This window comes from Falco rusticolus, chromosome 4 (genome assembly GCF_015220075.1).
Source record: "Falco rusticolus isolate bFalRus1 chromosome 4, bFalRus1.pri, whole genome shotgun sequence".
In the NCBI taxonomy this organism is placed as follows: domain Eukaryota; kingdom Metazoa; phylum Chordata; class Aves; order Falconiformes; family Falconidae; genus Falco; species Falco rusticolus.
In genome coordinates this window covers 12,420,866-12,707,932 of record NC_051190.1, presented here as the reverse complement: position 1 = coordinate 12,707,932, position 287,067 = coordinate 12,420,866, and the positions used below count along the sequence as shown (strand labels likewise).

The following is a 287,067-nucleotide window of genomic DNA, read 5'->3' as shown; positions in this document are numbered from 1 at the left end:
AATGCCAGCCCCTTCCCTGGGAGTGCTGAAACCTTTAATCACCTACGGAGGGGGAGATGCACCGAGGCCAGGGAGCCCCATGTCAATATTATTCCGCTTACATAACGTCCTGGTTTATTTGCTGATTGAATGGTGGTTTTTTTTTTAACTGAATTTGTCCCTCAGATGCCAAAAGAGCTTAGTGGTAAATTGCAACCCTCCCCAGTAGAAAAGCAAAACTCACCCACAAGCGAAACCAAAACACCATCATAGATTGAGATTTGCTATCTAAAACCAAACAACCATTAACGACAAATAATCCAGCAAAGAAGGTACAGCAAGCAATGGGTACCTTGCTGACACAGAAAATTAGGGCTAGCCTGGCAGGACAGAAAGAGGGAGCTCCCCATCTCTCTCACAAACCTGAATCACCCACTACATATTTTCTTTACCCTCCTGCAGGGAAAATGTTTTATTGATAAGGCCTCTCCTAGGCTTGTGATTACCCCCCCAGGGCTGAGTGAGATTTGAAGCTGGTCAGCTTGACATCATGTCTAGACAGTTTCTTTCTTTGGCAAACACTCAGTGCACCTGAGAACAGACCAGTGAGTCCAATAATGTGCAAAATGGGGCAGGAGGAACCTCTAGGGGCATGTTGGACACAGTGAGGGGATTGCACAGAGATGCTCACATACCACAAGAAGTCCTCTTACATGGGTGCATGCACAGCTCTGCCCACTCCCGTTCAGGTACCCAGCTTTGCACAGTCTGACACAATTAAAGCACTATCCATGTTTTCTGCAAGCAGACAGGCAAGCCCAGCCACGCATGCAGCAGCAAAGCCGTCCGTGATGCATACACACCCCCGTAGTGCCAGCGGGGCAGCTACCACCCACATCTCCCTGTACCCCCGCGGCGGTGACTTGGCAGGGGTGACTTACTCTGTGCTGGTGCGTGCCATGTGGTGACACCTGCCTGTTGCATAGGCAGCTGAACTGCTAGGGAAATCTTTTTGCAGTTTACAACCTGATGCTTTAAGGCAAACAAACTCAGAACCAGTTTTACTTAAAACACAGATGCTTTGGACTAGCTTTTCAAAGCTGGAAGGGGAAAGCACCATATCTGCCTTCCAGTGAAGACTCCAGCCCCTTTTATAGCACATCCCTGGTGTCCATGACACACGTGTAGGTGTCTTCTTACTGTACATGCTTGCATGCAACCAACCACATATTTGCACATGAGAACAGACCTACAGCCCCTGTCCTGCCCTCTTCTAGGCTAAGTGCACCCACAGGCAGCCGTGCTTGGTCCATCAGACAGCACACAGGTCTCTCTTCAGTCTCCGTTCACTGACATTCATGTGCAAAAGGAAAGGGTGGAGAGCTTGAGATTCCCCCAGGACAGCCAGGCACTATGATTGCCCTTGTCATCTTTTAGGTTCACATGATAAAGTTGCTGTCTGCAGCCCAAGCCCATGCCAACTGAATTGTTGTCTAGGCCAACCAACACCCACAGGGCCCAATCCCTTTTGTGCTCTCCCTCTTTGAACTGAGTAGAAATCATCTCAGTGAAAACCTCTGGTATTTTTAGGCCAGAGCAGAGCTGCCTGAATGGCTCATGGCTGGCTCCCTGCTTGCCCCTTGGGAATGGGGCATGCAGAAGGCAAGGAGGAAAAGGCACAGTCACACCATGCTGTTTTGCAGCCGTCCTCGGCTGTCTGGATACCACAGAGAGCCTGCGGGCAGTTTATTCCAGAAATAATACAAGCCTGAAGAAACTCTACTTATAGGAGGAGTTCAAAGGTTGCTCTGAACCACCTTTGCTGAGAAGTGGGACCAAAGACCTGAGAACTTCCCTCTGGTCCTGGTTAGCAGCTGGCTGACTCAGCTGAACATCCATCACACAGCGAAACGCGTTAATTGTCTTGATCTGTGCTCCCCAAACCTGCCAACTGTGGCCGATGCCCACTGTTAGCAAATCCGACCCTCATTATCTGCTCTCCACCCTCGTCTCTCCAAGGCGCCGAGCACTGTAGTGTGCAATTAAGCACCCGCCATCAAGTTGCTTCTAGGCCGATTTGTCATCGCCAGCATTTGTTTGGGAATGTTTGTTGGGAAGCACATGGTGGCAGGGGCAGTGTTGTTGCTGAGGTTTTTCCTCTTGTGCCTGGGGGCCAGAGAGCTTTGTGCATTTCTCAGTATGTTAAACTCAATTAAAAAAAAAAAATAAAAAAAACAACATCAGGATAACTTAAAGCAGATGTGAACACAACAAGCCTGAGACCCTTCTGAGCACAAACACGGCCATTTCACTGCAATTCCAAAAGGCTTTTCTGGCAAGCCTCTCCTCAATGTCCTACATTCTTTCATTCCAAGGAAGACAAACAATTCAGACTGGAGCAGCAAGGCACGTTTTTCAAATAAACAGGTTCCCTCAAACAATTTTTGCCTTTCTGTCACCCCAATACACACATTCCTCTCTTAAAGGATCTTCTGGCATGATCTAAATGGCAATTTGTGTCACACCTTTCATTTAAGCACTCGGCATATGCGAGCCTCTCACATGGAAGTGTTTTCACCTCCATATCCTGACACAGTATCTTCATGACTTGAAGTTACAGAAAGAATCTGTGTCATTTGTGGATGCTAAAGCCAGAAATCCTGTGGAGCCTTTCACTGTTGGAAGAGGAACATGGCTGGAATGTGAAAGGCACTACTTGCTGGTAACTGGGGACTGATCCTCTGAAAAGCAGGTTGCTTAGTTGTTTCTGCTCATCACCACCAGGTCTGCAGTTTTTAAGAACAGATGAACCTTATTTGCCCATTCAGATCTTTCAATGGCTCAAACAGGGACATTTTTGGACAGAAGTACAGCATTTCCTGATTCACTTATTACCTTAATTTCATCTCTGTCATTTCTCCCTCTGTCCCTCAGACCAGCAGCTGCCTTGGCCAAAGTAATTCATTCATTCCTTCTAGCTTCTACGTTTCATGCTTACTTTGCCAGCTACTTTTGACTCTGGCTTTGACTTCTCTGACTAATTCCTGGACTCAGCTCCGGCCCTGCTCATGAGCACTCTGTAACCCCACATTGCTCCACCTGCCTCTTGATGGGAAAAACCAATGCCAAGTCTGGGAGGATTTTATTATTTTAAAGTTTTGGTTCATTGTATGTTTTCCATATTCTCCTCCATGAGAAAGAACAAAGGCTGTCTCTGGAGAACATCAGGAGATGGGTGGAGACAATTCCAAAATTTACACATGGGATTTAAGACTATTTCTCCTGGACCTTCCACACATAAGCAAACAAGACTGAGACAGACTCAGCTTATACCTCTCACCTTCTACCCGGGGAAAGCAGAAAATACTGCCAATTTCCATCTCAAATCAAGATTGCTTGGAGATACACTGAGCTGCCTTGTGCGGGCAACTTGGAGATTTCTTATGCCTTCCAGTTGAATGGCATTTAGATTAACAAAACAGATTGCAAATAATAAATAGTAGATGCACTAAAGAGAACAGGAGACAGTAAATAATAAATGGTAGATAATAAAATGGATTGTTTCGCACAGAATAAATAAAAAAGGATTAAAACAAAGAAGGAATGCCTTCTGCAATGTGGGCACAGAGGAAGGGCTTGAGGACAAACAGGAGGTCAGTCCACAGGTAAACACTTTAAATCCACACCACCTTCTCCGCCACTGCTTCATCACAGATTTCAAAGCTGGACTACGCAGGGTGCTGTTCACTTACTGGGACGCAGGTACAGATGTGATGGATGATGTAACTGGAGCCTAGCGACTCCAGTAGAAGGGGTGAAGCAAGAGAAATGAGATGGCCTTCACAGCCCATCTCTCACAGGAGGTGGATTGTTACATCCTCTAAGAACAGAAATATCTGCTTCACCCTCCTAATAGGATTTTCATATTCATCATGAGCTTAACATGGGAAAATATGTACAAAAAATAAATTGATCATTCCAAATCATGATGATGAAAAATCTTTAAATCTCCCAAATCCCTCTAAATCCTTTTAGAGGATTCTGTATTTCTCACAGTTAAGTTCCTTCAGTTAATTCTGCCACTGAGTTACAGTACCCAGAGGAGAAATAAAAAAGCTATGCTTGAAAAACATTTTTCTTTGACTGCTGGACTTCACAGGACCTGAAAAACCAAGGGACAAGCACCCCACATCAAGGACAGCTGCATAAACTTCCTGAGCACAAGAAATTAATTATAATAAAAGGCTTTTAATTTTTTTTAATACAGTTAGGTATCAAAGATAAAATGGTTATTTCCGAGAACCATTCCTGTTTGGCATGGCTCCTGACTACTTACATGAAGAACTTTTATTATTGAGTTTTTCATAACCTCTACCCTCAAAAGCTGGGGAACATCTTACATGGAAAATACAGAATGCCCTCCAATTGCAAGCATTCCTGGCTTTTGCATTCCCTCACACCAATATTCATTCCTCCTCTTCAGCAACTCACCCCACGGCTACGCAGGCAGCAGTGTCTGAAGGCTGCTTCCAAGCTGACTTTTGGCTAGTAGGAATGATTCTGAAAGTTGGATGAGACTGAACCGAGCAAAGTAAATCACTATATAAGCCTACCCATATCTGCCTCTACTTGTTTAAGATGATAAATTGTGTGCTTAAGGGTTTCAGGCTTTTCCCATATTGATTGATGTTTCAGATATTCCTGCTTACAGTGCTTGAAAGCTGTTTGCTGCCAGTATTGGTTATGTGTTGCTCTCTAGATGGTTCTACAACACAAAACCATAGTTCCATTCTGCTGCATGAACAGATAGGAAATGAGAGCTTGGTGCTTATTGCCTGGAGACCGCTCCACAAAGTGCCTTGGGAATGACAGCCAAAACCCGACTAGACTAGCGTCCACTCACAAACCAGGCTCCAGCTGAAGCTGGCATCCAGGAGGTAGGAGGAGGCAGAAGAGGAATGTCCTCCTGCTGCCTACAGTATGAACACAAACATTGCAGTCAATTTATACCTTTTTTTCACCCTGAATCTTCAAGTAACGGGAAAAGGAAACTAAACTGAGAATCTGGCGGCAGCAAGTCCTGTCCTGTTCAGGCTGGGGTGTGGGGGCAGGGGACGGGCAGCACAGCTGGGACATCATCAGATGATGCTGCAGCACACATCACAGCAGCTGGTCCTGAGGCAAGAGCGTCAGGGGAAGCTGCCTCCATCTCCATCTGCCAGAGCTGTGTCCAGTCCCGTGTTGTAATTGCATTAGTATTATTTCATCACGTACAAACACTGATTCTAACTGCTAGCTTGTGCCCTAGGCTATACAGGCAGATAATAAATTTTAGGGACACACTTGATCTGTAACGGCCTTTAACATCAAAAACAAACATAAAGCTATTAAGTGCCAGAGAGGAAACTGGTATTTGGGGATGGAGGAAGAATTGTAGCTCAGTTCTACAGGGCATTCACTCAGAACAGTCCCTTGGAAATTATCATACAAATCTGGAGGCTTTTCAGCAATTTCAGCTAAATCCTTCAGTCCTATTCACACAGAGAGGTTAATTTGGTTTCAAGCAGTATGGATTAAAAGCAGAACAGTTATGCCTGATTAATTCTCTCTGTGGTCGCTCCTGTTTCAGAATAAAAATGCCTAACCCTGAACCAATGCAACTCATCCCCAACCTGGTCTAAGTTCATTTAGAGTCAGTCAGTCTTTTCCAACTAACAGTGTTCATAGAGATAACTGATTTGGAATAGTCAGGAATTGCTTCGCAGGCAGTCAAACCTTTACTAGGGTCAAAGAAAACACCTGAAATGTGACATATTTTCTAGATCAGACTCAGATATCAATTATATTATTAACAGGTCCAAGACAATTCTGTTTTATTCCACGAGCCAACTTTTGATCTAACCCAGTGTAATCACGATAAGAATCTGACCACTGACTTTAATCATATAATCATAGAATGGTTTGGGTTGGAAGGGACCTTAAAGATCACCTAGTTCCAACCCCCTGCCATGGGCAGGGACACCTTCCACTAGACCAGGCTGCTCAAAGCCCCATCCTGCCTGGCCTTTAGAGGACGTTTATCCAAGAACTGGAGTAAAAAAGCATTATCAGACCTTCAGCAATGATTCAAGGGGAGTCATTTGCACAGGAAAGGGTGTCAGGACTGACCCTTTATTTTATTAGTTTAATAATTTGTGATTTGGAAAGAAAATTTCAGAGGAGGGAAAGCAATGAAGGTCTTGAGTTGCTTGTAATTAGATATATATATTTTTTTAGCTAGAATTTGTGTTTAATCTCTTATAACAAGCAATGAAATGTTTTATGAACTGATGCAAACAGTGAGAAGTCCAAACACTTCACCAGTCAGGAGACTAAATACGCAGAGATACTTTGAACACTGAAGAGCCAGCTGAAGGGAGCATTAGAGCATAGCCCAGGACATCCAGAGCTGGAGGTAAGATACCAACAAACTACCTGTGGGGTACCAGAGGATGCTCTGGGGCCTATATATGGAAACATCTAGAAACTGGCCACCTGGCTGCAGAGCTCCCAGAGAAAACATTGCCTCTGCCTTCAGCTCAGGGGTAATGCCTGCACAAGCTACGTGCAAATTTGTGTTTCTACAAATCATCAATTTCCCCCTGAAGAATACAGCCACCTCCAAAAGGGAGCATGGCAACTCTTTGAATGCCTATGGCAACATGCCAGGGCAGGCTAAGACAGAAAGTAAAGGAAAATTATCTAGGATGGAATATCTGGTCCTGTAGCAACTCATTCAGACGAACTCCAGCAAAATCTCTCCCTCCTCCTGCCCTGCAGGCAGAACTTTCGCCTACCAAATTCACATCCCCCTCTCACCACAGACTCCTTCCATCACCAGGCCAAAACCACACCTTGCACAAAGTGAGCTCAGAGAGGCTAATCCTGAAAACTACCTTTATAAATCTCTGTGTGGTGAACGAAGAAAGGAGAAATTAATTACCTGACCATAAAGAGTGAGCAGTAATAAGGGAATCTTAAAAAGCTGGAAGTTTTAGCCCAAAGCACCTTCCGAGTTCCTGCTGTCCCTCTCAGACTGGCTTGCTGCTGTGTCCTACAAGACTTTGGGATTGTTAATAATACATATCAATTTATAGATCAGGCAGATTAGACTAATAGGTAGATAGAGCAATTTGAAAAATAAAATTAGGGTTTGGGGGAAGTAGACATGATATAAACATCAGTCACTGTTATTTACTGCTTGTGAAGCACAGCAGGGTACAGAGAATAGGGCAAGAGGGGGCCCATCACCAGGCTGCAAACGGACAGAGATGCCAAGCTATAAATATGCTGATATATTTTTACATTTGTTGTGGCAAAGTCAGGATGGTCGTTGTGATGCTGGGACATTGCTGGGGCTGTTTTCTAATTATAATTAGATTCTGTTACTTTTCCAGTGTCATTATCAGAGACAAAGTCATGTGTGCTTGCTTTTAAATGCTACTGGTCATACTAATTATTCTGGGCACAAGGGAACTCCACAGGCAGAGGGGAAATAATTCCAGTCCCAGGAGCGCCTCCTTCTGCTGTCAGATGGTGGGTACCGCTGTCTGTCTGATACCATCACGGTCCACAGCAGAGACATGCTGGAAGATGCTGTGATTGATTTTCTGATGCCAATCGCAGCGAGCACCCCTCCAGCAGCACACCTCAGGGGCGTTGGTGGTCTCTCTGCAGGTGCTCTTGCCTTGCCCTTGCTGCATGCCCTTACATGCTGGTGCCCTCACGTCTGTTGGCTTTTTTGCACCTGTGGATTCAGAGGCAGGATTTGAAAGCAAATGTACTGGAACATGTTCAGAATCCAAAAATAAACGACACCTGTCATTATAAAATGACTTGGTGAAGCAGCCATGCCTGAACGTCTGTGCCTCATCGGAGTGCCTGATGCTGAAAGGGCTTTTCGTTGCTGTTGCTTGCGGTACCCTTACTCTGCATTCCACAAGAGCCACTATGGGAACAAACTGCAAGGAGCTGTGCCCAGGAAAAACAGGACCCTGAGCTTTGTGGGTGAAGCTGAGGTACAGAAAGATTCCAGTTGAAAGCGCTGCAGGACTTACTGGAGCAGTTCCTCACCTACAAATCCACAGGAAAGTGGAATTAAATGATTAAACTTGACAGCTAGGGAGAACTACGCTGTCTTTGTTTAATCTTTCCTGTAGGATAACACAAGCGAGGCAAGGGCAAGGAAACAGCCTATCACATATCACACTACTACAACACTTCAGGACTTTTTTTTTTTTTTGGAAGTGCATGCTACCAAGGGCATTCCTGACATTAATCAAATAGTAGGAAGAAAATGGAGGTGGTTCTGTACAAATGTACCAACAGTGCCAGAAGCCTTGGTCACACAGCCCTGGGCACTGTTCTGCCTGATTGGGTTTGATCAATGCTCAGGTACTTCAGAGTGCACTTTATCTCCTTGATACCAAGCCAAGAGATTCCAGGTGCTTTGTGTGAGTCATTCCCAGGATGCCTCCCATGTTCTGGAATGGCCTCTGCAACTGAAACATAAAGACTCGTGGTCCATCAGACCCTGCAAACTTCACTTCATTCACAGAGATGTATCTTTAGGGCTGATGCATTCCTTTGTGTCTGAATGAATTGTTGGAACTTCAGAGAGGAAAAGCTTTTAAGACCATCCATGGTATTGCTTTTATCAGCTGCAGGCTCTTCTTTCCATGGTCTCTCTGTGTGTCAGAGGAAGAACTGACTGACATGACTCTTGCATTCAAACTTCCATAAGTATTTATGGTTTTCCCTAGTTATACTGGCTTTATGTCCAGAAAACATGGTATTAGCAGTGTATGTCTTCCTTTGCCCAGCATCAAGCCCTGAGTTCTATTTTCCTTTTTATCAATAGTTTTTTCCCTTCCTGATGATGATTCCTTTGAAATATTTGTAGATTGTTTTAAAGTCACCTTTTAATCATGTAACTCCATTAACCTTACTTTATTTAGCTGCTATACTGCAAGGCAAGATGCTTCCGTCAAATAACCCTTTCCTCCCCAGTCTGTCTGAACATCAATTACTCTCAGTCCAAGGGACCAGCCACCTCTGCAACCCGGGGTGCTCCACAGGCATGGGCAGGCCAGGGTGATGGAGGAGAGCATTTCACCCCACTTTACAGCTTGGAAATATAGGCAGACAATTCAAAAGAATTCTTTTTTGCTTTTAAGAATACTACATTCATCCTCTAAAACAGGAAAGCTAATTAGCCTTGCTGCTCTGACAGCATTTTCTCTTGGGAAAAAAAGTTGCACTCCTTCAACATTCAGAACTTTTTAATCCTGGTGCCAAATGCATTTCTCTGAATTAATATTGGTGGAATGAAAAGGCTTTTTTCTCTGCTTCAGCCTTCTCTCCCAGGATAAATCTTTTTGGAATTTGCTTTATATATTGTGCTTTTGAATGTTCTTTTAAATGCTAAAAAATGACTGTGTGAGAATGTCGCCTTCTCATTAGCAAAATTTACTACATATTTTCCTCCATTGTTACCAGTACAGTTCCAGCAGTGTTAACAATGGGAACCCTAGAGCAAATGGTCTGGCACCAGCACTTGTCATCTAACTATGGCTGGTCAAAAATGTGTTTGAAAAGTGATTTTGTGTTTTTAAATGTGCTTGTTTTGAGTAAGCATTTCCAAACAAATTTTTAAAATTTAAAAAAATCCAAATTTTAGTTATATTTAAATCAGGAAGATATTGGAGGTTTTGTGCTTTCCTTTGGGAAAACCTATGGTGGTGAGTAAAATAAAGTAGGTATCCCATTACCTACCTTTCTTTTGAGTGGGGGGGGAGGCAGTTAATAAAAAAAGACTAGGAGTATATGATTTTCATCATTGGAATGAAATTAAGCAGTTCTTTTTTAATTCAAAATTTCTAACAAAACGGCAAAAAAATCATAAACCTTCTGATGTCTTTAAAATTTTTATTCTAGTGTATATCCCTTCTCTTTGTAACACAGGTATAATATATCCCATCGTGACAACCGTGTGCAAGCAAGTTTGCAAATTTCCACGAAGCTTTCAACACTACAGGTCCAGAGACCTCAGCTAGATTCAGCAATGGTAGGAAACGTTTAAATAGTGTTTCTAGCACTGGCAGAAGAACTGCAGTGGCAAAGCTCTCTGGTGAAAGCTCTGCGGGAAGTCAGAATGGTCCCTTCCGATATTAAAACTTAGTTATCTACAAAAGCTGCCTCCATTCATTGGAAACTACCACTACTTTTTTCCCTTTTGCAGTTACTTAGATCTCCTCTATTACCACAAAACTTTGCTGTAACTAAAACATGCAAAAGCACATGCTCTGAAATCCTTCAGCTGTGCTTTCCTATAGCCATGGAAACAGTTCTGCATGCCCAGGGCAAGGCAAGGTGGATTTGTTGGGGTTTTTTTTTTCTTGCAATCTGTCACAAAGTCTATTTGCTTCTCATGAATATACAAATCAAGATCCTGGACTAAGGCATTTTTTATTTCAACTCAGACCAAAGGTCACACCTGGGCATGACCTGAACTGGACCAGCCTCCCCCAGTGAACTGTTTTTTATACTGTTCTCATAATGAATTAAGTCATCAGCTGTTAATACTTCTGCAAACCTACTGCTTCCTTCCTGGTGTTAGACAAGGATACAGAGGACCCAGTTAATACTCACAGCTCTATCCAATTTAAGAAGAGGATTTCGAGCTCAATTAAATCACTTACTGGCTGCTTCTGAACCTGAGCTGGGACTAAACTGTGTTAGAACCTTCCATTGGGTCAGACCAAAATAACCCAAGATACATTGGCACACCTGAACAAAAGCCCAGGTCTGCTTCCCATTTAATGTTCTACATTCCCGGTGGTCCTCTGGAAATGCCTGCATTTGTGTAAGAACTTACGGACAATGCAGCACCTTTTTGTTGATGCTGGCATACAGTGATATTATTAATAGTTAGTGATCTACAGTGCCTTTCATTTGAGGATCTCTCTCAAAGCATTTTAGGAGGGTGAATCAATTTTCAAAACACTCCTGTGTAATACTATCCCCATTTTACTGGAAGAAAAACTAAGGCAGTGGGAGGCAATTTTCCCAAGGGTTCATTGGTAGAGTCAGAAATAGAGCCCTGGACTTGCGCTCCAAATATAGCCTACATTCTCATCCCGTGGCTGAGAACTGAAGGCAGGAGTCCCCCCTTTCAACACTAAACATACCTTCTGCCTGGTGGTTTATGCTTCCGAAACGGCTGCCTGTTGCCATGGGAACTGCAGTTCCCATTGCTGGACCAGATTTGCTTCAGTTACATCAATGCAAATCATAAGCAAATTCACTGAAATTAATGGAGCTACTCCAGATTTCCATGGGGGAGGGAAGACACAGAGCAGAATCAGTCCCTCTGGATTTGATATAAGAAGGTGGTGATCTCTTGAGAGTGGGAAAAAAAATCTTTGATCGTTACAGGGGGGGGAAGGATGAAGGATACCTTACAACAAAGGCACAGAAAGTAAATCTGGGAACTTGACTTTACCTAGGGTGACCCAACATTCTCAGACCTTCTTCTGACCATTATCGGTAGAATTATTTTAGAGTTCCTAAATAAGTGTACTGTCTCCTCCTTGCACTGAGCAAAGACCAGATTCATGCTTTTACTGCGTGAATAAGGGATGGTGAAGAATGGAGTCAAAAGACAGAAAGTGGAAAGGACCAGTTTGTGCTCCTGTTTGCAGGATGTGTCTCACAGGGATGAGGGAGCTTGTAGCGAGTCCCCAGGCTGCCTCCCTGTGGCCTCTTCCTGGAGGGAAAGGGAATGGACTTGAATAGACACGATTTCTTCAGTGCCTGCCACAACACCACGAGGACCTGGACTGCTGCTGACCAGGGAAATGGAAGAAATGCGGGAGGCAAGATGTGAAGCTTCTAGCAATAGTAACCATTGCCCTGCAGTTTCCTCGTTACCTTGCAGCGGGTCACGTCTCTAGGCCAGACAATAAAAATCGGGCTGGTATAGCCATACACTGCTTTGTGTGCAGTGAGGTGGAGGCTGGCGCTGGGGGAGGATGAGTATGGTATGCTACAGGGAAGGGGCAATGCAAAGGCTTGGAGGTTGGTCACCCTGCACTTGTGCTAACGCATGAAGTCTAATTTGAGTTGAACTTCTCCAATGATACTCGAAAGCAAACCATCCTGTGTCCAAAGCTGAGTAAGCAGCTACTGTTTCATACAGTTCGCAAAGATACTGGAAATATCCTCCTATAAACTCAGTCTTTCGCACTGGCAGGGGATACGTTAATCTTGCTGGACCTCAAACACTTTGATCTACAATTATTTAACTTCGTGTATTAATATTCAACCTTCCCAAACTGCCAGCTGTGCAGATTACATTGTTGCTGACCACCCAAGGGAAACTATTTGTATCAGGTAGATTCAGTACTCAGAGAAGGTGTGATCACCCTGGCAAAACTGATGCACATTTTCTGAGGGGAGACTCCTGAACACCCAAGCAAGACACAGGAAGCCTATGAGCAGCAAGGTTTGGCACCATCTGCTGTTCCTTATGGCAAAAAATAATGCAGAGATTTCAGATCCTTTTGGATGTTTACACTGCAAAAGCTGCTGTCCTGATCTGGGGGCAAGGGGCACCTGGCAGTGACACTGGACAGTGGTAGGACTCAGCACCCAGCTTGGAGGACTGCAGCCACTGTTCCAGGGGGATACTGCAAGGCTGACCCTTGTGTGTGTCAAAGGTGCAGCAAAGACTGACTTTGAAATGCAGAGCTCATCAGACTAAACATTATGGCCTAATAGCATGGAGACCCTGCTAAACATCCCAAAGCTGGATCTGGGTCATGCATGGTCATCCAGGCCAAGTTTTGGATGCATGTTTCAAAAGCCTCAGTATTTCTTGCAAAACAAATATTATTCTCTTGCTCACCTCAAAATAAGAGGTCAGTGCTCTGATTCATTATCTCATCACATGCTAAAATTTGGATTTGTCCCATCATTTTATCATAAGCCTCACCCAAGGTTCAAGCTTTTAAAGAAAATCCCTCCTACACGTGAACATGAGGTTCAGGCTGAGGGTCCAAGGTGAGTACTTTCCACACCTGCTGCTGGAACTGCTACCAAGCAAAACATGACCAGAGATAATACAGAAATTACGTTTCTGCATTGCCAGCATTTTCAGTTTCTTAGTTCCAGTTCTTGGGAAGATATGAATCCAAATTTTCTTCTTTTTTTTCTTTTTTTTCTTTTTTTTTTTTTTTTTAAAAGGCAAATTTCCAGTTCAAAAAATTTCCAGTTCAAAAGACTGGGAAAAAAAGCTTGGAAAAGCAATTTAAAATTGAACTATCGTAAGATTAATAATAAATTGTGCTCTTAAAAACAAATTAGTGGTTTTTGTGTCCGCTTCATTACATTTGTGAAGGCCCAACATACAAGATTTAAATACTTGAGGTTAGCAGTAGTACAGATGCCATTACTATGAGACAGCAATATCTATTCATGCAGGATAAGGGCAACAAGCCAATTTCTCCCCTTAAGTTAAACCACATTAGTCTCCCACACAATCCCCTTTAAGATTTATACTTGGAGAATGGAGACTCTCCACTGACTCAGGAAATCTCTGCTCTACGTGATTACCATAATTTGAAGGGGTAAAATGTTTACAAGGAAAGGCAAAAATCCTCAAGATTTGAGTTTGCTGCTCTTTCTTAAAAGTTCAGAAATTAGGCAGTCATATTAATATTTGAACCATACATTGTAAATTCCTGCTTGAAAAAGGACACTGGTCCAGTAAAAGTGGGATCATTCCTGGGCCTGATGGAAACATCCAGGAATGAGTATTTCCACTTCCAGGTGATCCAAATATGCCCATTTTCTCAGAGATCTTGGAAAAGGAACATTTGAGGAGAACAGTCACAAAAGTTTCTAATTGAGCTTCTGGTCCATATTGTTTTTTACAGACATAACTCTGTTGTACGCTATAGGCAGAAGTTCTAGATACTGCAAGTCTTCTGTGTCTAAGAATGGCAATGAAAATCTTTGGGATCTCTGTTTTATCGATTTTTTTGGAAACAAAAGTATATTATAGCACAAGGCAGAGAGTGAACAGGTAACATCCAGACTACAGAGTTTTCTAATTTCATCCTTCCAGACATCTCTGACCAGGAACCTACACCAGCATACCTTACTGAGCATCACCCCCATCCCTCACAGCTGCCTGTGGAAGCTGGAAACCAATGCAGTCATACCAATTCATTGGACTGAAGTTATAAAAGGAGATTTGCAAAGTCAGAAAATATCAGGAGACAGAGCTATGATCCCTACATGAAAAGGCCTTATACTAGTGACTTTACCAACACGGCTTGCTTTTGCTGACTTTGTCTTTTTTTTTTTTCAGTTACTGTTCGCTGCCATTTTTCAGATTATGTAACTCAGTTTCCACAGGCAGAGATCAATTACAGTAACACTCTGGGCACAAAGGGATGGAAGCTGAAAACTCTATGCCAAACAAATACAAATACAGTTGAGTTTTTATAGATGAACTTTACCTGTAAAAGTCAAAAGCACATACCACATTGTGAGATGTAAGTCCCTGATTACCTCTCCTGAGTAACAAGACAGATCAACAAAGCAAAAACATCCACAGATAAACCTGATCCTAATTACATGATCGTGCCAAAACTGAAGAGCCATAAAAAAGGAGGAGCAGTAAATTATCTCACCTGCTGCATGAAAATAGGGGGTAAAAAAGTGTTTGGCTATACTGTTCTCTAGCATGGCTTTCACCATTAGAGTTGGTAGTTTGCCTGTTTTGCATAGCTTCTTGGCTTTGAGAACTCAAAGTTCTTTTTTTCCTCTACAGTCAAAAACCATCTTGTCCTGTTCCCATGGTCCCAACATGCAAACTGCACTCACCTGCAGAACGGCCATGCCCTGCATCTACGCCATGCAATGGAGAACCATGCAGAGATCCCTCAGCTAGCTGAGACCTGACAGGCTGAGTCCAGACTATGGTTTAGTATGGGTAGAGCTAAGTCAGATGCTATCCAGATATGCCATTAGTCTCCTTAGAAGACAGTCCCTCATACCGAAAAAATGAGTTTCAGATGAATTAAAAGACAGTCTAACCTGGGTGCATACAGGGAGGAGAAGGATGCTGTGGAACAAGGATGTTTTGCTAAATTCCGCATGAATTTCCTGTGAGGCCAAAGTTCGGAGAAACGTGTTCATTTCCACAAACCTCTGTTTTCCCACATAAGAAACCAGGGTATAAATGCTCCCTTTCCTCAGAGAGAGGCCACGTAGGTAAACCTTCTTATACTCCCAATAGAGACCAACTGCCAAAAGCTGTAAAATTAGTAAGAAATTCACAGTCCCATTCCACAAGCATTTGGTCTTTATGCTAAACTAAACATGGAAATAAACGGTCAAAAAATGGGGAGTTAAAATCTCAGTGATCAAAATGATGTCAAGACATAAACCTACTAAGGAAGGACCAGTGCTGCCTGTCACACAACAACTACTCCCTGCACTCCTCCTCTGGTGCAGAGCCTGACCTACTTGATGCATGTTCCTGCACTAAGGCCCCAGCACTAAGTATCTTAGACCCCTTAAATCGCATTCCAGACTTATAATTGCAAAGCAGCTGTCAGCCTGAGCCCTGCCATCGAACCTCCCCATCTGTTCAGCCCATCTAGCATTACCGCAGAGGACAGCGTGAATTGCTGAAACTGTATCATACGTGAAGACAGAACCTGCTGCACTGCCTGCAAGGCCAGATGAGATCACTTGCACTTTCATGGTCTTGAAATCTTTCAGGCTTCAGAAGAGCAGTGGGCAGAGGCTGATCAGAACAGGGGAGAAGGGACACAAGCAGAAGGATCAAATTCTGCAATGTGACTCTGGCAGCTGAGTCAAAAGACAGACATCCTTAGCTTCACTGGGAGGAGATGTTTGACTTTTGGCAGGGCTGAGAATCATTTGAGAGCTCCTTAGAGGAAAACCTGATACTGTGACTTTCCCCAAGCCCTCCTCCTCCACATCACTTGCCTATTAACTCTTTATGTAGCAGTTGGTTTTACATAGTCTTACAGCATCTGACCTGAAATGTATACCTTGAGCAAAAGCCCTTCCTGAATTTGCGTGCTATCCGAGTCAAACCAAATAGTAGGCCCGGTCCTATAGTTTTTACCAATAATATCAGCAAAGCTCCAGATGAGAGCTGATCACTTCTCAACCTCGGTAACAACTATGGATATGTAGAGGAAGGACTTCAAGTTTTGGCTCCAGCTGATTTGCACTAACTCAGTTTCAGGGAACACAGCATATTATGCCTGGGAGCAGGAAATGCTGTGACTTTTTATCTTGCCAACACTTAGACCATGAACAAGCAGTGTATACAACACACATCTCCTGACTCCCAGGACTTTTAGACCCTCCCTAACCCCAAGCCACTGCAAGCAGTCGGCAGGTGCTAAGACGGGGGGAACAAAGCATGATGCCATTGCCCTCCCAGTGAAACTGAAGAAACATGCTGTTGCCCTTCCAGTACCACCCACACTGAGTAATGGTGCAAGCAGCTCTGTGCTGAGCACCGGTGGTCCTTGTGCTGACACATGTTCATGCTCAGGCCTTCTAAGGTCACTTCCCCTACCCTGCCTTCCCAGCTGGGCTTTCCTCCTTTAACCTTGCTGCTTATGCCTCCAGGTGACCTAAGATGCCCAGTTGCTCTCAGGGCAAGCAAAATGTTCCCAGGTGATCTTCCTGGGGAGTTTCTGCAGGCTGGGACCTACCCATGAAAGACCCAAACCCATTAACACAAACAGCATCTCGCTGACCAGAGCTCCCCATCTCATCCCCATCTCACACTCAGCGCAGCCAGGATGCTCCATGACCGTTGTGGCAGCAGTGCCTGGAGCCCCAATCTGCTTGCCTCAGTCCATGTGAGATCACGTGCTGCCAGAGTAACTGTGCCTCTGAGTACTTCTGCATGCGTGCCTGTTTGTGTGTGCGTGCACACGTGCATGTGTGCTGGTGCCTGTGAGCACCAGGCTCCCGCACGGCAGCAGATTGGAGGCAGAAGCTAGTGTCTTACAAATTCATTTTCTGGCAGAGCATGGATGGGGGAAGGGACAAGCGCTCTTTGTCAGCCCACACAGTTACACTGAGTCCCAGTCTGAATAAGCCAAACCTCTTAAAGGCACAAAATGTGTGTGCGGCCAGCAGCAGCTCTGCCTTAACTCCTCTGGACCAGCTGGCATGAGGGCAGCTGTGAGTTCAGCAGCTGGGGCAGAAGGGATGGTGACGCACGGCGCTATATCTGGAGATCTGCTTTATCATTTTCTGGTTTAACCTCTGAACTTTTGGGTTCTGAGTGCCAGATCCTGAGCTCTGGGCATGCCCTCCCTGCACAGCCCTACAGGCACTGGTACAGCTATTGGTGTTGGCTCTCATCAGGAGCAGGCTTGAGACATTACTGACCGGCAAACAGGGGTATGTGTCATCACTGCCACCAGATGCAAGCAAACCACACATTGCCCAAGTGTGCTATCCCTCAAAGTCCTCCTTTGGATCCAGTCTGCAGCCACGTAGTTGGAGATGTCAGCCAGGACTTTCTGTCTGGGACAAAGCAAATCCACTCTGCAATTTACCTGCAGTACTATGCCAAGGCTGCAGTTTGGCATTTTCATCACTCTGGCATATGTTTCCTCCCTACCTACACATTGTCATATTCAGAAGCTTTTGCAACATATCTAGAAAAAATATCCACCACAATAAGAGGATACTGCCTTCCTGGAACCCCTAAATTAAGAAGGGCCAACATCTCCCAGGTTACTGGTGGAATCTCACTTCTGACTCAGGAAATCTCTAATCTCAGACTCCTGGAAGGCTAGAGGACTTACCGAGCAAAGCATCACTCTCCATCTCTCCTGATCTTCCATCTCCACTACTGGCTAGGGCTAAAGACAGGATACAGAGCACCACAGATTTTTAGCCTGGCCCAGAAAGTCTGTTCTTATAACAAATAAAGGGATATATTTTACTGCCTGGACAGCTGTTGGCTCCACACATGCCTCCCTATTTCAAAGTGGCAATTAGGAGCAGAGCTGAAAGGGCAACATGTCCTTTACTCTAGATCTCCAGCCAAGTCCACAGGCACAGGTTCCACTCACAGACAAGCAGGAATGCTCACGTGGACACTCAGGATATCAGAGCATTTGGGCAGCAACACTTGTAGCAACACGTGACAAATCTGTAGCGTAAGATGCAATTTGCTAGCATGTGTAGACTGACACCTCCAAAACATGCTAGGAGAAACCAAGTACCACCTAGAAAACACTTGGATCAGATCATTCAGAACAATACTTTTGGGTGCAGCTCTTCATGGGGTGCTGCAGCATGTCTTCACCACAAACACATTTTACTCAACAGGGCACTGCTGCCTGTAGCCTGGAAAACAGGATGATGGAGGAACACCATGAACTGAACTGCCTCAGTTCAGGGTTGGTAGCAGCCCAGTCCCATTCCAGCCCTCACCTGGTGAGTGATGAGTAGTAGGAGGAGAGCCTGCCAACTCAGGAGTTGTGCCCTGGCTGTCTCTGTGTAGTGTGTACAAGCCTGTACAGCCAAATCCAGGAGAAGGGAGCCAGCATGACCCAAACTAAGTGGCCAAATGGGAGCAGGAGGACCAAGATCCTGTGTGTCTCTCATCTCAGACACATTTATCCTGGAACAAAGAGTGGGTCTGGCTCTAAAGGACACACAGCTCAGGTTCCTGAACAAGCAGAATGGTAGCATGGACTGCGCTGCTGAAACAGAGCCACAAAAAGCTGCTACAGGCCAGGCTGGACACTGGGAGAGAGCAGTGATCTCATGGCACCAAGCTTACTTTGAAGACTAGCACCAGATACTCAACACAAGAGTCCTGAAAATATTCCCTGATACCAGGTACTTGCGCAGGAGATAGGAAAGCACCTTTTGCCTTCACAAATCAGGACACAGGTTTCAACTGGACTGTGCCCGAAGAAACATGATGGTCATATTCAGTGACATTTAGATGACCACATCAGTCCACCATAAACACGTTAACTCAGGATCACTTAATCACTCCTTCCCCAATGATTCCTGAAGGGCCAGCCTTTGTTCTGAATATCTATATTGTAGGTCTACAGCAGTCTAAAATAAATACTCTGCGTACTGTCTATTGTGCATTCCCTCTCGTCTATAAAGATACATGTTGCCCTCTCACATGGAAAACTATCACTGAGGAGAAAGCAGTTTGAAATTCTCACTTATCAGCAATTTATGACTTAGCCCAGTCACCAACCTCCTGTACTTGGCTTGCTAACACACAAATAGGAAAAATGTCTTCTTCAATAGGATTTGAGCTCATCTTAACAATGCGCTTGGTATTTTTTTTCTTGAAATGACAAGTCCCTTTTGGAAAGTTCCCAGGGTATCTATCTAACCAGTCCTTATAAGGCCTCACCACCTTAATAACATGAGGTTCTTAAGGTAATGGAAAAGTATTAAGGTAAAAGGAAGATGGCATCTTTCCTAAAGACCAGTAATAGTAATTTTCACCAGTATAAAATAGTTTTTAACTGCTCACTTTACAGCGAAGTTTAAACTGGCAATTTTATAGTGAACTCTGGAAGCTGAAATTAGATTGCTTCTTCAATAAATATCAAAAGCAACTGATCTATGTCAGCGCAAGAGTTCACAATTTTGTATTTTTAATATCAAAAATACATTTTCTTTCCAACTCCCAGAAAAGAAAGGATGGAAAAAGAAGCCTAGAACTGACCTACTTTCATTGCCAAATCAATTATTGAGCCAAAAGTATTCTATCAAACTTCTTATTGTTCTTAGCAAAGCAATGCCATTCCTATGAATTCAGAATTATTTGGGAAAAGTAACCTCTCATATTGTGACCTGCAAATTTCTACACAAGTCTTTCAAACAGTTCCAGAGCACTCAAACTTAGGAAATTGCCCCTGTGAGACAATTTCTACAATCTCCTTGATCTTTCCCACTTCTAAAAGTGATGGTGGTTACAGCTGCAGAATACAAGCTTGCCAAATGTCAGGCTTTTATCTATGGCCCCTTTAGTATTTGAGAGGTTTTTCTAATCCCCAGCTTTTAAATCGATGTGATAAACTGAGAATTTCTGATTTGGTAAAAAAGGAAGAAAGTATTTTAGCTCTCTTGATTACAAAGTGCAGCTTCAAGTTACGAACCCTAGCGGCTAGAATACCAGACAATGAATAAAAACAAGTACAAATTCTATCATTTTTTAAATGTAAATGCAAATCTCACGATCTTCTGGAGGCTTGTGCATGATGCTGTGAGTGCTGGGAATCGGGCTCAATGGAATAAGCTCATTCCCAAACAACTTTTTGAGAAACAAGTTGGTTTTACTTATCTTGAATTATCTTATTTCTCAGTTCAAGAGTAACAGTTCACAGGCAGGAACTGCTTTTCTGGTGAGATGATGGGGTCTCCTTACTGTCCTCCTTACTGCTGTCCGATAGTGCACACTCTCCATAGCTGTGCCAAAAGCCCTCCCTATCACCACTGCAGCTACCCCTCATCTTTCATATCAAGTTTGATCCACAGCCTGTGACTATATCTTTCCACCTACTGATGCCAGCTGCTTAGTGGGTCAGTGGAAGACCTGAAGAGCAACCACATGAGCGATTTTCTTGATAGTGAGGGAGGACTCAGGACACACACACCCCTTACAGCTGGGAGAAGGTTACCATCAAAACATCACGACACTCAGATAAAGATGGGGGGAGGGAAGGAGACTGGAGGTAGGATCACTAGGGAAGGTATCCATTTCCCTGGAAAAAAGAACCTCAGAAGAAGTTGGCCTTGACTCTGACCCCAGACAGGCACATCCACAACAAGCTGCACTTTGTCAGATGTCTCACAAAGTTCATCAGCTCTAAAAATTAGTAACATTTTTTAAAAAGCATACACAATAATGTTTTCAAAACCTTTCCAACCTCAAGAATTTCTTGGCTGTCTTGTATATCACACATTTTTTAGAGGGAAACTTTTCACTCCCCCTTCCCATGTCTAAGAAGTCAGTAAATATCTGACTGTTCCACTGCATAGATCCCCCTTCAGGATCCTGTTCCAGTCTTGATTAACTCACAAATGCTTTGCTGGAACAAAAAATGCTTCTAGCACCCTTAGCCTTTGACTTCAGAAGTTTGTTTTGCATCCAATCTCCTTGCAATTATGCACAGATAACACAGAAAAGTCCTAAATGAGGCTGGGTTTTGCTGCAGGAGAAGTAGAGGGGGAGCAGAGAGCTGTCAAAGGACATGTAAAAAAATAGGATGCAGCTTCAGTACACTGTTTTTACAAGAACTAATATTTTTTTTCTCCCTTTTTTTTTTTGTTTTTCTTCTTCTGGCTTTTAAACCAGCCTACACAGAGCACAGCACTTTTTACAATCCCAGCAGGAACTTAAAAAAAATCCAAGACTGGGCTTGTTAAGACCAGGTCTCAACTTCATAGACTCCTGAAAGTGAAACCGTGCTCTGTGCAGGCTGCCTGATGTAGTATACAACAAACTCAGATGTTTAGGATTTACCAGGAACATGGGACAAATCAGCAGAAATCAAAACTATCCCAATTCATTGGGATGCCTGCCAACTTTAATATCACATATTCAGACCAAGTGTTCAGCATAAAATAAGTCTCTGATGGCTAGACCAGAAGTGGTTTAGCACCAAGAAGAAAACACTCCTGTCCTCTCACAATTTAATCTACAGACGGAATACAGAAATCTCTCCAGATTGGCTTGGACAGACAAAAGCAAACTTGCACATCACATCCTGGGAACTCAGCGGTCTGGGATCCTGGAGAAACACAAAGCTCCTGGGAGTGCTGTTAAACAGGCTGAAAATACACAGCTAAGACTGGGAGGAATCCTCGTGTAGTGACCTTAGTATTAGTGGTGGCAAATGCTAACACTTCTGCTTTTGTCCTGAGACATTTGTGAGTAACTACTGACCCCAACAGAAGCTGCAGCTGTGTGCCTGAGGACAAAACTGGACATTTTGTTTCAGCTCAGTATTCCTATTTCTAAGTCAGGGCATTTCCAAAGCACCATTTTCTGTTACATATTCCAGGTTATGGTATTTCCATAAATGAATGCATAGCTCAGAGAAAGCCACGAGGGATCATAAAGAACATCTTCTATATCCTTTAAGTACCACAAAACTCCTGTTAATGCCAAGGGCCTGCACCATGTACCTGAAGAAAGACAGGCATGTTGATGCTGCACACATCTACACCAAAAGCCACACGTTCAGGCATGTGTGCACCAGAAGCGCAGGATTCACAGGACTCACAGGTCTCCCAGCTCAGTCAGTGCAGCCTGACCACGACTTGGTTATCTGATCCTGCAGCTGTTCACTTTGTCGTGGAGCCATTTTTGTGTGAAAAAAAAGGTAAAAGCCCAAGTCCTCACCAGGAACTTACAGTGGGTGTCTTATGGCAACAAAAAATGTCCTCGTTCTCCATGCTAATTGCACACTTGTGACCCCCCCGAAAGAGCAGCCAGGCGACAGCTCCATCATGCTGACTGCTTTGCACTTCTTTCTTTTCCTCCCCTTTTTCTCCAAACACATAATTTACTCTGCCTGAAGGAGCCTATTGAGCGTGTATATGTGTCTGTAACAAGCTCCTCCTGGGAGCAGCTGGACTGGTACACGCTGAATGGAAAGGCAGCCCACCTCTTTTCTGAGAAGAGCAGGCAAAGGAACAGTACTTGCTGGGGACAGGGAGTTCAGCCGGGCTCTGGCGTGTGGTGGTGGCACCCGTCCGTCCCACCTCCTCCTCCCTGCACTGCTTGAACATTCTGTGCTGCTGCTGGCTGCCCGGGATGTCACCATGAATAAGTATAACTGTCAGATTAAATCACTGCCTGGGTGGGATCTGCTGAGCCTACGACACACATTCTGGGCACCTAACTCAGGCCAGGGAATCTGTCCAAGAAAGAAATCTAACTGGAGCTGCTTCATGTGGTAAATCAGCTTTGGGGCTATAGCATGAAAGTATGTTCTGCCCTGTGTCGAGAGGACTAGAGGGGGTGGGAGGAGACATATAGTCCCTTTGCTGCTAATGCACCAGTAGAATAACTGTATTTAAGTCTCCAGAGGGTCAGAGCAAGAGGATGAAGTGGCAGCTATTGCTGACAAAGCACAGCTTTGCGTGGTGGGAGCACAGTGAGTCTGTGGGCTCTAAGCATTGATGGTCAGAGGGATGACAAAGGTTTATTGCTGCCACACAGCACCCAGAAAGGGCCAGGCTTTATCTAGAAGCCTCTCCTGGTAGAGATTCCCCAAATTCTAGCTGCTGGGGAGAAAGGCATTAATTACTTCACCCCACCAAAGCACTCACAGCTGCTGGCACTGTGATGGTGCCATCCATGCCTTCTCTAACCTAGCCTGCACTAAGGGCATATTCTCCAAAATTGTACTTCATGGATTACTGGTGGGCACACAAGCACAGAAAGTGCTCATTGGGCCGATCCTCTCAGCAAAGCAAAGGTGTCAATATGCTTTCCTAGCATCTTCTCTGAAAGGTTTGGCCCTACTTGTCTGCACAGCTCTGTCTCTGCTGTGACTTCGTTTCACCAGTGGTTCACCAGAACTGTACCCCCATTGCTCTCCCAGACATTTCAGAAGATCTCAGGGGGGGAGGAAAAACACACAGAGTGGTAAGCAAACATACCTGTTGAGAAGACAAGGGAAATCACGTATGGATACTCTCCCTCTCACTTGCAGATTGCCTTCATGTGAAAACACGAGCAAACTTAATCTGTGCCTTCAGTTTCAGCTACAACTATGTCACCCCCAATTCCATGTTTATATGTGCTAATGTTTATAACATTTTCTGTTGTTGTCTCTTCTACCCACTTTAAATAGTTTTCCTGTCACCAAGGGTTTTTGAAAACCACGATGTTCTGGAAGCTTTTGTCACCTGGCTGTGAGTGGAATGCTAATTTTTATGAGTATTTACTGCCGCGCCATACCTTAGCATGGGGAAAGAGGAGGCCCGCTTGCCCTTGCTCTGACCTTTGGTGACCGTGGCACCAGGCCAAAGATCCATCTCTGAGTGGCTTCATTCATGGCTGACTGTTTAATCAGGCAAAGCGGCACAGTTTAAACAAACTTCCCTTGAATGTGCTCACTGAATGAACAGTAATGACCATAACACTTTATGCTAATATTGTGTCTTTCACCCAATGCCATGACAATGCTTCACAAGGGGGGACAAATTTATTTATCTTTATTTTTACGAAGACAAGTGTGGAAAAAGTGAAGTATAATAAGGTGAAACACTTCTGCAGAAGACATCGGCGGAGACAATGGAGCAGAACCCGATGGAAAACTCTGACTTTAACCACAACATGCTACTCCCCAAGCTGACAAAGAAATGGATGTTCCTCCCAGACTTAACCTCAAAGTGTGCTACTCTCTTAGAGATTCTCAATGCTGCTACTGTTCTTTTACTGTCACTGAAAAAAAAAAAGAGCACAAACAGTACTGTGGCTGTAGATGTTGGTCTGATCAAAGACCATGAGGCCCTTAATCAGGACAAATGAAAGGCTGACTGACCTTTAGTCCTCCCTAGTATCCACAGGAAAGACCTTCCCATTAAGAAGATGCTTTGTGCTCCCCAAAAGCCACCTAAGAACCCACCTGCTCCCAGGACTAAGCTTCTGTTCCATCTGGCAGTCGGTGGCTCTTGGAGGTGAGGAATGACAGGTATCCCCACATTTTAGCCATGCTTCTCTGCCTTCTCTTACATGATGGCACCACACGATGTGCAGATCAGCTTCCCCTCGCCTTCTCTGGATTTGGTTTCAGCAGCACATGGCGACTCACCTTTGACACGTTGATCAGCCACGCGGTGGGTTTCTGTGAGCTGAGCCAAGCCAAGCAACAATGAAGCTTTTCAATGAAGGAAGGAATGGGAAGTTGTCAGGAATATGCAGAGAAGAGGGCAACAACAAAATACAGAGGGAGTTCTAAACACAGAGGGAAGATAAAACTGGGATTAAAAGGAGGGAGAATTTTACAGACACAAAGAGAAACTGAACACAGATGGCCACATCTGCACTAGGCACATCACAGATCTCAGGCTGGGCTTTGCCAAGCCATCAGAATGAAGATCCAATTAAAATGAAAGGCAGAAGACTGCTGCCTTCAGCGGAACACTACTCCCTCCCTATGAGATCACTCAACACGCGCCTGATGCTGTCACTGACCCTGCATTGTCCCGACAAAGTCATTCTCCATGACACCCTGCAGAGGAATAGTCATTTGTAACAGGCTGGGGGGTGGAAGGAAAATGATGGGGCAGGGAAAATATTGGGCCTCGCAGTGGGAGGCATGAGTAACAACCAGACAACCCAAAGCATCCGACCTCAAAGAGCTGTGCACAGGGGACACTGGGCCTGCAAGTCTTGCTAGGTTTACAGAAAGGAATGTAAGCTTAATTTGTGGCAGCGGGAAGCCACCAGAGATTTAAGGAAATTAGTAAAAGGAGGTGTTGCTGCACTACTTTATAGGAACTTGACATGATGTTCAAATGCTGTCTGTTGGGAGCCTGGATTACTTTATTATTATTTTTAATAACTCCAGAGGGCTTTCTTTTGCAAAGGAACTCAAGCTGAGATGGTGGGTTTGTATGTTCACTATTCATTTGGAGGGAGAATTGTTTGATGGATGCTGAAGTTTGTTTCTTTTGCAATGAGAATTGCTGGAATGTTTTGTGGCCCAGATCTGTGTTCTCATTTTCACCACGCAGTTATGTAACACTCTGAAATAATAAAATAATGCTGGCTTTTTAAAGGAAAGAAATGGTTGCATGTGCTCTCAGTGTGATGGCCTGCGTGTGGTATTCAGTAAACAGCAGAAGTCTGATCTGTAGGGTCCGTTCTGATGGGTCTCTGACATCCATCAAGATTCTTTGTTCTACCGATGGGAAATGAGGAGGAATCTGTGCTTCAGAAGCGCAAAGGATTACTGGATTTGTGTGTGCACTCTTGCCTGTATAGATGTGAATTAGCATCAAAGTATAGATCTCATTGCTCTGATGTGTGTGTTTTGGGGGAAAGAGAAATGGGATATTTCCAGCACTGAGAGGATCTGGTAATTTCTGCTGTTCACCTGATTTCCCTTGTGTACATTCATTCCCTTTTTTGAACCCAAGGATATTATATTTTACAGAGGAATGGACATAAGGTCATTTAAGATGAAATGAAATATTAGCTTGTCACCTAGTCCACAGCAGTTCATCATGCACAGCACAAATGTCCTATCTCCCAGTATTCCCTGAGATGCAGGTGTCTACTCAAATCTCTGATCTCCTGTTATGCTGATTCCATAACTCCCCAGGCACCTTCATACACAGCTACTCTACATAAAGATTTACCTTATGTTTAAATTACCTTGCTACAGCCTAAGTTGATTTACTTCTGTTCCCTGTTCTTTGACTAACAAATATAATTGATGCTTCATTTCCTTCCCTCTGTAGTAACAGAAGGGCGCATAAACTGTTTCCCAATATACTGTAACACGATGGGCTAACTAGGTATTAAAGAGCAATAAACAATTTAAGATAAGAAACTAATATAAATGCACTGCAAAGATCAAGCAACAGAGAATCAGGAATTGTGAAGGAACTAAGTTCAATGTCTACCATTCTTTGAACACAAATTCATAGTGACTCCAATAATTACAAAGACATTTGGGATGAAGATGTGCCAGGCTGAGAATATAAATTACAGTCCCAACTGTTGTACAAAAATACAGAGATGATTTTTTTTATAAAACTTTGTTCCTTCAGTAAGCTTCTACTGACTGTAGTTGGTTTGTTACTCAGTTAAATTAGTGTAAGTACATCCATGTAACAGAGATGTACCAATCTACAGTAAAAGATTTGGGAAAGAATTTTGTTTCTCTGCGTAGAATGACCCTTTGTGCAATTGAGGTCCAGTGGCTCAGAGTACATGGGAGGAAAAGCTCCCAGGGTTCTCACATGCAATATCCACCAAATACATCCCCAGAGAAAGCAGATTTGCTGCTGCTTTCCCATACAACAGAAGCAAGAATCAGCTCAAAGCTGATCAAAGCAAGAATAAGCTGCTGCTGCTCCATGATCTTGGGAGGATACATCTAAAACCAAGGCATTTGTAATAGTAAGGGGTTCTGCTTTTTTGTTTCTTCCAACCATGCTGTGAACATCCCCAAGATCCTTTGCCAATGTGGCTGTGATGAAATGCAACAGATAAGGTTTCCTTTGCCCTTTTAAGAGAAAGTCTGAAAGCCCAGGGAGCTCTGCTGGAAGATAATGGGACACAGGCTGTCCATTTTCTCCAAAGGATCAAGAATAACGATAGGCAGATGATTAATTCAAAAAACGATAAAAAATTCCACTGAATTGTTACAAGATTTTATAAATTGGCTTTTCCGCCTTTACAATCTAGAAAATCTGAAAAGAACCATTCTCAGAAGCAATTAAGATCACAATCTGGTCTCTATCTTCAGGTTTCATCAGTTCCCATTCCAAATCTATTTGCACACAAATACTAGAAGCCAGAAAGAGAAGCTGTTACATTGTAAATCAATCAGCTATCCTGTAAGACAGGAACTGAAGCCTCGGCTTTTATTAGTAGAAAGAACTGAGTCATTTGCCATGACTACGTGCTTCTTGATGTGATTTACTGCTTCTGCAGTTCGTTACAGAAGAAAACACAATCCAGTGCACAGTGCCTTCCTTAAGTTTCACATCAACATACACTGATAACTAGAGATGGGCATAAATTGATTTTCGCATCTGAACATCCTTTGAAAGTTGGCCTTCCTACTTCGCAGCGCACATCTCCCCAAGCCACAAGAGAAATGCAAGACAGGTAGTGACACAGAGCCAAAGCAAGGGACAACTTGTCTCAAAAGGTGTTGATTCCCTACTTTCAGACAAGTAGCTTTTTCTGGACTCTCTGCACAACACTTCTTTTATTTTTGCTGTGAACAATTAGAAGAGGAACTTTACATTTGCACAGAATATGGCTAATTTTACACAGAAAATAATGACAAATGAGAAGTAGTTTAGGTCTCTGGGATGACAGGGAAAGAACTGGTGAGCAAATGGATTGCCATGAAGAAGACTGCTTCAGTCAGAGACCAACCATGATTTGGTGAATACAACAGGACCACACAGAGCTGTCATTTCAGAAAAGGTTGTACTTTGACTAGCAAGTCAGTAATGCTTTAGGTTATTGTCCTATAGGTAGCTATTGTCTTCATGTTAATATAACAAGCACCACTAAATTTTCGAACAGCTTCTTGTCATATGATGAAAAGTATTGCTTATGAATTATATAAAATGTGGCTTTAACAGCATATTCTCAAAACACGTAACTGCATTCAGTCCACTCATTCACACCTCCTGTTCCCACCTACCTATGGTATTTCGTGGGTGCTGATGACCTTGGCAGTTAAAAGCTATTTCTATGTACATGGTACACAGGAAACACATAACAATGTTCATGTCTCACCATAACCTCATCTGCTAAAGATGTTACTTAATGCCATCTTCCAAGGATTTGTGCTTACAGGACTCAAGGTGAATCATTTGCCTGGAAATTGTCCTTCTCTTCTTAAAATGGGAATTTTGTTTTGGTGCACCCTTATGCTGAGATAGTTTGGCTGGTCCTATGAAATTTAGATTTGAATGCAAACTTCAATTACATTATAAGCTGTTGAAATCCCAAGGGGTTTAGACAGCCAGGATGACTTGAGCTCAAATTTCCCTAAACTATGATTATGTCTGGACACAGGGAGAGTAACAGACTTGTGTAATACAGCATGAGCTGTTGAAACAAATCTGGATCAAGCATGCCCCACTGGGCCTGCTACAACTATACCTAGAGGAAGTGAGTAAGAGAAAACAATTTCCCTGACATGATGCTTGTTCCCGTGCCCCCAGTTTGGACCATTTTGTGCTGAGCTTTGCAGAGCAAAACAGATTGGTAGCTGCCTCGGAGCAGTAGGTGTGAATTCTCTGAACTGATCCACGCACTCCCTATCGCAGAGGCAGAGACTGGGGAGCTGGCTGGCCAGGGGTGGAAGAGGATTAGGCAATGTCCAGTACTCTACCTGCTCCTCAGCCACCCCAGAGGCCCAGCGAGATCACCAAGTGCTAAAATTCTGCTCCATTCCTTTGGGAGCCCAAGCTGAGCTTTCACCGCTTAAGGAACAGGAAAGGTTGGGTATCGTTACTGCCCCAAATGAAAGCTTACTGATGTTGATGATCTGTTCTGTGGCTATTGTTTGAGGCTTATTTCCATCAAATAATTTTCTCATCACAATCTAATGACCTTATTCAGCCTAACAGAGTGGTACTGAAATTCATTTCCCATAGAATCTCACACCCAAAGAGTATTGTTACAGGTCTCTGCGGACTTACACTGAAATGATTTTTCTGTGTAAAGTGACATTGTTGTTTCTCCCTGCAGACTTGCATTGAAACCATTTTCCTGTTATATCTCACATATTAGAGTGCTGCTGGTCTCCACAGACCAGCTCTCCTTGGAACAGCTTTCCACGGAACTTCACATTTTAAATGCCATAATCAATAACCTTAGATAAGCACAAAGTTTTCCCCCCTAAAATTTCACATTCAAACTGCATCATTTCAGTTCCCTCCAGACCTGCATTACAATCCATTTCCCATTCTAACGGCATTGCAAAGGAGATGTTTTAGTTACTGGTGTTACACGCAATTTACACTTCTATGACTAGAAAATGCCATTTAGAAGCTCGTGCCATTTATGAGTGCCAGTCCAAATGGGTAAAATTCTGACCCTTACAAAACAACATTCACAATGATATGGGACTTATGGTAACTTACACAATAGAGCTGCAACAACTTCACTGATAGCATAGTAATGTCAGGCTGTTAACTCCAAACGATCTCTTTTTTATCGTGCTAGAATGTACCCTCCTTTTACATTTCTATTCTTTCAGCTTACTGAAGTCCTTTCCCTCATTATGAACTCTTTGATCCCTTATTCTTCCCTCTCCCCTGCTACACGCAACTGGCACTTTCTCCCCTTCTCCCGCTACTGTTTTTCACTTCGCTACTGGAATGCAATTTTGAAGACACTTGCTGGTGGCCTTCTCATTTGCCTCTTCGGCCTCTTGCCTTTCAAAAGGAAAGCTCAAATTAACAGTCTACCCTACAGTACAATTAATTCCTGCCTGCCAAAACCCATGACATGGGTTAAAAATCAGGAACCCTCGGATTTGCTTATATGCTTTGTGTTTGTTTCTTCCCTCCCTTCAATCTGCTGGTACCTGAACCACTGAGGAGATTTAATTCCTAGATTCGTCTCCACAACTAGGGCCTAGAAACTTCTATTTTTGCGGAAGATGCAGAAGTAAAAAAATCACATGATTTAAGGGGCTGCATCTTTAAGAACACCATTAAATATCTTGAAAAGTGCAGCCTGAGGACATCATGAGAAGCGACTATACAGGAACCATAACTGCCATAGAAAGTTTCTACCTGTTTCATACCCAGCAAGCACATATGTATTGGGCTAGCTACAGTATTGCTACCTCTTGTCTACAATGCCATGAAACCCTGGAGTTAATAACGCTGTCCTAGTAAAAAAGCCTCAGATTCCTGGCGATCAAGAAACAGTAGAATGGGCTTGTTTAAGGCTTGAAATCTGAAATATATGTCAGAGGAGTGAAAAGTCTGATAAAACCTGCCCTTCTTCCCTAGAATCAACATTTCTGTCTAGGTGAAAAAAACACCATGGCTGCATCATCTGACATGTACTGCAGTATGCCACCATGCCCTTAAGGCTGATGTCCCTTAGAGTACATTTGGACAGAAAAGTTTCCTGTTGACACAGCTGTACAGGTACTACTATGTGTTGTCCTGTATCAAGCATACGTCCTGTGAGCACTGAAACTGCACAGCTACTTCACACAGGGTTTCAGTCAGCCTGTACTTGTGTAAATTTCTAAGGGTGGTGTTTGGGTTCATACTCAAACCCTTCTGGATTTGAAAGAGATGCCATCAGACCTGTGGCACTGAAAGTACAGGTGCAAGTCCCTCAGCTGACAGCCTGCTGTTTTCACTGGCAAGTGATTCTAGAAGGCAGTGACACACTTTTCCAGTGTACTTTCATTTTCAGCCAGAGGTCCGGATCAGCCTGGGTCTTGCCATACCTGGCACTCTACAAAGAGGGAGTAAAAAGCAAAGCCTTTGCCTCAAAGAGGCTACTTTTTGCAAGAGTTCAAAAACAAGCTGCAAAAGCCAAGACAAGGGGCTAAGAGGAGAAGGAAAACACCAATGCCTAGAGAGTTCCACCTGCTCAGTGCCCTGTGTGCTCATGAAGAACAGGAAAAAAAAAAAAATTCAAGCCCTTTCTACCTGAGTCAGGCCTAGGACTTGTTCCTGGGTCATCCAAGTTAAATATCCCAACCATTACTTTTTCATCAGTTTCTGACCCAGTTTTCTATTTGGGAATTTCTATTTTGTGTAAGTAATTTAATACAAATTGGGCCCAAACTAGTGAGAGCATGTCTGTGCTTGTGAGACCACTGATTTACAGCCCAGCAGCAAAAAGCCAAGCTGAAGTTCCCCCTGCTTATTAGAGCTGGATTTGAACCCTAGCTCAGTCCTATTGCAGATGAGTTCTGCAGCACTTTTGCTACAAGTTAAGTTGGGGTAGGGCTAACTTCCACATCTGCTTCAGCTGATTCTTGACAAATCAGCATTTCTGGAAGAAGAGAGCCTTGTTGGAAAGCTCCTGACAAGTTCCTTAATAATAAGCCTGAATAGCTGGACAGGTTAGCTACTGTCCAGCTTAATGGCTCCAAGTAATGTCATCTCATCTTCAAAAGCTGAGCAACTTAGCACAATTAGTCAGTTGATTTCTCTCAGGCATCATAGCAAGAGCACAGTTTAGGCTTAGATTTTGAGAAATTAAGCCAGGTCTTATTTTTAAAAGCAAGGTAATTAGTATAATACCTCTGGTAGGGGTAGGGGAAACACTCTTGCAGTCATTCAAAAATATAAGCCAAAGTTTTCCAGATTCAACAGATGTGCTTTAGGTAACCTTTGTTTCATCCTAACCTATGTATTATATGCAGCAGTTGGACCTTTAGATTTGCCCTCTCTTCCTTCAGTCATCCAGTTTGTCTCTTGGCACAAAGTGCACCTTAGGAAGCTCTTAAATACCACAGCACGGCAGCAGAGCTCTTCAAAATGTACACGGGAACACCTAGACCCCTTCATTAAGATCACAACTCAGATAATGACCTCCCCAAATACTCATACCAATCACACACTTAATAGGGAGAAAATCTTAAATATTATATTATGCAGATGAACACATTAGCTAACAGTATCTGAAATTATTCTATATGAAGCCCTAGGGAGTTTGAATTAACGGGAGAAGCAAAGCATGTGGGAAAAAAAAAGTCTCAATGTCACTTTGTGCTAAGCATTCAAAAACCACACACAAACTGCATATAAACTTGATAAGTACTTCAAGGGGCACAATCACCATAAATCTGGGATAACACTGTAGTCTATCCAAAATGATTTTTTAAAGTACTGTTCTGTTGATGATGTCTTTGTTTTACTTCATCTGGCTTAGACCATTCTAGACTGGATATGTTTTTCTTTTGTTTACAGAAAGCATCTCAAAGCCGTAAGTCTCTGAAAGTTATCAGAATAATTATTTCTGTGGAGGCGCAGCTCAGATGTGGATAGGCTGAGTATACAACTGTAAGCACATATATCCCCTAGTAGCTACAGGATTCAGTTCTCACGCTTGTATTTGCTGGAAAAGTCTTCAGTTTTAGACCTTGTTCCTCACTTATTAAAATGAATTATAGATTGGCCATATCGCTATCTTCACTTTTCTCCTAAAATGATGTGTACTTTTTTGGTTTATTCTTGTAATAAGACACACAAAGCCCCGAAAGCCACCCAGAGCAGATTTAAAACAACAAAATTGTAGTTACACAAGATAAATACCACACTCAAACCCTTCCAGCAGCATGTTTCCCCGTGACATTACATTGCGGATACAGTTTAGAATAAAAGCAGGCAGGGACAGAGCACAACAAAATAATGCACAGTGTCAGTATCCAACTCCAAATTCTGCAGTTGATGGCTATGGGAGGTTGCTAGAAATCATCAGAGTGACAAGCAATGTGTGGGGAATTAATCACAATTTCAATGTTGTTTATGGCCATGGAGAAAAGTGTCACACGGATTGCACCCAAGAATCAGCTTAGAAGAAAAGATGGTGTTCATCTGTCTATAAAATAAGAGTATGTACACCTTGGATTGCCCCTACATGTACTTAACTGTAGCCATCTATAACACCTACCCCTCTTGGGTGCTTTCTCTTCTTCCTTATTAAGAGTTTATAAACAATTTTCTGATCTTCTTTAACAACAAGAATATTACTTTTTGGGAAATATAGACATGAATGAGCAAAGAGATTTATTAATTGCCCAAGTCCTTCCCCTGCTTGTGGATGAAAGGTTTAAATACTAGCAATTTTTTTCTGATATCAAACACATAAAAACTGAATCACAAATGGGGTCCTACCCACCAGCAGCTCACTGACAGTTGCAATGTTGTACCTTTGCCAATAAAACGGAGCAATGTAGGAGATGTAATATTTAAGAACATTTGGATGCTTCAGAACACAGTCAAGTGAAGAAGATAACATCAGAGGGCAGAGGTACAAACAGATGAATATGGATACAGAATATATCCAGTAAAAGCATATATTATCCCCCCTACCTGAAGAGGAAAAAGAGTTAGCTCAGTTTATGCTGTGCTGCAATAGGATTACAAGTATGTTTAGGGAGCTGGTACTGTCCCTGCAGGAGCCTGTGTACTAAGGCAATAGAAGAAACAGTGTGATGAAAATGAGGGATATATCTGGAGACATCAGAGAGCAATATGCACAGATACTTGGTGAAGCAAATGATTCCCAGGACTGATTGCCCCTCATCGGGAGCACTACCATTGTACTCTGTGAGAATAGAATTGGCCCTGAATGCTTTGTACCAATGAAAAGGAGATGTAATCTCCTCTAGCAGAAAATGGAGCATTTTTATTGACAAACTAAGTATCAGCCAGCACAGTCAAATGGAAAAAGTTTTAAACAAAGGGTCAGGAACCCCTCCATCTGACCCTCATTTCTGAAGTGGTTGAAGATCAGTGAGTGAACAGCGGTCATTCCAGGTATGATCTCTGTGGGATAAAAGAAATCTTCTTTTGAACAGGAACATGACTACATGTCTGAAGTGGCATGTTTTAAACACTTACAAAGAGACATTCTTGACTTTTATTTAACTTATGAAGTACTGAAAATTACACTGACTTTGTTCTTAACTAGTATTTCCCTAGAATTAAATCATTCTCATTGTTACCACATGATGAAAAGAAAGCATTAGATCCAATGCTTTGAGACAGTATACTTAAAATGTAGAAGTCATGGACAAAATGTCAGAGGAGTACAACTCAGGGACAAAGATTGTGTTTTAAGTCAATATTTCCTTAAGATCACATGAAATTGGTAGGTAGAGTCAACAAAGCCACCATTCCTAGAGTTTAAAGCAATTTGAAGCAATATTTACCTGAAATATTTCTGCCAGCTGCTGGCAAACAGTGTTGAAAACAGACTAATTTAGGAGAATACTCCACTTAGTGCCTGAAATCATTCTCTGGCCCAAGGCCTCTGCTGTCCACTGCTACTATCCAAAAAAGCCCCAAACCAAACCAGAAAAGCAGCGATACACAGGGAAAACCAGGAGGCATTCTACTCTATTCTTTGGTTAGTCATTATTATTGAAATCTTATGTCAATCAAATTGAGCTGGAAAGAAGGATTTTTTTCCCCTCTGAAGATTAATCTGAATCACAAAATTAATTCCCAGATTCATTTCCATACCTAAAATTTCCACAAATTTTGAGCTGGTCAGATAAAAGTTTGTTTCATCTCAAATATGTCCTGAAGGTTGTCCTGAGTTTCCAATCCGAGTTTGAAAAAGAGCACACATTTTCCTTAAGGAAAAGGCTTACTTGAATCTACAGTTACTTATAACTACCTTGAAGTAAAAATCTACAGTATCTGTTTTCAGGAAAAGAAAAAATGTCTCGGTAACTTAAAACAATCAATAAGTACATTTTTTTAAACTATTGATAGAAGAAAGTATTACATGAAGGCATATAACTAAGCTGATCATGATCAGCCTTATATAGACTAAAAGTTCCATGCCTACAGGGACTGTCACGGGGCTATGAAATTTTAAGGTGACAGATGAAAATCCACTGAAACAGAGGCATAATTGGGAATCATTAGAAAGCAGTTTGGACATTTGTTCAGGTTGTTATTAGTAATTTTTTAGTTCTGTTTTGAGAAAAGTGTCTTCTAAGAAAATGCAGACTTCCATCCCTTCCTCAGAACTTAAAGTTGTTTCCTTAGGCAAATCCAGACCAGACAGAAGCTGTTGAGAACTACAGTTCCTGGGTACCAACAGAGCTGTTAAGGCTGCCAGCCTCATGCGGCCTGCAGAACCGATTCCTGGGCAAATCAGATGGACTGAAGGGGACACCAGTCCATCAAAATAATAAACTGGGTAGAAAAAAAGATTTCTAAGTCTTAGATTGTTACCACCCTTTTTTCCTGATTTACCACTTTATTCTACTGCATTGTGTCTCTGTTTTATCTTTCTTTAGCCTCATCAACTGTCTTTTCCTACGTATTTGCTATATTCAGTGCTGGAAGGTGATGGGATATAAGCACTCCAGCATGTTGCTACAAGATGGAGAAACGAAATTAAGTTAAATATCTGATAAGCGTCAAGATACGTGGTCTGCATCACACTTAAGAATAAAATACTGCAGGCAGAGTTTCTCTTGTAAGTTGTTTCTTATCAGTTTTCAGTTCTTTTTTTTTTCTAAAAACAAGACTAAAAATCAAATGTTGGACAAACAACCTTTTAATTTACTCTGCAAACCAACAGTGCAGCTTTTGGACTTTGACTAGATCCTTTTGTTCTTAGTGTCTGTAAGGATTCTGTGCAGGCCAAACAAGGTTTTCAAGGACAGTCATTCAATTCCAGCGCCTTGAAAACAAACCCCATTGATACCTCAGTAGAATCAATCATAACTTAATAGGCAGCATCCTAAAGGAGAAATTCTGTCCAATTCCCTTGCTTCAGCTTTTAAAGAAAGAACAAAGCAAAAGGCAGAAATATGTTTGCTTTTACCGAGCCTGTAACCCCGGCTATGCTCAGAAATTAGTTGAGTGGGAAGATCCCATTCTGATGTACACCCTTTACATGACATATCTGCATTTTAACTGAATACAGCTCCTGACTCTAATTTTGGTTTCCTTGCAGTTGGTCTCTGAATTATATCTGAAAGCCAGTCTCAAAACTCATCATCGCCTACACATATACACACACCCCCTCAAAATTAAGATAGGCTCAGCTTTCAATAACCTTTACTCACAGATATACACTGTGGGTAAATTTTCACTGCTAATGTTCTCACCACCAGATCAGTGTTACTTTAAGACTGGAGGGTGACATCTTTTGTTTCTCTAGAAAATACTGCACAGGTAACAGCAGTGCCAGTTACCTCATCTTCCTACCATCTCTACTGATTTTGATCTCAATTGGATTGCTCTAATTGACTAATATTCCTATTATCTTAGAAAAATGCTTTAACTGCGGTATCTATTCGATGCATTTTACTACAATCACTGTGGCCAGCAACACAATACACACAAACAGTGCCTTTACAGGTGCACTCAAAGTTCAGACTAGTCGTGAATTACAACTATGAATGGGAATTAAGTAGAACATTCCTTTCTAAGTACTTAGAGGTTGGCAATCGGGACTTCATTTAGTAACAAAGGTATTAAGCCTGAAGGATTTGGCATGAAAATGGAATGTCTTTCTGGGGCAGAGATGATTTTACTGAAACATTTGATAATTGTACTTATTATAAGCATGAGCTGGTAGCATCAATTATTACAAAGGTTGCTTAACACTTCCCATTCATTTTAAAATCCTATTTTCAATTGCTGAAAACTTTGCCAACCTTTAGCTATCCAATCTGAAATTTTCCATGCTGAGTGTCTCTCAGGCTGATTTATTTAAGGGGAAATTTTAGCTAAAACAGTCTGCCTCTTCCAAGAATAATAAAAAAAAATAATTCTTGAAGTCTCTATCCTTCAGAAAAGATCCCGAAGAAGAGCGTGTTTTTATCATTCAAGTGTCTTGTGCTGTTCCTGTGAAACTCAGAAACTGTTTCAAACACTTCAATCGATATTTCTTGAAGGAAAAAATATGTGCAATTCTAGGTAAAAGTTTGTAAAAAAAAACAACACAAAAAACAAACCACAAAAAACCCAACAACTAACATTTTCACTATAGATCTTTCCCAACTGCACCTACATGGGAAAGGTGTGCACAGATGTGATAGCCCACTTGCACCTGCACGTTGAGTATGCAGCATTCAGGAGTATGCTGTTGGAGCTGGGTTTTTTCTTTTTGCATACTCTTATTCCCACCTGTTTGAGATACATCCCAGCATTAAAAGGCAGGTGAAGGTCCACAACTCCCCTGTGCTTTTAATAACCACCTTGCTGCCAAGCCAGTAGTACTGATAGTGAAACTGTCTCAGTGTAGAAGGTAAAAAGTACAAGACTAGTAGGAAGGGATAGAAACTGGCCGAAACACTTTGGTGAGGCAATACTACAGGATAGGCAAAAACTGAGTGTGGGGCTGTTATCGAAGAAAGAACAGGGGATGAAGGGAGGGGGGAGAAGGATGAAACAGCTATTGGTACTATAAGCCTAGAAATGCACTGAGTGGTGCTTAAGAGCAGCTAGAGAGGTGGAAACTGTGTCATAATAATGAGCAACTTGAACTTAATGAGGATGGTGTCCTTCCAGTCCCTCCATGGTCAATGGGGAAAGCACTTGCCCCACTGGATTGCCGGTAACAGTGACCAAACTAAGCTCCTAATTTGAATTGCCTTCTGGAGAAACCTTTCTCACCAGGCAAATGAACCTCCAGAGGATAAAGTTAGATTCTGCAAAAGAGCAGTTGTGACAAAGGCAAGAGATGATTCATCACCAGGATTCAGCTGGACAAAGGGGTTTGGGAATTCATCTGGAAGTAGGGGAACTAAGTGTCTTCTCCCGCTGCTTATCAGTCCAGGTCTTTCCTGAAGATGTATGAATACTATTCCTGCAGAACTAGACTCCACCCCATGCTCCACCACAGGGTTTGTATGTGTTGCTAAACATTTCAGTTAATCCACATCTTTATAAGCTTGTCAATCATCCTCTTAGGGATCCAGCAGGAGACCCTACAACCTGATCTGCAAAACTGTTGAGCACTTACAACTAGAACTGAAATTCGTAGGAACCATGCTTTGAATATATGAACTATTTTGTAGTGATATGAACTCAGAAAAAAAGATAATCAAGTCCCAGACAATCAAAAACCTTTGGCAGTGTTTTACCTTCCTATCTGTTTGCCATCTATCCAAGTAGGGGTACAGTATCCCCCTCACTTCATTGAAGTGGTGTGAAAATAAATTATTTCATGCCTGTGAAGCACTCAGATACAGTAATAATGACTGCTGAAGGAAAGCTCCCAAGGAAATTAGTAATTCTGTATTCAGAACAGGCTTTGAATAGTGTGCAGTAAATAAGCCGTGGGGTATACACTAAACAATGAAGATAAAAGAAAATATTAAATAGCTACTCATTAAGCGAGCAATATCCATCCTGCACTTTAAACAGAGCAGAGATTTAACATTACGCGAGCCTGCAATTGAAGACAATATCATAACGCATGTGGCACAAAGGCTATAATGAATTTGTAGCAACAACTTAAATTCTTGCATTTCCCAAGTTTTGAGTGTTTGGCTTGTCACTTTGTGAGAACGCCAAATTCTCTTAATTTAGCTCCACACAAAAAGGGACACAGATCAATAAAAATTAGAGAGGGGGATAGGTTCCAGAACTGGCTCAACACAAAGTCCAAGGGTGTCTAGATTCATTTCATATAAAAGAAGAAAGCTGACCACAGCTTTTTATCTGGATCCAGATGTCCTCACATTTCAAAGCTAATCAAGACTCGCTCTGCTTTGGCACCCTCTCTACTGTGATTTGTTCTCCCTAAGTTGGGAGAGTGTTTCTATGGTCCTCTTCATTATCTTGACATTCATAAATGTTGCAACGCAAATGCTGCCATCAAATTCTACTTATTCTTGGTAAGCATAGAGAATCTTGTTTAGCAACATCATTAAACAAGTGTGAAGTAGGTATAGGTCTTCCTAAGCAACTCTGGTATAGCAGTACAGAATACCTACTTTTCATTATAAGACTATAGTCAAAGGATGGGACAGAGGAGATACTACATCCTAACAGGGTCAGGACGGACCAGGAAAGGATGCAGCTCTGTTAGAACAGGAAATCTCCGAAGCCTTGCAGGCATTCTCATGTCACACCTCCTAGAGCTCTCCAGCCACACCAAAAAAGTGAACAAGAGGAAACCCAACAAAAGCAATGGGAATGGCTGTGACACAGAGAAAGTTTAGGAGTATAAGAGTGCATTCTGAGCCTTGCCTTGACCAACACATCAAGAAGCCAGGTGGCATAAACCACCACCCATTCGCCCACAGGGAATACAGGAACAGCAGAGACTCAAAGAGGTGGGAAATTGGAGTATGTAAGTAGAAGGTCTCATTTCCAAGGCAGACAAATCATCCAGCTGCACCTGCTATTGCAGCCTGCAGCATCACCTTGGCATTTGCTTCAGCTATACCATGTGAAGCCACAGACAATTAAAAGACCATGTGTCATTTCACATAGCAAACTACTTATATTTGTGTTGTCCACCAGGCTGTATGCTTTGAAACTTCCAGGCAGACAAATCACAGACCATGCACACGTGTCACTCTGCACTGGGAGATATCACAGTGGTAAGAAAGTACTCAGTTCAGACACAGAATCACACCGTTGCACGCATGCATGCTCCTGAAGGACTGCTTTTATAAAGTCTTTACTCTTAAAAATTTAAACAATATGTAAAGCAACTGTAAAATTTTCTTTTATACAGTAATTTATCCCAAATGTCTTGAAAAAGAGTCTGGCAATAAGAAAAATCAACTGCAACATCTTCCATACTGCATAATAAGAAACTTTGTTTTAAGAGAGCTGAAAGCATTTGTCTTTATCCAGTATTAACTTGTCAATTGTCAGGAAATTATATGGATGTTTGTTCTTAAGTCCTGAGGCAGAGGTTAGAAGCTCCTGATCAGCTTGTCTTGTTTTATTCACTATTACATAAAAACTTCACTATCTGTCCAGAAATGATAGAAACAGCATGTCAGAGGAAAAGAGTATTGACATAACAGGGAAAAAAGCAAAATCAATTCTACTATTCTCCCCCCTGGACCGGCAGACAGAAACTTCAGTCTTCTAATCCTGGCCACTGAATCCTATTCTCATATGGGAACGTGGGCAATACCGCTTTCTAATACCTGGGACATCACATCTGTTGAAGACCTAACTCCTGCTTCCAGGAGGAAAAATTCTGTATTTTCAAAACTACAGACAACTCATACTAGTCTTTGAGCCACCTGTAAACAATAACTGCATTATGTATGTGCACAGGAATGTAAAGAACTCAACTGTTACACAGCCATGCACCCTGAACTGCTGCTGCAGGTATCACAGCAAAGTTGAAACTGACCTCTTCGTATGGACATTTCCATTGATGTGGGAATCCTGAATCCTGCCTGCAATCCCAGATCAACCAGTTGACATATTTGCGGCACTTCTAAGAGGGTCTTTTAATTCGCGGCATCTCCCTACGCAGCTATACAGCAAAGCCATCAGACAAAGCACCTATTTAATACAGAAGTCCTGCTTTCGCTCCCGAAGTCACAAGCACGGCACCCAGGGCTGCAGGGGGATCGGGCACGCGCCTTCTCTAGCTACCTTGGTACAACACCGCCATCTAGTGGCGCCAGCCCGGAGAGCAGGCTGTGCCCTTCCGATGCCACAGAGCCACAGCGCCCAGTACCTGGCAGGAGGGGTGAAAAATCGCCACCCACCTTTAAGTATCAGTTTGCTGCTTCTCACTTAGAAACTGTAGGGAAGATCGAACAGGCATTCCATGCTGTTCAGTCTCCTTTCATTCTCATCCTCCCCATAAACCAGTTTTGAAAAGAGTACTAGAGAGAAATGTGTTTACTTCTACCTGAACTGGAAGGTTCTTCAGAGCAGCTGCTACAGGTCTGTGATTCAACACGTTTAAGCACAAATACTTTCCAGTGCTAGGATGTTAGTACATTATGAATAGGCAGTTACCAAGCTTTACTGGGCAGAACAGTCCTGTTCAGACAAAATGCTGCAGAAATACAACCTGTTTTTGTACAGAGATGTTCAATGCGAGACCCTTAGAACATTTTGAAAGTCTTAGGCAGGTCTGTCTTCTCCCCAGATGGCAAAAAGGAATATTAACACCTACATACAGGTGACAAAATCATGTTGCTAGGATCCCACTCCAGGTCCTTCAAAAGATTTGTTGTTAAACAACTTATCCAAGTTTGTCTCTTCAGCTTTCCACTTGGAGTAGCCCGCTTGAAAAATTTCATAATACACCTTCAGATTGCTCATTTCCCACAATCCAGTTGAACATAATGAAGTTGGTACTTGCTACGTTTGAAAGATTTGTGTACATGTGTTTTGTGGGACAGAAACAATGCACACCAGAGCCTAATAATGGCTAACCAATCTACTAAAAGAGAGTTACAATTAGCAGAATGAGTTCAAGTCCTTCCTCTGTGTAGCTATAGTGAACAAAGCCTTATCTAGGTTTGTGCTAACCTGCAAACCTCATTATCTACACAGCACGACTACTGGTAAAATTAACTGCGTAGCACTGTCTCAACAGAAGAAAAAAAAATCATTATCATACTTTATCTGAGTTAAAGTTATTTTCTCTAAATACATAGTTTACTTTTCAAATGGCAGTTTTATTACACTGATTCTTCAAGCCAGATTAAAGCAGAGAGTATCTCAGAAGGAACATCACAAAAATACAGCTTGCTCTCAGAATTCAGGTTTCTCCTGTAAGCTTCACAGAGCTTGTCTTAACAATGGAAGCCTAAAGAGGATTTTGTGTTCTTCCCTCCCCCTACTTTTACCCCAGGGAAGGCAGCATTGCTAATAAAACCCACAAAGATCAACCCTAAAAATAAATATCTGCTGTTGGTCTAGACAGTTCTGGCTCTTGAAAGAATTTGATCCGGGTGGTAATTACACTTCACTTTCAACCCATATATGAATTCAGTACTGGCAAGATGTGTCAGACTTCTCTTTCTATCCCCCCCTGATCCATCCATCAGCATTTATAAAGCATTCATCATAGCAAAAACAGTGCTGAAGATTTAGTCCTTTGTTTATTCACACAGCAAACAGTGCAGACAATAGCGAAACCTTCTTCTTTACATTACCCTGCTATAGTTCTTGCACCATGCCCAGAGAGAACAAGTTTAAGGATAAGAAAGCATTCCTTTTATTCATCAGTTTATATAATAAATCTGCCTACTAGATTCTTTAAAGGTCTCTCAGGGAAGGCAGAATGTACATACAAAATATCTAATAAAAGATATCATCTCTCTCTGAATGCCTAGCTTCCATTCTATCCTTAGACCACCATGACTTCAACACAGCTATTACATTACTAATAAGTAGACTGGGAGGTATCAATTTTACAAGAGAATACTTGTCTGATGATAACACCACCAAAATCTGGTGAACATTCTGTTTAAACACAGGAAAGAAAAGGCAAGGGTTTTTACCACTCATCTCCTCTGCTACTTCAGAGACTGTTCATGTTTACCTCCTAGCCTTGAAGAATCAGCATAGCAGCTTGCTTGGTGATAAACAGATTTTTGTACTTTCAACTGACAGCCTTTATAAAGTCCTGTCCTAAAGTCCTGGTTCTTGGCGCAAAAACAGGTTAACAATGACTATTTCAGCATCCAAGACTGAAGAGGCATTTTTATGACAACTGGATTTCCCACTTCAATCACAATGCTGTCCTAAGTTTGCTCTACCAGCTTCTAATCAGCCAGTTGCCAGAAGATAAGGATTTTTTTGGATGCTTAAACCATTCTTTTCCTTTTGCCATTGTTTTTCTAGCTATTTCCACCATCACTGTTGTAAAAACAATTGAAAATGGGGTCAACTAATTTAAGTCTAAATCCTTCCTTTGCCTTTCCACAAAACTGGATTCTTCTTTTTCATAGTAAAGATCTTCATTAGTTTCACTTCAAGGAAAGAATTTCATGGGAGGAATAGTATTACTCATTTGCCTGCTGATCTTGGCAGGCAGTAACATGTACAGAGCAAAGCTACAGGTCCTGTTATTGCCTTCAAGTTAGAGAAAGAAAGAAACAAAGGCATTGCTGTTTCAAAGTTAAAGAGGAATGAGTAATGGATATTATGTGGGTCACACTAACCTGTATGGACACTTTGAGTTATTCTTTGAATCCTGAGGTCTTCACGAGGTCACTTGTTTCTTAAGCATTCATTTACAGTAAACTTAGAAAACATATAGCTCTGGACAAAACTATTCTCAATTCTCCTTCTACTCACTGTTGAAAATTTGTTGCAATCATGTCAGGATCCCTTGTCTAGTTTCAGGCTCTATTGTGAGGCTTTATACTGCCCTAAGGCATTACAGATTTAAAAAAAAAAAAAGTCTAAAGTTGTTTCAAAAAGTGAAAAGTATGTTTTTAGGCTCCAGGAAAGCATACCTTTGGGAAAAGTTGAACCTGAGAATTTCCACTGTTTTCACTGGAGCCATGACAATTCATATCAGTAGTCCCACACCTTTAATTGCCATTTTTATTTTGATGCTCCTTGCTGAACTCAAGACAGACTGAAAATGGAAACGCAGTTTGTGTGTTAGCACAGCATCTAATACAATGGAATCCCAATCTCAATTCGGGTTTTCAAGCACTACCAGAATATGCACAAGAATAATTCACAAATTAGCAAGTTTAGGGGCCTTCTGACTAGACCTAAATACCACGGCTGTTTAGATCAGAGAAAGTAACAGCCTACTGACTGTATCTGACCTATAGGATGAGTCTGTCCCACTCCTAAATAATTTTGCACCATAAGGTCTCTGGATTACCATCAGAGGTAGCTGTGGGAGCCAAAGCAGTTATTGCTCCCAATCTGTTTACACCATTTTTATGCCAGAGTTCACTGGTTTTACATTGAGGAGTACTGAATGGTATATGTAGTCCCATTCAGTTAGCATACATTATAGCTTGTTTTAGTCACATAAACTAAGATTAGCTGCAGCCTTTACTAGTATGTTAGACTGGGAACTGTGATAGCTCAAGAAAAGAGAAGGGAAGATAGAGGTGAAGGCAAGAATATATCTTCTGATGAAGATAGCCAAACCCGCCTGTGACTGTAAAGCTGATCCATAATATAATATTACACGATTCAGAAGCCCTCCAAAAGTGCTATTAGATTATTTGGCCAGGAATTTGACATTCTGTGTCTAGATAATCCTAATTCACATTCACAATTCCTTCACTTTTACCTTAAGTAAATCACTTCATAGCCATACTTGAATTTTGCAAGTCAAAACTGCTTATTGCCAAAGCATTTAGGAGAGTGCTAAAAAGTATCTGTGAAGGTTCGTTAGCATTCATTTGTTGCTGAACCTGAGCAACCTCCAAGGGACCCATGACTGTAGTGTCTCCAGTCCCTCTGAAGGTTTGCCATCGATTCAGGAGAGTCAGAACACAAAGTACAGAATCGATAGCAATTACAGACCAGCCCTTCTTGAGAATTCAGCCCTGGGCACGCTGAGACAGTTTAGGGAGGGTTGATTGTGTGGCTACGAATACAAGGATTATTAATAAGGCTATGAACCACACAATTAGAGTCTGAAATCAGAAGTTTCCAAGAATCGGGAACATGTGAGAATGTAAGCACAATCACACTGAGCCAGCTGACATCTCCCTTTTGCCTACTGCATTGTTTTCAACAGTAAGGTAAAGAGTATAAGAAATAGGGCGTGTACATAGAGCAATTCTTCCCCAGGGACATCCTCCCACTCTCCAGCAATCAACGGTTTAGGACTGAGAGGTCACACCAGAACTAGCTTGTACTGAACAGTCACAAATAGACCTACCCTCCTAAATAACCCCAGTCCCATTTTTAATTTACATAGACTTCTGACCTCCACACCATCTCGTGGCAGTTTCTAAACGTAATTAGGAGTTGCACGAAAAAGCGCTTCCCTATTATTACCTGTAAACACAAAATTGGTCAGTGCCATCCAGCTTCTGGCTAGAGCAATACTCATTCCTGCACTAAGTACTAGACTTCATTAACACCCTGGGTTATTATATGACACTTTAGACTGTTAACCTAATGATTAAAAACAACCTTGAAAGAAAAAAAAAAATGTTTTCAGGAGCAGGCAATGTTGGGTATCATCCAAACTGCCTCCTCTAGCAATACTCCCTACCCACTGTCTAGACCAACGATATTCAGATAGGAATCTGAATCCTGATCACTACAGTGGAATCTCAGGCATGTAAATCATCACACATCGCTAGCCAGAATAACTTTCTCTGTGCTACATGCTGCTGCTTTTAGAGCAATGGTACAGCGTGCTGCAAAAAGCTGTATTAAAATCCTGTAACAGATTGGAGGGGAAAAAAAAGCCTCCTTTCCCTTCTGCGCACAATCACCTCAATCTCTCCCCACCAGAGCTGTTATGTCTCAAAGACATAAGCCAAAAGATGGCTACACAAGCTGTGTTCACTTCTGTAGCTGCCTACAGCAACCCAGTGGGTAAACAACAGCTATTTCAGCTGAAGAGTAAGAAAACCGTCTAAGTACACTGCTCATTGGTGTCACTTCCAGTGCCGTGCGAAGCATCACAGGACTAAAAGAAAAGCAGAACCTTCTGTAAATAGACATTTCAGCATCTGCATAGCTCACAGGAGTATTTCACATTCAGCATCTGTCTTTGAAGGTGAAACTTTCTATACTGGTCACTGAGGGAACAATTACATGCAAGTAAATTGGCCCCATTAGATCAACAGCGCCTGAAACATATGGGGACAAGCCAGTGGACTTTTTTCTTCCAGAAATAAGCTATTTCTATCATGGAAATAATCTTAATGATCGCTGACACTGTAATTAAGAGTTAAAGCTGCAGAAAAATGTGAGGTTTGCTAAAACACAATAGATATCTTTTATCCATACAATATATGGCACCAAAATATTCAGTGTTCTGGAGAGGACAATTAATCAGTGTTCTCTTGCTGAAGTCCTTTTAATTGTCTATGATGGGGGGGAGGGATTATTGAGTTTTAACGTGGAACAAGATCAGGCACCATGGGGAATATTTACACGAATAAAGATTGCAGGATCAAGATCTTTGATCTGGGAATTGCTATTCTGTAATCATCTGTAAAGCACCAGGAGCGCCCCTGGCACTGTATATATAATAATAAACAATTAACAATAAATCATGTAATTAAATCTTCACTTCGAACATTCTTTTCATAATTCTTGCCTCAGATTTAAGTTCCCACATCAGACATATTAGCTCCTCATAATATTATTAAAGTTCCTACACTTCAGCTTTTAAAATTCCCCTAGGGATCTATTGTTTCTTTGTTTAATGTGTTTATGAGCCAAGGGCCCCGTTAAATACAATAGGGAAACTCCCAGACCTTTAAAAACTTTGCCACCAGAGACATTCCTTAGTAAACAGGACCATTTTTGTCATTCCATTGTGTAACTATTGTAAAGTCTATTGATCAGAGAAGTTCCAGGAGAAAACCAGCAAAAATACTCCCCCTGCCCCAGATCATCAAGTCATTAAGGCCACAAGACCAGCCAAGGCAGAACTGCTACGCATACATAGTTTTCCTTCCTCCATTTCATCTGGGCATTCACATAATCCCATAATAAGAATATTTTGTATTACAATTGCTCACCACCTTTGAAGATGGTTTCTGTAAGGACAAGGAAAAGACAAAGCCTCCTTGTACTTCCTTGGTCTGGAAGGTAAGGAGATGGGCAGATGCTTACATCAAGCTAAATCCAAGCTGTATGTTGTCCCCTAGGGATTTGAATGGAACATTACTTCTGAGACAAGATCTTTTACCAAAACTGGTGAAATTCTAAGCATCAAACAGTGACTTTAAATGAATTACCATACACCTTCAAAGGGACTTCCTAACAAATATGGAGAGACACTCTACAGAGAGGAGGAGGAAGCCACTGTCAGTATGCTGAAGCAGCTGGCGTCGACCAGAGACAAACTTCACTGTCTGAACCCTTGCTCAAAACTTTCACAATGCACTCTGCAACCCAGATAACTAGTGAATTCTGGTTTGGTTTAGAGGGGTTATCTTGTCTAGCTGCAAGGCTCTTCTCAACTGCTTGCCTCATTTCTCTAAAAAGTACAACTCATCCAGAATTTATTTAACTCTCCTTGGTGAAACCACAAAGGATAAGCTGGGGTACTGTGGTTTATCAATTCAGCCTCAAGATTCAAAGACAGCACAGAGCAAAGGGGGAGCTCACACTTGTGTAAAAGTGTACCCAAGGGATATGCAGGGTTACTGAGTAAAAGCCTGAGTCGAAAGTGATAATGCCTGGCATCAACCTGAGCAACATCATGCCAGTAAAGATGGTTCATCCACAGTTGAGTTGGCAATTTCTCAACATAGAAGAGCTTAGAATGAGGGTTAGTGTGAGCCATGGATGAAATGGAAATTCCTTTGGCCTCAACTAATACATTTTAAGTGACTCCCACTTAGGGTCAGATAATTACAAGTTCTATTTTGTTAAACACTTAAAAAAACAAACACAATCTGTATTAGGCTGGAAAGTTCTACATTCCAGTGAACATGAGGGATGGTGAACATAGCCTGTGGGCCAGACAGCCCACGCAGAGCTTCACACTGTTGAAGCTTTCATCTTGAGCACCCTGAGGTACAGCCCACAGAGACTACAGGATCTCAGCATGCAGTGCTCCATCTTGCTCCAACCTAACACGCACCACAAGCCAGGGCCTGTACCTTCCAGAAGCTGTACCTTCACACCACAACCAAGGAGGCTTCCAGCTTGCTGATTAAGTACTCAGGAGGTCAGGGGCTTGGTTTCGATTTCAAGAGGATGAGACCTAGGTGGCAGCTTATGTAACCAGCATGGTTCCCACAGGGCTGCTTCTTGTTCAGAAGTTAGTACTTGCTAGTATACATACTCACCCATCATTTTGCTGACTCTTGATGAACTGCATTCTCATGTAATGTACATCCTATGCTAATATTTACAAGTAACTAAAAAACACAAGACAAGTGTGTTTCCCTCCTACCTCACCAAAATCCAATGATACACAACCAAAATCGTATAGAAACCGAGTATATGCTTGGTTGTAAAGACATCTGAAAAGACAGTGAGGAATAATATCATGCAAAGTTTCACATAAACAAGGGCATCTTCACAGTAGATTGTTTATATCCTATGACCCAGTGTTAAATAACAAGGAGTGTTAGAAAAATAAAGCTTGAATAAATGCAGTTGGAGCTGTATCTCTGTAATACCTTTACAGGACTTCACAGTACAACCCTAATGAAGAGATCTGGTAGCACAATCTACCTTCCCAGATTGCCAGTGGAAAGTTATTATTATGCTTAATACAGATACGGTATCTTACTATTAAAAAAAAATGTTACAGACAAGTTCTCAATACACCTGTGGAATAGCTAAGAAGAGACTGAAATGCAGAGAGAAAGACTTTGCATGCCAACAGTTTCAATCAAGTCAGTTTACTGCCTAGCGCAGATCCAGAGCTACTAGTGCAAAAGTCCTTATACAAGTATCAGTTGTGCTAGTGACACCCAAGTTATTTAGCTGTGGCAACAGAATAAGAAAGGAATAGAATAAATTTGTAATTTCTCATTCCTAAATCTCAGACCGAATCTAAAGATCGATGTTATTTCTTAGCCTAGCATTCTATTCTGTCTTTTGAGTCACCTTTTGTTGACTTGAACTTTACAGCAGTACGGTCAACCACTATCATCAGCTCTCTGTAGAGAGAGAGATTGAGTTATTCAGGATAGATTTTTTTTTTTTAAGATTCACACTTAATTTTTTTTCATCTTTTTAATATTAAACCCACACAGAGATCTTAAAAATGAAACTTATTTTCTGCTAACATTACTCACTTATTTGCATTATGTATTGAAAGAAAATAAATTTCATTCCATAACTGCAGTTTAATTCCTCCAGCAATACCTTCAGTACTGGAGGCACCAGTTTTCTTCATGTTACCAGTATAGTAGTGGAAACAACATTCCATGTGCTAACGTACAGCAACATACCCTGTATGCAGTTCTGCCACAGTCTCATCGTGCAATCCTGAATGTTTAGTTGCAATATTGTGCTTTCTTTTCTTCAGATGAAAGAAATTAGATCATTTATAGCCTCCTTTGTAAATGCTCGCAGATTTATGAATGAAGCATTCCTCCTTCCCTTGCTATTGCATTCCTGCAATGGCTTTCTGTCTGAAACAAAGGATGTTGGGTTAGAAGGGTAACTAATAAGCAACCTAAACCCAATAGAAACCCAGCCTGAGGTCAGCATGACCTGCAGTAGTTGCTTCTGCTGCTCTTAAACACACACTAAGGATTAGGAGCCACCCTACACAACCCCCTAGAACAAAAAGAAAAAAAAAAACCAAACAAAAAAAGAAAAGAAAAAAAGAGGTAAGGCAAAGCCTCTTGTCCCAAGCATACAGCTCAAAGGACACAAAATACCAAGTTCATTCCTAACTTATAAAGAACATTTATTTGGAGAAAACTCTGGGAATGAATCCTATGGAAGTTAACCCTCGCTTCTCTACTACAAGCAGAACTTCCAGATTTCTCCAGAAATTCCTAGTCCTTAGAAGTAGAAAATGTTCCAATTAGTTTCTCACATAACCATCCAGCCCATAAACGCCAGAGCCAGACTGAAGGGAACAGTTATGCAACAGGGCCCTGTAGAAGAGTAAACTGCTCAAGGCAAATTGGCTGCTTACATCATATTTTCATGCTCTGTTTACAACCTCATTATAGGAATCTCACAGTTCTGCTGTGTAAGACGTGAATGAATGTCTTCTGATGAAGAAAGAAAAAACCCAAACAGCTTATTGAATGTTCATCTCAAATTTCAATTGAACATAGTCTTTTACATGTCACATGTTTAGCTGAGGGGTTTGTTTTTTAAAATGTCTAAACCTTTAACAGTTTAAGTACGATGAGTGGGGATACCTTCAATATAGCCCCTGAGAATTCTTTGAAACCACAATTCCCACCACGTCCAGTTCTTCTGAACTCTCTTGTATACATTCCTGCTTCACATCACTACTAACAAGCCAAAAAAGGGTGTCTCAAAGCTCCACTCTTCACCAAGGGGACTACGATGTTAATTAGCAATAGCTTTATGAACATTTTTCCCCAGTTGCAGTGCTGGCTTAAGCAGCTCCTGTTCCCTGAACTGACCGGAGAATTTATTCAGGTTACAGCTACACATAATCTACCACCTGCATCAGCTCCCCAGGCTGCTCAGACACTGCAAACAATTCCTATTTAGGCCCTGCAAGCACTTTTATCAGTAAGCACTGAAAAACTTAAAATTCCTGGAAATTCTCCCTCATCCATCACAGACTTGCACCTATCAGCTAGGCATCCTCATCCATCACAGACTTGCACCTATCAGCTAGGCGTGCAGGAGATGAGAACTCAAGCAGTGCTGTAACATCAGGTTTCAAGAGTAGAAACACAAAATCAAATTTCCTCCAAGACTAGAACATTCCTGAGCAGAGAAATGCAGGAAGAAGGGGGCTCATGTCCAGCTAAAGGAAAATACTACAAAGACCACATATATGTTATGTCTCTGGAAACTGAAAATTTTGGAGCCAGGCTCAAAGTTTTCAAACATTTTAATGTACTTTTGGTACGTAGAACTCCGTGGCTTTAGATATTCAGCCATAATTTAACTCTCATCAGAAATAAAAGGAGGTCCACGAAGATGATCAGAGGGCTGGAACAACCTCTCCTATGAAGATGGGCTGAGAGAGTTGGGGTTATGTAACCTGGAGAAGAGAAGGCTCCGGGGAGACCTTATAGCAGCCTTCCAGTACCTAAAGGGGACCTACAAGAAAGCTGGAAAGGGACATTTTACAAGGGCATGTAGTGATAGGACAAGGGGTGATGGCTTTAAACTGAAAGAAAGTAGATTGAGATTAGATATTAGAAATAAATTCTTTACTGTGAGGGTGGTGAGACACTGGAACAGGTTTCCCAGAGCAGCTGTGGATGCACCATCCCTGGCAGTGTTCAAGGCCGGGCTGGATGGGGCTTTCAGCAACCTGGTCTAGTGGAAGGTGTCCCTGCTCACGGCAGTGGGGTTGGAACTAGATCATCTTTAAGGTCCCTTCTAACCCAAACCACTCTATGATTCTATGAAAAATCTTAGGGATTAATGACTAACATGAGCACAATGCAACTGCTAATGCTACAGGCAAGGCTTACATTAAGCAAGAAAACAAGTGGACAGTGAATTACGTCAAAGGATGCTCTGCAACTCAGTCTAACAGCTTCCCTTCAGCACAAGGAAAGAACTTCCTAGTCCTCTTGAACAGAAAACAAATGTTTCAGAAATGTACCTGCATGTTTTCAGCAGGCCAGAAGTTAAATCGCTTTTAAATCCTTCCTTCTTTATGAAATAAGTAAAAAGAATAGGTGTTTTCAAAAAGTCAATCGGGTACCTAACATACTGGTAGGAGGAATGTCAAGACTATCATCATCTCAAAACTGCAACTGCAGTTTGTGACTGTAGTTTTTTTTTTAAAAAAAAAAAAAAAAAGAGAGATTTGCTTGATGTGACAGATGTCCACTAATGCCAACTTTACTGACATGTCTTCCATGAAATCAACATAGTGTCTACGGAAGCTTCATTAACATGTAGATGTTTAAGCATTCACTGATGTTTAAGATTGCTTTTTTCCTTTTTAAATAACTAAATACTAGTTAGAGGAGAACAGAAGACAAATTGAAAAACTACCAGTCACAACAGAGAACATACCAGAGTAAATTCTTGAAGCTGACAACTTAACTAGTTACAAAAGGAAAATGCAAGGGAGATTTGGTCAGTGTTTTTCTTTACATCCTTAACATTTATTTTTGTTATCAGACGAGTCACTTATATTGAATCACATGTATAGCTTGCATCCTTTGCAAAAAAAAAAAAAAAAAGCAAGATTATAAGATACAGAACTGTACTGAAAGAATCCAGGCAGTAAAAGAGACACTGGATCAAGAAGCAACAGGTCTCTCTTCTAAGTGTGATGATACTACTATTTCTCTGTGTGACTGTCTTCTCTGCACAGCTGTGCCAGTGAAAGAACTGCACTCTCCCTCTTTTTAGAGGTATGCATCAAGGTACCTTCTGGTACCAAAAAAGTAAGAGTAAGATTGGGAAATGCCTGTTCCAGGAAGTTTCATTCCAAAGATGCCAGAGCCTTTCAGAAGAATGAAACCTTGTAACCTTTCTGTGGGACAACTAAAAGAAAATCTAGAGGAAAACAGAAGTAATGGAAAATTACACAGTAAACTTCATATTCAACACTCGAAACACCACATGTAACATATTTCCCCTTAACTCATGTGACTGTGCATGAGAGAGGGAGAAAAAAAAACATTGTATAGACATCACACTGCCTCAAGAAAAAATAGCTATGACAGCTGGCTTTAGGATTGAGTATGGCAGACAGATAGATCTCTTGTTACCCACAGGATGTTGTAATCTGGAAGCTGCACACATACAGCATTGCTGACTTTAGGTTGGTTTTCAGGGAATGAATGCAGCACAAGTTCTAAAGGCTTAAGATTTAATCACAAGGAAAGTCTCCATTAGCTGGTACTGAGATTAGACCCTGTGCTTTAGAGATAGGACCACATTAAACCAAACAACTCCGAATATATGAATTACGCCAACAGGCAGCAATGATCATCAGAAGGTTTGGTATGAAAGATTGTCAAGAGTTGTGTTCAATTTTACTATACTGTATTTTCCTGGGCTGCAGCGGAGCTTTGGACCTCTTGCCTCTTACAAGCAGCACCTCAGTCAACAAGAATTTCGCTTGGAGGAATGCATTACAAATGTAGAACAAATCAAATTAGCTCTCAGATGTTATCAGTTGATATCTCATTTCTTCCTCAGGCTTCTGCTAACCACTGGAATGCAACATCTGGACAGTTTGAGGAGGCAACTGTTTCACTAAAAAGTACTAAATGTAGGTGCTACAGAACAACTTACAACACACTACCATATCACCTACAGCACAGGATGAACCAGTAACAGCTACCTACTGCAAAGAAGGTAATTAGGCCTACCTAGCCTGTGTCACCTTTACAGCATAAAGAGCCAACTTAATCAGAGCAATTATACACTAAAGACTAGTGACAAAGGTAGTCATCTGTTGCTGAGGTTATGTAAAGAAATCAAGATTTGGAGCACCATCTACTTGTTTCAAGTTTTTTCACTGCCACTGAAATTTGAAGGCTCTCGAAGAGTTTAGCAGGCTTTATACTTGATATTCTACATACTTAAATTTAGAGCAGCATACTTTCTTCTTTTTAAAAGGATAAAGTTTGCTTTCATGGAAGTTCTTTGTGATTTCCATAGAACAGATTGGGGAAGGGATTACGTGACTTCCTCAATCAAAATTTTACACAGCATTTCACCCTGATTAGCGTTAAGTGACAGACTTCAGGGACACACACATTTGATGCAATGATTTCCATAGAACTAGAGGTTTTACTGCCCAATGGTTTAGCAGATGCAAGAAGAGCAAATGAAAGTTTACTGTAGCAGAAGTGCCACAGCTCTGAGCTCTATGAGGTAGTGATAAGACTACAAATCATTTAATAAACTGTGCCGTTGCCAGCACAGATTTTTGCAGCCTCCTTACCAACAAAGATGATAAAGCGCTGTGAGAAAGGAACAGGACTAAGGCACCTGCAATACTAAGGTCTCCTTTAGAGGCTAAAACCGACCCACTTTGCAATAGTTCATAGAATTGAGCTTCCACTTGTCCAGCAGTTTAAAAGACACTTGTGAAAGCTCCTTGCTCACATCATCTGGAAACAGGCTGGAACTCTCCATCATCTACTTCAGAGGGCAACTGTGTACTGACATGGGCTTTGGGTGACACGAACAAACAGACTGTGATCAGAGAGCATCATGTTCAGCCAACACAGATGCATAAAGCACAGGTCTTTATCAGACAATTTAAAAAATGGTTCTAAAAACCTAGAGCGGTTTTCTCCATTAAAACCAAAGAGAAACTGGAAATGCATCAATTACCCAGGTATTAAATATATTTTATGATCTAAATATATTAACACAGATAAGGCTTACTGAAATTTCTGGAACTATACAAGTTTTCAAGAACTATTTTATGTTGCCACATGAATACTTCATTATTGTCACAAATAAGAAAATTTATCTTTTCCATTTAAGGTCTATACTATCTGTTACTTTCAGAATACAAAAACATGTAAGACTAAGGAACACCGTACATACTGTGGATCAAATAATATCTTTCTAATTCACAAAACATGCTTACATCAGAATATTCTGTTCTCTTCAAAGACTTCCATGTGCACCTTGAGTAAGTACATCTCCATCTTTGCCATGTACCATACAGAGGAAAACATTGTTAACCCCCCCCCTTCATGATCAGTCATTACCCAAGCTTTCCAAAGGTTTACGCAGTGTTTTCTGCAATAGTTTTTTCACCCACACAGTCAGCCTGCCTAGTCCCTTGCTGTTGCAGGCAGTCACATCATAAACCAATCAAATGCCATTGTAAAACTAAGTAGGCTTTTTTGGCCTAAGTTTCCAGAATTTGGGAGTGGGCCTCTCTTCCATTCAAACTAATTTGGGTAACAATGAAAAAAATTCACTCATAAACAGGGTTTCTGACAACATCTTTTTCCGTCAGTGGTTCTTGTTTTCCGCTCCAACCCACATCATCTATTCTCTTCCTTCCACCCATTCTTCCCCCTCCCCCCCCCCAAAAAAAAAAAGGCTGGCTTGGACACTGTACTTAAATTTTCTGTAGAACTTTCTATTTTTCTTTTCCATTCTTTTTGTTTAGTATATGAAAGCAGTTTCCTGTTTAGAAACATGAAAGTCCTACACCCTCAGTAATGATGTATTCAGCCCATCAATGATCTTGGCATGAATGCCTTAAACCTTAATAAGCCTGATGGGATTTTCTGTATATGTCATCATCAGCCCAAAAAACAATACACAACGTTTGTCATCTTGCACTGAACCAGCTCCTCTCCCAGTGCTACGGTTCTAATAAGAATTCTGAGGGCTAACAAGCTTCCTTCTCAAATATTTCAAATTACAGATTTCCAATGCCTACAGAACAAGAACAGAAGCAGCAGGAGGAGATGGTATTGTTGCAGAACTCCCAACATGATCCATGCTGTTCTGCTTTTCCAGCCCTGAGCCCCTGCACTAATCTGCTGTTGCTCACACTGCTCAAGTCTTACTATAACCTATTATCCAAATCCTGAGTTTGTCTTGTACTGGGGAATAGGAATTAAACACATAATGTAATCTCTTTCAACTTTAAACAAACATACCCAAACCCTACATGACCTAGAACAAAATTCTATCCTGTTTGCATACATAAGCTAGATCGAAATCTATCCCTGTGTGTTCAAAAAAAAAGCAGCAGTGTTGGTGATTTGAAATAAACTGCAATATTTGTCACTTGGGGAGTCTGATGTACATACATTCAAAAGTGCAGGCTCTTCCCCCTGCTGAATTTTAACTACAGTGAAGTTCTCCAGTGAAGTTATTGGACAGCCACGCAACTAGCACTGGAATCGCTGGGTGCAGAAGCTGCCTTGTACACCACACACAGCAATGTGCTGTTCTTCTCCAAGCAGTGCTTAGCAGCAAAGCGGTTAACCACAATTTATTCTATACAGCCTAATTCTTCAGCTAACGCTACTAGCAAAGCTGCTAGTCCAGAGTTCATGCATTTTGAAATCTGACGATGCAAGGCACACATACTGTTTTACTTTAACTCTTCTGGGGGCTTGGTCTGTGCCTACATAAACATTAAAACATATTTTGATCTTTACTTATGGGTGAGCAGCAGAGTTAATTTAAAACTGTCAGCAAGTGCCATCCTAATTAAAAACAAATGACTAATTGTGCAACTACAGGGCCTGTTGACACAGGCTACATACATCAGTCAGGCAAAGCCAACCAAGCTTGAATTCGAGGAAATGCAGCACCATCTAGTGTCCTATACGAGGTAGGGAGTCAAAAATTAATTTCACAATGAGTCCACACAGAAACTCCACAGGAAGCTAGCATTCTCACAAAATCAGTAAGACATCAGAGGTTCAACTATACCAGAACTTCTGAAAAAGGAAATTTCATAATAAAAACCTTGTTTAAAAAGAGCTGCCAAGAATCAAATGTTTGCAGGCAGGACAGAAATTCTTTAAAGACAAGAAACTGAGAAATTACTCTGCCACCTATGAAAAAGATGCAGCCCAAAAGCTAAGAACTACCAGAAGGCTACTGGAAAGGCTACTACTGTCTATAAAGAGCTACTAGAAATAAAAAGGAAAGCTTCAAGAAGTGAGTAGTATTAATTCTGGCAGGCTAAAAACATATGACAATATGAAAAGGCATTTGAGAAATATTGAAAAATTATTTGAGGAAAATTAACAATAAATACTTCTTCAAACACATCAGGAGCAGGAATCTTGACACAGGGTTAGTACAGCAAACAGATGATCAAAGAATAGAAAAGAACAGTAAGACAGACAAGACTGCAGAAGAGGTTTTTTGATTTATTTTTTTTTTTTTTAAATCAACACTCATCATACAGAAGCTTAGACTGGCTCCCACTCTGCAGAGTCCATTTCAAACTGGAGGGTGGGTAAAAGATGCTACTGGACACTTCAGCAACATAAACCATAACATCTTTATAACCAGACAGTAAATACCCAAGAAATCAATTAGACATTTATTATGCTAGCGATCACCATGTGTAATCTCTCACTCAAAACTTCAAAAGAAGCAGGTGGTGACAAATGAGACTATTTAAGAGTTCTACAGGGATTTAGGAGAGACATGTAGGTGAGGTGACCCCTTTAAACTGCTGATTGTATGTAATATAGAAATAGTGGATATACAGATAAATGTGTTATGCTGGCAAGCATGGCTCAAGTAAAGGATATGTAAACCTCACATCTCTATTACCATTCTCAGAGAGCTTAGCAAGTGTTATTAACAGATAATAATTCTAAATTTTAGCAAGGCAGAAGTTCCTGATGGACCAATACTTCATGTATCATGGCAGTCATCCAGTACAAAAATCATATAGTACAAAAAGGAATGGAGCAGCTTTCATCAAAAATTGATTAAATAGAAAATCTCTTTGCAACTTGGAAAAGAGAAAACTGAAGGACTAGTAGGAGTAGACAAGATGGCAAGGTAAATGTATAGTCTGCTGTCTCTTAATACAACCAAACCAACATTGTCTGTCACACATGTAAGTGACAGGCAGCAAGTTCAAAACCAAACCCTAACCAAAGCCAAAACCAGAAGTACTTCTTCAGAGAACACATGCTCAGCCGGTGACAGACCATAACAATACACAGCAAGGGGCTTACCAGACTTCGAAAAAGAGGTACTCTAGTTAATGGAAAAGAAATTCCTCAGGTTCTGCGAAACACATTCTCTTCTTTCCCAGATGTGCTGATACCTAGGAACTGGAGGACTATCACTGCATTCACATATTCTTACTCTCTCTCCCCGAGGATTTATTTTGGTCTTCTAGAGTGGCAGAAGATAACAGACTAAAAAGGATCTCACTGCAGTCATCCTTGTACCCCTTCCAGAAGGGGAAGGCTTGTAGCATCACTAGCTTTCTTCCAACAAGAGGGGTTGTGTACACATGGAACAGGAGCTGATGCTTGCTGAGCTAACTCTTGCAGAGACAGCATGCTAGGAGGAGATGAGATAGGAATCTCATAAAGCTGTTTTCATCCTAGTCCAGACCAACTTCACACCAGGATGGTATAGTGAGGGAAGTCTGCTACAAAGCCACTGCATACCTGGTCTTCATTCAAATAATGTTTACATTAAGTTGTACAGATGCTTTCTTCTTTCATTTGCATACAAGGGACCTACACATGAAAACAGCATCGTACAGAGGTTTAAGATAACAAATTCTTGCATGTGTGTACAAGTGGAACAATTCGTCCTTTGAGAAAAAAGTGCAAGGAATACGGTAGCAAGTCTCCACGTGATTAAAAATTTAATACTACGATTGCTACAAATACACTAATTCTCAGTAGTTTCTCAGCTTCGGCTATCATGCCTATTGTCCTAGCACTAGAGGACATTGCATGAGAACAAAGTATAGATGCCACCTAGAAGCCAGAGCAGCTTTTGTATCAGTCCCCGTTTTCCTTATTTCAAAAAGCATTAAGTATACACTCATCTTCTGAATGTATGTATTTTTACTGCCAAAAGAAGTTAGTATCCTTTAAGAACCACCTGGCTTGGAGCTTACCAAGGCAGACCTTGCATTCCTCATCACTGTCACAAGCCATAGACTAAGCTATGAAGATTTTAATTGTAGGAGAAAGTGCCAGAGCAAGCTACTTTTGCTAACCCTACAGAGAATGCCAAAGAACTTAGACAAATTGAGATTACTAAGTCACAAGTCAAGCTTTGTAGGTTCACACTGGGACATTCCCAACACCTCTTATATGCCTTTCAAACATATGTATTAAAACATTTCATAGCGTGAGTGCCTTTTTTTTTATACAAGAAGGAGAATAAATTGCAAACAGGGTGGGCCCAAGAAAATGTTTTTTAAAAAAGAGCTTTGCTCAGGGTTCTAGCACACCTTCACTGCAGATACTAATGAGCATCTTAAGCATTCAGGAGAATTTACTGTATTCAAGAACTGAAACAGGCTACAGACAGTGGGAAGTGAATACATGCAGCAGGCAACTAAGCAGCATGCAAGGCAACATCCTCGGTCTCTACTTACAGCCTTGCAAACCACAGCTCTGTAAACAAAGCCACAAAAAAATCTGAAGACATTGTAAAGAAGCCCATCTTCTTCGCATATCTTAAGTGGAAAATGCATATACATACACTATTTCCCTGCTACAAGCATATGCAAGAATTTGAACACAAAAAAGCCATAAATTATAGCACTGTAGATTTGTGTAGCATGAATCACTGCCCCCCCAAACATCAATCTGTAAGACTCTGGTATTAGTAAGGACAGAAATTAACACAGAAGTTACTGTTTTCTCAGAAAGTGAGGCTACATACTACAACTTAATATAGCACTAGTTCTACAACTTAATATAGCACTAGTTCTATAGAACGTAAGAATGTCTCCAACATAAAAACAGGACAAGTCAAAACTGAAAGATAAACCGAATTTATTTAAAACAAAAAATTAAGACAGTGTTATTGTGAAGATCAAAAAACCCGAAGGATTCTTTTCCTGATGTGACATGACTGCCAATTTACAACAGTTACATTTGTTTACACTGCTTCAATTGACTACATGTACCTTCTGCAAGACAAACTCATTCCCCATCCCTCCCATTCCCAAATGAACAGAGAAAAACATCCTATAAAAAACACGTACAGAATTTTGAGACACATAATTGAAACACAAACCATTGTCCAAAAGCCTGAAACTTTCCAACAAGGTTAAATCCTTTGTTGCTTCAACCAACCCTCAATGGTGGAGCTACAAGCACAACACCATCACCTCTGACAAAGAGCATCGGAATATTCCTCTTGGTAGACTATGAAGAAAGAAAGGAAAGTTTACATTTACAAAAGCATAGTTTACAAAACATATCTGCTAAACATATGACAAAATTCAATCATAGCAAAACACCAGAAACAACTCCAACAAATATAAGCTTAAACATAAAACATTTTGGCATGCTGAAGAGATCAATACAACCAACACTCAGTCTTGCCCAAAACTTCTGTCACATCTTGATTCAAAAAGCAGTCAGCAATAAACTACTTCAACAGTATAATATAGTTCAGTTTTAAAAGTTTTTTATGGGGATAAATACACTAAGTCCTTACTTTATAAATCTCTTCATAGGTTTCTTCATCAATCTCTATTGTAGTTACAGTTTCTTCCACGTCACCCAAAATCATATTTAAGTGCTGATCATATGCCTGTAGGAATGAAGTCAGTTCATTATTTCTTCCAAAATTCAAATATGAGCTTATTAAAATGAGAATTTTAGCAAGACTTTCAGACACAATTAATTTAGCCTGATCTTGACAAAAACATGCCACTATGTCAAAACAAAGCAGTTATCAGTTATAATTCTAAACAAACATGAACAAATTGGTACCTGCAGCATTAAAAAGAAGGAAAACATATTTACTGGAATGCTCGCTCCTCCAGGAAACAGCTCTGAAGCATTCAGTGAGAACACATGTAAAAACGCAGAGACAGACACACTTTATTAACATTAAACCAGCTACACATACTCTGCTGCCAGTCCAGCCTCCTGGAACTGATTGCCTGGGGCCAACGGAAAGAATATGAAAGCTGTAATTCATACAATGCTACAAAAGTTTCAAATAAGCACATGTTCCAAAAACCTTATAAAAGCACATCGCAAGCTACACATGTGCCTCATGGATCTCTCCTCATCTTTGTGTTCCCAAAGGCGTTGAGGCTCAATCAACACACAGGGCAACTGGTTCTCTTCCCAAACACAGTACAGTACTCAAAGAGGATGGCAGGCTTAATAGAAAGAGAAAATCTGTCTCATCAAGAGAGATATCACTCTCAGAAGAAAGCACTTAGACAAGGAGATTTGCAGAGAATCCAGCAGAGTACATATCCCATCATATCCTCATAGGGTGTGCCTTAAGAGATACTTGTTTGATGACTATAATCTCATTCTTAATTCCATCTTAAAGAAACCTCAGGATACTTCATGAGAAGAGGCCTGCAGCATCGTTCCTTATTTTAGAGACACAGAAATGGAAGCCAAAAACAATTGAATGAATTGCTTGGTATCTTTCAGGAGATAACAACAAAATGTATCTCTTTGCTCGCTAAAGAAACATTTAATAGTAGACAGTACTGAATAAATTAGATTTTTCTACCAATCACATTACACTTGTGATACAAGAAAGGTTTTAGGCCTTGTAACTAAAATCATCTTTAACTTACCTTTAACCACTTCTGCACTTTTAACCATGTTACAATTTCATGTGGGTTTAATCTCATTTTTTTTAACAACCAATGGAATATTATAGGTAACCTTGTGTAATAGACTGTTGTACATGAAAAAAAGACTGCCCAGTGCTTAGCTAGATAAGCATGGTGGTGTTTTGAAAGTTTTACTTACATGTAGTCTGCCTCTGAGCTCTCTGTCATTCCTCATTTTGACATAGATACGCTCATCTAGACTGAGTCTGATGAGATCAAGTGGCTCCTCTACAGTATTTGTTGTTTGTTGCTAAAAAAAATAAATTTATGAAAGTTATTTGTACAGAAGCCTATGAACTTTTCCATTTCTCTGTGTTTGTGAGACAAAGAAAACAAACAGGTAAGAACACAGATGCAATTAGTCCAACCCATTCCTTCACATCCCGATGAACCCGAGCACGGCTGATACTACTACTCTACAGATGCTCACCAGCCTGAGCAAAACAAGTTAAGACTTCAGTTTAGTTTGCAGAAATCAAGCCTCACACATACAGTTGTATAAACTATATTCCTTACCAGCAACCATCACCCATACTGCTGCACAAAGCCTACTCTGCACGAACCAGCACCAAACACAGGCTGACATGTTTGTCAGCACAGACCAGTTAACTGGGTGACACGCTGCCCCAAACACACAGCTCTCCCTCAGGCCTGGCCCAGCCACACAGCAGCCAGGCCAGGCCCCAGGGCAGGCGAGAAACCTGAACGCACACCGCCCTGAGGTCCCTCGCGTGTGGTAAAGCCAAACTTCTAGGATCACAGCTAAAACGCGTGAACATTTTTGTGTTTATCCCGCAGCGTACTACCTAATTCCTTCTCAGCGAGGCAGCGCCATAAGTGTTTGGTTTTTTTTTCTCGGCAGCTCCCGTGGGAGACGTGCCTGAGGCGAGGCGCACAGGGCCCCGGGCCGTGAGGGGGTCTCACTCCACACAGAGCGCTGCCCCGCAGGGCTGCGCCTCACAAGGCTGCCCGAGCGGGGGGCTCTGCCGCGGGGTACGGCCAGCACCAGCCGGGCAGCCCGAAGCCTGCCCTGCCCCCCCGCCCCTCCAGCCGAGGAGACTCCCCCAGGCCCGCTAGGGGAAGGCAGGAGCGCGGACCCGACCACCGCCTCCCGCCCTGAGGGAAAGCGAGAGCTCCTCACCTGGTCCACCTCATCCGCCATCTTTCAAACCGCCTCCCGCGCTCTCCCGCGAGACTTTATGGCCCCTCCCCTTCCCCTCTGGCGGGGGGGGCGCGGGGCGGGGGCGAAGCGGGGGCAGCCGCCTGCCCGCCGCCGGGGCCGCGCCATGGCCCCCAAGCGCAGAGCGGCGCCCCGGCCCGCGCCTGCCAGCAAGAGGCGCCGCGGGGGGCTGGGGGCGCCGCGGGACGAGCCGGCGGAGGAGGGTGAGTGCGGGGGGCGGCTGTGGTGGGCCGGGCCGGGCGCTGCGCCATTGCCGGGGCTCGGGGCCGCCCCAGGTGTCTGGTGCTTCGGGAGGGGCGGGGGCAGCGGGGGCCACTCGCCCTTAGCGCGGCGCTGCGGCAGCCCCGTGAGGGAAGGGGCTGGGGCGGGGGGTGCCCGTCCTCCGCAGCGCCGGAGGGTGAGACGGGGGGCACACGGGGACGGGGATAGACCCGTGGGCGACACGGGCCGCGCTCTGCCGGGGGGCGCTGGGCAAGGCCCGGAGCCGCGGGGGGGGGGGGGGGGGGGGGCGGGGGTTGGTCTCACCTCAGCCGTGGCGGGGCCGCGCACCCCCCGCCGGGCCCGGCCTCACGTGCGGGCCCCGGGCCCTCGGAGAACTTCCCCAGAGCAGCTTTACAAAACAATAATTTATTGTGGCTGACCAGTGCGGTGCTTGTTTTTCAACTGGCCCCGTCGGTAGGACCATCGGAATCTTTATGTGCTTCTTGTGCGTTACATTATGATGAGTATTTTCCTTACATCTCATTGTTGGATTCTTACCTACTTACCCAAAGCAATGCCGTGCTCCTCACTACCAGTGCTCACTTTCTTCTGGAACTGGCCCTGATGAAGCCCGTGGAGGTATTGTTTCTGATTGCCATGGAGATGAAACTTCATTCTTTTAAGGTACCTTCCTCTCTTCTGTCGCAGCAGATGATTTTGAAGATAAAACGCCCGGTGTAAAGAATAATGACTCAAAAGCTTTGGCTAGCAGGAAGGAAGACGGTTGTGATACTGGAGTTTCCAACTCAGCAAATAAGCCTTCAAAACAAAAAGGGGCAAAATCTCTAATAAAAGAAGATAAAAAATATACTAGAAATAAAAGGAATCCTAAAAAAGAAGAAATGTGCAGGTAAGTTTACGTATCATTCAGGTCAATAGGAGCTTTCTCTTAGTGTTATTTGTTTAGGGCCCGGGGCTGTATATATGCGTTTGAGCAGTTTGTTTTAGGCTGGCTGTCTAATTTAGTACATATGTATCACATAGCTGGACAGAAGTACTATCTTATTCACTGCAGAGTCAGTCCTGAGGAAGATTGCATGGGAAGCAAATATGTGAGCCTTTTCAAATTCAATGGCTTAAATGTAAAATTTTATTTCATTTGTTACAGTTTTGACATAGGACTAGGGAAGTGTTACGGAATCCAGCATGAGTGGAAGTGTTGGCCAGAGGTTTGGATGTAAACGGATGAACAAAAATCTTGTAACATATCATTCTGTGGTATTTTTTGAAATCTGAGTATAATATCAGCATGGTCTACCTGTGTAGATTGCTGTAGCAAATTAATTAATAAAAAGAAATTAAACTGGTTGCTTTCATTTCACTGGCCAGCCAGAGCCTTGGGTATTAGTGTAGTGAAACAAACAGTTTGAATATCAGTACACTTTGAAGGTTCAGTGAGAACAAATGATTTCAGTCAAACCATTTCTCTAAGGATCTATTTATACAAGCTGTTCTAAAGGATGGGGTCTTTTGTAGGTTCAGGCATCTTCCTAAACATCCTTGCAGAATCTGAACTGAAGTTTGCACTGAAAAAATGTTGCTCCATTGTGCCCCTGGTTATTTATGACAAAGTCAGTTTGCTTTACAAAGAAGTTATCTGTAGTTTAATTGTCAAATAATCTGTTGTTACTGATGCAGAGGTCATGCTTTATTGATTTCCCCATTTTTAGGGTGTTCTTTCTCTATTTCTCTTAAATAAACAAGCACCTACATTTCCTGATGCTAATGACATTTTGATAACTTTAACAGTGATTTGCTGAAGCCCACTCAGAAGGAGATGAAGTTGAAGAGAGAATCCCCTGTTAAAAAAGAGATGGGTGAAGACAATACTGGTGATGATGATGATGAAAGTGAAGATGAATGGGAGGATGTAGAGGGTAACAGTTGCATGTTTATTCATTTTAAGGAGTAACTATCCTTGCATACCTTTTTTAAAATTTGATTTTTGAATCATTTCTCATTTGGATTCAGGTAAATGTATATACTCTGTGCACCTAAAGCATGCTCCATGTGCATATCTGTATTTTTAAAAGCTCGTATGTCACAATGCTTTTAGAATGGTTCCAAAGCAGAAAAAAGCCAGACAGCTCCTGACCTGGTGGTAGTGCCTTGAATTTGAATATTTGTTGGCTCACGTTAAAATTATGCTACTGTGTAGGAAGCAGTTTTTCAGGTGTTTGTAGCAGCTAAGAGTGAGTCGGTTTGAAGATTCAAAACTGCAACTTCTTAGTAAAGAGGAGTGGAGATGAAACCAACTGAGCTGCTAGATTAGGTGGCCATCAACAAACTGTGATAGGAATCATGATGTTCATAACTTCCTATTTTGTTGCTACAGATTTATACCTTCTAAAGTGAACAGCTGTCAGTTTTTTTCTTTGCTACTCTACAAGTACCTTTCAAGTCACATCTGCTTCATTCACTTTGCTGCTGATTGAGTTTGCCTGCAACAGTCACTTGCCATTAGACTGTGCTTAGCTGATTCCTCAACAGCAGGTGACTGGCATCGCACAGTTACTAGAAACAATTGAGCACACAGTGCTATGGAACATCCAAGAGCTGGTAACTGTTGGGGATGTTCGGTTTGTAGGTTGTTCAAACACTTGAGGAGGAATAGGTAGGTTCTTATCCCATTGTCAGACCTCCCTGGCACATCTATTTCATGTTTACTTATCATATTTTTCCAGAACTCCAGGAACCTGCCACAGCTAAGTTAGAAGAAGATCCTGTTCTTCCGGCAGTGGTGCTGCCAAGCAATCCTGTCGAGATAGAGATTGAAACTCCAGAGCAGATGAAGAAAAGAGAGAGGAGGTAAGGACAGGGAAGCCAGTAAAGGGCCATTGAAGGATGAAGTTAAAAATATGCTAAGTCTTGACTGTCACTGAGTTGCACTGTTCTGGGTGGAAATCCCTACTTTGTGCATGCTGTTGAGTTGGAGCGATGCAAGGCAGTGGGTTGGAGAACAGTTTACATGCTGACAGTTTTATCAGAAATCTTCAGTGGAGGTTGGTGGGAATGGAGGCTTTTCAGATCCCTTGAAAACAAAGCATGTAACTTCATTGTGCTTTAATACCTACGTTTGCAAACCAGGGACAGAGCATCAGAGAGCATTATACCAAGGAGAGCTTTCTTTGTGTGGTGGCTGAAGGCCTGATAATGTCTCATGCTGTTGCAGGGTGGGCAGTGTTGCAGGCCAGCCCTTCATAACAAAACAACCAGAGTATCTGTTGTCTCTAAGTGAAAGACTTCATCCATGAAGAGAAAACCATTCTTTCCAGGAATCTGAATGGAATGCTAGCAGTAATCTGAAAGTCAAACAATTCAGACAGTGAATTTTGAGTTTTAGAATGGAGCTATCCAAAGCTGTCTGGTGGGAAACTGTAGGCACATAAAGTTAGGTAGGATTTAGGGCATCTGAATATACCAAGCTCTCAGTATGCTATATGGAGTATGTGGTATATGGTATATCGGGTATGTGGAGTTTGCAGTTTATTAGTCATATGCATCCTGCATGCCTATTCATATAGCCAGTAACTAAATTTTTATTAAGCATGCACAGAAGATTCTGTGGGGTGGATTCTTTTTGTGAACTGATCCAGTTCAGGAATCTAGAAAAGCAGGGCCATAGAAGATCCACAACATCCATTTCTCTTGTAATCTTATGCAGAGAAAAAAGGAAAGCTGAGTTTGAGATGTATCTTCGGAGAATGATGAAACGTTTCAGCAAGGAGGTTCGTGAGGACACACATAAGGTATTAGTCACAGAACCGTGGCAGCAGAAAAATTGAGCATAAAGATGTCTGAACTGATTCATAATGAAGAAGAAACTAATTTTCATCAAATAATGTGGGGGCATGGCTAAAAGTAAGAAAATAAAAAGGCTGTAGGACTGAAAAATGGTCATTATAGACTTCTCCTAAACTGTAAGTTAGAAACATCAGTGACTGCATTAGTAGAATTTGAACTCAAAGCACATGTGAGTAGGGTGTATATTTCTCCGCTAAGTGAGTATCTGCTCATTCTGTCTGGGTTAAACTGTCAGTCATATAGAGTGGAAAACACTGACAGGGACTGCAGGGCTTTGCTGTCTTCTGGTGTGATCTGGAGACAGCCCTGTGTCCACCCTGTGTATGCTTGGAAGGCTTCATTGCTGCCTGTTTCTGTTACAAGGAGCAGTAAAGCCTTCCTCATCTCTACCGTGGACAATAGTTCCAGCAAAGAAAATCTCTTGTGAACTCACTATAGAAACTTTTTTCTCTCAGGTTCACCTCTTGTGTTTATTAGCAAATGGTTTCTATAGAAACAGGATCTGCAGCCAGCCAGATCTTCATGCTATTGGTCTATCCATCATCCCCACCCACTTCACAAAAGTGCCTGCAGGCCAAGTGGACCTTCTCTACCTTTCCAACTTGGTGAAATGGTAAAACACTCTCTCCTAATAGTGCTATCATGTAGAATGTAGAGCCAGGGTTCAGGGAGAGGGGTAAATGTAATTAGTGATTTTTCTAATTTTAAATACAAGGGTGAGAGCTGCTTGTTTTTGCAGAAGGAAGGGGTCAGTTATGAAGTTTAAGAATATAGTCACAAACACTAGACCATAAGTAGGTGTCTCATATTTCAGGTTTGTTGGAACCTTCACTGTCAACGATGAGCTTTCCACTGGAAAAGGAGAGCCCCTTCAGTCAACTTTGGAGAGGCGCTTTGCCATCTATGCTGCACGGGATGATGAGGAGTTGGTTCATGTAAGTGACTGGGAAGTGCAGGGTTGGTTGCCGAGTTTGGATGCCAAATCAGTGCTGTAATGCTGTCAGGTCATACACAAAGTGGCGTTTGAGGGATGGATTTGGAGAAAACAAATTGGTGACTTAAATGATTCTGTGGGTTTTTCATTTTGTTGTATTTTTATCTGGAGTCCTGTGATTAAATTATTTAATTTGAACTGTGCCTAACTGGAGCCTCTAGTTCTGGTTGGTGTCACTGTGCACTCTGTGTTCTGCCGTGAATGGCTTTGTGTAGTGTATAGAGCCACTTGTTTCTAAGTATGCTTTGGCTTCTTTGTGTTGCTTTATTAGCACTGTAGGTCAAAGAAAACCTGCTTAATAGGTTTCTTCTGAATTATTAGTTTGAGTGAAGAAATTTTTGGGGTTACTTGCAGCCAGAGAAACTCTTTACAGATCTTGGAGTTGAGGGTTGGTAGTTTGTTGCCATGAGTCACCACTGAAGGGCAAAGAAATTGAGCTTTGCTTTAGAGCAGCACAAGGCCAAGGCTTCAAAAGAACTTCCAATTTACAGTCATTTTGTGGTGTAATTGGATTAACGGAAGAAGTGGAGTCAGTTGCTTCGAGTCACAGATTTTGGTAAAACAGCTGAGGGGAGGGGGAAACACAGGAGATCAGCTTGACGGGACATTTGAAAGAGCAGAAACAAGCTGCTGCTTTGCAGGTGCGTGGCTTGCAGCTTTATGCTGTTGCTGATAAAATGGGATGTTGCAGCTTTTCTGCTGCAAAGCAGGAAGCAGTTGTGGTGGCTTTGTAATCTTTCTGTAGAAGTGCAGAGATGTCACTTGCTGGGACAGGAGGAAAAGACAAAGCAAGCCTTGCTCAGGCAGCTTCGCTTGAATCCCATGCAGGAAGGTGGTTGCCAGCTCGCAGCTGCTGACCGCTCAGTTGTGACTGTAATGACATTCTCTGAATGGCTTGTGTTTCTGCTGGCTTCAGCTGATGGTATGTCGTTGGCTTTCACCACCTTTGGGAGGCACGATTTAGAACCATCTTACTCAGTTTTCATCAAGAATGAGAGCCTGATAGGATAGATCAGATTTGTTTGTCTTAATGTGTCTGCTCCAGCAGGACAGGTCATTTAGGCTCTTTAGGAATTGGTTCTTCATCTGTGAGTTAACAGCAGTTCCCCTGTCACAGTAGTAAAGTAGATACGACCAGAGAAGACTGTGCTTTAATACTATAGCAACTGGGTAAAAGGTAGGAATGAAAATTATTTGTGACAGAACCCAGACTGTAAAAGAGTTTCAAGAGGTTTTGTTTTATATACCTTGAAAAAAGGTTAAACGTGCTTTATTTTCTCTTTTGCAGATATTTTTAATTATTCTGCGAGCGTTACAGCTTCTGTGTCGCCTTGTGCTGTCTTTTCAACCCGTTCCTCTCAAGGAAACAAGAGCAAAGGTAGTTTCTGTTTGGTGTGTGGAATAAAGAATAGGTCACTGGTTTAGAGAGTAGGATTCAAAAAGCTTTCTGGCTGTTGTAGCTTGCAGTGAATCACTGCATGAACCACAGTGATGATGATGTTCTGTCTATAGCGCAGAAGATGCAAAGCCTTAATTTTTAGTTTCTTCTTTAAAAAAAAACTCCTGTTTTGCATGTTTCAGCAAGACTTCTTATGCTTTAGTGGTTTTAAATTTCTTTAAAACTTAGACACCAAACACTTGCTGCTTGAGTGCACCTCTCTTGAGCCATTTGTCTGAAATTTTCAAGTCCCTAAGACGTGCAGATTGACCATGCCTGCTAACCTTTGGTCTCATGCACCTTGTGCTGATTTCAGTCTTTTTTTCTTTTTTTTTTTTTAACACATTCTTAGCCATGGTGATAAAAGTGACCTAGCCTGTTTCTTTGCAGGGAAAAAGCTCATCCAAGAGCCAGTCTGTCAGTGGTACCTCTGAGGGGCAGGAGAGCTCTGCCACAACACCCAAAGCTGTGGCAAAAAAATGCCCCTGCAAAAAAGCCAAGCATGATGAGAAGTCCTCAGAGAGCGAAAAAGACAACAAGGAGCCAAAGAAACTCAAAACTGTTCAGACCAAAAGGATACACAAATCGAAGTTGACTACAGGCAGCCAGGAACAGAAGGAATCTGGTAATGGGGAGAGCAGTTTAGTGGAAAAAGATGGGCCAGTGAGGCCCAAGAACAACCGCCGGAGACGAGTGGCCTCCAAAGTGTGTTACAAAGAAGAGAGTGGAAGTGATGAGGGCAGTGGTTCAGACTTTGAGGTTTCAGAGGAGGAGAGTGATCTCTCTGATGAGGATTTTGAAACTGTCTCTAAAAGGTGGAGGAGCTCACTGGGCTCCCAGAAGTCAAAGGTAACGGCTATAAAAAGCCCCAAAACTGAGACTTCAGAATCAAAGCTGTCCAAAAATTCATGTGGACCTGAGCCTAGGCCGGCAAAAAGTACAGCTCCAGCCTTGCCTCCTGCACAGAGAAAGAGAAACAAAATAATTTCTAGTGATGAGGATGATGGACAGCAGGAGGTAAGGAAAGTGATGGGCACAGACCAGTGGCTGGAGGTTTTCCTTGAACGTGAGGACAAGTGGGTGTGTGTAGACTGTGTTCATGGCAACGTTGATCAGCCACAGCTGTGCTTCACATATGCCACAAAGCCACTTTTCTACATTGTGGGATTTGACAATGATGGGAGTGTCAGGGATGTGACACAAAGATATGACCCGGTGTGGATGACTGCAACAAGGAAGAACCGTGTGGACCCTGAGTGGTGGGAAGACACGCTGCAGCCATACAAAAGCCCCTATGTGGAAAGAGACAAGAAGGAAGAAAAAGAGGTAAATGGCAATAGGTTATTGAGGACATTTAGTGCCAGGAGTCCAGTCCTTGGATTCTCATTTGGGAAAAAATCATTAGGAATCTTTCCATGAGAAAGGAGGTTTGTATTTGAGCTTGAAATGTTCAGATTGATTATGTTTTAAAGGGAATATACAATGATAGGTTAAAATAATAACAAATAGAGGCTGTTCAGAGAAATTTCCGTCGCAAAAGCACTGGACAACCCATGCTGGCAACTTACCAGTGTGGTTTCTGTGCAGTTTAGCATTACCCTTCTTCGAGAGAGTCTTTAAAATGCATAGATCTGGGTACAAGTTTTAAGTACTTACTTGCACAAGAGTGCTTTGATCTGTTGGCTCATCCAATTAAGTTTCTGGGTTTTTTTCCTTTGACCCGTACCGTAGTCATTTTCTTACAAAGGGTAGTGCAAGACAATTGTGAAATCACTTTTCTTTGTGTAATTCTTACAGTTTCAAGTTAAGCTTCAAGATCAGCCTCTACCAACAGCGATTGGAGAGTACAAAAACCACCCTCTTTATGCACTGAAGAGGCACCTCTTGAAATACCAGGCGATCTATCCTGAGTCAGCTGCTATCCTAGGGTACTGCAGGGGAGAGGCTGTCTATTCCAGGTGAGTCACACACATGTTGCCAGTCATGTGCGACTGTGATCTTTGTAACAAATTCAAGAGCTAATTTTTGTGAGGACCTTGATGGTATCAGCAGTATTCTCAGGCCACCTGCGTAGGCAGCGTGAGACATTTAGCTGCTCAGACAGCATTTGCATATCACTTAGATACAGCTTTTCTGCCATTCCTAACATCTGAATAACAGTTTAGAAGTCTCCTATGGAGACACTTCAAAACGTTTATAGTTGCTTCCTTCTGGACTTTTTAGAGACTGCGTACACACGCTGCACTCCAAGGACACTTGGCTGAAGCAAGCTCGAGTGGTGAGGATTGGAGAAGTGCCTTACAAGGTAAGAGTTTGACTTCCTCCTGTGTGACACATCTGTTTTCTAAAGTCCAAGATCAATTCTGTTTTGTTTTTTGCCTTTTGTCAGCAGATGCAGAGTTTTCACTTGCTTGCATAGCTTATGGTAGCTGCACTGTGAATCTCTTCACCTACTGTGCCTATAGTTGCTATGTACTACCGCAAACCCAGGTCTTTCTTGTTCCTACCCCAAGAGTATCTGGCAGAACTGCACCCTTCCATCTTCAACGGCAGCCTGGCATTGGATCTGGCTCCCTGTTGCACACAGGTGCCATGGGTTATCATTTAAGCTAGGAAATAGGCATTTCTTGTCTGACAGTCGTCTTTGATGTCCTAGGAAAGTCTGAAATTGCTGGAACTTACTGTAGTGTTAACAGGCTTGGTCATTGTATTTGCACAGATGGTGAAAGGATATTCCAACCAGGCGAGGAAGGCACGCCTTGCAGAGCCTGCAAACAGGGACAAAGAGGACCTGGCGCTGTTTGGTCGCTGGCAGACTGAGGAGTATCAGCCACCTGTAGCAGTGGATGGAAAGGTAGCTAGGAAGGCAGAGGCCTGGTGTTAAAGGAAGTGTTTTGTATGGAGCTGTGGGCTTTATTTTTCCAGAAGTTGCATGTTTGAGAGATGAGATCAGTCAGTAACATCTGGATTCGGGATTAAGACTTCAGAGGTAACTACCCAGGAGTAAATGGTCAAAATGAGGCCTTTCTTTTCCTGAGTACAAGTGCTAGCAGTGCAGACTATTAACTTCATAATTTCATTGATCCAATTTTCCTAGCCCATGTTAGTTTTGCTGATTCTCTGCATTACAACCTGAGTAACAAGGCCTGGGCAGAGGACATAGCTGGGAGATAACCATGCAGCTAAAATCTAGTGCCTTGTCATGTGAATATTAATTGAATACTGGAGTGGAATGTGTCAGGTCAGAAGGAACGGAGGGTCCCTGAGTTGTGGCAGGAATTTTCACCTCTCTCCAGAGAGCAGGAGTGTCACCATTTCTCTTTACTTTTGCAATAACAGGTTCCTCGGAATGAATATGGAAATGTCTATCTTTTCCTGCCATCCATGTTACCCGTTGGCTGTGTGCAGCTGAGACTCCCAAATCTGAACAGATTGGCGCGGAAGCTGGACATTGACTGTGCTCAAGCCATCACTGGATTTGATTTTCATGGCGGCTACTCGCACCCCGTGTACGTAAAGCTGCTTCGTTGCAGCTGACAGATTTTGATGTCCTGCAGAAGTTGAATACCCTGTGTTAAGGAGTACATGTGACGAGTTACACACTTAGACCCTATGAGACAGACAGTTCTGTCAGTATTCGGTAGCTTTTGGTTTGGCTGGGTCAGCAGGCATTTGCTCCCTTTCTTTTTTCTTCTAGTAGCTGACAGAGGATTGTGTTCTCCTTCCTAGTACCGATGGCTACGTTGTCTGTGAGGAGTATAAAGAGGTCCTTATTGCCGCCTGGGAGAATGAACAAGCAGAAATAGAGAAGAAGGAGAAGGAGGTGAGAATTATTTTGGAGCTTCCTTATTGGTATGTTTATTAAGTCAGTTTCATTGAAACTGTGGACAGTCAAAGCAAGGGTGGGCTGTGTAAGCCCCAGGCAGAGAGCTCTGTGACCGTGAGGGGCGAGTTGTGTCCCCCAGATGCCCCATTTGGGGTTTGCTGTCTGGCCTGCAGTACAGGGGTGCAGCACAGGTGTGTAGCAGTGTCTGAAATGGTGCGTACTCTGCAACAGTTCTCTATGGCTGCTGGGAAACAAAAATGAGGAATAAATATAGGAAGCTAAAAGTTTTGGAGGTGGTTCTGGTGTAATTTACAGGCAGGGTGCACATTAGAAAGTGACAGTAATGGATGTATTTAGCAGGTAATTGGACACCAGTATATTTTACTCGGGAATCCTACTGGCATGTATATCTTTTAATGTGACACATTTAAGTTGGCACGGGTTCTTTTAATGGCAGTTTAAAATCTTCAAACTTCCATTTTCTGTGGGCATAAATACATTGAAACTTAGAACAGTAATTTTTTCTCTTTTCAATAACAATCCTGCACAGAAGCGTGAGAAAAGAGCTCTGGGGAATTGGAAGCTGCTGACAAAAGGACTTCTCATCAGAGAGAGACTGAAGCAACGCTACTCCATCAAGGTATTCTGTATTTCTGTTAGTGATTTCTTTTTCAGGATGGTATTTCTGTACCAAGAGACTTTCCCAGTCTTTCCAATGTGTTACGTGTCCAGCTGTAGAGGGTAGAACTTCCAGAGTGCAGCTACTGAAAAATCTTCTTTTCTGTTGTTAGCATGTGACTAGCAACTAGGAGAGAGAATTACACCAGAAATTCGATGTGGTCATGTCTATGAAAGATTCATTGTTGTTGAACAAGAGATCAGTGTTGCCTAAAGCATCAGGTTTTTGGTACTACTTTCTGTTTTGACATACCCCCTTCCTCAATTTATTCCTCCAAGCCAAGCATGTAGCTTACAGGATGAGAGTGGGCTGCTTTTTGTTACGCAGTCAGGTGTATTTTCCCCATTGACAAAGGTGAGAAGCATGATCTTTTTAGCAGAGGTTTGTTTCTGTTCTTCCGTCATCAAAAATATTTTGCTTCTCTTGAAAGAATGCTTGACATCCAGGAATAGAAACACACTGTTTTGGGTGAGAAGCCCTAACGAGAGCCACCAACTTTTCTGATGTCATTAAGTGTCACTGTGATGGAAGACAAGCCCTTTTGGAAAGGGGTAGTTACGTGATTTCTAGAGCAATTTTTCAATTTCCACACCTGTGTTTTCCAGACTGAGCCGTCAGCACCCGAGACAGAGACAGGAGCAGCATTCTCTTCTGATGAAGAAGGAGGTCCAAGTTCAGAGACTGCAGTAGGGAACGTGGCCATTTCTTGGCCCCAGAATCGCTGGTTAGAGAAAGAAAAAGAAGAGAAGACAGCCAGAAAGAGCAAGCGAGAAAAGAAAGGAGAAGCAGCACAGTTGTTCCCTTTTGAGAAACTGTGATCAGAACAAGCTTTTCTTTGCCGCTTTAGATGCAAGAATAGTCACAACAAAAGTATCCTTTGCAAGTTAAGGACTTGGTCTTCTAGTGCACTTGTGTTTCTGAGCTATGAGGGAGCAGCCTAATTGAGTATCAAGATGTTTCTTCTGCTATCGCAGGAAATTCCATTCATCCTTTTATCCTCAGCCTTACGAGAAGCAGATGTGCAGTTGCACCTTCTGAGATCACTTTGTGTTTGGAGGTTTTTTGCTCTCGTATCACTCAGCACTAATAATTCTGTTTTCTTTCTGTTGGAAAAAACTCGCCTTTCTGTTGGAGTTTGCTCTCTTTTGTATCGCTCAGCACTAACACTTCTGTTTTCTGACACATTCCTTTCATTAGCACTATCTTTGCCCATTTTCCTCCTTGCTCAGAACTAAAGCATGCAGCTGCTGTGTAGTAGCCTGTGGTGAGCAGGTCAGGGGACTACAAACGACCTCTTGGATTCATACCGTACCCAAACTGGCGGTGAGGTAGAGTTCTGGTCTTACTACCTGTCCCATCATTGCAGAAGGGAGAATACTTCCAAGGTGTAATGAAACATGCAGTCAAGATTTGGAAGAATTTGAAAATGTACTTTCTAAAGAATACCTGTCTTTTGTGAAAACTCAGTTTTGGTGTTTCTGCCTACCCTCTTCCTTTACTTTCAGAAACCTTGTGCATCAGAAGGGAGGAGCCCTGTCCTCATTTCACACTTAGGGTTCAGTATGTCTTAAGTAATTTAAATATAGACTTGTTGCAGTTTTGTTCTATCAAGACCATGTGGATATGTTCTGGAGCCAAACATGTACAACTGGCTGAGTGTCATTGTCAAGAAGGAAATTCACCGAAACCAGAAGGTTCTTGTAAATGTTCCCCATTTAAAAACTGTTGAGAGAGGAATGTTAAATCTACACAAGCTTTTCCTGCAGTTTTGTCGCAGAAATGCTGATCTGTCTTTTGTAGTATTTTTAGAACTAAATTAGACCGTCTCTTCAGAAATACAAGGGAATGACAGTTTAGTCATTGCTGGACATTGTCACAGAGGAAAGACTGAAATGCAAGAAAATGGCTTACATTTAATTATGTTCAGAAAAATCTATTTTTGTACTGTATTTGTAGAACAGAATAAAGTATGGAGAAAGAGGATGTTGTCCGTTACACTTCCCCTCCAGCCAGCTCGTTCTTCCGTAATTAGCTCTGTTTCCCTGGAAGGACTCTCGTACAAGGGTGAGAATGCAGCATGGTACTTCCAGCAGTCACAGATTGGGTCCCAGGATGTCCCAGAACTGGCTGCTTGTGAATTCTTTTGATGTTAATGGTCTTCATTCTCAGTTTTTAGGTTTTGCTACCAAACTATAAATAAATAAAGTAGATCTGTGACCTGTATATAAGGCTTCAAGAAAAATTCCAAATTTTGCATGAACTGGGTAAAGCTGCAGCGGGCACCGGGGATGTGGTTCCTGCAGCAGCGGGCAGTGCTGGTGTGGGGTGCACCCCGAGATAAGCATCTGGAACGGGGCAGGGAGCACGTCGAGCTCCTGCTGGTATTTGGTAATTTTTCATCCACTTAAACTGGGAGCTGGTGCCAGCCCTACCAAAGCGGCTCTGTACTGCCTGATGGGGGAACACGGCACAGGTGACACCAAGCAGTGAGTGAGTCTAGTGACTATTTATAGCCAGCAGGGAAAGGGACGGTAACATCTTCAGCTGGCAGGATGGTACCTCTCGGCTACACAGGCAGCGAGCTCTCCTAACCTGGGCATGCGACACGAGAGTAAAGGTGCTTTAAGTGAGACAGAGCAGGAAGGGAAGGTGATTGACAGATCAGGTACATGGCCTTTCAGATTTTGGTAAGGAAATAAGAGAAATGCAATGCTGCTTCAGTTGTTCCTATAGAAACTACGTGTAACTGAGGGGAGCCCTGGCTCCACAGCACACCTGGGCGGCAGAACAGCATGTTCTCCGTGACAGGAGCCTGTTGCTTCTGCATCATTCCTGCACACACCAGTATGGAAGACAGAAGCAAGACAGAAGCATTTTAAGCTGTTGGCTGCACAGTAAACCCCAGTCTCTTTAAAAAATACAGAAGTCTGTATCCAGGCAGGTTGAACCATTGTATTTTTCAAATAATCTTACGGAGGCACTATTGCTTAAGCAGTCAGTAATGGGCAGTAAGTCCACGGCAGGCTGGAACCAGCCTTTCATCCCACGGGTATCTAGAACAGGTAGCAGCTGTGCTGTTAATAGAACTTGCTTCCCAAAATGGGAAAATGTTTGCAGGATAAACACAACCCAGCTGTGCATTTATCCCACCGAAAACAAAACTAGTTCATGTGGAAGCTACAAACTAATTGTCCATGCACCTGGATATGAAACATGCAATACTTAAATGTAATAAAAAAGAAGCCTACAGACCAACCTTTTGAAAATCGTATTTTATTAAATATACAAAAGCTCAGCACTTGTGTAGAAAACTGTATCCTCATCTCTAACATGGTAATGCTGGTTAGGTTCCTGCCTCACTGGTGAAAGAGCAGTCTGACACCTGCTTTTCTCCCCAGTGGAGTGCAATTCTTAACTGATGGAGCAGAAGCTGGTGTTAGCGAGCAGTGGGCAGACTGCACAGTATCGTTAACTCATGTCAGCTGCATGCATGAGACCACTTACACCTCCTATAACCTTTCACTGATTACTACTGCTTTTACCAGCAGAACCGAGCCATGAGACTGAATTGACAACATTCAAATATCAGAAGAATGAAAATAATTAAGGCTAATAAAGTAGGTACTACTCAAAATACTTATAACTCAGATTTCTATTTCCAGTACCCTTTGTAGCAAACGTTTGTTCCTATGAATGTTCATGTTAAGTTCCTTTGGTACAGGGAACACATTTCTTCTGACAGTCATAACTGAATTTCATAAATTAAGACATTATTTTTGTACTGAACTGTGTATACTTGCAGAAGAAAACCCACCGTAGCATAGGGAGGGCACATCTGGAAGCCAGACTCTTACCTAGGTGGAGAGAGACTCAGGAACAGCACAAGACAGTATCTAATCTCAAGTACTGGTTACAGCACAAATACAGAAACCTGAGTCATCACAATACTGCAAGAAGGCATTCCTCTAACATGGTAAAAAGCTCAAAATTTAGGCTAACATCTACGAAATCTAATCACACAAAAATGTTTTCATTATTTGATTTCATGGAGTATGTTCATTGTCCTCACTAGATGAAATTCAAGAAAGAAACAGTACACACAGAAAACAAACCCCAAATATTTTAAAGAATATACATTCAATTATAGAAGTTAAGTTTTTTTTCAAAACAGCAGGTTGATTTTTAAAGGTTAGTGACCTCTAAGTATCCCCTTAAATAAGTGCAATTTGAAATTAAACTTTTGAAATAGTTATGTGATGGTATAGTCCACATTACCATTTTGGATGCTTAACCAAGAACAACTTCAGAGACTTAAAAAGTTGGAGGAAATCAATGCTTTGACAAATCCGCTGTACCACAGAGCACTGCTAACCTGGCTGCTCAGTATTCCAAAAGTTACTTTGAAAATCCCGAGTCCAAAAGCAAACATCTTGTGTATTGTGTGACAGCTGACTACGTTGTGGTTTTCCTTTGAACACACACACACTTCCAAACGCATCAGCCAAAGAAGAGTACGTGACTGTACACAGAAGAAAAGGCAGCAGCGGGAGGGTTTGTCAGAGACAGGTACACACACGCATTTCCTAAGGCTATCTAATCGCGGTCCATGTAATGAAGCTGAAACCTTCTCCACCTTGCCCCACCTGTCAGTGAGGACTTGCCAGTTCTCAGATCAGGGGGAATTAGTAAGTGGTAAAAGGTACAGATCTGCTTGTTCACTAACTTATAATCAATACAGACATTCCAAAAGGCTTTTTTCCCCAAGTCAGTGTCATTGGCTTCCTACAAACAGCATCCTATAGTCATATTTTCCGTGGATACTGTGTATCAATGATCACATTCAAGCCCCCTCCCCAACTCTTGGTGCATACTGCTGAACTGTGGGACGCTGTAAGCATGCTGCAGCAACCAGGACAGAAATGCACTGGAAAAGTGTCTAACCAGGATTCAGCACAAAACCCAACCACCTCCTCACTGCTGCTTCTTTGGTGGAACACGAGATTTTGCAACCACAATTGGAACTACAGAGAGCAACCCGATCAGCAATGCCCAGAGAGGGCGGTAGAAGAGCCAGCCGATGGAGATGGTCAGCAGTGACAGCGAACTGGCTACGCAGAAGGCAAATGCTTTTAATCCAATGTTAACCAGATCTCTCACAACAGGAAACCAGTCCACTGCAGAAACAATTAAACAAGTGATTAAGTAGTTGATAAGATGATAGTTTAAAAGGAAGTCTTATTCACGCCTTGGATTTGCACACTGACTATTGCAATCAAACGACAGACTCAAATTATTTATCAAGAGCACTGGACAAGGCATTTCAACAGAGTATCCTCAAGGCATTTGATAATTAAGCAACTGCTAAATATATAAGGCACTGGTATCCTCATCACTTCAGACAGGAAGTAACCCAAAATTAAGTCTGAAGACTTGTCAAAGGCTTGAGAGGCAGAGTAGACTGATAGCCTTGCAGCTATGGAACAAGCCTAGGGCAACTGATATAATACGCTAGCGTAAAAATTAATTCCTGGCAACAATACATCTTACAGATAACAGTATGTTTATGGATAAATAATAAAAAAAACCAAACAAGCGTTCGCAGCTACAAAGCTAATGATAGCTTTGATGTCTGAAGTTTATACAAGTTTGAGGCACTGTCCCGCTTTCTGTAAGTTTTTATTCCAACATTTTCCTACTTTCTTTGCTGTTTGTTCATAGTAGTGTAGAATAACCATACACAAAGACATATTACTGTACAACTGCTCATTAATACCTGCTGGGGGGACCACTTTTGTATGGATATAGAAAGTAGTTGGATTGCAGCACCTTGAATTAAACATGAAAGAACCAGCCCAACATGTGCTTTGGCTTCTGATTTTGGTAAACACTAGGCTGGGATCTTCTGAGACTGGCAACAGATATTTGCATACTGTTTTTTAATGTTCACAAAGCAACGATCTGGTTCTGGGATCCTGTTTACCTGCAGTTGCCTACAGTGACTTTCCGATCCAATCTGAGTTCAAACCAGATTCCTCCCAACCTCCAAATTGATTAATTGCTTATGTGAACAAGAGAAGACTCTCTAAGGATTATGATCCTATTTCTAAATAATTTTACCTTTCTGTAAAAAACTTACCTAAAGTGTAAAAGATTCGGGTCATTAGACTGATGCCTACAAACATTGACAGCCAGCCTGCTGCACGGAGAGCCCAGGTCTTCATGGTGTTACTCTCATGCTCTTTCTGAAACACTTCCTGAAAACAAACACCATGACATACATCCTGTTTCTCAATTTCTTTCAAGAACCTCTTGATTCCAGTGTATTATAGGCAAATCAGGGCTCACAGCATTTTAGAAGTACAAATTCTCTCATAAAAGGTATGTTGCAGCTCATTCTGCACAGCCTTTTATGCGCTGTTTTGAGCACACTACAATAGATTTCAAAGTGCAGCACAGGGGAAACCAGCATTTTTCTAAATTAAAACAGTTAAGCAAGCACTGTTTGACATTATAACCACAGGCAGAAAGCACACAGGTTTCGCTGCCAATGGATATATTCAACATTACTGTAAAAACATAAGGCACTAATAAGCAAATGTAATAAAGGAGGAACAATCTGACTTCACTATGCTTGGAGGAAGAGAGAAAAGGCAACAGTATCCACTGATGGCTGAAGGAAAGGTATATGAAAGAAAGCAAAGAGTATGCAGGGAAGAAGAGATAAAAGCTATGTGTGTATTTCATCAAGCAAAGCAAAACATCTATTTGCAAGAATTCCAAGTAAGATTTTTTCAAAATGGGTTGTGTGCCCCTCTGGCTCTCTAAAACATACACATGAAGATGGTTCAGACGTAATAAAACACTTAATGGGAAAAGACACGTATGACTGATCGATTACTTGTACATACAAATACTTTATGAATTATTCATTTGTAGTCAGTTAATTTCCAGTGATCTAAAATTCCACCTGACGAAGACTCAGAGCTCACAGCAGAGAGCTGATCCTACTGCTACTGCCTCTGAACTCAAAAGTCTTTCCAACTGCTTTTGGGAGCTCCTGTAAATTCTTGACATCTTGGATTTTTGCAACAGGGCATGAAACAATCACTAATGGAAATGAACCTACTTAAAGGAGTACATGAATCACCAAATTGCTGGAGCACGCAGGATTTATTGGAGCATAAGGCTCTGCCTGAAGGTTCTTTCTCAGCCAGAATAGCAGTAAACATTTCAGACAAGCCTAAACTTCTGTTACTAGAAGCTGAAGAGGATAGCTCCTACGGTTCGTTTAATTAAAGCCTGATTTTTACTATTTTTACACACAACCTTTTCAAAAGCACGTGCTTGCATGTGCAAGTGGGAAACTTACCAAAGAGCACATAAAAGCAAAATGAGAAGGCACGGAAACAGCCTTTAAAGCAAAGGACATTCATCAGCAACACAAGGGGATTTAAAAAAAATAAATATATAGCTACTTTAGCCATGGTTCCTTTTTAAAATTAAGAAAACCATCAGGGATAACCATAGCCAAATTATTTACTGCTAGTGGGTGAAGCATGGCATTTTGCTGCAACACAAAGAACATGCAGAAACCTGGAAGGCAAACACAGGCTACAACGCATTGCCCTAGAAAAAGGAGAGAGAAAAGCCAATGTTTACATCAAGTATCTCCTCCAGAGCAGGTATGAAGGAGACTGTGAGCTTACTCCCCTGTTACTTCTGCCCAACCATCTCAAATTTTAACCCCTCACTAGTACAGTGTGGTATCTCACCTCCACAGAGAGATCCCCAGGGTACAGAATCTGCAGGATATCTCCAGACTTGGTATGATATGGAACCAGCTGATCACCTCGCTGGCGAGCAATCACAGTCACCTTGGAAGAAAATATATATTGGATACTCAGCTGGGACAAAGAGTATGCAAAATACAGAAACAGCTGAGGACTCACCTTATCAGCGGAGCCCAAATGGGGGTCATCTCCACTCAGACCTGCATAGAAGAATGAGACACGAAGGTCTCCTACCTATAAACAAGAGAACATTGGAAGTTAAGAAAGATTTCTTTACAAAGAAGAATCACAGGAAGGACAACTCTGCATGGGAACACTCTTTATGTATCAACACTTTCTCTGAACGTTTATGTCAAGCCAGAGGATACCCAGAATGATTTCCAAGATGTACCTTTTTCAGGCCTAGTTGATAACTGAAACATAACAGATCAAATGCTGTTTTGCAATAGCTCCTCTGATTTAGCTGCAGAAGCACATTAACACCGATGAGATCCTTTGTTCACCCCTTGCCATTTCTTCTTTTGGCACAGGAGGGCAAGCTGACAACAACCTATTTCACTCTACTCAGTTCAGTACGGCAAGGTAGAGGGAGAACCCACCTCCCAGCGCCATCCTGTGTCTCCATTTAAAAGCATGGCAGACTCAAGAAAACAGGGGACAAAGAAGCAGGATCAGAAGCTTCCTGCAAGAGAGGCACTCATGCTGAAGGACTGTACTAAGGGTGTCATCCCATGTGATGGTCTGCAGTCCCATTTCTAAAAATTTAAATAGAAATGGCACATGCCCCTACTTTCTTTTTCACATGATAGTAATTACTGCTTTGGTTTATCTTTCTCATCTTACTTCTGGACGCCTGGGGTTCTCGCTGTGGTAAAAGTAATCCCCTCCTCGGGTAACATCAGCATGTGGATCCTCAAGGTGTGACAAGCTCAACTGCTTGAAGTCATCAATTTTATCCACAATACCTAAGCAGAATAAAGAATCAATACCAAGTTTGGTGTCTAATTTGGATCAGCCAGTTTGCTGGCTGGCTTCCTGATTGTCACTTGACATGACTGCCATTGTGGAAAGAACCAAAGTCCACTGCTGATGCAACAGCAGGCACAGAGCCAGTACAAAGCAATCCTTACCCTTGGAAAGAACAAAGCTGCCAACCTGGACGTTAGGAGAAACAGCAGTGAAAGACTCCACAGCCATTGCACTGAGGAACAGAGAGAGTCCCTGATTAGTCCCAGAATTATGATCAAACTCTTGATTTGCAGTATGTAATACAGAGTACATAAAAGGTACTACGTCAAATATCAGGAGAAACTCAAAGAGCTAAATGGCTGTCACTATGTGAAAACAAATCCATCAAGAAACTGTCCAGACTTGATAGTGTTGGAGCCATTAAAATAAGTTAAGACATGATATGACTGTCTCATCCCCTGGCCTGACCTTTCATTCACACCATGAGATTTTACTAGTTTTTTCTGCACTGAACCTATAATGGGCTGGAATGGAGTTCAGCTCTTAGGAAGCTGGTCAGTGGTGATATAGAGGTTTTGAGCGACAATGAATTAATCAAGTTCCTAGATGAATCCCTGCGACATTTAACTACACTCATAAATGCACTTTATTTCTAGTCTGCATTTATTTAGTTTCTGCTGTCAACTGCTACATTTTACCTACTAAATTAAGAAACCTAGATCATAAACCTTCTCCATATAATGGTACTTCTACATCATGCCCAAGTTAATCAAATTCCAGACTCAGGAATCCTTTACTTACAGTCTGTAACCTGACTTCATTCTCATAAGTAGTACTACTAGAATCTCCCTGGCAGTAAACAACATATTTTATTTTCACAAATGTCTAAGTCGCATAAAAAGATAAGATAGATGGATGGAAGGAAGAAGACATATAGTACATACTTAAAATAGAATCTCATTACTGCTAGGCATGAATTCTAAATTTCAGCACATCTGCATACACCGTGCTGTCTCACACAAGGATCCACCACAGTTATGCTCAGTTTCCTTGGTTTGTACCAATACACTCAGATGAAATGTTCTTAGCTGCAACACTTTTTAAATTATGTACTGCGATAGCACTGAATCAAAAATGTTTTTTACTCTCAGTTGGAGATTTGTATTTATTGGGGAAGGCTTGGAGAATTTTCATTGACAAAAAAGTGTGCATGGGGAGGAGACAAAGCAGGTGTATTATTTGTGCATCTTTTTTTTCCCATTGCTTCTCATCTAAACAAGTCTCCTAGTTGGGACTTACAATCAAAAACACACAGATCTTTGCTTTCCCTCCTTAAGTAGTACTTCCAAATAAAGAGCAGTGTATTTGAATAAGCCCACAGAACCAAAATACAGGTCTGAAGATTTTGGGAAGTTCAAACTTTTATTGGTATCCTAGTCTTACTGTCTCTCCAGCTGTATTTTTCACTCACACATAATGTTTTTTTCCCAGATGGCATCCTGCAACCTAAGGAACTAAGCAGGTTCTGTGAGAATGACAGTAAAGCTAAAACTTAGCATTAAAAATGGCACATAGTGTAACTGAAATACTGCAGATGAGAGATACATAAACAAATTATATATGGGTGATTGCCACAAATAAGCCTGTGAGCTCATCCGTGCTAGCTTAGAAAAAGCAGCATGCAAGTGGTGTGACAAGCTCATGGGATGTCTGCTATTCTAACCCTGTGCTTGTAATAGAAGAAAGAATTAGTAATGGACTGCACTAACAGACAGTAACAGTCAGGAACCCATTCATGTTCTCCTACTTGGAGACTACATGGTCCAGGAGTAATATAATAATAGCCTGATGTCCAGCCATTGCTGATGGATAGTGTAATTCTGGTTCCATCAGGGAGCTTTGAACTGTTCTCTAATTTCTCTATGCTTTAGTTCTCCCAACTACCAAAAGACCAACAGTTTCCATCTACTTCACTCTGTCATGAAGATTAGTCATTTGGCATGAAGATTAGTCATTTGGCTTTCGTCTTGTCTCTGATCGGATACAGTGATAGAATCTAGGAGGACTGTGTCAGGTGGTAAATTACCTAGGGTTTTTGTGTCCGATTTCTCGATCAAAGTTTCTGCTGTTCACAACTTCCGATTTCCACTCAGTATCTAAAGAAAACGATAAGAAACTTGAGGAAAAGACAGGAAGAATTGCCACTCAGATCTTAGTTACTGAAGACACCTCTCGACCAATTAATCAGTTTGAAGTTACACTTTTAGTAATACTGTTTACATCAAAGTATGTACGTGATAGTCTGTATTGATACCTAAATCCATCCTCCTAGCATATTAACAAGGAATAGCAAGATTTAGGAACAAAAAAGGGATTCCAGGGATAAAACTGTAACTCAGCTTTGCACAGTGGGAGCTTTGCTGTTGGCATCTTCCATGATCAGGTTTTGATTCCTCAATCCAGTCTTTGGGAATAACCTGGTTTTGTGAGGAAAGGCTGCAACTTCTGCTAGAATTAGCAAGTTTCAGTGCAGTCAAGCAACAGATAGAGATGGTAGCTGTATGTGCCATTGTCAAAAATGCATAATGCTGCCTTTGTCTGGGCTACAGCAGCCTTCCCACATGCCCAGAACAGACTCTACTAGGTTCTTTATAAATCCCACAAACCTAGAGTCCCTTTCTTGAGCACCTTCCTTATTAAATACAGCTTGTTCTATTTCCATGAAGCAGTAGAGAGGAAGGAAATGGAGTTCGGTTAAACAGTAGAGGGAGTGGGGAATCATTTTAAGAGTAGAGTGGCTTTGTGTGGCAAGGTTTTGGTAGCAGGGGGGCTACAGGGGTGGCTTCTGTGACAAGATGCCAGAAGCTTCCCCTATGCCCGATGGAGCCAATGCCAGCTGGCTCCAAGACAGACCTGCTACTAGCCAAGGTCGAGCTAATTGGCAGCAGTGGTAGTGCCTCTGGGACAATGTATTCAAGAAGGGGAAAATTAAATCTGTGCAACAAATTGCAGCAGAAGACAGGAGTGAGAATAGGTGAGAGTAACAACTCTGCAGACACCAAGGTCAGTGCAGAAGGGCGGGGAGGAGGTGTGCCAGGCACTGGAGCAGAAATTACCCTGTAGCCTGTGGTAAAGCCCATGGTGAGGCAGGCTGTTCCCCTCAGCCCATGGAGGTTCGTGGTGGAGCACATCTCCACCTGCAGCCTGGGGAGGACCCCATGCTGGAGCAGGTGGATGCCTGAAGGAGGCTGGGACCCATGGAAGCCCACACTGAAACAGGGTTGCTGGCAGAAGTTGTAACCCCATGGGGGACCCACACTACAGCAGCCTGTTCCTGAAGGACTGCATCCATGGGAGGGGGCCATGCTGGAGCAGTTCATGAAGAACTGCAGTCTGTGGGAAGGACTCACGTTGGAGAAGTTCATGGAGATCTGTTTCCCGTGGGAGGGACTCCATGTTGCAGCAGCGGGAAGAGTGTGAGGAGGAAGGAGCAGCAGCGACAACATGTGATGAACTGACCGTATCCCCCATCGCCTGTTGGGAGGGAGGTACTTGGGAGTGAAGCTGAGCCCAGGAAGAAGGGAGGGCTGGGAGGAAGGTGTTTTAAGTTTTGAGTTTAGTTCTCATTATCCTACTCTGATTTGAACGGTAATAAATTAAACTAATTTCCCCAAGCTGATTCAGTAATTGCTGAGTGATCTCCCTATCCTTATCTTGAACCACAAGCTTTTAGTTATATTTTCTGTCCCCTGTCCAGTTGAGGAAGGGAGTGATAAGAGTGGTTTTGGTGGGCACCTGGGCGTCCAGCCAAGATCAAACCACTACAAAGTGATATTCTAGTGTATTGGGTACATGGCAAGATTTTGGTGGTGGTGGGGTGCTGCAGGGGTGGTCTCTGTGGGAAGAGGTCAGAGGCTGCCCTGTGTTGGACACAGTTGGCTCTGCAACAGACCCACCACAGGCCGCAGCTGAGCCCATCACTGAAGTTTGGTGCACTTCTGTGAAAACATTTTAAAGAAAGGGCAGAAAACACCAAATGGGGAAGGGAGGGAACGAAAACGAGTAAGAAACTACAGAGGGAACACTAAAGTCATAGGAGGAGAAGGAAGTGCTCCACAGCAGAGCAGATACTCACTGCAGCATGGGAAGAGTCCATGCCGGAGCAGGGGAAAAGTGTGAGAAGGAAAAAGTGGCAGAGAGAAACCACTCTGTACTGACTGTAAACCTGCTCCCACTCCCTGCACCACTCGCTGCCCCACTAAAGGGACGGAGTGTAACCTGTGGCAATAACAAGGGTGAGAGGATTCTCAAGTTGAGACTGGGAAAAAGTGAGAGCAAACGTGTTCTGCCAACACCTGAACCAGTAATTACTTATTTTAATTGACAACAAATTAAGTTAATTTTCCCTAAGTCGAGTCAGTTTTGCCCACAGTGGTAATTGGTGTGCAATCTCCCTACCTTTATTTCAACCCACAAGCTCTCTCATTCCTGTTCTTCCCAATCTCTTCCCCAGTTCTGCTGAGTGGGAGAGTAAGCAAGCAGCTGCCAGCCAAGGCTAACCCACCACAACTAATAACGCACAGACTTTTACTGGACAGAATCCACCAATATTGAGAGGGCAGCTGTTCTTTTAAATGGCATTTCTTTTTGGTCCCTGCCACCATAAGGTTTTTTCACAGCTCACAACCACTAGCTTTGCTCCTTACGTATCTCCATGCTGCAGGATCCCATGCTTCACTGAGCTGGGGTACTGTTATGATCACACCCAGAAACTGCTGCACGCCCATGCTGCATGCCCACGTGCTTTAATCAGAGATAAATGAAGCACAGAAACCAATCTCCAGATACACAATGACTCAGAATATTTTTCTGCCACTGGGTAGATCACAATAATGCTCTCAGTTCTACCCCTGCCAAAAAAGCATTTGGCAAAAGCCACAGTGCACATCAGAAGGTGCTGGTGGTTTTCATTAGCTGGTATCAACATCTAAACAGATTCTCATCAGTCTATCCTACAGGCTGGAGCTACACTGTTCTTCCCTGTCTGTTCGCTTCTGCTCATACCTGACATATGCCCTATTTACTCCACTTCTGAAGAGTAATCAGCTTTGGTAACACTCCCACCTCTGCCCATCTCCTGTACTGAGGACCTTACAGGCCCTGTATCTGGAACATCCCATCCCTGGATGCTGCTCTGAACCTCTGGGAGTTCCAAGACAAGACTTAGATTTTCTGTAGTAGGTGTTTGCTAACAGCACACCTCCTTTCACCTCAGTTACCTCAAGAAAGGAGGTCCTGCCATTTGTTTAGGAAACAGAATTTTTGCTTATTTCTTCACTTTCTTTCCCAAGAAGAAAATACAGCGTTTACAACAAAAATCTGAATACACACATACAAAAGTCCAAAGGTACATTCATTAAAAAAAAAAAGGGTGTTTCTGTTGATCAACTTACTATACGAATACTTTGTCTCTTTCTTAATCTCACCATTCTCTTCATATTCCCTGCAGAGAAAAGGGGTGGGATGAAAACCAGAACAGTACACACACACCCCTGCTCAGGGCAGAATACACTTTACAAACGAAATGCACAGATGGGTCACAAGCAACGCAAACTTACCTTTACGACTCTCTGAACTACCTGTTCTGAGGACATAGTTTCTCTGTATGAGACAACTACACACAAATGCTAAACAGCCACAACCCTTTTATTCCCATGTTGCCAAAAAGGTGTTGACTACATCAATAAGGAATAAGCAGTATTAGACAGTGAGACAAGCTGACCTAAATCAGTGTCTTTTACAGATGCTGCACTATAAGTGTGTTAAAACTGATAAGTTATTCTTCACACCTTCACAATGTCTTTTTTTTTTCTTTTTTACGCCTGTATGACACAAAAGACATTTGAAATGCAAGTTCTGTGGAGTCAGACTGACATAATAGCTAATAACTTTTATACTACTCTCTGAATTATTATTAGTAAATGAAACATTTTCCCTCTTGTGCTTGCAACTACCAGCAGAGTAGTAACATCTAATTCGTTTTGTAAATCCCCTTGAAAAGGCACATACAATATTGCCTATCATAAACGAATTTGACTGTCTCTCAACCAACTAAAATTTGTAGTTTACTTTCACAGCTACAGTGTTGGCTTTTGATTATTAAGGATAAGGGGTAGCAGAGTCTTCTAAAAATTGAGAAATCATGTCTTGGTTTAATTAAGTACTTCCATTTGCACATGTATTAAGTACCAAAGAAATTAAGAGATTTCCCTCATAGCCACACGCCAAAAAGTCTCATGTGTCCACAAGTCTGCAAAAAGAATCTGATTTCTAGATTCAATTGGATACAACCAGGTTTTTTAATCGATTTGAAATATTATAGTGTTTGCTAGATTGTAGGTATCAAACGGGCAGTTTTGGATCAATGGATTTATCAGAGTTGATACTGGAATTCATAATTCAAATTGTTGGATTCACTTTTGAAAAAAAAATTAAGACCCCTTCAGGAGATTTAAATAAAAACAACCAACCAAAAAACCACCAACAAGTAAATCATTGCCATTATGGAAGAAAGCCAAGGGAAAATAGGATGAAGTTTCTGGATTCAGCAAAAATCTTTTTATATTTCCTTTTTGAGGGCAGAGGGAAAAAATTGGCTTGAGGGTGCATGCTCAAGTAGAATAGCAGCAAGAAAGGCTTAGCAGATGCAGGGAAAAAGAGAATTATACAGTTTTACTTGAAAAAACTCAGGACCAAGTAGTCTGGGGCAATGGTTTTGATTCTGGTAATCAACTAGCAGGCAGGGAGTATAATAGGGATAGAGTTACAGAAACCCTGATGAACAGAAAGTACATCAATAAATAAAAGAAGCTTTAGGAACACTAGAAAGCATAGAAATTGGCTGAGTCTTTGGGGAAAACGTGAGTGTTTTCTCTTTTTTTTTTCTCTTTCAGAAATTGGTAAAGATCTTTGAATTCTGTTGACAACATATGACAGAAAATAGATTAATGGGGTCTGAGGTGGCCCAGCATTAGACAATACTAATGAAAAAAACCCACAGCTGCAGCATGGAGGCTAAGAAACCCCATATGAAGCTATACAAAATCAGGAAGTGGAAACATTTGATAAAAGGCCTTGGATGTTACCCAAATTTTATCCGATGCAAGTTGTGCAGCATTGACCATCTACAAAACCTGACACCTCCAAGGAAATGAAAAGTGATTCTCTAAAAAAAGTCAAGAGCTCTAGAATTCTCCAGCCATAAAAAGTTGGTTTTTTTCCTTTGGGTGTGGAGACAAAAAAATATTGTGATAGGATTCTGTTAATAAAACAGCTTTATAAACAACTTTTGAAGATCACTTTCACTTACGTGGACTCTTCATATTCTACCCACTGGTACATTTCCACATTACGCTTAAGTTTGACAGCCTGGATGGAGAGCCCATAGCTGGGATCAAACAAAGGCTATGTGAAAATTGAAGAAAATAAAAGTCAGTATAAATGCTGTACCTCTCAAACTCAAATATTGTACTTTTATTATCAAACACATTTACATACCTCACTGTATGTAGTTAGTACTATGTTACACACAGTTGAATACAGTATGTTATGAAAGACAAAAAGGAGCATCTCTTTATATCACTGATAAATCTGACCTAAAGAATCATCATCAAAAATTATTGCCACAGTGAAGAATAAAAACAGAAATGCTGGCTAATGGCATGCAGCCTTAAGAGTTTAAACCAGGGGGATATATTATTTTGCTGAAAGCTACCCTGCTGTGTTACCTTCTGCAATGCAGGCTGACCACGGAAAACATCATCATTACTGAAAAGTCAGAACTTGCAGAGCCTCTGTACTGCAAGAGCCTGAAGACTTTACAGCACCATGAATATACAACAGGTTCCCTATCAAAGGGGAATTGAAATTATCCACCAAAGGCAATGGGGGGGTAAACACAGCTAGAGGTAGCATGTTTCTTGGGAGCTGGGAGTACAAGGCCGTACAGCATTTCTCAGCTTCCAGGCCAAGAACCAAAGCTTGGGTGGTAGCCAGCAATATTTATTGAGAAGGAAAGAAGCTACATGTCTTTTCCTGGATATCATATATAATTTTAATTGGCAAAGACTTTTCCTTCCGTCCAAGTTTGAAATATTCCTATCTGCCAAGATTTTATTTACCTTAGATGTACTCAGAGCACCAGCTAAGTGCACCAGTCTCCCTTCATTCTGCTGAGACACACTGTGGATGCTATCAAGGGGGATCACAAGAGAAAGTCCCTCATCAAGAGATTTGGCTGTCCTTAAAGCTCGTCCCTGCAACCAAGAAAAGCAAAAATCAATTAGTGGAGAATCAACAGCACAGCAGTATTTTGGGAAAAAGGTTTGCAGACAAGTTGTCCTCCTGTCAGCTGGGACAGAGTTAATTTTTCTTCTCAGTAGCTGGTACAGTGCTGTGTTTTGGATTTAGTATGAGAATAATGGTGATACCACACGGTTCTTTTCAGTTGTTGTTAAGTAATGTTTATACTAAGTCAGGGACTTTTCAGTTTCTTAGGGCCTGCCAGTGAGAAGGCTGGAGAGGCACAAGAAATCGGAGGGGACACAGCCAGGACAGCTGACCTGAACTAGCCAAAGGGATATCCATACCATAGAATGTCATGCTCAGTATATGTATTCAGTCTGGCTGAGCCCCACAGCAGCCCTCAGAGTGCTGTGCTCATCTTGGTAGCTAGAAAGGTGGTGATAACACACCAATGTTTTCACTCCTGCTGAGCAGTGCTCCGCAGCATCAAGGCTGTCTCTCCAACCTCCTCCCTGCCCAGTTGGCTGGGAGTGAGCAAGACCTTGGGAGGGGACACAGCCAGGACAACTGACCCTTAAGTGACCAATGGGATATTCCAGACTATATGACATATGCTTAGATATAAAAGCTAAGAGAAAGGAGGAAGGGAGGGCATTTGTTATTTATGATGTTTGTCTTCTGGAGCAACCACTATGTGTACTGAAGCCCTGCTTCCTGGGAAGTGCTGATGGGAAGTAGAGAATAACACCTTTTGTTTTCCTTTGCATTATCTTGACCCACAAGTTGGTTTGTTTTCCATCTTATTTTCTCCCTCTTTGTTCTGCTGAGGAGGCGTGATAAGAGTGGCTTGGTGGACACCTAGCATCAAGCCAAGGTCAGCCCCCCACGATACATAAACTGGGGAGAACTGGCCAGGGCCTGCTGATCGCTGCTTGGGGACTGGCTGGGCATTGGCCAGCAGGTGAAAAGCAATTGTATTGTGCATCACTTGTTTTTTCCCTTTGCTTTGGGTTTAATTCCTCTCCCTTCTCTCTCATTATATTATTATTTTAATTATTATTTTTATTTTATTTCAATTATTATATTGTTCTTATCTCAACCCTCAGGTTCTACCATTTTCCCAATTCTCCTTCCCACCCACGTGCAGGAGAGGAGTGAGCAAGTGGATGCTTGGTACTTAGTTGCTGGCTGGGGTTAATCCATAACACAGGTGATCTGAAGACAAGGAAAGTTGTATGTTCAGCCTCAAGGCATATTCTCAAAACACACTTGCACTTCTCTGCTCACTATCTGTCTGACACAGTCTGGGGCATTGCTTCTTAAGCCATGCAGCAGGACCATTAACACTGACTGAGCTCCTCAAACATACATAGATTATTCCTACAAAGGTCCAAAGTTATTGCTCTTCACTTCTTATCTGGTTCATTGCTTATGAATAACTGCAAAAATTATGCCAGTTATGGTACTTTTTCCACAGCCCCACATAACTACTTGGCAGAAGTTTTCCTTACCTTACCATCATGTTATGGTGTGCTTTCCCTGCAAAGTCACCAAAATTGAGAGTAGTTCTTTTTCCTCTTGTAGAAATATAAAAGGAAGTCTTACATGAAAATTCACAGAATTCTGCTCCCCTACTCCAGAACTGCCAAAAGCATGTATGCTTGCAATGGTAGGGTGTCAGGATTCCCTGCTTACTTTAATTATTTTTTTAAAATCTAAAATCAAGATATAAAGTAACACTGCGAATCAGTAACACCCTCAATTTTGCAACCTGGAGTATGAATTCATTTAATGCAATTATAACAACACTAGAAATGAGGACCTTATGTTGTCCCAAGCAAAGAGAGAAGACTGGCTCATATAATCCTTTTTCAATAATACTACAGCCTGTTTCTGCATGAACTTACACGTTTTGGATCTTACCTCTCATCACGCACTGTAACTGTCTCTACAACACTCAGGGGGTACAGAAATACTGTCTGCGGCCCTGTGATTTCACTCTTCTGTTATACCCCAAGCATAAGCACTAGGCTCTCCAGACATAACGTCCTCTTCTCATGGATGAAGAAATAAAGCTTTAACAGGACCATTTTAGTAAGGCTATACATGCAAAAGTAGTTGAATGTCACCTCAGCTGTGACACTTTAAAGCTGTACAAACACTGACAGCATTTTACTTACTTCATTGGTAAAAAGAAGGTAGAAAGACAGAAGAAATGTCACAAGTCCCATCAACATGCCTCCAGAAGTCTCGCTGAGCCTCTCCAGGAATCCTGGTTTGGACTCACTTGTGATTTTAACATGTTCTTTTCTGCTGCCTGTGTCAGAGAACTGTTGGGGATAAACCAAAAGTGCAATACTGGTGTGAAAGGGGAAGGCGTTCTGTTTCAAAATAAGTCTTTTAGCTTTGTTAATACTGCTGCTCTACAGGGTAACACTTTCTGCCTTGGACCAAAACTTTCCCACACTTATTAAGTGCCTTACCACACTTTTGATACCAGAAATACAGTTAATAAATAAAACTTAATCCTGATGGAAAAAAAGTATTCCTATTATAGTGGTTCAACACATCCCTTCAAGCTTTCTTCACACTGTCTCTAGGTTCCCTATTTGGTGTCCACACCCTGCATTCAGGCCATGACAAACTGAGTAATACTCCCGAATTCCAGACCAGCTAAAACATAGCTATAAATAGCAAGTTACATTTTACCTCACCAGTGGAAAAGTGCCTGCATGCTTTAAAATAACTACATCTTGAGCAACAAAAAGAAATAGCTTAAATCAAAGCTGCTATTGTTGTCCTAGCCACTGCCACATTAAAGCACGAAAGCCCAGGGGTTTATCTCCATATACGCTGGCTGTGGGGGACAACCAAGGTGCAACAAGATCAGCACGTGCAGCCGACACAGGAGGTGAGGCTTCTCTTTGGCTCATCTGGTGATGCCAGGAGGGATTTGACAGCGGCCCCTCCACTGCACAGGGCCCCTCGCCAAAGGCAGGCCACCTCGGGGGAGCGGCCAGAGCGGGAGCGGACCGACCCGGAGGACCACCACACGCAGCGCGGAACAACGACAGGACGGGTCCGATCAGCACTTACATTCCTCGACATCCTGATCGCCGGGTGCCACCCCAAAGAAGCCGTAAGAGTCGGGCACGGAAAGCCGCGCACCGAGAGCCGCCCGCAGCCGCGCCCTCCTCCTCAGGGCTCAGCCGGCCCTCCCGCCCCTGCAGTGCATGCCGGGACGCGTAGTTCCCGCCTAAGCCGCGCGGGGCGCGGGGCAGGCCGGGAAGTGTAGGCAGTGCCGCGGCCGCGCTGAGGGAGCGGCCTGCTGTCTGCTCCGCGCCGCGGGCGGCAGGAGGTGCGTCAGCGGCGCCGGCGGGCTGGGAAGGCCCTTCCGGAGGCGGGAGGTCATAGCGTGGAGCAGCTCACCGCTGCCCGCTGCTGCGGCTGTGCTCTGCTCTGTTCTGCCGGAGGAGCGGAGGGCGCGGTGGGGCCGGTCTGCGCGCGCGCTGCCGGGGAAGGCACCGGGCGGCTCCGCCATGTCCTACTGCAGGCAAGAAGGTGCGCTCGGGCGTCCTCCCAATGTCACGCCGGCGGGGAAGGCCGGGGGGGCTCGCCCTGAGGCGGCTGGGGGCGAGGCGGGGCGGCTGCCCGCTCCCCTCAGCCCGCGAAGGGGAAGCGCAGCCTGCGAGGAGCGGAGAGGCGAAGGGCGCCCGCGGGCGGTGTGCGGCGGCGTGGGGAGCGCTGCCTCGCCTCCCGCCTCCGACCTTTCTCCTCACGGAAGGCGGGAAGCCGTGGGGCGGGAGAGGGCGCCCAGGGTCCCCGGGGGGGCGGCCTGCGCTGCGGACGCCGCTGCGGGCTGGCGGGGCCCCGCAGGGCTGCGGCGCGCCCCGGGGCGAGGCGGTGTGCGGGACACGCGTCGCGGCGGCAGACAGCGGGGGGCGGGAAGGTGCCGCCCTGCGGCCCGTGGTTTGCGCAACCCCGCGACATGGCCGGAGCTAAGCGTGTGGGCACCTCGGGGCTCGTGTTTTACCTCAGCGGGTTTTGGTGTGGAGCAGCCGAGGCGTGCCGGCGTGCTGCCTGTCCGGCGTGGAACGGGGCCCTTCTGCAGGGGCTAAATTTCTACCGTCTTAGCTGGTCAGAGGTGGGTCCTTTTTCCCTTTTTAAGGAAAAAACGGTAGAGATATAGGGTGGGTAGAGTGCGAGCTTTAAGGTTCCGTATCTGTACGAGGTATTATCTTGTATGGTTTGTACTTAGGAGACTTCACCACTTCGTATCCAGGCGGCTGTATTCCTCCCCCACCCACCCACCCCTTAAGTAATGTAAAATGACTAAATATAAAATTTTATGCCAGAGAAAAGACGTTCTGTAGGTCTGAATGCCATTTGGAAGTTACAGACTTTGACGTACTGATTATAAACTGAGGTAGTCATAGCCTACAGACCTCTTTGCTCTATGTTTTTAATGTTATTTCCTTATTTTAACATTTTGGATCTTTTCAAGATCTGTAAGTTGTCTTATGGCATCCTACAAAATTGCAGTGACAGGGGCTAGAGTTCGTATGTTTTTAATTCCTTTTATATGAGAAATGACTAGACATTCTACATTACAAAGTTTGTCGGAGTACGATGCAGTTGACAGAAAACTGATTCCCTTTTAAAAAGGGTTTACATTTATTTATTTCGCAGACATGTTTAAATGCGGATTGGTTATGGAGCAGAATAAAGGAAGCTACTAAATAATCTGCTGGTTGAGGTCACATCGAGGGCAAAAAGATACTAGTTCCTAATATGCCAAGTCACACTGTAGTGGCTTTTATGAATTAAAGTAAGTTCTTTAGGAACTTACTTTTTTTTTTTCCACCCAATGAATACTCAGTTGTGCGTTCAGAAAAGTTTCAGCTAGCTGTTCTTTTTTGCATGCATCTGCATCAGAGCATCTATTTTTTTTATAGTTCTACAGAGTTGTTAGAGAACTCTGCTCAGGTTTCCAGCTAAGCCTCCCCCCACCCTGCTACAGAACTTTGTTAAATCAAGAGTGGCACAAGAGCAGGAAGTTTTTTCTATCCTTGATAATATTGTAGCACCCCTCAGCATTGTTGGTTCTACATTGTTAAGGTGCTTTTGAGTATAAGTCAGATAATTACTGTAAAATTTTACACTAGTTTTTAATGAAGAGTATTGTATTTAATAAGTATACCGTTGAACGCTTTAATTTACTATAGTTTTTCTTTCACTTTTCCTTTTTTTTTTTTTTTTTTGCCTAACCCCTTCATCTGGGTTAGCCCTGGTAGCAGAGTAGTTTGAGCTTGTTTTGAAACAGCTTTTTAACTTCACAGTTCAATGAACTGTACTGTGATCTGCAGCCATTACAGTATGTTGCTGTGAAAATTAGAACTTCAGGAGACTAGAATTTCAATTTGTATGTGTTCTTCTGAACCAACAACTGTTCTAATTGAAGGTGATTGCTAAGTACAACAGGATTCGTTCAGTATTAATATTAATGCATCATGTTGAATATCCCATTACCTTGTGGTGTTTGGTAGCTTTGTAAATGACTCCTGTCTCAGCTTTCTCTGAACTTTTGCTTGTTCTCCCTTATATGTTAGGGAAAGACAGAATTATATTTGCAACCAAGGAGGACCATGAGACACCAAGCAGTGCTGAGCTGGTTGCAGATGACCCAGACGACCCTTATGAAGAACAAGGTCAGTAGTAAGCAGAAGAACAGAAGTAATGAGCAATGCATCGATTATATCATATTCTAACAATCTTAAAAAACCAAAACAGAAAACAAATGTTGTATGAAGTGGGAACAAATTATTCATCCATTTTTCAAGATTGAGGGCAGCTAGTTATTTGGTAGATAAACACCCAAACTCTTAGTAGTTTTAGCTTTCAAATTAGGACATACAAAGTTACATGTTTTCCTTATGGTGGTTTTTTTCCTGCACTTTTACTGATCTTTCAAAGTGGCCTGTTCAAATACATCAGTTGATGGCTTATAGTTTTGGTTAGTAGCCAGAGATATGTGGGAAAAAACTTTTCCTTCCTTTCTTCTTTTAACAGTATTAGAGCTTAACCAGTGAAAATCATGATTGTTTTTTTCACTGTTTTAAATGGCAACTTGCAGTTTTCAGAGTAGCTGAAGTGTTAACGTATGCCGTCATTGATGTGAGTTGCTCACTGGCCTGTGTGCAGCTGAAACTGTTTAATTTGGTGATCTCTATGTGATTTAATAGAAATTCTATCTGATGAATCCTGTATTATACTAGTAGCAATATAATCAGTAACTAGTAGTAATATCTTTGGTGCATGACAGGAAAGTTCCGATTGCTTAGTTTTCAACTGTACCTATCTTGTCTTGAAAAGATGTAAGTGAAAGTTTTCAGCGAAGGTTACATTTCTTATGTGAAGTAGACCTAAACTGAAAATGGAGATTTAAGAGAGCAGAATATTTCTGAGGTCGAGACTTGTAATATTGTTTTATTAATAACAATATTAATAATTTATTAATAGTAAGATTCTGCTGCACAGAACATGTTTTAGGTTGTTTCTAATGGGTAAATGACATAATCTTCCGATCATAATGATCAAATAAATTTTGCCCTGGCTTAATAAATTTTCTTGATCATCTGTGAATTTGTGTTATTTTTTTAATTGCATTTATGCTTACAGTCTTTTAGCCCCTTCACTTTGTGTGAGGTGATCTCATTGCTTTCAACTACGCTGAGATTGAAGTAAACGCTTCACTCTTTGAAATTTTGTTGAAAGTTAAGCCAGTGGCTCTGTGACCTTTAGAGGGCAGTATTTAAGCACATTTTAGCAGCTGGAGCACACGGGGTTGCTTTGTTAGCTGATACGGTGTGTAGTTTCATTTGAACTGTGTCTTCCTGTGTTATTAAAATAACTTTTTTCATACATAGGGTCGTTGAAATTATTTTGCATTTAGCTGCTTATCCTCGCTTCATTTCACCTATATGTAGTCAGTAGATATATCTAAAGGTTTTGCTTGTCAGCAGTGATGAGTCTGTTCAGTCTTATGATTACACAAATGAGAATGATGAGAGGGTTTCAGTTTCAGAAAGGTGTTTAAAAGGTGCAGTTTAGTATCTGTCAGGAATTCTTCTACCTCATATTTTGCTGGCTAAGACTCAATATCCAAACCTCCTATTTGGTGGAAACAATCTGTGCTTTGGGATTTGTCACCAGCCCCTAAAGATTTCAAACAGAGATGCCGACAGGCAATAAAATCTACTTGGCACTTGTATCTGTGACTGTCTTCACCAGGATGAAAGGTAGAACCTACAAATGATTCATGAAAAGTAGTTCATCCTTAGGTGGAAAACAGTGTCTGAGGAGAGCTCATTTTTAAGAATATTGGCTCCTGTCGATATGCTATGTGGAAGAGAAACAAAATCAACAGTTTTTAACTCCTGTCTGAGGCAAATTCAGAATTCACTATTTGGTCTGTTGAGTGAAAAGTTAACAGCCTCTAATGATCAGAAGGTAGAAATAAGTTCCTCATTCTTTTTCTGTGGGCTATGGTTTTCTGTTTTTTTCTGAAAAACTGGAGACTGCTTGCAAAATAAAGCAAAGGGACTTTTTCCAGATATCATATCTGGAGAACATATAAACCCATGGAGTTTTTATCGTTTGCTGCACCGTTGTCACCTTACATGGTGTACAGCTAAACAAAATGATTTGCTGTTTAGCTAAGTTCACGTATGCAATGTGTAGTGATGTTACATGTGGTTGTTTAAAGTTCTTGTATTCCTCCTTACAATCTTTCATGGTCTTTGCTGGTGATTAAATATTCTGCTAGTAAAAGGTGGCTATCTAGCAACGACGTGTGGATGCATATTGCTCCTATAACTAATCATCTGTATTTGATGCCTTTTGAGAGGGAGGGGAGCCTCTCTGATCTAGCATAAACGATATGACTAGTAACAATGTAGCTATACTAATAAAGCCTTGGAGTGTTAACATGGAAAACAGTTCTCTTGGTACCTCTAAAGAGGGGATTCTCTTCCTTCCATCTCATGCTCCACCCCAAATTTTCTTTTTCTGGTTGTAGGTATACCACAAGTGTATAGTCTTGTGCCTGTATTTGACTAATAAACTAGCCATAATTAAAAGAGCCACTTTCTCCTTGTTTAAATGCCATATTAATTGGTTCTTCTCAGGTGTATTTTGCTGGATATGGAAAGTCCATGGTGAGGAGGAGAGGTGATGCGTTTTTTTTCCTAGCAATTCTGTATTTACAGCATGTTGGACCACTTGCTTCCTGAACTATAAAGCAAGGAAGTAAACAGAGAAAGGCAGAACCTGGTTATGTCAGGGGTGCCTTACAGTGAAAATGTGTGCCAGTGTGATTCAAAATGAGAAGCTCTGTAAACTGTTTAAATACTGTTAATAAGTTTGGGTTGGATTTTTTTTGTGATTTTTTTTTTTTCTTTAGCATGTGATAAGCTACTACTATGTTTTAAGGTTCTCTGAAAACTCACTTAAGCATTGGGCTACAGTGCATCAGATCAAAACAGAAACAATTGTCATGTCACAGAATGTAGCTGCATCTAATGGGAGTGAAATTTGTGGGCAGGAAAGACATGGGTATATGTTGAAGTGCAGAAGCTCTGGCTCATGTGGTTTTTATTTAAAAGAAAATTAGAAAGGGTTTTACATAAAGTAAGATGCAGGCTTTTCTAATTTAGCTTCTGCTTAGAAGACTTGGTATACAGTGTTCCAACTTCTGTAGCATAATTAAGTGTAATGACTCTTTCCATCTCTTCTGCTGTGCTACACACAGAACAGTCATATCTGGGAAAGAATAAATTTATTGAATAGAAATGCCGTCATCTGGATTGTTTTCTAATACAGCGGAAACTTTTATTTAAAGTTTTGGGTTTTTGTAGGGGCCCTTCTAATATTTAAGATAAACAGTGTAATTCAGTATTTTTGAGTAGTCCTTATTTTGCTTCAGACATTAACAGTTTTTGAGCAGTCTACTTTAGTCAGTAACTCAGGAAGACTTGTGCTCTGATTTCCTTGGGAGAAAATAAAGTTGTATATTCTTCTTTATTTCTATCACTTATGAGATTTAATTATTAATTTATTTTGTTTATCAGTTGCGAGAGTTTGGTAGGCAAAATGTTAATGGCTCACTTCAAGCCAAAAACAGTGAAAGAAATGAAGCCAAGTGAAATGGGAATGCAGACAAACCAGGGTAGGTTCAAGTTAGCATTTCATATTGCAGTGTATTTCAAGGTTCACTGTATGTGCCTTTTAACAGCTGTGGCTGACAGAAACAAATTAGGAATTCATTTGCAGCATTTAGAAATAGTATTCTCACTGTAGAGCTTGTTTCTGCTCTTATGTGTTGCAGATGAAAGAAAGAATGTGAAAGATCTCTCATTTTCCTTGAGATCTTTGCTCCCATCAGAATAGTTTTTTATTTTATTAGGCTTATATGAAGAAGGCACTGGTGAGTTTTATGTACGAAAAGTAATTTTTATGAGTTACAGCTGTGATAGTTGGCTGAAAGTGCTTTTATGGAATTGCAGCTCAAACACAGGTTGTTGCTGTCTTCTCCCTTCTCTTTGTCCAGACTTGTTCCTGTCCTCTTATTTTAAACACAGTTTCAAAATGGTTTCCACAGAGGAATGATGAAGCAAACCCCCTAATTCTTTTAAGAAAGAACTTGATGAGTGATCAGATGTACAGTACTCTTTTTCTTTTTCTTTTTTTTTTTACTGGTGATACCCCTTCCAGTCCTGTTTCCTATGTGTATGTCATCTTACATTGTGAATCGTTATTGTTATATGTGAAAGTTGCTATTGGAATGTTTGTCATGTAACAGGGAAGAACCTTTTCTCAGAACAACAGTGGGACTTCATTATGGCAAGTACAAAGACAAGTGTTGACATAAATGCAGATGGGCCTGCCTTCATCGACGATATTAACAGATCCCATGAGCTAAGAGATTGTGTCATGCCAGCAGTTAATTGCTAACACAAGCCTTGATCTGCTGTGATGTAAACAGGGTTATTTTTTTCTTCCCCAAGTGCAGGCTGAAGTAGATTATGATTCACTGTATCAGTGAGGTTCAGACTGCATTTGAAGTAAGTTTTAATTTGGTTTTAATCAAAAGTAGTAATCATATCTATTGCAGATTTACAATTTAGGAAGAGTGATGGATGAAATCTGGTTCCACCTTTATTGTGTTCTAAGCTAGCTGATACACTTACTCATTGAAGCGTGCTTTCTTTAATTATCAGGAAGTGTTTGCCTTATTTGTGGTTTTGTGGTTTTTTTAAGCATTGTTTCTATGCATATAACATGTAAAACTGATGCTATTTCATTGATCACATAGGTGCAAATCAATGCTCATGTGATGTACAAGAAAGTACTGTTTATGGGATAACTTACATGGTTAACATTTGCATGCTTACAAGGCAGTTCTGGTTCTAAAAGGAACGCTTTATTTTAAGAGAATTATTTTACAAGTAATATTGCTGTGGTGTCTTCAGGAACATCTCAAAACTCTTCATGTGTTTGGGTTTTTTTAAGTATTAGAAAAAATGACTGTTTAAAATGACCTATTGATGTTATTGAGGAAGCATATAGGACTTTAAAATCTAGTTTGCAAAGCAAGCTATATTTCTTCTATTCTGTATGTTCAACATCTTTCTGCTTTATGTCATCGTTGGCAACAAGGAATCTGGCACCAGCCATCCATCTCCTTGTCTCAGAAGTTCTGCTTTTCTTGTAGGCAGATAGAGATGCTGATGCACTGTGCTAGGTATATCTTCTCAGTACAGTGATTATTACAGATATTTTACAGAACTATCTTGCCAAATAAAACATGATCTATGAAAAAATTACAGTATTACTGTAGTTGACTATATTATGCCAAGGCAGCTGTTGCTTTCTATAATGAAAAGGAGACTGTTCAACACTGAGATTTTACTCTATTTTTCTGCTGAACTGTATTGACTGTTTTAGAGCACATTGTGGATAAATTGCAAATCAGAAAATTTTCCTTTCATTCTTTTTAATATAGCAATAAATATGACTGAGCTGCTTTTGCTGTACCAGTACGTAAGATTCATGGTGTTGTGGCCTAGTGCCTAAGGAGTTGCTTGTGGGAGTGAAACGTACATCTGGAACTTCATGGTCCCACAGGACAAAGATGATAAATACTTACTGAATTATGTGGGAGTATTTTAGGTAACATCAAGTTACATCAACCCCTAAATAGAATTTCATGTTTGGATCAGAATTAATGCAACTGTTTTTTGACAATGGTATTTTCATACCTGCTTCTAAAGGGAAAGTAGTTAAACTTCAGGTTTATGCACATGCTGTTAGCTTCTGTGGAAACTCAACATGGACATGAAGTTAGGGAAGTCAGCTAGGAGACGCAGAGAGCAAACTGTTGAAGTGGAGCAGAAACCAGCTTGAATCACAGTACAGTATTTCTCTTGTTCTTTGCAGCTGAACATAACTACATGTATGTTTATGTAAAACAGAGAAAGGGAATGGAGTTGTATTGCTTGAGAGCAATATATTAGGGATTCTAGAAGCCCACATGACTAAGTCTGTTATATTACTTTTTTATAACTGCCTGTTCAAAAGGTTTTCTAAAACTTAGAGATTAATTCTCTAGCTTGCTGCTTAAAATTCATTGTGCGTATCAGTTGATGTCTCAAGGAACATACACCTATTTAAATTTTCACCTTGCTACTCCATCACTGAAGTATTTCTGTGATGACTTTAACTGTTCCAGAGCAGAAGCTTACAGCTATTCCAGTTCAGAGTCTAAAACGAGACCTAACTCTTTCACTTGTGATCCAAAGTGCAGTTTTGTTTCTGAGAACCAGTCAACCTGGCTCTCACTACTCCTTGTGGTCTGTGGTGGCCTGACCTTGGCTGGATGCCAGATGCGCATCGAGCCACTCTATCACTCCCCTCTTCAGCAGAACAAAGGGGGAGAAAATAAGGTGGAAAAAAATCCAGACTTGTGGGTCAAGATAAAGGCAGTTTAATGAAGCAATAGCAAAAGTTGCATGCATGGAAGAGAAGGAAAACAGAAGATGTTGTTCTCTACTTCCCATCAGCAGGTGATGTTTGGCCACTTCCCAGGAAGTACACATACACATAGTGCACACACACAGTACACATAGTGGTTGCTCCAGAAGACAAGCATCTTAAATAACAAATGCCCTCCCTTCCTCCTTTCTCTTAGCTTTTATATCTAAGCATATGTCATATGGTCTGGAATATCCCATTGGTCACTTAAGGGTCAGTTGTCCTGGCTGTGTCCCCTCCCAAGGTCTTGCTCACTCCCAGCCAACTGGGCAGGGAGGAGGTTGGAGAGACAGCCTTGATGCTGCGGAGCACTGCTCAGCAGGAGTGAAAACATTGGTGTGTTATCACCACCTTTCTAGCTACCAAGATGAGCACGGCACTCTGAGGGCTGCTGTGGGGCTCAGCCAGATCCCGTACAGTGAATTAATCTGTCTTACAAACTGACTTTCATTTTTTGTAATTCTTGTTTCCCAGTTCACATTTTAAGGGGGAAAGCTTTGGGTTAATATTCCAGAGTTCATTTAAAATGAAGAAAAATGCATCCATCCAACTTGATTTAAAAGACTTCCAGTCTTAATACTGGAATTAAATTCTTGTGACTTGTATGACACTATTCTAAGGCTTGCTTGTTCCCCAACAGAATCTGGCAAGTGGATTGACTTGACTTTGCTCTGTTTTGCAGTTTCCTTAGAATATTTGTAGCGGTCTGTAGTTTAGGGAAAACGACTTAATTCAGGCATGGATATAGAACTAATCTCACTTGTGGCCAGTAAAGAATCATACACATCAGAGATGGAAACAGACCGGCCAGGAAGTAAAAGGCATTTTAGTACACTTGAAGCTACAGAACTAATATGGCATTGTTAGTACTTCAGCTTACACCTGCAACATAGCAGCTTTCACTAAATAAAATCAGTTTTTTGGAAGGAGTGCTTTAACTTTTCTTCTCTCTTGTTTGTTCAGGTTTGATATTGCCCAATGGAGATATCAATTGGAATTGCCCATGTCTGGGTGGAATGGCTAGTGGTCCCTGTGGGGAACAGTTCAAGTCAGCCTTTTCTTGTTTCCACTATAGTACAGAAGAAATAAAGGGATCAGACTGTGTGGACCAATTCCGTGCCATGCAGGAATGCATGCAAAAATATCCAGATCTTTACCCTCAAGAGGATGAAAATGAAGAAGAAGAGAAGTCAAGCAAAGATTTGGAAGCTACTCCTATGGAGGCTTCTGCTGCCAAAGAGGAGAAGGGATCTAGCTAATGAAGATGCAAGGAGGCTGTTGTCTCCATTTCTCATTTTCAGAGACATGGACTTTTGCAGTATGTCTGTCTTCTGAGTTGTCAAGAAATGCTTCACCATTGTTCTATATGCTGTATCATAGTAAATAATCTGTTGCTGAAGGAGAAATCTCAGTGCTAGAGCCTTGCAAATAAATACTGGTAAAAACCAGGAGTTATGTGTGCGTAATGGAGTACTATGTAACCTGCTATCAGAAAGTTCATACTTTAAACAGCTATTTTTTACTAAAGTTCTCCTTCAGATTTGACATGAATAATGTCTAAATACATAGCTTTCAACTAAAATCCCACTAGCACACCAGGTCTGCCTTCATTTCATTATGTTCTGATCAGTAGCTGCTCTTTTTTAATGTATTCTGTTCTATTAATAGAAATCGCATTAAATGATTGTTTTACCTTATTTTTTTTTCCAGAGTGATACAGGACACTGAAAATTATCTATGTCTAGAATTTGTAAAATAATTTCAAATGGTTTTATTAGATTATGGTTGCATTTTACTACTGACATCAGGTGAGGACAGGCAGAAAAATGCTGAAATGCGTATCTCCTTTGATTTCATTTATTTATTCTGATGGCTTTTACAGTGTGTTGTGCAACCATTGATAAAGATGAATGGAAAGAATGTTGGTCACTGACTTTATTTTTGCTCTGAAACCACAAGTTTTGGGTTCCTTTATTTAGTACGTGCTCCTTCGGTGTATAGACAGGCTCTTGTAAAAATACTTTGTGAATACAATGAAAATGTTACCTCGTATAATGATCTCAAAACCGATACTGTGACTTAAGTGCATATTAAAAAGCAAATACTTTTTACCTTCATTGAAAGCTCCTGTGTCTTTGTGGCTTGGTGTGGTTTTTTGTTAACACTGCTTGGATTTGAGAGAACTTTTCTGTGTCATAAGTAGACTTTGAATCAACTTGTGGCTTGTGAAGATCAGTTGCACCAGCTTGCCAGATTTTTATTCTTGTCCAATTGGTTTCTGCCCAGCTCCAGACAGGAAGACATAAAAAAAGTAAAGCATTTTCAGTAGCGATATTAGACTGGATCATGAATTGGCACTACAGAGGATCTGAACAGTCATTAAAATATTTGAAAATTACTTGAGGTTTAATACCTGTGGGTAAGGGAATGCTGCTTGGTTTTCTTCCCTAGCAAAATGTAAGCTGTGAGAACCAAATTGTACCTGTGGCTTCAGTAACTGTTCATTGCAGGGTGAGTTTTGTTGTTGTGGTGGTGGGTTTTTTTTCCCCCTCTCCTTATGTGTGTGTTAACTTAAGCAAAGCATAAGAAGTTGTAGTAGCAGTAATGCAGCCCTGAAGATCTAGTAATATTGAAACATTTGCCATCTCTTGTGGGCAGCAGTCTTGAGTGCTCAGCAACATTGCTTCCACATAACGTCCTGATGTCTTGTTTGCCTAAGTTATTTCAGTGTTACTAGTGTTGCTTCCAAATGTTTGAGGGGAATTTTCCTTAAATTTTATGGTGTGTTTGAGCTGTTTATATTTCAGTACAGCTGTTGGATCCTCAAAAAATAGTTGTAACCAATTAAGCAGCTGACAACTACTCAGTTCTGAGGGCATGGGTAGCAGGTACTCTCAGCATCTCTTTGCTTTTAAGAGAAATGGTGTGATAGAGCTTCTCAGTCTGCCTCAGACATAGGAAGACAAATGCCAAGTTAACCTGAGTAAATGGGCACAAAAGCAGCAGTGATAAACCTTGGCACTTAGGCAGTTGGACCGTGAAAATGGAATCTTAGGTAATCAGATAAACAGTGGGCACCAAATAAATAAAAAAAATCGCATGTACCCAAGCTTTTGGTTGTTCAAATGGAAATCTAATGCATTATTTGTGAAGAAGCAAGAGTTGTTTGTGAAGGGGTGCTCTGTTCTAAGGGTGATTTGCCACCTTTTTTTTTTTTTTTTTCTGCTCTGCTTTTCTTTCCCACGTTGCCTCCATGCTCTACAGGTTTTTAACAGTATTTGTACTGTTACAGTATTTATAGTATCTGTGTACAAAATACAAAATGCAAGCATCCTGGTCGTACAGTAACTAGGGACCTGAACTTAATACTGACAAAGGGAACTTGCAGCATTTAACAAATTTGAAGCTGTGTTTAGGATAGAGTTGCTTCTTTCTGACTCTGCAGCGGCCTGATAACGTGTTGTGCTAGATCCAGTAAAAATTCGGAGTATGTATAAGGGCCTTACATCAGGAACTGGGGAAAACATTATGTAATGTGTTTCAGGTGTTTTGAGGAAGGAAGTCATAGTTCTAATTCTAAAGAGGTCTTTGTGGAAGTTATCACTCTTTTCCTCCTATCCTTGTCAAATTAGAAACTAGTGTAACTGTTACAACTTCACTGTATTTGCATTCTGGATAATCCCTTAAATATGGAAGTGATATAACTTGCACTAAAAAAAAAAAATAATCAGGTGTCTTTCCTCCTGCTGTAAGTGCCAGCCTGTTCTATTTTTGACTGATTGCCTCCCCACTGCCAGCTCATCTTTCTTGACCATTATATATCCCTTGAAAGTATCACAGAATTTACATAATTTATTTCCCATCTCTAGTGATAGACTTGTTTTTAACTCTACATGAACAGGGGGAAAAATAAATTGTCTGGAATATCATTTTTTGCTATGTAAACCAATGCAGTTGTCTATAGTGATGCCAAAACGGCACAGAGTAACTGCTCAGAGACCCAATTTTGTCCTTAAGCAGCAAAAGGTATTTATTTCGTGCAATGTTGGGGAGTTAGCCGATTCACACCGGACAAACTAGCCCCAGAGTTTTCAGTGAAAAGTCAGGTATTTTATACAGTTTTTGTGAGAGGTTACACAACATCTTTACATACATACTCATTTGATTTTGACACCTAATCATTCCATTCACAATAGGTGGGGTCTAGGTGGAGTAGACCTTTCAATTTTCTTTGTTCAATGATTTCCTGACTTGATGGTCTCCTTATCTCCTTCAGGTGCCCACCTTATCTTTTCTAATTATTTAGAGTACATTCCTTTTTCAACACAATCAGAGCATCACCCAGAGCATTGTACCAAACTCATCCTGACTAGTCTTTTTATTTTAAGACCTTGTTCTGTTTCAATAGATAATGTAACTCCTTGTTTCTATTATGTTTCCCGGCATTGCTTTGTTTACATGATTTTCCTCTTACAGTTGCATGCACACATTTTAAATCTAAAATAAATCAGTGGTTATTTTAGTATGGAATAAAGATGATAAAATGATCCCTGGCAATGCTTGTGAAATAAGCAGATAGTAAAAGTTGCATTTTTATTGTCTGGATTACAAAACTTAGAGCTGCATATTGCTGTGTTGTTCAAATGTGTTTCTTACCATCTGCATAAATAATGTCTTGGTTCTCTGGCTGCCATCAGTGAGCTACTGATTCTTGGGGTGAGTAGTAGATTCAAATGTTTTTAAGAAATTGCTTGAGTGGCGTCATTTTGTAGTAATTTTTATGCATGGTGTATCAGGTGCTTTAAGTCAAAAGTAGTCATTGGTGAGGAGAAGGAAAGCTTGTAATGAAATTATTGCTCTTGATTTAATTATATGCCTTTTGGTTGATCTCTGTCCTATAAAAACTTGTGTGGAGTGTAATTAAATGTTGATTAGAGTTTAGCAAAAGGAACTGTTAACAAGGCATGAAGCACTTCTAGATGTAGTTTTAATACAAATAGAATATGGTTTTAATACAAATTACTTGGCCTGAACAGTTAAGTGCAGGTATAATCCCAGTTGGATTTTATCCATTTAGTTTTTAGAATAAAAAGAGGTAGGTTTTAATTGTATTCATCCTACAGGCTTTTATCACTGCTTCTGAAATACTGCCGTGTACAATCTTACGATGTAATATTTCAGTTTTCCATTTTAATCATTATTATTCAGTTGTTGCACACCCTTGTCATTCTGGAGTTAACACAGCGGTGAAACAGGCTGTAGTTTTGAAGGCTGGGTAGGGCTGTTAACAGCTGGCTGGAACCCTGCACGATGCAGGCCACAAATTCATATACAACTTGTGATAACTTTCTTTTTAGGATGGGGTTGTTCCTGCGGTCAACTTAAATTTGGATCAGTGGAGCATGTGTCACATCTGATGCAGATAGAGATTGTCTGTAAAACTTGTCTCTTATAGGAGATAGTTTTAACTGTATTTTAGAATATATTTTGTTAACTACTGAAAAGTGGTTAAAATTAGATAAAATGGCAGAATGTGTTTAAAAATTACTCATTGACTTTTTCTGCTTTTCTCTGTAGTACAGTCTACCTCCATTTCAAAGACCTAACTTAAACTTTGTTTAGTAAATTTCTTAGAGATATGACCTTGCTTCAAGTGCAAAAACGCCCTTTTCCCCCCTGCTCCCCCCTCTCCTTCCCTGCGACAGGAATGTACTTAGCAGTGTCTAGAGGGAGATGTTTATCTTGCAGTTCATTCTAGGGATCCTTAGATCTGGGGATCTGGCAGGGCTGTGTTGGAAACAAGATCTATATCCTATGCAGTTCTTATTGAGAATGTCCTTGTTAAACCTTACAGCAATGTCTCCTGTTCATCTAAGGCACTTATCTGATCACATGTCAGTTAATCTCTTTGAGCAAAGTTGTTACCTAAATAGGTAGAACCTATTTCTTATTCCTAGGGAAGAAAAAAGGATATTATACGCTGCTTAGACTCTTGTTTTACTTCTCATTAAAATTCTAGTGGTGTTAGTGTGGGACAATGTAGAGAAGCTACCAGCAGTTTGTTATTTATTCTTAATCAGCCCTATTCATTGGACATAACTTCATTTCGTTCCACAGCACCAGCCTGACTGCAGTTGTTTCTCAACTGCTTTTAACCCCTGTTTGTATTGTTAGTGATACTGAATACTGGAGAGAAGACCCACCCAGTAGAGGAAGAGTGAAGTGCAGCAGACTTTTAACACCAGTTAAAAGTATGTTATAATTCTTTCCTGCTAATGCAAGATAGTACCTAATATGGTTCATGGATCAGTGTGAAGTTATTTAAAATGTCAAACTAGGTAATTTGGCGGTGAATTCATAACTAGAGCATGAGGTTCTCAGGGCATGAAACAGTAAGATGTTAGGTTTTGGGGGTTTTTTGGGTTTTTTGTTTTTTACAAGGGCCTGAGAATCTGGGCTAGCAAAACTTGTACTGTACGTTGGTCTATGTTACTTGTCATGAAAGCACTACCCCTGACATAAAGCTCCTACCTAGTAGCAATATATAGGTGTCCTGGTTTCAACTGGGATAGAGTTAATTTTCTTCTTAGCTGATGCAATGCTGTGTTTTGGATTTAGTATGAGAATAATGTTGATACCACACGGTTCTTTTCAGTTGTTGTTAAGTAATGTTTATACTAAGTCAGGGACTTTTCAGTTTCTTAGGGCCTGCTAGCGAGAGAGCTGGAGAGGCACAAGCAATTGGGAGGGGACACAGCCAGGACAGCTGACCTGAACTAGCCAAAGGGATATTCCATACCATAGAAAATTATACTGAGTATATCAAGTGGGGGGAACTGGCCGGGCCTGCTGATCCCTGCTCAGGGACTGGCTGGGCATTGTTCAGCAGGTGGTGGGCAATTGTATTGTGCATCACTTGGATGGCTTTGGTTTTTCCCTTCAAACCTTCTTTTATGGACTTTCTCTTTTCTCTCCCCTTTTCATTACAGTTGTGTAGGTGGTAGTGGTGGTGTTGCTGCTATTATTATTCTGTTTCAATTATTAAATCATTCTTATCTCAACCCTCGAGTTTTACCTTTTTCCCAATTCTTTTCCGCATCCTGCTGAGAGGGGTGGGGGGCAGTGAATGAGCTGCTGTGTGGTGCTTAGATGCCAGCTGAAGTTAAACTACAAAAACAGGGACAGCCTCCTGTATCAAAATTCTGTTTTAAGACTCAGACCTGTGCATATGAAAGTGGTATATCACTAAGTGTTTCTCATCACTAAGCCACAAGAAGAAAGAATGATGGCAAAATTTATTGTCATTAATATGTGAAGAATGAGGACTGGGTCTTAGAGGTACAGTTTTCCCAACAGAAGTTTACAGGTAAGGTAAGAAATTGTACAGTACCCTGAAGAGTAAGTGCAACTGTAATGTAGAGTTGCAAGGGTAAGTCTTTGTAACACACTGACTTGATTTTAAATACGGAGCCCGACAAGAGCAGGCTTCTATCTGCCTAAGTTCTGAGCATTTATAAGTAGAGCATCTTCTGCCTACCTGTCATGTGTTTCTATTTTCATGCCTTGCATCCCACAAATCAACTCTGTGTAAAGGAGCGGGTTTAGAACCTGTGAAGTATTGTGCTTTTTTGGTTTTAGTTTTTTGTTCTTTTAGATCTCAGACCAGTAAAACTTCATGTATGTATGTCTTATGGGAATTAAGCACATGCAAATACCTACATGTAAGATTTTTGAAGGATTGGGTTTTGATCAGTTACTGAATTAACATGCCACTTACATAAATTAACTGTACCTGGTTTGTGTTTTTAACCTGTACAAGTTCTCATACCAAATGTGCTTTGGTAAGCTGCTTGCTAGAAAAATAACATGTATCATGGTTGCCTTATTAGCTAAATGCTTTTCTCCATTTGCCTGACTCAGTGCTAACGCTATCAAAGCAAGAACCTGATGGGTGGAATGTTTGTGGCTTATTAACTTCAGAAGAACTAACGTGCATGTGGTTTGAGGATTGCATGGTTTAAAATTTTAAAAATAGATCCCAAACCTCACATCAATATAAGTGTCTTGAGTATTTTTAATTGAAGTTAAGTACAAAAAAAAAAAAAAGTGCTACAACACGTAACAGATAGCACACTAACTTTTCCAGGTTTGGGGGACTTGAGGAAGCACATCATGTGAATTAGATCAAATTAAGCTTACATCAAGAAGCATGGAAAAAATATGAGACATGGTAAATGCTACAGAGAAAACTTATTCTTTATAGCAGTGAGCCACTCTTAGAAGAGCAGAGCACAAAGGCTGTGCACAGGTACGTTTTTCCTTCTTAGCTGCTTGCTGAGAGTAGAAGCTGGATAAGCATTAGTAGCAATATGTTGTTACAGTGGAGTTTGGGCTCAGCACTCACAAAGGCCATTTATCCAACTGCTTTGATGCATTAAGGGTCCAGGTTGCCAGAATGATCGCGTATTCAGGGGTACACATGCTGCACAGCTGTTGAGAGCTGCTTTGACCTTCAGCAATCCAGAGTGTGCTGCTGTGAAAGGTTACCTGTGCTTCTGCTTCAAAGTATTACCTGCTCTATTATAAATTTTCCATAGCCTTCCAGACTTGCTTTCTTGTGAGTAAAGGCTTTTATTTCATCCTTATTCAGCATTTCAAAGTGGTACATCATTGCTACTTTTTGGTATGTAGTTGCTACTGCTTGTGAGATGTCTGTTTGGATGCTGTAGGATTGTTCATGTGGCCGTTTTAAAGACAGGTCCCATTTTAGACATGCTAGAAGAAGCTGTCCAGCCACTTCTGTATTGGGCAAATACATCCCTTTTTCCATGCTTGTGTCTTAGGTGGCACAGTAATACAAAGAATACTCAATCACAGAGAGGATCATAAGGTATGTGATATTGTACACAGGCCTACAAAACAATTCCTTTTTTGGTACAGGAGTACCATACCTTCTATGGTAGTTCTTTTAATTTATTATGTATGGACTTGTTTGCTTGTGTTGAGGAATATGTAACAGCTTCTACTAGGACGACTGTTGTCATCTTGCACTGCTTCATGCTCATCTTCATTTCAGGTACCAGTACACAAGAAAATGACTTTGTTTCTTTCCAAAATCTCATGGTGATCAGTCTCAACTTTCTTATCTCTTCTTTAATCCATAGCTGTTCAAACTTGATCTATGCAGTTCATTTCTATTTAGATACTTGTTTTCAGACAGGCTACCTGCAGCGTAGCGCTGTAGAACAAAGAGATTGCACATGGTAGCTTTGTGTGAGTTGGAACTTTATTCTTTTATTTTTCTTCTCTTTGAACTCAGAGGTACCTGGTCAGCAGAAATAGTGAGACCATCAACTTTCTGTGTTGACTTGCCCTATTGTGCTTTCATTTTTCACTTTCCAATTAAATTCCATGCTTATAGAATACCTGATACTCTGTAGACCAAAACCATTAAATACAAGCTAGTAGTTGGAACAAAATGTGCAATGTTTCTAACTTATGGAGAGAATGAAGTAGACTTAGCTATAGAGGTATCAGCAAGTAAATTACGAGATTGAAAAACAATGGGAAATTAGGAGGAGAGATGAAATTAGCTGAATATTTTTGGATTCCTGCACTCCACTTGCTTTACACTTTTTTTCTGAAGTCATCAATATATCACACATTTCAGATACCTTTGCATTTGGTAGTCATTAATCACTGTATTGTGGTAGTCCCCAGGAGAACACACTAGGGTATCAATATTCTTATTCCAAATAGTATTTCTACTAGTAGTAGCTAAAGATGCTTGTAGATGACCATGTTAAAAAATAAATTTCATCCACAGGAAGGAAATATGCAGATGTTATCCTCCCCCACAAAATCACCAATCTGGCACAAAAAGTAGAACATGGGAGTTTGCTTTAATATGGTACTGACTATGAACCAAAATGGAGTATAATAATCATTCAGTAAGATCCCCTGCAGGTAAAATGGCCTCTGTTGAAAAGCATGTTGCTTAGCTTGGTTCTAAACCTACATTTGATTTTCATTTATTCTGAGAGGCCCTTTGAGAACACTGTAAACTCATGCACACATCTTCATTTTTATTGATATTTGAAAAAGAACTAATCAATCTTTTTGTTGTGAGACTATTTCTGGAGACAGTAAAGAAAGCAGTTGCTACGCTGTTAATTCCTGTAAGCTGACATCTCAAATTAAGCCAAATTCCTTGGTTAAAAAGTGTTTTATTGCATTAATTAAGTGGCTTGTCGGAGATGCCACATTGTTGGATACCACTTTAGGTGGTAACAAATAAATAATGAAGTGAAAGAGGCAAAGCAATGGCAATGGAAGAGGGGAGACTTTCTGAAAAGGGGGGAGGGGAGGAAGAAACACTGTTTATGCACTGTTGGGGAAAAAAGTGGGGGTTTTATTTTGTAAATATCTGCCTGTCATCTATTTCCAGATGAGCTGAGGATTTTCTGCTCTGCAACCAATATGAAGTTATAAGGAAAAAAGCAACAAACAGAATGAAAGAAGCTGGTTTTTTCAGGTTCCCAGTGATAAAGAGAAAAAACTGATGGCCTAAGGCTAAGGTGTAGATTGGGACTTCCATCTTGCTGCATTAGTATTAAGTCTTTCTAGCTACTCCATGCGCCAGTCGAACAGTGCTAAATGATATTTCCTCTTTCCTGAGCGCATTAAAAAATTACAGACACGGAATAGAAATACGCAAAAGTAGCATGTAAGCATGCTTTTTCTCTTTAATCCTCTGAAAGAATAGACTGATTCATTATAATTTCTGCTTTTCTTAAAAGAGGGAATGTGCTCCAACAAGCTTCATTTGATTGTGAGTCCTTAAACAGGTGATGCAGGTCTTCAACTAAAATTTCCTTCAAAATACTGTATTAGGGAATGGTTTAAGTAGCTACCTCTTAATTACTATAGGGTAGGATAAAACTGATTTAGAAAAAATGCTTTTGCAGAGCAGAACTATTTTTACCTAGAGTGCAGATGTTAGCACTCCTATACTTCTGTGGAGGGAAAAAATATCCTCAGACCCAATGGGAGGAAGCTGAGCTTCAGAATCTTAACCTGAAGTGTAACCAAGAGACATAAAGCAGAGTGAAAGCACTAAGTGCAATCAAATGCCAGTGGTCTTGAGCACAGTACAAATAGCCAGGTTGCTGTCTCAGGATCTATAGCTACCTCATTTAATACACAGTCCAGCCAATCCATTTACCTCCTCCTGCTTCTGCCTTATAGCTTTTGCAGTGTTACAATCTCAACATCAGAGCAGCTGCCAGTTCCCCACGTTTTGGCACTCTCCTAGCATTAAGCCTTTTTAAGTGGTAATCACTGTGAAACCTTTGGGGTCTTACAGACTAAAGTACTACGGCAAAGAGCAAAATGACCATAGAGAGCAAGGGCTGGATTTGGAATCAAGTTCGAGCCAAGGTGGCTTCTGCAGCAGACCTCGGTGCTAAGCATTGATGATAGCAATGTACATCTATAAAGGACCTTGTCCCAAGAGAATCCACATTAGTTTGTCTCTGTTCAGCAATGGGATAATACTGCCTTCTACAAAGCAACCTGTTAATTTGATTTAACATCAGACTACAATTATGACAATCTGAGTTCTTTTAAATAAATATTGTTTGACATGCTTGTTTAGTATTGTGCCACTTGTAAAACTGAAAGAAATTGCTGCCTTTAGTGGTTGGTCACTTATAAGAAAACTACACCCAAGTAATGAATGCATTATGTAAGCAGCTTATACATATTGATATCGGACTCTGACCTGAAGTATGGAAATGCTAATCCATATCTTTAGTTTTGCCTTGTAAAATGATTCTCTGGGTGTGTCGAGTCAGGCTCAAATTAAGAATTGACATGTAACCTATGTGTGATGCACAAGTTATTTTTATGAGAAGACTGTGCATTTTTTTGAAAAAAAGTAGTCGTGTCCAAATTTTCTTGTCTAAGCACATGAAAGGAAAAAGGATGGTAAGTCTGCTTTCATCACTTCAGCTAGGAGCATGTTGAATGGAAATGTGTGAACTAACTACACCTTTCACTGCAATGTTACTAAAAGGCAAAGTTCAGCACTGTAACTTCTGAAGCAGAAATTATTTGCATCCAGTTCGAAGAATATCTGATACTTGTTTTCCCAAATATGCTTTCCAGGGTTTCACCAGACTGTTCATGTTCACAAGGAGTTTGCTGGTCCTAGAGTCCTCCTGGCCTGCTATAAGATAGTCAGTACCTAGTTTGAAAAGAGATTAAAAAAAACTTCAGTCAATAAATAGAAGAAAACAGAACTAAATGCGATTTTCTCTATTTCATGAGGATCTGACATGTAGCACCTTAGCCAGCTTCATCCAGTTTATGCATGTGCCATCTTACAGGTCTACATACTTGCACATGCATATTGTCAGTGCTGACTCCCGGGCACACAGGTTAAACGTTGTCATATGATTATGCTCAGGAATTACAACTACAAATTGATTTGGTTCCAGTGGCCTTACCACTTACAAATTCAACACCTCCATGTGCGTATGGCCAGGTTTGAGTCTAATCTGTGTGACCTTTTTAAACCATTGTAACTCCTTGTGCTTCAGCAGCATTACTCCTGGCTTGTATAGGTATGATGAATTAGCAGAATTCAGTCTGATGTGGAAGGCGGTATTATATATGAAAATAGTAAGCCAAACTTCCTAGATTATAACCTTAAAATGCAGGGCCTCATAAAAGAGGTCTGTGAGCAAAAAAGTGTCGTGGAGACAAGAAACAAGTACTACAGATTAAGTCATGTCATTGCCTTAGATGAATAAGCACTCTTTGTATTAACTGTAGTAAGTAAAATGCCCTCATTGGTCAGAATTTAGAGAAACAGGCATCCAGGGCAAGTTATGTGTGAGGTTCAGTACGCAGTTGTGCAGGGATCTAGTGGCTGCTACTTACGTCTTTGTGCCCTTCTGTCACTACTGCCCTCCTTGAAAGTTGTGTGCTCAGAAGTAACTGCTAATGCTTGTATAGAAAGGAGGGTAAAGGTAGAAGCCCCAAGAGCAAAAAAAGTATAAAGTTTCCATCACGAGTCAAGGCATACTGTGATCTTAGGGTAAGGGTTTAGCCAAGTAATACACTGACATCTGCAGAACTGCAATGGTTGGGACCTTTCCATAGCTTTAATTTATATCAAGAGGCAATGGCATAACCTCTGTACCTCTAGCATCTACATTTGAGCTGTATGTCTTCAGCTGTATGTTTCTAAAGAGATACAGTGTAAAGCTAGAGAGGTATAAAGGAGAAAAATGTCCTGTGATATTTTACCTCTTCAAATATCTGTATGGGATCAAATGTATTCTCATCATATGTTTTTTTCACGTCTCATTCAGAGCTCCCACAGTTTCATACAGAGCACTGATAAATATGCACAACTGTGCGCTGGAGTTAAAGGAAAACACCTTGTTCATTTGGACTACATTAAGCCAAAATTTTATGTGCAAATTCAACAGCTACCCCCAAAAAGAGAACTCGGGGTCCATATTACACTTCAGTGCAAGTTCAGTTACAGTCTTTCGCTTGATACAGATAATGGAAGACAAAATTTGTTTCTGAAACAGTACAGGTTATTTTGCCATAAAGGAAAAATTCATACAGGGTTTGATTTGACAATGTTTCCTAAAACAGCTGTCTCTTGTATGTGGCTAATTTCAACTGAGAACTTTAAGGTTAGGTTACATTTTAAGTGAAGCACAAGGAATTTCTTTCACTTAGTGAATACATTTTTAATCTATTCAGAGGGAAAAAATGGGGCAATTTTTCAATCAGGTGCTGCTTTTACAACAATAAGTCACCATTTTCTGTGGTGTATGGTTGAATAATGAAGCATGATCCTCAGCATACACTACCAGTCACCCTAACGACACCCAAAGGCTTTGTTTTCCTGGGATTTAATCCCAGGACGTAGTCCCAAAGGTTTGGAATTTACAGTGATATGATGAAAAGCTGTGAGTAATCAAAATCTGTCAGACACCTAGTATCTACTATACTTAGGCACTTGGGGACATGGTTTAGTAGAAGACTTTGCAATGTTAGGTTGGAGTTGGACTTGATGAGCTTGAAGGTCTTTTCCAACCTAAATGATTCTGTGATTCCACTTGAAAAAACAGAGTTTGGGCTCAAATTTGCAGGATTCCAAGATTTACCCAGATACAACAGCTGTTGTGCAAGGAAACATATTTCTCTCTGTGTTCCACTGTTTTATTGCAGGAAAGGCAGGAATAGGGAAAGTTGAATTGAGGAATGTATCTGCTCGGCCACTGATAACATTACTCAGCACGAGTATGGACCTTTGCAGTCTATGGTGTGATGTTTCTGCCTGCAGCAGAGCTGGGGAGAAAGTTACTGCTTTCTACCACCCTGCTTCCCTGCTCCACTGGTTCAGGGAGATTCCCATAATTAAAAGTAAACAAACATGGATCATTCTCATATAATGTGGTTAGGGAGCAAACCTAGAGACCTATCCTCAACTGGCTGTAAAAAGAGGGGCTTTACTTAAAAGATTATTTTTCTAATTATTAAAGATTTTTCCTGTCTTACTTGCTTTGAAATTAAATTAATTTGGGTTTATGTTCTCCACCCATGATTGGTTTCCAATATGCTGCAAGTTGTCAGCTTTAGGCTTTGATGAAACAAACCATTGAACGCACTAGAATTTATAGTAGGAGAAAGAAGAAAGACTTTTCATTATTTGAAACAATTACAAAGGCACAGAAGAAGTTAGATACCCTCCACTTTCCCAGATTTACATAATAATTTCTAGGTTTTCCAAAAAGAAGTAAAGTATGATGTGAGAATACATAAGAAAACTCTTTGGACATAAAAATATAGGGATTGGTTTTTACCCCTCTCACAAACATTCATCTAGCCACAAATACTCTGGAAGATCAGACAGAGTCACTGAAAGTAAAACATTTCCAGGAGGTTTGGGTTTTTTGGTAACACTGTTCTCTGATAAAGAAATGTTTTTTACTGCAGCTGTCAATTGACTCCCTGTTTGGTGACTGATGGGAAGTGTTGAGCAGCCACGGCTAATGTTCGTAACTAGTTGTCACTGCTGTGTGCAGGGGAAGGAAGAGAGCTGGTAAGCATTTTGTCCTTACCAGGATTGAGAATGGGACATGTACATCCCCTGTTGGTCCAGGATTCTGGGTAAATGCTTCTGTTGCTCCGAGCAATTTTCACTTTGCCTGATTTCAGGACCTTCTTCACTTTCACAACAACTTCTGCGTGGCTCCCTTTGTCATGAGCCGATAGGATTCTTGCTTTTATCACTGCCAGAAAACATCCCAAGATAGGGAGAAATGATGAATTTCTACATGAACTTTGTTTTATGCTGCTAAAAGGTAGAATTCTAACACCTTGAAAAGAGACATGCAAAACCACTGCATTTGTACAGAAAGTGTATTCCAATGCTTGTCCACTTAAGTCGTGGTTCTTCTAAATAAATTTAAAGAAGAAAAGCCTAGATATTTCTATTGAAGTGGTTGACTGGACCTTTCACCATGTTATTTAGCAACTACTTCTTAATGGACTGATGTCAAATGCTTGGAAATCATAGGAAAGCACGTGTACGTATGCATAGGAAGGGTGGAAAAAACAGATCAGCTAACAGCCTGATTTTAAGTACACTGATTCTAGGCTTTATATTTTGCGGTTTGACAACTTGTGTTGAGCTTTAACACTGGCCTTTCAAAAACGTTGTCCTGGGGGAAGGGACTGTCTGCTCTACAGGAAGGAAGTCAGGAAGCTTCCCATCAGACTGCAGGCATGTCACATGGCTAGAATTCCATGATTGCACAACAAACCAGAAAAATAATTTTTGTTTTGCAGCCCAACATCTGGTTGCCTGATCAGTCCTGATCAGAAGTTGGGCATGTCACTAGACAAAAAATGCAGAAGAAACCCTACCTCTTATTTCATGACTTAGCCAGTCCTGTCATTTTTCATAGCTGTCAGCTAATAACATGTATAGAAAGAACATTGTGAAATTATCATACCTTGAGGGCATGTTACCCACTTACCATAAGCATATTTCATTTGGCAGAAGTCAGTGACGCTTCCAAGCACCTTTTCTTTGCACACACACTTTTCTAGCAGGTGAACCGCCGAACACAAAGAGTTGGAGAAGAGCCAGGACATGAGAGGGAAAAGAAAAGCAAATGATACTCAGTTATAAAGTTATATGAATGTATCTCCCATAATCTGGATGGATTTTAAGAGTAAGTTTGAGAGTGATCTCAGTTATTTGCAAATCTGGTTCTTGTTAGATGACACAATAATTGTTCTGAAATCTGATCAGTACTGTCAAGTAAAATGCAGCCCTCATGGGGTCTATTGTACAGTTAATAAACTGATACTAATAAAGAGATTTGTAAGAATCAGATCCAGGTGTAAATCATGTAAGTAATAATACCCTTGTTCAATCCCATAAGCTAAGAAATGCTGATCCTTGCTGGTGTTAGGGTAACAGCCCTCTCAGGAGACTCAAGGTATGGACTGTTACCTCTGGGTCTTACAAAGATGTTGATGCTGGTAAGTGCTGACCTTCATACATGGCATAAACTGAGAACTGTTTAAGTATTAAAGGCTCCACCTCATTCTGTAAGCCTACTTACATTTTAACTTCAGCTGGATACAGTATACTTCACTTTCTCTCATGAGCTGCTGTGCCATGAGGAGTATCTTACTCTCAAAATCACTTGCATTCCACCCCCGGGGGTGGTGCAGTTCAGTTACGGCTGGCACGATATTTTTACAAATAGCATCTGAAGTTCTGAACAGCAATTGAACGTATAAGAAGGAGCTGTATAAAATCATAAGCATTATGACCGCAATTACGACAACAAAAGGAGAGTGTGTTTTCCATACGATCTTATGCATGACTTACCAATTTCCAAAACCGAAGTTGGATAGTAGAGTTGGTTTGGAAAATAACAATGTAAGTGTAATGATAACCTATATAGTTCAGGTTAGCAGATGTTGCCAGCAGATGGGGGACAGACAAGCTAGAGAAGTGTGGGGGAATTTAAGTCGGGGTGGAGAGAAGAAAGAACTGGCATTGAGGGAAGTGACTAAACGTTCCCAGGCTCTGGGCTGTACCTGGGTGCCTCAGTGCAGAAAATCCCTGCTCGTGGTCATTCCATTTCCACTCCTCTTCACTCTCGTTGGTTGGCATTTGCACAAGGTCAGGGATTCGTCCCCCGATGGGGATGTTAAAGAATGGCTCGTTTCATAGCTGGGGGGACACATAAACCGAAGACTTGGTTAGGACATGAGATGGGTGGGAGGCAGGTGTTTGTAGTATGTGGCTGTATCCAGACATGAGCTTGCTCTCTTCAGGTTGGGAGTGCAAATTAAGAGCAAGACTTCATGCCGTATAGAGAGATCACAAGATCTAGGCTTTTATTTAGGCCTTGACCAGTGCTGACAGCATTTTTTAAAGTAACTATGTATTAGGCCTTTTTTGCTTTGTTTGTTTTTACTGAATTAAGTAACTCAAAGTAGTGACCACTTGATGTCACTAGAACTGAGGACACCTGCAGGACCCATAAAACTACAGTTGCTCAGCAATCATAGGATTTCTGTACTGACTCGTGCCTGTTTGGGATGCAGATGCCTGCTCTCTAGAAACAAGAAGGAGACCTTGTAATTCATTTTACCCTGGGCACAGATGAGAGGCAAGCTCTCCAGACTCTTCCATCTATTTCCAGGGCAAACAGGTGTGTTTAAAGATGCTGTACGTACTTTCCACAGGGTTGTGGAGTTGCCTATTATTATTGCAAAAAGTCATCATTTCAAGATTGCCTTGGATAATATAATGAACTTAAAAGTGTGCCAGCCACCAAATGGAATCCAAGAAACCTTTTATGATTTACAGCCACCTTTTCAAATGATTGTGCACCCTCCAGCATCCTCCAACAACTGCTGCAGTATTTCAGTTAATCTTTGTTTCATTTCACAGAATCCCATCTCAAAGCGAACCCAAAGGAGGGCTTCTTTACCCATTGACACAGTTTCCGGTATGCTGGTCGCAGTCTCTGGCACAGTCACAAGGGCGACAGCCATTTTCTCCAAAGCCCCAGTAGCCCATGAGACATCTATCGCAGTTGGGGCCCGCCACACCCGGCTTGCAGTAGCAGAATCCTGTCTTGGGGTGGCATCGCCAGCTTCTGCTGAAAGTTGCGTTGGCTGAACCCATTGGCTGGCAGGTGCAAGCTATGGAGATACGGTAAGAGGTGACTGAGGTTATGTGCCCAGGGCTCATCTCGTTAAGTGACATTTTTGCAAGGCTGATAAACTCATGCCCTCTTCTTACGCTCGGTATTTTTAAGTCAGAACTGGTAAACATTGCATTATCAGCCTACATTTGCAGTATTACTTTTGTTTCTTTTTTACTCATTAAGTACAGCAAAACAAGTGCAACTGGGAAATGTGTGAAAGTTAGTTCTTCTAACTACACAAATCTTGGTCATACAGGGTTTTGAAGTGGTAGCAGAAAGCCTCCACTGTGTGTTTATTTTCAAAGGGGCTTACAGGTGATTCCATTTTAAAGTGTTTTGCAAAAAAATTCACTAGCATGAACAAGGTAAAAAAATGATAGCTGTTGCCTATGTTGTCTTTACCGTGGAACACAGAGATCACAAAACTACTGTTTCCTCTGGGGCTAGATGCAGCTTATGCAGGTGGTTCAGATTATCTGAAACATCTTTTCAATTTCTGCCTCCAAAAAGTCCACAAATTTGTTTCAGTGCAAGTTGTAAAGGACAGGTCTTACCATGCAGTACTGTAAATGTGTAAGGAAGCTGATAAATTTTTTGTACAAATACATGAGCAGATTTTTTACAAGGAAGGCAGACAGAATGAGAGAAGATCTCTAAACTCACTAAACTACTTTACATGTAGCTGGAGATGAGCAAGTAGAAGGAAAAATCCCCAGATCTTTCTAATGCTGTTTGCCCATTAACACCAGTGTAGCAACTCAGGGCAACTTGGCAGTAAACAGACAATTACAGCTTCTGTGGGCCACTCTGCCTTCACGACAATAAATTCATAATCCCACCACAAGCGCATCCCAGTGTGACAGCATCAGGGAAAGAGGTGGAAAGTAGTATAAGGTAGTGGTGCAAAGCAACACAGTTGACTCCTCTCCATCAGGGTGGAGGCTAGCAGACATGGTCAAGCCTTACACCAACAGCTCTGCAGAGGTAAAATGAAAGCAATAAACATACCCACTCATTTCTAGTATTCAAACATGTTTGATGAAAATGAGAACTGAGCTGAGCTCCAGGCCTTCATATATCATCTCTTTTTTGTATTAACAAAGCAGCATGCCCTGGCTTTGGTTGTAGCAGAGACTGAAAAGGAAATGCGTCACTACTTCACCCATCTGGAAGAGGGCAGAAATAAAAATCTTGTGGCTAAGACCTGCTTTACAGAGATTTTCAGTTAAATGCTGGACACCCCAAGGTGTTTAGATAGCCTGGATTGGGAGCCAGCCTTTTGGATGCTTATCTGAACCAAACATGATCGCCAAAGCTTTTGAAGTTTGCCCATCATTGCTTCTAATGAAACTAGTTTTCTTCATGAGCTCACAGATAAGAGACCAAATGAACACTCTGATTCCACACATCATTTTACAAGGGGAGGGGGCAAGTATGTGACTATAAAGGCGGTTAAGTGTAGCAGGGATAGATTCACTTTCATCTGCAACCTCATATTTGATGCTCAAGAAAATAAAGTATCTTTTGAAAATAGTACAAGAAAAAGAGTGAGCAATTTTGTTTAGGAGACATTTCTCTTATGATCTGCTTACTATAGTTATTTTTTCCACCATGCCCTGTGTTCTTTATGCCAGTATTTTTATAATATTTTTACACTCTGCTGTAGAAAGATCTCAGTCGTTGTTTTCAAGGGACACTAGCACAATAGCCTAAGGACTGAAAATAAGCGTGCTGTCATGGGCAAATGTACTCAACACAATGAGGCTGGTGGCGGATGGCAGCAGGCTTGCCTGTTTGCCACAAAGCAGTCTTGACTTTGGGAGCAAACCCAGGGATTTTGCTGTCAGGTCTGGAGGCCGGTTGTAACACTGAAGTGCTCATTTAGCACTGACAGTTTCAAAGGCAAGTTCTGATTTGTTGCTGCTCAACTTGAATTATTTTTGACCAGAATTTTGCAGAGCTGACTACATCACCCTAAAAGAGGAGACACTTCTGTCCGTCACTGGAAAAAATGGACGTCATAGATTTGGGGATAAGAAGGGGAAACACATGCTTCCTTTACTTGCAGACAGGTCTGAGCCACAAGAAGTAAGAGGTTGCCAACAGCTGGGTTGGCTTGAATCCAGGTTTCTGATTTCACTGTAATATCTCTGTATGTGGGATCTACCTGTGGAGTTTTCACTGTAGATTTCTTCTATTTCTGCAACTTCTGGGTCTGTCTGTCTGTCTTTATTCCCATCGTATTTCTGGTTTTCAGGCTTTGTCAGTTAAGGTCACATAACAGATGGGTAAATCATTAGCATCATTAGATTACCTATCACCAACTGATTCAGGAAGATGAGACCTTCTCCCATCCTATCCCTAAGGGGATATCCCTATCTCCTATCCTATTCCCTAAGGGGAACTGGTACAGGACAATGACAGACAGCATTGACAGAAGGTGATGAGGAGGTAGGAAAAAAGTGCCTTTTTTTTTTTTTTTTTCCTTCCATTTTGGGGCTACTGTTCAGGAAAACTAATGTTCCCAAATGACCTGGGGGGCATATTCCACAATTAGAAAATGGGACAGCTTCTGGTTGATCAGAAAGCAATACAAGTACAACACTTTCAGATGAGTTATACAAGTGGCTTGCGAATGCTTTACTCAGTCTGTGTTTGTTTAGCATTTCAGCTTGGGTGTGTACATTGTCTGGTTTCCAGACTATTACGGCCAAAATCCCAGTTGTGCATCTAAGGTAACTCCCAAAATAAGAGCCCACATGTCACATGCTGGAGGGGCAGCTGTTGATGACTGGGTTTTATCTGTTTAATAGTACCACAGATTTGCAGAATAAGCCTCACAATTAAAGAAACTAAAAGCAAGTTTCCAAAACCTCACCCTTTTACATTTCCCAGCATTTGACAACACAGCATCTTTCCCTGCTGATTTCTTGCTTCTTTTTCTTGGCAAACCTAGTTTTCTCCCATCTGCCTCCCTGTCTAACAAAACACCCAGCCGACGTGACAATGGCCTGTTTGTCAAAGGCATCATCAATTATGTTAGGGCCGGGTGCAGACAGTTCTGGCTCAGAGATGGCTGGTTATTTGGGCTCTCTCTTGGACAGCAGTGTAATGAAAAATTTCGTTATTGTACTTTAGAATTTGCTATCAGTCATGAAGTATCACAAAGCATCCTCTTGCCTTTTAGTCTCACTCCTATACTAAGTATTGTTTTGTCAGAAACTACTGTAAAAAGGAGAAGACAAGGGAATATGAAAAATGAATAATCATAGAGCAGTCTCCACTGAAGTCCTTGTAAATCTGTCTGCGTTCAGCACAGCTGTCTTTCCATGTAATTAGACACAGATGTAAAATATAATATTGGTTGTAGCAATATGGTCCACTTCAGGGAAAATATAAGTCCTCCAAGTAATTGGTGGACTTTGAGGTGTCTTGCCTTGAACTTCTGTCTAATAATACTGTATAGATAAGCTATGAGCAGACTGGCTATTTGATGAAGACAGGCAAAATGAAAATCAAACAAAGCCTTTTGAATCCGAAATATATACTTGTGCATCTTGGAACATATGACCAAATCAAGGCAATTTTTAAAGCATATCAGATGTGGGGATTGACTCAGTGATGTTTCTTAAATGAAGGAAATAAGATAGACAGCTGTGTGTGTGGTCAGGGCTGATTAAGACAGACTTTGAACCAAGATGTGATCAGGCCTTTGTGATATTACAATTAAAAGTTCACTCCCTCTGCTCAGAAATAAAAGGATGAGAAGCAGAGCTTTTCAGAGTGTGTGTGCATGTGTGTGTGTGTGCATGTGCATCTGGGCACATTTTAATTTTCAACCCTTGTGCTTAGAGTAAAAAAGCTTGTTTTCCTGGAGACCCTTTTAATGGGTCTACATGCCTGCATTATTTTTTAAGCTAAGCAGAGGGTGAGTACAAAAGATGGTGCCATTTCAGAAGGATCCCTTAAGCCTCCAAATAAGCCACAGGAAAGAGCCAAGGATACAGCAGCTTTTCTAACCATTGGTTAGGAAACAATTAGGCTTCCGAGTCAAAGCTCCCATACAAGTCTATATCCAAACTACTTAATCCTGTGTTGTCATCCCCAATAACAGGCAGGTGTGTGCCTTGCTCTGGGGCTCTTTTAATGCCTTCCTTTTTTTTTAAATATAGAACTACTAAGCAGTGTCAAAACAAAGCTCTGCACATGACTTGGCTCTCGTTCATCCCCAGCTGCTAGGAACAGGAGAAGCAGAGGGATCAGAGGCAGGTTACCTTTGCAGGCAAAAAGGAATAGCAGATTCACACTTACACGTCAAATTTCAACAGATTTTTTTTTTCAGGGGAATGTCTTTGCAGTCTCACATTGGAGGGTCAGCAAAGGGTGGTTTGGATAGTGCCAGGACATCCAATTGTTACACAACTTTTTTCTCCTAGCAGTGATTAAGAGAGAATGCTGTTCATTATTATGACTAATGCTTAAAGACTCTTTCTGGGCCTGGGCAGTGTCCTGTTAGCTTTCTGGGAGCCTGAGGGGGATGTCACAGCTGAACCTAGACTTTGCTCTGGATGGCAGAGCACTCTTCAAGCGTGCTTTCTCAAAGGGATTAGCACAGCATTTCATTCAGCTTTTTCATCAGATTTTCCTTTCCAGCTCAGTATCTACTGTACATAAGGGTCAAGTTTTGATCTCCCATTGAGGGTTTTGTTTTTTTCTCTGAGTTCAAAATGGGAAGCTGAGGACCAGGTTGCTCCCACCAAATCATCCATTCCGTTTGCTGTTTGCAGTGTATTACTGCTTTTCAGCATTTGCCCAGGTGGGTTTCTCATTTAGTGTAGTCTTGGCACTGTTTGCATGGCTTCCTCAAAGTGAGATGATGCCTTGGAGTTGGTCCATTTAAATCCTCACAAACATGTTAATCCAGAAGTGGCAGCTCTTCAATTTATGATCACAGGTTGAGGTATGCGAGAAATGTACCTGATGGTCTGATTGTCTAATTTCTTACTTATGAGCAGTACTCAAAACAGTAACTGTTTTTTACTGAGTCACCAGAGTTGTTTTTAGGGTCACAACCTGAACAATTTACTTAGACCACACCAGATTAAGTGTAATAGCAATGCAAGTTTTGCAACCTGAAGGATAGAGAAGTGGGCCTCCATCTTCATCCTTTCAGTTTAATACCAGCTCCAGGCATAAGGAGCTGGTGATAGTCCTGGAGGTGAATTCTTCCCTCTGTAAACTGAGTCTGTTCTAACCAAAACAACTCTGCCTGTCTGCACTGGTATTTCTGGGTTTGCTCTCACTGATAATAACCAAAGTAGTGAAACGTTCCCTGAAAATTCTCTGCAGAGATACAGCATAACGTGGTGTGCACACTTACACACTGCCCGCAGACCACATGGGGACATGTTTGGGGGTCAGTTCTTTCATCATACAAAACACTACCCTAGTGAGGTATTTCGTCAAATGTCATTGTGGGACTTCTCCTCACCTTAAATAAAAAAGGCACAGATCAGCCACTCCCTCCCAGGTTTCTCTTAACTCTGTCCCTTCTATTCCCACACAGGTACAAATATCATGCACACATCAGTCTGCTGTAAAAGCTGAGGGTCTCTAGAGTGAAACGCACTACCCTTTTCCTTGTATCTTGATATGGCAAGCGTTCACGCATACCTTTAACTGTGTGCGAAAGTCCCTTTGACTTGAATCATGTACAGGTAGGGTCATGCTTACCGATGTGCAATAATGCTGAATCAAACTTGTTAGATCCATCTCAACCAACAGAAACTCTAGTGTAGGCTAGCGGTCCAGAATACCTCTGAAGTCAAGGAAGAGAAATAGATACCCTCTAGAAGGCAATTCAGCTCGTCTATCTCGGGCATCTACGTTAGACTGCAATAAATCATTCCCTAGAGGTCCCCCTGTTTCTCCACTGACTGTACAGGGAGCCTAGAAAAGACTCATTTTCAGGTGGCTAAAGTGGGGTGGCATCTATCTAGGTCTAAGCATGCAAGTCAGAGTGGAAACGATTGCATTTGGGGGCCTTCTGCTAGCAGCAGCGTGCTCCCAGGTGAAAAGAACATTATTGTGCTTGACTGGCACAGTAGGAATAAAGCTCTTTCAACAAGGTAAATTTCTGAACAGTTTTTCTTTAGCTATGCAGAATATTGGCAAGGGGTACTGAGGGGCCTGTAACCAGACCAGACAAAAGAGGCAGAGGTAGGGTCAAGGTCTGATTTCATCCAGGCAGACTGTTCTAGGGTTTCCACACAGATAGGCTGTATTTTCAAACAATGTTTTTTCCTCTTCACTGCTCTCCGGTGCTCCTTGACTTTAGTGGTTATCTAATATTACACATGATATTAGGTACTACACCATCACCGTGCTGTTAAATACAAGAGTTCATACACAGATTCTTTCAGGTACCATGAGACCGAAAACTAATCTTCTGGCACAAAAACTTATTCTCATTACAATATTTCCCTGTAGCAAATCTGCTCAGAGTAGAAACAGGACTAGAAAGGGGCTACCATAGAACACTATGGGATACAGGGTGAGTTAGCTAAGCTCACCCCCAGCCCTGTCTGCTAATCAGTGTTCTGTGATGAACATTGTGAAATCAAAAAGAAGGAGTCATGTGGAAGCAGTCTGTGCTGGCACTAAGATCCAGTGGAAGGAATACAAATGAGCAGAAACATAGGATGTGTTGTGCACAGAAAGTTTAAGCAATATCATAGGCCATACAGTTCTAGAGGGAGAACTATCTGTAACCTGGGTGTTTACGAGCAATGTTGATGGAGAACATCTAAGGGTCAAGGAAGCTTCAAAAACACACGATGCCAGTGGGCATGAATATAGATGACAGAGGGTGAAGTTCTCTGTGCTGGTAACTGATGTCTGAGCTATGGGGAAGTAAAACTATCCAAAGGGAGGCATGAAATGATGTATATAGTTGGAAATAGCAACCTCCCAAATAGATGCCAGATGGAATCAGATGTGTGAAGCCTGGCAGGATACTCAGGAAATGTTTATACTAAGTAAGGGAGATTTGGGCTGTGTTCCAGACTAGCTAGGTGCAAACTACCTTGATCCAGAGGTTGTACACCCTCTGCGTACAACCATTAGTGCCTCTATGCCTGAGTTACTTCCTAACACATCCTGCTGAAGTGTTAATGAGGCAATTAATTTGGACAGAGCACCCCATAATACAGCTGTAGAATCAAGAGATTAGTCTGAGTGAGCTCTGAGCTATTTGTTCCCAAGTGCATATGCATGGTCCCGTGCTTCCTACACCTCCTGCAGCCATTATGGTATATATTTACATGCACAGATGTTGCACAGTCAAATGGAATTTAACAGTAGCTTACACATAGGCACAGTCTTAAGAGATGCAGAAAAAACCCAGCTAAATAAAATGTGCCTCAAGAAGAAAGGAACCACATTATTTTAAATGCAAGCACAAGAAGAATATACCTTTCCCCAGAATGCAATGCATTTGAAGAACTGTAACAGTTATCACAACAACAACAACAACAAAGTGGGATACTAGAGGGAGAAATAGACACAGAAAATCAAGGTGATGATCTTTCATCAGAAAACTGCAGTTTAGGAAAAGGATGCAAAGAAAGGACAGTAATACTCATAAGTTACTTCTATAGGAGTTATTGATTTCTTGCTTTTAATCATGATTCTTCCACCATTCGTCTTTACCACACGTAACAATAGTCACTTACGTTTGCAGACCTCTGCAGAAGACATGGGTTTCCCTCTATCTCGGTAATAGCCCGGTTTGCACCTTTGGCATCGATGTCCCTCTGTGTTATGCTTGCAGTTGTCGCAGACTCCACCACTGCGCTTTCCTGATGCCAGCCAAACACTCAGATCAAAATGGCAGCTGTCAGCGTGGTTGTGACAGCGACACTCTGGTGGGAAACAGAATACATTTCAGGCTTTTACAATAGACACAGCAACACTATTGAATGTAACACATTTCACCTGCCTGCAATCCTTGATTTTCATAAAAACTAGAAGTTGCAACACAGAGTAAGAGTCCCAGCGGAGTCTGAGAAGCTTGGGTGGCTGTGAACTGTGTGGTATTCTGACAGTAAGACAAACTGATCTGATGGTACCAGTACAAAACCCTGTACAAAAGTCCTGTACAAAACCCTGGCATGCCAAAATATGAGGGGACATAGCTGCATGAAGAACAGATTTCTGCCTTGTAAATTCCACTTCCCAATAGCCACAATGGGTCAGCTGCAGTAAAACAGCATGCATACTGAAGTTTTCCTTCAGTGACCAGCAACTTATCCCCAGTTTCTGTAATGGCACCATTAGTGTAAATTGACAGAAGTCTTGTTAGGGGAAGACTTCTTTGGAGGGGAACTTTTCCTGCTGGCACGGTGAGTGCTCATCCTGACAGCCTGGATCAGTAAACTCCCTCCCACTTACTTCTGCATTCATTTGGCGCCCCTGTTTTTCCATCTCCTGGCTTCCAAGGCTGATCGTTGTATAGTGGTGCACATTTCTCACAGTGGTCCCCTGCTGTGTTGTGTCTACACACACACTTCTCGTGGACCTGTCAGGGGAAAGAGAATACGTTCAAATGGCTACAAGCAAGAACACAGTGGACTGCCCAACATCCTCATGAGGAGGTGAGACACCTGCACAACTCCCACAGAGCTGCCTGACACTCTAAGGAAACCCAGAGAGCCTGCCTGGAGCTTGAATGTGTATCTTTATCTCTCCACACAGTCACTAATGAACTAGCTTTTTCCTCTATCTTCCAGTTTAAATGCATGTGGCAACAATTTCTTTTTAAGTCTCCAGCTGGTGATTTTACTACTACACTGATGAACAGCCTCTAGGCTATTTAAATTGGGTAAGCTAACACAACTTATTTTAATTTACAAGTTCAGGGCAAGAGCATGCAAAGAGCCTGAGCAGGCAGTCCCCTCCACGTAGTCCCCAGTACACTCTTGGCTAGAGCTGAGTCACAGGAGCGCACAGTCTAACAGAGGATGCTGGACCCTGTTGTATTTGACATTAACAGTGGTCTGGAAGAGAGAGTAAATACAGGGCAATGAAATCACCATGAATTACTAAATTATAAATTGTTAGAGAAAAAGCAAGTAACCCTGAACCTCCTAGCACAATTAAAAATGCAGCAAAAAACATTAAAGCTGGAAAAATACCAACCAGTATATCCACAGAAAAACAATCCAAACAACGCATTTTGTGGGAGGAAAGCACTGATGTTTCAGGAGACTTAGGTACAGTAGGCACCAACCTACAAACTTACATATAGAGTCACAGAATGGTTGGGGTTGGAAGGGACCTAAAAGACCACCTAGTTCCAATCCCTCTTGCCATGGGCTGCCATATGAATAAGTATATATATGTATATATATATATATATATATGTGTATGTATGTATATATATGAAATAGGTAAGCAGAAAAAGCTCAGTAACATTTTGGGCTGTGTAACCAAGAGCACCGTAACTAAGTGGATAGGTAATTGTACCTGCAATGCTGTGTTCAGTTTTGCACATCTTATTACCAGATAAATGAGAAATTGGAAGATGTTCAACAAACAATGAGCAAAAGCTGTCATGGCTGAAGAATAGGGCTGATCTACAAGCACTAAGCACATAAACCCACCTAAGCTAGGAAACAACAGTTTACAAAATATTCAAGGGGAAACAAAGAAGTGTAAAAAGTCTTGGCTGAAACTGGCTGAATAGTAGAATTCTCTCTGTGACTATTTCCTTGAAAAATTATTAGAAAAAAGAATTTGCTTCCTCTGTACTTACCTGCCTTCATTGGAATACAATATTGATTTTTAATCATAGAAATATTCTAATATATGTGAGTTTTGGAATCATGTATTCATACCAGAAACCTGACCTTGGAAACGGAACTAGTCCAGCCTTCAAACAAAGTTACTATTGAAACTGGTTCTGTTCTCAAGTAATTTCAGGCACCAGGAATATAATCGCCAGTTCCACTACAGACTGTGATCTGGTGTACAAGATTCTGGAATATCAAGCCACACCCAAGAAATGCTTTACAGGAGGCTTTTTATGTTGTGGGCTTGGGGTTTGGGTTTGTTTGGTTGTTGGGTTTTGGTTTTTTGTTTGATTGTTTTTAGTTAAGAAATAGGATTCCAGTATCTGTTTGCAATGCCTCAGAGAAAGTGTTTCCTAGAGAAGTTATTGGAGGGAATTTTCAGCATAGGGAGTGGGAGAAAGGGAAAAGTACTGTAGGTCGTGTTCTACACTCATCACAAGAGAAGCTGCTAGTGGTACGTATTTCACGTGCAAGGAGACACTTAGAGCAGGAAATGCACAGGAATCGGGGACTGGAGCCCTCTGCACTGTTGAGGTCACTAAGCTCTGCAGCCACTGCCACAGCTCTGGCCCACTGCATGTCACACAAAAAGCAGAGGCTGAAATTTCATTTTGACTGGGGTGTGAATTGAATCTAATCCTTTAATCTCACTGCTAATGTGAGTTATGTTTCTCCATAGTCTTTACTGAAAGTCCGGCTCTCCCTCTGCAGCCCTCCCTTCCCCCATCTCACGTAGCAGGTAGCTTGGGATCAAGAGAGAAATGTTCAAAAGAGCAGTTGCGTGAATGTGCTCCCCTGCCCCCAAACTCATCTCCCTGCAGCAATTTGCTCTCCGCTCCCCTGGTTTCTAATCCTCCCAGACCAGATATGTCATGTAGCTAGCAAAGGGGATAGGCTGCAGCTGATGCCATCGCCCCTCTATGGCCAGCTGGCAGATTTGCTGCCGCACAGAGCGGTTGGCTGCCTCCTCACGGAAGACTGAGCACAGACTTCAGGGTATGCATTTCTGTTAGAGCTCAGCACCAGTAAACCTCAGGAGGATACAGCATGTAGCACATTATGTGATGCCTCTCCAGACCTTTGTACCAGAAAGTCATCCATGTTCAAAGCGCTAAAAAGGACGACAAATTACAGAGACAAAGGCAAAAATACTAACAAGCAACAGTGTCGGGCTTCTCCCTGTTTGGGTTTGGCTCTTCAGGCTTATAAGTTCCCCCCATGGACACAGTGACTGATTTTCAGAAGCCATAGAACAGAGAAAAGGAGCAGGAATAAGAAGAGGTAAAATGAGTCTGACCTAGAACCATAGATTTTCACGTCTCCAAACTCCAGACTGTCTGAACTTTACAACTCATTCCAAACCATATCAGAACCAAAATCTTGAATCCAGTCACTTCTTAGGAAAATGCTAATGTATTTCAATGCAAAATTTGTAACTTGGCCCGTTGTGGGTGTTAGACATATACACAAACTGTGCATTCACTGTATTAAAAAATTACATTAAAAAAATGCCAAGATTATACAGTTGGGAAATGGCAGCATTAAACCATGCGGTCTTGTCTTAACCTTGAATGGCATGATCAAATATTCATTATTCCAAAGGACCCTGTGCTTACAGTGCACGGCACAGATGGTGTGAACACTCAAGAACAATTATTCAGAAAGTAAAGAGGAAAATTCAGTGAGAAAGGAAGAATCCAGTTGTTCTTTGGAGGCAAGTAGATGTGTCGGTTTCCCCACTGCCCACTGGTTCATTGCAAGCTGTAGGTTGTGGAGGCTGCCTAGGAATGGCATGTTGTGAGCAGGACGGAGGCGTAAAGGAAGCTTCCTGCCTGTGATCCCTGCTATTGAACGGCTTACCAGATATATGTGGAAGGATGACTAGCTTAGACAAAAGGGTTGAAAAGCCAAGCAGCCAGGAGAGCCACTGAGCAGCCAGGAGTAAAGAGTGGAGCTAGCATGGAGCATTTTTTAGAAAGTGTTAGGTCTGAAGACTAATTTTTTATATACGTTCAAGAACAAGAAAAAGAGAATTGATGGGTATTGCGGCAAAGGTAAAGGATAACGGAAGAGAAAGCAAGTCTGCCACACGTTATCTGTGGATGAGTATCTCATGGAAGATTTTTTTTTTTCCACAGAGACTAATCTCTTAGCATGCGCAGGTGAAAACAGCTAAGGAAGAAAGTGCAACATGAGGTGACAAAGTACAGAAAGGAGTTGGATAGGACAAGAGAGCAGAGACAAACAACTCAAGCAGAACACACACAAGAAAAGTGTGTGGTCATCGCAGAAAAACTGGTTAATGCAGGAGAAACCGAGCCGTGGAGAAGGCCTGTTACACTTAAGCATGGAATAAGGGTAGGTCGGGTGGCTGAAAGTAACAAGACAATTTGTTCTGTTAGAGAGGAAGCGATAGGAGAGACCCAAGTCCAGGAAAGAAATACAGGAAGCCGTCAGATAAAATAAGAAATGGGATATCTGCTTAGGGAAGGGAGAATGTGCGGGTCACACTTAACACCAACACAAAGAACAGGCATGTCACTGACTTATAGTTCACCGCTGAAATAAGTTCACAACTCTAAAGTGTGGGTCCAGAATACTAGAAGATTGTGCTCTGTACTAAATGCAAGACTTCAGAATACAATGGATCTCACAGGAACATGAAGTTGATCTTGCCAGGGTAAAGGAAATAGTCAGAGAAGTACAGATTTAGGGGAACCACACTGATATTTTTGTATGCCCTAGAAAGCAGGGTGAGAGTTACAAGGAGGTAATGATGATTAATTATCACAGAACAGCAAGGAGCAGTTGCTCTTTAAAGGTTGAGGAGCTATAAGCTGAATGTTACCACAGCACAGGCTGTGCCCTTACAGAGGGGGCACCATCCTGAGCAGAGTGGGCAGCGCAGGGAGGTGGTACCACAGCCCATTGACACCAAGAGGATAGACCAGGGGGAATTCAGGAGCAGCAAGAGACAGGCCCAGAAACAAGCTCACAACATGGGTTCAGAGTCCATCCAGGAGGCAGAATGAAAGACCAACAACACCACATGGTGTGGGGGGTCCACCAGGAGGGAAGCTACTACAGCATAGGCTTGGGGTCCACCCAGGAAGCAGGGCCAGAGGCAGGGATACAGACAGCACATCCTACAGCATAGCTCAGACAAGGAGCGGTAGCCCAGGGCTGAGCTTAAATGGAGCTCTCAGGCCAACGGACAGAAAGCATGGGCAGGAGTCCCAGGTGGGGCTGGTCAGGGCTGTTAAAGTCCTTTTAGTGTCTTCAGGACCCTGATAACAGTACTTTGATTGCCACTGGATTAATGCCATTGGAAGCTTTAGGGTATCTGACTACTAGGAGGCATCTGAGGAGAAAAATACTTCAGCTTTCTAGATTTGGAGCTGGCAATCCAGGTGGTCAGAGCTTGAAAGCAAGGTGTGAGAAACAGAGGCTTACATGAGATTCATACCATCAATTAGGAAACCTAGCCAGTTTTCAGCCAAAGCCTGATTAGTTTATGACATGTATTTATATGAATACATATAAATGTATTGGTACAGCGGGAGAAAGACTGAGATCCAGGGATTTCTCTCGCACATCTCTGTTTTGCTTTATCCTCAGTATTTCATTTTATCCTCAATGTTCTATATGTGATGCTGTATCACTCAATATATACTGATCCCTAGATACAAAAGTATTTAGGCCTCTATGGGCTTTTCCACAGTGCTCATTGCTGCAATAATCGGGTACTTCAAAAACATTACGGAATTTATTTTTATGACGTCTCCCTTCATCTGCTTCTCCTGATTACTGTGATAGCTCTAGTTGTCTCCAAGGATCTTTCCCATTCATTGGAGCATCACTGAGAGTTCAGTTGCTCTGACAAATTTTTTTGAAACTGGATGGTGCCTTCCAAAGCTATTGTGGGGAATGGATCATAGAAATAGATGCACTGGCAGGCAGGCAGACTGTGTGATCATATCAACCTCCCCATTTCATAAAAGCTGTCTGAAGTACTATGTGCATAACTGTAATAGTTTATTTTCTTGCAGCTCTGCTTTCTGAGTGCATTCAGCCCAGGTTACTCATGTCACTAACGCATGCTATGAACTTTGAAAGATGAAAACTGTTGCTTTGAATACTGATACTCTGGCTGTATCAATCTTCCAGTTTTCTAATCAGCTTTTGCAAAGGGTAGAAGTTTATAGGCTGACATACTTGCAGTGTTATTAGTCCAGGAAAGGAGAAAAATGTTATTCTATACTCTCAATCACCATCATATTAGCTTTAATGGCCGCTTGAAAGCAAGCTCTGTTTTTTATTTTGCTATAGCAGCTATGTTCTCAGGCTGTGGTTTCATGATGTAAAGTCTTTGGGGGTTATCTCGATTTGAGACATTACTGCTTTCTTTACTACTTCTTTCTATGCTATCACCTTCTGGATCACACCCTGAGTCATGTGTAAATTGGCCTGTGAAGCTAAACTATGTTAAAAAAAAATTTAAACCCACTTTTTTTTTTCCTTGGCACTAGTATTCTTAATCTGGATTAATTCCCTCATCTGCCTCACAGTACAGTCGTGCTGTTACAGTCTGGTATTGCTGCCAAAGGCTTTGATTTGTACGTCCACCACCTGAGGAGCTTTGAAGCAGGACATAGAGGAGGTTATAGCTTCATGGGTTTTAATGCCAGGGTGATCAGTTTCAATCATTTAGCTTGACCTGCTACACTAATCCATGAATTTAATCCATTAGTTTTTCCATGGAGCTCAGTAACTTCTGGTTGATTTATAGCTAATAGTGTAGAACCATAACCTGCTTCTGTACAATGGTTCCAAGAAATTACATGATACTTATTCACCTTTGACTGCGCAAAGTTGCTTCACCTGAATTCTGATCCACAGCTGAAAGAGTGAATGGAAATTTTCCACCTGTTTGTCCCACAATTTCTTGATTTTTTTAAAGTCTGTTTGGCTTTGTATAATACCTGAAGCCTCCTGTTTTCTGTCTGCCTATTTCATTTCTTTTACCTTTTGTGCTTTCAGTAAATGTTGTGGTTGTTGCTCTTTCTCCTGAGCTATTCTCAGTCTGTTTTGGGGCTTTTTTCCTAATGAATGAAGGTTAAATTTGGAAGCCTTCCAGAACAGAGCAACTGTTGCTGATACGGAGAAAATGTTTGTCTTTGGGCTCTGTATTCAGTTTGTAATGTCACCAGAGAAATTTTGGATACAGCAGTTCGCAGTGACATCAGAGGCTAGTCCCTTACCTGCTTTTAGTAAAATTGCTCTTTCTGGGTTATTTTAAGTAGTTAAATACAAAACAGTGCCTGCTGTTCCTCTTTGTTTCTCTTACAGTTCAAATGGGCTCTGTTGTCTCTCCAAATGAAGAGATGTATCCATGCAAATTTATAATAAATCCTTCAATATCAGGTCCTGAGGAGAGCACATATGACTTTTAAGATGCCAAATTAAAAAATTCTGTCATCTTCTTCAAATTCACAAAGATCTAAAAGAATGGGTGGCTTGGGAGTAAGTCACATATCAGAGTGCTGGCTACGAGTAGCTTGACAGTTTAGATTCCTGCTCTAGTCAGGAATGAAAAAAGCCATTATTTTCCTATGCACTTGCTGGTTTCTGGGAAAAGGTCTAGTAAGTATATGCATCTAAAAACTAGTACACATATGGGTGTTTTCTGAGGGAACTGAATTTCTGGCTTGTACTTGGTCACTTTGGTAAATTAAGTCTGAGGGAACTTGGCAGGGATTAGTAGAGCTTGGACACTTGTGGCAAAGCCACCTGAGCCCATACAGGTTTTCATCTCCACAGCAGTGAGTGAATGAGCTGCCACTGGTTCCAAATTCACTGCATAGGTAATGGTGAAGAAAAATCAGTGATAGTGTTTAGTTGAATATGCAGACTAGCATCACTAAGACCTTTTGAACAGTAAAAGAGCAGGATAAATAGACCAGAAAAGATACAAAATTAATGCTACGTGTGAGGGAATATAACTCAGCCTGTGACAGTTTCAAGACACAACTCCATCCTCTGCCTGAATTCACCTCCATGAGTTTTACACACACACCTGGCTGTGCCTTTAGCCCACATTTCACTCTGGTTTCCTATTGTTTTTCTTTCTGAATGCTGGCTTGATTTTTATTCATTTTTGGGCTAAGCTGTCCTCTTGTTTTTACCTACAGTGCCAACAACTCCATTATCAATCTGTAACAAACTGCATACAAGTCATGCTGAAGTGCAACCCCTGAGTTACAACAGGTCACCAGCTCTTGGTGAGTGTCTTAAGAATGGAGGAAGCAGGAAGGGGAGTGAGGCTCTGTATTTTAATAGGTGAATGCCTGAATCACAACGTAATGAGTAAATACCACTGTTCAAGCCTCCTGAAAGTGAATGGCATAAGTGAGTTTGGTCTTGTTTGAGGCTTTGTTCCTGATGCCACTGAACAGTCTGGCCTGACTACCAACCTTTGCTGTAAAAAGACCCAGAATTAGTTTTCAGGGGAGGAGGAACTGGGAGAAGCTCTAAATTCTGATATACGGACAAGGATTGGTGGATTTACGGGTTAGGCATAGTGGGTTAGCACACACTGAACAGTTCAGAGAAGTTTGGACATGACCTGTTCATTCAACAGGCAAAATAATTCCGTCGTTTACTTTGTAATAAGTCTGGCTAACTCCAGCAACTGTCTCGACTTAGCTGGGTTTCTGCTGGTTAATCCGCAGTGGCTCTAGGGGTGTGTGATTGAAAATCCACTCCCAAAGTGGGCCTGTGAGCTTTTCTCTGATTTTTTACCTCTATTGAGTGAACTTGGCAGCATGCATAGCTCCCATTGAAGTGAAATTATGTTGAGTAATGGCATAGATGAAGCCAAGAGAAAAATAGCTTTCTACAACTTCTCTGCAGATGGCTGCAGCTTGGAGAGTGGGGAAAGGGCAGGGCTGAAAAAGGCACAAGGCCAGCCAAATTTAGAAGGAATCTGAGAAGAGAGAAAAAGGGCTAGAAAGCCTGTGATTTAGCAGAGAACTTGTGCACAGCAAAGAAAGGATTCTAAATGCCTAAAGGGTGCAAAGCTAATCCCCAGGACCCTTCAGCACAGTGAGTGAAGCCAGGCAAGGAAATATATGTAGGATTTTGCAATTTTTGCACTGAGTAATATGGAATTTGTTTATAATCCTGTGCAAAATTGCTCCATGTTTTGTGTGCACCTGCTGCCAATGTGTTAAAATGCAAACTCCAGGTATCCACAAGGTACAACTCCAGAAAGATTTGCTTAAATTACTGGGAGATTTATTGGGGATGAGTGAACTGGCTGGAAGGTCTGGAAAAGCCTTGGTAAAAGACTGAAAACTTTTGTTCTAGTAACATGTAGGTGAGCTGAGGACAGAAACAACACAGCAGTCTACTCAGTTCCAAGGGAACTTAAAAGCACAAGGACTTAATGTAGGAGGCCAAACACAGCAGCTCCTATGGTTGTCACATTCACAGCAACTTCTTAGTGTTGGTAGCTGTGTCAAATTCAACTTAGAGACAGAACAGTATATGTTGTGTGGAGCTTAAACAAAAGAACCTCAGAAATTTGCTGTACTATGGGACATCAGAGAGGTATTGGTAGCAAGTGGCGGCTGATAGCTGTGAGGTGAAGCAATTATTTTTCTGTCTTCGACACACACACATAGATTCTTGTAGCTTTAATGTGAAAAGCAATCCTTACAAGAACTATAAGGCTTATTTTACCACCCCTAAAATACATTTACAAGTGTTTCCCATCAAATGTTTCTACTAGCAGGGTTATTACAGTTCTTTCACAGATACGAAAGTAGCAGAGAACATCACTTAAGTGATTAAAACAACAAAAAACACTATTAATGACATCAGTTAAGCAATAAAATTAAATTACATTTAAATGGCTCACCCGTAGCCATTGCTTTTAAGAAAAGTTCTGTTTAAATCTAATAATGTCAGAAGTTGTTTTCTACCCCATCCCATAAAGCAAGAGGCGGTTCCCTACAGTTGAGTGTCTGCATGGGTGGATCAACACTGAGCCCTGATTTAGGAAAACAATTAGGCATGTGTTTAAATGCCAGTCCTGAATAGGCATGTTTTTCTGATTTAGCCTTCAGTAGTAGTAAAAGATATTTCCACAAAGATAATAAAATGTAGGGAAAACTTGTTGACTTTATAATTGCAGAATTCCAGCTGACGGAACCACTATATGGATCATACCAACAAAATTGTTATTCTCTAAACCATAGGTACTCAAAACATCATGTTGATGGAATGAATGCCAGATGCTCTGGCTGCAAACCACAGGTTCTTGGTAGAGCTCGTGGGGAACCTGCATGGATATCATGTTAAACACACTGATTATGATCAGAAGAGGGAGGAAGCACAGCCCACATACCCTATGTGCAACAAGGAAATTGAAGATGCAGTATGCCATGGTATATTGTCAGGGTACACCAAAGTAGCCAAATTAGCCATCTTTCATAAGATGAAATAGCACTCAACAACTAATTTAATTTCAGAGCTCAACAAGGAGGCAGGGTATGTTCCCCCTAATAAGGAGCATCTTGGCCACTGCAGGTGGATGAGGCTGCACCCAGCACACAAATACTCCTGCTCTTGCCTGCACTTCAGCAGACAGTGCTAAGTGAAAAGGCAGGGGATGGGCAGAACCTGCCTCTAAACTACCTAGGAATGGTCCCTGGAACTATTTTAGACCTAACATCACCTGAACTTTACCAGAATGTCAGTTCAGAACTAGGTGAACTGCTGCTTACATGTGTCCCTGCTGTTCCAGCTGAAATGGCTGTAATGCAAAGTAGTGTGGATTCTCTTGGGAGGGGAGGACAATCTTGTTAAAGTTTGAGTCTAGTGCTGAAAAGCCAGCAAAATCAGAAATGTTCACAAAAACTGTGGAGATGAACCCAGATTACAGAGCTTAAGTCTGTATCGAACAGTACTCAAACCTTTAAAACTTTTTCATTAGGAGCACTACTGCAAGTTTTGTGCGATTCTAGGAGATATCTGATGTAGCATCTGAGTCAAAACTATAAGAAACCTTACCAGAATTAATACATTTTTTGAAAGGAAACACCCCAGACACCAACCCAGAGGTGTACTTGAATTTGGAGGATACAGTACACCTAAAATAAAGGGGGACTATGTACCATATTTTCTCTTGGATCCCAATTTTTAACAACTCAGAAGGACAGGGGTGTTGATTTTTGGACTGACCAAGAACCAACTCCTGGCAGTAATAGAGGCATTACTTTAATGTGCCAGTCTTCCTCACAGTCACTCTGAAACATCGAGAGAAGCTTAGCATGTATAGGAAAGCTCTTTTTTAGATTTACTTAGGTATTCTTCAGTTAAGGTTTCTGATGACTTTTGTGAGAATGTGATGAAATAGGATCTTCTGGATGTGACCTACAAGACAAGTCTGAATATCCTTTTCCAACTTTTATCTAAGTAATTGTTTGAGAACTTAACTATCATTTAGAGTCACAGTTTTGAAGCACATCTTGCCCTAGGAAACTAGGAACTCACTAAAACTATCCACTAAAATTAAAGAGAACCTTTCCATGATGCTTCCCTGTCAGGTTCTTTGTCATCCCTGAACACAAATGTCTGAAACTTTCTCATCCACCTGCATGTTCTCTGAAAGGGTTTGGTCCGCTGTGGGTAGCAAAGGTGTCAGCAACAGCACTTTCTTTTCATGTAGTTCATGTAACTCATGACTACCCATTGCTCTGTAATTTATATGACCTTCTTTGTTTTCAGGTCATTATGAACAGAATTTAAAGTCCATATTCAGTTTTATTTTTGGAAAAATACCAGCACAGGGTTCTGTTTCTAGAATTTATTCTGATATGATCTAGAAGCTCTTGTAATTTATTTATTTTTTAATGTTCTTGATGCTGCTCACATAGCTGATGTACACAGGGTAACTTTTTCTTAAACAAAACCTACTTTGAATTGCCAGCTACAACAGAGAGCACCTCCTGCATCTTAGAGTGCTGGACATCATACAGACTGGCACAGCTTGCATCAGATAACATGAAAACTTAGCTGGGGATTATCAGTAGAACTGCGCAAGATACCTGAAGAGGAGGTAATATTTGCAAGTGATACTCAGCCAAGTCACCTAGAAAATCACTGCAGAAAAACAAGTTTTACCTTATGTAACCTCCATTATGCCAAACAAGGAATCTTACTTAGGACCAGATCCTGTTCCCTTTGAAGTAAGTGGAAAACTTTCCATTTGCTTCATTGTGGAGGATCAAACCCACAGGGAGTCTAGTTTGTCTCTGCAAACAGGATAAAGAAGCAAAAGAAACATCCAAGGCCACTTGTAAGAATTTCCTGGCAGTGTAGGTACCAATAATCAACAAGGAAAAAAGCCCTAATGCTTTGTACAAAAACATTTTGATCCATATGTGCTTTCCTCTGTCTATACTTACTTCTCATGAACTAGAAAGAGAACTGTGAAATGTTTGGCAAACAGAAAGGACTTTGATCTAGATTCTGTGTTCTGCCCATGTGTGCTTTCTGCTTTGTAAACTTTGCTCTGGAAGCACCCCTGAACTCAGCTAAAATGTGTCATCAAAGCAGATCCTAAACCTGACAGCTCTTGCTAACTTTGTGGGAGCTTAATAAAGAAATAATTTACTGTAGAGCAACACATAACTTTGTGCATCCTGCAACAGCAATACCTGGAACAGGATTACATTCCATTGCATCCAATGGTAGAAGAAAACTAGATGTATTCAGGTGGCTAGGTCCTGGCAGCTGTTTCCCTTATAAGGCATCTTAATGCTCTCCATTTAAAAGAAAATGCTTCTCTGTAGTTTCTGGGGAAAATGCAGTCTCAATAATTTCCCTCACTGACAAAGGACCTACTTATTTGAATAATGCAGGCCATGAAATACAAAAAGAAGAATTTTGTCCTTAGCTGTGATAAGAAGTTATTTAAGTTGGGTATGACATCTCTGTGTCTGTTTGGTTTTTTCGTTTGTTTGTTTGGGTTTTTTGTCTGAGGACAGGGAATAGAAAACAGAAGACATCACTGTCAATGGCAACAAACCCCAGATTCAAGGTATGTTTCTCCAGAAGTTTCTTGCCTGTTGCTTACAGCTCCCATCTTAATTTCTCGAAGTTTTTCTGCTGTCTGACATGATATTCTCAGTAGTTAATAAAGGAAGTGTGATCTAGATAAATTGTGTTGAGATGGATGCATGGCTTGTTAAAAAAAAAAATGAAAACAAGGCACACTGAAAGAGTAATTATTACTTGTTTACTGCCAAAATAAGAAGTCAAAGGACATTTCCATTGGATCCTATGGAAGTCTACTTTGAATCTTGCTGTACTCAGTATTTTCACAAATGACTTTTGGCCAGAGAGAATATGTGTGAATCTATCTAGGATTTCAAGCTATGAGGAGTGATGTACCATTTGGAGGTCAGTTTTACAATTTGCAGTTTTCTTGTATCCGTTCATTTCTACAACACTGCAGCATCTGTGACACTGCTTCTCATACAGCTGCATTTCTTATTGGCAGCCTCGGTGGAGAAGGCAGAAGCTGAAAGGGTTGTCATGACTGAACTGACAGATCCACAGATAAATTGATCATTGACAGATCATCTAGTAGTCATAGATCATCCAGTCCCTCTAAAATGGTGTTGAAAAATGCCAGTTCAAAAGTATCAAGAAATTTGCTTTAGTTTTCTCCATTATTTAGCCTCCATATAGTATCAGTCTAGCAGTGTTAGAAGTATTACAAATCAAACCAATTTCTTTTAAGAGTAAGAAGAGCAGGCTTACAAGTTAGCACAGCTATGTCTCTTCCAAGACCTAACTGCAGAATGATCTCAGTTTTTGGGCCTATCCCATGGCAAACAATTACGGTTGTTTTCTAAATGGACTTGCTTTTAAGTATAGAAAATCAATACATTGTAGAAGGACTCTGAACTCTTAAAGACTGCAACTCCTGTTACTTAAGCCTTTCTGTGGAGGTCTGTGTTTTTCCAGCATTCTATTTAACTACTTGACAGCAGCCCAGGAAACATGAAGCTGCTCTGCTTTCATGCTGTGATATCACCCACACTAGCCACATAAAAACTGTGTGTCTTGAGACTCGCTCTGCCCATGTGTTCATTAAATATTAGATGTGGCCAGTGGGATGAATCAGATTGTTTCTGGACATGCAGTGTTTGTTTCTAACATCTCTTTTCCCCGTCCTGTTTTAGTTACCATGTGACTGAAATTACAGCACCTTCCCCTCTCTGCCGAGAAACTGCAAGATGACAAAAATTTTTGTTGCAATGTAGTTTGGCTGAGATAAAACGTCTCATTGGTGTTCACCTCACCACTCACCACCAAAGGCCTTTTCCTTCTGCATGTAATCAAGAAGATTACCATGCTGTAAGATACAAAGTTATACCGTGTATAAACTCCCTCATGCTAGCTATGTAAACCAAATCCTGAGGTCTGTGCCTATGTGAACTCGCCTTTCACCACTACAATATCATCATTGGTAAGTATTAGATAAAATGTAAAAGTATCCAGGAATCTGGCTCTTCCAGGAGTGGATTTTCACTGCATATTTGAGAAAGAGCTAGAGTGTAATGACTAAAGCAGAGAAAAGAGGAGCAAAATAGCATGATCATCTTTACTCCAGGCTAATATGACCTGGGAGTAGAATTTTAAATGTTGACCTCCTAAGTTTCCACACCTCTGGTTAGTACAAAAACCCAAAAACTAAGGAAGGATAAGGTAAGAACCTTCCAATCATATCTGCAGAATGAGGATCATCTGCTCTCCATGATCTCCGGGGGAGAGGGGACGAGAAGGAATCATCTTAATTTGCAACAGAAATTATTTAAGCAGGCACTAAAGAAGAGCTTTCAAAATGTCAAAATGGGAAGAGCTACTGAGGGTTGCTGTTGGGTCTTCTTCATCAGAGATTTTCAGAAACCAGTTCAACAAGCATGGATGGCTTAGGTGTGCTTGATCATACCTTTATGTGAGGACTCAGACCAGCTCACTTATGGTCTTTTCCAGCCCTTATCTAGGATTCTAGAGGTGGTTAAAGCTCTGGAAGGCTTTTCTCACTGCTGCATTTGAGTCCCTGCTTAAGCAAAGACTTGCTAGTGCCTGTGCAAATGAGGTTATGCATCCACCCTCTTGTCTCCTGGGACAAGAGTCACTCATGAAGTGCATTGCATCAAAACTGTTTCACCTTCTGCCCCATGAAGTCATCGATGGCACAAAAAGATTCTATTCCCTTGTGACTAGTGGGGGAAAAAAATAACCAGTCATAGTTACATGGTTATGGCAGTAATATACACAATATTCTCTTTTCCTTTTCTGATGGGCAGAGTGTTTATTCTTCTACCAGCTGTATTCATTTAGCATGTTATTCATCTATTTGGTTTCACTATGTATATATTTAACGGAATGCAGAAGGGAGGATGCACTCTTCAAACAGCTTTTCTCCACATAGTTATGTATTAAGTGAGTTTATATTTATAGTTAGCTGAATCTGATAATATCACCTGGTGTTTGAATACTGTAGCTGAATCTTAGATTTAGACCACAGATGGAACTGATTCAGAAATGATTTTGCAAATGTTGTGAAACTCATATAGTCCTAATTATCTTATAATACCTACCTCTGAACCTGGAAAAGTTGAAAGGAAGACAATGTATACACATTCCATAAGAAAATAAACCAAAATGTCAAGTGTACCATATATCTAAAGGGACAGAAATTAGCTGAGGATGTATTTCTTGAGTCTGTTATGTCAGAGTGCACCAGGGACTCAAGTTCTAAGGGTTTTGGGGTTGGTTTTCAAAACCCATTAAGAGACAGAAAGCCTTCCAGGACCATTGGAGCCATTGACTAGTTTCAAGTGGCTTGAATTCTGTCTGTGATACATGTGTTTAGATGTACCTGGATATTTGGTTAGCTTCATCTCCCTGTGACTGTTATTACAGTTCTTTTATATAATACTTGCAGCTAAATCAAAAAGGAGACAGCAGTCATTCGCCCTGAATCGCAACTTCTGACTACGCGTACAAACACAACTCCGCTCACACCTTCTGCACATCCAGGGTCAAATGCAGTTATAAGACTGAACAGGGAGAAGCTATTCATAGCACTACAGAATAATTTTCCTACAAGGTCTGGCTTTTTTTAAGAAAATCTAACTTTTTTTAAGATGAATGGGTAAAAGAAGGGGGAGTGGAAATTATTTTCATGTCCTGAACGCTGCTGTCTGTATAGTGAAAGTAATAAAAACACAGAAGACTGAAAACCTAAAAGTAAAGGCTGAAACCATAAGTATGACAGAACCAGTTACGTCTCACAAACTCAGAAAATCTGAGATTCAAGATCTGATGCTGAAATTCTGGTTAGGGTAGTCTTTGCATCAAAAAGATTAGTTCAGTTCTGAGCAAGCACATAGGTAGGTAGGAAATTTCATTCACTATATAGTTGTGATTGGATACCTGTTCCAATTACAAAGCCCCTTCTAAATTTGTAAGTATTTTGAGGTCCAGAGTTTTTAGAAGGACCCATCTCTTGCAATGCAATTAATACGGAACTGCAGCAAGGGTTAAAGACAATCTTTTCCCAGAGTGACTGAATGGTTTAGGTTTCACCAATGGGGAAGGTAGGTAGGTTTAGGTAGGTTTAGGGAGCCTTGGACAGGATCATCCACAAAATGTACAGTTAGGCTGAGAAAGCACAAGTAGGTAACAAGTTCAGCAAGTTAGTGAATGTCTAGAACTCACCACATTCTCCGTGACTCCCGTCCTGTTGGCAGGCTCACATTCCTCTGCGTGCCCGTTGCAAAAGCAGCTTCCCCGGATGATCAGATCATAAATAGCATAGTGGGCAAATCTCTGGGGTTTCTCTACCAATCCCGAGCCATGGCATGGACATTCCTGTCTTTTTAACAAAAGGAGGCGGAGGTTGGTGAGTTTCAGGAGATCTTGAGCCTCAGGACTATAGGGGTCTTCAATCTTGTTAGCCGGGCTTAAGGCACGATAAATCACCTGAAAGACGGAAGATTCACATCCAAGAATAGGTATAGGACTCTGCATACAGATCAAACATCCCAAGGAAATGTTCATGAAAAAGTAGTATTTCCTATTCAGATGACCCTGCATAAGCAGTTGTGGGGCTGTGACTGATGCCAGAACATTACAGCTGAATTACCCCCAGCTGGCCAAGCACAGCAAGTGTCTATGTACCTGCTTTCATCCCCTCTCAGATGTGAGATAGGAAATGCTTGAGTTTAAACACCTCTCCCTGGGATTACTGACCCCAGTCACTTCTTGCAGTTTAGCCAATGTGTGGTAACTTGTCAAGCACTGGTTGTGTTTCTAACCCAAGGGACAACAGTGTCACTCAGAGAAATCCAAGGTTTATTGACATAAATGCAGTATTAATGCCATCCAAATTTCTCAAAGCATTTTAGGAACGTGGCTTTAGCAGGAGTTTTAGAGTCAGGTACACTAAGGCACTAAGGGGATCTGTGAAGGAAGTGGAAACTGTGGTCAGGCTTTTGGCTTGGTCACTTGAGCTATATGTTAGAAAACATGGCTTGGCTTAGGATGAGTAAGCATCGAGACAACCCTGTCTTCAAACAAAGCCGGCTGGTGTATTCATTAGGAAGAGAGAAGTATCTACACTGCAACGGGCTTGCAGGACAGAAGGTGCCTTAATGCCTATTGGCAGTCAGCAGGTTGTTACTCTTTTGTCACAGCTTTTATGCTGTTTGATAGTTCTTCAGAGCAGCAACAGTTTGGTTTTGAGTATCACAGCTCTAATTTAGTGTTTAACAGTGACTAAAGGGACATGTATTTCGGCATGTGGACTGCTCTACCCTTCTGTATCTCTCAGAGTGTGTTTGTTTCTGTTGCTCTTGGGGAGAGGTTGATAATGGAGGGCTGCACCACATTCCGTGCCAGTGAACTAGAGAGCTGGTTGCATTCATTCCAGGCTTAGGTGTCCTCTATGGATATGCTAACTCTAATTTGAGAGTTGTTTTCTCCTCTGGCTGAGTTTTGCATCACAGCAGAGGGGCTTACCTTCAGGGTTCTTTGGCCATGCTTTACAAGTGGTGACAGCGTCTGACTAACTCCATTAGCAGAGTGAAAGTGTTGTTTCTATAGGGATTCCCTCCTTCTCTCGCACTTTGGTTTTCATTTTCTTTCTTTCTGCTGAACTGACCAATCAATATACTTGAAGCACGTAAAATACTTTTGCTCCTTGTTGCTTGCAGAAGCCAGAAAAGAGGTTGTGCTACATGCCTGGGAGATAATTCTGTTGCATGTTCATGGCACATGGGGAGAAAAACCCCATTAAAGTAACAGAATCAGCTGCCAGGCTTTGTACAGAGCTACATCTGGCAGTGCCACAGGAAAGGAAGTGGTACGTTTCCCACCTGTCCACAGCATTTTCTGTTTGGTTAGCTCTGTTCTTTTTTCTTTTAATTCCCTTCTTTTATACTGTCAGCTACTTACAGTAGCTGCAAACAGCCCTGTTTGGTGAGATCAGAGGTGCCCGTATTTCCTTGTTTGATAGAGCTATGGGCAGATTGCCCAGGCTGTGCAATGCAGGTGCCTACATTCCCCTGACCAACGAAACCATGACAAAGTAGCCCAGGCCTTTCCACCCCAATGTCTACATTCCCCCAGTCAATGGAACCATAAGCAAATGGCCCATTCTGTTTTGTCCAGGTGCCCAGCATTCCCCTTACTGATGGATTCACAGGACAAAGACCAAATCTCCTCTGCCCAGTTCCCCTAATCCAGGATGGTCTGATCTTTCTAGTGAAAACCAGTTTTATGAACTCTCTCTCCTTTGTCCCAGTCCCCTGTGGACCACACAAGGTGCAGTGGTTTCTTAGAGTCGTGGGCACCTGGTTGTGTACAGACACACACATCTTCCTCCCACAGAGTCAATTAATCTAAGGCAAAGGCAGTGAACTAGATGCAATTGTTTTGCCAAGCCTGCTAAGCTCAGAGATCTCAAAGCAGGGTTCAGAAATAACTACTGGGATATTAATGGTTTAAAGTCCTTGTGAAACTGTTCTAAATTGGCATAAAACAGAGGAACCAAGGGTAAAGTGGTCTGTTCAGTCACTGGTTTTTATAAACTCTATTCTCACACTTAGCTTTCTTGTCTATGGCTTCTCTAATATATATGCTTAGTAAAAATGGTATCTCATTTCAGGATAGCTCTCCTGTGGATACCTAACAGATCACTGGCTGAAGAACATAAATGCAAGAGGTACTTTGCTACAGGACAAGACATCTGTAGGAAAGTAATCAATATGTCATTAGCTTCTGCAAGATCTGCCAGTGTCCTTGTCCCGTATGTGGGCTCATTGCCTGGTGTGCAGTGTGAATTCACACACCCAGTCGAGGTATTTCTATTCTTTTATTCTAGTTTGTGCGAAGTAGGGAGCTAGGTGGTAACCCACAAATGCCTAGCCCCCCAGTTGTCAAAACTTTACACGAGTTATACAGTTCAGCAAAGATATCAGCCTTCATTGGTTGCCAGTTACATATTTTTTTCATCATTTAGTACTTAGTTTTCTATTTGTTAAGCAATTCTCTCACTTCTTATCTTAATTAGTCCATGTGCTCAGTTTGTATTTCTCTTTTGGTCTTGTGTGTGTGTGTGTATGTGCATTTCTTGAGTAGGTGGTCAATGAGTCAGTGGGTGCCATCTCCCCCTGCCGGGATTACCTTTCTCCCAGCTAGTGCTTAAGTTTTTCTGAGTTCACTTCTTGTGGTAAACTTCCAGTCAGCTTATTCATCTTCTGGTGGTACTTTCTTCTTGAAGTTACTCCTTTAAACAAAGAACTTGCTGGTGCTTAACAAAATGCTTAGCAGGGCATTCAAAAATGCCTGTAACTTGAACTGTTAACAAGTCATTTGTTCTGATTGTTCTAAAGATCAGCTACCAATCAGTGTATTTAATTTTATTAAGTGTTTGATATTAACCTCCTTATACAAGGCTGAGCAAGAGGCTTAATGTGTCTGTGCCCCAGAGATCCCAGTTGTGAACAGCTATGGATCTCCTCACAGGAGACAGGGAGGAAGGGTGAATGAGGTGAAGAACAAGACTTTTTACTGGGCCTCTCTGAAAGAAATTACTAGATAGTGGCCAAAGTGTTTTGTTTCGCTCTGTGTCTCTGGCATTATACTTCTGCTTGATGGCAATAGTCTTGCATTGTGCTATGTTAACTGTGAAGGAAATCTTGTGTATTGCATTGTGCTACTAGAAACCTATTTTCTATACAGCATGATAAGTTTAAAGAGATGGATTCATGTATTGGGATCTCCAGTCAATTATCCATCCTCCCCATGTCTTAATTGGCATCCAGATAGAACTAAGTTCTTTAGGCAAAAGAACAGCTGTTGGGTGCTCTTCTCTCAGCATAGGTCCATTTGCTTTCACGAAGCTGTATTGTTTTTTGCTTCTTTGCTTGACAGCTTGGAAAAAGGTTGGATTCCCTGTGGGTTTATTGTTTTGCAAATATTTTCATTTCTGGCCTTGAATCTCTCGAGGGAGCTTGCTTTGGCATTTTTCATATCCCCTTAGAACTCTGAACATTATTTGTGAGTAGAGATGTTAATAGCTTGGATGTCCATTAGGGACTGTGGCATCCTTTTAAAAAAAAACAGTATTCCATTCCAGTTGAGGTACAAGAGTTTGCTTGTATGATTAATTCATGACACATTTCTGTCTGGAATAAGCTCAGTGGTGAGACTGGATTTGTTTGTCCTTATCCCTCCCAAGGCAAGACTTGTTAAGTGTTAAAGATATTATTTGGGTGACATAACACTAGTGAAGTCTTTTGGGAGTGGAATTTATATGTTCTTCTCGGATTCAACAACCACTAAGGAATTAGCCTTGCTTAACTTTGTAAAAATCAAAGATATTGAGGACTTACTTTAAACAAAGACATTTTGTATCAGCAGAGTCAAAACAGATATGTTGTGCCAATATAAGCAGGTTTAGGTGAGCTGCATTTTGCACACAGGTAGCACTGTTTTATTTTGTAATTGCATAAGTATTAGCAACATTATTTCATATATGCATAAAACTGAAAGATGGAATTTCCCTCTCTCTTCCCTTCTGGAGGACATTTTCTCCTTGAAATATTGGTGGTTAAAACATTTGAGCACAAGGGAGAGTATAATGTAATCACCATCTCTTGGCTCATTTTTAATATTTGATTGGATGTTTCTTCTCACATTAAAGTGTCAGTCATTAGATTTTCCAGAGCATATGTATTGCCCTACTGTCAATAGCAATATGTTACAAACCATAAGTTATACTTATTAGTCTACTATGTGTATTGATGCAAATAATTGTAGAGTGGGATGAATTCTTAAAACAGATATGGTATCTCACCTTACATGCTCTAATTTTTTTCCCCAGAAATGCATAGTTTACCTAAAAAAAACCCCACAAACAAAACCACTAAACTTTTTTCTGTACTAAAAATATAAGATTATATTTTAAATGAATGTGTTTCGGTTTGTGGTTCCCTAAGAAAAAAATGAATGCTAAATTAGGAGACAGATTGGTGGTTGCACATATAGGTTGATAATTTTATATGCTACAGGGAAGAATTTTATTGCTGTAAAAAAGGAAGAGATGTCACTGTCACCAAAATACAAAGTTGGGAATGTGACTATTTGTCCAAAGCCCCAGCGCAATTGTTCAGTATGACATTCAGCAAGTAACTTAAGCCTTATGCTGTTCTGGTTTGCCAGTGAATTCATTAGGAATAGGAGAAGTCTGTTGTATGTCCTGCCTGCTTTTTGTAAAAATAGGATGCAGTTATTCAAATACTTCATGGAATGGGAGGAAGATTAATAAATGTATATCTGTGAAATTCTCTGAGAATCCCTAGAGATGGATCTTCAATACATGCAATTTCAATAAAAATAGATAAAAGATAGGAGTTTGGCTGTCTCAACCATTTCTGCATAAATGTTTTAAAGATTAGATTAGAAATGGATCTAAGTACTGGTGAACTCCTAGAGTCATGAGCTGTAGGAAGAGACACTCCATCTTTTCACTGTTATTTGTTCCTTTTTTTTTTACTTCACAAGCAGTGTGTTTCTGAAGCCTATGAAGCAGATTCCTTCTATACAGATAGATGTTTGACTTCTGCCTTTTGCAGAAAGGCAGAAATATGATTATTTCTTCATTTCTCAAAGATACGACACAAATTTGCAGTTTTCCTTTATATTCATGTAAAAGATATGAAGAGAGTGTAAGGAAAAAGTGTTTTCTTTTAATTAAGATGCAAGCCCTGAAAAGGCCTTCCCATAATGGCCACTGTAAAACTATTTCTCATGTAATTAAATCTATCTAGTATCAAGCTCTGTGGAAGCTCTGTTCATTTTTTTGCTGTAACAGACTGCTCTGAAATGTCCCAGTCATTTCTCTAAACATCAGTGTGCAGCTTTCATAAAAGTAGCATACACAAAGCTGCAGAAGGAAATCTGATGGTGGTTAAATCTGCTAAAGGACACCCTAGAAATCTTTCAGCTTCCATTGAACTGGGTGGAAGTTGAGGGTATTCACCACCTTTATAGTCTCAACCCTTTGTGGAAATACATCCTAGATCCTGAGTTTCCCTTATAATCAGGAGCTGACACTGGAGCTGAATGCTGAGTAGGACATTCATGCTTATCTGCATATCTGCTATCAAGCGCATATTTGTCATTCTCATTTTCAAAAGTCAATCAGCTGCGCCTCAAAAAGATGGCCACTACCCTGTCCTCTCCTGACCTTTCTAAGAGCAAGGACGTTTGGAGAATGCTGTAAGTATGCAAAGCTAAAAATGGTAGTCACTGTTAGAGGATTGGTTGAGCTGTACACAAGTTGGCACAGCTTCACAAGGGTGATATTTTATCACCAGTCAAGAGATCATCTTCATTCCGGAGACAGTGTCTCAAATTTTTGATTTCTTGCCATATGTTTTGCTTCACCATTCTTGATGCAGATAATTCTGTTTTCTTAACCTGATCTTCCAGCCAGTATTAGTCAGAAAAGATGTGGACACAACAAAGGTTTCCCCTTGCAAGCTCATAGCCTAAGGTCAAGGAATATGAGTCATAAACAGAGGGCAGTGCCAATGCATGGCCTCCTACAAAAGAAGATCCTTGTGCAGAACAAGAATTTGATATTACAAATCATCTTTAAGCTATGTTGATCATGTTGCACACAGTCAGGTTAATGAGGTCAGACATGTCTATGTGCTTACACTAGGCCCATCAGAAGGAAGCTGCAATAAAAACTCTCATCAGTGCTAAATCCTCTTCATTAAGAGATTTTCATGTGAGTTGATTTTGTTCTTAAAGGAATAGTAAACAATAGTCTCAGAATTTTTCCTACCCAGTGGAAAATATCTTCTGATTTATTTGATGGAGCCCCTTGGCTAAAATTAATTCTTCCATCTTGTGGTACAGTAGTTACTACTAAGAAGTAGTCTTTTTCCTGTTTTGAAATACTCTTTGGAGCACAAAGAAAGTCTAGCTATTCTCTTAGCTATTAGAAAGCCCATTCGGACGATTCATGGAATAGTGTTTTTCAGTCATGATCCACTGCTTCTCTGTCTTTCCAGAGAATACAACTTAGAAGCCAGTATAGAATGTAATAATTTGTTAAAGAAATAATTTGCATTTGATTTTTTTAATTTCTCTGATCTGGGTAAACTCAGCTACCGCCAAGGCAGTAGCAACTTGAATTCATTCTGTGTTTTCTGAAACAGAAAGGGTCAATATCCCCCCAGTTTGCATTTGCTTTGAGGTTATTCCAGTAATCCAGTCAGTGTGACATCAATATTAATATTTAGGCATTGCTGCCAATATGACGATGGACAAAGACCGCACAATTGAAGTTAGAGGCAGACAAATCTGAAGAGCCGTGCAGACTTTTTCTCTTCCTCAAACAAAATGTATTCTGTAGGTTCAGGTTATTTGCAGATGTAAATCTATATTTGTATGGAAAGGCAAGGTTTGTAGGGAGAAGCAGTATCTTCTATCAAGCCAGGTAATGTAGTCGGAGTACAAAATCTAGACTATTGGGCACAAAAACCTTCAGCTTGCTGTCTGTATACAGGGAATGCACAAAATTCCTTCCATTCTACATAGCACCACCTTACATGGGGATGTGAGAACATTTCCAAGCTCCCAGAAAGTGCAGTGTCCTTTTTCATTATGAGGAATGATACCTGCTCTGAAATGGCAAAGGGCAGCACGAGCAGTTCTGTGATGCAGACAGCCCAACTGGGAACTGGATTGAGAATGAGGAGACTCATTTCACTCTGCTGAATTGTCAGGGAAAGTTAAAACAACCCATCACCGTCAGTGTAAACCAATGTCAACCAAGCCATATTCTCATGGGAGAGCATCCATTTCTTATGAGAGCCACTTATATCTCTGTATCTCTTGTACATCTCTTGGCTGAAATCTTACACATGAACTGACTTGGCTAAGTGTATAGTCTCACCATGACAGTGATATGTGGACAGCTGTAGAGCAAACAGTTAGGTGTTCTTTTGCCTGGAGTTTGACAATTACAAAGAATCTGTAAGATTTATATTTTTTCACAGTTGAGACTTGGAAAAAATTAATGGCTGCAATTACACTAAGGTTTTGTAGAACAAGGTAAGAAAAAAAAAATCATTTGATACCTGCTGCCTTGTGTGTTCAGGAAATGGAGAAGCAATGCTCAAAAAAACCCCTACTGTGTCTTTCTGGACAGTTTATGAAGTTCAAAATGTCTGTGAAATAGCTCATTACAAGCCAGGTCAGAGTAGGACACTTGGTGCTCTCCTGAAGTTCACTTGCCAGGGATGAGAATGCTGGACTGGTCTCATCAGTTCAAATTCTCTTCAGAGACAAATCCTTGAGCCCCTTCATTCTTTCTCCAGGGAAGCCGGGCCTGGCAGTGCTATCTGCTTGTTTACACTGCTGGTGTTAACTGCTTCCTCTCAACTTGCCTCTGCATTCTATCTTCTCTACAGTTCAAGTTAAATGAAATGCTGAACAGACAGCCCTAGTCATAACATTCAGGCACTTACCTTCACTAGTGACTAATCCCTCCTGGAATCCTTTCCGGCTGGAAGTCAGAATAACCTGAGCATCATGGAACTTTGAGAGGCCAGTCCTGGTGACTGTTGGACAATTCACTGCACTGCAAGACCCTGCCTTTGCATCTTAGCTACTAGGAATTCAAATTTGTGATGTGCTAAGCATGTTTCTTTTCAGTGACCCCACTGCCATATGAGATCAGACCTTTAAGAAGCCACTGAAACCTCAGTGGTGACCTCTTGAATTATTGATGTTGCCACTTAATGAGGTATGTGTGTGTGGGGGGATCCTTCTTTGTTCATCAAAAGGTTTGGCGTGAATACAGTAAAAGAAAAGCCTGAGAAAAGACAGAAAAAAATGTAGATGCTTGGTACACAATCATATACATTCCACACAGAGCCCTGTCCTTTGCCTGGTTTGGTGTCTGTGTGTAAGTGGTCCCCCTCTGCCATAGCTGTTGCTCAGGGAGTCCTTGTAGATGGAGAAAGGCAGCAGAGGTCTTCAGTGTCAGTGCAGAGAAAAAGGACTTCTGTAGGGTTGACTGTGGCTTCTGTCTGAACAACCTGGTGGCTTTTGAAGCAGACAGAACTGCATCCCATCACAACATGTCTTGATCTGGCATTCAGAGTGTGTTAGAAGAGTGATTAAAAGTCTTTAGCTACAAAGCGAGTCCACTCGTCTTTGACAAAAGGCACTGCTGGGGACTTCTGTCCCTAAAGAGGTCACCACAGGATACAAAACGGAGAATGAACAGGTCTTCTGTGCAAGGCACACTTAACATGTTGCCATAGAAACCAGTTACTTAATTCAGGCATACACAATTCTTCCAGCCCCCAGTGAATTCCAGTAATGGGTTTATTATATCACACTTCATTGGTGTCATCTGTCACACAGACACTCACATAAATGAACCAGCCTTTGATTCGAAACTCCCTTCCACTAGCTAGACCCAATAGGGGAATGGTCTCCTTTTGGGTCTGGTGGTTATAAGCAGGTCAGTGTTCTACCCACTTTGCATGCTAATGTCTTCCTTTCATGAAAACATCATCTTCGATGGAGGAAAACATTTGTTTCCATTTCCTGATATTCCAGTTTATTAAAAATGTGCTCTTAATCTCTCAGATCCTTGAGTGCACATGCTGTCAGGATACAGGTTGAAACATTTCAGCTCCTGTTTTCCCCATATGATGTTTGAACTCTAAGTCACACTAATGTGTGATGCAAAGTTGTGGTAATTTCTCCATTTGTTTGGGCCAGAGTTTTGATTTACATTAGCTGACCTGAAGGCTCATTTTAGGCCCCATGACTATACAGCACAGTGTTTTTAAATTAGAAAAACAGATGGATGGACAAGTAGGTAAAAAAGGTCTCAGTTGATGCATAAGACTCCATGCAAGCATTGCCTGTAGATGCACTTACAGTAGATGAACAGACCTTAAAAAGGTGGGATTGGTTTTAGTTCATGATGTTATGTTGAAGGTTGGCATACTGAAGCTGATGAGCATAGCAGTAATTATTCTCCCTTAAGAATAGTTAAGAACATTCTCCCTTAAGAATAGGATAAAGATTAGAAGCATTTGTTTCCCGTTTAATATATCATCTCTTATAGTGATAGAAGTCAACAGGCGAAACACGGGGTACTTGGTAGGCTGGTCAGGACTTAAGACGTGCTAGTGGAGCATTTTCACTGACAAGTGTTCATAAGCATAAAAGTAGGTGTTGACTTTGTGGTACTTCACATGAAGCAAATGATGTGTAGGCAATTGGCAGTGAATAAATTGCTCTGCCTCCTAGACCAGAAATCATCAATAGAGCAAGTTTATTGCCAGAATAGTTAAGATGAGGGACCTAGGATCTCAGCTAGATAGATTCTAGCTGCAGAAGTACTCTGGATCTGAACAGGAGTAAGGGATTTAGTAAATGCTGGAGTAAAAGAAAACTGCAGAAGAGACATTAGGTAGCCATCTCCTTGCATTTCTAGAGGACTTGTTCCCGAGTGCATGACACCTTCTGTCTCAGCTGTACCTTATCTGAAATGGAATGGAGATGTGTGAACCTGTCAGAGGTAAAAGATAAGGGATAATCTACAAGAGACAGGGGATACATCCTGACTTACTGATACTTTATATTCTGTTGTGATGTTGTCACATCACTCACCCAAATGTATTCTGCTTACATTTTAGTCTCCTAAAAGTTTCTCTTCTGCCAAGTTTCCTGTCCTGCTTCCAGGAAAAGCCTCTTTCAGTGGTCTTGGAGGACCACCAGAGTGTGCTGACTCAGGGAAATACATCTCAGTTGTATGTAAAGTTACATGCAGGTGCATTTAAGTTATTGCAGCTCTATTACCTTGTCCTATCGTGCCTACATTATTCAGTTCTGGAAGCCAGTTGACCTGAAATCTTGTTTTATGATGTGTCCCACATGGGTTTTAAACCCAAGTGTTCTTAGAAAGCCATCTCTTTTTTTGATTCCTTTTGTGCCCTGTTAAAAAGGAATTTGTGTCTTTTCTCCAAATAAATGGGACAACACCCAAGAAAAACCTGAGTGTCATGCAGTAGAAATGACTTCAACCCTTTCAGCAGAGAAAACTGGCATTTATCTCAGAGCGTTAATTAGCATTTAAGTTGGAACGTTTTTGATCATTTCAGAAATGTTGTCAGCTTGTGATGTGAGCTTCTCAGCTTAGCCAGAAGCAGTAATTGGATAGGTCAGAGTGGAGGTGAACAAGAAGCAGAGAATACTGCACAAAGTAGTGGTGGGGATTCAGTCAGCTTCCTTCCAAGTCAGTTGGGAGTCAGTGTTTTTCAGGGGATGCCCTGGTGACATTTGTGACACTAGGTATAAAACTGCAGTTCTGAGATGCATGGGCAAAGCTCCTGTGAGACTTGTAGCAACAGTAGCAGTGTCAGGCAAATCTGATCAGGTATCACTTTAAATAATTACACTCTGCCTTCCTTTATTTTCAGCCACAAAAGAATCTGCTGTGTCATATTGCTGACCTGAAAAGCCTGATGCTTTTGCACCCTTGTCACAGTGGCATTTTATGGATTGATTAAGAGGTCTCCGTAAAGTCTGTCCAGAACTTCAGAATCCTTTTGGACTGGATGTGCTGTGAAACAGTATTTGCCTTGTTCACTGTTACGTTGCCCTGAGATTCCTGTGTGCTGCTTTAAAGCTTCAGCTCTCCATCCTGTGGAGGAAGTGACCTCTGTATTTATTCAATTCATGTAACAGTCCATGGAACTATTTGGGATCTGCAAAGGTATGGCCTGTAAATGTATGACTGTTCTTGCTATTAATATTGTTTTCTAGCATCTACTACCACAGTGTAGATTGATGAAGCATACACAAACTCATTTCTGTGTAGTTGCTGCCCAAGTTGACAGAATGATTTTGACAGTTGTAATCACAAAGGCTTGTGTTGGATGAATGTTTTATTATTTGATTTTCTGCCATCCACTTCTCAGATTTGTTGTAGCAGCAACACATGGTCTTCATGATATTCCCCAAGGTTAAGTAAGCACAAAAGCCAACACAGTGCAGGGCAATATGGGATACTGTACTAGAGAAGGAAGAGTTGTTTTGCATTTAAGGCCAAGGCATTTGCCTCAGATCCTGTATTCTGTTCCTTACTCAACCAGAATATTGTCCTGTTTTACCACAAAACACTTCACCTTTCTCTGCTGCCCTTTCCCCTTCTGTGAAATGGCCACAGGACCATTATATGTGTGCTGAAGATCATTAAAGGATCTTGCAAAGTACTTCCAGATTTTTGATTGGAAGGCACACAAGAGTGGAAAATTATACTAGTTGCTTGGATTCTGTATTGATATAGCAAACTGTAATCTCTCTACAGAAGACATTTGGCTTAAACATATCATGCTAACTGAGCAGCAGAATTACTACTCCAAGAACAAGACAGTTGAGTAGTCAGATGATCTGCTCCAGATTTGTAATATGCAGAGGTTTTTCCTAGTCTGTTGCACAAAGATGAACTCAGTCTCTCCTTACTGCTGTTTCCGTGTCTCAGGTATAGTACATTAATTTCTTTCTTTTCAAGTGCATTTTGAAGTACTCTGCTGAAAGCACTGTGTTTTTTGAAGCCTATCTGGACCATTCACGTCACACCTGAGCTTAATTTGCAGCAAAGTTTTACTGCCAAACCTGCATGATCACTTCCAGACAAGGAAACCAAAAGGATTGTGACTTCTCTAAGGAAGAGAGAAGGAAGTGAAGGCACTCCAGCTTCTGTTGTGACTATAGGAAGGTCTTATAATCTTCCTTTGTGCCTTTATGTCTCCTCTATAAAATGATACCAATGATATTTACTGTCTTTCCCATCTAGACTGTTTCAAGATTGATGAATGAAAAGGGTTATGACTAAACTACGTATCTGATTACTAAGTAGTCATTAATGTTCTTGTCAGAGGAATTTATCAGAGCAATTGCACATATATTTTAGAAGAAAGCCTTCCACATATGTTTAATAGCACAATCAAATATTTATACCAAATATTTATACCAAAGAAGGGTATACCCACTGTTGAATAGTGAAACCTGGTTGCTCCCTTCCACTTCCTGCATCTAAACGGTTTCGTTTCCGAAGCCTATGGCTTGATATGATAAGAGCAGTCACCTCCAGCAAGAAAAGTCACATTAAACTTAGGGGAAGGATGTATTTAAAAGTCATCCAATCATCTAAGACTTTTTATATGGAGAAGAAAAAGAAAGACCATGCAGTTCATGTCATCCTAAAGCAGGAAAACCAGACTTTACAAATGTGTATTTCCCTACATCTATTTTGTTGGAATTCTAGTTCGGTTATTGGCACCTGCAATGTAAGATTAGGCAATGTCAATCCTATCCTGTGCAGCTGTCATAAAAGAAAGTTGTTAAAGATTTTTCGTTAATTTTCATTGATATATAATTTCTCTTCTTCTTCCCCATTATTTTCTTAACACAAAGCCTTTGGGGTTGGGCTACCTTTCATAATTTATATGCACAGTATCTCTCTGAGCGTATACTCGCTGATTTTCAGCCAGTCTTCAGGTGTTTGACATTAAACTTAGTCCAAACCTCAGTTATTGCTTACCTCTCCTCTGGTGCAGGGCACTGCATCTGAATACCTGGAAGTGCACATGGAGCCTTCCTCAATGAGATCATCCTGGAGCCCAAAAGTCGCTGTACAGTTGACAGAGAAATACTTGTAGGGCCTCCAAGTCTGCCCATAGTCCTGGGACCTTTCCAACACCATTGCGGCTGGGCGAGGTGACTTGAACACAGCGATGACATGGGTCAGGTAGAATTCTGTTTCGAAGTCCAGTCTGATTTCTTCCCTGTGTACCCCTTGGGCAGACTGCCACCACGAAGTGGGGTTTGCAAAGAAATCGTCTGTCATGTCAGCAGGGAGATGGGAGTTATCAGGCTGGTTGGCATTGCATTTGGTGCAGCGAGGCTGCCCACAGCCATGGGAGACTTGATGGAGGAGATTGTGGTCTGGGTAGAAGCAGTACAGTTCTGTACTGTTCTGACCACACGTGGTGAGAGTGACTGGTGTCCTCCCTGTTGCAAGGTTTCCCACTGGAGGGTTGCAAGAACGGCCATTACAGCGGAAGGCTCGTAGCCTCATGGGATCTGAAAGACAGGCAAAAGAAACACAACAAGTAGGATTTCACAGATAGTTCTCAGGCTGTAACACAGGTGACCATGCAGATATTTGGAGTACTAATGTGGGGACTGACATCAAAGAAGACTCCTTCTAAGGAGAGCTACTTCATCTTTTCACACAAAGCTACAAGGGAATTTCTCAATAAATCTAGTCCTTGGTGTTGGTGCTTAACTCAGAAACTGAGGTCTTTACAAAATTCAAGCTTATGGCGCTTAACTTTCTCTTGAAAATGCAGTTGCATCAATCTATAGAATTTTATGTTTAACCACAGAAATCTTGTGTTTTCTTAACTTTCACTCTAGTAAACTCTGTATCTGAGGACTGAATCTATTCAATGCATTTATTTTCATTCTTGCCAGAAAGAAAAGTCAAACTGTACTACACACTGTAGAAACATTAACAAAAGAGATGATTCCTGCCCAACAAAGTACAGACACTAATTACACATACAAACACGTGCAGAAAGCATGTTGCTCTATACTTATGCATTACTGGTGTAATTTTGAGGGGTGTTGAGCTTCTACTTCTGTTGAGATCAGCTGGAGTTGTCAGTACTTAGCAGAGCTGAAAATCAAGTCTCACTTTTGTTTAAATACCTTTGACATGGAGGTAGATGACTATTACTTTGTCTGCCAAGTTTGCCAATACTGGCAAATTTTTGCTATCTTCAATGTATGTATCTACCTATTTCTAAATTAAGAAAAGGTAGGGATAACTACAAAGTCTTAATATTGTTTGGAAATCAGTAGTGTCCTATGATACTGGAATTAAAGGTCGTTCCAAAACCGTATTACCATACTGGAGAAAACTGCTTTTCCAATGACTTACAATGTCCTCTTTGCAACTTAACAGTCTAGAAGGAGTTAAAGACTGACCTTGGAAGGTCATAAATCTAATCCAAGAGGTCACAAGTCAGATGACTGGATCTCAGTCCTACAGGAAATGACCCTTCCAATGAAACATAGGATGACCATAAACCCTGGGTAATCTAAGAGCAGTTCAAAGGCCAGCTATTAGTTCAACATTCTAGGTCAAATTTTAAAATCCCTACTTGGTTTATTATATTCAGCCTTTCCTCAGGAAAAAATGGTTTTAAAATGAAGTTAAGCCAAATGAAAGACTCTCTAGTTCAGCCTTATAAAAATACTCAAATCATAAATGTAGTCAGATGAATCTAATGTCCTTCTTTCCAAAAGGAATCCTTCAGATGAAAAAATGTGTCCTGTGTGCATGGTTTTGCCTCTGAGTTGCTTCTGCCCTTAGTTCCTTAGGGACATTTCTGCACAGGCCAGAAGAGAAAGGTCAGAGATGGACATTGTTTTGGAAAACACCTCATGCATTTTGCTTCCTAGGATTAGGACACAAAATGAAGTTGCTGTATGTCCACTGAGTCCCATTGACCAAAGGCATGTGCCATTTTAGCTTACTTACAGTGTAAGGTAGTCTTCAAGTTCAGACAACAAGGAAGCAGATTGTCCAGAAATGCTCTTGACTACTCTTATGAACAGGTGGAAGCCACCTTCAAAAGAACTTGGACTTAATGTGTGTTTGCCTTACAAGCGGCGGCCGCCTCAACAAAAGAGGGGGTGTCTGGAGACACAGTAGGTTTCCTGCTGATGGAAGTTGCCTCCTACCAGTGGCTGGAATAGGCTGGCTGGGATTTTTTTTAGTATCCCAATGAAGTCCTAGGAGACTGGCAGAGTTTAGAAGGCAGCAGTGCCTGACTTACAAATGAACCTAAGAGTCCGTGGATCAAAGGAACGAAAGCTGCCCCCCCTCAGTCCCACCTCCACACCCTGTGCCAGCACAGAGGTGAATCTTCATGAGAGAGGAGGACTTGCAGAAGTCAGCTGAAGAGGAAAGGAGAGAAGATAGGGATGTTTGGCTCTATCAGTTCTGTTCTTTGCTCCCCCGCTTCAACTGAGCAGGTATTCTTAGCACTTCTGGAGATCCTCCACTAAGCCCTCACACCATCCTCACTGCCTGATGACCATTTCAATGTAATTTCTTTCTGATCATGACCATCTTACTCCATCTGAGCCTAGTGTGGTTACAGGGGAACACTAGGAGCTCCAGAGATTTTATCTGGGAGGTTCCTTGCAATTTCTGTGAGTCTTTGGGTTTTCACAGAAGTTGTTTAGACCTTCCTCCTTTTTGCACAGCATCTGAAATTCCAAATTTTTGTCTGCTCTGGAGGGTGAATTTCACTGGATCATGCAGAATTCTCGAAATAAAGTTAAACCTATCCTTGCAGGTCAGGAAAAATATAATGAGCTACATACAACTGCATGCCTCAAGAACGTCTTTGCATTTATGTTCATGTCTAAGCTGTTCGGTAAAAGTTACTGAAAATAAGGAAAACAAAGCAATTTCTGTGTTTAAAGTAGATTGGATATTAACTGATTTTGCTCAGTGCTGCAGAAAGGTGTCATCTTTACCTCCAGTGAATTTAAGTGGGACTGCTCTTACAACTGGGCTTTGAACAAGCATTAGCTCTGACTGAGAGTCAGGTTACTTAGTTTTGATTAAGAATGGGTCCATGTTACAAATGCTGTTGTATAATGGATAAATATACCACATAAGTAAAAGAAAGTCCATCTTTATTGATGGATCACACCACTGAAGCTTTCATACAGGAAGTGGGATGCTGGAGTTCTAAATTTAAGGAGTTATATAGGGGAAGCTTTGCAGACGAGAATGTGAGAAAGTAAAAAAGGAAACATTTTTTAAAGGAAATGGCTGCTTTTTATCTTTTCCATAAATGGGCTATTAGTCTGATATTGAGTTTTTAAGCTGTTTTTATCTGAACCTGCAAAAGGAAGAAAACCATGGTTGTTCTCCTGAACAACAGTCACAAGAAGGTTTATCTGCTCTGCCTGCTAATGCAGCAACATCAATAAACAGTTCCTGTCTGGACTGCTGTGTCATTAAGAAAATGAGAGAAGAACAAAATGCAGATTAGCAGAACAGAGTTTGAGAGGAGAGAGATTGGAAAACAAAATCTGCAGTCGATTAAAAGCTTTTCATTTAAAGAAATCAATTGGCAGAACATTGCTTGGCCACGAGGATAGTGCAGCCTGCCCATCACTCACTGATTCTGTGGAATCAACATGAAATGTTGGATCTGGACAGCGAGAGGGGACTGCTGCAGAAGAGAAACAGCAGCCAGGCGAACAAACAACTTACCCCAACTGCCAGGAGGACTCACTGAATAATTCATAAAGAACTAAACAGTTTGATTGCGCATGGGCACTGCCTGTTATTATGAAGTTGATTAGCTTTTGCTCCGTGGAGGATGAATTGGCTCCATAAAAGGTATGATTAGTTTATTTGTTTGTTTTCTGGTCCCTCAGAGCTGTGCCACAAAGTGGCAGGTCAATGGCACATGCCCAGCACGTGTTATAACAATGGCGTTATCTGATGATTAGGGAATCATACAGTTCGAGGGAGGTCATACTACTGATATACCTGGACGCCATTTCAAACAGAGATCTCTTACTTCAGAGCCTTGTAATGCAACAGCACATTGTGGGCATTAACTAAAAACACGTTCATTTTTTTAGCGTTATTTTTCACACTCCACTGGATAGATAACATGAGAAAGGTAATATGGCAACTCCATCAAAGCCTGCTGATGTGACTGGAAAGATGCCTAATATTTTCTGAGTGATTTGAATTGGAATTTTTATTTCTTTTCCATATGCAAATCTATGATTTTGTGTGTTGTAGTCTCCTACAGTGAAACAGGAGAGCGAAATTCACAGTTCAGAGCAACACGTAAACTCTAAAACCTTTGGACATCTTCTGCTATGTTTTCAGTGGAGCAGTCTCAGCGTGCGTGCCCAACCTGGATTTCACTTGTTCTATACCTGTTTAACTTTTTTCTTAACAACCAAAAACTTTTCAATGTTCTTCTAAAGCTAACCACCCTGGGGACATTAGTTGCTTAAGTTTTTGTTAATCAGACCTGGAACTTTACCCCTTGATGCTGGTGACAACGGGAGTGCTATAGAACCCTTTGGGTTGTTTGGGGCCAGCGTGCGATGAGTTGGGCCAAGTCTTCACCCATTTATGGGTGGCCTGATGTATTTCGATAATAAAATAGCTTTGATTCCTGGAATTAATGAGCCACTGGAGGTGAAGCTCTGAGTGCCAGGACACCAGGCTGGCTCCACTGGGGACCGAAGAGGCAGACCCCGGGTGCGGGCTCTCCGCTGCGGCCAGCCGCCTGCGCGCATCCCTCCTGGAGCAACCGCGGGCTCCGCCACAGGCACCTTCCTCCGCAGACGGGCGGAACGACCCCGGCCCGGAGGAGACCGGGGGGCGGGCTGGGGGGACCGGCCGCTGCCGCCCCCCGGCCGCCCCCTTTTGGCCGGCTGCCCCCGGGAGCGCGCCCGGCCCGCGGCCGCCGCAGCGGGAGCCCGCGGCGCTGCCGGTCCTGGGCAAGGGGGTTCAGAGCGCTGCAGTTTGTTGGGGGAATAACGCCCTCCCGCCCGCGTGAGGCTGCGGGAAGGATCGCCCAAGGGTCACGTCCCACACTGTAAAACCTAGGCGGCCCCTCCAGCCTACCCACTGTGGTCCTTCCCCCTCGGCATGATACTTAAAGGTCTAAGGAGCCCATCTTGACAGCCCTTCTCTGTCCAGCGGTGGCAGAAGGCAAGTACTGCACTCCCCACACAACTGACCCATCGCTTTCTTTCGCTTCTGACCAGGAGGGATCAACTGTAGGGCTGAAAAAGGGATTTACCATAAAGGCTAATAAAGTGCGCCAAAAACACGCTTCCCTATACACCACTCTGCTCAGGAAAAGTCTGAGACTTCCAAATCGTCCTACACAGATGGGCTGAGCACTGTCCCAACTAACCCTGGTCTGAGCAGTACTGACCCTGCCTGTAAGAGGACCTGTAAAATTTCAAGGTTAATTCGAGATTTTTATATTGCGTCTAAAAAAAAGAGGGAAAAAAGAAAAAGAAACCAGAATGAACAGGGAACCCTTGTGCTCTCATGGGCTGATGGTTTGTGCAACCTTTTGACCAAGCCATGTGCATTTCTTTAAAGTGACATTGAATTGAATCCTTAGCATCACTACCTTCAATATCCAATTATTTTGCTGTTGTTCACTGTGTCTTACACCATTATTCTGAGTGTGTTTAGCTTCATACGGAACACACTCCCTCACCTCAAATTCACTTTCCAAGCAGTCAACTGTGGGCTGCATTTCTTTGAAGATTCACTTTCACTTTGTGAATTCAATGCAGAGCAAATTTAGGCTAGTTTATAACAAGCTGCTTTCTTCAAGAGTATCAGCAACTTTACATGAGATATCTGCAATCTTTATGTGCTGTGTGTCAACATATGTATCCTATAGGGAGAGTCCTAGCCTGGGAAACTAGTGAATGCCCAAGATAAGGCATTAAGAGGACTAAAGACATAAGTCCTCCCTCCACTCATTCCCTGTCATGTTGTGATAGACATTCTTTTCCCCAAATGAGTCAGTGAGGGGATTGTAAATTTATGAGCCGTTTTCAGTTTTTAAGAAAATATCTCTTCCAGTTATGGAAATCTGATGTCTGTTATCAAAAAGGTTCTAGATAGGGAGTAATCTGAGCTGAAGCCATTTGATTTGCCTTTGACTTTACTGGAGGTTGCAGGGGAGCTGAACACTTCACTTTCAAATCAGTGCATGAAGAGCATTGGTCCTGTCCTAATACTCGGAGCACACAGGTGAAATTTAAACCACTGGTAGGCTTTCCTGTACAGAAAGAGAGATCCCAAGCCAGTATCTCAAAGGAAAAGTCAGCAAGGATGTATTGTTGTTTTATCAATAATTATTTTTATTTTTTTACCTGATCTTTGTAATTCATCCCTGTTAAACTTAAGGTTGTGTTAAACTACAGCAGAAAGAAAAAAAAAAATCTAATACTTTGCTTCCTCACCCTTAAGGAATTTGTCTCCATCATAATCCAGGTGATTTTAGGACCCTATGTAAATACCATTACAGTTGTATCATTCCTATATATGCTTATTTCTACGCCCACATATGCACACACAACTAATCAACTTCTCTTTCTGTCCTAATCCATTTTTTCTCTAATGCTAATTTAATCTCATCCACTGCATTTTAACTATTAAGTCAGGGAATACGCGGAATGAATTGACCGTCTTGGATAAATGGTAATTCCTAAACAGTGTCTCTGACTTCTAATGATGCAAAAATTAAGTTAACAGAGAATAATCCAGATTCCTACAGTGCTGCTGTCCAAGGATGTTGTTGTCTCACTCTTGTCCTGCCTAGGAAGGCAGTGTTTCATCCTCAGAACAAATATCCAGCATATCTCAATCCATCTGCCTCTTTCTCTCTTACTTTTCTTTCGTTTGCAAAAATAATACACTTTTTTCTTTTAAGGATGTATGAAACTGTACATCCTATGATAAGTCTTTGGGAGGGGACTGAGCTATAAAGCTGTGTATTGCAGAGAATAAGAAGCATTTGTATATATTGACTAACCCAGATTCCTTGTAAAAATCCAATCTAAAATAAAGCTGTTGACATAATTTTTTTTAACAAACAGATCCGATTTCTATCCCATTTCCCCTTGCTACCCTTAGGATAAATTGTTTCAGAATGGCAATATTGATTTATTTTGCTTACCTGCTTCCCCATGGCCAGAAATAAAACAGTCCAGGAACACAATCAGCATGATGCCTTTATGCTGCATGGCTGTCAGTAAAATAGCTGTCCTCGGTGAAGCAAAAAAGAGCTGCAGTAATTCTACAGGTTTGGTGCTTGCATGGCTTTTCTGTATTTTCTTTCTTTCTTCCTTTCTGCTCACCTTCCTCTCAGTGTAGGGGTCAAGGCTGCTGTCTCATTCTTCTTGTTCTCTTTTGGGTCCAGAGGTGGGTTGGTTTTTTTTTTTTTTTCAGGGCTGAGATGCCTTCTGGGTGTCACCCGTACATTGCTTCCAATAAATAAATAAATAACAAGGATTTTCTGTGTCTTTACCCCTCTCCATGCAGCGGGCCGGGGACGTTCACATCCCTGACGCAGCCCCTCGAATGCACCATCGGGGGCTGATGCGACGCGGAGAGCTCTGTTCAGTCCGGTCCTTTGGGGTTGTTTGGATGCTATTTCGAAACTTTCGTTTCTGCTCCTTGCTTTTGGTGGAGCTTGGTTTTGGCTGTGCCTAGCTTCCCCCTGGCAACCTTCCCTACCCCCCCTCGCACCTCCCGCAGCCTGCTGCTACCCGGGGTAGCGGTGGGGTGCGGGCTGCGGGCACCCTGCTTTGTTAGGAGGGCTGCCCCGGTACCTTCTCTCCCTTCGCTCCCTGCAGCAGAGGGTCATAAGAAGAAAGTTGGCTTTCCTCCCTGAGAGATGATGAGAAGCAAGTGCTTTCTTGGCTCTTCTCTCTTTTTATTTTAGTTTGTTTTATTTTATTTGATTTCCCTCCTCCCTCCGCTGTCACGGAAGCCACTTCTCCCCCACCTCCGAGGGATTTGCTTCACACAGCGAGCGCCGGGGGATGAGAGTGAAAAACAAACCCGCCGCCAGCTCGGTGCGGTGCCCGGGAGATCCCCGCCGCCTGCTGCCGGCCCGCGGCTGCCGCCCGCCACCGGGGGCTGCGGCTGGGGGGGGAGCGCAGCCCGGGGCAGGGGAGGCTCCTGGGCGGGGGGCGCGATCCCCAGGGAAAAGGGGGGTGGGGTGGGGTGGAGGATCCCTCCTCCCGCCTGCTGGAGCGAGGACTGGGGCTGGGGGCTTCCTTCCCTCCCGAGGGCTGGGTAGTTATCTTCAAGTTTTGCCTCTGCCTCCCTTCGAGCCTCTAGCACATCTCTTAGTCCTAACGGGGCAGCTCTCCTCTCCGGTCCTGTCTGGCTGCAAAGGGGATTATTATAACATGTGATCTTCTTCCTGTTCTTTATATGTGCTTTTTTTTTTTTTTTTTTTTTTTTTTTTTTTAGGGTGGAGGAGGAGGATGTGTCGGTTCCGCACCTCCTGGTCGGCCGGGCTCGGTCCTCGTTGCGCTCCGATGCAGGCGTTGTTTTCCAGCCGCATCTTCTCCTCCAGGAGCCCGTGCGTGCGGGTGCGTGTCTGCGGGTGCGGGTGCGGGTGCGGGGTGCGCAGCCCGGCCGGCCGGCCTGCTGTCCTTGCAGCACCCTCTGCCAGGCGCCCGGCACATGGCACCTGCCCTGCGGCGGGGCACGGCGCGCAGCCCCCCCAGGCACCCCCCAGGCAGCCCCAGGGCGTGGGGAGAGCGGGAGGGGGGCTTTGGGGGTCTTAGGTATGGCTCACAGGGGCAGAAACACCGGGTTTCTTTACATAATTATAGACATGTCCCAGGCATCATATATGACATGTATGTCCCAGTCACACATGAGCTGGGACAAGGCAGGCAGTGAGGGGACTTGGGACTTCCCAGGGAAGCCGAGGTGTCTGCTCTGGCACCACTGACACCCTGCCTGCCCCAGCCAACACCAGGCATGGCCCTGAAGTTGGATTTGCTCAAGTAACTCCAACACCAAACTCCCAGGGACACAGAGAGGCTCCGGCATATAGCGATCGGAGGTGAAAGTGCCCAGCCCTAGAAAGAATTTTAATTCAGGGAGTGAGTTCCCCCTGCAGCTTCATTCTTTTTTTCTTCAGCTTTCACAGCAGCACACCACCACTAACTTCTGCTTGATGTCACAGAGGGAAGCAGGTCCGGTGGGAGTCCAAATGTAGATGAGGTTTTTCCTGTGCCCATGTGTGTGCAGGATCAGACCTTACAGGGATTTGGAGAATGTGGGTCATACAAAAAAGAATAAGGAAAGATTTATTTCCCTTTGGCATGGAAATGCTTATGTAAGGCAGGGTTATTTAGCTAGGTTTTGGGGTAGAGTTTTCTGACTTGACCCTTATTCTCCTTTTATGTATATATTTTAATAAGAAAACCCAATAGAAAATTTTCAGACAGGAAGGAGGCTTTTCTCTCCTCTTTTTGTCTTTGCTTTTTGTTCGAAAACAGCTAAAATACTGTATAATTACAAAACAAAATTCTCCTGCCATAAATGACAGTTAGTATCCTTCAGAGAGTTTGAGTCTGCTGTGCGCTCAGCTCCCCTGAGATGTTCTGAGTTCTTTCAACTCAAGCATCTTCAGTGGGAGCTGGGGATGTGCATCATGTCCTAGAGCTAAAACTGACGTGACATTAATGAGATGCTATAATTTAATAATTGTGCTTTCTTGTCATCGCTTGTTGATTGCTGCCTTTGTGGGAAAATGCAGTATTTTTTAACTCCTAGGTTTTAGGCTCATTCCTAACTGAAATGTTTCTCCTGGTTAATTTCATCAGGTTTTAAACTATGGCGCTTGAGAAAATTCCTTGGCCAAGAGTTGTAGTTCCATGGGTGTAATAAAGATCAAGAAGCTCTTGTATAGTTTAAACAACAACTCAAAATGGAGAGCAATGTTCATGTGCACTGTAAGTGGACAACCAAAATTAAGTACATTAATTTATATAATATTGTGATGTCTGGATGGCAGTACCGTAAGACTTTATAGTTGTTGTTGACTGTGGGATATAAAAGTGACTTAGAACTGAAAGCCTTAATTCTTCCTCGCAGTTACTGCTTGTCTTGAGAAAACCACTACCAGTGCTAATGAGTACATTTCCACTTTAATAGTACTAAAATCCATTCATCCAGTGAGCTAAGAGGAGCTAACACCTAAAGGGAAAATTTTGCTGTTATCATTGACAACCACTGCTGTCTAGGAGATGAATTGATGAGATCTGAGGAACGGTTTATACCTAGAGGTGTCAAACAGAAAATGCCCATCTTATCTGAATAGTGATGTAAATAATAATTGTTAGCTGTAGTTAGATCGTAAACTATAGAAATGTAAATGCACAATCTTTGAGGTCTCAGACATCCAGACCATGACCCTCACTAGAACATTGGGGGAATCAGATGATTTGGAAAGTGACTGGGCTTGCTCTAGTGGCTTAGCACAGCACCAGCTGACAAAGCACCCAGAGAATAAACAGCAAAATTGTGAATCATTCATTTTGGGGGTGGAGGGAAGAGCCAATGGCATGGCACAGAGCGGGGAGGTGTGTCACCTGTGCTGCCTGGCCTCTCTGCTTGACAAGGCTGTTTGCAAAAGTCAGAGGACAGTCTGTGCTTTTCGAGATCACCCCGGAGTGGTGGTACATCTGAATTGCTAGCATCTTGCTTGCCTGCACCCTTTGTTTCCTGTTCCTTGTACTTCTTCAGTTTGCCGTGCCTTTCATCCTCCTCCTATTTCCCCAGCAGCTATGACCAGCCTGAAGGAAATTTGTCGTGGCCTTCCTCTCTACCCTTTGCCTGAAAACAAAGGTCAGAGGAAAGGAATACCCCATGCACCCGTGAGAACACCTAATCTCACTGCTCAGGAGAAAAAGGTAACATGGGGTTTCACAGGGCCTCACTTCTTTTACAGCTAAATGCAACTTGGGGCAGCAGACCTGATTGCCTCAAATGCTTTTCTGAATGTGCACCTAACTTTGTGGCAAATTGTTTCCATGGTGCTATAATTTCAGTGGGTAATGGGACAAAGTACTGGAAATTCTTGGTGCTTGCTTTCTTCCTCCCCCAGAGGTACGCAGGTTGATATGAGGGAGATTTGCTGCACAACAGCTTCCACGACTTTAAATGGCTAAAGAAGATGCATTAGACTTCAATGCTGTCAATCCAGCATTGTTCCTTGGAGGTGAAATTATGAATGCTGTTGCAAAACCACTGCATATGTATGGGAGTGAAAGATAACCCCTCAAATATAATAAACATCAAATGTGATGAATCAGCATCATGGTACAAGCTACACATCTGTATATTTGCATAAAAGATCCAAAGACAATTTATTTTAACCAATAGTCTGAACATCCTGGAATTTAGGCAAGTTTGTAGGAAATGGAATTAATTATTTGTCTTAGTTGTGTAATTCTTTTTGTCTCTTTGTTTGAATAGTCTACGTACACACTAAAGTAATCATTGCATTATTTCATGTTAGAAATTTTTAAAAAGCAGCAGAACGTAATGCTCAGTGGGTGGAGATCCTTAGGAATTTGTGTGGGAGAGGATAAGGTGGGTTCCTTAGTTTGAAAGTCTGTGCTTCATCACATGTAACATCACTTAAAATGTGACATTGTAGTCAGAACACACAAGTTCCTTCCCCACTAACAAGTTGCATGCAACCTCCTTGCCTTCGTGGGAGTTTCCCCCTGGCATCAGCAGCCAAATTCTTTCAAAGTCCACTTCCACAAGCAGAGGAGAGCCTAGTCAAAGGGTAGAAAGAGGAACAGCTGTGATATGTCTAATGAGGGTTTACTTCAATGTCAGGAGCATTCGTGGCTGAGGCATCCTGTCTGTGCCTGGGACAGCTCAGACATATGGAAGTGTGGCTAAGCATGCAGAAGAGGTCTGTGGTGATGGCTGTGAAGATAAAGCAGTAGGGAGTGAGCTTTACTGCATGTCAGAACATTGCCAATCATCTCCCTTTTTTATTCCTTGCCTTTGCTAAATCCCTTTTCCCCAGGAGAAGTCTGCTAAAGCATGAAGGAGTCCATGTTGCAGGAGAGGAGATGGTATCTCCTAAAAGGATGCCAAACCTTACCCTTTACCTGGGGAAAGAAAGGTAATGACAGTCCTCACTCCCTATATAGAAACTGGAATAGTTTGCTGCCTCCTGTAAGTGTTGCAGGAGTGATCTTGGAGTTCAAGATCCTTAGGACAGCAAGGAGGGTGTACGGCAAGATACTGTGGCAAGTGGTCAAGCCACACCACCTAAGTCACAGAAGGCAAAGACAGGGACTGGGAGAATGGAGAACTACCCGTTGTAGGAGAAGATCAGGTTTGAGGCCATCTAAGGAACCTGAAGGTGTACAAGTCCTTGGGACCTTATGAGATGCATCTGTAAGTCTAAAGGGAACTGGCAGATGAAATGGCTAAGCCACTATCCATCATATTTGAGAAGTTGTGGCAGTTTGGTGAAGGTCCCATGGACTGGAAAAGGGGAAACATAACCTCCATTTTTAAAAAGGGAAGTAAGGAAGACCTGGGAAACTGAAGGCCAGTCAGTCTTACCTTGGTGCCTGGCAAGGTCATGGAGCAGATCCTCCTGGAAACTATGCTAAGGCACATGGAAAATAAGGTGGTTGGTGACAGCCAGCACGGATTCACTAAGGACAAGTCATGCCTGACAAATGTGGTGGCTTTCTATGACAGAGTTACGGTGTTGATAGATCAGGGAAGAAGAACTGCCGTCATCTACCTGGACTTGCAAAGCTTTTGACGCTGTCCTGCACAGCATCCTTGTCTCTAAACTGGAGAGACATGGATTTGATGGGTGGACCACTCAGCAGATAAAGAATTGGCTGGATGGTCACACTTAAAGAATTGTAGTCAACAGCTCAATGTCCAAGTGGAGACCAGTGATGAGTGGTATTCCTCAGGGGTCTGTACTGGGACCGGCACTGTTCAACATCTTTGTCTGCAACATGGACAGTGGGATCAAGTGCACCCTCAGCAAGTTTGCCAACAACACCAAGCTGTGTGGTGTGGTCAACACACTGGAGGGAAGGGATGCCATCCAGAGGGACCTGGACAGGCTTCAGAGGTAGACTCAAGTGAACCTCATGAAGTTCAACAAGGCCAAGTGCAAGGTCCTGCACATGGGTCAGGGCAATCCCAAGCACAAACACAGGCTGAGCAGAGAATTGATTGAGAGCAGCCCTGAGAAGGCCTTGGGGGCGTTGGTGGACAAGAAGTTCAACATGAGCCAGCAATGTGTACTTGCAGCCCAGAATGCCAACTGTATCCTGGGCTGCATGAAAAGCAGCGTGATCAGCAGGTTGAGAGAGGTGATTCTCCCCCTCTGCCCTCATGAGCCCACCTAGAGTACTGTGTTCACCTCTGGGACCCGCAGCATAAGCAGGACATGGACCTGTTGGAGTGAGTCCAGAGGAGGCCACAAAGATGATCAGAGGGCTGGAGCACCTCTCCTATGAAGCCAGGGTGAGAGAGTTGGGGTTGTTCAGTTTGGAGAAGAGGAGGCTCCAGCAAGACCAGAGAGCAACCTTCCAGTACCTGAAGAAGCCTACAAGAAAGCTGGAGAGAGACTTTTTACAAGGGCATGTAGTGACAGGACAAAGGGCAATGGTTTTAAATTAAAAGAGGGTAGATTGAGATTAGATATTAGAAAGACATTATTTACAGTGAGGGTGGTGAGACACTAGAACAGGTTGCCTGGAGCAGCTGTGGATGCACCGTCCCTGGAAGGGTTCAAGGCCGGGCTAGATGGGGCTTTCAGCAACCTGGTCTAGTGGAAGGTGTCCTATGATTCTAAGATGGCAGTAGACTGAGTTTGTGGCCCCAGTCTACTGCCATTCATCCCTCCTTCTTACCTACCACATGCAATAAGAAGTCATGCTAGTTTGTTGGTTTTTTTATTAGACTTTTAAAGGTTTAAAAGCTGCCTTTCTGATTTATTTCACCCTTAATCCTCCACCTTAAACTCTTAACAGAGTTAGAGGCTCAGCTGGTATTTATTTTATATCTGAAAGGTCAAATAACTTTTTTTTAAGAGGTGTTCCATGCTTAGAAAAGCATGTAGACAGAAAAGTTGTCTGTCTAGAAGTTGTTTTTTAAGTCTCAAGACAGGCTTCCAGATTTTGTTGATAGTGTGTAATGCGGAGCATATTGTGAGACTTGTCTTTATATATGACACTGTGTTCATTTTCTAATTGAAGCACTCAGGGGAAGCTTTGACAGAAGTGAAGTTAATAATGCTCTGCTGATTTCCTCAGGATTTGTACCTCTCTTCATATGCCTTCATACCAGTTTTAGCCCTTTCTACAATAATACTTAGCACTGCCAGTGTTTTGTTTTCTTGGGCCTCCTTTTCTGGTTCTGATAGAAATCCTTTAAGGGAGATTTACAAAGTTCTGTGTGTTTGGGGACTTGCCAGAGAGATATATAACTCTCCGGTTGTACCAACTTTAATCCTCTTGGATAAATCAAGCCATTTCTCAGAACTGATTCTGTTTAAATGTTTCCTGAGTTCTCTTCCTTTGGCATTCTTTGCCTGAGGCCTGAAGCAGCCACATTCTCTCTCTTCCCTCCACCGCTCGGGAAAACCTAGTTTTCCATTTCTGAGCATCTGTATCTTAATGTAAAAATACTACAGAGAAACTACCCTTAAAATCTTATGGTATGGTGGTGTGTCCCTTGCAGAACAAGGATGCTGCATGCTTAATCCTGATTGACATTCAGGTAAAGCTGGAGCACCTTGGGAGGACTGTGCACTTCTCAGTGTTGCTCAGAATCAGAAGAAAATGGTATGCCTTCATCCAGGCAGCGATTCCCTTATGTATCTTAGAGCCAAGTCATGTTACAGTCTTCCTGCTACCCCAGCATGATCATCTGTCACCTGATTGCAGTATCAACTGCAAAAAGTTGTGTTTCTGTCATAGGGCTCTGAGGTCAGTAATGGGCCTTGATGACCTTGATGAGCTTCACCTAAGGTCTCCACCCATGCCCTCTGCCCATAGGCTTAGGAGCTCCATTTAAGCTTAGGCCTAGGATTTCAGTTTCAGTTATGTTGGAGATGTGTCTGTCTCTTGTCCTGTCAGAGGCTGTCCCTATGCCCAGCTGTGGCCTTCACTGATCTTGTCTCCGACCTGTAGGCTGGCTTGCTACTGTGGATCTTCCTTGTGATCTCTGGGCCCTGTCTTTCTATGGTAGCCATCTCCAGACCTGACCCTGAGCTACATCCTTAGCTGGGCCCCAGATGTGCACATCACCACAATCCTGCCTGATGACCTGGACTCCTGGTGGAACCTGGCTGCAATCCCTGGGCTGCCCTGCTCACCTCCCTGTGGTGCTATGAGGCTGGACCCTGGCTGGTGAGGTGCCTGTCCTGTTGGCTCTATTGCTCTGTTTGGCTCCCTGTCCCTTAGGGAGCATGTGGCCTTGCTGCTTCATGACATTTTAGTACAGAGAGCTGAAAACCAGAGCCTGTGAAGTCGTGTAGCACCTGAAGTTCTTCAACTTTCTAGAGAAGCAGAGGAGCACTTGACCTTAATGGTTGCTTTACACATCCATAAATGAGGCCCCTTCTAAAAGGTATTATGTGGATTGGGAAGGCCAATGTCTTGCCTCACATTTTGGAACATCTGGATGATAAAGAACTTGGTTAATCTTTCATAGCCTGTAGGGCATTTATAGGAATAGCCAGTCAGAAATCACCGTGTTTACTTCCCGACTGAGCTGATCTAAACTGGGACCTATTAGGAAGACTAATACATGAAAGGAAAATGTTGCTGTTTAGAGAATAGTGCCACCAAAAATTCTGGGCCTGGATATCATCTGGTGGAAGATGACAGGTGGGAGGCAGCAATGGCTCCACTGGAAAAGGGGCAGAACTAAGAAAGAAACTCTTGTAGAGTTAAGGAGTAGCTTCCTTTCCTCACTCCTCCCTTACCTCAGTAAACAGGGAGATTGCAAATCTGAGTGTTTGAGCGTCTCAAGATCCTTAAACTGGAAGTTCTGATCTTATTAGAAAATGGAAATGAATGATATACCTTCTGAAGAGGCGCTGGCTCTTCAACAAACACCAATTAACAAAGAGGCTAGTATACTTGATTTCTCAAGAGAACCTCCCAACAAAAATATTTACTGCTAATCAATTGGAGGAGGATTTCATGGGTTCTTTTAACTACGTTCTTCGGACATTGAAAGGTCTGAATCTTGATTGAATAACAGCAGGATCATGTTTTACTGTATAAATGCCAGTGAATTAAAAAACCAGTCACTATTAGGGTGTCTTGAGCTTAAACACAAGAATCAAACGTTAGATCCAATTGGCATATCTAAGAGGAAGACTTTGTATCCTATGCTTGCATTGCACTGAGCTGAACTGAACCAGTAACCCAGCAAATTCAGAGTGGGTTTTTTAAAGCAGCCTATTCAGGCTCAAGCTTCTAAATGCAATCGATTATTTCTCTAAGATACCAATGACTTCTGGATCTGTTTTTTCAGAGGTGCTGAGCATGTGCAGCTTAAGCTTCTGTCAGTAGAAGTTACCAACAGGAAGAACACCTAAATATCAAATGCACAATGTCTAATATTCAGAATGCAATGTGTCAGTTATAGGTAAATCCATCCTACTTAAAGGTTATAGTAATGTTTTATATGGTGCTTTAATGAAATGTAAGGAATAATGACCTTGTATTGCCTTTCCACAGATGCATGATGATCAGCCTATTTGAATTTGCTTCTTGAGTCCTTTTCTCTAGGTTATTCAGTTTATGACTCAATAATAAATATGCAAAATTCTTCCTGATGTAAATGGCAATTGCCCTTTCATAAAGCAGTCAGGCTCCATCTAAGCAATTTTAAGCACCTCAGCTCTCCTATTGAGAGACTGTTTCAGAATCTCTTATATTTAAACTTTTCTAATTTCAAGACTACATTTTTTTATGGCTAATTCACAGCTAGTTATTCCTCTTTCAGCATTTCCTTGAAGCTCCTTCCTGCTTTGACATTTATCCTGCAGTGAGACAGCAATCAAATGTCACCTTTGTTCAGTTAAGCTAAACAAGCCACAGTCTTAGTCCTCTTTTATAAGATCTCTATTGTCTGTGCATCCAAGGCGTCCTTCCCACCCTTCGTGTAATATCCAAGTTCATGTTTCATTAATGTTTGCATCATCAAAATTCAGGCTTCTGCTAATGTGTAACATTAATAGGATAGAGGCTCAGTTTAAGTGAATTTATTTGAAAATCCAAACAGATTTTGCTTGCTTGTATTTTTAGAGCTAAGAGAAATATTTGCCCATCAGTTTCATTATAATATAAATAATACATTGATCAAAGAATGAGTGAGCCTTGCCAAATTGGAAGCAAAACACTCATCCTTGATAGTTCTCGGTAGTTCTTACAGGCAGCCAAAATGCCAAATGTGGCAATGTTTTCCTCTCAATTTTGTTGTTGTTAGGGGTGTAGGTGATTTTATTCTTACTTTAGAAATTCCTTAATATCTAGAATCCACTGTGATAGCTGCTTGCCTCTGAGATTGACTTTGAAAATCCCCACATATTTTGTCATGGTGTGGATATAGCTGGGATTTTTGTATTTATTAATAATGATCACTTGAAAAATGATTGTTTATCTAATTGGAGAAGAATAAGATGGTGTTTGAAGATGGAATTTGCGTTTTCCCGTCTGGTAAATAGGTTTTCCCCCCTTGTCATTCTCTGTGTGGAATGGCAAATCTGATTTGTAGCATTTTACTGGTCTGATCCACAGCTGGTGTAAATCAGTATAGCTTCACTGATCTGAAAGGGTCTGACCCATATGCCTGTTCAGTAGCAAGTGTGCCAACAAAAATGTCTCCTGATATGGGGTGTTTTTAGATTTAGAGATGTTGTTCTCTGTGTGGTTTAAGGTATGCAAGGCCAGCGTGCTCAAATGAAGGGACTGGAGAGCTCTATCCATAAGAGCCAGACCATAGTTGTGTTGAATGAGGATGTTTATTACCGAGCTGAGGGCTTTATAGAACTTTTCAGGACTTCTTACTGGGATGGATGGTGATGATACCTAGACTGGATGGATCTACCTGTCTTTGTTCTAGATGTCTGTACTACAGCCCAGCCCTTCCCTTCCTCCAGAAAATACCTGCTTCCATAACTCTTTGAAGTGCCAATGGCAAGCGTCACAAACATGGGGAATTCTTGCTATACCCAACCCTCTCCAAAACTGGGCTTTCCTGGTTGTTTTGTAGACTGTGATCAGATTTGGAAACAAGCTTGATCCCTTTTTATCCTTTCCACAGCCATTAAAAATCAGTGTAATGAAGATGTGAAGTTCAATATGATTTGTGAATCCCTTCAACTAAAAGTAGTTTGGATAGTGTCACCATTTGTCAGGGAACTGACAAGATCTTTTAGCATCTTTGTATGAAATTGTCGTTTTAAAGATTACAAGTTCTCTATTCTCATTATGGTTTTAATGAAACGGAACATGTAATACAGAGACATGACTTAACAGACTGTTACTAAAGATAATGATTTATTTATGGTTTCTTTCATCTAAAAGGACATACTGTACTTTGCAAACCATGGGTGATGTCTTTGAAGGCAATAGGGAGTATAAGCCACTTAGCATCGTCTGCAGAATTTAATTTGGTGCCTAGTAATCACTTCAGCTAATTTGGAAGTAGCATCAATAAAATAATGTAAACCACCACCCTCTGCAAAACATTAAGATGCTAAATGTAGTGAATCTTTAATAAAACTTAGCGCAAGAACATCTTCATCTGGGAGTATGTCACAGAACTCAGGGCTAAGATCCCTTTTTTGAATGGGAAGTACAGTATGGTCTTCAGTGTCTCTAGGAGTTCAGGGTCTCAGTCTAAGGATTTCTGAACAATGTTTTCCTTGGTAGTTCAGTGCCCCCTAGCACTGTCAGAGGGAATTTGTCCATGTCTGATATTGATAGGATTGAGCACTATTTAACAAATCTCTATGGTCTCTCCATGCAGATTCAGAGGGGTGGGGCAGGGAGGGTTACATGTGTACAGCAATTGAATCTACAAGGAAAGATGCAGGTAGAAATACTTGAGTAGGAAAGCAGGAATGGAGCTCCCCTGGTGTGAGCTTGGCCTTTTGAATTATACCACCCTTGTGATAGCTTAGGCAACCTTCCAGCTCAGTCTGATTAAAGTTCAGGACCACTCACCTCCATTTCTCTTTTACCTCAGTTTGTCTCTCTTGGGTTTTTTTGGCAGCTGGCTTTGCGCAATGCCTTGCGTTATTTCCCACCTGAAATACAGAAGAAGCTGGCACCAGAATTTGGTGAAGAACTCAGGCTATACGGCCATATCTATATGTACAGATTCTTTCCAGATATTGAGATGAGGTAAGGACTAGATGGTTCACGTTGTATTTGGCTGCCATTTCCTTACCAGCTTTCACCTGTGGAACTGACCTTTACATAATGGCATTGCTGTGTCCTAATTTACCTCTTGTAGAAGTCATGTCATAACATACTAATGAAGTGCATCAGCTGAATAAATTGGATGTTCTGCGTATCACTAGGTAGCAGTGGTTTCATTTCCAGCGAGGGATACTGAATGTTTTGGTATACGCTTCGATAAAGGTGCATAACAGTGACCCTTCATTCTCAGCTTTCATCCTGTTTTCTGTCCTCGTGACAGTCCCATGGGATTAGGACAGATGGTGTGCACCCTTCTGGATAGGCTGTGGCAGGGCCAGGACAGTCTCACTGCTGGAAAGCTCAGCACCACTCAACACAGGAAAAGGACTGTGTAAAGTTGTGTGCTTGATAATGCCAGCTTTACCATACACAGAGATCCCAAATGCTCTGCCCCATGGCAAGTCTTAGTTTCTAGAGGCCAGTCATTACTCAGAGACCTCTGATTGCAACCTGGGCAAAAAACTTGCAATAGTCCAGAGCTGCTGCGTGTCAAGTCTCAACTGAACCAAGAGGTAAGATTAGATGAGTGGATGGCTTGAGAACTGCTGTGAGTGGCTGGTTGTTTCCCAGTCTCGCAGAGAAGGCCTTCTGGGCTTAAAAGAAAGATGGTATGTATTTCCAGCATTGGAACCTATATCTGACCCTGGTTTGTAATACGCTGTGCCTGTTGATCTTGGAGCATCACTTCATTCTAGGGCTGATGGGGCTAATATTTGTGGAGCAGAACAGTTTTAGAGAGGGCTGCCAGGGGCTAGCTGCTTTCTTTAGGCTGATTGATTCCTTTTTGCATCCAGCAGGGGCCTGGTTAATGTCTATACAGAAATCTGAAAAAAACAAGCAATGAGAAAGCACTCTGATTTCCACAGATATCCATATTTCTGTGCTGTTCGTACTAGTTTGGGGTCAGCTCTTGCAAAATCCAGCTAAGGGAAGGACACCTGGAAGGCTGTCTGAAAGATATTGCAGAGCTGGACTTCAGAGAACCCTAGTCCTGAACTACAGATGTGGGCACCATCCAAGTGGGCTTGCATGAGACAGTCCACCAGCTTGTTTCCATCACTGGCATCAGTGACTCTTTGATAGCTTCGAATATTTTTTTCTTTGTGACCGTTTCACTCATCACTCAACAGATTCTTACAGTTTCAGATTAAGAAAGTGCCTTTTGTTCTCTGTAGTCTGGTAGTATTTGAGTTTTGTTCTGCGTGTCCCAGGGAGCACAGTCCAACTTGGTTCTGTTCCATTTAACAGCCATGTTCCTGTACCAGCATACTCAGCTGATATTTGAACTCTGGGCTTCTTATGTTCTGAGCAATATTACGTGGAAATATCACCTCTTGATGAATTGGTATAATTCCACAGAAGTCCTATTATTTTATCACATCAAGCTTAAAAAAGCAGAAAACACTAATAAAGTATTGTGGAAAAACTCAAATGCTTTCCCTCCTCATTTGGCAATGACTACAAGGCATTTATTTTAATATCCTGATGTAAAAAGCTAGGATAACATGCATATGATTATGGGAGGAGCCCATTTGCTAAGTGTGTAGAATATACATTCCAGATCTTGGCTCATGAACTGGTCAGCGGATGTCCAATTTTTTTTTTTTTAGTTGGCACTCTTTAGCCTAACCTTTTCAGTGTAACTGTCTTCCCTCTACAAAGCAAGAGTCCAGCCATTGAATGTCTATGGTTCAATAAAAGGAAGATCATTTAGAAACCATGTCAAATGATCCTATCTACCTTCAGGAGTTTCCAGCATCTGTAATGGAGTTGTTACTTGCAGAAAGGCAAAGAGCAAAACTCGTGATCAATGGTTGCACTTCCTTTTGGTATCATACCTTGGAGACCTCGGCACAATTGTATTAAGACCTGTGGAAACACAGCAAAGGAACTGTTCCTGCCTGCAGAGCTGCAGTATAAATCTAAGACCAGAAATTTTAGAGCAATTTGATAGGACAAACAGATGGTGGAGAAGGTATGTGAGATGATTGTGGCAGTTAGCACTGAAGCATGTTAGTGCTAGGAAACCTGACTCAGAATACCTTTGTGAGTGTACCTTACCTCTCAGCTTTGTGGATGGAATGCATCTTATTCAGTAAAAAGGCCCATATTCTCCAAACTAGTTCAGTTTTTGAGAGCTTCTTTGGGTCTGAAATTCAAGCTGGATGTTTTTTCTTAGTAGGATCTTAAATAACAAGGGCTGATGGGCCTGAAGGCAACTTCCACTGATGCTGTTTTCCTTGGCACTGCAAGACTTGGCTGCTTAGCCTGGCAACCGTGTCACAGAGGCCAGTTCCAGGATTCCCAAAATAGTGAAGTTAAAAAGCAATGAGAGCTCTTGGCCACCATATTTATAATTGATTGGGGTTAACAAGTAAGCAAATAAGCTGAATATAGTTTTTTCCCCTTGCTTAGTTTTGATAACAGTTAAAACCTGATTTTTTGGGGAAGTTATTTATGTAATTTCAGATCTGCACTTTTCTCCTTTTTTCTTTATTTCCCCTTCCCTCCTGAATAAGAGCTTGCAACCCAAACGAATGTGTTGGCATATGGGGGTATTTCTGTGGGGTATGTTGTTGTGGTTGCCCTGTGATTCGGAGTATCTCTTCTAATTTTTTGTGACTACTGTTTCAGAGCGTACCCCATAGCAGAATACCCTTGCAAGACCAAATCAGCTGCTGCCATTATGTTGATGATCATGAATAATCTGGATCCCTCGGTGGCTCAGGTAAGGTACGGTGAAAATAAGGAACCTGGATTCACAGGGCAGCAGCAAATCTGCATGTTGCTTCCTGTACGTGCGCTCACATAAAAATTGAAGAATTGAGGCATATAGGGGAAATTAATCCTTGTGCAGATGATCCTCCTTCCATGGACTGAATAGAATTTTAGTTGTTGATAAGCCTTTTGCTGGTCCTGTGCCCCAGGGTACCTGCCAGCCCCTGTATGTGTAGAGCTGGCTGCTGTGTGTGTTAGCCAAGCAGGCCAATGTCTGAAGAGCCAAGGCAGCCTCCTTATGGGTGATGTCCTAGAACATCCATTTCTCCGAGACGAAGCCTGCAAGGGACTGAATGTGATTCTGTGCTTTTCTTTTTGGTTATATTTTGATTCCTAAGGTTTGGCATCTTTTGTATTAAGTTCTTTAGTTTCCTGCTGTGCAGTTCTGAATTCTGCACAGTGGGTCCCGGTCCTAATGCAGACCTCTGAGGCCTCCAGCAACACTAGCAAGGCTCATTCCAGTTCCCACTGCATACAGGAGCTTGGTCGCTGTCTGCGAGACAGGTAGAGTTCAGCTCCTAGTACGTTGCTCCTGCAACTCACGCTGAAAAATTATTGCTGATGCTTCCTGTATCTTTGAAAGCTTGTCCCTCGAGGACCGATTGACCAGAGGATTACAGGACCAGAGTCTGTCCTTACAAGCACTACCCAGTGTAATGTATCTTTTTGCAAATGGCAGGGGAGAGGCCATGCAGCTATGCCCTGCTGGTCATAGACTCTTCCAGTGCTAAAGGCTAGTGGCAACCAAACTATAAGCTCACTCAGTCGCTCTTTAAGGGAGTTTATTGGATGTCTGTCTGATACAGAAACTGCAATTAAGCAATCACTTTGTAGTATTCTGCATCCAAAATACCATTATAACAATTACAAACACCTCATTTTGAAAAAGGTTTTTAATTTATTCTTGAATTATCACTTTTAGGATGGTATTTTCTGATTTCAATAATCTAAAGAGTGTTGATGCTATATGCTTTAGAAGAGATTTATTACTGAGATTACAAAAATTGCTTGGAGATAGCATGAAATGTTTCAGAAAATTGCTTGCCTTATGGTTAAATTCTCTTTTCAGTTTCCTCAGGAGCTTGTCACTTACGGAGGAAATGGGCAGGTCTTCAGCAACTGGGCGCAGGTAGGCCATTGCTGCTTTTGCAACTTGTTTCATGAAACCAGTTTTACCCTCCCCCATGCACATTCTGCTTAGGCAGTTTGTGATAATTCTTGGCAGTCGTTGTCTCAAAATACTCCAAAACATCCTGTCTGGATATAGGAATGCTCAGTTACGAACGACATAGATGGGAGAGCTTTATTTAGTAAGGAGAGCACAGGCAGCCCAACAGAAATACTAAACATAATACCACAAACATACCAAACTGTGTTTGATGGTGTAAAGGCCAGTTCTTGGTCTTTCTCTGATGCATTTGAATGTGTCTGTTTTACACAGATAATTTTAGAGTAAAAATGAATTCTAGGAAACAAAAAAAGTCTATCTTTTGCTTGCTTGTTTCTGGTACTTTTGCAACATTTTCCAAAACAATTAGTGGACTAAAAAAAAGGTTTTGATTTAAGAAAGTGCAATCCCGAGTCCTTTTCTAAGCAAATCAGATTAGCTGTAAATATTTACATGCTAGCTGGCCAGATCATAGTGCACTTTATTGTGTTGCCTAGCAATGTTATCCCTGATCTTCTGAAAAAAATGGCAGGTGGGTAAAAGCCTGTCTAAAATTGAAGCTGGGGTGTTTAAGGTGTAGTTGTATAATCTCTGTTCTTCTTTAGCCAAAAATGGCAATACATACACTTACTTTAATCCAAGTACTGCGAAAAGCACGTAGGAAACATTTTCAGGAGACCTTTGGCATCAGCAACATGTGTGACACGTTTTGTATGAGCTCAATTTATTCTCTCAAGAAAAAAATATTCTCTGGGGTCTGAATGCTCTTACAGGTGTGTAGTGGAAGGAGGAACATTTAGTGAACAACCATCCTGAGCAACTATGGATAGGGATAAAGGTGGTTATTCTGAAATGCCAAAACCACATCATCCCTGCAGCCTCTGGTACGCCCCAAGGCCACAGAGCGGGGACAGGTGGAGATGTGGTATTGAGTTTTGCAGTGCAGAGCAGAAATGACAGGTAAAAAGCTACATCACCCTGAAGGGCAGCATCACTCCCAAAGGGCTGGGAAGATGTTGGTTTCTGATTCTGCAGCTTACATAAGCAAAAGCTGGCTTAAGGAGCCAACTTCTATCATAAACGATAATGTATACAACTTTTAGTTTTATCTGAATCTGGCTTGCTTGTTAAAAAAAAAAAAAAAACAGCAAAACTAATGTGCAAATATAGTTCCTAGTTAAGGGACAGGAATGGATTCCTCACTGTAACATGGGACTGAGTGACCTGGGTTTTCCTCCCAGTTTGTGATTTTTCATTTGTGGCTAAAAGAAAACTCATGCTTTCATTTTCTAATCTGGTAAATGGGAGTTAAATGGAAGTCTTAGGCAGCTTTTGAGGTAAAACTGTTCTGACTGCTTTTAAAAGAAAGGCACCATGGCAATGCACACCATTTCTTTATTCTGTGTATTGATTAGTAAATGCCAGTTAACTAATACCTGTTAACTTACATGAGTTTTACAGCATTTCTGATGTGAAATATATAGCAGCCTTGACTGGACTGACATCCCTTAGGCAGGTGCTGGGCTGCAAGGTGAAGTAGAAGGGCTGCCAAAGTAAAAAATTATTTTCTTTTCTCTTGCTCTTATCCAAGCCAGAGCTATGACCTGCAGTTGTTTCACAGCAGAACAAACAAAACCTTTTTGTTTTTGCTTACTTAGGGTAGCAATCACATGAATGTTTCAGTTATGACAGAACATTTTGTTCTCTTTGTGGCTTGAAAACAACATGCTTTTTTGGAAATCTATCATTGCAAAATTCCTAGTGAAAAGGTTCAGTTTGGTTTATATCATCCCTACAGACCTGTGCTTTCTTCTGAATGATTTTAAAAGAACAAACCATGTCCAGAGCTAACTTTACAAGCCTGCAGACAACAGAACTGTTCCTTAAGCTAGGAAAGGCCTTTGCTTCCTTCTTACTAGTTGTGCCTTTCAATGCAAAAAGATCTATCTTACAGCTTCCAGTTTTATAACAATGTTTTTCCTGGCCTACTAAAGAGTTGAGAGTTCAGCTAGTTACCTGTTCTGTCCTAGGACCAGAATTTGATTGTTCAAGATTTTTTTATGAAACAAAACCAAAATGTAAAAAGCAAGGTAGTAACTCCAGTAACTCTTTGCTGTTCAACTTAACTTGCAGCTTGGGAAATCAGCTGGGTTAGAAATGGCTGGCTTCAAATCTGTACTATTTTTAATTGAGATCGAAGACACAACCACAGAGGTGAAGTGCCTGTGACAACTGGTTTTGTTTACTTGTCACTGATACTGCTGTCTCTTTGATCGGTGGTGCCATTTTTTTCTCAAAACTTTGTGTCCCTACAGAACCTGTAGCTTCAAGCTATTGCTGAATTCTAGTATTGCATGGGAGAGCTCTCCTCAGGCCTAGCTGTCACATACTAAAAGTCCCGTGGAATATAATGGTCTTTGTGATCCACAATGATGGACGTGAGTCAAATCTATGCTTAGATGAGCAAAGCCTATTTTTTGGCATACATCAAGAGTAACTACTGAATTATGCACACAAAGCTGAGATGTATTTATTTGCATACTCTTGGGTGCCTCAAGGACTTCTTTCACTGTGTATAATGAAAGCGGACTTTTTTTCTTTGAGAACAAAAATTATTTCATTTTTAAGTGCACATTGTAATATCCATTTGTTGAAAAGATGATGAGCACTAGAAGATGCTCAATTACCCATTTCAGGTTAGGATCAATACTATGCATGGGTATTTTAATCACTTTTATAGGGAAATTTTGCAGCTTGCCTTTTGAAAGATTGCCAGAAAAGTGCCAGATCCAAATGGCTGACCTCAAGATAAAATTAGAATGGCTTTAAAAATGAAGGATTTCTGGGGTTTGTACTGGAGAAATTATTCTGGAATTTATTCAGACTTTTGCTAGTTGGTGATTTATGTTTCCTGCTGAGTGATATCTCTTAACAGACTTTATTAAAAGCAAGAATGTGTTGAGAGCTCTGGCTGTTATTCCATATGTGAATACACCTCATTATCTCCATAGCTGCCTTCACACTCAGTTTAGCAGCTTCACAAAGAAACATAAATATAGATGTAAAGATTCCCTCAGTTTCTGTGCTTTTCCTTTCAGTTCTGGTTGGTAATGCACTATTTGTCAGAGATGACTGAAGAGCAAACACTAGTAATGTACAGTGGACATCCTCTGGGACTCTTTCCCAGCCATTGGGATGCTCCTCGATTAATCATTACTAATGGCATGGTAGGTATCAGCATCTTGTTTCCTCTTTTTCCTCCTCTTCTGTTTAGTTTTCAAGTGTTTTGCTGAATTAAAATTTTATTTATACTACCTGAACTTACAACAGCACACAGGAGAATCTGGGATCCAAAATTCTGCAGCATTTATTCCGGTACAGATGCTCTCACTTCAAGTGTGCTGTTCTGCAGTGGTGGAGGGCACAGTCCCCTCCTGATGAGATGACTTCTGCTCTGACTGAGCCTGCGCTGTATGTGTTCTTGACCAAAACAGTTCAGCTAGGCTCAGTCTGGAAGATTTAAAAGCCCTCGATTAGGCAAACAGATGATTATTAATCAGATGGTCAGATATCTGGACTGCTTTGCTTGGAAGGCAAGCTGGACAAGTGAACACACTGATTCGTTGCCAGTCTTTTGAGCCATTCAATATCTACCTCCCTGCAGGCTACTTCTGTGGTTAGAGAACTGTTTTCCTTAAAACTTGCATGGCAGTCACACCGCCAGAAAGAACAGACTTTTTTTTTTTTCTAATACTAGAATGCATGGAATAAAACACCTGAACTACTCCTCTTGTTTTTCACTGGTTTTCTATGTGTGTGACCATAGTTAGAGAAATGTAGGCTATTAAAAAGAGCTGCTTAAATCTCTGATTTGCTTATGTGGGTTTTCCTTTGATTGTTTTCTTAGGTTATTCCCAACTATTCCACCAGAGATGAATATGAGAAGATGTTTGCTTTGGGAGTAACAATGTAAGAAGATATCTCACTAATAAAATTTATCAAATACTTACCTAAAATGTAATTCAGACATCAAGCAGTGGTTGGTTAAAATACCTAATGCAAATGGGTTTCAACTGTGCTGCATAAAGTCCTGGTGCTGCAAAGCATTATGCACACTTAAGTGGAATTATTTAGGAGTTTGAGTTATGTTCAGCCACACATATAAGGATGTAATTGAGGTCTGCTAGGAATTAATATTAGGTTTATGTGTGGGGCTTGGCTGAATTACAGCCTGAAGCCTTAATCATAACCTACTTATAGCGCTGGCTAGTTCCACTTTGCAGTGGTGGTTTTGCAATCTACAGAAAATAGTTATGAAACATTCCTTCACACCAAGAGAAAGCTCTAAAGTAGAGAGTTATCACTGGGTTTTTTAACGATTTTAACCTGCTTTTTTACTGCTGATTTAGTTGATAAGCACAGGATTGTTATTCTGTTGTGTACTATGGAAAGACTAAGTTAAAACCACTGGAGGGTTGGGTGTGGACAGATAAGGAAGCTGGAAGAAATGAAGGAGCATGAATAGAGAATATCCATTGCCACTTTACTGAGAATTTCATAGGAGTGCTGACAACCATTTTGGGCTAAAAACTTCAAAGGCAGCTGTGATTTAAAGCAAGAGTGCCACTGAAAACCAATGGCATAAAGGTGCCAACAAGGTGAAAAAGTGTCCTTGTGTCCTAGTCACTATGCTAAATGCCAAGACAAGTTTACACTCAGTTTTTTGACCCATGTATTTTTAAACTCAATTTAATGAGCTAAATGGTCCTCTGAAAACATGTTGGTGCCTTGCTAATGAATAAACCCTATTAAGTTGTAAATTAGATAATAGCAGATCTTTAACAACAAATCAAAGCACAGATACTTTTTTTTTGTTGTTGTTGTACTGGAAACATGTAGACACATACAGAATTCGTTCCAGTCTGAGTAACGTGGTATCGTTGTGTTCATTGCTGTTGCTAGGTATGGTCAGATGACTGCAGGGAGCTACTGCTACATTGGGCCTCAAGGAATAGTCCATGGGACTGTGGTAAGAAACTGGGCAAAGGTCTACTTGTTGATACTTTTTAGAGCAGGATATCTCCTGCTGGTGCCTGGGGTGGATTGGATTGCTGTGAGAGGATATTCTGGATACCAAAGAAATTCTTGTTGCCTGCTTCTTAAAAAATTAGCGTCCTTCCACTCAGATAGTCCATGGCATCTTATCCAGAACACAGACCTAAAGGAATCTGATATCAAGGTCTCAGTCTGAGCTCATATCCAGCTACAATAAGTGAAGTATGAATTGACCAAATGTTAGATAAAAATATTTTCTTAGCTGTTTTCCATAGTTGTCTTTTGCAACCATCCTGAATAAGTCTCTCTACCCCAAGAGCAGTATGTTGGGAACCACTGATTGTTCTGTGTCGTAGGAAAGAAATAAACATAATTGGGACAGATGGTTTCATAGCATCACTTTGTAATAAGTTTCCTTCTTAAAAGATTAAAACAGTTTCATGGTCCCAATGACCCCCAAGTTTTGAACTCTGTTTGCAAAAGGGACAGAAGATCTTTACGTTTCAGAAACTCCAGGAAAAATAGCTCCTGATAACTGCTATATTGTGTTGTGTACAGCTCACAGTGGTTAACGCAGGCCGTCGCTACCTGAAGGCAGAAGACCTGTCTGGAAAGGTGTTTGTTACTTCTGGTCTTGGAGGGATGAGTGGGGCTCAAGCAAAGGCTGCAGTCATTGCTGGGTGTGTGGGGATCATCGCAGAGGTGAGAGCAATCCTTCTTGTATTCTTCATGTGCTGACTCAGAACCCTTGTTCTTGTTCGCCTGATCTGACATGTTCCTCAAGTAACCCTGACAAGGCAAACTCAGAAAAAGATGCCCTTTTCTAAGGTCTGTCTGTCCTTTCCATTGCTGAGCAGTTTTCACTGGGTTGGACTCTAAGGACTCTAAGGGACTCTATGGACTGTAACTTGTTAGGACTGCCTCACAAAAAAATGCAGAATGATGCTGTCAGGTGAGCCATTCTCAGTGCTTGAGCTACCCTCGTTTCATGTGTGAAAGGGTGTAACTTCCACAGCCAATTCCTATGGGAACTGCATCTCTTTTGCCAAAAAAAGTGTGTTAAAAAGCTGTTAGTTACATTGTAATGAATCTACTTCCTCAGGTACCCTTATCAGGTGTAATGGAAAGTACTCGCTAAAAATGTTCGTATGATTCACTCATCAAGGTTGGGACTAACACAATTGCTTGGTGTTGTGATTCTTTAAGTCAATGGGATTTTGTAAAACTGGGAATTTTAAAGTTGGCTTCAGTATGAAGACAGTGAGGCTAATTAGAAACATGAGAATCCCAGTTTGTAGACAGTGAAGGTAAATTCTGCTAAGGGAGAATGCTGATGGGGGAAGTTCTGTACTACCGTTTTCCCTTTACCCTGAAGCTCACCCGCAGCATATATTCTTTATAGAGAGTCTTTCAGCCTGACGTAATGTTTCTTTGTTCCAAATATGTTAAAATAGCCCAGCTATTTCATCCCATAAACAAAGAGAATCTAATGATCTGTTAATCAAAGACTGTTAATGTCCAAGCAATCGCAATAGTGTATGATAGGATCAAGTGGATCTACAGATATCCTTAGCTATAATATATAATGCAGAACACTAACATCATAATTTTGGTAAGTGCATATGTTTCTAAGTTTTCAGTGAAATACATTTTTGTATAAAAAAGTAACATTAGGTTCTCCTAATACCTGCATTTTTCAGCTATTATGCTGGTCATATGTTCTGTTCTAACAAATCAGACAGAAAGATGGACTGCAGAAACACTGCAACAGTTTTTAACAGAAGATATTGCCCTGCAATTCTGTGAAAATGGTAGGGAATATCTTTAATGATATTGGCTGTTGAGAAACAATAAACATTTCCATGCATTGCTTTCCTCATGACTACCTTTGAACTCAATACACTGGGGAAACATTCTTGGTGGAGCAGATACAGGGCTGACAAAAATGCATTGTGCTCTTTTGACTGTCTGCAGGTGATGAGCTCTTGTTACTGCTCCAGAGGAAGAGAGGCTTTTGAGAACTCAACTCCAGTCAGAGCTGACTGGAGCGGGGCTTTCGCTTTCTCAGCCAAAGTCATTTATAGAGAGAATGAGCTGGCAAACCTCTGCTGTGGGCATGTCACTAGCTGTAATGAAAAGCGTAAGAATATTGCAATCTGACCAATGGTAATTATAATTAAAATTCAAAACATAATGGGTCAAACTGCCCACATGGCACACAGTAAATCTGACCTGCTCTGGCTAGCTCAGGCCTTATTTGTGGAAGGTTAGCATTTCAACTGTTTCACAAAGATGGTGCAAAAGTGGTTTTATTAACACATGACTTTTACATGTATCTGAGATCTCATCAGGCACTCCCTGCAGATGAAGTATATTTATTCAATTTATTATTGAATAAGTTATTAGTGAATAAATTATTTTTTTTCAGACTTCTACTCTGTCATCATGATCTTTCAAATGCTAAAATACAAAGGAAAGATTCCAGTGAATGCTATTCGCAGCAGTCCTTTGTCCTTTTCATCTCTACGGCTGCAGATGATTTTATTCAGGAGACTGAATATCGCCTGGTTTTTATCTCCTGTGAGATGATCCTTGTCGGAAATGAGTCTCAGGAGCACATGTGGATAGCTATATATATGTACATATTATTTATTTAAGGAACTATTTATGCAAATGACATTTTTATGTCAAATTGATGACATATCATCAAATGACAAATATGCAAATTGATGAATTGTGCAAGAGATGTCATTTTGTCAGCCAGGGCTTCCGAAGCTTAGACAGAAGGGATTAATGGTGCAAGTATTTTACCTCTTCTGTTTGACATGAAGCAGATTGTGATTTTATGAAATAATTGTGTGGAGGGCTAGACTCTCTTCTGAGCTGCGCTAAGCTCTCTAGGGTTACTCTGGAGGTGACATTAGCTCATCATCTGTGCAATTTTTTAAACTACTGAGGTGTTGATCAAAAGCAAGCATATCTTTGAAAGTGTGGTTCAAAGAAGCTAGTTTTCTTGAGTATGCTAACAAGCCTGCAATACTAAGACTGTCAGAGAGGGCTGAAGTAAAATACGTAGGATGTGGAAACAAATCTAAATAGATCTGATCTGTGTTATGCTGAGATTTAAATGAATCCAATTCCTGTAATTCATACAGACCATTTAATATCTTTCTGCCTGTGCTGATTTAAATAACTCCCAAAGAAGCTGTTCCCCATGGCACCTGACTTTATTGAATAATTCCATTGGCAGTGACACTGATATTATCATAATCTGGGGTTTTGGAAGGATAGCTTTATTACTGATGTGGGAAATGATGGAAGGTTTCTCATGCTAAGAATAATTAGGAAAGAAAGGTTTCCTGGTGTTCAAGTGACTCCTGAATACAGAATTTATTTAATTTACATATAAATACTTTGTTAATGAGAAATTATAGAATTAAAATGACAGGGGTGGATTATAAAGAAGTAAAAATGCTTTAATGAAATACTACAAGATGCATGATGTGTTCTTATGCACACACACCACTGTGGGTGTTTAAATCCGCTACTACCACAGTAAATTGGCTTGAATTAATTTTGCCACTTGCTTTATGCCACTGATAGCTCATTATAAAAGTATTAATGATTTGCAAGTTTGTACAATGAACCATTAATATGGAACCTGTGCCAAAGTCTCCACCGTTTGTCTATCCATTTATATTTTTATCCAGCTGTCTTTTATGCATATACACACTGACACACACAGAAGCTGAGCCCAGAAGAGGGTGCAGATTTGGGACTGAGCTTGTTTGGAGCTTCAAAGTTCAAACAAGAGGGAATTAAAGGCATAGTTTTGTTTTGATCCATTCCATTTTTTAGAGGCATTAGCCAGCTGGGACAAGAAAATGCTTTCCTCTTCTTTTCCATATTTGGTTGAGATTTTCAACCAGTAGTTGAAGAACAAGAGTGAGGATTTTATTCAGCAAAATGTTGCTTCATCCTGAAGGAACTTGCAGAGATGTCTGTCTCTGAGCTGATCAAAGAAAATATTTCCTTAATTAAAGAATTTTTTTTCCACAGAAAATAGCTAAATTTGAAGAATAAATTGGAAACATTTTGGCTTTTGTTTTTTTCAATATAATCATGAAAAGAAACAATAATATTTTTCTGCTAATGTTAATTATTCTTACCTCTTGTACAATTTTAATGATAATATTTGGTTTGTAAAATATTTTGAGAAGTGACGTATCAGAAAGTCTTTTTTTCCTGCTTTGAGCCTGGAGTAAAAAAGAACAAAGTGTAAAAAAATCGGAGGTGAAAAATAAGTATTTGAACAATTACTCTATGTTCTTAAGACCAAGGCAGGGCTATTCCCTTTACCTATTTGCTACTCTTTCTTGCAGGCTAATTGAAAAAACTAAAGGTAAAAGTGACTGCATAGGGGAAACAGAAGTTTTAAGATGTGTGCTATTTTTCTTAGGTTGATGAAGCAGCACTTTTGAAACGTTACAAGCAGGGATGGCTGATGGAAATCTCTAACAACCTGGACCATTGCATTGCTCGCCTTAGGTATGACTTGTAGCATCATTCAGTGAGTCTCCCTCTGCTTCCCAATCCTCACTTGACATCTTTCTGCATTGTGCCATTTTAGTGTGCATATAGAAGTGGTTGAAGGACACCTCTTCTTATGCTGAATCTGCTTTTGAATGTGAATCCATCCTTCCAAACAGCAGCAGTCATTATTAGTGACTACCAGTGCTTACTGCAAGTCACTAACAATGCTTCATATTGTTTATATATGTTAAATGTGTCTTCATTCAGTTCCATGAATATGCATAAAGCAATTACAATTAAAGTTACTCTTGAAGCATCACTCAAGCTTTCTGGAACCAGTGATTAACACTTACATGAAGGTTAAAAGATCTGTTGATGAGTGTTGGAAACCACATATAGACTTTTTTGCTGGGTTTGACTCTGTATGTGATTTGTACATTGTAAGATGGAATTACATGAGGTGCATTTTCTCAGCTAATCTTTTTAATCTGTTCTAGAGATGCAAGAAAGAATAAAATTGCCCTTAGTTTGGGTTACCATGGGAACGTGGTAGATCTATGGTAAGTAGTATATGTGGATAATGGATATACTAATGCTCTTGCTTGTTAGTCAACCTGGAACTGGCTCCTAGCCTTGGAAGAGAAAAGGCATTAAATGTAGTGCTGAGTTCATTACTCTACATGCTCATGAAAAACTGTACTGTCAAAAGAGGGGTCTTCATCCACGTGCTCCAGTTCCCAGTTTTTTCCCGTGCACCTGCTCCTTTCCTTACGGAACAATTAATTTCTCAGGGAAAGAAATCCCTAAGATTCCTCCTTGGATGAAGGAAGAATTTATCCCTTTCCTTCTAACCATATGCTAATTGGTTGGCAAGGAAATGTCTTTGACTTCAGTGAAGAATAGAAGTAGGTGCTGATTGAATAAAAATAATCAGATGATGGATAGAAATTCCTGCACTCTTGAGGCTTTATCCAATAGTAAATCTTACTGTCACCATATACAAAAGGTTGATACTGACCAGTGAGACTGGTACGTCATACTGATACCTGACTCGTCTACCACCATTCCTGCCCAGATAAATGTGAATTATAAAAGTTGCACCTACGTTGTCGTCACCGTTGTTTCCCATCTCCTGACTGCTAAAACACTTAGCCCACCAAGGGCATATCTTTATAAACAACCTCTTGGGATGGAAGAATTTCACCTGAAAGAGGAGCTAGAATGTGAAATGACAGCTTCTGTTCAAACACTCCTTTCACTGTCTTCCCCAGGGAAAGGCTAGTATATGAGTTGGACACAACAGGAGAGCTGCTAGTTGATCTGGGGTCTGACCAAACTTCGTGTCATAACCCATTCAGTGGCGGGTACTATCCAGTACAGCTTGGCTTTGAGGAAGCAAAGCAGCTTCTTTCCACAAATCCAGGGAAGTACCGGACCCTGGTACAAGAGAGGTAAATGTTTTGGTGATACATGTTTTTAACCTTTTGTTTAGTTGCTCTGCAAGTGATCGGATCTCTGTCATTCTTGCAAGAAGTTTCTGGTCTTTGATATTTCAGTAGAAATCTGGGGTAAAGCTACAGCACTAATAACTCCCAGCTTTGTACTTACACAGCTATCACTCAGAATCTGGCAGACATCACTTACCCGCCATTTTATAGTCTGTAGCATATAGGATCAGAGGTCTGAACACTAATGATTTACATCACTTCTGTAAGTTCCTACATTGTATTAGGTTTTAAAAATCTGGGACAATAAGTACAATTTCACATAGGCTACCAGTAGGTTTAGGTTCACTGAATATAGCATAAAAAGCCAGGAAGTCCATCTAACCTACCATGCTTCCAACGGTTTTTTAGAGAAGGATATGAGGAGCGGAAAATCTTCCCCAATCAATCCTCCCATCTTGCTGCAAATATAAGTTCTATCCAGCATCTGGATTTCGGGGAGCTACTCCTGATTTACAACTTTGCAAGTGAAATTGGAATTGGGCATTATAAAGGAAGCAATTTGTCACAATTTATATAGAAATAAAGAACTGTGGAACAGAACAAGCTGTACTGTTTTTCTCAGCTGGTACTTTCAAGACTTTATGGCTCCTGCTCTGGATTTGTTCACCTTGAACATTCCTGCTGGAGACATTTTTCCAGTAGAAGGTGGAATATGGGCATATAATCTATTTGACTTTGGATGAGGGACCTGTAAGGACCTTTCCAGTTTCCCAGTTCTGTATCATACTACTCTTAAGACAAAGGTAACAGAAAGGTAAACTTCTGGGAGAGACTAATTTCTGACAATCTAGGTGTGAGCCCCAAAAAAATTCTGATTTAATTTGTTAGGCATTGATTTATCTCTCGAGTTCCAAGCGGTTACACCTATGCATGTACAATTCCATATGCAACTATGCATTGAGACTGGAACTAGATAATATTATGTGGAAATGGTATCACAGAAGGGTATGGTCCACTGTTGGAGGCAAAGGGAAAACTGAGCTGTTTTGGATAGGGGAGAGGCCAGGACAGTGATGTTCAGCCACTTTCTGGTTCTGTGTCCACTCACTTTCTCTGTGAACTTCTTATACTGTTTTGCAGTTTTGTGTAGGCTGTTTCTTGTTATTACCTTCCATTCTCAGAGCTGGCTGCGTTTCTTTGCTGAAAGACATGGCTTCTCTCTGCTGACTAATGGTGTTCCCTTGATGAGTTTAAATCACTTCAAGATCTGGGGATAATAGGTACTACAGACTGAAAGCATCTCAATTGATGTTGTATGGGTTTATGTCTGGATTTCTCTGGGGTCTTTCAGATATGTCTGTCTCCCCTTACTCCCATGTCTTTAGTGAGTTCATGGTATTTTTCTTTTTGATATTTTATCAATCTCAAAAATAACTGTTTCCTTCTTTATTTCAGTCTGAGGAGACACGTGGCTGCTATTAACAAACTAGCTGATAAGGGCATGTTTTTTTGGGATTATGGCAATGCTTTTCTCTTGGAAGCTCAAAGGGCTGGTGAGTAGATTCTGGAGTTGTTAGGTGGAAACAAAGACAATCCTGCATGCATCTTCCCAGCAGTACATTTTGGTAGGATAAGGCTGGCCGCTGTGTTATGCCAACTCTTCGGCCTCTCCCTTTCTGTAAGACCCCTGATCTTCTCTGTGGCTGAGATAGAGCCTTCATGGGAACCCGGGTGCATTCTGGTTTTGCATTTTATAGTTTTTCTTCATCAAGTCACTGACTATTAAAATTCTTTCATAGGTGCTGATGTTGAGAAAAGAGGAGGCAATAAAACAGAATTTCGATATCCTTCCTATGTTCAGCACATCATGGGGTATGTTGGGGAGAGTTTGGAATAAAGCACTCAAGTGCCTTGTGACTCCGTCTTAGTGCAGATCTTGCAGTGCTCTATAAATTACAAAAAGGAGTCAACAGCAGTAGGAACATTGATCTCGCAGGTGTTATGCCAGAGTTAGTCTTATTTTTCTCCACTCTGGAGTAATGCCCAGTCTAGTTTAGGACAATGTTATTTTGGCTGTAAGTATCATGCTCATATTTTCTGTTGGCTTCCTTAGAGTTACTCCTTGCATCTTCCTGTGTGCAGAGGAAAAGAAGAGTCAGACCTGGAGAGACATATGTGATTAACATAAGTAAACTCTGACAGCAGAGGTTTTGCTAATACTTTTTTGTGAAAGGCATGGCATGTCTTGATAATTTGGTGTAAAGCTTTATCCTTTTCAGGATTAAAAGGTCTTAGGAAAGCAGATGCCAGATGTGTGAACAGTAAGCTAAAACATTGCCAAATCAAAAGTCTTCACTCCTTTACATGAATACCTGCATTTTATCTTTTGTTGCATCAGTTTTTCTTAAGCAGTTCTACTCAACAGAACAGTCAAGTCACAGCCTATAACTATATGCAACTTCACTTCTAGGTGCTAAAAAACCCAAGAGCTTGTCCCTTGAGCAGTAGAGCTCAATTCCAAATCATAAAAACTTATGCCTACAGTGAAGTTAAAACCACATCTGAAATAGGACTGTACCTCCTGCCCAGCCTGTGCGTACTGCTTGTAGGGAAAGCGGAGCTGAGGAGATCTCTTCAGGTTTACAACACGTTTTGCCTCTGACTCACGCTTAACTTGCCTATACCATGTGAACAGGGGCTTGAACATAGAGTAAGGCACCCAGCAGATGAGATCTCTTCTTCTGGTACTCAACTGAAGTGTGTCTTACTATTATGTGTAAATAATGTGGACAGCAAATGAGTCTGGACTCAGGCACTTGTTCAAAATCTACACTTGTCTGATAGTGTAGATGCACTCAGCCTTGGTTAAGGATGAAAGACCAGGCAGCAGGGAGAGTATATCTGATGAAACAAAAGAAAAATTGCAATTCATCTGATGATGCACTTGTTTGACTGAACTCCCTGACATTCCTATCAGAATTCTGGCCTGACTGTATTTTTTTACACCAGTCAATGGCTGTGTGAAACAGCACTGTTAAATTTCTCAGTTAATGGTCCTTGATGTTTCTGTTTAGATTAGTTCATTGAAAATGTTTCAAATTCTTCCGTCTCCAGCTAATGAAAGAAAAGCACTGCTAGCAGCCAGGATAAATAAGGAAAGAATTTCAACTATCTCTTAATGAAACATGTTCTCTTCCCAGGGACATTTTTTCCCTGGGATTTGGGCCATTCCGCTGGGTTTGTACCTCAGGTGACCCACAGGATCTTGCTACCACCGACTCAATTGCCATGTCTGTGCTGGAAGACTTTATACGTCAGGGAGGTAAGGCACCATCCCGTGCCCCCATCACTGGGGGTGCTTTTGGGAAGAAAAGGAGTCTGAGAGTTGTGAAATGTGTGTTAACTTTTGGCTGAAAACACAGAAAGCAGTCTCTTGCCTGTTCCCTGTGGGCAGGAAACCTTGCTGTTCTCAAACCCCTGTAAGGAGTGTAACCAGTAGGTAAAAAGTAAAAACACCATGCAGAGAGGTTATTGATCCCAAAGCCATTGTTGCAATTTTGGCTGAGCACGCTTCTTTTAATTTGCCACAGATTTTTCCTGCACTTCGTCACCTTGAAACTCTAAGGCAAACAGTATCTTTCAACAGGCCTCCAAGAGTTTTTTAAAGGAGTCAAATTGCTTTGCCCCGGTCTCACAGGTGAATGAGGCATGGCAACCTAAGGAGGATTTTAAGAGCCTAGCAAGCAGATCGGTGGCAGGAAACCTGGGGTTCACGGCTGTGGTGCTCCATCCAGCATCATCCATTTGTGATTACAATGTGGAGGCCTTTCTTCTTTGATATTTGTTAATAAATTGACAGCTGCTTCTACTCACTGGTGGAACCAGTCTGGAATACTACTGGTATGCTACTCTAGTATCTGGGGATTACCCTGTCTTTCCGTATCCCTGAAAGTGGGCTGCTACTGTTATCCCCTGCTTGTGAACGGGAACTGAGGCAAAGCTAATTTTGTGTCAGCAGACATGAATCCAAATCTCCCAGGCTGCAGAGGAAGACCCTACTCCTTTCTCTTTTTGTCTACTTTTACAAGTAACTGGACAGCAGACTCAAAGACTCAAGTGACATTGTCCCCTATGACTGAAGTCCTCAGCTCTTCTCTTTCCAGAGCTTGGAGCTTTGTGCTTCTCAGAATCAAGGAGGGGATCAGAAGGAAATGGATCAGAAATTTAAAGCACATTTTATGGGGAGGAGAGCATATGAAATATTTATTGCTTCTTTCATGAAAGACATCATTGAAATATGAATCAAAGTGTGAAAAAATGGAATGCTGTCCTATTTGTTCTGGAACAGTTAGCATTGCAAGGATCTAGGGTGGTATTTCTGAAAAGGATATACCACATTCAGATATGCCTCATTTGAAACAAAACTACTGTTGCCTCCCTATAATGTAAGGCTGGTGTTCAGCCTCCTCTTCCTCCCAAGAGGTGAATTATTGATAGAGTGGATCTGACCCTGCAAGGTCCCGTCTATTCTCCTAAACTTTCCTTAGGAGTCATTTTCAAGAAATAGCAGCGGAGCATGATGTGTTTTTAATGCAATGACCCAGAAGTGCCTACCCTGTTCTATGGATATTGAAACTTCCATGTTTTTAAACCTGGTCCCTTGGCTTAATTGAAGGGAGGGTGAAATTTTGGATGGTTTGCATTGCAAGACTAGGAAATGAATTAGTTACTGTGTACACAACAGTATGTGGCTGTTTAAATAGATGGTAATGTAAAGCTGCGGAGAGAAGTGTCTTCCACAGACAAAAAGCATTGAACTTTCACATGTATCTTCTTAATTTAAATGAAAAATTACGTTTAAAAATCCCAACAAGTGAAAGCAGGCTAAAGGGCAAGGCTATTACTGGATTTTCTGAATTTGGCAGGACAACACGAATAGGATTTCAAAGAGAAATAAAAGCAGAATTTGGCCAGAAAATAAAGAGCCATTTGTGGATTCATATTCTTGAGTATTCCACTCACTGTCTGCTTCCTATGGGACCTGGGCTTGGACCAGATTCCAGGGTCTGGATATCCTCACACACATAGACATCTAAAATCTGAAACTACCTTTGAATTTCGTAAAAGAATCTGTTACAAAGACTGAGAGAAAACTCTGAAGTCTGTTGCATTCTGCATCTAAACTTTTGACTTGGCCTTGAGTCCAATGTTAACCATTCTTCTCCTTTCGTGGAGAAGAACTTTTGTGCTTAAACCTTACAAACTGTGAAAAAGTCCTATGTAGTTTTTAGTTTTATTATCTGCTTCCACTCCTAAGGTACCTGAGCTTTTAAGTTAGCCTTTGCACAAGAGATGCCTTTGCACGAATCTCCCAAGAGCAAAGGCAGCCAATCTCTGTGTTGATGAGGACTGTTTCTCTGAGTACACAATGCTTTCTAGTATCTTTCAAACGCTAAACAAGTACAAAGGCCCATGAAACACCAGAAGCATGCCTGACTCCACAACATATTCCAGTTGGTTTGGGGAGGTGGAGGCAGCAGTTTAGCAAATGAGACACATGGAACTACTCTAAAGTTAAGGTCTTTCTAGAAGGAGGTGTAAGATTTTTTTCGATTGCAGGAAGTAAGACTAAATAAAAGGGAGGATTCCCAGGGGTAGCTGGTGAAATCTGACTTTGGATGCGCCACAGTTTAGGATAGAGAATATGACTGTTTATTGGTGACTGGGAGGGACAAACGTGCTGTGTTGAGATATGTCCTTGTAGCCAGTGTTCTCATCTGGCTTCTCTTCTGGATATGTTCTATAGAATTAACAGACAGTAAGATCTTTTCTATAAGTCTGTGCACTGTGAAGTATAAAATATGGGAAGTACTCTCTGATATAGCTTATAGAAGTGATAGAAAGGCACTCATTCTCTATTTGCTTTTCTAAAGGTAACTCTTGCAAACTCTATTTAAACATCTATAATAACCCACGTGAATACTACACGTTACCTTCTAGAAGATGCTTCCTTAAAGCTTGTGAATGGCAGCACAATCCTACTAGGACTAGCAAGTGTTTAATCTTTCACTCCCTGCGAAGCTGAGAGCTGACATGTTAATCCTTATTGCAGAGTTTAGAAGCTATCACTTGGAGCCAACCCCCAAAAAGACCTGTCAGTGCTTTAGGATCATTAAAGCTTTCTGTACAGAAGGTCTGCCTCTGCAGGAATAAGCATATTTTACATTTCCCTTTAACAATGTGTTTAACTCAGATTAAATATAATATCTTGCCTTTTCCTCTTCCCTTTTTTTAGTTTTACTATGCATGTCTGCTGACATTGCCTAGTGGAAAGAAAGACAGTAGTCTAAACACTTTTCTTAGTTATCAGGGACAATTTCAAGTTAGCAGAGTGCCGTTTCTCCAGTTTGGCTGACTTTCAAACATAAATTATATGTACATTATGGTTTGACTTGAAAATGGGTGAGCGCTGGAAAGTGCTGGGGAACATGCTATCTTGGCATCTACAGAACTGCTTATAACTTGAAGCTCCGATGCATGAGCAGGTCAGTCACTGTGGCGTAGCATGTTGCCGCATGCCAGCTGAGGCTGAGCCCTGGCAGCTGACCATGGCGCTCAGGACAAGGTAACGTGACATAGCTTACCCCATCCAGAAAGAGCCTACATGCAGTAACTTCTTCAGCCACTGTAACCTCTTTGAGCTCACACTCAGCCTGCATGGAAAGGCGTAACTGTAAAAGCCCCCAAAATTAAGACAGTAAGATGATGTTTCTGTCCTGTTCCATACCCCCTCTCCCTTTCGTTGCTCATTTGCTACAGATGGTGCTGTGCCTTTGGAGAGAGCTGATTGTACTGAGGTCAATATTTAGCTGACTGATATATGCTGCATTTCACTGTCTGTCACTTCAAGTATCTTTATTCTTACTCCTCTTTGGTTTGGCTGATTGAGATGGAACGGCACAGATATAAATGAGAGGAGAAGCTGGAGAGTATAAAACCATTATGTATAATTCTCTTCTTAGCTAACAATATATATATCTAAGCAAGGTGTAGGGTGGATTTACACCTAAACTAGCTACTCCATGTTAAGTTTTTCTGTGCAGTTTGTGCTTAGTAATGCAAGGCAACGTACCTCAGTTTTATCTTGGGATAAACACATTCACGTGGGCCATTTAGTACAGAGCAACTGCTGTGCTATAAATTTATATCCCAGCGTTGGTGTAACTTTATCCTCAAGTATGTATTGCCAGCTGTTTCTGAGAATTTCTACTGGCTGGCTCAAAGGAGTTACTACCTGGTGCAAGGCTGGACTTTAGTACCCAATGTCAGGGAGTTTGCTAAAGCTACTAACTCAGCAAAGCCTCAGAAAAGGAGTAGACAGCAAGCCAGGTGACCAGAAATTAACAGTACGTGTAAACTACACTGCAAGGTTTAATTTAGTTTGCTGAAGATTGGGCAGTTCCAGCTGTCTCCTGGGTGACAACTTGTACCTCTAAATATATGGTGCCATATTACTGCATCACCTGCACAGAGGATTCTATATAGCATTTCCTATATGCATGCTTGTATCCAAGAGTAGAATTTGACTTCCTAGTGCTGTCAGATGAAATAAATTCAGTTTAAAGCATATTGCATTCATTTTCAAAACCTCTTTTCTTTCTTGCTTTCTCTTGGGAGTGAGCACATCTGTGAAGCAGCAGTACCATGATAACATCCGCTGGATTCGGGAAGCTGGCAGGCACAGCTTGGTAAGTGCACAACCTCCTTCACCACGTGCAACTGCTCCTGGTCCAGAGTGCGGTTGTTGATTGCTGGAGTGAAAAGCAGGAGTGGGCATGAATGAAAACACTGGCTGTAACTCCCAGGGCTGATAACTTAAACTTCTCTACACAGAAGGGTTTCAGGGTGAGCTGAAGCATTTTTTCCTTTCACTTGCTCATCTGGAAATGTTCAAACAATCCATCAATATCTACTTTTGTTGTATCTGGAGTGAAACACACTAATGATTCACCCTCTACCTCATTTGTAACTACCTTTCTTTCAGAATGCTATTCAAATTGTCTCTCTTGGCATTGCTTTGGCCCAGCCTCTTCACACCTGCCGTTCCCAGTACCCTTTTCAAAACAGGTGATGAGGCCAAAGAACTGCCATCCTTTTGCACTGCAGGAAGTGGGATGCCAGTGAAGCATCCTTTGTTTTTCTTTTAGGGCAGGCTCTCAGTGTGCAGCTAAACGGTAACACTGTAGGGCTCACACATACTCTCCTTATCTGGGAGCCAGATTGATCTGTGGGGTTAAAGTTGGAGAGGAGCATAGCTGTGCAGGACAGATGTTCCTTGCCATTCTTTGTCTCCGTATTTCTCTTCCTTTCCAGCCCACCATTGCCAGTTTCCAAACCTCTGCTTCTCAGCTGTTGATAAGGGATTTGTTGATAGGGGGATTACAGCCTAGTAATCAGGTTGATTTAAAAAGTGGGATTTATTGGACAGTAACAGCTGAATACAGAAATACATCTCACTGATTGTGTGAGTGTAGATAAAACTCAGTTCAGAGAGGGATTTTCATTTCTTTTTCTCTGGATGCTGATGAAGAAATAATCTGTGCTTTCTCCTACAGAAGGGAAGGGGTCACTCCTGTGACTCCATTTATCTGGGGCCTAAAGATAAGCAAGTTGCACAGTGAACCTTATCACTCTAGCATTTTTGTTTTCCAGGTTGTTGGGTCTCAAGCTAGAATCTTATATTCTGATCAGAGGGGTCGTGTGTCTATAGCTGTGGCTATTAATCGAGCGATCTCCGAAGGAAGGATTAAGGTTTGCCTTTTTTTGTCTTGATATGGTCCAGTAATTGTGTTTAATATCTGAGACTGGGGTGGCAGATGGGGAAGAACAAAGCTTCAACCAGTGAGAGCAGAAGTGCCTGCCATTTACATGGGACCAATATTCTGTTAGCATGTATTAGAGCTCAGTCCTCCTCTCTGCCTGTCACCAGTATTGCGCTATGTAATAGGAGAGGCAGGTTTAGAAACTCTCTGAAATATGCCATGCTTTGCTTTTTGTTGGGAATCTTTTTTTTTTTTTTTTTTTTTTTTTCTTTTTGGGCACCTACAAGCACAACATTCCATGCTGTGATTTGCTGAAAACTCAAGGCAGGGACTGTAACTTCTTAGCAGTGCCCCAGACATTAAAAGTAACAAGGGACTGTGCCACTCTCCAGTGCTTCTTACCCTCTATCCTCACTTTCAGCCATATTATAGCTACAGTCAGCTCTGCAGTCAATTTTCATTTGCATTGCATATGTGAATGAAGAAAACTGTTAGCCTTGACGCTGCCACTCTAGTGCATAAGTAATCTCTCACTCATCTGGGTAAAATCCCACTGACCATATGTGCTGGTAAAAATACATGCTATGGGCAAGATTGCATAGGGATTTTCAAAGTTCCTTGTGAGTATTGTAGGTAGAGGTACAATGTGACATCCTGGGGGGGGCCAAAATCCTGAAGGCACCACTCTGTAATTACACCCATTACTTGCTGTGTGTACAGCAGCATCAGATCAAGGCATTGTCACTCATTCATCTCCATCTTTTTTTATAGCTGAATTACAATTACCCTTTTTGAAGGGGCAAACTCAAGTAAAACTTAGAATAGATCCCAGCTAGGAAAGGTCTGGGATTTTTTTACACAGAAAATGTTTGTTAGAATACTTAAAATGCTGTTGACCTTCTCAGGATTCAAAATGAACGTCACAGCAAGCTACTCTCAAAAAATAAACCTGACCAGACAGAGCACTCCCTTGGAGCTATGACTGACAAGGTCACACTCCCAGGCCCTTCGGATTTTGTTCTGTCCTTTTTTTGTTTCTGCATATCTCCATTCCTCCTCTTGCAAGCTGGGTGCTCATGTGTATTTTCAATGGTTTTCTAATTCATTGACAGCATAAATCAGAGCCAGCTAATTCCAGACCACACTGTGCCAAGAGCAAATTATTCTTATATAAACCCTGTGCATGGCATATGATCATGAAGACCTGCAAGCTGATCTAGATTCGTACTGTCAGTTAAATTCCAGATCAAGAATTGGCTTGTTTGACCTACATGAAATCACTGATTTTCATTGTTAACTTATTTTAGTCTTGAAGTCTACCAAAAGAATGAAAAATGTAAAACTTCTTACTGTTAGTTTTCATTTTCAACAGCAAACAAGAACTATTTCTAATGAAGATTTTTGTATACTTTGAAATTTCAGCAAAAAGTGGTCAGATGAAATAACCTTACTGCTTCCCCTCTTCTCCCTGCCCTCCTTCGAGGATGCCATCTGCATAAAAACAAGCTCTTATTCTTAGTTATGAAAAGATGGTGACTTTCATGAACAGTATGTGAACAACCATTTTATAACAAATAATGGGCAGAGAAGGTGTTTCAGGGGGTTTAGGAGAAGGGGGTAAAGCTGACGTAAGACAGAGCTGAATTCGCCAGATGATGGTCCTTGGTAGCATTGAGAGTCTGTGAAGGATTCCATGTTCTTGTCCTTGGCTTTTTGCAGGCTCCAGTAGTCCTCAGCCGAGATCACCATGATGTGAGCGGGACCGACAGTCCTTACAGAGAAACGTCAAACATTTATGATGGATCAGCCTTTTGTGCAGGTCAGCAGAGCAGCTGAGGCCTGTCTGTCCAGGCAAACAAGGAAATTGCTTTAAAAGAGAAATTGCTCTTTATGCAACATTTAAAAATATTTTTGTTTAACCCTTTAATCCCAATTAATCAGATTTCCTGAGAAACTTCGTGGGACTTTATAGTGATACACACATGAACATAGAGCTAGTTCCATAGGAGAAGTCCAGAGCAATGCTGAAAATTCAGTGAAGGTGCACCAGATTCAGGGAGGGCAGTCTGTCTCAGAGGGGTGTATCTTCGGTTTCATTTTAATTTGCACCTCGCTGTTTCAAAGAGATGATCAGAGCAGTATTACAGCTGTATTTCCTTGGGATACACAAGATCAAAATCGGGTCTATAATAGTATTTTGCTTAAAGGAAAAAGATTCACAGCTGCATTCACTTCATTGCCTGAGGGCTGAAGAAAACAATCTGGAGTTTCTGAAAGGAACTTTTCTGGTCATAAGGTAATATACTTCAATAGTAAAAGTGTAAGAATGGAAGTCAGGCATTCTGGATTAGACTCTAAGCCCTGTTGCTCGCTCACACAATGTGATTGTGGGCAGATCATGTAGGTTTGTTGTACAAATGGAGCTTTTATTTCCGCACACCTGACCTGAGCTAACCAGACTCTCCTTTTAAGTTTGTGAAAGGATGCTTTTGAGAAAGAAACCCAAGAAATATCCGACTGGAGACCTGAAAAAAAAAAAATATTAGTGAAGCACTAAGCAATTTTTAACCTAAATCTTCCTCAATTTTCCATCCATAAAGTGGAAATTATGATGATAGCTTTAGGCCAGTAGTCTTTCCACATGTCATGAACTGACAGTCACAAAGTGGTATGAGATTAGAGGATACAAGCTGCTGCAGAAGGAGAAATTATGACAGAGGTAGCTGAGCATATTGAATTACTTCCATTATGGGAATTCATAATAGAACCAAATTATAGCTTGATTTTAAGGAGGAAAGTTCCCTGCTATCTTAACTGGATTTCCTGACGAAATGAGGCTTTTAGCTGTGTCTATCAGTCTCACTTCAACACTTTTTGAATATGTTGGCTAGTTCTAATAGGCCAGATGGATAGATGCCTCAAATAGTGTTTGGTTCTGACAAGCTGTGAGAAAACGGCGCAGCTGCAGCGAGAACAGCAATCCAAGGTGATGTCTCCACCAAAGGTCTTAGCAACAGAAGTAAATATCAGGCGATGCCCGCAAAAGAGGGCCATAAAAACAAGTCTTGCTAAACACTATTGCTCATCATGCTGTGAGGTTTTCTCTGCATTTTGTGATTTACATGAACCATTTGCCTTCTCCAAGGGCTTATCTAAAGCCTGTTGGCCACCGATTTCAGCGTCAGGTCTTTGAAACCAGACCTAACTGTTTTACCAGATGAGCCTTGAGAGGTAAGAACGAATACCTTAGGTCTTCCTCTGTCCCTTCTTCCCTGTTGTTTTGACTCCACATTTGAGCTGGTTCATGTGAAATTGGCTCCTCTGTAGCACACAGGATTTTTGCAGAGTCTTTCCATGTCTCATTTTGTTTTACAGTAAGTACCTCAGCCTGATCCTTGGCAAACATAGGTCATCATTGCTCTGCAAAGTGTATTTCAGCGCAGACATTTGCACAGTTCCTGACCTTTATTAAAGCCAAGGAGCAGCATGTTATTACTTTTTAGTCCACTTGCTGTGCTCCTTGTGCAGTCTTCACTCTTATCACGCTGGTGGCTGAGGAAGAAATCTGTACATTTTAGAATATGGGGATTTTGATCTCTCCCATTCCCTCTTGACAGCACTGTAATTATGGTAATTGGGTTATTAAAGTGACATAATGCCAGATAAAAGATGCCATAATGGGGCTTTTGACAGGGTTTAACATAGGTTAGTGCTCAAGTAAACTCTTTTTTTCCATCAGGCACATAACTACGGGTCTGCAAATGTGGCTGGTGGGGATATTACGGTTTGTCTCTTATTTTTGCTGTTAAAAGGACAGCAAATGGTATATTAAATCTGTCCTGAATTACATCTGGACAAATATTTTCAGTACATTTTACCTTTAAATTTAAAAATTTACATTTAAAACTTTAAATTTTTGTCCTCTCTGTGTACCTTTTTCCACCTCTCTGAGTATATGGTTTAGCACAAATTGTAGTGAATATACAAAATTCTAGTCAAAATTTAAGTGGAAATCATGCATTTGACATTAGTCAAACTACATTTGCCTGCTAATTATTTTTCCTCTTTTTTAAAAAACTAAAGAAACCTCCTGTGTGATTTCAGCAGTTTGTGTTCAGGGTAAAATTCCCCCATGTCCAGAGAATCGGGGCCTGTATCACCTTCCTCCCAAATCTGTTTCCAAAATGCAAGTCCTTGGCTTTAGGCTGGCTTTCTGCCCAGGGCTGAATGAACTCTGCAGTCTGACCTGAAAACACTTCAGGCTTCTAGAGCCACAAGGTGTGTAGTTTTCCAGGTGTGTGTGTCCCCGTTTTGAAACCCTCCACATGGATGCGTCTAGCCTGTTGTTCCATGGCTGAGGCATCCCAAAGGAGAGGAGACTATTCCTCTCCACCCTGAGGAGGTCTCTCCCAGCTGAGGAGCGGTAGGTTCTTCAGCTGCCTGAAATGGGTGACAAATGCAGAAAGCGCCAGAGTCCTCACAAACCACAGTGTGAAACCAGCATTTGCTTCCTCCAGTGTAGGGGCAAAGAGCGGGAGGGAAATCTCTTGCCTGTTCCTCTCAGGAATGAGATGTTCAGTGTGTATCTGTGAGAGAAGCTGTGAGTTAACCCTGCCTTCACACAGCCGGAATCAAGATGTCCTGGGCAGCACAACAAAAAAATGACTGCAGCGTGTCAGACCCGTAACATCTTTCCTCTCCTCCTAGACATGGCGGTACAAAACTTTGTAGGAGATGCTTTCAGAGGAGCGACCTGGGTCGCGTTGCACAACGGTGGTGGAGTTGGCTGGTAAGAATTTATTTCTGTTTCTAAAGCTGGACTTTGAATCCCATTACCACTGCTGTGTATGCGTGTGGGGAGAACTGCAGAAAAGATGTGTCTATTACTGGAATAGTACAATGATCATGGGAAGGATGGGATTTGGAAACAAGGGCTGAAAGGATGTTTTATAAGGTAAAGTGTGGTAAAGGTTTTATAAGGTAAAGTCTTTTCTAATTAATGCCCATATGTCTAGAAAAAGTGTTTTGGACATTGCCCACAGCACAGTCTGAAGAACTTAATTTGCCAAACAAGGACAGTCTGCTGTGGTCTTTTTGAACAGATCCTGCTTCCAAAGTTGTCTTCACACATGCACAGCCAGAGTGTTAGTGGATGGATTATGTTTAGGTCTCCCCTTAAGCTGTATTTAAATCTGTGACCTTAGGACCCCAATATAAATGCTTATGTGCTAAAGTGCAATGAGGGGTTATTGATACAAAGCAGCTCGGGTGCCAGCAAACCTCCCGGTCTTTCTCCCCTTGCTTGTGCCTGGTAGGATAAAAGACCACAGCCAAGTAAGGACTGGATTAAACACCTCCTTCACATATGGTGAAGAACCAAGAGAAATGCCTAAACTGAGAAGCAGAATGGAAAAAAATATATATGGAGAGGGAAATAGGTCTCCTTCATGTGCCACTAAAAGGTTACTCTGGATTGGCAGAGGTGTAGGGAAAAGAAGAGGCTGGCTACACTGTACAGTCTTTAGTTCTGGTTTGTTCTTTCCAGCATAGCCCAGCAAAGCCTCTCCATTTACAGTCATGTCTTCATTGGGTGGTGTCGCCAGTCAAAAGGGGCACCAGGCAAAAAACCCTCTACCGAATACTGTAGTGAACCTGCCACTTCCCTGTTCCATCCAGCTCTGGAATATGCCAACAGCAAGCCAAAGATTTTGTAGCAGATGTTATCCTCAGAGGCGTGATACCGAATTGTTACTTGTCTGGATGAGCTGAATCTAGAAAACACCCCTACAAGTCAGGTGGAGAATTCCCTCGTCTGCACTCTAATCCCTTTGATTTCAGTGAAGTAACTGTTACATAGCAGGTACATGGGAGCAACATTGGAAAATGGGATAAGAAAGCTTTCTGAGGGCTTACACACATGGAGTGAAAACTTGCCTTTCCTGATTCAGTGATAATAACCACCATGACCAGAATTTTATTCACAGCTTCCATAACTCTGAATGGAAAATACATACCAGAATATGTTCTTACACTGGTCATCTCCATCTCTGACTCCGGAGGTAGCAGATTGGTTCTGTCTGAATTGCCTTAAGCTGAGTTTAAACTTTTAAAATACCTGCTTATGAAATACAAGCAAAGAAAACCACTTTCCACTACCTGTTGTGCAAAATATTTGGAATATTTTAATGATAGTTATTAGGATTGCTAAAACAATTGCTTATGCCACGAATGTTCTGTGCGTCAATGGTGCTTAATTCAAAGGATACAAACGGTCATGTTCCCAATCTCTCTGGCCCCTGTAAGGCAGCAAATCCCTCCTGCATGTTTCTAGCCCTCAGAGCAATTCAAAGAGAGATTGGCTGAATGGTGAGGCTGCCCTTCTGGAAAACAGGCACTGACCACACCGCAATTGCAGTTATGTTGTTTTAGTTGTTTCTTAAATGGAGTTACATCATCAGAGAGAAGCTCTTCCCCAAGGCAGAGCAGAGGTGCTGCCATTTATGTAATGCATCAGAACGTTAGCATGTGGCTACTCACTGAAACCAAAGTATCAACGGGAAAACAGGGTTTGGTTATCCATTGTGACATTTCCTATGGCTGCTTAGTGGCTTGTCACTGTGGAGCTCAGCTTGTTCTCGGGAGCAGGCATAGCCCTCGGTGACTAAATTACTGTGCTTCAGCGAAGAATGCGGAGCCTGAAAATTAGGCCTGTCTCTGCATGAGCCTTAATAAGCCACCATGCTGAGACTCAGATGTGGTAACAATGTTGTGTCCTTAGATGCTGTGGTCTGGGTTGCCCCTGAAAGCCACGGCACGACAGGTGGCTCTGTTTGCCTTAACTAATGGTGGCACCGCCCTGGCTAGTTAAAGCTCTGGCACCCCTTTGCCTTCTAAGGAGAAAAAGAGGAATAGTTTAAAGGTAGTAAAAGAAGTAAAACAAACCCCCAGCCCTAACAAATTACTTTCTTTGCCTGGAAGAGATAGATGCCTTTAGGTTTTAGGACCCTGTTTTTGGTTTCCTGTGGAGAGCTACAAATTCAACTGACTTTGCCACAAAGAAATCTCCATGTGCCTGATAAAATTTTCTCGTCATCAGCTGACTTGGAAATGTGAAAGTGCATGTGGAGGCTTATATATATTTATAAATAAATATGCACGTGATTGGAGAAAAATCAAGTTGTTGCTGGCAAGTTTCGGTTCAGGGAGTTGAGAAACGGCCATTGCACGGCGTTCAGCTGCTGGTGCTCCCTGCAGAGGCTGGGCTGGGGCTGGCCTGGAGCTGCTGACACATCTGCCATGGTCTTCCCTACAAGACTAGGGAAGTGCCTTTTACCTGCTTTGATTTTTCTGTGCTACAGCCTTGTGGGACAAACAGAAAAAGCAGGATTTATTTAGCTGGAATCTGCATCACATGTGCTGTTTGAGAGACTTAAGATTAACATAGTCTTGACTATAATTACAGCAAATGAATGTTATTAATTTCTTGCTGCCTGTTTATTTGCAGGAGAATGTGTATTAGCGTGGAGCCTGAGTAACCTGTAGTAACAAAAAGGCAGAAGCAATTTAAGAATTGAACTGCACTGCTGACAGTGTGACATCTCGCTTGTGAGAGAGGCCTTGTTTTCTTTGATCACCTTAGAAAAAGACATCTGGAAATTATAGGAGGTAGCTTAGGTCAAAATGCCACATGTTTCTTTAATTACCTGAAAATGTGACCCAATGCTAATGAAGGTAGAGAGCTCCCCTTTAAAAGTGAGAGGTTTTGCTGGACAATCTATCCTAACAAACACTGGCATTTAATTTATGAGTGATTTTTAGACAGTAGGACAGATTCTGATTTACCCTGGAGTAACTTCATGGAAATCAGTGGAGAGGCTCTAAATTTATGGAGTGCAAATGAGATCAGACGCTCACTGTTCATGGCTAAGCTTCAAAGGATGCTCTTTGGGATGCTGTGCAAATACGGGATCGTTGCCACTGAAAGAACATCATCTTCCCATACAGAGTACCTTTATGAAGCACTGGTCTAGAGGTCTGATTTTCTTATTGTCTGATAACTGCAATAGCCTGTCTCGAGGTGTGCTCGTGCTGTGATCCCAATTACATTGCAATGGCATCACTGAGGTTCATAAGTGTACTCTAGCTTACTACTTTGATGGTAGAGAACAGTGCTAATTTGGTCTCTATACACAGAAGCAGCCGAGTATGGTGAAGTAACTGGCCCTGGTCTAGATATAATTACTTTTGTAATGTTGTCATCCCGTCTCGTCCCCTCTTCTGGAGAAGACAGTAACAACATGAACTATTAAAAAAGTAGAATTTGTAAGAAATGCAGATATTTGGATGTTTGTTTTCATCCCAAAATGAGACTAAGAGCAGACCTAATAAAACATTTCACACAGTAAAAAGATCCTGGGAATCAAATTCAAAGCTGAAAAGTGTTGACAGTGTCAATCAAAAAGAAATATTTTATTTTGAAGAGTCAGGGCTTACAATATCCAAACATCTCAATTGAAAACATGACTTTGTTTCAAATTTCCCTGTTAAGGGTAAGAAACAGATCCATTCAGATCCATTCACTGACATTCTGCTGTGAGACCTGTCAGTTTCAAGAAGACTGTGCATTTTCAACAGAAGATGCATTTATAATAATAATAATAATAAAAAAACATCTAATAATGGTAAAGTGAAGGGAATTCAGAGTGGTACCATGACCTGGAGCTCTAAGTTCCTTGCTCAGTTATGTGATAGGGTCCTACTTCACAGATGGGTAGCATATATAACTAGTGAAAGGGAATTAACGTTATGTAAGTAACACCATTATCTTGAAAATGAGAAAATATGAGCTCTAGTTTCAGGAAGTAGATCTCAGGTCCGTGAGGCTCCAATGTAGCCTCATTTCCTCAGGCGCTTGAGTTACCGCTGGAAAATATACAGTAAGAAATGATTGCTTCCTAGACTGGAAAACACCTAACTCCTGTTTCATGGATATGTCTGATGTTACTCTATCTAAATTTTGTAGACTTATTAACTATAACAGCCTGCCTCCAGGGACCTCCATCAGTAGTCTCTCACGCCACGTGTTGCAGTATGATGTGCCCTGGCCCTCAGGTATTGCCAATATAGGGTTATAATGCCAGAACTCTCATAGATTTACAGCAATGGATTATTATCCAACTGCATTCACCACTATTCCTCGCATGCAACAAAACAGGAACTTGAGCAGGCCAGGCTCTGAAGTCAGACAAGATGTTTTGCTCTGAGTGTTTTCCCTGTCCTTTTAAAACCAGACTGGTATTTCTCCCAAGTATAATCTGTTAGCTTTAACATATTTCTGTTCTTCTTCTGCCAGTAAGTCTGCTTCCTGGAAAGCTGGCACTGATGTCTTTAAACATCTATGTATCTCATACAAAGTGAATTACTCTTTTTGAAATGATAGAGGCAGATGTGCATTAAGTGGTGGTTAATGCTATTTAAATAAAATACTTACACCCTCACATTTGTCCTGAGAGAATATAAATAGATCCATCTGTGTTTCAGTAAGTGCACAGTCCTCCTCATGATCCTATCTATATGGCAGGCTCTAGTGTAGCAAACATGAACACTTGACCTTTAAAAATACCCTGAGGTAGGTACCCCTGCAGCCCCCCAGAAGTGCTGCCCTTTCTTTACCTGTTCCTAGAGCCAGTACAGCACGCAATCCTCAGGAGATGCAGCACAAGCTTGATTTTTGGCACCCCTGCTTGGTGCAGATACTGACTGCTAGCTGGGTGTTATAAGGAATGTGGAATAGGTTTGCTGCGGGTTGCAAAACTAGGCTTTTGCCCTGCTAAATTCCTTTTTTTTTTTTTTTTTAAGTATAAAAGGTCACTGATAGTCTCTTATTCAGCACATTTCTATGTTCTTGTCCTTCTTGCAGTACAACTCCTGTGAATTTTGTGGGATTGGTTTAAATTATTTTGTATTAATTCTCTTACTTTTTTTTAGGGGGGAAGTGATGAATGGGGGATTTGGCCTGGTTTTGGATGGGTCCAAGGAGGCTGAAAAAAGGGCTAAGATGATGCTCAGCTGGGATGTTTCCAATGGAGTAAGTACAACTCATTATATATGTTTGCTTTAATATTTTCCTGCCTCCAGGACTATGTTTAGGTCCTTGGGTTTCAGTGTCCTTGTTTGTTTGTTTGTTTGTTTGTTTGTTTTTAACTGACTGGGAAGTGTGAGCACTCAGGCAGTATTTAGAGTATTTAGGATGTGGCTTTTTGTATCCCAGAAATAGTCCTGTTGGGCTAAGTGACTCATTCTGTTCACTGCTTCTAATGTGGGTGGTTAGGAGCCTGTTTCCCCTAGAGTCAATGAGTCAGTTGGTTTGGTTGTTTTTTTTACTCCAACCAACTTCAAATCAATAAAATAGGCTAGATAATTCTTGGGTAAGGAACTTACTGTAAAGTGTTGGGACGACCCTTTCTGACTTAACAACATATTGGAGCCCAATAATTTCCACGTATCTCGCTTTGTGTTTTGTTATTTTTAAGCAGAAAAGGAAGCATGGTTACTGTAATTGTTAGACATGTTGGCATTGTTATTTGCCTACATAATACAACTGACAACGATATGAACTTCTAGTCTTGTCTATTCCTGGCTTCTAGATCTAGGTACCTTGAAAGGTTTATGCCGGCTCATGCAAGTGCCAGTTCATTCAGCCCTTGTTGCCGTTAAGAGTTTTTGCATGCCGTTAATGTCCAGATGATCCTATTTCAGTTTAAGAGTAGGATCCCATCTCTGAAGTGGCAGAGAGGTTTTGATTCAATAATTGCAGGGAACCAAATCAACGGAACATAGTGATGCACAGCTCACTTAAAGGACAAGACTTGTCATGTTTGTCATGCAGCCTCACAAGGCTGATGTATTGAGGGAGCTCCTTGCCAATGCTGACGTGGTCTGTTCTGTTTTACTGCTCAAGAGGTTTTTAGTATTCCTTCTTGCCTTAGACCTTTGACTTTTTTTTTTCTTCCCCTAAGACCTAGCATCACTGGGGGTAGAAGAGAAGGAGGAGGAACAATTTGCACATATTGCCTGTCCCAGATCTGACATAACACAGTAGTGAACTGTTAAGGAAGGAGGAGGAGGATGGTTATATTAATTTGTAGATTAGAGTAATGAAGACAAACCCGTAACAAAAACTGTGTATCAGAGGCAGCCTATTAAAAACCCAATAAATCTTTTGCTGCTCTGATTTATTGCAAGCGAAAGCCCCACTCCTCCACACACATGTTGAAAAAGGACAGCCTGAGAATGCTACCTATGTTATATACAAGGCTGGAAAGAAACTGGAGCATACCCTTGAAAATATACTGCCAGGAATAATCATAGGTGAGTGGAAGTGAAACTGAGTTGTTGACTTGAAAAGTCATTTCTAGCTGTTATTGCTATGATTCTGGAAACTTATCAGCCTTACATTAATCATATGCTTAAATATTTTTCTAAATGGGAACCTAAGTATTTTCTTTCTTGAACACTTTTGAGTCTGAATATTTCAGACTGATCTGCAATTCAGAACAGATTTGTAAGGCCTTGAATAGAGGGAAGGACATACTTCCTTTGTGCCAAATCTTTACCTTTTTTTCATCTGAGGAATCTTGCTTGTACACAGATCAAAACTCAGAGCTTTGCTGTTGGAAGAGGGGTTTACCAGTTCCTTGGCTGTCCACAGATTTTCATCCTTACATGCTGGCAGGGAATTTGGCTCCTTGATTTCACGGTTTGAAAATGCATTGAGTGACATTTTCCTTTTAAAATATTTATCCCACTACAAAAGCATGAATTGCTTAAATGATACTGTTATCTAAAGCAAGTGCTAGTTTTACAGACCTGGGATGGAGTGCACAATTACTTTTAGTGAGAGAATTTTGTAAAATTTATAAGGTACCTGGCTCTACCAATGTTACCTGTCTGATGTTATGTTTGTACATAAAAATGTATGAAGTCTACCCAAATACTACTCATAAAAATCAAGCAGGTATTACAAAAATTACTTCTAAAACCAGTAAGGAAACTAGAAACTGGCAGAGGGTTGAAAGATTTATTGTCGTGAAATTGGGTGCCAGTATTTGCACAAATATTGTGTAAGACGGATGTGGCAAGAGAAATGTATGGTTTTTATACCCATTGATTTTCTGGTCTGACAGGTCGCCAGACGTTGCTGGTCAGGTAATGGCTATGCTTATGAAACCATCTGCCAGACAATGAAAGAGAATCCCATGTTGAAGGTGACTCTCCCTCACAAGGTGGTGGACGAGAACATCTTGGAGGAAGCTATGAAATATTAGTGATATTCAAAGTGCAATGTTGTCCTTGCAGATACATTTGAAGTTGTTTCCTTGATATCCTATTTTGCTCTCTGGCCAAATGATAAAAGCGTTGCAAATGCCTGTTCCATGTGAGCTCTTTTTTTCCCCTTTAACTTGTTAATGGGGCAAATCTGTATCCATCTGTGTGACAGGTCCACCGGTGTCAGGAACAGTCTTTTCACCAACATATTTGGAACAATGTTTGCAATAAGAAGCTATTCATTGTAAGGAAAGGAACTGGAATTTTGCTCCTGAAAAATAAATGAAAAAAAAAATCCAATAATTGCTGATAATTCATAAATTAAGGAGATTCTTAGGCCTGCTAGTTCAGATGTGGAATGGAAATTGGAACTCTTCTTTCTAATTCAGTCTGCTGCTATCAGCAAAGAGCCATGAGTGTGTAAACAAACTTATTCTTTGGTTAGTGGGGGATGTACTGATATCACATGTGCTAGACTCACGCTTTTCTATAATGTCATAAAGGTGCTTGGTGATCACAATTGAAAGTGACATTAACTGGTTAAGCACAGTGAGCCTGCATGTGTTTTTCCCTGAAATTCTCACCCAAGGTTTTTACTACAAGCAGGAACAGAATGCAGTGCCAGGTAAGTGGGTGGAAAAGCCTGAGGGCAGTAAGTACTAGACCATTTTCAAACATCTTACAGCAAGGCCAGGAAAATATGGAACAACACATGATAAATTAGTGGGAGCCAAATTCTGCATCAGGGATGGTGCCATTCTGCTGAATCTGATGCTGTGTGCGCTTTGCTGCCTCACAGTGATGACTGTTCTTCTGTAGAAGCCCATTGTGCTTGAGCAGCTTCTAAATGGATGGAAACCTCCAGAAAATCTAGATCCTTAGTGCTGGCTGCTGCTTTATGATGAAAAAACAAAAGGCTACTCACCCATTTGGATGTGAGTGGTGCAATTAGTAAAGCAATGTAACAAAATGATCGTGTAGACTTTCCTTCTGAACAATTCCTCCTAAACCACCACTGATATGAAACAAACTGAAGTACCAAAGACCAGACAGTGTGGGCTTCCTTCACACAAGAGGTGATTATAAAGTAAAACAGAGATAGAATGGTCTTTTTGGTCTTCTTTCTTCCCAGTAAGAGTTAGGAAGGCATAGAACCAACCTGGTGTGCCTAGATGCAACTGAAAGAATGCATATTTTGCACCTGAACCTACTATTATATTTGTATTAACATTAAATCACTGAAGTATTTTTTTGTAATCAGCTGTGATGCTGAATCAAAAATTGAGGCTCACTTTGAAGCCCCTATACACACACATATTGACAGATACATATATATATATTTACAGAAATGTGTTTTACATACACATCTATATTATGTGTGTGTGTACAAAAATAATTCTTAGCTATCATGTCTCACGCTAAGCATGGCCCTTGCGTACAGGCCTCATTCAGACACAAACACAGAGCGTCAGCAGTCCCTTCCCCCAGTGTGCATGTGGTATCGGGCTTGATCTGGCCCGTCACTCAGCCTCCTTGGTGCTGTATCTGTTACCCTTGGGAAGGGGCTACCCATAAACCTGCTTTGGCTGCTGCAGATGAGGTGTGATGAGCCACAGTCCTCAGAACTGTGGGTCCTGAAGACGCTATACAACTGCTAGACCCCGTGGCACTCGCCAGGGGAGCACACCCTGCAGCTCTGTATTGCCTCTGCCAAGTAAACGAAGCCGTTTATTTTGAATCACAAATCAGTTCTTCACCCTGTTCACGTACTGTATATGTCTCCAGATGAATAGTGAGAGTTTGGCATCTGCTTCTAACTGAACCTTCTGTGAAGTGCAATCTGCAGTTGATCGGAGTTGCTTTAGATTATGGAAAAAACGCCCACATTGCCAAGTTACACGATTGAGATGTGAGTAGTTGTCAGCCAGATTTGACAGCCTTTGCTTTGACGTATGTTATGCATTACCTATTATTAATAACCACACTGGACTAGGTCCAAAGTTAGTGTCTTGGCATTGTAGAAAACCACGCTAGTCTTCACAGCCCAAAAGCACTAAGGTACTGTTTTGTCAAGCGGAACCACCAGAAAATACCCTGGCTTTACTGTACTAAGGAACGTAGAGCTGCTTCATAGATTCATCTTAATTCCGAGTTGAAAATCCACCAGAGACAAAATATTGAAGAAATACTTATTATGAATTCTTCACCTTTGTGTTGTTTAGTACTGGGGTACCTGCCATCATGCTCACCTTCACAGCCCAGACAAAAAAGGAATCTTTTCTTCATCTCATAGCTTTATTGACCAGAGGGCATAACCTTGCAAGTATACCTGTGTTTAATGCCGCTCAAATCCCTGGGAGTTTGTAACTCTGAACTACATGTAGGGAGACATAGAACCTGAGTGTGTGAGCGCTATAGAAGAGCTACTAGTTGAAATTTAGATAATAAAGTGAATAATATGAACTGACTGTTGTTTATGATAGCTTTGGGAGGGCACAGGGGAACGTAACCTGTTGCTGCCTGGGATGAAAGAGCAGGCAGTTTCCAGCACACAGAAACCATGGACAAGCCTGGTGCGAAGATTCCCTTTCTGAGCTCTGCTGAGCCTCTGTTTGCTACTTGTTTGCAGAGAAGCTGGGATTGTGAACGGGCTGTTGTTCCGTGGGGATGCTGATATCATTCTTAGGTAGCCGGCCTCATCCAATGCAGGGAGAGCAGTCTTCAAGCCATCCATCTGTAGGCATCACATCAGATTAAGACAGCGGACGCAGAGGTAGTGAATTTCTGTATTGAAGTCTCAGGCTTGCCACAGGCTGAAGCAACCTTCCCGTGAATCTTGGTGTCTTAATTCTTTCTGCAAAATGCAGCCGCTTGCCCTGAAAAGCTTGCACCTGGTTGCAGAAAGAGGGAAGACCTTGGTGGTGAGGGATAATTAATGCATGACACCCATACGTCTGCAACTACAGTGGATTTTAAAGGTATAAAGCTTGTGACATGAGAGAGCTGTTAGCTCTCCTAGACAGGGTCTTGTTGAATCTCTCCAGGCTGTGGCAAACATAAGGGATTTGTGGCTTGATTATTTTTATTATTTTTTTTTTATTATTCTCTCCTTCAGGTTTAACATCCTTCAACCAGGGATACACCTATGTATTAAGCAATAAACTCCATTCTTTTCCTAGGAACATGAAGGAAGGTACTGCAAAGACCTCCCTGGGGAGGTGAGGATGGCTAGGGGCAGCCAAGGATGGGAATGGCTCACATGCAGTGACACCGCTGCGGTAAGGAGGGTTTCGGAGGAGGCTGAGCTCAAGCACCCAGGGACTTCAGGCTCAGCAGAGAGGGCTGGGAAGGTGCGCAGGGGAGCTCTGGGTGCGCCTACAGCTCGATGGCGAGAAGCTTCCCGGTGGCTGGGAGCGCCTGGCCAGCAGCGTTCCTGCTGTTAGAGCTGATGCTGAATTGCTCAGCGGCCGGCAGAGCAGCGGAAGGCTCACAGCACCATCTGCTGGGACTGCCTCTTGGTCCCACAGCTGGAGGGGACCGGTGTCATTTCCGTGGCAAATCCAGGGTAATTTCCCCATTTCTTTAAGTATTGGAGAGCCAGCAGGCAGCTGAACGTTCTCCCAAAGAAAGTTTTGCCAGGAATGGAGAAAAAAAAAAAAAAGGTTTTGAGTATTCACTGAATTGATAGCATTTTTTTGCACAGGTTCAACTGACCAGCAAGCAAGAGCGTGTCATTTGAGCGCCTCTTTCCTACCCCCCATCGCTTTTTCTCCGTTTGTCCTTTTCCCCCTCCCGGTCCCGCTGTCCCGGGCGGCGCAGGGGCAGCGTCATGGCCGTGCTTCCCGCTGGGAATTCCCGTCGCTCAAGGCCGCTGCATCACGCTGAAGGTGCGGGGGATATTTTGCCAATAGCCACCCATTGCAACGCCCGGGACGCGGCTGCAAGCTGGGAGCTGCTCTGGCACCGCTGCTTTCCTGGCTGCCGGCAGGAATTGATGGATGCCGGGATAATCCCCAAAGACCGGCCGGATTCCAGCCGTGCCGCTGCGGCTATCGAGCTGCACCGAAGGGGCGAGCGGCCCCGGGGCAGCCCCTCCTGCCCGCGGGAGCCCCGCTCCGCTCCGCCCGGCTCCGCGCTCCGGGTTTCCGCGGCGCCTCCCGCGCCGGGCCCGCTCCGTGACGCCGCGCTCCGGGTTTCCCCGCCGGCCCGCGCCGGCCCCGCCCCGCGGCTCCGGTTTCAGCCGCTGCTACAGGGACCCCCAAGATGGAAACGCAGGGGCTGCCCGCCGCGGAGGCGGCCCGGGCCCGGCCCGGCGCCCAACATGGCGGCCCTGCCGCGCCGCCCGCCGCCCCGCGCCGCCCGCCGCCGCCGCCCGCCTGGGAACCGGCGGCCACGGCCGCCTCCTCCTCCTCCGCCGCCAGCACCGCCGCGTCGGGCCTCTACGTGAGCTTCCCGGTGCTGCTGGTGGAGGAGAAGCCGGAGCCCGGAGCCGGCCCGACGCCCAGCCCCTGCGCGCCGCCGGCGGGGCCCGCGCCCGACAACGACGGGCTCCTGCTCGTCTTCAACGTGGTGCGCGGCGCGGCCGAGGCCGGCCCGGGCGGCGGCGAAGCGGGGCGCGCCCAGCCCGGCCCGCCGCCCGCCGAGCCGCCCGAGGAGGCCCCCGGCTCGGCGCCGCCGCCACCTCCTCCCCCGCCGCCTCCGCCGCTGCCCCCCGCCGCCGGCGGCGATGGCGGCAGCGCGGAGGACGGCTCCTTCTCGGGGACCATCACCATCAACAACCAGAGCCTGGTGGTGCGCATCGAGAACGGCGTCCTGACGCTGGGGCCCGGCGCCGAGCAGGCCGCGGGGGCCGCCCCGCCGCCGCCCGCCCCGCCGCCGCCGCCCGCCGCCGAGCCGCCGTGCGGCCCGCGGCCGCGCTCCCCGCCGGCCTTCCCCTGCCCGGAGCCGCGCTGCGGCGAGGCCTTCCCCCGCAAGCAGCAGCTGCGCCTGCACCGCCTCTCGGCGCACGGCGGCGGCGGCGAGGACGGGCGGGGGGCGGCGGCGCGGCCCTTCGGCTGCCCGGTGCCGGGCTGCGCCTGGTCCTTCGCCACGGCCTACAAGCTGCGGCGGCACCTGCACTCGCACGACAAGCTGCGGCCCTTCGCCTGCGCGGCGCCGGGCTGCGCCAAGCGCTTCACCACCGTCTACAACCTGCGGGCCCACAGCCGCGCCCACGAGCAGGAGGCGGCGCACAAGTGCGAGGCGTGCGGGCAGCGCTTCCCCAGCGCCGCCCGCCTCGCCGCCCACCGCCGCCGCAGCCACCTGGAGCCCGAGCGGCCCTACCGCTGCGACTTCCCCGGTAAGCCGCCGCCCCCGGGGGCTCGCTTCCCTCCCCGCGCCGTGCACAGGCTCGCTCGCCCGGCCGAGAGGGGCTTTCCGCAGCGTCCCGGCTCGCTTTGCCTCCCCGCGGCACCCCCGGGTCGCCCCCCGGGCTTGGAGGTGGGCCGCGCTCCGGCCGGCACCGGCACCGGCACCGGGGAGTGGGCCCGGCCCACGCGTGCCCTTGTGCCGGTGCTGAGCCCCGGGACGCGCTGTGCGCGCCGGTCGCCCGCCTCGGCCGGACGGTTGTCCCTGGGAGTAACGTAGGTTGGGATGGCACCGTTGGGTTTTTCCCTGGGCTGGGGTGTAGCACCCTGGATGGATCGGGGGATCCCTCGCGGCCGTCCCGCTGCGGTTCTGTGCCGGGCTGACACGCTGTGCCCCTTCCCTCCCCAGGCTGCGAAAGGACCTTTATCACGGTGAGCGCCTTGTTCTCCCACAACCGAGCCCACTTCAGGGAGCAGGAGCAGTTCTCCTGTTCCTTCCCGGGCTGTAACAAGCAGTACGACAAAGCCTGCCGGTTGAAAATCCACATGAGGAGTCACACAGGTATTCGGGAGGGTGACGTGTGTCTGGGGATGTACACAGAAGGTCCTGCGTGGAGAGCATGCTTCAGTTCGCTGGCAAAAACTGGAAGTCGTGAAGGGAGGCAGGGTGACACGAGTCGTTTGGAGTCAGTGAAAACGTTTGATGCGTGGCCTTTTGGGGGGTAGGAGTCCACCAGACGAACCTGCCAAATGCGAAGTAGCTACGGACGTGCTTTTGGCGTGTGAACTCGGTTCAAAAAAATTATCCCAGCTCTATTCCCGAGTTCATAGGCATTTAGAATATTATACAAATCCTAATCTTGCTCAAAACAAAGGGCTAAAAGACTCTCAGAACACATGGAACGTATGTACCAAGGTTTCAAACAGCAAGAGGATAGGTTTCAACTCAAGCAAGTACTCCAGGCTTGCAAGGACTGCCACTAAACTGAAATCCAGCCTTTTAAAGTTTTAAAGATAATGATGTGTACTCTTTACTGTCCTCTGTTTTCCTGGTTTCATGGCTTTACAGCTTGGGGTTTGGGTTTTGTGTTTTTTTTAAAGTGTTGCTTCTGCTAAGTGAAAGTTCATAGGTGTGATGGAAACCGCCTTCGTAGGCTTCCCTGTATTGATTCTAACCAACATACAGTCCCAGGTCATGAAAAGAGGAAAACACATTTCGATTGTGTTTCTATTTTGAATAATGCTGTTACTGGTTTTGAAGCACCTTCAAAATAGCTCAGATTAATACGAGATGGATGGATAATTATCTGTGCCCCCTGATGCCCGGGGAAAGATGCAATAGCCTTGAGTTAAAGAAGGCTTAAAGATTGTGCCAGAGGGAAGGGGCATCACGGTTCTCTGCAGTGAATTGCAGGACAAGGTGGCTGAGTCTTCCTTGTCTTAAAGTAATTCAATTTAAGCAGCTTTTGATATTTTCTAATAGCAATGTGTATTTCTATATTAGGTTGTTAATGTAACCTTTCTTTGCCTAAGGGGAAAGGCCTTTTATCTGCGACTTTGAAGGTTGTGGCTGGTCTTTCACCAGTATGTCCAAGCTGCTGAGGCATAAAAGGTAGCCTTTTCTGAGTATACTGTCCCAAGTCCCTTGCTGTTTGTTTGTTTTAGTTCTGGTGCTACAGTAGCGGTGGATTTAATCATGGCAATGGCAATTTCCTTCCCTTGTAGGAAACATGAAGATGACAGGAGATTCATGTGCCCAGTAGAAGGCTGTGGGAAGTCCTTCACAAGAGCAGAACACTTGAAAGGCCACAGTATAACTCACCTCGGTACAAAACCATTTGAGTGTCCAGTAGAAGGTATTGTTCCACTCTTGTATATGTTAACTGGTAATTGGTGTGTATATTGCCTAAAGCTGTGTGCGTTTTCCCCAAATGCAAGCTTGTAACAGGATTGGGACAATTTGGAGTGAGTCTTCTAACAGATTTTAAGGAGGTAAAACTAAACTGAAGACACTGTAACTGAATGAATTATTATTGTCAAATTTACAGATTGCGGAGGAAACATTGGCTCATGCTCTAGCTTGATTGTTTTCTTGTTGGTTTTTTCCCCTCTCCCCTTTATGACGAACGGGGCTACTTTATTCTGGAAAATCCTATCTGTGATACTTCCTGTAGCTCAGCTTTTTCACTTGTTTCATCAGGCGTAGGGAAAAGTGGCCCTGTCACACACCTTCAAGGCCACACTTTACTGTGACACACTTTATTTGTGACATGTCGTCTCAAATGTTGAGCAGTTGTGCTGCAGTAGTCTCTGCTGCTGGGACGGTGGATGGCTGTGTGAGTGGTACTTGTTGTGGTGGTCACGCAGGAGCCTTGCTGATGCTCTGTGGGTTTCTTAGCACCACCTCCATCGCTTCATTAGGACTCCAGGAACAAAGATTTAGGGTCTGATCTGGAATATTCTGTTTCATAAAGTAGAGCAGCTCTACTTGGCAATTGTTTCTCCTTCTAATGGCTTTGCCAGCAGTCGTCATGAAGATTTTACATTTAAGATGCCATAGCAGGGAAAGGTGGCTCATTTCATGGGATGACTTCAGAGTTTCTTGTTGTCAGAAACAGGTTGTTGAACTATTCTGCCCACTGAGGTGTCTTTGATGTAAAACGAGGAAATATATTTGGCTTGCTTCTTATGCCTGTGATTGTATGCACAGGTGCTTGCAAAACAGCAGGTAGAGTTCTGCAGAGCGACTCTGATTTGTTTTGTTAAGACACTAAATATGAACATCAAATTGAATTAGGTGAAACTTCCAAGCCTTGTATGTCTTCTTTCAGGCTGTTGTGCAAAATTTTCAGCACGGAGTAGTCTCTATATTCACTCCAAAAAGCATCTTCAGGATGTGGACTCATTAAAGACTCGTTGTCCTGTATCCAGCTGTAATAAACTGTTCACTTCCAAACACAGTATGAAGACGCACATGGTCAAACAGCATAACTTCAGCCCAGGTAAAGTATTTGTTTCAAATTATAGGGGACTACAATGGAAAAACTAAGTGTTTTATTAAGGAAAATGTGTATTTACTGATGTTGAAATCTAAGCCCCACTGAACAAACGGTAGAATCTTTGCTGAGACTGGAGTTGGTTTTCCTACCAAAAATTTTTCAGTGGGACCTCTAACAAATATCAGAAAGTGAGACTTGAGCTTGATCTGTGTGAAATTGTGAGGAATTGCAGCTTTTTTGAATCAAGTAGAGCTTGTCCTTCTCCATGCCATCTGTAAAATATGAGCAAGGACTGAACCTGCTCCTTTTTGCGCTCCTTTTTCCACCCCTCTACAACCTGCCTTAGTCTGGACTGCCTTAGTGTAGTATTTTGGCAAGTGCTTTTGTAACTGACGTTTCTCAGTAAAGGAGTGAACTTATTTCATTAAGCTGCTTTTCCTTAAATCTGCTTTCAGGGAAGTTGGGAAGTGTTTTCAGCAGGCTGAGAATCCAGAGTTTTAAGCGTTCTCCTTTGATCATTCATGTTTTCCCTCCCTATTGGTCTGATGAAAGGGCTGTCTTATAACCAAACCCTTCTCTTCCAGATCTCCTAACTCAGCTGGAAGCAACAAGCTCCCTCACACCCAGCAGTGAACTCACTAGTCCAGGACAGAGCGATCTCAGCAACATAGACCTTGTATCCCTGTTCTCCAACATGTCTAGTAACAATTCTGGAATTGCAACAGACATGGCGCTAGTCAATTCTGGAATTGTCACGATCGATGTTGCTTCGGTGGGCTCAACGCTTGGGGGAAACCTGCCTGTCACTAACAGTTCTTTAAGCCAGGCGGTTGATCCCTTGATACTGGTGGCTAGCAGCGATATGCCGCAGGGCCTGGACAGTTCTCTCTTGCTGGGAAGCAGTGCAACAGTTCTACAGCAAAGCACTTTAAATTTGGATGATGTACAGACTGTCAATGCAGAAGCCTTGGGTTCACTAGCATCTCTGTCGGTGAGGAATTCCAGTCAAGATATGCACGGTTTGACGTCCAGCAATAATTTAACAATCGACACAGCCACTTTGACTCCTTCTAGTAGCCTCGGCGGTACCAATGTGCCTGAGTTACTGACGCCAACTAAAGCTGAACGGAATTTGCTTCCTAGCTCGGATGTTGTTGGTCAACAAGAGGGCAGCAAAGTAGTGACACAGTTTGTCTTCTCCAACCCTCCAGGGAGCTACAGTGCACAGAAAGAAATGGATCTTGGCACAGTGACTGGCAGCTCATTTTTGGTATGCAGTAACTATATTCATTTTACCCCTACATGACTGCGATGCCCTGATTGGGGAGATACATGTTGCTACATATACCTTATAGGGAGACCTTTCTCTCAAATTTTGCACATCGTGGGTTTTGGCTTTTTTTGATGAAGGATGTAGAATGTTATGTTGAAATAGCATGTTGTCCAAAGTGGATGCAGTGTGGTGATAAGTTCTCTTAAGAAATACTAGAGTTCTGGTGGGGAGAGTTAAAGGAGAACCCTTCAAAAGAAGGGATTAAAAAAGTAAGTGACTATCTGACTGAGAATTAAATGGAATTTACAAGAATACCCAAGAATATGTGGTATGTCTTGTGCATTTCATTCCAGGGAAGGATTTGGGCTGGGAGAGTACACGAAACATTTTCATCTCAATGTTCATTCCTGGTTTAAGTACCTTTCCTGTTCTGATTTACTGTGCTACTAGAGACTTAACTTTTTATTTACGTTGCAAAGTAAATGTTTACCCTGTTAAAATCTGAAAACTTGTAAATATAGTGCTAACTTCTTTTTGAGTTGAGCTCCAGTTACTAAGTATGTACAGGGAATTAATTGAAACTCTAATAAGAGGAGCATGGGAAACTAGAATTCGGTGTTTGCAGTGTAAAAGGTAACTGCAACTGGGAACTCTTTAGTTTGTGTTCATTGTTTTGGTTTGCTCTTGCATTCAAAAAAACCTTTGCATTTCTTGGCTTGCTCTTTTTTTGCTAGGAAAGCAGTGGCTCTGCAAGAACAGACTACAGAGCCATTCAGCTAGCCAAGAAAAGAAAACAGAAAGGGAATGGGAGCAGCACAGGTGAGAAACTATTGATTTTGTTAAATTTACTAAATACAATTATTTAGGTTCTTTGGTAGTGAAATGGGAGCAGGTATCTGAGTATTCTTAAGTATCCCATCCAGTTTATTGCTAGTTAAAATACGCATGTGGTGTACCATCTGTTACTGGGGATAATCACATTCTGTGGAATACCATGTTCACAGTAAGTTTACGAAGAAATCTGCACCATATGTTTCATGATTATTAACAAGACACTATCTCTCCATCTCTTCATCTGCTTTTTATTTTCTTAATAAAACAAAAAAAATTAAGGTAGCTTTGCTTTCTGTTGTTTATGCTTTTGTTCTTACATAGTGCATTCTCTTTTACTCAGTACAGGCAATGAAAACATCAGCTGGATTTGTTTTGCTGTTGTGTTTCACTTAGTAACAGCCTGTATGCAGTGCTAAGGAGTTTATTTCTTAGTTACCTAGAAATATTGAAACCTCTGTCAGATTTTAGCCTTGTAGGGAGTTCTTGTGAGTGTGAAGTTCAGGTCATGATTTCAGATGTGTCCTCTTTCTCTTAAACTGCAGTTTGACTCAGAGCTGTCTGATGTGAATCATGCACCATTACTTTGTCAAATCAAATATGGTCCATGGCTCGCTAGACTTGCACAGATTCAGGCCTTTGAGTTGTGTCTACCCTGGGGGCTGGGGTGGAATATCATATATATGTAGATATATATGTTTAGTTCTTCCTTGCTGTCTGTTAGACCTTCCCACCTCTGCAAATTAAGGTCATAATTTTTAAGGTGAGTTAAGAGACTGATTCTGAATTGAGCACTGTCATGTTTCTGGATTTGTAAAAGGCATACCTGAATAAATTCTGTCTGGATCAGTGAATCATCGCATGGAAGGATAACAGCTTTATGAAGCTAGTTCCAACTATTCTTTTATCATCAAACATGTCTTTTGGACATAGTTTAGAAAGAGAATGGCATTTAATCGCATGTCTCCTAAAATAACCTCAGAAAATCCCTATTTCTGCTCCCAGTAGTCCATCTTTCACCAGCTGTTGTCTTAATGCTAGTATGTGCTTCTCAGTGGTCTAGAGAGTTTTGTATTTCGAATTGGTTCAACTGGGTTGAATGAACACTGTAGAGGGAAGTTCAGTGTTTGAAAAGAAGTTATCCAAACCTTTTATTTACTGTAGAATTAAAAAACAAACCAAAAAGAACCAGTTGAAAAGAAGGTATCCTTATGTATATTTTGATTAGAGTTTTGGTTTTCAGCTTGTGATACAAGCAGCTGGCTTGTCTTGTTTTAAACTGGAAAATGCTGAACGTTATCATAGTTGTACTTCTGTAGCCCATTCTACCTAACAGTCCTTGAAATCTTTCTGGAAATAGATGAGCATTACGATGCTCTTTATACAGTTTGGAAAAATTATGTACAAGACTTCTCAGGAAATGCGTTGCAAAATTAAAAATAGAAAATGCAATTCTACTTCCTAATTCCTTTCTGTAACTCCACAGATACACTGCAATTTCTGTGCTACCACCGGGGTGAGCCCTAAGCTTAGCAGTTTGTGATGTGGTTTTAATGGTATTCATGTAAAAAGATGCTCAGTCAGCAGATGGAATTCATCAGCTGATTGCTGTCTGGCCTTTTAGCAGTTATCAGATGGTGGTTAATTATATTGCACTGTTCCAGGCATTTGCTGTGTAGTATAGGTAACTGCATAAAATTGAAAAATACTAGCAGAAAACTTCGGCAAATTGCTTCTGACCGTCTAAATACTAAAATGGTCTCTTTTAGGGGCATCTGGCTCTGGTCAGAGAAAAAGCAAGGGTGGTAAAGTAAGCCCTACCAACTTCTCATCATCTACTGCTGGCAGTCGACTGGGTGGCAATATAGTTCTGCCAAATGGAGGGCTGACAATAAGGGACCCTGCCACTGGAGCCCAGTATGTGCAAATTCAGCTTCTTCAGGTAAGAGCTGGGAAGGAAACACATACTCCTCTCCTCTGTTACCCAAACTGGCACAGTTACGGAAGGATCTGACTAACTCTGAACTTGGGTGCTGCCGCCCCTAGATGGGATCTTGAGATCTGCAGTATGTACCGTGTCCATTGGGGCATTTTCCCGCAAGAAATGCTTTCTGGGGAAGTTTGTATGTAACTGGCTTTAGTGAGATACAGAAATGCTCGAAAACAGAGCTGCCTCAATCGTACAACTGCTGGGGCCCAAACAGATGCACTGTGGAAATGGGTAAGATGGTTTTATTTGATTTAGTAATAATACGCAGGCCAGTCTGAAACATATGGGCACTGCAACTGTAGGCAACGTCCTGTTCAGCTTCCTAGGCTGGATACAGCTGATGCAGGAAGCGCTGCAGTAGAACTAAGAGTTTTAGCAAACTTACATTTTGCATGTGAGAGTTGTGATCCTTCAAGGGCTTAGGAATTGCCTCATTTGACAGGCAGTTATGAGAGCAGCAAAACAGATGGTACGTTCCTGTCCCAAAGCATGGGGTAATTTTTCTTGCAAAAGGAAAGGATTACTACCATGTGTTAGGTAGTGCACGGGAGTATTGACTTTTTCTTCGTCCTTTTCTTTATTGACAGCTCCCCAAATTCTTCTATAACTCCACCTCTCTCTCATTTACAAGGTAAATGAGACAGAAATGAAAAGATTCCTGCAAAATGGAGTTTCAGCCTAAGCTGTTATATCTCTAAACTGTTGTAGTAAAGCTTAACATTTTTTTTTTATTAAAAATACCTAGTAATCGATGTAAGCTGATTAGTGGAGCATGAAAAGTCATAAGTTTTTGGCCAGGTGTATATCTATAGTATCCAGAGAGAGGGGAAGCTTCTTCTGCTTTATTCCTAACAAGGTGTGATATGGAGGAAGCTATGGGCAGAGTTCTCCATCTGATGGGTGTAAACGTTTGTAAGTTTCAATTACCAGCTTCACACAATGCGATGAAACTTGTCACATATTTCTGAATGTTACCTTGGAAGATGAACTGTTCCTTCCTTTTCAGGTCTTGGCAATTTTTCGAATTGATTATGGTAGCTCAGCGTACAACCTATTATACTAGGTTCACATTTAAGTGGTAGTTAGCTTTCCACATATCTTTGTGGGCCTAGGCCTTACTAGTACAGTGCATTAGCTTTATCAGATTTATTATTTCTTTTAAGATTGCGAGGCTGAGTGAAATCTGCAATGTTGTGCTGAGGTGCTTGGGGGTCTTGCAATTGCATTATGTTTCTGCATTCGCAGGATGATTCTCCAGGAGAAGGAGATCTGCCCTTTCAACTGAGCTCTCAGTCTTCCTCATCACATTCTCAGCTTACAGTGGATTTACCTGTTCACATACTTCAGGTACAGCATATCACAGCTGTTGTGTTTTATTGCCTAGCTTGAAAGCGAAGGCAGTTTACTGTGAACACGAGTGTTCTGCTGAATGAAAATACGTTGTTTTCCATTGGGAGTTTTAATTTCACTTACAAGAAGTTGTAAGCAGAGAGCTGCATTGCAAGGTTTACCTTGTGTATGTTGCCAGCCTTTGGCATGTCATAGGTGGTTGTTTTTCTTCCTCTGTTACTGAGTAATGAATAACTAAATGTTACGCATTTATTACTGAAGTGCCCCATCCTGATCCTGTCCTGCAGATATTAAGTGGCCCGAGGAGGAGGATCGGAATGGATATGTAACAGGCTAAGGAAGGGTAGGAAGTGGGAAATAAAATCTTGAGCCTAGATTTCAGGGCAGCGTCTGTATGGGAATGGCAGTTAGATTGAAAAGCCTGCTTGCTTCTACAGTCTTGCTGGTTTCAGTACTTGCCCTCGTTGACTACTGAGCGTCAGCGGTGTGTGAATGCAGAAAGCTTCATACAGCTTCTTGCATAAATGTTTTGTTACCTGCCGTTCTGGTAAATGGCATGTTAGTGAGCAGGAGCAGCTGAGAACTGAGCAGCAATGAATGATAACGTGTACATAGATCACGTTTTCTACTTGACCCTGTGGGGCTTCAGTTTTGATAAACTCTGCAGTGCCGTTATTCTTGCCAAGTGTGCTTCTCCTGGATAGAAGATAAAGCTTTTCTGTTTAGGAGGAGCACCCTACTGAGATAAACCTAGAAATACAAGAAGAGCACTGGGATTGTTGGCCGTGGTAGAGAGTTAATAGAGGAAAAAGCAAATAGTGATTTCAAACGTATCTCCATTAGTAATGCTCATCTGAAGTGTTCCAAAAAAACCCTCTAGCGGCACTGTTTGAGTGGGTCGCCAATGCAGGAATGCTTTGGGTTTCCTCTAAACCATTCAAAACATTTCTCTGATGTTGGATCGGTGTCAAGGTAATCTTACTGATAAGCATTAAAGGCATCTAGAGGTGAAAGCACTGAACTCTTCATGCTCTCTGTTTGATTTAACAGGAACCACACAATTCTACTGAAGACGATGCAGGTTCTGATAACTCTCAGTTCACTGGAAGCACAATAAATTTACAGGATCTGGAATGACCATTGTTAAGAACAGTTACTTGAAAACAAACTGGGCAATCACGTCTTGACAGAGTGAGATAAATGTGTGGGTCTTTTTCCAAGGAAAATATGAAAACTAGGAGTACTGGATTATAGTTGCACTCTTTGCAATTTGCTGAGGACAGTTGCAACTGAAAGCTTTTCTTAAAAAATGTAAATCCCACTTGATGTGCCTGTGTAAGATACCCTGTCTGCCTGGTGGTGGGAGAAACTGGGGCAGACTGCCGTACAGTGTTGTTTCAGGGAGAAGTACTGTATTAAACTTCAAACTGAGGTAATATTTACTGTTTTCACAGGAAAGCAAGTATTCTACAGCTAACAAGTACAAATTTATAATCCTGCCTATGACAGTTAAAACTTTCCTTCCACTGGTCTCCTGCTGGAGCCAGTGGCATCAAGGAATTAAGAGCTAAAATTTGCAAGTGGTTTATATACACACACACACACACAAATTGTTTCGGCAGAAAACGGGAATAAAGTGTCACATGTAACAAAATTAATGTCCTATGCCATGAAAATGAGATGCTCTAAAATCTTTGTTTTAGAAAGCTAGATTCTAAATGTTAACTTAGCTGTGAATCAGTTTGTAGCTCATGTTGAGTTTCTCCCTTTCCTTGCTCCTGCATCCCAAATACTTTGCTGAATTCTTCCAGCAAAACTTGAAAAAGAAAACTGCAATAGAACTGTACTCACTGTAAGAGATTAGCTAAGACTCCAACAGCATCTGAGAGAGGTTCGTTTTATCTTTGTGTTCCCTTTTTTGGGAAGAATGTTGACCGTCACGTAAATTTAAGCACCTTGATTTTATCTCATCTATAAACTGCTGCCAAGTTACCTGTAAACTGGCCACTACCTTTTTATTTTGGGTTGGGGTTTGGGGTTTTTTGGTGGTGGTTCCCCGCCCCCCCCCCCCCCCGATTGAACACTGTTAAAACCTGTTCTTTATTGATATCCCTGAGTGTCACATGCACGTGGAGCTTCCGGCTGGTTTACAGAATATGCAGTTGTCAGAGTATTTTATAAGAGGAGAAGAATTGTTACATAGAAGACTTACCCCACTGAAAAACTGCAGTTTCTCTTGGGGGGCAGGGGAAGAGGTTGTATGTACTGTACTTATCTGGATTGCAGACACCTAAGTAAGTATAGGGTTGTATAGGGAAAAAAAAATCCCCTTTGGTTACAGTTTAAGGTAGTAATTTAAATGTTTCTTATGGTGATGTACTGAATGCCTATAAAATTATGTATAGGAGTTTGATAAAAGGGTGTATGTACTGTTTTTTTATTCTCAATGAGGTGTGTGTATGCACGTATGTGTAATTTTTTTACAAAATAAGATATGTCATGCAGGAGAACGTTGTGATCTTTCTAATCTTGCACATATTTATTTATTTTACAGTTATACTGATGTTGAATTCATGCGAGGTCATTCAGAAATGCTTTTACTTCCTGTGCCTTTTGAACTATGTATGTGTCCAGATAAATGCTTTTTTGGTTGAAGACTTGGGGAGAAAAAAAGCATACAGGTTACATTCAACTTCAGATCCTGATTTGTAGGCAGTATTATATCCTCTGGTTGAACCAGTTTTATTTTTCTATCTTTAGCTTATCTGAGCATTGAGGTGTCTCTGTTCCTCTCTTCCTGGGACTTATATCCAGGGACTCTGTTAACCCTCTCAGGTTGGGTTTCCAAACCAAACAAACAAGTAGATGAAATCTTCTACCTGGTGGCTGTGAATGCAGCACGGAGTCCACTCCTGAGAGGTAGAAAGGTTGAGGAGGAATCATACTAAAGGGACTACTGGGTCTTGCTCTAGTGGTCACCGTGCTCTCCCTGGAAGCTGAGACACCTCGAGCTCCCAATGCCTGCATTATTCTGTTTCCAAGGACCATACCAGTTCTTAATCTGTTAAAATGGCCAAGGAACACTCCATCTTTTTATGGGACTTGCAACCAAATCTTTCTACTTCTGAAAATGTACCTCACTCAGCTTTGTAAGTGAATGTAAAGTGCTAACCTCTTGGGGCCGAAAATTGGATCACTTGGCTTGAACTCCATTGCTGGCAATGGATACCTGAAGAACTGCTGGTGCAAAAGGGTTAATAAAGCTTTTTTTTTTTTTATGGTCAGTTTGTCACTGGGTATTTTTCTTTATATGGATGAATCTGACATAAAACTAATTGTTAGCAGCTTGATTGCTGCAGAGCTTGTGTATTTCCTTCGGTTGTGCCTTTTCCACAGTAGTGGGGTGAAGTCTATCATGAAACTCATCCTTTGCATTAAGGTGTAGCCTTTGGTTTTCGTAGTCCTTCATCAGATTTGTGATTATGGTATGTCTGCAGGTGCCTGGTTTAGTTGTGCATTGTTACCCAGGACTGCGATAGATCTCCCTAGTCAGGTTTGTAGGGGTAGTGATACTTGCATCAAAAACTGAATGAGAAAAACATCGTTGCTAGCAGGAGCCTTAGAAGCAAAATAAGAGAATTTTAATTTATTTTCTTAGGCAAAAGACCAATGAGGGGGGAAAAGGGGTTGCCTGACACAGCAACTTTCCCTGGGATCTTAGGGTAGGAGAAGGGAATTTCATGGTACCGTGGGTTCATCAACTGAACAAAGATGAATGGAACGTAGATCTATGAAAAACTTTTTAGAGCAGCATCAGCCCTACATGCTGTGGTTAAGGCTGTGCTGTCAAGTGAAATAATACAAGTGTTCTTCCTTCTCCTTATCCATTTCTTCTTGGCTGTGGTTTTTCTCCTCTTTTGTGGCAGGGGGGTTGGAACGAGGCCCCAGCCTCCTGTCGCTCTACAGAGGAAGAAGAGGCACGTGCATCAGTGCGGTGCTGGGTGGCGTGTCTGAACCACGCAGCCAGGGCTGCTGGGTGCCGGCGAGCCTCCTGCCAGGAGCCCTGCTCCGGGGGGGCCAAAACTCCGTTTGGCGTAATGCAGGGTGTGCCAAAAAAGGTATGGTTTGATGGTATGGCCGAGCTGATCTAGGGCCTTGCTGCTGGTGGTGGGAGTGTCTTGCTGCTGCTGCCCAGTTCCTCGTTTGCTGTTTTTCATGCTTTTTTTAATACCGCTGGGTTAACAAGTGGAAATGAGCTTACTGAGGAAACTGGCAAGTAATGGGAAGGACCATGCGGTCAAGATGGAAGGATGGGGGATGATGGAGGGACACTGAGCTGCCGTAACCTGCAGTATAACTGACCTCCCAGCAGTTGCTCAAGTTGCATCAGTCTTGTAAACTGGGCTACACCTGAGTACGGGTGCCACCCCCACCCAGCTATGCAGGGCCCCTGGTAACACTCTTCCCTTAAAAACTTGATGTTCAAGTACCCCCAGCCTCTCTGCAGCAGGCTGTTGAGATGAATTACTGCACTTACCTTCTTTTTAATAGTTGCCTGTGATCTGTCCAGAATCCTTTGCAATTTTTCCTCCTGATGCTGCTTCTGTTGCCTCAGCTTTTCCTCTCTGAGCCTTTTGAAGGGAGCAAATAAAGGATGGGTTAAATGCAGTGTGCCGCTACACTGATTATGCTTTTGGCACACAGCATCAACGTCTAAAGTTGCATCTTCCACCTAACACTACCAGAGCACAGGGATTTGGGTATAGCTGATGCTGGATTTTGTTGCTGTGAAGGTGGTAGGAGGGAAACACTCTCACTGGAGTGAGGGGTGGAGAAAACATGTCAACCTTTGCAAATGGAGATGTCAGACAGTTGTTCACTGTTCCAGAGACGCTCTGTACCACCTTCGGCAGGTGACTTATGCTCTACAGCTGACCAGGATGCTCACCACTTTGTGGGTGAATGATGCTTGTGTCTAAGTTCTCACCAGTGCAACCAAGCCTGTCAATACACAGATGTGAGTAGGAGGGTTTCGCATCCATGGAGCTGTGCTTCACCTAAGTGGGCACAGTAGAGGTCAGTACTGTTAAATGGCTCCCATTTCCTATGGAAATGAAGTGCTGGAACAGAAATGGGCTCAAGCTATGGAACGTTGCAGCAGAGAGGAAATTAATTCTTAACCTTGTGATCTTCAGGAAAATTGTAAATTCTCTTTGAAGGTGTTTTTTTCAGTTGGTTGGTTTTGCTTTTTATTTGGGAGGGGCAGATTCCTTCCCCCTCTGTCCCAGAGTAGAATAGATGTGTGTCTTATTTCATTTTTTAAGTTGAGTGCAAAACTGTTCACAGGACATTAGGAAAAAGCATCACACCCTTTCTACTACAAAGGTGAAGAAAGATGAAGAGAAAGAGTAAGTGGGAAGGAAATGTCACTGTTCTGGCTTTAAATCCTCACCCTATTTTATTCTTCTTTTTTTTTTTATCTGCTGGATCTGATTCACTGGAGGATAGGCCAGATACAGCTGTCCAGCTGCACCTTTGCTATTTGGAAGGGGAAATTTCATGTGTGTAGCTGAGCCAAAAGGAATGTGTGTCATCTTGGAATTGTGTTAATTGACTACTATTTAATTTAATAATACAACTTGGGAATTTTGTAGAAGAACCATTTGAAAGCTGGTGTTGTTGACAAATGCCCTTATGTACTTCTTGAAGCCTGACAAAATACCAGGGCATGTCAGATTTGAGTGTGTTAACTAACTACAGAGGAGAGATTTTGTAATTAATCAGTTAAATATTGTTACTGCAAATTGTCATCTTACAAATGATTATTTGCACCATTGAATCTGGTTTTGTTTGTGGTTTTGTTTTTGGATTTTTTATTATTATTATTCCAGATTTTGCCCTTTTCTAATGTAGCTTTCAGGTCTTTCCTAATGCAGCTGTGGGCTGCTGCTCACTGATGGGGAGATGCAAGTACTGTGAATGCGAAACTTTTACAGAGGTAAAATGGAATGGATAGGTCACATGGGTTTCAATCTACTGTTACATTTTCACAGGTTGGTCTGACAAATTTAGCTTTTTCAGCAGCTTTGCTTTTGCCTGTCAACGTTTAAAAATAGAGGCCCCATTTCCAGAAGAGGGTCTTGTCTTACCTTATCCTCCATTCCTTTTTTTTGGCTTTCTGAGCCTGTTCTAACTTTTCTGGTGGGATTTTCTCCAGGTTGTCCAGTAAATCATAGAGCTGTTTTTCTATCACCATTAGCATCTGCAGTGTCTGCAGGTTTGCCTCGCTTTCTCCAGTGCAGTGGCAATAGACTTCCAGCACCTTCTTGTTCAGGCTTGTGAGTATTTGGTCCTAGACATGAGAGGAGATATGGTGAGAGGCATGGCTGGGTTCTGCCCAGAAGAACCACAACAATCCTACAAAATCAGTGGAGATCAGTACACTTTAATTCCCTCCACAAGACCAAATTGCTTCTCTTCCAGCCTGCTTGGTACCAGTGTCTGGGATAGATGGCTGCACTGCACCAGTCTGCTGCTGGTCTCACCTTCCTGGCTTTGCTGTGGCCTGGGACAGGTTGCAGCTGCCTGGTTGCCTCAGCGAGCCCTGGTCCCACCTCATACCAGCTGCATGGAGCAGATGCATTTGCCCCAGTTTGCTGCCCCAGCGGTGCTCCAAACCTGCCCTTGCTCCAGCTCCATTGCTGAGACATAGTGCTGGTCCCTCCCAAGTGCAACCCACTGTTTGCATTTTTCCCAGGATGGGTATGGCTGTGGAGAGGAACCATTGCTATGCATGCTGACCCCCCTTGCCTTGATCTCAGGAGGTACCTGGACATCAGTTTCAGATTCTCGTGGGTAAAAGAGGCGAACTTTGAGCTCCAGCTCTGCTATTTTCTCTTCTTCCTTGGTGATGGAGGATTTGAGGGCAGCTACCTGCTGTTTCAGCTCTGCTAACTTCTTCTCCCTAGGCCAGAAAGGAAAGGAGGTATTTCAAAAGGGCATCTGTGGAGCGCACGACTCCTTTGCTGCTCTCTGGCCTGGGACCATCCCTGCTGCCGGCAGACGGAGGTCACACCATGCCATTTCTGGGGAACTTGGACCCACAGCTCTGGGAGCAGAGGGAACTGGGGATTTTTCTGGTATAATAGTGACTGTGCTGGTGGGGGGGGGGAGGGAGATGTAGCACAGCTAAACATGGAAGATTTTTTTAATAAGATAGTTGGAGAAGTAGATTACCTTTAAAAACTTTCGCAAGGGGATAAGCTACACTTCAAATGGGAATACGTGTGTCTGCCTGTCATTGAAATACTATATTGCAATTACACTTGGGTTCCCTGCTGGTTTCCTCTAGGAAGGGTTTGCACTGAGTTGAAATAGGTGCTAGTCTGGATCACTCCAGCACCTGCCTTCTTTCTTCCTTTGATCTTTCTTTATGAGAATGACACAGTGTTTCAGGCTTATGTCCCCTCCAGGATGCTAAATGCATTAGTTCCCCAGCCTGTGCCTTGAGGACGAAGGAACTAGTCCCAAGCTGAAGTCCTTTTTCCTAAATTACATAGATGGGACACTTCCCTAGGAGCTCCCAAGATGCCGAGTTCGATGGGCTGCAGCTGGGCTCTAAGGTATGAGACAGAGGCTCTTTGCTGTGTGCTGTGTGAACAGCATTACTCGTGGTCTGCAGCATGCAGCCTGATGGTGAGGTGCTAGTGTGGGGAAAAGGGGTCACCTGCGTTTGAAAGCTGGGGCATAGGGACCCCTTCCCACCACTTGTGGGATCACGCTTACGTGCTTTCATGTGTGGTGATGAAAGTGTGTTGGATCTTGTCCAAACTTTCCTCAATCTCCTTGGAATTTTGGATGAAAGACAAGTTCTCTTCCTCCATCTCCGCGAAAATAGACAGCAGTTGTTGGGGATCAGTAAAATACAGCTCAGGCCCCTGGAGCTGAAAACACATGCAGTGAGGTTTTGTTCTCCTCTAGCTTCTGTTCCATTGAACTACATGGAAGCTGGTGTGACCCAGTCCTGGCTGTTCAATTGCTCTCCCATGAGCAGATGTCTCCCACCTCCTGCCATGTGCACATCTTTACTCAGCCTCAGTAGCTCACACCCAAACCAAGTTGCGTTTTGGGGAGTAAACAGCGGTGTAAACAATTGTGAGTGGGAAAACTTCAATTTCAGACGTAGTAACTTCACGAATTTCAAAATCTCCCATTATATGATGTCATACCTGGCTGGGGGATGGCAAGCTTTGAGAAGATAGTACATTTTTTGGAAAGTTAAACTAAGTTGTTTACAATACATGTTGCTAAAACATGAACGTTTACGAATTTATAAACATGCATTTATAATTAGTGGCTACAGTAACTCCTCAGTACCAAAATGAATGGTTAGAAGGTTAGAGAAATTAGTAACATCAATAAATGACACGGGACAAACAGAAAGTGTAATTATATCAACACAAGACTCCTGACCTCATCTTCATCTGAGCAGGTTTCGCTTTCTGCATCCTCCAGTGGACTTCTGAAAAAGCAATTTGTGTGTCAGGCCCTTAGAGAAATGACAGCTCCAAGGAGACCTTGCTACTGAGCTGTGAACACTGTTGTCGTTTGCTGTTGGCCCCTGAACAGTCCCTTGCATATTCACACGTTTGGTGCCCGTGGCCGTGGGCTACGTGGGGGTCAGTAGGAGCCGGGGGTCACACAAACATGCAGTGTGGGGGCTGTGTTTGCCCCCAAGCAAGCTGCCCCTTGAGCTGCTCTGGGCTCTGCTGGCCAGCGGCGTGGGGACATGACATGTGAGCCCTAAACAAGGGTGTTCATCCAAATGGCTTTAAACTCGATGGGAGGCTTTGGCTCTTGGGCCATGAGAAGGCAGAGGTAAAAGCCTTATTAAAAAGGCTCAGGCAGCAGCACAGCAAGTGTAGAGAAAGCCTTGTGCTCTGTGTAGGACATGGTATTGCCCCCAGATGACATGGTGTAGCCACCACGAGAGTCTGCAGTTTTTACCTGCCCTGGGAGAAAGACTGTTGAGTGCTTCTTGCTCTGCGCAGCCCGTACCATTACCCAGCAGTGCAGCCTTTTCCTTCCTTGCCAGCCCCAGGGACAAGCCAGCACAAGAGCTGGAAGGGCAAGGCAAGAGGTGCCTGACAGATATTGGCAGCAGAACCTGCTCATCACCTTCACTTGCACCTGTCACCCTGTGCCACGGAGGGGGGAAAACCCCTCCATTTGTATCATCTTAGTGCCAGCCACACTCATGTCTGCATTGTCCCTGCCACGTGGCAGCAGCCCAGTAACTGCAGTGGCTTCATGAGGGGTGGCACGGGGCAGCCCTGCATGGGAGAACCTGGCACCTGCAATGCTCCAAGGCAGAGGAGATGGCCCTGCAAGCAATGGCTTACTTCAGACTCTATTGATAGCCATCAGGAGACTCACCAGATCCTCACGCTTTGCTCTTCCAAGCCATTGCTCATGCTCCTGCCTGCCTCTCCTCTTCTCAGGCTGGCCCTGCCTGCATTACAGCAGCGGCCACCTGCATCCCAGCACCCACCGCCTGAAGGCTCTTACTGAGGGTAGATGCTCAATGCAATGTGGTCTACAGCGACCTTGGACTTTCTTTAATCACAGAGCAGCAGGGAGCTATCTGCGTGGCAGCTGTGACCCACAGTGGGAACCAGCATCTTAGCCACAAATAGGCCACACAGAAACTTTGCTCCAGGACATGTGCCCGAGGTCTACAGTTCCTCCTGGGGTTACCTCAAGGCCCAGGTTCTGTGGGCCAGGCTCTCAGCAGAGGATTTGAGGATGGAGCTCTGTTGGAGTGGGTACGTAGGTACTGACTTGCACACCTGACGGCTTTCTGCTGGTATTTTGATTTGTTCCAGTAAGACCAGAGCTCAGTATGCTCACAGCGAAGGTGGTGAGGAGGTTTCCGCTGTACTGGCTCCCAGTCAGGTGGGTGCTTTCTACACTACTTAAGTCTGTTGTTTGCAGTGTCTTGTACTTACAGTTTCCTTGTCAGTAGAGGCTTCAGGAAATTTCTGTGCTGTGGCTTGATCTCAGGTAACGACCTGAAATCCAGACTTTCTGAAGACAGCAGGGAACTTGGCACATCTAGGTAACTAGCGCTATGGAGAGCGGCAGCATTTGTCCTGGCTGTCAGACCTGGAGGCAAGAAGAGATGTACACCGAGACCGGGGGACCATCCCAGTGAGGAGGGGGCAGCCCTTCCCTGGCACTCACCCTGCTCTGCGGTGGTGGGAGGCAAGGTGCTTTCTTCAGTAGCTTTGGATGCTGCCTTCAAATCCTTTTCCTTTGTTCTGTGTTTCTCCTGCCACTCCTTTGGAGACAGCTGATAGAGGAAGTCCCTGTACGTCCTGTATTCCTGCAGGGTATTCTTCAACTTGGCAATATCACTGGGTTTGAGAGAAGTGGACAAAGTTTGTTAGCAGGGAGGAGAGCCCCTGTTTGAACAAGTTCTTTCTAACTCTTGATATTCAGCTTCACCCAGAGAAGGGACAAGAGGGCACATGTCTCCTGGGACATGCAAAGACAAGTGGGAACCTGCCCCTGTGGTTCTTCACATGGAAGCTGTCTGGTCACATCTCTGTGGTCAGACCCTTGTTATGGCACTGGGCTTGCTACTCTGGGAATTTTTATTTGCAAATGAATGAGAAATCTTGGAATTACAAATTATTTTTTTCATCTTTCCCCATTAAAGTGCATTACTTAGTTTTGTTTTGTTTTTAACCTGAGACTAGGCATTTAATTTTGGAATATTCATAATTTCAAAAATATCATTAACAACTAGTTGAGTTGGTTTAAACAGCATCTGGAAAACAAAAGCTGAAACATTTTGAGTCTTAAAATTGAACATTTTTAGAAATCTTTTTCCCTGATTGCCGTTTTCCCCAAGGGCTGAAGGTATAGCACGGTAGGGGCTGTTAAAGGCTCGACAGCAATAGTGTGCAACCGTTACCTTTGGAGGTTCTCTATTTGGGAAGTGATCATTTGGATCTCTCTTATTTTCTTTGTCTTTGTTGTGGTTTCTTTTTCGTTTCTAGGGAAAAATCCATAAACATAAGCTATAAAACAATTTAGCAGTAAGTGTGTAGTGGATTGAGGTGCATATAAAACGGAGAGAAAGGTGTGTGTGGGAGCACTAGAAATCTCTCTTGTAGATGTATCCCAGGTGAGCCTGGCTCCTGCCTGAAGGCAAGGACAGTAGGGGGTCCCAGCCACGCTTCCAGGTTAAGGCCTCCCTAATTTGGCTGCTGATGAGCATCAGTTGCTGCTCTGCCCTTGTAATACCTTTTGGTGCTCAACTCGCTCCCCTGAGGGAATTGTTCCGGCTGTGAGGGGCTGGGCAGAAGCATCTCCCTCTCGTAAGGGTGATGTGAGAAGGGAAGCGGTGGGGTCAGCAGCAGGTTCCTTGTTGCAGCCAAATCAAGGGCTTTTGCAGTGAGGGGATTCCCCAGCTATTCTCCTTCCTCTCTTTCACTGAATGTGTGGGGAGAAACTGCCACCGGGGCTGTAACTCTGGGCAAACTCAGGCACAGAACATCTGCTAGCCAAAACCCCCGGGGGTCAAGCAAAAGAGCTCAACGGGTGGTTCCTTCAATTCCCATTACATTTTCAGGGCTTGAACAGAGTTTTTATGGTTCTCCTTCAGGAACTCGTCAAACATGGCAGCATCCTTCTCCAGGTAGTATTCAGCCTTTTCCAGTTTTCTTTCCTCGTCCTTTGCTATGTCCTCCATCCTTTGAATCTCATCCCGCTTTATTGCTATGGCATACTGAAACAAACCCAAAAGGCAACATGGTCACGTCGGTTGGTTGGTTTTAAAGCTGTGTTGGTTTAGCTTTGTTCTTGGTTACCTTATTACCTTATAGCTGTGGGCGGAGAGGGTAAGGATTTCAAACCGAGGTATGTGTCTTAGTGCAAACTAGGTACATAGAGGCCAGGAGACATTTCAGAAGTGACATAGCAAAGAAGCAGTGAAATCAAAGACAGAATCCAGAAGTCCCACCACTGCATTAACTCTGGCTAGCAAAGACTCATTCAGTCGTGTTACAGCACAAGAATAGAGGTGAATAACGAGGATGCTCCAGCACAGCTCCCTTATTTTGAGTCCAGAATGGCTCCCGGCTAGAATTTATGTATAGGGCACCAGGAGCCAAAAGATCGGTATGTCTGTGCATCTCACAAATTAAACAGCTGTACGGCTGCTGCTGGATGGTGCGAATAACCTGTGTTCCTTCCTTTCTGGGCTGGGGATTGCTGGGCTATGGACTGTCAATGTCTTTAACATAGTGCTTGGACAATCAGTTTATGAGGTCTGGTTGGTATCACCTCTAGGCAATGGATCTCAGGGGGAAAAAACCCAAAACAGAGCAACACAGGGAAGAGTAGTTAAATGAATATAAAGCAACATTCTTAAAGCCAAGTACCTCTAGTAAAAATATCTCTCTTCTGTCATTTATGTAGTCACGGAAGGTCTCCTTTTCTAATGGGTACTCTGAAACAGGATATAAAGTTGATCAGACTAGAGGGGAAATATGGCCAAGGCAAAACAGAGTGAATATATAGGCTGCCATGAGCATAAATGTGATTAGCATTGGAGCCAGCAGTACTGATTATTTTATTATAGTTTTGACCTTGTTTAGGATCAATTTCATATGGGCTTTCATGGAGTAAAACCAGGTAGAATGGAGTGGAGAATCTGGTCCTTACAAAGGTCAATGTCCTCTAGACATTAATGGCAAAGCTACTCCTCATGTCAGAGGCAAAACATTTAGACCCACACCCGCTAAAATCCAACTTTAAGGTCAGCTTAGTAGAAATGTCCACATGACACAAGATTCTGCAAACTCTCAGCTGACTCCCAGCTGATCCCAAGAGCTCCCAGCTCCACTTCATGCGGATGGTGGAACCCAGGCTACTGCGGTGGGGGTGGCGCGTGCTCCCTGTGTAAATGCATGAGGTGGAAATGACCCAGCCACCCAGAGGCTGGCAAGATGCAGCAGGGAACTGTTGTGTCTGCAGGAGCTCGCCGACATCAGCTAGAGCTACCTGCTACTCCCATTCCCTCTTTGGTTTTTGCTTTAGGCTCTTACTCAACTGAGCAGCACCACTACAAAGACAGTAACTCTTCCTTACCTTTATTAAAGGCCATCTTCCACGAAAGACTCTGCTGAAGAGTTTTCAGTCTCTCTTCATTTGTTACTTGTTTTCTGACCTCCTCTTCCTCCTTTTGCAGAGCTTTCCTGAACCCTTTTTGCTTTGCTTTTATTTTAGTGGAGTAAGTAATTTTCTCATGGATTTTCCTGGTCTTCATCCTTTCACGTTCCTATGAGAAGTCAGTTATGTGGACAGCTTGGTTATGTGCTTTTTTTGCTGTGTTTTTTTAAGACGTGATTTGTTATTCAGAGTCTAGAAATTTGCAGGCTACTGATACCCTGCTGATGCATGTTTGTCTGGTTTATCTGACTAACCCCAATGATACTTTCTCTTGAGGCAACTGAAACAATTTCTTAGCATTTGTTCTCGTTAGTTTGTTGATTTGTATTCTGCATCCGGCCACCAGCTGTGCCAGTTTGTACCTACTCAGTGTCCTCATTTTTTCCTTCCTGGATTATTCCTGGGAGAGAATGCAAATTTTCAGACATTCGTCCTTCAAGTAAAAGGGAGCAACAGGACAGCCCATGCTCAGTACCAACTCAGTCCAGCTTCCACAAAAGTGTGTAAACCTTCAAGGTCAGATCGAAGGGATCTATTCAAACCCACTCCAGAGCTTTCTGGAGAGTAGCAGGTTGTTCATGCTCAATGCTTTCACATGGGCTGAAGTGTCATTCGTTGCCCTCTGCACAGTTTGAGCTTCAGTTAGGCTGAGGACATTACTCAGCAGACATCCTTAGTGCACTCCTTCCTAAGTCCTTCCCCATACTTCCATAGTGACCTTCAACCCAAGTGAAAACCAGACTACATCAGTCATCATTGTGAGGTGAGGAGGTTTGCTTAAGCTTGTTTGGAGCCCTCCTTTTGTGATTTAGAAGCAAAGATCTCTTGCTTTCACACTACTGCCTGGCTTCTGCAACCACATGCAACAATCAGTCCTCTCAGAGATGTGACAACCTCCCCATGACTTCCCAGCCCCTTTGGATTACATGCCCTAAGGGAAGTCCACTGCAGAAATAAGGAGAGGGGGACATTCCTGAGAACTAGTTCCTCAGTCTGGTGGGTTGTAATTCCCTATCTTATAGAGAGAAACTGAAGGCATGAAACTCATGTCATCCTTTTTCCTAGGCATCCGTTTCATTGGTCACATCGAACGTTGGAACACAGCTCCTCAAACAGAAAGCCAAACCTTTTGAAGTGGAAAGCAAGAGATCTTACACCAAAGCTTTATGTAGAAATCGGTGCTAACAGCACTGGCAGGTATATTCTCCAGGAACAGGAATGAGTGGTCAATCTACCCTGAACTAAATAAACAAAGACAATATCCAGATTTTGCACTAGCAACCAGCAAGCCCGTGCTCAGATCTGCTCTTGGTAAAGTTAATCGCTTGTCATGGATTTTGGTGGACTTGACGCTGATCTGGGGGAACTTGAGCTGAACTTGGCAGCTATCATTTCTCTTGTGCACTGAATTTTAGTATTATATTCGTTGGTTGCCTCCCCTAGTGAACTGCTTGTGTATACATTGGCCTAAAGCATGTATACATACCGCCTTAACCTTTCTTCTTTCCTCCTCCCTTATCGAGCGAATATCTGGAGGGATTGTAAATGGATTTTTCATTGAGTTTTCTTCATCCTCTTCTGGGCTTTCTGCAAAGAAGAAAAAACAAAACAAAAAAAAAAAAGGATGAGGGTGTAGAAGACACAAGGCAGAATATGAGGACCCGTTGCAAAGGGACTCTGATCTGCTGCGTCATGCCTGAAGGGTGGGCAGCTGTGCTCACAGCTGCAGATGTCTGACAACACTGAATCAAGAGCGGGGAGCTGGATTTGGTTTATAAGAAGCCAGTGATATAACTGAGACCTCTGTATTGTTTATGTCACTTGATCGTATCTGCTGATCAGCTCAGGATTTCAGCTGGGGATTTAGTAAGTCTGGAGCTGTTTTACCTGCCTCATCTGATCATGGGCCGAAAAGTCTGAATACAGACCTCTTTGACCTAACAACAAAAGGCTGCTGGAGCGTTGTGACCTTACCTGACAGCACAAGCTGGGTTTGCGTTCCAGATTTGGAAGAGAGACTTCTAGGTGTTGACTCTCTATGTGGAGATGGCATCTTTGATCCTGGCCCAGGGAAGACCATAGACAAGTCAATCAGCTGGGATCTGTCAGTCACTGATGCAGTAGGTTTTACAGCAGTGATGGGCCTCAGGGCTTGCTGGATCTTAACCACTGAGCCTTTTGGGTCTGTAGGAATTAACAAAAAGCTTCAGTAAGCTGGAAAATATTTGTGTTCTGACCCCATATTCGAGATGTTCAACCCTGGCTCGTGTGAAAGCTGTCTAAAACACAGTCATCCTTACACACACACTGATTGGGAAAGCAAAGACAAAAGTTTGGAGATGACAAGCAACTCAGCTCCCTTGCTTCTTGTTCCACCCACATCTCCAGTCCTGATCCACACCCATACTTTTTCATCCTCTTATTGCTGGTTCACAAGCAATATTTTTACTCCCTAAAGCTCTTACCAGCAATTACTTCAGCACTGTGGGTTTCTCGCAATAAGGCTGAAGGATTGTTTAACAGCACAGACTTGCTGTAGGGAACTCCACTGTTTAATTTTAGGCTGGCAAACTAAACAGCGTTTAGTTGAAAGTTAGGGGTTTGGTTTCTTTGAATCAAGACTCTTTTTGTAGTCTTTGCTATGGGTCCTAGGGGAAAAGGCATAATTGTAATGATCTCACTTACAAAGAACAGATAGAGCATTGTTAAAGTTATCGTTTAATCAACAAAGGCAGCAAGCTGGGTCCGGTGAGGTATTAGTTCAATTGACGCAGTTCTGCTGCTGGGACCATTCCTGATTTGCACTGGTATGAGACACAGCAGAAAATATCCTCTTCCGCTTGCACTAGTTTTAAGGCTATTTTAGAGCATCATTTTTTTACTCTGAACAGCCTCCAGTTTTAATGTATTTTGAGCTAAACTCATCTGGCCTAATTTCCACATACGTCTTTGGTGCTTTGTGTTTCCTATTGGCTGCACTCCTGCAGCTGCCCAATTAGTATCTTATTCTTTGGAGGCATCAAACTTTCACTGTTGATGAGACACAGAGGCTGAGGTAGAATTTAGGCTGTTTGAATACATCCCAAATGTTTTCTCTTTCATTTTCAGTTCTTGAAGTACCTTTTCCAAAAGCCTCTTTGACTGGTTGCTTAGATTTCACACCTCTCTGAACTCTGTGTAACTTAATGGCATATTTTTCTCAAGGGGTCCCTCATCTACATCCTGGAACAACATAACCCCTGATGATGATGTGGGTTTTGGAGCAAACCCCATCAGGGCAGGGATAGGAAGGCAGTCAAACACCTGCAGTGTTCAGTTGAATACATTTTGTGAAATATGCAGAGCACTAGCAGCAAAGATCCAGCGGTTCAGCCCTCTTAGCGCACACCTTGACTTCTGTAACCTAAACCAGTTCTCGTAAAAGTTGTCTTGTTCATGTGATTCGTTTAAATTCCTGCTATGGGGAATGGGGCTGAAAAGCAGGACCAGGCAGAGGATACTGGCATGTGGAAAATAATTGTCACGGCAACCCTCTGAGATAAAAGTGCTTTATAGTACAATTTTAAGGAAGTATAGGAATCTGTTTCTAAAATTAACTTATAAATATTCATTTTCTAAGGTATTATTTCTTTGAGGTTGTTGGGATTTTTTTTTTAATAGATTGTTTGCACATCACTTTAGAAATAATGCCTAAATCTAGAGAAGTGCTAGTTGGGCTAATTGTAATTATTAAGCTCAATAATGCAAATAAAAATTGCTTTGTTGCTAGAATCATTTGGCACATCTTTCACCGCCTCTTGACATTTTAATAATTCAGCAGCTACATCCTAACGGCCAGTAGCATGTGAATCGGTCGATAAGGCGTTCATGGGTTTAATTTACCGAGAGGTTTGTTAGTGCTTTTCGCTACCCTCGGGCAGCTGCGCAGGAAAGGATGTGGCGGAGTGAGCAGGCAGAGCGGCGGAGTTACACAGCCAAAGAAACCGGCTTTGTACGCCCGGGGCACTGGCGCCGTGATGCTCCCCGGGACCCCCCAGCCCAAGCGCGGACCCCCCGGGCACCCGGAGTGTGTGTGGGGGGGGGGGACGGGACGGGACAGCGGGGGTGACTCCCCGGCGACACACGCAGCGGCTCCGCTGGCCGGGCGAGGCACAGCGTCTGATGGCGAAAGCGGAGCCGGAGCGGCTCGTTATGCCCTCACCCCTTGGCTGGCTCACCAGGAGAGCTCCGGCGGGCTCCTCTGCGGGGGCTGCGGGCCCCTGGGGCCGGGGCCGTGCTCAGCCGCGTCCGTGGTGCAGCTCGGCCCAACTGCGGGCTCGGCCCGGCTCTTGTTTGCGCTGCCATGGAAACCCGCGGTCCCGCTGCCGGGCGGAGCCGGGCGGGAGGGCGGGGGGAGGGATGGAGTAGGGAGGGAGGATGGAGGGGGGAGGGATGGAGAGAGGGAGGATAGAGGAAGGGATAGATGGAGGAGAGAGGGAGGGATGGAGGAGGGAGGGAGGGTGGAGGGATGGAGAGAGGGAGTGATGGAGGGAGGGAGGATAGAAGGAGTGATGAAGGATGGAGGAGGGAGGGAGGATGGAGGATAGAAGGAGGGAGGATGGAGGGAGGGATGGAGGAGGGAGGGCTGGAGGGATGGAGGAATGGGGGGATGGAGGGATGCATCACTCCCTTCTGCCCTTAGCCCTGGGTCCCCTGCGGCCGGGACGAGCCCTGATGGAGTGGGGCTGAGCCAGGCGGGTCCTCCCAGTGTCTGGCCGTCCTGGGGAGGCTTTGCAAAATCCCCTGCCTGGCTGTGGAGCAGGCACACCGGTGGGTGTCCTGAACCAGCTGCTTGCTGGAGTTCAGGCATTGGGATGAAAAAGAAAGAAAACTATGGTGTGAGAGGTCTCCATGGCCTGCTGGATTCTATTTGTTATTTCAGTCCACTTCAGGCAACCAACAAATGTAATACCAAAATTCAGTGCAGGAGAGAAGTAATAGGTCTGGGAATCGGGTATTCAACCCCATCTCTGCAAGCAAAGCGGTGGGTTGAGGAAATGGGAGTTGGAGCCCCTCATCATGGAAATGACCATAATTTGTCATTTCATAGCCTCTGCCTTGGTCTTTCTGCTGGTAAAGTCTGAACAGTTACAGTCTGGAGACTATGTGTAGTATGGGTGAATGAACTGTCACTTACCGGAGGTTCCCCAAGTCAACTGTGCTATGGAAACCCAAATATGACCTTCCAAAATAAAAAGTACCAAAGATAGTTTGCTAAAATATCAGCTGAAAAGAGTAATGTTTTTTAATGCAGGAAAAGATCCTTAAATCCCCACATTTACTCTTTCCTGTTTCTGAGAAGATCAAACCAGTTCCAAACGAATCATATTTTTCTCTAGACTCTTTAGACTCTCTATTAATAAAATTTCAGCTTTCTGAAATAGCAGTTTCTTTCGTTTACTGATAGGTTTCCAAATAGCTTTCTCCATCTGAATAACTCGTGTAATAAATAGCATGATTTTCTGTAAGTGCAAACTCCCATTTGATTGTTATAGTTCTTTTCTGTAGTTGCTGATTATCAAGAGACTGGATTGAGGCAACAGAGGGAAAATGCTTATACAGAAAGAAATTTCTCTTTATTCTGCACATGAATGCTTTGATTTTTAGCAGTGATGCAGAAAACCATAGTGCTATCTTTAGCATGTTTTGGGAAATTTCCCAAACGTATTGGGGAGTATGTATAAAAAATGAGACTACAGAATAATTTCTATTACCAAAAAAATAATTCAGGAATAAATTGTACTTAAGATGTATTTTTCTAAAGGCACAATATCAAATGGTCTTTGTTCATAAATACCAGTTTTTTACAGAATTGCAAATTTGCTGCAGTGGTAACACCACAGAAATAGATTACAGAAAACTAAGACTTTTGAACAGCAATGGCTCTGTCTGGCATAATCCCTGTATCAATGAATGATATATTTTTATTATATCCGTTGCTCTGTTATGTGCCATCCTTGCTAAACACTTACTTTCCTGAACCGGAACAGAGCTTATTTAAAAGCAGAGATCTATTTTGTGAATTCTTGGAAATGTGCAAGCTCTTCATAGCTTTGGCTCATTGTTCACGTCCCATACGTGCCATAAGCCACTTAGGCATTGCATTTCCTTGAGGGCAAGCAAGTTTTTAAGGCCAGAAGGACATCTGGGGTGTAGTCTTAGCCACTATTAACTTGGTTAATGAATGAGATAAAAAGCACATGCAACAGCATGGGAAAATCTGCCTGGTGGCCCAGTCTGTGCAGCTGGCCTGTGCTGCAGCTCCTTAGGGATTTCTGGATTGTGTAATGTTGCTTCAGGGCACCACATTTTTGGGCCTCATTAAACATCTGGATGGTGCTTTCTTGGTGCACAGCTGGGAAGGACGGGCAGTTTGCATGGTAAAAACGGCAGGTTGCTGCTTACATTTCGAGCAGGATGTCTGCAGATGCAGGGACTTGTAGGGGGTGGTTTTGTTAGGAGACAGGATTGGGATTTCAGGGTACCGTTATTTCTTTGCTCCCTTCATTCCTTTCTTTAAGGGCTTACTTGTCTTCTCCACTGTTTGGTCACCCAGTTTGTGATGTGAAGGGGTTACTTGTCTTCTCCATTCAGTCACCCCATTTGTGATGTGTGGATGCTGATCCCTACCACAGAGGTGCTGCGAGGGTTAATTAGTGCTGGCAAAACATTTTGAAATGGCTGATTGAGAAATGCTGCCAGAGATGAAAGCTGAATAAGTATCTAGATAAATAAATATTCCTTTGTAGTCTTATCATTACGGGAAACTCCCTGTGTACCCAGGATGCTGCACAGGTCACTGAGCAGTCATCTCCCCATTGCCCAGAGGCTTCTCAAGGGGACTCATTTATTTAAGTATTTCAGTTTCTGGGATGTGAGCCACAATATGTACCACAAAAAGAGAAAAGCCTGGCAGTTACCAGCAAACACCACAGAAATACCAAATGGATTGGCAGTTTTTTCTTTCTCTTGAACTCTTGTTCCTCTGTTTCTCGGTGAATTGTACGGCTGCAGAAGCCAGAGCATCCCAGGAGGGAGAAGGGGAAGTCAGAGCCTATTCCCAGGCTTAGACACAAGGAAGGAGGAGGGATCCTCAAGCAAGTGTCCACAGGGCACCACCTACAAGAGCTCTGCTGAAGGCTTCAGAACGGTCCCTGGTGAGCTGTCAAAAGTTTTTCTGCTGGTGGGTCTCTTTGGGTCACTGTTCTCCTGCCTTTCTCTTGCCTGGGGGGAAGCAGCTTCAAGATGGTTATGGAGATCCCCTGGGGAATACATGGCTGCTCGCATACTTCTTGCAAGGTCTATGCATGTTGCTGAGCTCCGTAGAGAGGCTAAAAGGGGGAGAAACAGTGACCGTGTGGTTCTCCTCCGTCTGTACTCTGTCCACAGTACAAATCCCTACATTAGAACCACAGCTCAATGAAAAATGCCAAAAGAAACAGTACTAGAGACCATACCCATCCCCTCTGATCCCAGCATATCTCTTGTTTCCCTGCAGATCTGCCTTCCCGGCTCCAGATGGTCACAAAGACCAGGCTGAATGGCCACAGGCGTTGACAGCTGCATGTGCACAGCAAATCCAGGGCCTCGCGACAGCAACAGGGATGTCTCCTGTCTCCTTAGGTTATATGGCACAAGGAAATGCTGGCCTGGCAGAAAAAAGGATTAGTAGGGCTTGGGATGGAGCCACCCCGAAGAGGGGCGAGCAGATGGTGGAGAAGGTAAGGAGGAGACCTCCTGTGACCAGCAACGCTGTGATACCCAAGTGCTGTGGTCCCATGGGATCTAACCGCTGGCACTGCTGTTTACCCCCTGCTCCCTCCAGCTGAAGCTTGCTTATAGGAAAGAACGTATCTCAATGCGAAGTTTTCCAGCTGGAAGAATGTGTCCCGTAACCTTTGCACGGCCAGAGCAGCCACGAGATGGCAGCAACCTTGTACTGCTCGGGCTGGGGATCTGGCTCGGTGACCCACATGTCCCACCCCATCCCATGCTTTTCCGTGCCTCTTTCACCTTGTAGGTGAGGACTCCAGGCTTGGAGAGCACCAAGACACACTGGCCCATCCTCTGGGTTGAAGAAGTGTCCCCAGAAGGGGGCTGTGCAAGACGCCCCGTGAGCTCAGCTCTCATCTTTGCAAGCAGGCTGGTGGAGCGGGACTCACCCAGGTCTTCGTGTCCTACCAGGGATCCCCAGACCCCACTGCGTGCCTGGGCTCTCTCATCCAAAATGTATTTGTGGTACTCTTTCAACTGATCTGATCTCAATCTAGTGAATGAAAGCTGCTGAAATCTCTGAAGGGCCACGTGGAAATGACAGGACAGCCCCTGTCATCTATCCTTTTACTGTGGGCCAGCATGGGTGCTGTGAAAGGACGAGGAGCAGCAAGTGCACAGTGATTTGTGTGTAACATTCGCTCTTGCTGAGAACGCAGACTCTTTCCTGCTGAGAAGAGAAAATGTTCTGCAGTTTTAATTTCAGGATTCTTGCCAGCTCTGGGCCAGTTTCTTCAGCAATGCAAAGCTTATTCTGGTGTGTGCTGTGGGGGCGAGGAGTTTTTCTTGTAGTGACTGTCAGCAGTGCTGTCCTCAGACAACTGCACACAGATGAGCTCTGCGCTTTGCTCTAGCTCCTGAGCTAACGCAGCCAACACCATGAAGAGTCAGTTGACTCGGGCTCCCTGACTTCTGGATCAGTCCGTGTGGGGATGTAGCGGAGCCTGAGGCAAATGCAGCAGAAGGTGGCAGAATCACAGAATAATACCGTTTGGGAGGGACCTCTGGAGGTCTCTAGTCCAGCCTCCAGCTCAAAGCAGGGCTAACTCCAAAGTTGCATCAGGCTGCTCAATGCCTTGCCCAGCTGTTTTGAAAACCTCTAAGGATGGAGATTTCATAAACTCTCCAGACGATGGAGGATGAGATCTGGGAGGCTGAGCTTGGGCTCAGTGGGGTGACCCCACTGGTTTGCTCTGGTAAGTATATAAATAAATTATGTGGTTGCAATTTCAAGGCCAGTTCTGAATAATCATTTAGTCCTGATCCCAAACTGAAAACGTGTAACTAGTTCCAGACTTCCCTCAGAGCTCAGTACTTTGGGGACCTAGGAATTTGCACTTGGCCCATTGTAAAGAGAGCCACAAAGCTGCACCCAAGGAGACTTTCCTAACCAGGGCTATAAATCCAGGCTATTCACAGGGACAAATGACCCAGGAACCTGAGGTTGCAACTTCATGATTTTGCATTAAGCTCTTAAGGCACAGTTCCAGCCTTTTTCCTGGCCCTGGCTTTGTGGCAAAACTAGAGCTGCTGTGACTGCATGGGAACTGATCCAGCTAAAAAATACCCTGCCTGAGGAAAAGATCCTTTTCATCACCATCACCGGGATGGCTTGAGGAAGGATGGGGAAAGGTGAAATTGCCCCTTTCAGTGGCAACCTCTGCTTTGATGATCTTAGGGAGGTAATGGAGTTGCAGCTTTGTGGTGGTGAAACAGGCTGATCCTGCAAGCCCTGCACACAAATTCCCTTCAACAGGCAGGGGTGTATGGAGCAGTCCAAAAAGAATTCATAAAGCACAGTTATAGGTCATGCTGATTTCTAAGAGCTGCAAGAGGAAGCACATGCTTCCCAGCTCCAAACTCTTTCTGCTCATGTGGAATGGATTAAAGATAAAAACAACCCTGCTATTCACTTTGCTCCTGAGCTGTTTCAGTCCTGTCTATATTCTTCTCCAGAGAAGCTTGTACAGGAACCATTATCTGTGATCCAAAAGTGTGGCTCATATCCCCAGGGTAGCTCATAGGATCCGCTTCCCCTTGCCAGAGGATGAGGCATCACTAGGTAACAGCTGCAATGATTCAGGAATGTTTGGTGCCAGCCTGACTGTTTTCTTGCAGGACCTGCCTATTTGCATCTCTATTTTAAGTATGGAGTACTGGTGCACACAGTGACAAAGTGACTCTGCCGAAGCTGTGCAATAGGTCTTTGGTGGGATGAGCCCCAAATTCACGTGTCGTGTCTGTTTAGCTGGAGTCATGGACAGCATGAACATGCTCCTCACGCAACGGCAACTTTATTACTTGGAAATGCTAGAAAGTTTCCACATCCCATTCCTATTTCTTTGCCTGCACCTGTGTGAATGCCCGCTGTTCTCCCCACCAGGATGTCAGCAGATCCTGTAGCTTGTTTGCCACTGCAATGTCTCCTTTTAGGTAAATATTACATCTGGGGTTGCTTTCCCCGTGGCTTTCCTACCTGGAGTTTGTACAACAGGTCAATGCCCTGCTCAGAGATAAGAGGAATACTTGCTGTGAGTGCTGTTTGCAGCTGCTGTGATATGCCACCCTTGCTCTTCCCTCATCAGCCTCATCTTTAAAGGTTTTTGAATGCTGCTTAAGTCGTGGAGGTTTTAGCAAAGTGAGGGAAGTTTAAGACAAGCCTGTTGAGTGCTTGGACAGAGCAGAAGGGCTCGTTGATTGCAACAACTATGACTTGTAAATTATTCATCTGTGTGTAACTGAAACATGAAGATCCTCAAAGGTCTTGTTACAAGGAGTGAGGTGAAGGATCAGCGAGTTTTGAGCAAGACAGGGAGGTTAACAGGTCCTGAGGAACCCTCCTCCATCCACTTGCATCTGCTCTATGAAAATGCCTGTTTGCAGAAGCAAACTGAGTGGCCGATCAGTGAAGCAATGCACAGATATGTGTCTGGGGGCAAGGAGAGGACATCTGTAAAATATCTTCCTGTGTCAGTTTTCCCTCCTGTGGGAAACACAGATTTGAAGCCTGTTGCAGTGAAACGTATACGCAGCCTGTGGGTACGTACCAAGTATCAGTGCACAATGGGCTCTGGCCTCTGTGAAACGGAGAAGTTTCCAAAGACCGAGCGAGATCAGAATAGTCGGCTAAGCAGAAAAGGAGCCAGCACAGTTCTGCGCAGCGGTTCTATCTCCAGACAAAACTAGACTTCAACTAATTAAAAAGAGCAGATGCTAGCTGGAACATTAATTGGAACAGCCATTATCTTTTGTCTGTGCTTAAATCTGTATTTTAGCTCTCTCGTAGTAGGTTTGGAGAGAGAAAGAGTTAACCCTTCAGCTGGCTTATTATTTCGTTAGGCAGAGCATGTCCTTAGAGGAGAGCATAATGAAACATCTGTGAATAGGTTTGGATCCCTTTTTCTCAGGAGCAAATAATTCTCTGTCTAACAATGCAGGACCATCATCACGACCAGCATTCTCAACCAGCATTCTCACAGTGTTGTCAGTAAAGTGATCTTGGTCAGCTTTCAGGGGCCTTGTAAGCAGTGCTGGGCACAGGGCCAGCTGCTGTTCTTCCCTGTATGTATTGTATTAAGAGGACACCTCTTTTTTAACCTGTGCTCTTTTGTTCTCCTCAGTCTGTGTTCCTTCTCATTAGACTTGATATACGATCTACAGAAAGTGCAAAGAGCTCAGCTGACATCTGATATGCTTATAAATAGCCTGTCTGCCCTGCTGTGGTCCCATAGCTATCCCAACAGGAGCAAACACTCAATGTGCAGCACTCTTCCTGGAACTAGGATGCTATCGAAGATTTTCCTCTAAAGCATCCAAATCTGGCCTCTGCTGGAAGCTGGGTACCTGCCTGCAGGCACCACCGGTCTGTTCCAGATTGGCAGTTCCTCAGTCTGGTCCTAGGCTCCGATTCATCCCCAAGAGATCAGGCAAAGGCATTGTTTGAGTAATGAGGCTCTTCCACTGTTCCCTGCGCTTCCTGCTCCTGTCACAGGCAGAGGCTCCCTTGGCACAACTACAAGCCCTGGTCCTTTCCTACCGCTTTACTCCCACACCACACCCCAGCTCCTGTTACTTCCTTCACTCCCACACCCCCAGTTTCCTCCTTCTCCATCAGGACCAGATCCTGTTTCTTCAATGGGCTCACCAAGTCCATCATGAGCCTGGCGATCCTCGCTGGGATCTGTCCTGTGATGCTTTCCTGAACATCAGCACTCCCATCTAAATGCAACGTGCTGCAGCTTCCAGTGGAACAAGAGCAGCAAAGACAGCAACCCCCAGTGCAAACTCCTCACTGCTTCCTCAGTATGTATCCCTTAACCCCTTTTTCTTTTGCCAACCCTCCTTGAGTGATAACTACTGCCATTTCCCACCCCTTACTTGCACTGAATGAGCCTCAGATTTGGCTCCTGAAGAGATTACAAGAGAGAGATGAATTTAGGCAGGAGATCTGTGGAAGCCTAGAGGGCTGATCAAGGTATTTCAAATTGTCCCTGACTCATTTTCTTGCAGGTCTGATGCAAGAAGTGAGTCAGATCCCTCCGACACAGTTTGACCTGACAGATGCAGCCAGCAGACACCTGAGCAGCAGTGAGCAGAGCTCACGTTGTTTTGCAAATGGAATGAAGTTCATTTAACACAGCAGGCAGCTGCCTGTATTTGCTATTAACTCAACAGCCTATCACCTGAAAAAACCCTGCAGATCACTTACCCCATCATTGCTCACAGGTGGAATTAACTCCTGAGAGACGCTAACATTGGTGGAGGTGGATGTTTCTGAGACGTGACCCTCTTTGCCAAGCCAGGGCAAGGGTCCTTTCCTGTGATGCTGAGTTCATCATGCCTGAAATGCTTACAGTCCCCAGCCCCTTTTGGGTAGCCAGGACACTGTCCCAAAACTGCTTTCCCTCCCCTGGGCTTTCTCTCTCAGCTATGCTGCCAATACTAGTGTTAATGTAACTTCACCTTATTTGGCTGCTTTCTCTTCCTAGGTGTGAGTGCCGTCATTACTAAATGATATTGGCTTCCCATGGATCCCTTCAGCCTGTGGGAAAACCCTTCCCCCTGTCTCCAGCCTGAGGCTGGTGGCTTAGGTAAGTCATTCCTGACTCAATTCTCGTGCTGAGCTCCCAGGGCCCGTCTTCCTTCTGGATGTGTCTTGTTGACTACTGACAGCCACAGGTGAATGGCTCACACACTGACTGATGTCTGAGTTTTAGACATTTAGGGGTTACGAGATGAAGTTCGTGGAAATTTGTTTCCTGATATTTACCTCCTATGTTCTGCCAGCATCTCCCCTTCTCAGCGCCCACCCCAACTTCACTGCTTTCCATGTCTGCGGTGGTCTGCTGCCCACCCTGTTTTCCCTCTCAGCCATGTTCTGGTTCAGACTCGGCTCATTTTCTTCCAAAAGGAGATAAACCTCCTACTAGAGCTTCTGCAGCCTGCCCCCACCTCTGCAGGGCAGCCCCCCCCCCCCCATGTGTTGGGTACGGTGCTCCCCTGGGGCAGCTGTTCCCTTGCGGTCCCCTGAGAGCGGTGTTTGCAGCTGAGCTCTCTGGAGAGAGCATCAGCATTGCTGCACTTGGGCTGGGGGTAAGTCTCTCGATTGCTTCTTGAGTTGTTCTTTGTGGTTGTTAACTCCACCTGTACGCCCCAGAGATGTGAGGTGTACACCGACCCCAGACTTCTCCCTGTGGAAAATGGGGACAGCGGCGCTCAGAGCCTCCGAAGGGAGTTTCTTTCAGGCGTGACATCAATGCTCCTCTGCTGAATGCAGACTTGTGCCAGGTTAAGCCATCACACTTGAATGACTTTCCTGTTCCTGTTCCAATGCGGCTTCTAAATTAGAAACCCTACCACCTGCATATGATACGAGCAGGGATTTTGCAATGCTGGGAGGCTGAGCCAGGCATGCAGACAAGACCCGTTTCTGCTGCTGAAAGGTTCAGTTGCTTTCAGGTGCCCACTGCAATGGTTTCCCTTCTTACCCCATCTCCCCAGGGGTTGTGCAATATTGGCAAAGCCGCTGATCAGCCCCGTGTCAGAGCAGCGGGCATCCCAGCAGCAGCAGCTCTGTGGGGCGCAGGGGCCCTGGCTGGCTCAGCAGGGACTCTGCTTACTGCCTGCTCATGGCTTTTCTTCCTGTTAGCAACAGCATGTCCAGGGTAAATTACCTCTTTTTGGAACAGCTTTGCTTTGAGCTCAGATTGGCGGCCTTAGTTTAACCGTGAACCTTTTTGATGCAGCAGCAGGACACCACCCTGGTGTGGAAAACAGGCTGAAAACACTTGCCACGCTGTACCCTCTCCAGTGGCCTGCCACGCATGTGTGTGTGTTACATGAGCTAAAGTTACTGCTCCCGATTTCCCTAGACTGCACCCTGAAGCGAAAGCAATCTGGTGCCTGTCCTTCACATCCAGCCCCTTTTGCCAGTTCCTGCTTTTTAAGCTTCCCAGATAAAATCCAGTGGAGCTGGTTGAGGCTGTTCAGATCGGTGGTGGCTGTGGGAAAGGGTCTGGTAAAATAAGGGCGTTTAGATTTCTGTTATCCTTATATTTAGTTTCCTTGCTTTCTGAGTCTGGCCTATGGCTAAACCATTATCAAGGACGAGTTAAAAGACTCTTGTTTATTTTCTTGATAATTTTTCTAGCATATTGTAAATCGTTTTCTGCCTTTGACACTGTTAAATGGTGAGGCAAGGAGTTTTACCACTACAATATATTTATGTTTTGTTACAGTAGAAGTAACAGAGCCTAGTTCCTAACTGAAAGTCTCTGAAGTTGTTCTAAGTTTCCCTGTTCAAATATGCAGCATTGTTTTGGGATAAGCCCAATGAAACCTCCAGCAGTTTTCCTGATTCACCTTCCACTCCCCATACGCTGCGTTAGACCTGGGACTTTGTGCTGTGCTTATGGCGGGTCACAGCTTGACCTCTCCCCAGAAGGTAAATCCTGCAGCTCCATTAATGTACGACTGCTCAAGACAGCCCCTTGAAGCAGCCCATGTGGCTCCTCAGCAGGCACATGGACTTGAAGGCAGCCAAAGGCAGCTCCTGGCACATTCTCCTCTCGAAAGTGGGGATGAGGGAGGAGGAGGCTGCAGTAATTGAGCTGACAAAATTTTTTGTCTCCTATCTGGGTCTCAGTGGGCTCCAAAAGAGGGTTGAGAAGTTCCAAGTCCTCAGGCTGGCCCTGTCCCACGCAGAGGCTGCCTTCCAGTGCGGTTCAGGAGCCTCTGCTTGAGGTGACTTTTCCAGCATTTTTATTCCTTTTTGCACCTCTTGTTCTGGGTTGCTGAAGCTTTTCTGCTGGCTTGTGTTTTTATGAGGATTCATCTCACCCACTGGACTCTGATGGCTGGGCCACCTTCCTATCCCCTGTTTCCAGAAAACCCATGCTGCAGCTGAGCCTCACCCGGGATGCCTGGACACGGTCGGGCTCTGCCCCGGCAGGCTGCAGCTCTGCCAACAGCTCAGCTCAGCCTTTCTGGGAAAACTTCTGCAGACTCTCACGCCCTTTCTGCAAAGTCTCCATCTCTCTCGATTCTTCGATCCATCTTTGAGCCCAGTGGCCCCTCCAATGTTTGTTTTCTATTGTCTCCACAGAAATGCTAACCCTCAGCATTCTCCTTGGAGGTGACATCCCACATCTGAGTCTGGTGTTGAACCATTTGCCCCAGGCAGCCAGCTGAGCCTCCTGGGAGCCCTCGGGGCATTCACTGTCCCTGCCTGTGGCCAGCTCCCTTGGCTGTCTGGGAGCCCTTCGGCATTGTGCGCCCCGATTCCTCTCCCTCCCATCACTGTCTTGGCTTCCCCATGAACCTTCCTTGATTCTCTTACCCCAGAGAAGACTTAAACACCTCCATGCACTCATGCTGACTGATGATCCCTGGGATTTTTGTAGCCCTTATTTCTCTTGCCCAGGCCCATTTTTACTAGGCAGTGCCCAAACAAAATGGAAAAATCCAAGCACTGTCCAAACCCTCTCCTCCACCCTGTGCAAACAGCCCCACTTGTGAGGGCGGATTGCTCTTTTGTCCATCATTTTGCTGTTGTGCGGTGATGTCCCCCCTGTTCTAAAATATTTTTGCCTGACGATGAATTATTAAACAGTTTTTTGAACCCTTGCCGTTTCTGCACACTGAAGGCCTGATCCTGGTGGTGCTGAGCGATTGCTGTCAGGCACAGCTATCCCTGATTCCTCAGTAAAGTCTGTTTCGGCATTGCACAACATGTCTGTTCTCTGGGGGAGCCGTGCGCAATCTCCGATCAGGACAGACGTCTGAGCTTGATCCCACTGGAATGACGTCAAAGGCTGCAATACTGTACCTCTTCCCAGTGCTGGCAGCGCCCGCCCGGCCTGGAGACGTGCCACTGCAGCGGCTGCAGCTGCGCTTGGAGTCGCGGGGCTGCTGCCGGTTCGACCCGCGCAGCCCAGTTAATAGGTGACCAAATGGCAGCCCAGGTGGCCCGTGTGGCTTTGTGCGTTGGAAATCTGCTTACATATCTGGCTCTTCCCTGCAAAAAAAAAAAAAAAGCCTTCCGGAGGGCTTTCACTGAAAGCAAATTGAAGTTGTTTTTAAAAGGAGTATCTTCTGATGTTGACCTGTGAGCAGATGAAACTCCAGCGAACTGACAGCCTCTCCCATGCTTGGGATGCAGGGAAATGCCGTTCACCGCGGAGCTGCAGCAGGCGGCACAACGGAGGGTGCAGTACATGGCTGGCTGTGCTTTGGCGCTCACCTCCGTGGCACCGAACAGGAGCATGTGCCCTACACGCAGCTGTTTTGAACACTCGCTACTGAGCTCTGCTGAAGGCAACGGCGACGGTGAAAGCAGCAGCCTCAGCTTGCACCCAGCCAGCCACGGTGAAATAAGGGTGACCAATACACTGCTACACCTGACTGTTTGCACTAGGGAAGGTTTCCCAGTGTTGTAGGGAAGGAAGAGGACAGCACATCCCTGGGGCAGCACAGACTGACTTCCCCGTGTCCCCAGGCACCCCAGCCCGCTGCACTCCCCAGAGGCTACGGCGGGGCAGGGGAGTTGTGAAATGCCGTGGTGCTGCTCAGCAGGACGGGATTCGTTGCAACCTCTTGGCATGGTTACAAGCATTGCCTGCGCCTCGCCGGCCCTTTGCCAGCCCTACCACTGGTAAGGCAGCTGCTGACATTTCACATCTGCCGGACCCAGCCTGAAGCGGGCTGATTCCAGCTCTAGACTGGTGAGATGATGTTTTTGATTCGGCCAGCTGTGTGCTGGCCCAAGCTATGGCCCATGGTGACAGCCCTGCACATAGGTCAGGGGGAAGGAAGGAGTGTTGGACAGTTTCAATTTTTATACAAATGCCCAGGCAGTTCTTAGGTTCTTCTTACAAAGGTGCTGACAGATTAAGAACAGCTCCCAAGTTTTGATTTTGGAAATACTGGGATTTTCCAAGCTGTAAATCCAGCAGGAGGAGTTCCAGCGTGCCTGTGGTTGTGCGCAGCGCCCTTGCCTCCAGGCAGCTCCGCGCCGTTCAGTAGCTGCTCCCAGGGTGCTGCCACACGGGGTGGATGCCCTGGGGAAAGTGGAAAAAAGAGTCTGTAATGTTAGCAGGAACATTTTTGATGGCTCATTAAGCGAAGGAACTACAAGATGTAGCAGACTGTATTTAAAAAAAATTGCTAGGTTTACAAAAATAGGAGACATTGTTTTTGAACATGCAGGAGCAGCGGTAAGGTATCTTTAAAAAAACTTGTTATTTTGAGCTGGAAATAGAACTGAGACAAGTCTTGAAAGTAAATATTTAATTACTGGATCAATTCTGATAAAGAACCAGGTTTGTACTTGATTTCTTTAGCCTCTGCTGAGCCCACCAGTAAAACTGATTAGTACTGGTGTTGCTGTGGGTCCCATCAGCAAATAACTTACACTTGTGATTGCAATTGATTTTGCATGCTAAAAGTGAAAAACTTGGCATCCCAGAATCAACACCCTTCCCATCTTCTCTGATAGTGGTAATTACCTATTTTTCTGGGTGTAAAAGAAAAAATTAGCTTTCTTGACTGGTCACACTAGTGAGGTTCTGAGATGAAAGGCTGGCATGACAATACTTGGCTCTTTGCAGGGCAGAAATTAGTCAGTATTTACCTTAGGGGATGTGGTATTTAGGCAAGAATTCCAATGAGAATTACAATAGTGAACTTCAGCTAACTCTGACCAGTTTGCATGATCAGTGCTTAACTGTAATAAGAGACTTGATACCTGTTAATTGACAGGAACTGTAGTGCTATCTAGAAAAGCCCTGCTGCCTGCATTAGTTCACAGGTTGACCACAATGAAATGCAAGCTTAAGGAAAAAAAAAAAAAAAAAAAAAGTCCAGATCTAAACGTTGCACAAGCGTTGGGGTAAATCAGCTTTAGAGCCAAGGGCAGTTGCTGTGCCATGCCTCTGCAGCAGACACATCCCAAGTTCACTTGGTCACATACTGGGTGATGTGCAGAGGTTTAAAGCCATCTTTTCTCTAGGAAAAAATGAATTAGCGTGTCATTAAGTAGAGATTATGGAAGAATGAAATCATTAAATAAGATGTGATGTTCTTTCCCATTCAGTGATTACAGGTTCTTCTCATAGGAGCTGCCATATTCCCTGTGCCATTGGCACAATTCAGGTATCCTGAGAAAAAAAGGCTTTGTCATCATCTTTTTTTCTACATATTCTTTACCAGACAATCCAAGTGCATTTTATGAACACCAGTTTGTCCAGTACTGCATAATGTCAAAGTTATCTGGGGCCCCCCACAAAAGGACATGGTAATGGCTTTAAACTGAAAAAGGGCAAATTTAGATTAGATATAGGGAAAACATTCTTCACTATGAAGAACCAAAGCCAACCAAACCAAACCATTGTATGAATCTATTATCCTTAGGGAACAGGTGGAGAAACTGAAGAGCGAGGAGATGAGGTGAGCTGCTTCTGGCCATATATATATCTCTATCTATATATCTACCTCAGAATTGGGAAAGGACATGGTTTCCTCTCAAGTGGTGTTTACGGAGAAAAATATATGCCTGTAATGTGAATTTAGCTTGCTGTTATTAATTTTGACTCCAGTAGGGGTGAGTATTTTGCTCCCAAGCACCTACAGAATAACAAAATGTGCATATTTACATCACAGGATGTATGACTAGATTTTTCCCTAACCTTTTGACAAGTCCAAAGCTGGTGTGAATGAAAACACTTGCTATGATCACATCTGTATTTTGAGAAAGAATAATCCAGGTATGAATCAGTGTTTTCTTCATAGCTCACATTGCTACTAAGGACTCATTAGATGAAAAAATAGAAGATTACATCACAATGAATAATTTTTTTAAAACGAGCAATCAATTTGTTTTAGGTTTTATTGTTTGTTTATTTGTTTTTAATTATTCTGCTGAGTATATCTGCCTTGTGACAAGCAAAGCAGTCAGGTCTCAACAGCAGTGAAATAAATCTCAGTCCGGGGTGATGCAAATTGGGAAGAAGCTCCAGAGAGTGGTGCTATTTGAAACAAATTGAGGCATTATTTTGAAAGCTTGCACGGAAGAACGGAGTTTTGCCAACTATTAGAATTGGACTTCAGAGCAACTGCTGAGTGGGTAATTAGTCCCTCAGGAACACGGGAGTCTGGACAAATGTAAGACAGAACAAGAGGGGGAAAAAAAAAGTGTATGAAGAATTAACTTTAGAAAACAAGCTAGAATATTAGTCACAGAAGCGATGTAATTCAACTTTCATTTAACGTTTATTTCTGTGATGAACAGAAACGTTGTTCTTAATCCCTGTAGTGAAGCAGGAAAAAGGAACCTTCTCGCTTTTGAAGGCAGCTGGAACTGTTCATCTCTTTGATAAGAGGGTGAAGAGGAGGGTAAAGAAATGCACTGAACGTATTGCGAACCCAGCAAGTGGGACTTACACTCAAGTGAAGCAGGGAAAGAAACCAGTTGTGGAGCTGGTCAAGGTATTACGTAGTGTCTGTTGTCTTCGGTGACTCCCACGTCATGAAGACAGAGCAAATAGCCAAGTTTTAAAAGATAATGCCCCCCCAGTATTTGTTCACAGCCTGTTTACAACATACAGTCTCATTTTCCTCTGTGGTGAGCAGCACCCCAGCAGCAAGGAGGTGATTCACCTACCCAACACGTTGGAGGATCTTGGCATACCTCTTTGCTGGGTTTGCAAAGACCAGATGAAATACAACTACAAAGAAAACTCCAAGTATGTGAGACATTTTGAGGTTATATAGTGCACGTGTGGTTGGTCCTGCCCTTCCAGAGCTCCTGATTCATAGTCGTATGCTGTAACTATTGAACTATACACTCATTTGTAGAGTTTCTACACTTTATTTTTGTGGTTTGTTGCTCCCATTATTATCTCAACAGCAGCAATTTGCTAATTAGTCCCCATTGTAGAACAGGACTAGTATTGCTTTGGATGTTTGGTGTTTAGAAAAAAGAATGTAATTCACGTGACTGGAGAAGAAGGAAGCATTGCAAAATCATCCGATATATTCCGGTATGAATCTATGTAAATGGGTCATATTCACAGAACTGTGTGTCTGGGGGCTTAACAGTAACATCACAGCTGAAGGTTTGGGACCAGACCTCCAGACCTGGATCTTCCTGATTTTGAGGACTATGTACTTTTGCACTGCCTCTACGCTATAACCTCCACAGAGATTGTCAACCTCCCTGTTGGGCTCTCACTATATCATTGGTGGAGTGATGGGGTCCCACTTGCTCATTCTGCACTGGTACCCCCAGGAACACTGTCTGTTGGTGCCAACGTGTTGCATTTCTGACCGGGCGATGCTCCTCTGTGACCTGAGCGAAGGTTACCAGTGCTTTCATGTAGACTCTGTGCTTACTATTTAAGGTGAGTAAGAGGCTCTGGATTCCATCGGTTGGGTCACCCTCTCTGTTTCCCAATACAATGCAAACGGCCAGACAAGCAGGCAGCTCTTCCTTGAAAACATTCCCGTTCTCAAGAGGTGTGCCAGTTTCTGGCAGACGTGGTGTTGGCAATGCACGATGGACGCACCATGGTCATAGTTGTTCGTTCCTGTAAACACTGTCTTCAAAACCACTATCTCCTCTCGACCACCTTGAGCCACTTCCCTGGAGTGCTCAGCAGAAGAATCCTGCACAAACACACCCAGCTCTGGCGTATTCCTTCCAGGAGAGGGCAGGGGAATACAGTTTATTGCAGATCCACTACTGAAGAGGAGCCAACATTCGTCATGTCCCAGATCTTCCTCTACATCTTCCAGTCTAGTTTGCTTCCCTAAACTTGGATGAGCAGAGGCAAGTGCTGAATCGCCTCGAAGTGAGTCAGTGGGATTTGTCACATTTACAGACCTGCCTGCCCCTGAGTCATTTTCAGGGGTGACAGCTTGGACTAAGCTCTTCCCTTTGCTCTTGAACCCCTTGCAGTGAGCCTCCTGTATCGTGTTGGAGGCATCGGCTTCCGTGCAGCATCAGGACCAGGGTTTAAACAGCTGAGCCCCAGCTCTTCTGCATCGTCTCACCACTAAGCAGAGGAGGCAGTGATGGGACAACGTGTCTGTCACACACTCAGCACACCCATATCCCTGCAGAAGGTGGTCTAATTCCCTTGGACATTCATAATGTTGGCAGGTGCAGCTCTGCTCGGGAGTGCTTTTGCCAGAAGATTAAAATGCAGGGGTTCTGCAGGGCCACCCAGTGTTGGAGCTGGACCTGGTTAGAGATGGCCTAGAGAGACACCAGCCAGAAAGTCACCTGATGTTTTGTCTCTCACTGTCTTAATGAACAGAAAGTTTGGGTGAAAATCAGAAACTCTCCCCAACTTCCCCCTGCCTTTAATAGTCCAAAAGGTATTAACATAAAAAGATCCTAAAATTAATTTCTTCCAACTTATCTCCCCTTAGGCGTATGAGTCTGACTTGAAAAAACAACATCATTTCCAAACTAGTGAAGGAAAGAAAAAAAAAAAAAATCAATAAACTGTTGGCCCTGCAGCACAGATGCCCTTGCAAGGCCAAAGAAATTAAGTCCCGAGATTGCTGTTGCCATTTCCACCTTGTCCTGCAGAACCACAGTCAGGGATAAACATATTCTTTGTGTCAATATTTCTGTAGTACCGAGAGAACTTGCAGTCCTTATCTGCGGGTGTCAAGGACTGCTAAGTTAAAGTGATCATAACATTACTGGAGAGTCTGACAGGCTTTTTTGTTCCCTCTGTGTCCATGTAACTGTTCTGGTGCTGAAAGCCGCAGCCCAGTGGAGCTCAGCCAGACATGGCCATCAGCTTTGTGGCACATGGAAGGGATCCGTCTGCAGGAGGCTAATTAAAAAAAAAATAAATCCCAAAGTATAATTTGAACTTCCTTTTAACTTTTTTCTTTGCCTGATTATTTTTGCTTCTTTCTTTGGAAAAGAGCAGCCTCGATCCATAAATCACACGGAAATGTGCAAATAATCAATTCAGCCTGACTAACCCTTGTTTTGCCAAGTGGCCAGTTGGTTCATCACTTTACTAATCGGTTGCTGTGGCAGTAAATGGGGAATAGCAGGGGCTGGGGCAGAAATGCCACAGGTGACCTCTAAAGATAGCAGAGCACTTACCCCGTGCAGACAATCCCTCTTTTTGCCCATCCGTGAAGTTCAGACACTTTCCCTTCCAGTCTCCTCAAAAACGAGAGGTCATTTGTAACAGAAAGCTGTGCAAACTACGTACAGAAGATGGGAAAATTTGAGGCAGGAAAAATCGGCCTCTGTACAGCCCCATATGGAAAGGCAAACTGTGTGCAGAGCCAAACAGTTCTTAGGTGTAAACTGTCGAGCAGGGACGAGCCTTTTGCTGCCTTTCCCACCTTTAATGGGTCTGTGCTACGTGGCATGGCAACAACCTTCAGCCTACGGTTTCTTTTTGCTTTATAATGCAGTGCTATTATTATCCTCAGGGAGATTTTAAAAGGCTTGAATGCCAAGGTTTATTTGCCTTTCCTGACTGGATCTTTAACACACAGCCATCAGACAAAAGCCAGTGAAAAGGACCTTAACTTTACGTTAGCCCCAGTGTTTGACTGGGCTGTAGGAATGTTAAAAAGGTGGTCTGAGTAGAGGAATCGGTTTGACTGAAGTTTTCTCCCAAAAGGTGGCAAAAGAGGAATGGAAAATCCCCAAGCAGATTGAGGGGCAGAAGCACTAGTAGATCTTGAAAGGACTTGGTGAGGAGATGAACAGAGGGAAGGAAATCTCTTAGCGATGCACAAAAAGGATGGGGCAGGGGGAAAGACAAATGTGTATCATAGCGGGCTCAGTTTTGCTGCAGTACCAAATGAAGGATGTGAGACATCGGTCACAACTGCACAAAAACTCAACCCTAAAAGCCTGTCTCAGCCCAACAGTCATTTCTGGTTTTCATGAAAAACTGGCAGCTAAAATTAATCAGAAGTCATTATATTTGTCTAGATCTGTGCATTTATCCTGCTGTTAATAAAAGCTTGTAGTGTTTCCAAAATCTTGAGCAAGACTTAGATGTGTGTCTATTTGCTTTCACTGTTGTGGGGCTCTGAAGAACTAATCAGTAAATGAGTTCACAGCTTGAGAAGTGCATTCAGATATCACGGAGCGTTGGAGAAGCGGCTGAGTCAGCCCAGAGGCTGGCATCTGCCACTGTAGCTTGTCATTCTTAATTTTGGGGTTAAACCCCAAAGCATGCCTGCAGACCCCAAACCCAGGACTGTGGTTTGAGGCCCTTTGTCATTGTCCTGGGAAAGAAAATTTCTCAGATACAATCTCTGCTCAGAAAAGATGCTGCAGAGGATGAAGCTGTTGGACGTATTTCTCAAGGACAACCCCAGTCTGGGGCTCCAAGTGACAGTGACTTCTGCATATTTTCTCATTATTCTCTGTTGTACAATGGCGAGTTTGTGCTGAAGTGAGATATCAGAACTCGTGCTATCGTATATCCTGTTTGTTTGTTTTTAACGTGTCCTTTGTCTCTGCCTAGAAATTTTCTCTGGGCAGAAGAAGAGGACTTTGGATATTTGTCCAGGGTGTCCTGATTTCCAGTAGACTGGTCAGGGCAGTAATTTCTACAAGAGTGCTGGACACCCAGAAATGCCTAAGGCATAGTCACTGAACTTTTGCACAAGGGCTTTGCTGAAGTTTCCCAGCACAGCTGATCCCATGTGCACGGCCAAGGGCATCTGGACACATGCAAAAAGTTGGTGCATCCAGAGCTAGTCCCATAGTGAGCTCAGGTCAGGGGCTCGTCCTGGATGCTCTGGACTCGCTTCCCAGGCACTCCGTGCTGCTTGCCTGCATTTTTAATATTTTTCCCAGGGAAATCTCAGGGTGAAATACAGAGGTCTTAGTTAACACTTGCCTGATTAATTCCATTGCATTTCACTTCACAGTGATCACTGTTGCCATATATCGAATGGGTAAGTTGCTCCGCAGAGTTCTTCGAACGTGCAAAAGCATCGGATCCCTCCTCCATCACAGAGGAGGCACAAAGAAAGGTGGCTGGGCATCTCCTCCGGCAGCAGCTCGTGTTTGGATCTGCTTGAGCCCACTGCAAAAGGCTCACCCTCGCACCGCTAGCTTCTGCAGCCGCTCACGGCACAGCCCTGCAGCTCCGAGTGGGCAACACACCCGGCCTCGAGCGGGAAGCAGGAAGGTTGTGGGCCTGGTAAAATGGGTGAAACTTGAGAAGCAGAACTGCGGCACACGCCTATTTAATTTCCACAAAAGGTAAATATGGAATTTCACTACCTCTCCAGCAATTGAAAGTTGGGAACTCCTGTAGCTAAAATATAAAGAAATGGTCTTTTGCATGTGGAAAACCAACATTTACAGAAACCTCTAATGTGTCCCGATCATATGTAGGTTATAATAATGACAAAATTCAGATTGTAACTTTTGGTTGTTTTCACAGTAATAAACATCATAAGGGAATTTCATATCTCTACAGCCAACAAATTAAGTTCCATTTAAGCTCAGCCTTGAGGAATCGGGATTTTAGCTGGATCTAAATCTCATGCCCTTTGCATTGCAATAAGCTAAACTCCACCTACTCAGGGAACAAAGGGATTTTAATTGAGAGAAAACAGCAAGGCAAGGTTTGCCAAAAATCTATTTTGGGTAAAAATATTTAAGGCCAGCGTTTTTACCAACGTAATGTTTTTTACCTCAGTGAAGTTACACTAATGCAGAGTTTGGCTCTGATGTATTTGTATAAATATAGTATCTAGGAATTTGATGAGCATGTATTTATGCATTATTCACTGAGATAACATGGAAGACGAGCGAGGTCTGTGCACGAGGGCAGTGCTCTGAGCACCCCGGGGCCTGTGGTGATACCCACCGGGGTGAGGCAGCTGCGGGGTCCCCTCTGCGCTGCCCCTGGGCCGTTTCTGCCATGACTTGGCAAGGCTGAGCGTCCTCTTGGGAAGAGACTGGTTTACATTTGCCAAACCGTGAAACGTGTTACTGGCAATTCCAAAGCAATGCAGGCGGAGGACATCTTTGTCAGTTTAAGGCATTGAGCTGGAGCTGAAAAGAGAGGAGTCCGCGGCTTGGTTCTGCCACAGACGTTTGGTTTGACCCTCTGTGCCTCAGTTTCCCCATAAAGTCATAAAATGAGGATAATCATTTTTCCTGCAGGACAGCAAGCCCCACAGTGGGAGGGAACGGATGGTGCTCTGCCCTGTGTAGCCCTCAAAAAGGTGCACAGACCTGTTGTCATGAGACTGCATTGTGGTATCCCAGATGGTGCCTTCCCAAGGGTCTGAAAAATGAAAAACTGAATTTAAAAAACCACTGATCGAGGAGAAAAACTCACTGCTGCTGCAGCTGGCACCCCGGGAAGCCTCCACAGTGGGGCTGCAGCCTGCAGGAGTGAAACCGCAACCTGGTCCAGGCCAAACATGCATGACTGGAGTGTGTGTGTATGTACATATATATGTATATATATAAAGTCAGCACATGTATTTTATATGAAAAACTAGTACTGACTGTAATAACGCTTGGGGACGACCCCACACCCTAATACTTTCTATCATGCTGGAAATGACCCCCTCAAGCTCCAGCAGGCAGGCAGGCAAGGGGCGGGAGCGAGGGTGGCAGAAGGGAAGGGGCATGGGACTGCACCCCTCAGGGACTGCAACCCCCTCGCCCCTGCGAGGGGCTGCATCCTCCCAGGGACTGCACCGCCCTTGCCCCCCCAAAGGACTGCACCCCCCCAGGGACTGCACCCCCGTCGCCCCCCCAAAGGCTGCATCCCCAGGGACTGCACCCCCCAGGGACTGCACCCCTCCAGCCCCCCCAGACCCTCCGCGGGCCCGGGGCCTGGCGCCCCCCGGGGCTCGCCCGTGCGCTGTCCCTCCGCACCGCCCCGGGGCCGTGCCTCGCCGCGCCGGGCGGGGCGGCGGCGCCCATTGAGGCCGGTGTCGGGCCGGCCCCCGCCGCGGCGGGGCCAATGGGGGCGGCGGACGCGGTCGAGCCTCTCCCCGGCCTCCCCCGCCGCCGCCGGGCGCCCGTCATGTGAGGGGGATATAGTACTACGGGAGCGGGGCCGCTCCGCAGCCCGACCGCCTCCCGGGGGAGCTGCGCCCGCCGCGCCGCGCTCCCTGCTGCCGCCGGGGCTGCTTCTGACCGTCGTGGGGGTTCTGCGTTTTGTTGTTTGGTTTGTTTTTTGTTTTTTTTTTGGTTTTTTTGGGTTTTTTTTTTTAATTTTGCGGTTTTATTTGTTTTTTAAATTTCTGTAATTATTTTTGCTTTTTATTCTTATTTTTGTTGTATCGTCTTGTTGGGTTTTTATATATATATATATATATATATTTTCATTTTCAGTGTTGTTTTCGCACTCTTCAGACCGTTCTTGGCATTTTTCTCCCCCCTCCCCGGCTTGTTCAGGTAAGGGGGTGCGTGGGGCGCGGGGGTTTGCGCGTCCCGCCGGCGGTGCCCCGGTGCCGGTACCCGGGGGGAGGCTGCTGGTGGCTGTGCCGCTGCTCCTGGGACACCAAGGGGGGAGGTTAAACCCCCCCACACCCCCCCGGCGGTGCAGCGGGGGGGTGCAGGGCCGGGGGGCTGTGTCCAGGCTGGAGCTGTGCCGTGCCATGGTGTGACAGGCTGGGGGGGGGGGGGGGGAATTGTTACTCCCGGTCATCTCGACCAGGGGACCACGCTGGGGGGCGGCCAGGGGGAGCTCAGGCCCCCAAACCCCCCTGAAAAGGGATGGAGGGAGCAGGAAAACAATTAAAAAAATTAATAATTTTCAAAACCACAAAATGGCAAAAAACACAACAATCCACAAACCAAAAAAGAAACAAGCAAATGCTTTGCAGCCGTGGAAACCTGGTTGTGCTTGTGCTGGGGTGGGAATTGCCGCCCCCCCCCCCCCCCCCCCCCCCCCCCCCCCCGTTATTTGGGGGCAATTTGCTGCCGGGGGGGTGGACGCAAGCGCTGCAGATAAAGGGCTGCCTTTTGTGAAAGCCAAAGTTTGGGGGTGGAGGGGAGCAGTTTCCAGAAAACAAGGCTTTGGGAACGTTTCCGCAGCTTCCCGGAGGCGGTGGGTTTGGAAGGAAACAACGAAGAGACCCTAAACGCTCCCCCCAGCCCCTGTTCCCCCTCCGTGTCCCAGGAGCAGCGGAGCCACCTTGCAGAAGGGATAAGAGCAAATGGCTTTCCTCCTGACTCTTGGCTTCTTTCTATTATTATTATTATTATTTTTAGGCTTTTTAATTTCTTCGAAATGCTGGGCCTGATCCACTGCCTGGTTTATGGCTCTGTCTGTGGAGCAGGAGTCAGCCTGAACAGGTTTAAAATCTTCTAGGGAACAAGAGAAAACCCTAAAGAGATTAGTCGTAAACTAGAAAAAGCTATAGCAGTATACATAGGAAATGACTGTCGGCGTATCTGAGCCCATATAGTGCCCTGGGATTAGTTGTCCTGGGCTGGCCATCCAGAAATGACAGGCTGGGAGGTATGTCCCGGCCTTTCAGCAGGTTCCCAGGACTGAACATTTGAACATTAGAACATTATTCAGAGTCAGAATATGCCCCCTGTTTTGGAGTTGGGTTTGTTTGGGGTTTTTTGTCCTTTTTTTTTTTTTTTTTTTTTTGCTAGTGATGAGAAGGACAGGTTGAAAACAAAACAACATGTTTCTGCTAGAAAGGACATCATAACAACCCAGGGAACTCTTAAAAGTCAGAGCCCATCGTGCTGCCGTGGGCTGGTGGCAGCTGCTGGATTTCACTCCAGAAGCGGCTGGTGCTCAGCTCCGCTCACATATCTAACGTGTTTTCAAGGCTCCTGGAGATGAAAGTGCTTTATGTAAACAGCATCGTTAGTTTTAATAGCTTGCACAGCCCTGGCTGGTTTTTTTTTTTTGTTGTTTTTGTTTTTTAATCTTCTGGTTTTGGCTGTGTCTTCAGGCAAAGTCGGGATGAAAGTCTTTTGGTTGTTAGTCTGGCCTTTAGGATAAAATATAGCCTGGGCCCGATGCTGCATTCCAGGCATTCCCCAGAATCTTCTTGGCTGTTCTGCAAGTTTTGAGAGTGCGCGGAAAGTGGATCTGGCCCATAATGTGCCTGGATCTATTTGCCGCTGACAGTGCCCTCTCTTCTTAAAATTACTCCGGTTACACAGAGTGACATTGCTCCCTGTCAAAAGAGACGGGGAAATAAGCGTGCTGGCTGCTTTCTGCGGAGGTATCTTGCTCACAGCAGTTGCAAGGGCTTGTTGATCCTCCTCCCTGCCCCTTGCCCTCCTTTAAGCCCTTATTCAACTTAGGGTTTACTTCTGTTCCCAGTAAAATATATGGATGCTTTGATATGTGGCATCCTAGTTGTCATACGCATTTATAGAAATCGAACTTTTTTTTTTTTTTAAAAAAAGAACTTTACCAACTGCTTTTGGTGCACACTTTTTCTCTGCACGCTTTTTCCCTGCACGCAGAGCACGCCAGCTTTTCTTAGGAAAGAAACGCGTTGCAGTCCAGATTTCACTCACAGCACCATTCTCCAGGAGTTCATGTTGGAACAATGCAGACATAGGAGGGAGGATCAGACACTGTCTGAGGGCAAGTCCTCCTTTCTGCCCCGCATTTCACAAGGCAGTCACCAGTTCTTGATGCAAGAGAGAAGCAAGCTGCTTGGGTGAACTCTTACTGGAAGCCAATACAAACTTCTCGGAAGTTTTTTTGTGTTTCAAAACTGGGAATAGCTCAGCTCCGGCACTTCTGCTCAAGTAACTTTCTGTCAACACAGAGATTTAAAAAAACCAAAAGTCCTGTGTGTTAGAAATAGTTCAGCTCTTCTGACTCTTCACTCTTACTGTAGAGAAATGATTATAGGCTAAGGTCACAAAACAGAGCCACTAACCTCTGTTTGAACTTCCTCGCGTTTGGCACATGTGGGTATTTCATTATTGGGTTCGGAGGCATAGCTGACTGACGGGGCCGTGCATACCAGGAAAATGTGCAATCTCACTTTTGAGTCTTTCTTTCAACCTGCCCCTACTTCCTCCATGTGCGTATGAAGGAGGAAGCTGTATCTTTAAGAAATACTGTTTTTCCTCCCCCTGTTTCCTGTGAAATATTAATAGATGCTGCCAACGGGATGGAGCGCTTTAAGGGTGTTGTGCAAAATACCTCTCTCTGCGTTCACTGCAGCACTGAGCACGGAGATGCCTTTTGATTCTTCTCTAGAGAAGGCAAAGACAGGGCAAATTTTGGAGATCAGGCAGCAAGGATGCCCTGCAATAGCAGTAACAGCCATCCCCTTCCTTGCACAAAACTGGGAGCTATTGACTATTCATGGCAAAGCGTCCAAAGCGCAGCGGCAGAGCCTGTGGAAAATGACAGCGTGTAACAAGATTGACTGGCATTTCCTTCGCGCTGGGTCACATGCCTCCTAATTCACACACACACAAAACCTCATAGGCTGATCAAATGACTTCTATCTCTGCAGTCCACATACCTTCCACAGAAAGAGTTGTTTTATTATGCACATATACAGCTCTGTTTTCAATCAGTCACCTTGAGCGAATGACTGAGGGCCAGTGTTTGCTCCATCCGGAGGTCTCTGCATTTGCTCTGTAAGAGGCATAGTCTCCATCTGTAAGCAATTTTTTTTTTTTTTTTTTTTTTTGCCTCTGGGAGCGAGGAAAAAAGAAAACAAATACACAGATGCCCCCTCCTGCCTTCCCCTCCCCAGAAACCTTTCTAGGAAGTCTGGTTGGCTTCCAGACTGGGAAAGCACAGGACAGTCGCTGCTGTCAGAGAGCATTGTGGTGGGCAGCGCTGGGAAGGATGGGTTTTGCCCCTGTGCCTCTGTGGGGTTGTAGCGGGATCACGGCTCACATGAGTGAGGGCTTGCGGGATGCTACCTGGTCACGGCCTCAACGTGTGTGGGGGAAACCGGGGGAGTGTGGCTGCCCACCGTAGGTCATGGCAGATTGGGATGCCAGGGGGTCCGTACAAGCCCTCCCAGTTTAGCAGCTGGTGTGAGGTTCAGTTTACCTCGACCTCTGTACCCAGAGAGGAGTACAGAGTGGTGAGGTGAACCCCGCCACCAGCTGGCTTGCCAGGACATGGTAATTAGCTCAGTGCAGAGCCAGCCTTATTAAGGGCAGTGCAGGTGATGATGACACTGGCACAGATTCATTACATCTGGAGGGGAAAATCCACCTAGTAAATGCTGAAGCACAGTAAATATTTTTGGCTCCTGATAGATTGATCCTTGTATTATGCTGATTAGCCTGTATTTGTGGAGCTGAGGAAGTTAAAAATAAGGTTGTGGAAAGCTACAAGATAAGGAAAAGGTTTGCATTTTATGGCCACCAACAATAAACTGCTTTTTTTATTTGTGGGGTTTTTTGGTGGTAGAAGTTTCAACACTTCATTTTTTCTCTCCATTCTCTTCTTTGGCTCTAGGTTTCACTGTTAGGTGAAAGCCCATAATTTATTTTCTCTTGCCAGTAATATTCTGGAAGGGAGCTGTAAATCTAGAGCCCGCACAGTTGGGAAGTGATTTCTGAAAGAATTCTTCTGCAAATACATGGTGCAATCCTGCAAAATGCTTCAGCCCTGACAGTCCTTAGGGGGTGGTACAGACATATCAAAGCGTGTAGCAGCATGTGTGCTAAGCGAGACGGGAAGCTTTGGACTTTCCTGTGAGCTAGAGGGCTTTACGAGCTTTAGTTCATGGAGATAAATGATTAAACCAACTTCTGACTGTTGTTGTTTTGTTTTCCTACACTCAGGCTATCACCTGAACTTTCGCCGCCTGGTATATGCTGTTGGGATACCCCTAAGAGATCGCCCAGGAATGGTGGATCACTTGCTGCCTACTGATGAATCCTTTTCATCTACCAGATCTTCTCTTGGGTACTTTGGGGACATGACAGCAGGGCTGAGGTCCTACCAAATGCTGCCCTCTCCCCTGTCGGAAGATGACAGTGACTCGTCCAGCTTTTGTTCTTGTTCCAGCCCTGACTCCCAGGTTCTCAGCTCCAGCTATGGAAGCACATCCAGCGCAGAAAGTCAAGACAGCATCTTAGATTACTTATTGTCCCAGGCATCTTTGGGGAACACCTCTGCGTCATGGTGGGACAAAAGGAGACTTCAGCCGATAGTGAAAGAGGAGTACTTTAGGTTGCCTGAGTTTGCTGTGGATATGGAAGACTCAGGACCATTTCAGCCCACACTTGAGGAAATTGAGGAGTTTCTGGAGGAGAACATGGAGTTGGAGCTCAAAGAAAGACCTAAAAGCGAGACCAAGGACTTGAGAGCTTGCAGCCAAGTTTCTGTTGCTTCACTACAGCAAAAGGACCATATGTTACCCAGTGCTACTTTAAAAGAGAGTAAAAATGAACAGTTGAACAGCTCAACGGAAGGTGGCCAAGCTTCAAATGGAGGAATGGCCCTGGAGAATGGGATACCAGTTATGCTTCAGATTCAGCCTGTACAGGTCAAACAGGAGTCCAACACGAGCCCCAGTTCCCAAGGACCAGCACAAGAGAACATTAAAATTGCACAGCTGCTAGTCAACATCCAAGGACAGACATTTGCCCTTGTGCCTCAGATAGTTCAGTCATCCAATTTGAACTTGTCCTCTAAATTTGTCCGCATTGCTCCCGTCCCCATCGCTGCCAAGCCAATTGGGCCAGGAGGCATGATCCAGGGTCAGACGGGAATCATCATGGGTCAGAAATTTCAAAAGAACCCTGCGGCAGAACTCATTAAAATGCACAAGTGTTCTTTTCCTGGTTGTACCAAGATGTACACAAAAAGCAGCCATTTGAAAGCCCACCTGAGGAGGCATACAGGAGAAAAGCCTTTTGCATGCACGTGGCCGGGTTGCGGATGGAGGTTAGTATTGGGGTGCAGCACTGCCCAATCCCCTTTCCCCTTTTTTGGTCACTTGACCTAACTTGCCGAGCAAGTAGGTTTGCACTCTGATTTAGAAACTGTTTCTGTTTCCAAAGCTTGTTTGGTTGGTTTGAGAATTAAGACCTTTTTCTTCCTGTTATGTAATCCAGGGGCTTTGATAAATGAAATAGCAGAGCATCACCTGCTGGCATCAGCTGTTTTAGCGCCTTAAAAAAAAATATAATAAAAGTAGTCCATTGTAATTTGTATTTCATTCCAAGAGGGTCAGATTAAGCTTGTTACTGCAGGCAGTACCTTGCGTTCACATTGGTTTGGTTGCAACACACCAGCTGCCGCTGGTAGTGGCTGAGGGCTGTAAGTGAACTGGGCGGTTTAGGGCAGAACTGCTGCATGTGGCTCCGTCTGCACGGGGCTAAATGCGATCACGGAAGGGCTGTGATAAGTGAGTGTGGTTAAAAGCAGTATTCTGTGCAGTTTTGTAAAAATGTGCTCCATCCCACTCCTTCTGGGAATGCTGGCAGTGACACTCCAGCAGACTCTGGGTTTTATTCTCTGCGTTGATTCAGAAAAATGCGTGGGTGCCACTCGGAGCTGCAAAAAGCTGTCAGATGTAACAACATAACCAGAAGGCTGAGGTGGAGTTAAGTGTTGCTTGAATGAAAGGTTGCAGGTCTGATTGAGCAAAATATTTTGCAGAGGGTATCTCTTGATTTATTTTTTTTTACATTTTTTTTAATTGTCAATGCTAGTTGAAAATACTTTGTTAAAAACATCAACTTCTTATTTTAAGGAAACTTCAGTGGAAGCCGCCTTCTCTCTTTCCAGTTAGCTTCATTACTTGCCTGCCTGCCTGCACCACAAACTATTACGATGGCAGAAAACAAAACTTTAACTCCCTTGTATTAAATTAAAGCAGATTTCTTTCAAAGAATATCCTGCAGAGCTTCAGCAAGCAGTGTCTAATGAGGACATGGGTTGTGACCATGGGGAACAGATGAGGTAAAAAGTAACAGGAGAGGGTTGTGTAAAAATGCAAGCATGTGAGACATGCAGCAGTTAGAGATGGATGGATTGGCTTGAGAGAAAAGGTCAGAACGAGGCTGAATCCTCTACTCCCCAACTGGTCCAGTTGGGAGTTTGCTTCTTGGAATGAATGAGCAGATCAATACTATTAATTTCTTCGGTAGTTTTCTTTCCCATTTCAGTTTCTGGTGGCTTGACAAACTGGTGGTGATTTTCTTTCCTTGTGTACTGGTGGCACTTCTCATGAGCCGGGCTCAGTGGCTTGCTGCGCAGGATGCGCTGAAATGAAAGCCATGTTATCTGGCTGACCGGTCCCGTAAGCTGCTTGCTGGTTTGCTCCTGACCTGTGGTGGAGGCACTTGCTCCCTTTCGTTTGGTTGCAGGAGTATGTGTGTGCAGGCAGCAGATGTGCCTCCTGCCAGTGAATGTGCCTGTGGGTGTCGTGTTGGCTTTCCTTGCGCTGGGATGTGAGCAAAACTCTCATTTTTGTGACAAATGCACGTGGCATGTGCAGGTTTGTCTGATCCGCGCTGAGACTTGCACCAACACTCCCAGTGACTTTTGTGGCTCGAGAGCAGGAGCCTGAAGGGTTGCCTGTGCGTGACGTTCTCCAGCTCTGCCTTATTACAGAGCTGGTGTTTCCCTGGCTGCAAAACCAAGGGGAACATTTGGAAAAATATTGAGTGGTAAGGGATGGAGATTTAATTTACACCAGGGTGCCTGCCTTTTTCTCAGCGTTACAGTGAATGGTGTGGATCAAAAGCAGGATGCAGGTGTAAGGTGGGCCAAGAGAAGTGCAGATTCCACAACCAGGAGCACACTGAACTTTCACTCTCAGCCAGCCACAACATTTTAATGATGAGGAGCCCAACAGGGATGAGAAATTAATCCCCTTAGCTACGATGACTGTGTTGTCTTGTCCACAAACAGCTGCTGGAAGGGCTTTTGAAACTCTCTTGCAGTGTGTCTTGTGCATTTCCCAGCCCAGGCTGGTACCCCAAACGCCAACACCCCAAACTTTGGAAGGGCCCTGCTCCAAGGGGGCAGGTTTATAGCCAGCAGGAGAGGCAGCGCTTACGGAGCTGCTCCCTGTGCTTACGACAGTCCATAGCACTGGGCTGAAATTGCTGCACATCCCATCCCCTACGTGCTGCTCCCACATCAAAGGCCAGACCCAGTTGAGCGCTGAATTGCTCAGTCCCCTTTCATCAGTAAAGCATGTTTACTTTTTCCAGAAGTTCAGCAAGAGCTGTGGTCTCACATGACTTAAGTCAAATGCATCTGGACTCTCTGTTTGCTCCCAGTTTTATATAACCTCAGATGAATTTAAGCACTAAAACACTGCTGGGTTCTGCTTTCCTCCTCCTTTCCCTGCATTCTGGCGCTTGCATATTTATTTTTTCACCAAAGACACTCAAGATCAGACCTCGCTGAAGATAGTGATTTCAAAAACAAAGTGTTGCCTAGCACAAGGTGGCTGAGCTGTGGGGGGTTAAAGCTTTCCCAGCCCTCTGGCCAGCCCTGCTATGGTGAAGTTGCTTGCTTTAAATGCATCAAGGTAAGGGTGTGCACGCGGCAAACCCTTTTGCCAAGCCCCTAGGACAGCTGGAGAGCCCCAGGCACCTCCGTGGAGAAGGCTGAACCCTGTTTGCTTGTGTCCTTCCTTGGCCGGGGGCAAGAGCTGTTTTCAGCAGGCTGCAGAGAGGCATTCATAAATGGCTGGTGACCCGTTGCGTTCCATAGCCCGCTGTACCGGTCAATGCGCTGATCCGTGTCATGCCAGTTTATACCTCTGGAACACCGCAGCCCCTGCTTAGTGCTGCTGCTGGGACAGCCCTGACCAAAGCTGAGTTGCAGCATGGGCCAGTCCCCAGCAGCTGTGCTATGGCATGGAGCAGCGGCTCTTGCTTTCCCTCCCCTGGTGCAGCAGCGTACAAAGCTGCAGTTGTTGTAGGGCCTGGGGGATTAGGCAATCGTGTTTAAATGCCCTGCCACATCTTCTGGCAGGAGGTTTTTCCTTGCAGCTGGCTCTGCAGGTGACAGCATGCAATACGAGCTCTGCCTGGTTTGGCAGGGAGGGTTTAAAGGCTTGTAATGAGCGTGGCCAGGAGCGTGTATGGGACTGAGTGAGTGTGGGGAGGACCATGTGTGGGACAGGTCAGGGCAGGTGTCTCGCCTTGGCCTTTTTTGCTGGTGCTGTGCAAAGGGGTTTGCAGATGTGCAGGAGGTGTGCTGGCTTACCGGAGCAGAGCTTTGGGGATGGGCAGGATGGGTCCAGAGCCTCCTGTCCACTGCAGAGAAGTACAGCCTGAGTTAGTCTCAATGACTGGTGGCCTTGGTAGGGACCATGGAGTACCAGGCTGAAGCTAATGACCTTTCTGAGCCACATAGCAATGTCCTTGCATGGCCGGGAGACACAGGACACATCCTATTATCAGGGAGCTCTATGATTTACCTTCAAAGGAGGTGGAATTACAGGTCCTTTGGGGTCCCACCAGATAGAAGGATGAAGGAGACTCTTCTAGTTGCTGTGGGATTGCCCAGATCCTTCCACCTTTCTTTTCTGAAGGAGGAATCCTCCTGGAAATGGCAGTGACTTGGGATGGTGAGGCGTTCCTTGGGGGTACCGTTTTTCTTTTGAATTTGGCATTCCACTGGGGATTATTTGATGTTTTCGTGGGGTGGTATCAGTGCCAGAACGTGCTGCAACTCTCATTTCACTGTAGAGCCAGACCACCAGATCCTCCTGGCTTCCTTGTCCCTTTTTGCGTTGTTTTTTTGTAAACATGACAGCTCAAGGTTTATTTCTGTAGGCTCTGTAAGCCGAGCTTTCTGTGACTGCTGGGGAACAGTATTGCAACATTCCTGCCTCTTCAGCTAAGGACATAGTTATGAGGCAGAGTGTATTTTTGTTGGATGAACTCATCCGAGCTCCCAGGGTATGAGTGGAGCTGCTTAGTCCTGACATGTACCTCTTTTTCCCTCATCATCCATGCAATTCCCATCAAAATGCACTTGTGGAGCTCTTGCGCAGGATTAGCCGTGTGCTGCTGCGCTTCTGCTGCAGATGGTGACTTTACTGGCCAAGGACATGGGACAAGGCAACCTGGCCACATCTGGTTTTACTCCTTTGGGTGATAAGCCTGTATATGAGAAGATGGCTCTTTGCGGAGGTGCTTTTCCCTCTTCGCTCCCTCGTTTTGCTGGATGTGGTTGCCACCACTGGCAACAGGTCTGTTCCTTGTCCAGCACTGAGTCCCGCTGAGGCAGTCTGCACAGACAACATCCTGCCCTCTCCAGAAAGATGCTTAGGCCCACTCATCCATTGCTCTACAAGAGCATCCCTCCAGGGATGCAGCACTGCGACTAGCTCACTGCTAAGGACTGGGGAGAAATCCCTGGCCCTGCTGCTCCCAGCTCTAGACTATGGTTTTGGGAAGCTGTGGCTGGAAGGAGCAGGGGTGCTAAAGAAAGCCAATGTGCAGGTACTAGGGGTGAAGAGAAACCTTGAAGAAGATGCATGCCAGACAAGGAACAGGTTGATGGCTCCATTAGGGCACCTGCCATTGGTCTTAATGGTCAATGTGACTCTCACCAAAGCAAGGAAAGGGAGAAAAGCAAGAGAATGGGTGAAGGAATCTGTCCTAGAAATGCCCCTGGGAGAGATGTGTCCACACTGTATCTTACCAGCAGTGAGTGTCTGCATCTGCTTTGTGCTGGCTGAATGCTCTCTGGGTAGCATCATTGGACTGAAGAGCTGTGGGAACTGAAGAAACCATTCCCAGTTTTCCCAGTGCCTGTGTCCTGTTCTTCAACTGGCAGCGGTAGATCAGAGCTAATTAAAACCTTTATGTGGAAACTTATTTTTCTTGCATGAAGGCCTTATTCATAGAAGCCCAGCAGTCCTGTTTTCCCCCTTTCATAAAAATAGCGTATTCACTCTTTGGTGATGTGATATTTTGCTCCAGAAGGGCACATTTTCCTACATGTTCTTTCCCCCATTTATTCAGCTAGTGCCCATGACTTCATTTATTTATTGTAAATAAACAGCTGATACCATTTCTTGCAAGCTCTCCTTCTATGCCACTCTTTGTTACTGCTCTGGCAACAAAACACTTAATTGCCCTTTGTCAGGCAGCAAATTTTTTGTACCCATCTGGACAGGGCTGTTTTAGCGTGACATTATTAATTAACCCTGTGACTCCCAGTCACATCCAAGCTGGAAATAGAGCCAGCCCTGCTGTTAAGACCAAAGGATTAGCTTATTTGAGTTCAGTAAAGCCTGTGGGATTCACAGGGGCTATTTGAGGATTTTTCTGTGGAGATGGAAGGTAGGAAACAGCTTATATTGAAATGACTCTGGGAGACAATATTGGTAATTAAAGGCTCAATCATGTTTTCAGTTTACCCATGAAGTAACCGTACTGATGGCCACTGGGGCCCACCAGGATTTCAGCTGTTACCGTGTTGAGCATCTCTAGTACGGAGATGTTAATAGCTCTTTATTTAGCCTGCAGGACCACATACAAAACCCAATTTTTCAGAGGGATCTGATAAGTGATGTAGCTTCTGGGTAGTTATGCCTGGCTGTTGTCTGGGGTCTGTGTCAAACTAGTTGCAATTACTGGATGTCCATTGTGGTTGTGTCAGTGGGAGCTTGGAGCAGACCTCACCTGCAGGACATTGGTTGTTATCTGTTTGAGAAGGGTCCGTGCTTGAATTTGCATGAGGGAAGTTGTGGGACAGGCTTTGGAGGGGATTGGGAGGGTGATCAAGAGCAGTGCTGGTTTTGTTGATCTGTATCCATGTTTTTGGGTTTAGGGTTGGTACAAACGTTGCCTCCATGTGTTGCTGTGAGTCCAGAGTTGACACGGGATGAGGTTGACAATCGTGTGTTTCCATCACTGCTGCCAGCTGCTGGTGGGACCAGCCTAGCCCCGTTGCGTGTCCCTTTCAGTTTGTGTGTTTGGGCTTTGCCACAAGTGGAGTGTCCCAGTGGCCTGAGGGGACTTTTTTTCCCACTGTGAGAGACTTGGCAAGGTAAGAAAACGTTTCTCTGAAAAGTCTTCTCTTGTCTTGCAGGTTCTCCAGGTCAGATGAGCTGTCCCGGCACAGGCGCTCCCACTCAGGGGTGAAACCCTATCAGTGTCCCGTCTGTGAGAAGAAGTTTGCTCGAAGCGACCACTTGTCCAAACATGTCAAGGTGCATCGGTTCCCACGAAGCAACCGCTCCGTCCGCTCCATGAACTGATGGGTCCCGCTTTCCCCTTCCCGCCCAGCCATCCTACGACCGCCCATGACAGCACTTTGCTCACTATGTTTCTAGTGATAATTTATTTGTCTCCACAGAACAGTCAATGCTGTTACTTGATAACACCATGTCCGAGCGTCCTATGTCCTTTAAAAATTATTTGAGAATGAAGCTCTTTTTGGGTCAGGGGAGGGGGGTGCTTCTTTCTTTTTGTCTCTCTCTTTTTTTTTCTCTTTCATTCTCTTCCCTGCCCACCTCCCCTCCCCTCCCCAAGATCTTATTTGCCTTTCCTTCTATCTTTCCCTTCTTTGCTGCTGCTTCTTTTGGAAATTACAGTGTTTTATTTTTAGCTGTTTTCTGCTGCACAGGAAAATGTAAGAGTTGCTTGCTGCTAGTTAATTATAGCCCTGGCATTCCTGAGGGCTTTGCTCATGTACAGGCCATTCATTGTGAGTTTTTATTAAGCTGCTCTATTTGTCCAGTTTGGAAACAGCAAATTCCTTTTGAAACGAAAACAACTCCTTTGTTTTTGGGTTGCCTGAGCCAAGGATGTGTAGGGGCTGGCCATAGGAGGAGGAACAGTGGGAGCTGGGGACAGGGGGAGGCAAGGCATGGAGAGGGCTGGAATGCACCTCTGCGCCTCTCTGATTTCTCTGGTTCACATTTACCTTTTCCTTGGCTAGGGCTATATATAAATATTTATGTATATATATTCATACATACATATATATATATTTAAGCAAAGGCATATCCCAAGCAAACCTGGAAGCTCAGGCTGGATGAAATGGCTTGGAGTGGAGCCTTTTGGTGTGGCTGAGCACGTACTGTGTGCATGCTTCTCCTGTCCTGTGCTGCCATGGGGTGAAAGGATGCCCATGTGTCGAAGGAAACGCTACTTTCCTTTGACTGGTTTGCAGCATCCACTGTCTTTAGTAGAAGAGCTGTTGTCTAGCATATAAAGCAGCAGGAAGATGTTTGTGAGAATGGCTGAGCTTTGTTCTTGTCTCTGCTCCTGCCGTCTTGTGTGATCTTGGGGGAGAAACCAGAGTACCAGCCCTGGAGGTGCTCAGTGGTCCTGGTGAGCACCGAGCATCCTGAGCATCCGCTGCAAGTCAACGCCTCACTGGTTGGAGCTTAAGTCTCTGTCTGCTGGCCTGCAGGGTCTTGTAGGATGTACCTGTACCTGGGGGGGTGGGAGGCACTGTGGATTGGTGGGACAGCACCATGAGATCTTCTGTCCAAGGCTGGTCTTCAGTGTTAATCTCCCTTACTGACAGCCATGTCAGAGCTCCATGCAGCTGGGGTGGGCGAATGGGTGAGAACAGTAGCCAAAAGAAACAAAGTTGTGTGGTAGGTGGCTAAGAAGGGAATTCAAATAATCAGATGGTAGCAGGCAAGTGATTTTGTTTGTGTTTCTTCTTGTTTTGTTTTTCTCTTGAACTCTGGTGATTGTAAGAAGCTTTTAGAAGAAAATAGAATTCAGTAATTAGAAACGATTTTATAATGGATGTTGCATTTCCTTTCCGTTCACAGATGGCATCTGTTTGTCTTTTTGTTGGCAAAATGGGAGATAGGAGACTGCGATTCTAGTGCTAGGCAGAGCAGGAGCCCGCACTGTGCAAGAACAGCAGGTCTAGCTAAAGCAAATGCATTCCTTTTGTCCTCTAGAAATTAATATAAATGAACTATCATCTATTGACTGGTTTATATCACATCCTATGAATGTATGTAAATAAAACTGTACATAGATGCATATCTATATAAAATATCTTTTAATAACATATCAAATTTGTGTAAATTGGAAACAAAAATACCTATAAAGCCAGTGTACATAAGTTACAATTCTGTATATTTTCTTTTGTTCTTCATAAAAATATATTTACTTTGACAATAAAATGAAAATGGAAATTTTAAATCCCTTCTTGAAATTATTATTCATTAATTTTCTTTGTAGCAAGCTCTGTAATCAGGACAATAGTGCTTGAAATTTTGATTCACCTTTCAGGTGAATCAAACCTTAACTTTTCAGATGCTGGCTAACAGGGAGATGATGCAACAGATTTGAAGTTGCCCTCAGAAGTTTTTCTCATCTCAAAGTCCTTGGGAGGTGTGAGATGTTTCAGCTCTCCCTTTGCCAGAGCCCTCATGCCTCGCCTGTCAGCCGCGCTGGGACCCGAGTGCCTTCTGTGGTTTCTGACTGCTGTGGAACAGGTTTGCAGCTGCAGTAAAACTGTGGTTAATAAATTAGAGCAAGCAGGTTTTGAGGAAATTCAAGCTCCGGTGAGTGGTTAGTGTGAAGGAGGAAGGGCTTCAGAGTCTGCTTGAGACTGACGGTGACTCACTGTGTGACCCAGGACAAACGACTCAATTGCCATGTGCTGCAGTTCCCTTTCCTGTAAAATGGGGACAGTAATGCATCATGGTGCTACTGTGGGACTTAATTTACGTTTGTGTGATGCTTGGATGGAAGGAGCAAGCAGTAAGACCAGTAGTCACAGGATTAGATTGCAAAAGAAAGGCTCAGCACGGCAGAGGTTTTGGTGCCAAGGCGCTTCAGTTGGCTCTTCTGTAAATCCCACATCTGAAAGAGTGATGTGAAGGATCTGTGGTATGAAGCATGCCTCAGGCCCAAGGAGAGGACACCCTGCTTTGCAACAGCCATTGCTTCCCATTCACGACAACAGGGGCGTGAACGTGATGCTCTTGTAATCTGCAAACCAGGATGTCTCTGTGCTTTTTGATTGCTTGGCCTCCACTGGAAGAAGAAACCATCAACGTTACTGGTGTTGAAATCACTTCTGAGTCTCCATGGGAGCAATGGTGCAGTGGGTCCAGATCTTCTCCCTGCAAGAATCACTCTGAGACTAATGGGCACCTAGGGATTAAAGTCTTTCCCTGAAGAACAGCCACCAAAAACTGCCAGCTGACGGGCCAGGGCTCTCCAGACCCCTGACTGTTTTTCCCGAAGACCCCCTATGAGTCTGGCAAGAGGACCGAGGGATGAGGCAGACTAAGTTCTGTTCACTCCAGGTTGTTGTTGCCTTCTGAGATGTAGCCTGAAGACCAGAGTCCTAAGGACAGCTGTTTTAAGAGTGCTAGTCGCGTACATGCTTTAATTAGCAAGCCTGCACCAAGAGGATCTCTTGATTCCCTTCTGTTCTCACCCTGTCGACATCATGCATTAAACCAGCTGCTTTATTTTAACCAGCCTCTCTGCCTCCTCCCCATCTCATCTGGAGTTCTGATATTGCTGTAATGTTGGGCAATTTGCCTTGCAAGACACGTGGGGCAGAACTTGTTCTTTTTCTGCAAGAGGCAATACTTAAAGCTAAAGTGGAGTTATGTACAATGCCTACTGTTGGAGCACACCAGTGCAGAAATCTAAGATCTAAGCTATGTTTTAGCCTGGAATATTTTCCATGAAACACTTACTTTTCCTTTGGTTTTTTTTTTGGTTTTTTTTTTTCTTTTCTGTTTTAAGTATCATTTCTGAGTGTGGATTGTGTGGGGTTTTCTGGCTAGTAGCTGTAAGGAAATTTAAGTTTATGTACAAGTTGAAACATTTTGCTCAAAAGAGTAAGGTTATGTTTGCTGTGAAAGGAGACTTAGTTCTGCATGAAAATTAATGATGTTTTTAGAGGTTTGTCACAAAAAAGAAGAAATCTCCAAAAGAGATTTTGATATTTGCTTTATGTGGATTACTGGCCTGCCTGGGCCTTGCAGATTCATGAGAAAAATGTGGCCTTGCCTTAAGCCTGATTACTCTTTACCCACCTGAAGATAAAAATATATTTAAGTGCTTTGATGCCACAACTGTAGATAGGTTAATTATGTTCCTGCTTCAGCAACTCTGCACGGCAAAGCGCAGCATGGCATCGTTATACATATACCTGAGTCTTACTGACTTAAACATCTGTAATTTGGTTTCTGAGGTGTGAGTGGACGTGTGCAGTGTTAGAGCCTTCACTTGATCACAATCTGATTCCTAACACTTGTGGGATCTCTGTATGCTTCTAAAAGGTTTTACTGGCAATTTCTGGCTGTTTATGGTCTCTTCATCAGAGCTAGTGGTGAAGGAATAGTTTTATGGCAAGTGAGGAGCCATCAGCTAGGAAGGTCTTACTCAAGGTAAGGACTAAACATAAGGAATAAAAGTGGTATTTCTTTAAGATGACCTGACTTCTGTGACCCATGGCTAAACACAGAGCAGTGGAGTGATGTGTCCGAGACCCCAGAGCGACTCAGAGGGGAAACAGGAACAGAACCGAGAAGTCCCAAATCTCCTTTGCCGCAGACAGTGGCACAGACCGCACATCAGTAACACACAGCAGGTTAGAGAAGGCAAAGAGTAATAGGACACAGAAGTGAGATGTTAGATAAGCAAGGAAAGGTAAATACTGGGCACAAGATGAAGTCAGGCTACGCTTACAATGTCTACTTTTGGAAAGGATGCCAAGGAGAGGGGAACGAGAACTCGCTTGCTGGTGTGTTGCACTTGCAAGTCATCAAGGTAAAACTCCTTAAGAAGGGTCCTGCTCCCCTGACCTGTGTTATGTAGCGGCTTTTTCTCCTGGCAGCCGGGGGGGAGCTCAGGGAGCTGCACCCCTGTGGAAAGCAAACTAGCCCATTGAGCAGGGAGGTGTGATGAAAGGTGGCAAATCTGGCTCCCTGGAGGAGTGCTTGGGTTTAGACCCCATGTTTGCAACTGTCACCTGCTTCCCACCCTCCCTGCAGGGTTGTTTCCACTTAAATCCTTGACTCAGGAGCCTTCTCCTTGTCTAAATGGCCGCTATGCATTTAATCCAAACAGCCAGGTGACTCCAGCACAACGCCAGTGGCAACAAGCCGGTGTTAATGATTACCCCGGGCCCCTTAGGTTATGTAAGCCTGGATGTGCATACCATGGGCCCTCAGCGTGGACCTTCCCTCCCTGTCTGGGAGAAATACCAAGGACCTGCCAGCACACATAGAAAGCTATTTGGACCCAGCTGGGATTTTCGTTCTCCCCTTTTGACAGCACCTATGAAACCCGTTATTCACTCGGTTCAGTGATTGCCATGGTTTGCTTGCTTGTTATTCAGAGACATTGCTTTTAAAGAATGAGCTGTGCTAAGCTCCCACTGACTTCAGCACAAGCCAAGGACAGTGACCGCCATGAGTTATTCGGGGAAAAAAATTCCCAGCTAAGGCAGCCACTGCAGATCCTGGCAGGTCCTTGGCTTCCCTTGCTCATTTCTTCTGGGATATCTGTGGTTTTGTGGCTTTTAATCTCTTATCCTGCTGGTTTTGGTTTTGTTCTTGCCTTTTTTTGTTTGTGGGTTTTTTTGGGGTGGTGGTGTTTGAAGGTGTGTGGTGTGTGAAAAATAGATATTGTGAAGAATCTTCTAGTCTTAACATCTAGTGTTTGCATACAGCTAGAGGGATGGGACTTCCTGAGTCTTCTGGTCAAGTGATCCTATATGGTGAGGATTGTAGTTCCTCAGTGCTCAGTGTTTTACAGGTCTGAGCTTCAACCTGCTCTGCCAGCTCAGTGCAGGTCTTCCTCCAGCTGGAGCTGGACCATGTCCTTCCATCTCTTGCTGCATTCCCTACCCGAATATGATTTTTCTAATGGTTTTGTGGTTAGGCTGACTCAAAGCCCATGTAAGTGCTTGATCTCCTAGAAAGCTAAGGCTGGATGAATCTCAGCCCCTGGAGAAGTCTGTTGCAGAGAGTTTTCATCAGCTGACCCATCCTGTCCTGTGGAGCATGTATGTCTTGGCCAGCAGCCCACTGAGCCCCAGCTCGATATTTAAGTGTCCTGCAGTTTAGAGCAACACCTGACAAGGCTCTGGCCATCACGAGAAGAGGGCAGTGTTTACATCTCCACTGAGTGAAGCAAGCTGAGGTGTTAGGTAAAATGGGAGTGAAATACGTGAATGACAAGTGACTGTTGGGAAACCCAGTTCTCCTCTTGCTTGCACTGGTGTACATCTGGTAATTCTTCCCCTGCTCAGGTTGGATTCATAACTATCCTGAAAGGGAGAGAAAATTGAAGTGAATGCGGCCTATAGTTTTCTGGAAGGGAGCAGAGGAAGGAAAACAGAAACTGAAGAAAGTCATGGCCTAACAGGTGCTGTTCAGTCTTTTCCAGCACAAATAAATTGACAGTCTCTTTGTGCAGAAAGGGCTCTGCTTGTTGCACAGTAGGAAGGTGGTCTGAGCTAGCAGCCGGCGTCAGAGCAGCTGGTGTACCAGTGCTCTGGGGCAACAGCAGCTTTATGGCAGGGGTTTTAGTGAATGATAGTCAGAGAGTTGTGCCTTGGACAGTTGGTGGTCATAAAAAGAAGGGGCTGGGATTGCTTGCTGTTGGTCCCTCAGGTCCCCTTCCTTTACTGTTTTTCTCCTGACTCCGTAGCTGATTCTTGGAGTGGCCTCGAGTGAGCCTTAGCACTTCCCAAAGCAGAAATATTATTTATTCATATGACCCAGATACTGGGAATTTCAATCATTACAAGACACCCTGAGATCTTTAGTGGAAACATCTATCCAGGAATTGTTTCGCATGTGACTGAGGGTGGAGTCCAGCAAGCCTCAAAAAGAAAGGTACAAAGGATTACTGTTC

General features: G+C 42.9%; 9 protein-coding genes and 1 long non-coding RNA gene across 15 annotated transcripts; 6 read left to right on the top strand and 4 right to left on the bottom strand.

The window, feature by feature from the left end:
- Positions 1-59,703: 59,703 nt before the first annotated feature.
- LSM3 (LSM3 homolog, U6 small nuclear RNA and mRNA degradation associated) lies at positions 59,704-62,755 on the bottom strand. The gene is made up of 4 exons (XM_037386901.1): positions 62,682-62,755; positions 61,680-61,790; positions 60,391-60,486; positions 59,704-60,095 (listed from the first exon to the last, which is right to left on the bottom strand). The coding sequence occupies exons 1-4, from the start codon at positions 62,700-62,702 to the stop codon at positions 60,015-60,017; spliced, it is 309 nt and encodes a 102-aa protein (XP_037242798.1). The 5' UTR covers positions 62,703-62,755; the 3' UTR covers positions 59,704-60,014.
- A 35-nt stretch (positions 62,756-62,790) lies between these two features.
- XPC (XPC complex subunit, DNA damage recognition and repair factor) lies at positions 62,791-75,703 on the top strand. Of its 4 annotated transcripts, none has more exons than XM_037386894.1 (16): positions 62,792-62,923; positions 63,630-63,831; positions 64,731-64,858; positions 65,666-65,789; positions 66,646-66,730; positions 67,241-67,398; positions 67,600-67,720; positions 69,068-69,157; positions 69,608-70,543; positions 71,015-71,175; positions 71,441-71,522; positions 71,937-72,071; positions 72,557-72,726; positions 72,947-73,040; positions 73,594-73,683; positions 74,328-75,703. In XM_037386894.1, the coding sequence occupies exons 1-16, from the start codon at positions 62,827-62,829 to the stop codon at positions 74,538-74,540; spliced, it is 2,886 nt and encodes a 961-aa protein (XP_037242791.1). In that variant the 5' UTR covers positions 62,792-62,826; the 3' UTR covers positions 74,541-75,703. The 4 variants fall into 4 exon arrangements, with proteins under 4 accessions (XP_037242793.1, XP_037242794.1, XP_037242791.1 ...); XM_037386895.1 differs by having other exon boundaries at positions 62,794-62,923; positions 63,633-63,831; XM_037386896.1 differs by lacking the exons at positions 73,594-73,683; positions 74,328-75,703 and having other exon boundaries at positions 62,791-62,923; positions 72,915-73,031.
- A 1,276-nt stretch (positions 75,704-76,979) lies between these two features.
- Positions 76,980-94,012, bottom strand: TMEM43 (transmembrane protein 43). The gene is made up of 12 exons (XM_037386898.1): positions 93,882-94,012; positions 92,966-93,115; positions 90,662-90,796; positions 89,851-89,945; positions 87,935-87,984; positions 84,568-84,637; positions 82,643-82,713; positions 82,356-82,477; positions 81,672-81,746; positions 81,495-81,596; positions 79,859-79,976; positions 76,980-78,896 (listed from the first exon to the last, which is right to left on the bottom strand). Exons 1-12 carry the CDS (start codon positions 93,891-93,893, stop codon positions 78,694-78,696), a joined length of 1,203 nt encoding a protein of 400 aa, XP_037242795.1. The 5' UTR covers positions 93,894-94,012; the 3' UTR covers positions 76,980-78,693.
- Positions 94,013-94,161: 149 nt separating this feature from the next.
- Positions 94,162-104,992, top strand: CHCHD4 (coiled-coil-helix-coiled-coil-helix domain containing 4). Its single transcript, XM_037386899.1, has 3 exons — positions 94,162-94,346; positions 96,395-96,493; positions 103,839-104,992. The coding sequence occupies exons 1-3, from the start codon at positions 94,325-94,327 to the stop codon at positions 104,132-104,134; spliced, it is 417 nt and encodes a 138-aa protein (XP_037242796.1). The 5' UTR covers positions 94,162-94,324; the 3' UTR covers positions 104,135-104,992.
- A 5,939-nt stretch (positions 104,993-110,931) lies between these two features.
- Positions 110,932-167,899, bottom strand: LOC119147315 (netrin-4-like). The gene is given in 11 exon segments (XM_037386097.1): positions 110,932-115,122; positions 118,025-118,195; positions 118,946-119,014; positions 120,024-120,159; positions 120,884-120,893; positions 120,926-121,139; positions 128,878-129,066; positions 129,596-129,722; positions 145,801-146,064; positions 159,233-159,774; positions 166,461-167,899. Coding segments are annotated over 11 exon segments (1,926 nt in total). The 5' UTR covers positions 166,528-167,899; the 3' UTR covers positions 110,932-114,985.
- Positions 167,900-169,923: 2,024 nt separating this feature from the next.
- Positions 169,924-215,052, top strand: UROC1 (urocanate hydratase 1). The gene is made up of 20 exons (XM_037386867.1): positions 169,924-170,223; positions 178,607-178,737; positions 181,450-181,543; positions 182,663-182,722; positions 185,860-185,988; positions 186,669-186,730; positions 187,724-187,790; positions 188,375-188,518; positions 192,276-192,364; positions 192,847-192,909; positions 193,621-193,800; positions 195,253-195,350; positions 195,597-195,669; positions 196,998-197,119; positions 201,475-201,545; positions 202,510-202,608; positions 204,339-204,438; positions 207,327-207,408; positions 212,607-212,706; positions 214,805-215,052. The coding sequence occupies exons 1-20, from the start codon at positions 170,098-170,100 to the stop codon at positions 214,943-214,945; spliced, it is 2,031 nt and encodes a 676-aa protein (XP_037242764.1). The 5' UTR covers positions 169,924-170,097; the 3' UTR covers positions 214,946-215,052.
- A 4,118-nt stretch (positions 215,053-219,170) lies between these two features.
- ZXDC (ZXD family zinc finger C) lies at positions 219,171-232,018 on the top strand. The gene is made up of 10 exons (XM_037385427.1): positions 219,171-220,284; positions 220,701-220,853; positions 221,825-221,903; positions 222,017-222,147; positions 223,123-223,293; positions 223,875-224,560; positions 225,298-225,382; positions 227,164-227,336; positions 228,630-228,731; positions 229,785-232,018. Exons 1-10 carry the CDS (start codon positions 219,210-219,212, stop codon positions 229,869-229,871), a joined length of 2,742 nt encoding a protein of 913 aa, XP_037241324.1. The 5' UTR covers positions 219,171-219,209; the 3' UTR covers positions 229,872-232,018.
- Positions 232,019-232,259: 241 nt separating this feature from the next.
- CFAP100 (cilia and flagella associated protein 100) lies at positions 232,260-246,297 on the bottom strand. Its single transcript, XM_037387290.1, has 15 exons — positions 246,191-246,297; positions 243,948-244,157; positions 243,460-243,560; positions 241,893-242,082; positions 241,184-241,251; positions 240,365-240,528; positions 239,713-239,793; positions 238,977-239,149; positions 238,742-238,898; positions 237,207-237,255; positions 236,520-236,677; positions 235,563-235,698; positions 234,884-235,086; positions 233,272-233,365; positions 232,260-232,694 (listed from the first exon to the last, which is right to left on the bottom strand). The coding sequence occupies exons 2-15, from the start codon at positions 244,051-244,053 to the stop codon at positions 232,581-232,583; spliced, it is 1,794 nt and encodes a 597-aa protein (XP_037243187.1). The 5' UTR covers positions 244,054-244,157; positions 246,191-246,297; the 3' UTR covers positions 232,260-232,580.
- A 2,425-nt stretch (positions 246,298-248,722) lies between these two features.
- Positions 248,723-267,788, top strand: LOC119146901. 2 transcript variants are annotated; one of them, XR_005103879.1, is made up of 5 exons: positions 248,800-249,169; positions 249,511-250,981; positions 254,774-254,875; positions 257,389-266,547; positions 267,460-267,788. It is a non-coding gene; the product is annotated as an uncharacterized LOC119146901 (long non-coding RNA). The 2 variants fall into 2 exon arrangements; XR_005103878.1 differs by lacking the exon at positions 267,460-267,788 and having other exon boundaries at positions 248,723-249,169; positions 254,774-254,963; positions 257,389-265,315.
- A 780-nt stretch (positions 267,789-268,568) lies between these two features.
- Positions 268,569-282,305, top strand: KLF15 (Kruppel like factor 15). Of its 2 annotated transcripts, none has more exons than XM_037385046.1 (3): positions 268,569-268,710; positions 273,061-274,168; positions 280,295-282,305. In XM_037385046.1, the coding sequence occupies exons 2-3, from the start codon at positions 273,126-273,128 to the stop codon at positions 280,461-280,463; spliced, it is 1,212 nt and encodes a 403-aa protein (XP_037240943.1). In that variant the 5' UTR covers positions 268,569-268,710; positions 273,061-273,125; the 3' UTR covers positions 280,464-282,305. The 2 variants fall into 2 exon arrangements, with proteins under 2 accessions (XP_037240943.1, XP_037240941.1); XM_037385044.1 differs by lacking the exon at positions 268,569-268,710 and adding an exon at positions 270,715-270,953.
- Positions 282,306-287,067: the final 4,762 nt, after the last annotated feature.

Coding starts and splice junctions, on each gene's coding strand:
- ZXDC (XM_037385427.1), top strand. CDS start 219,210: ATGGAAACGCAGGGGCTGCCCGCCGCGGAGGCGGCCCGGGCCCGGCCC. Junction 221,904..222,016: donor AAGCTGCTGAGGCATAAAAG/GTAGCCTTTTCT, acceptor CTTCCCTTGTAG/GAAACATGAAGATGACAGGA. Junction 222,148..223,122: donor ATTTGAGTGTCCAGTAGAAG/GTATTGTTCCAC, acceptor GTCTTCTTTCAG/GCTGTTGTGCAAAATTTTCA.
- KLF15 (XM_037385046.1), top strand. CDS start 273,126: ATGGTGGATCACTTGCTGCCTACTGATGAATCCTTTTCATCTACCAGA. Junction 274,169..280,294: donor TGGCCGGGTTGCGGATGGAG/GTTAGTATTGGG, acceptor CTTGTCTTGCAG/GTTCTCCAGGTCAGATGAGC.
- UROC1 (XM_037386867.1), top strand. CDS start 170,098: ATGACCAGCCTGAAGGAAATTTGTCGTGGCCTTCCTCTCTACCCTTTG. Junction 192,910..193,620: donor GGGAACGTGGTAGATCTATG/GTAAGTAGTATA, acceptor TGTCTTCCCCAG/GGAAAGGCTAGTATATGAGT. Junction 197,120..201,474: donor AGACTTTATACGTCAGGGAG/GTAAGGCACCAT, acceptor TTCTCTTGGGAG/TGAGCACATCTGTGAAGCAG.
- CHCHD4 (XM_037386899.1), top strand. CDS start 94,325: ATGTCCTACTGCAGGCAAGAAG. Junction 94,347..96,394: donor GTCCTACTGCAGGCAAGAAG/GTGCGCTCGGGC, acceptor CTTATATGTTAG/GGAAAGACAGAATTATATTT. Junction 96,494..103,838: donor CGACCCTTATGAAGAACAAG/GTCAGTAGTAAG, acceptor TTGTTTGTTCAG/GTTTGATATTGCCCAATGGA.
- LSM3 (XM_037386901.1), bottom strand. CDS start 62,702: ATGGCGGATGAGGTGGACCAG. Junction 61,791..62,681: donor TGGCGGATGAGGTGGACCAG/GTGAGGAGCTCT, acceptor TATTTTTTTTAG/CAACAAACAACAAATACTGT. Junction 60,096..60,390: donor CCTATGAAGAGATTTATAAA/GTAAGGACTTAG, acceptor CTTTCTTCATAG/TCTACCAAGAGGAATATTCC.
- TMEM43 (XM_037386898.1), bottom strand. Junction 79,977..81,494: donor CTGGGGATCTCTCTGTGGAG/GTGAGATACCAC, acceptor GTTTGTTTTCAG/GAAGTGTTTCAGAAAGAGCA. Junction 78,897..79,858: donor CCGAATCTTTTACACTTTAG/GTAAGTTTTTTA, acceptor TTGTTTCTGCAG/TGGACTGGTTTCCTGTTGTG.
- XPC (XM_037386894.1), top strand. CDS start 62,827: ATGGCCCCCAAGCGCAGAGCGGCGCCCCGGCCCGCGCCTGCCAGCAAG. Junction 65,790..66,645: donor ATGAAGAAAAGAGAGAGGAG/GTAAGGACAGGG, acceptor AATCTTATGCAG/AGAAAAAAGGAAAGCTGAGT. Junction 72,727..72,946: donor GGCGGCTACTCGCACCCCGT/GTACGTAAAGCT, acceptor TCTCCTTCCTAG/TACCGATGGCTACGTTGTCT.
- CFAP100 (XM_037387290.1), bottom strand. CDS start 244,053: ATGGTCTTCCCTGGGCCAGGATCAAAGATGCCATCTCCACATAGAGAG. Junction 242,083..243,459: donor AAAGAAGAAAGGTTAAGGCG/GTATGTATACAT, acceptor GACTTCTCATAG/GAACGTGAAAGGATGAAGAC. Junction 237,256..238,741: donor CCTCTACTGACAAGGAAACT/GTAAGTACAAGA, acceptor TTGCTTTTTCAG/AAGTCCACTGGAGGATGCAG.